This window comes from Diabrotica undecimpunctata, chromosome 4, assembly GCF_040954645.1.
Source record: "Diabrotica undecimpunctata isolate CICGRU chromosome 4, icDiaUnde3, whole genome shotgun sequence".
Classification (NCBI taxonomy): domain Eukaryota; kingdom Metazoa; phylum Arthropoda; class Insecta; order Coleoptera; family Chrysomelidae; genus Diabrotica; species Diabrotica undecimpunctata.
Genome location: NC_092806.1, coordinates 67,212,224 through 67,439,814, shown reverse-complemented (window position 1 = coordinate 67,439,814; position 227,591 = coordinate 67,212,224). Strand labels below are relative to the sequence as shown.

Genomic DNA, 227,591 nt, shown 5'->3' with positions numbered 1-227,591 from the left:
TTTCTGACAACAATGTGCAGAAGATGAAGATCCAGTAAGGCCCCCATGTCTGCTTTTGATATGCCCCTCAGAGTCCATGTTATAAATACAATATAATTTGGTCTCGTTTTAAAAGCCGCTTTCCATGTGTGTTTCTGGCTACTAGTAGTCACCACTTCCTTGGGTTGTGCTTCTCATCCTGTCATAAGCGGATGTCCTTTAAATATTTTAGGCTTATATCTGCGCACCATATGGTCAGAGGTCATTACGTTGCTCAGGTTGTCTAGCACTCTAAAATATGTCTCTCTCCTCCTTTCTGACAACGATGTGCAGAAGATGGAGATCCATTAAGGCCTCCAATATCTGCTGTTGATGTGAACCCTCAGAGCCCCATGTTATAAATACAATATATCCTATCTGGTTTTAAAACCCGCATTTTCCATGTGTGTTTCTGGCTGCCAGTAGTCACCGTTTCTTTGTGTTATTTGTTCTGTCTGCCGATTCCAATTAAGTCTCACGGTAGTTCACTGCAACCCATGCATTATTGTACTTCACATTCTTGTGGAGTATCCTGAATATCGTGTAAGCAGGTACTACGCTTTAATCTCAAAGAAACAATGGAGCTGCTGTAAAGTATTTTGTCCATCCAAGGAAGTTTTTAGTACAGCCGTTGATTTTCCTTTTTTAATATTTGTAAATAGATTATTTATGTACCGCAATTTTAATTGCTTTATTTCCTTTGAAATGTGGTTATATATCCTGTACAGAACCCCTTACTAATGAGAAAAAGAAGTCCAAAGAGAAGAAGAAACTCGTGGATGTAAAACCTACGCAAGTGGATGGCCTGACATCTGTAGAGCTTTTTAGAGTAGTCGCTATTTTATTAGCCAACATCCACAATGGATAGGGCAATAGAAGAAAAAATTTGTTACTAATTGGCTACAATCAATCTGATGGTGATTAAAGATTTCTTGTAGTGTCTGTTTCTGAGATTCTAATTAATGGAAACGGTTGTTGAAGGTTAAACATTGAATCCCAACGTTTTTATTTCGTGCATGAAATTCGACTAAAGCAAGACTTGAGATTACACCTCCTGTTTCAATGTAAGAAGTATGAAAATAAAAATATGTAATATGCAAAATGCCTGCCCAAAACATACAAGGACCGCCTCCATATGATACAGTTTCTCGTATACAACATTGAGCAAATTGCTTTTCTGGTCTTCTATAGATTCGACGCCACTTGTTGCCGTGTAGGCAGATCCTACTTTCGTCGGAGAATAATACCTGACTCCATTGATAGTCGTCCCAATCCAGATGTTCGCGAGCAAATTCTAATTGCCTTTGCTTCTGGGCTGCAGTTAGCTTGGGACCCGTAGTTGTCCCAGTCTCCTTCTGACTGTCCAAACCTTTGTGACCAATTTTTAAGGTCTTCCTTGAGATTAGCACCAGTCAAATATCGGTTTTTCAGGAATTTCGATACAAGAAATTGATCATCTCTCTCCATTGTTATCCGTTTTTTACAGCTTCCTCCTTACATATAGTGACATGATCACTAGTATCTTAGTATCGACGATACACTCGAGACACAGTTTCCTGGAAGAATCGTTGGAGGCAAAATTGAACCCAAAACTGGATACTTCAGGTATAAAATTAAATAATGTCGCAATCAAACAAGATATAAACAATCTTAAGAGCGGAAATTTTAAGTATAAGAAGAGAAAATATCGAGTTAAAGGAACGAATATTGCTGCTGGAGAGTTAAGTTGCTGGTTTTGTGTGAGATCTAAGAATTAGGGATAAAGTGAAGCAACAAAAGTTAATAGAGCATGAAGGGAGACAAAGAAGAAACAACTTGATTTTCAGGGGATTGTTTCATTCCGATAGAAAACCTTGTATTCCTGTCATTAAGATTTTTTACAAATATTCTTAGAATCGAGGAAGAGATCAGAGTGAACAGGACATATCCACTAGGTCTATCCAGGTTGCTTCTAACGTAATGTTTAATCGAGCATCATTTTCGGATTCTTTCCGGGACGCGATTTTTTTTTCCTTTGCACAAGAAAGGTTCGACAGATGATCTAATGAATTACAGGAGAATAAGTTACCTGAACGCAGTAGCCAAGCTGTTTTCGTCGTTGTTTCTGGGCAGAATAAAGAAGTAAGCAGAGTCAGGGGTTTTACTGAAATACCAGGCAGGTTATAGAGAACGATATTCTACAATAGATCAAGCGTTTAACTTGACAAGTATAATTAAAATACGAGAAGCAAGGGGTTAAAAGAGAACTTATGCTTTGTTTGTGGATTTCAGTAAAGCGTTTGATTGATCGACAAGCGATGTATTACACGCTTAGCCGTATGGGATTGTCTTCTAAAATGGAGGAAATTATCATATGTCTTTTTAAAGGAATTCAATCTACAGTTTTGGGGGAGGAATGGTACGTCACGTTGGTTTAACTGTGAGATGAGAGCTAGGCAAGGCTGCATTCTTAGTTCGCTGCTATTTGCACTATTTCTTAATGACCTACACGATTTTCTAGGAGGAGGCGTTGATTTAAATGGATTTATAATTAAAATATTGCTTTATGTTGATGATATTGTGGCGTTAGCATTCAGTCCGAAGGTTTTACAAATTATGGTTAATAAATTAGGTGAGTATTGTAGGTTATGGAATTTAAAGATCAACATGGACAAGTCAAAAATTATGGAGTTTAGACGAGGGGGTCGAATTATTAAAAAAGAGTGGAAAATAAATGGGGAAATGATGGAAGTCGTTAATAAATATTGCTATTTGGGAATGAAATTAACACATCAAATTTAAGGAATTTGATGAGGTAAAAAGGTTTTTTAGACAACCTTGGGTGATTTAGAAACTAACATAGAGTATGTGTATCTATTTACGATGAAGTTAAATAAAAATTATGTCAATAGAGTGCTAGAGTATGAGGAAGTACGTCTGCCAAAATTTCTTCTTCGGGAAATGATACGAGCCAACTTTGGTTATCTGTGGTTGGAGAAAAGATGGGGAAAACTTGGGGAGAGAGATAGGGAGTGGAATTTAACAGAGTGGGAAAATGGGAATTTTTGGTTGGATAAGCTGGAACAGGTGATAGTTAAAGCCACATACGAAGATCGCTTTGGCTTTTAATGCTGATAACTTTATTACTAGTTGAACAAGTAAGCGAAGATATCTTTTACATCTTTATGTATAACATTTTACTGCTCTGTTGTATCAATCAGCGTTGCTCAACAAGTTTTCGATTTATTTTACTAAAATAGGACAGAGAATATAATATATTGTATTCATGCAATGAATTTATTAACAACCATGTTTTAATGATTTTTGTTTAATTTTTTGTGGCGTATAATGTAGGATTAATGGACCGATGACTCTTGGTAGAGTAGAGGCTGAATATTGCTCAATATTCTCATATTCTTTAGGCTATTTCTTAAAGATTAGTATGTGTTTTTGCTATGTCAACTATCGTTTTCCACTCCCTCCGGTCCTGAATCTTTCCTCTCCAGTTTGTAATTTTCATCTTTGATATATCCTCTAGTAGATATCTCATCTTATTTTTGATCTTCTTGGTCTGTTTATTACTGGATTCCAGTTTGTTATCTTGCTAATTAGTGCATCTTCTTCTCTTCTTTGTATGTGTCCAAACCATCTCAGTTATTGTGGTTTAATAAATTTTACTGTCTTCCCTTTCGGTTATACATCTTATTTCATGGTTCCTTAGTCTTCTATATATTAGTCTCTCTGTTCTGTCTTTATTGAGCCGTGTATTCTTCTTATAATTTTTATTTTAATTATTCTTAGTTCTTCATCTTTTTTCGTAAGATACATTACTTCTGCTCCGTATGCTATCACGTTCAGGGGTGAACCTCGGCAAACCTGAGCAACCTTACCTAAGATTGGGTAACCAACCCCAGTGGAAGGTACAGTCAGGGCCGACGAGAAAGGGAGGAATGCCAATTAAAAAGTGGAGCTTAAATAAAATGCCAAAGACATCCATAGGGAAGTAAAGTTTAAAATATATAAAACCATCATACGACCAATAGCAACATATGGCACAGAAACATGAATTATGACCCAAAAAAACAATAAACCATATTAATACTTTTGAAAGAAAGTTATTGAGGAGAATATTGCGGTCCATCTACAATAATTGTATGCGAAGAGTAAGGTTCAACTACGAGTCATATTAATATTACAAAGGATCCTCTATGGCAAATTACGTAAAAATACAAAGATTGCACTGGACAGGTCACCTTATAAGAATGGACAATAATAGTACATCTAATAGAACACTAAGTGGAACTATGGCGGGACGTCGACCAGTAGAAAAACCAAGGAAGCGGTGGATAGACGAAGTAAGAACCGATGCTAAAGAGATAATGAGGGTGGATAACTGGAGGAGAGTAGCCAAGTAAAGGGATACTAGGAGGCGGATGCTGGGAGAGGACAGGGCCTGACGTGGGCTGTAGCGCCATAGGAGAGAGATTATATTATATAGAGAGTTATAGTATAGCCAACTGAATAATTACTATATTCAAAATGTCATTAATAAAATAAATTTTAGTGTGTGTAATAAATTACATATAAATATTTCTTATATTCATTTCATTAGCTTTTAGCAGAACAAAATCAAACATTCTTATTGAACGTAAAATATATGAAATTAAATAATTTACTTTTCAAGTGTGGAGTTTTCAAGTTTATTATTTGGAGGTGGATGAGGACGTAGCCAGTACATGACCAGGACATGGCCACATAGCAAGACTGCGAGGGGGTGCTGGAAGTGCGGGAAGGAGGGCTATGTGCAATCCCTGTTTCAAAGTAACACTGTAAAGTGCTTCCATTGTGACGAGGAATGTTATATATCGATGTCACCTGTGCCACACAGAATGAAGCGAGAAAAATAGAGACTGGGCCGTGCTGCCGGATGACACTGCTACAGAACACCGCTACATTGGATTTACGATGGTCGGAGTAGGGACTATCAACGTGGAGTTATCAACGAACCAAACAGGAAGCAGAAGTAGAGATATAACGGACTGGCTAACGTTTGATGAGTACTTTAGATGGATCATAGAGAGGAGAAGATGTCAACCGCCATTGGCAGAGGGACTCGAATCAATGATAAGAGAAACTATGGGGGACTGCATGAACAGGGTAGATGAAAAAAGAAAAATGCCTTATTGGTGGAAAAAGGTAGAAGAGAAGTAACCTAAGCTAACAGAATGGATATAGTCTACAATGCGCGAAAGAAGAAACTGAACAGGAAGATCCAAGCCGAGAAGAAGAGACACTGGAGAGAACTGTGTGACAAGTTGGATGAGGACGTTTGGGCTCAGTGGTACAAAATCGTAATGAACCAGTTCAAGCTGTATCCTATGTATGAGATGCCACTGGACAGGAAGCTTGAGGTTACCCAAGAGCTGTTTCCAACCGGATATTGACATGAAGTGCAATGGGACGCTGAAGCTGAGCGAGCTGTATCTTTTACCATAGACGAACTCAACGAAGCATTGAGTGTCCTAAAGACACGAAAGGCTCCGGGACTCGATGGGATACTACCAGAAGCGGTGAAACGTATTGGCAGTATGGAGCCGACGTGGCTTACATATACATGAATACATATACAATACATGAATGCACTGCTTGAAATTCAGCGATTTCCGGCAAATTGGAAGATCTCGAGCCCCGTGCTACTCCCAAAGAGGGAAGACAAGTATGACCTGTTTGTCTTCTGTCGTGCGTATGTAAATTATATGAGAGGCTTTTAAGAGGGCGAATAGACAAAGTCATTGAAGCGTCAGGCGGGCTCAGACCCACGCAGTACTATTTCAGAAAGAACAGTAGCACGGTGGATGCGGTGATGGAAGTCTTCCGGAAGTTGCGCGGGGTGACTGTTAACCAGAGGTGGGCGATCCTACTCTTATGTTTACGTCCGAAATGCTTTTAACATTAAAATGGAGAGGTTATAAAGGCTTTACGAGATAAAAGGTGTCCGAGGTACTTGATGAATTTGGTCTCGGACTATCTCGCTATAATGGTAAAGGCGCGGGACAGGGAGGGTTTTATCTTCGGTGCACAGCGTACATGCATCCAAGTCGAGGATTGGATGAAAATGCATGTCCTAGATTGGGCTGCGGGTAAGACCGCGGCTATAGTTCTTAAGGGACCAAAGAAAAGGAACGGGATAACATTCGAATGTGCAGGAAAGAGATTCCAAAGAAAAGAGGAAGCATATACGAGACCGGAAATGAAGACATAGCAACAGAACGTTTAAGAAAAGAAAAAAGTGAGAGGTTCATAATGGTGTGGCAAGAAGAATGGGACGAGATGACAAGGGTGGCGCAGTGGACGCTAATTCCTAATCTGAGAAGCGGGCATCGGCGTTTGGATTACTTCCTGACGCAGATTCTCACAGGGCATGTTTGCTTCAGGGCATATCTTTACAGATATGGAAAGGCAGAAAATGACAAATGCCTATACTGTGAATCAGACACTGTCTCACCACACTCTATTGGTATGCCATAGATGGATAGACGAGAGGAGCCTGCTAGCAAGTAGGGTGCAATCAGTCACGGGAAGTGGTAGAGGAGATGCTTAGATCGTCAGATCGGTTGAGAGCAGTTTAGAGATATGTGAAGAGAACGTTGGAGATAAAGGAACAAGGAGAAAAGCGACCCGAAGAGAGGCGGGATGCCCAGGAGCAAGCAAGAAGGCAGAATAAGGAGGGGCGAGATTGAACTTTAACGGGAGAGGGAGAGAAGGATTCAGTCATAGTGAGATGAGAATGCGTGAGGATTTTGTGAGAATGAGAAATTGGTAATTCACGGTTTGAGGAGGGTGTTTTTTTAGCAGGTAGGTCTTTGGTATTGACGGCGATGGTGTCCGAACAACTCCTGCGTGCGGCCTCAGATATGATCGTGGCCACCCTGAGGCAATCCTGTATAACCGAACCTGGAAGGCGGTTCTGTCCACCTTCTAGGACCGAGGTATATTTTGAACATTTGGACCGCCCCACTCGACACTGTATATCGATTTGTAAATATTTGTTATAAGTAAGTTAGTTTTAAGCAGTGGGTTTATCCATAATTGAGTTTTACCCTGAAGGACTGACACACATTAGTAAATACTTAAATGTGAATAGACAATTTTGTTTCTCGGTATTTGTAGATATTATATTTTAAAAGCCTTTAGTTTTGTTTCGCTGGAAAGGCCAAAGCGACCAGATAGTTATTGTATTTAGAAAGTATAAGATAAAACCGTTATCATTGTCAAAGAAAGTTGTTTAGAAGCAATGCTTGGATTTTTCTGATGTAAAATAAGAGAAGGGGTATAGGAATTTTCTGATTGGTTAGCGAGTTTGGAATGGGGATGAAAGAGAGTGAATGTTTTGAAAGTTTGCAGTAGAAAAGATTATTATGTGATGATCATCCGAAAGAAGCAAGTCAAGTTTTGTTTAGTCAGTGAAGAAGCAAGTGCCAGTGGTGTTCATTGTTAGAAGTGGGTGGCTTAAAGGTGGAACGAGAGATAGGTCAAAGTTGAGAAGTCGAATACCTCCTTGATTCTATAAAGTCCAAGTAAGTAAGTCACAAGAACTATAACTATTAAAAATATTTACGACACCAAGTAAAAAAAATACTTGGGTCTCAGGAGATTGTTAGTATAGGAAAGAGAGGAGAAAATTTTGGAGTTTGTTTGAACGAGTACTGGTAAAAGAGGCCTGCTCGTGTTTTGGAGGAAGAGTTACTGATGAAAGAGTTCAAATAAAATACCATCAGAAGATCAAAAATTATCGCTATTTCAGAATACCATAAATTTTATAAGTTTTTTTTTTCGTCAAAGGATAATTATTAATATTGCTTAATAAATTTAAAAATTTCTTTTTATAATAAATTTATATTTAAATGGGAATAAGCCACAATTAAAGGTTAAAATACGTTTATTGATATTATACGATTTCCGAAGTGGAAATTGAAACGTCAATAAACGTATTTTAACCTTTAATTGTGGCTTATTCCCATTTAAATATAAATTAATTTAAAATGCCACAAGAAAATAGCTTCAGAACAATATTCTTTTTATAATATTCAGAATTTTATATTTTTTGAGTACAAAAACATATGAACAAAGATGCATTTTTGCCTCAAATAGATATTCTTTATCATTTTTTAACATAAGTAATGTGTGTTGTAAACTCACAACCTCAGTATTACTTTGAAGTTCTTACATCCTGATATATCTTCTTTTCTCGCCATGAAATAATCTGTGGTCCTATCAGACCATAAACTCCATGTCTCAAAAATGAAACTAAGGGTAAAAAAGATACTAAAATCCAAAAAATTCTAAGGTGAATACTCAGTTGCTCAAGATAAACGAAATACGTGCTCAGACTTTAACTTGAATAAATCAAGAAATGAAAAGATTACCATTAGAAATGAAAAACACTGAGAATTGAACATTATGTGGAGCAAAATCAAAGATTCCGTTATAAAGACACATCGAAACTCTACAAAAGAAAGAAGAAAGCTGAAAACCTTGGATGACTCAAGAAATACTACTAAAATACTTTTTAATCCTTTAAAATAAGGAACAAAATAAAAGAGGACAAGGAAAAGTGCATGATAGAAACATGCATTGAAATGCATGAAAAAAAGTGAGAACATTATCTGGAAAATTACGAACAACTACATGTAACACGTTAATTGACAAAAACAATAAACCTATTAATAACCCAATTGAAATAAAACAAGTATGGACTAAATATATTGAAGATCTTTTCATGGACACAAGAACGGAACCATCACAAATTGATCTAAATGTATATTTAGATGTAATATAATAACTATCATTAATGTTTTGTATTTTGAGAACGATTTCCGAAGTGGAAATAGAAACGTCAATAAACTTATTTTATATTATTTTAACATTGATCTAGTAAAACCAACAGATTGTGGTAGCATTATATGAAAATAGCACGGATGCGCAACAAATAAGTAGAGGTGTGAGACAATGCTGTGTAATTTCACTATCACTATTTAATATATACTCCGAAGAGTTATTTATACAACCACTTAAAATCTGTACAGAAGGGATCAAAATAAATGGTGAAAATATACATACCATTCGTTATGCAGACGATACAGTCACTATCGCTTAAAGTGAGAAAGACCTGCAGACGCTACTAAACACAATTTATGATATTGGAGAACAATTTGGTTTAACAATAAACATAAAGAAAACAAAAACCATGATTATCAGTAAGAGGGGTAAAGTAATCTGGCTTACTGAAGATCTAAATCCAAAATTCGATCAATAGAGCAATCAAGAGCAGCCTTTTTGAAGCTGAGGAAATTTTTAGGTATAGTCGCCTCGTATTTCGGTGAGACTGTATAAAAATATATTTATATTTAATAAAAGTAGGCAATAAAAATTAAAATAAAAGTACTCTACCAGGAGTAGTTAGTAACTGCAAACTTATCAATGACCGAGATGTATAATAATAAAAAGTTTTAATATTCTCGATATTTACTTAATAAATATGGGCAGTCACCCAGTTGAAGTTTTCATCGAACTGTTGAACAGCCCACGTGGACCAAGAGCCAATGAAAACATCGGATATCGCTATTAAGACAAATCATAATTCGTTTTCTAATATCGGCAGACTTATGCATACTTTGGGTAAGATATAACAATATTTGCCTGAGCGACCGAAACCATAAAGTAGTTTATCAGAAAAAATCACGTTTCGACCGCCCATTGGTGCACACTTGGTAGGTAGGTATAATATTTTATTTTTAAGCCAGTGAAATCAGATTTTGTGAAAGAACATTTTTAGTATAATCATAACTACTACAGCGTTCAATAAAGTTCAAATAGAGAACTGCAAATGAGTTTAGTTGTTACTTCATCAGTGTTCTTTCTAAACTTCTTTTACCATTTTACGGAGATACTTTTAAAAGATGGCGTCCGTAGTGTGATAATAATTTTGCAGCTGAAGAGCCAGTGGAACCCTCTAATCAATTGGAAGATTTACAAAGCTGTGTAGTAAAACGTAAGCAACATGTTCAATACCTCTCTGATGATGCCAAATGTATACTAAAACATGTTTATGAAGGACTGAAGTTTTTTAACCAGAGTGTCCAAAACAAACTGCTACAAGATTATAGGCGAAACATCTTCTTCTATACAGAGGAGAAAGGATTGTGGCAAATTCAGACAAATAGAACCATACTTAATTAAACCTATAACCAGAACAAGATACGAAATGTTTGCAGCTAATATTTTTCCAGCTATTGAAAGCCTTCGAAATGAATTGGTTTGAAAGGACATTCTCTCATGTTCAGCAACAACACTTCGATTATTTCTTAAAGTCAATAATTTTAAGTACAAAACTTTAGACAAGCTCCAGGCACTAATGAAAAGTACTAGAATCATTTCTTTAAGAAACAATTATATCAGACAGATAACTTAGTATCGAAAAACGAAACGAAATATTGTTTATTTAGATGAGACCTGGTATGATACTCATGATACCGTCAAAAAAAGTTGGACGAATAATAACAAAAAGTGTTCTAATTCGGTGCCGCCCAACAAAGGACAAAGAATTATAATTTTACACTGCGGTGGAGAAAATGGATGGATCGACGATGTATTATTAATATCTGCAAAACAAATTAAAGTCGCGTCTTTAGATTACCATGAGTATACGGAAAGTTCAATTTTTGAATCGTGGTTTGAAAAATCTCTTCTTCCCAAATTACCTAAATATAGTGTGTGTCATAGACCATCATATCATTCATACCAGCAAGATTAATGAGAACTATTTCAAATATAACTTGGAACAAATTACAAATTCAGGAATTTTTATTTGAGGAAGATTTGTATTTTGAGGCATCATATAGTAAAATGCAATTGTTGGAGGTTGTTCATAGTAGACAGTATCAGAAAGAATATTTTGTTGATAACTGTGTTCGCAGTAATGGGCATACCGTGCTTAGATTTCCTTCATATTATTGTACATTGAACCCAATAGAGTTAATATTGGCTCTACTAAAAGGAAATATCATTAGAGAAAACGTGGCTCCTAAATTTTCGTCTACTGTTCTCCAGAAGAGATGTCACAAAGATCACAGCAACCAACTGGAAAAATGTAATCAAATATATAATCGGAGTGGAAAATGACTATGTTAACTATTTACCAGCATTCAAACTAACTATAAATTTAAAAGATACGAGTGATACTAGCGATAACAGTGACTCTGAGTAGATTAGCAAGTGCTTAATTCTAATCAATAGTTAGTTGAAACCTTTGTTTTTATTGTAATTGTAGATATTCTCGTTTTGCTTATATATATTTGAAAATAGATTAAAAACATACTTCTTGATAGAATAAAAAGATACAAAGTATTTAATTTAAAATAGTCAAAGTACTGGTTGCGTTATTAAAAAATACGTGCTATAATTATAGGTATATATATATATATATATATATATATATATATATATATATATATATATATATATAAAAATTTTAATAAAAGTTTTAGACCACTTACCCATTTTAATATTATGGAGGTACTAAGTCTTCTCTAACACGGTGTCAAACCAGTTGTAATTCTTTAATAGAACACCCCGTATTTAATAATTTAAAAAACGGATTCTCTATTTTTTCCTGATTATAATAACATAAAAGTTATCAGGGATGAAATAGAAAGTTTTAATACTTATGAGCATTTGTGTTCATAAAATGTAAATATTTGATCATACTGTATAATTGTATGGGATAATTAGGTACTGTTATTAACAATTTTTTTTATATAGGTGTTATTATTTTACAATAAGTTTTGTTCAGTAGAATCGATTAGTGTTATTACTACCTAGGTATATAAGAAGTTGATAACACCCATTTTTTTATTTTAACTTTATAAAAAATGAAATTTTTTGGTAAAATAAAATATTTACTGATACCCACATAATTTGAAGACATGTGACTGTTCCATTTACACTTAAAATGAAATGTTTACAAAATAATAACTTTTATTTAATTTAAAATTAGATATCGACGCGACTGTTCAGTAGAATATCATAATGGTCACTTTAACACTGTTGGCAATTTGCTAGTGTCTTACATGCTCTTGTTCCCGTAAATTTTTCAAGGAAATTACGTGTCTACTATAACCAAAGCCTCAATCTGCAAATCCGATATCGTATGGTAAGACCGATCATATTATGAACGAAATGGAGTGCACAGAATGGGAAAAGACAGAGAACTTTTGGCCACCATTAAAAGAAGAAAGACAGCATATTTGGGGCACATACTTAGAAATGAGAAGTACGAGTTGTTGCAGTTGATTATGAAGGGTAAAATCGAAAGAAAAAGAGGTTCTGGTATACGACAAAGATCCTGGCTAAAAAACATTCAGAAGATAGAGACGAATTTGTAATGGTTATAGCCAACCTTCATTAATGGAGTCGGCACTAGAAGAAGAAGAAGTATATCAATGACCCTTTTCCATATTTTCATGTTGTGACTAAGTAGTTTTATGACACTCTTATGACAGTTTTTGCACTACTATGTATTATATCTTTTGTTTTTGTTAACAGGTACCAATATACTGCTTCTTCATGTGACTGGAATTTGTCGCACTTCCATAATTCTATTAAACAAATCTGTTAGCCAACTGATTTCTGTATCTTCTAACGCTGACCACACTTCTCCAGAAATATCATCTGGTCCAACTGATTTACGTTTCTTTACTTTTTGAGTGCTTGAGAAACTTCCTCGTTTGTTATGTTAGTGGAAATGCTGTTACTGTCTCCGTTATCTCAACTGGTTTTCTGTCAAATTCTGCATTTAGTACTTTTTGCATCACTTTTGACATCCTCTTCGTAAGCTGGTATGTGATTTATGTTTTTCTCATATTGAATTTAGTTTTCTATTAGTCTTGTGTTTGTGATAATCTATTATTTATTTGTATCTTTACCAGTTGTTCATGTTTAATATTATGAATATTAAATAGTTAAATTTGTCTCTTCTTTTGATTCTCTTACTTGAATAATGCTTTGTCTTGAATAATAATACTAATAATAATAATACTTGTCGGTGGCAGGGTGCTGAGGAGGCGGGCCCCTGTCATACAATCCCCCACAGCCCAACAACAACAAGAACAGCCACAAGCGAGCCAAACAATATCAAGAGTTCGACTCGCTGAAGGTGCTGCGCTGGAACATCAGCCGGCGCTCACCCAAGCGGGACGACCGAGGCAGCGCATGAAATGGACTGCATCCATAAATGAAAATATTTTGCGGTTCTATTACCAGGTGACAAACCTCGGTCAAGAAACGATCGGGTATCGACAAAATCTTTATGCCGAATTTTGCAGGGAGTACCCAGAAATTCAAGAAACTGAACAACGAGTTGCTGATCAATACCGTGTTATTATAAGAAACAATCTTATCCCAGAGACTACACGCAATACCATCAGAAGCCAAGTCGAACGGGAGATTAATCACCAAAAGGTAAATGTGAATCAAGTCCCTAATGAAATCCATGAGCAGATTCCTGAGCTTGCCATACAAGAAACTCATCCTGATAATACACTACAGGACAACAACGAGTTACGCGATACTCTGGTAAGCGAAATGGCACGTGCTGTACAAGAGTTTAATGGAACAAATCCACTTAGCAGACCACCGCTACCAAAAATAAACTCTTCTAAAAAACTAGGTGGTCTGTTACAAATTACGAATACCGAAGTCCTACCCAATTACGTCGTAGAAGCCCATACACTGGAATATTTGCACATGCTTATTTACTGTGCAGCAACAGCAACAGTTAGTGTAATGGGAATTAAGATCAGAACACGATGGGGTACCAATGCCTGAAGGATAGATAACAGAGTTGCACCCTGGGAGAAACGGCTTTTAAACAAGATTGAATTATTGCGTAGGGACATTGGTCAAATGACAGAATATATATGAGGAACAAGTAGAAAAGTCATTAAAACAGTTGATCAAATAATGCTAAGCACTGCAAGACACTCGAAATATGATCCAGAAAACAACATAGCCTAACAGTGCCTGGATACATTAAAACAAAAACTGTCCGTTTATTCAGGACGACTAAGGAGGTACACAGCCGGAAATGTGACAATTCGCTTTTTGAGCATGCCGAGAAGGCGTTCTATCGGAAACTCAATTCCACTGTCGAAAGTGCCAATACAGCATACCCAAGCCAAGAAGAAATTCAGGAGTTTTGGGGAAATCAACTTTCCACACCAGCTGCTCTTAACACCAATGCTGGATGGATAGAAGATACGGCGCACAGCTGTCAACACTACCGTACAACTGTCTATGAACCCTTCACTACAGAAGAAGTCTCAAATATCATCAAAGAGCTTCATAACTGGAAATCTCCTGGACCAGACGGAGTTCAAAACTTCTGGCGTAAGAGTTCTAGACTGCTCATGAGTGCTTGTCAACACTAATACTAATTAATCGTGTAATTTCTAATCCGCAGGAAATACCATCATTCCTAACTCAGGGAACAACTTATTTAATACCGAAAGATCAAAATAATACCCAAGATCCAGCCAAGTACGTGTCTTCCAACTCTGTACAAATTGGTCACATCCGGTGTAGCCTAGCGTATCTACCAACAATGCGCACTAAAAAATATCATAGAACCTCAACAGAAAGGATGCGCTAAGAGTTCCATGGGTTACAAAGAACAACTTATTATCGACTCAGTCATTTCTAATCAGGCATACACCAAAAAAAGGAACCTCTTCACTGCCTTTACTGACTATAAGAAAGCCTTTGACTCAGTGCCGCATGAAAGGCTGGTAGATATATTAAGAATATATAAAGTCGATGATAATATAGTGGCCTTTTTAAGACATATAATGACAGACTGGAAGACTAAAATGCACCTCCAAATACCTGGTGAAAGCAATATCGAAACGGAAAATATCGCAATTAACCGCTGCCTATTTCAAGGAGACTCGCTGAGTCCATTGTGGTTCTGTCTAGCGATGAACCTATTATCCCAGCTATTGAACTCCACTGACTCAGGTTTTAGCATTAAAAACAACAACACTGTAGTGGCGAAGCTTAATCATCTGTTGTATATGGATGATTTGAAACTAATGGCTTCCACTCGAAATCACTTAGATCAAATGCTAAAAACTGTAGAAACGTTTTCAAATGATATCAGTATGCACTTTGGGTTAGACAAACGTCGTGTACTAAATATAGTCAAGGGAAAGGTTCAGCCCGGAGGATTCGATATGCAAAATGGCCAAAACATCGAGGCTATGGGCGAAAATGACATGTATAAATATCTAGGAGTAAAGCAAGCGCGGAAAATTGACCATAAACAAATGAAAATCGAATTAACATCAGGGTTCATACGAAGAGTAAAACAGCTACTCCGCTCACATCTAAATAGTAAAAATTTGTTTAAGGCATTAAACACCTACGCATTTCCGCGCTTAGCTACTTATTTGGGATTATTAAGTGGACTAAAACGGATATAGAAACCCTTCAGCGAAAAGTAACACACCTCACAAAAGCACAAAAACACCATCCTCGAAGTGCAATAGAAAGAACGACATTACCGCGGTATTTAGGAGGACGAGGACTTATTGATAAAAGTGAGCAATTAGAAAAACAGATTACTAATTTACGGACTTATTTTCAGGTGCAGGCGGAGACATCTACTCTTCATCGCGCGATTTGTGCAGTAAATGACACAACACCGATCAAACTGAGGGAACAAGAAATGCGCATAAACCATCTTACTAAGAACGAAAAAATGCGCATCTGGATGGGTAAACCTCTGCACGGGCGACATCCGAATGAAGTCAGTCAAGACTATGTCGACAATATAGCGTCGAACTATTGGCTGACATCAGAAAAGATGTTCCCTGAAACAGAAGGTTCATTACTCGCCATTCAGGATCAGGTTATACCCAGCAAAAATTACCTGAAATATATCGTCAAAGACCCTCAGGTCCAAAACGACAAATGCCGATATGGATGTAAAGCCCAAGAAACTATCCAACATCTTACCGGGGGCTGCCAGGCATTTGCTGCAACTGAATATAAGGAACGGCATGACTCAGTAGGGAAGATCCTCCATCAAGAGATAGCTTTTAAACTGGGACTTCTACAACCAACCATCTCCCATATTATCAATAAGTTCCCGAGAGTATGCTTGAGAATGACAACTACAAGCTATACTGGGATCGCACTGTGCTCACAGATCAAACTGTAGCACATAATAGACTAGATCTCGTGCTAGTTAATAAACTAACAAGACAAACAACACTAATCGATGTGGCGATACCTAACAACAATAATCTGCGTGTTAAGTAGAAAAGATCGCCAAGTACAGAGATCTGGAAATACAAATAAGGAGACAATGGAGAATGGAAAGTAGCCAGACTATACCTATTATTCTTTCTACCACTGGAGTCATCCCGAAGAACCTCGTAGAAAACATAAAAATGGGTCTAAATGAACATCTATATAAGATCATGCAGAAAGCTCTGCTACTTTCGACGTCCAGATGCGTGCGAAAATTTTTGGGAGATACACCGACGTACCAAGTCACCTAGGACTCGATAACATGGAAAGAGTCCCACCAGAGCTCTATCCTTTTGATACCGTAGGTATCTGGGTTGAGCGAATGTTCCCCTTATAGGGAGTGTGAGCCGTATAGCTAAATCTGGATAATACTTGAATAATAATTGAATACTTGCTTCGTCATGAGATTTTTTTAATAACTTCTAGGGCTAAATGTACACTAGGCTTCACTATAATCTATCCAAACTCTTTCGCAACCATCTGTGTATTATATTTAAAATCTATATTGATCGATAGCAACCAGTATTCCGATTTTGAACTCCCTAGCACTCGATGTTTCCTTAAAAGTTTTCTTCTTCCCTTCTTATATAAGCAATTTTGCTTATTCACTGGCATTGATCTGCACGCCAGACGTCTATTGAGGGTTTCCATGTTACGTCATGGAAATCGTGGACTTACAAGAATGGAGTTCTTTCTGTGTTATTCACAGATGAAGCTAGGTTTTGTACTCAGGGTCTCAGAGACTCAGGTATAAGGTGTTCGTCTATACAGTAGTCTACAAGTTACGAAGTTCATCATCGAACTGTTCTCGTTTTTGTGGAAGACACTTTGAATCAATATTAATATATTGCTCATATCTTAGAACCTGTTGTCTTTCCATTTGCCACTGCTCCAGCTCCTGAGTTGCGTTACATTAAGGATAATACAAGGCCGCATACTCCAGCAACAGTAAAAGATTGGATTCATAATGAGGATATTACTGTTTTACCGTGGCCAGTACAATCGCCAGATCCTAATCCCATCGAGAATGTATGGGATATGCTTCAGAGACCGACTGCTTCTTATCTGCACAATGTTTTACACAGGAATGAATACTACTGCCTCAAAACGTAATTGATAATTTAATTTTAAGTATGCTAAAGCGGTGTCACGCTGTAATTAATGCTGCTGAAGGAAACAAAGATTATTAAACACGTTTGTTGTTATATTTTTGTTTTATATTGAATTTTAGTAAATTTCCATTAACTTCGTGCACTTTTTAACTTTTGTTTGATTATTTCATCATAGAGAAATCATATTACACTGAAATTAAGATGAATTAATTGCTGACTAATCAGACATTATAACTGTATGTCACTTTTTAAAATCCAATCGAAATTTATGTATACATGAGAAGAAAACTGTGTGCTCCTTAGACATTTGTGATGTGTTTAATTTACGTATCCCTATTGAAAAATAAAAGACAATTAAAATAGTTTATTTGTTGAACTGAACATAAATCTAAAGTAACAATAATTAATATTTTTATTTTAAACAATCGTAGTAACATATTCCTTTGCGGTTATAATTATAGTGTCAATACCTGAAATAAAAATATAATTAATACAGAATCGTGAAATTCAGCAAAATGGTAATAAGAAAAATAGACCATGAGAAGTTATACGGACTAAGAAGTTATATAGCGGGATTACGAAAAACTGAGCCACCAAAAGTAACACAAATTTATAAATATCACATAAAGTGTAATATAAATTTGCTGTTTATAGTCTTTGAGATATTGATATTTTACTGTATGTATTACTTGTTATATGTTTCTATACCCACCTTAATCTAACAAATAATTATTCATATTTGCTTGTTCTGACCAAGCTCCATGTCTAGCTCCATCCATTTCCGTTGCTACTCGGTTCGTAGATAACAATCTATGTGAAGTGCCCCCAATTGGTGCCTTACATTCGTTGCAACTGAAAAATAATATATATATATATATATATATATATATATATATATATATATATATATATATATATATATATATAAAGAAGTAAACGTTAAATAGTGGGTTTGCAGCAATATTGCTGCAAACCCACTATTTAACGTTTACTTCCTTACGTTGTCAGCAAATACTTCTGGTTCATTATATATATATATATATATATATATATATATATATATATATATATATATATATATATATATATATATATATATATACAGTGTGGAAACCACTTATGGAATAAAATTGTTTGTGTCCTTATTATAGAAAATAATAAAAAACTCTGGGACACGTTAACTTTTAAATTTTAATGTGCGCTTTTTAAACATTAATTTAAATGTACAGGGTGATCCACGCAAATCTTGCATAGTCCATAATCCTTATTTTTAATGAAACACCCTGTATATTTTTATGTTTTTAAAAGATTCTTAACAACCTGATTTCAACGAACTATATCATGTAGGGTCTATAATGAATAATACAAGGTGAAATTTTGAAATTAGTAATTTATCACGGGTTATGGTATTATTTTAAATTAGCTTAATACACAAAATACACTTCTACTCTAAGTGTCAGTATATTGGGGAAAATTTCTGGTTAGTAACTGTGTCATAACATTTTTTGTCATGAATAGGTAAAAACTGTCTAGATAGTCTGATAATTAAACTAAATCGGTAAATAATGCGAATTGTTATCAATCAGTTGTTAGTGTGTTGATATTTTACATTAAAATAATAAATTCCTAATTAAAAACAAATTTCTTAGAGAAATAAAATAATGTGAGTCACATAACTGTCCTAAGGTGTCTCCATGAAGAAAAACATCATCCATATAAATTGCTTTTGTGCAGGAGCTAACAGAAGACGATCCAGATCGTAGAATGGATACAATTAACACAAATGGAATAGGTCTTGGCACAATTCTTTTTTCTGATAAATCAACATTTACATTGAACGGACAGGTAAACCGACGAAACTGTAAATATTGGTCAGCGGAGAATCCTTATTGGATGCGTAAGACACACACTCAGTATCCTCAAAAGTTGAATGTTTGGACAGGTATTACAGGAGATCATATTATTGGTCCTATATTTGTAGATGGTAATTTGACAGTGGAAAAATCTGTAAGCATGCTAAGAGACGATGTTCTTCCTCACTTGGCTAACTTATATCCCAATCTAATAGATCCTACCCTACCACATAAAACTATCTGGTTCCATCAGGACGCTGCAACTCCCCATTATGCTTTATTGGTGAGATATTACTTGAATAAAATCTACTTCAATAACTGGATTGGACGAAGGGGTACTATAGAGTGGCCAGCTAGGTCGCCAAATCTTACGTCTTTGGATATTTTTCTGTGGAGTTATCTCAAGAACAAAGTATATGCAACACAACCAACTAGCATTGAAGATCTCAAAGAAAGAATAACTACAGAAATACGGAATATTTCACCTCAAACTTTAAAGTAAATTCGGGACGAGTTTTATAGGAGACTGTGTTATTCCTAACAACAAGGTGGAAAACATTTTGAGCATTTATTTTAATGTAATCCAATCAATTACTTCGGGTATTCTATGAATTAATTGTCTTAAAGAAAATTATACTTAATTTCAAAATTTCACCCTGTATTATTCACAATAGACCCTACATGATATAGTTCGTTGAGATCAGGTTGTTAGGAAACTTTTAAAAACATAAAAATATACAGGGTGTTCTATTTAAAAAACAGATTATGGACTATGCCAGACTTGCGTGGATCACCCTGTACATTCAAATTTATGTTTAAAAAGCGCACATTTAAATTTAAAAGTTTAGGTATCTCAACGTTTTTTATTATTTTCTAAAATAAGGACACAAACAATTTTATTCCATAAGTGGTTTCCACACTGTATATATATATATATATATATATATATATATATATATATATATATATATATATATATAATTTAAATATTTATTTATGGAAGTAAATTAATAACATTATAAACAAATTTGCAACGTAAATTTCGTCAAAAATTAATAATTACTGTATGGGGCATTGATAGAATTAAGTGGTCTATATCATATTGCAAAATACTTATCCAGATTCTTCGTATGGAATGCCACAGGTCTTCTAAGTTTGCCTGAGCACGTGGCAATCGATTTAGGTTTCGACCTACCATATCCCACACATGTTCGATGGGTGACAAATCAGCTAATCTTGATGGCCACTGCAAAGTCTCTATACCAGATTCTTGTATAAACTCTGTGGTTTCACGGGCAACATGAGGTCTTGCGTTATCCTGTTGAAAGATCACATTTGGAATGGTTTGTAGGTAGTGATGTAAAACTAGTTGCAGTACTTCACCAATATATTTTTAAGCTGTCATAGTGCCTTTAGTAAGAACTAGAGGTGATCTGCTTCTCAAACATATAGCACCCCATATGATAATGCTTGGTTGTCTTGCTGTATGACGTTCAAAAGTCAAGTCTATATTTCGTCTCTTACCTCGAAAACGGCTTACCCTTATGCGTCCATTAGAGTCACCCAAACAAAACCTAGATACTGAAGCGGACAAAATTTCATTGGCCATTCCAGTTTTGCTGAGCTCTGTACCATTCTAAGCATCGAGCCGTATGCTGTGGGACCAAAAGCGAACGTTAAGCTCTCAGTTCCATTCCAAATAATCTTTGATTAACTATTCTTCTTGAGACTAGCCTTCCTGTAGCTGCAACTAAATCATCTCTTACTCAACGTACACTATTTCGTCTATTTCTTACAACAAGAAGTCTGAGATGGCGAAAATCACGTACTTGTAATTTTCTAGGACGTCCAGACCCTCTACGACGCCGATAAGTCTCATCATTGAGACCACCTCCTAAAGACTCCTTACACCGTTGTTGGATTAGCTTCAATTCAATATATATATATATATATATATATATATATATATATATATATATATATATATATATATATATATATATATATATATATAAACTTGTAAAAAATAGTAAAAATAGTGTACAATCATCAACCTCATTATTGAGTTTTAAAACAGTTTTGTTTTTGAGTGAATCAGATGACGTATTACAAATAAAGAATACAACCCGTAGAGCGGGGGTCAGAATTTTACTCATTGAAATCGACACGCACTGAATTTTTTCAGTTAATGTCGTTCGCATCAATTTCCATAGCAATCCACTATGACATCATTCACTTCAGTTTGCAACTGCATTACAAATGGATACCACATCCGTCAAAGCAGCTCAAGCAGTAGCATTATTGAGATGAGGCCTGTGCCAGAGAGCCGTGGCAAATCGACTAAATTTAAGCCAAATCAACTGTGTCCTGAGTGTACTGTCGGTAAAAAGATACTGGTGATTATGTCCGCCGACAAGGAGGAGGCCGTAAACGAATAACAACGGAGGGATATGATCGATTTCTTCTATCGAAATCCCTGAGAAATCGAAATTTGACTGGTGCTTATCTTAAATAAGAGTTTAGAGAGGTCCGAGGTGTGGTTACGAGCGTTTGGATAGTCAGTAGGAGACTGAAGGCAGCCAACCTGACACCACAAGGTGTCAGCTACTATCGACAAATAGCAACTATCAATGTATTATTCCCTGACGAAAGTAGGATCTGTCGAAACGGCAACTACAAGAGGCGTTGAGTCTACAGAAGGCCAGAAAAGCGAATTGTTCAATATTGTATACGAGAAACTGTGTCATATGAAGGCGGTTCTTGTATGTTTGGACATGCATTTCCATGGATCCTTCTTCTGATTACCTTTCTGTTTGTTATTTCTCTACAATAATTCAATCTACCTTAGCAGCCCTTTTCCCAGGGTGCAACTCTGTTATTAGTCCTTCCTGTGTAACCCGGTCGCATTCTGAACTTAATACCCATAAAATTGGCAATTGCTGTGGCTGCACAGTCAATCAATATATTAAAATATTCCAATGTATGGGCTTCTACGACATAATTGGGTAGGACTTCTGTTTCCACAATTTTAACAGCGCACCTAGTTTCCTGGAAGGGTTTGTTCCGTTGAATTTTTTTGTGTCTTTGTCCCATTTCACTTACCAGGCGATCGTGCAACTCATTGTTCTAGTAGTCCAGTCGTCAGAGAGTTGACCCCTAAAAATCATACGAACGAGATGAATTTTGCTGAGAATATTAATTTTGGGACCCCAAAAAAGATATAAAAAAGTTAACCGTTTTTAACCACGGGCTTTCCCCTAAAACCCTCCTCGTAGGGGGGTGAAAACGCAAAAAAATCGATTTACCAAGAATGTGTACGTCGTAGAAAAAAATGTTAATAAAAAATGTAGCTGAGATAATTTTAAACAAAAATGTTTATAAGCATTTTTTGTGTAGAATGAAACGTTCTCTTGGAAACAACGCTTGAAGCGATTTTCGATTTTGAATGTCTGTTACGCGCGCGAAATCCATGTTCAATAAAATTTGTATCAGCTCGACGGTAAAAATTCATAAATGATGCGTTTTAAGAGCGAAGGCGCAAAATTTCGAGCCAATACTTTTTAAATGCATTCATTTTTTTCGAATCCTGAGAAAACTAATAAATATTTTCGAAAAATTTAAACGCAGATTGAAAGATTACATTATTACAGAGGGCCGAAAGTCCCTTAGAATAAACAGAAAGTTTCTTTTGATGGAGTTTCTTTCTTTTGAATTTAAAATTAAAAATCACACATAAATTTCTCTTCTTTTTCACCTCTGTATCTCATCTGTATCTTACTAAAATAAACATTATAGAAGTTTTCAGGGACTTTCGGTCCTCGGTAATAATGTAATCTTTCATTCTGCGTTTAAATTTTTCAAAAATACTTATTAGTTTTCTCAGGATTCGAAAAAAATGAATGCATTTAAAAAGCATGGCCCGAAATTTTGCGCCTACACTCTTAAAGGTAAAGAGTGCAGCTTATGTATGCAATTTTTGTATTTTGCTGCGAATAAACTTAGTTTTTATACAAGTGTTAAATAAATAAACGTGATTTTTGCCGTTTTTTACAACTCTCGTGAGATCAATGGAATTGATCACTTTCATTGACCAGTCGTAGTAAAATTACCATTTTTAGAGATCAATCTTTAAAACCTAAATCAATCTAAAAACATGAAATTTCAATTTTGATTTGTGGCAACAAATATGAGGCATTTGAAATATGAATAAAAAACGCAGAAAGACGGTTTTAGATGTAGTTTATAGCAGAAGTTTGGTTTTTTTGAAAAGCGTACTAGTGTAATTGAAAAAAAAAGTTTTAACCGTTTCAGATTGTTTGTTATGTGAAAGTTTAAATCCAGCGTTTTTAAGCATATTTCAAATGCCTCACATTTGTTGTCAAAACTCAAAACTAAAATTTCATGCTATAGGTTTTGAAGGTTAGGCTCTAGTAATCGAAACTTCATAGTGGACAGTCAATGAGAGGAATAGATAGAATTGATCTCAAGAGAATCATAAAAACAGGAAAAATCGCGCCACGTTTATTGATTTAACGCCTTTATAAAATCTGAGTTTACTTGCGGCAAAATACAAAACTTGCATACGAAAGCTGAACTCTTTACCTTTAAAATGCGTTTTGATTTTTGTCGATAGGACACTTATGTAATAAATAAGCTTCACTTATGGTATCGTATGGTACATTTATTTAAAACACTACTGTACACTCTTACAAAGTTACTTATCTTAAATGTAATAGTACTTAGTTGACGTTGTGCTAATACGTGCTATATCGACTTGCCATCTTGACGTTAATTTAGTTCTGATTCCCGAGATAATAATCGTTGTCTCTTTTATAATAGTCATTCATTAGTGGGCCAAGTTTGTTTTATCAACCTACGACAACCATGCGTACGCGATTCACAATTCTGCTGACTTATACATTCTAATCGAGGCTATTTTTATGAATGTCCTCGATTCGAATTATTAAACATATTTTATATAAACAAATCCGAAGTGTGTTACACGTTCCTTTTAAACTTAATCTTTTTATGAATTGTAATATTTTAGGGATAATACCACACTTAGATCAAAAGATATCGAATTTTTACCGTCGAGCTGATACAAATTTTATTGAACATTGATTTCGCGCGCGTAACTGACATTCATAATCGACGGTCGCTTTAAGCGTTGTTTCTAAGATAACCGTTCATTCTACATAACAATGCTAATAAACATTTTTGTTGAAAATTATCTTAGCTACATTTTTTATTTGTAACATTTTTTTCTACGGCGTACACATTCTTGGTAAATCGATTTTTTTGCGTTTTTACCCCACTACAAGCAGAGTTTTAGGGGAAAGCCCAGGGGTAAATGCGTTTAACTTTTTTGCATCTTTTTTGGGGTCCCAAAATTAATATTCTCGGCAAAATTCAGCTTGTTCGTATGATTTTTAGAGGTTCAGTGGCATTTTCGTCTCTGACGACTCGAGTATACTGTGTATTATGAGTTAAGTTTCTTGTATGGCAAGCTCAGGAATCGGTTTATATCTACAACTGCCTTTTATTATTATATCCACTTTCTTTAATTATTATACATATAAAGGGTTTCCTCTTCGGATTTACTGGTTTTCACGTAATTAAAATTGTTGTTTTAGCTTTGCCACTAATAACGCAAACTTACAACAATTTTTTACGTTTATTCATTATCACTCAAATAAGCACTTTTCTGCAATATACTTAAATATATTAACAATTTTCTTGCCTCTGCGTCGTTTGAGAACTTCTTTAAAAATAAATTATTTCCTTTCCAAAAATACAGAATTAAGTCGAAACATGTCGTTTCGACTTCTATATTTTTTTCATGACCTAAAAATACCAAATAACGTTAGGGGTTTCCGTCCCTAACTGAGTTTTGTTACGGCGCATATGGTCTTCTCAGTTCTTACTTATTTTGGGAGTATTAGTAATAAAATAAAACTCTGCAGAGTTTATATTCCGACTGATGAAATAACCTAGAAAAAGTACACTGTTTATAGTGCTCTTAACTGAACCTCTGCGTATTATCGAAAAATACAAATACATACAATGTTCATTTTACACATTATGGAATGCAAATAAATTCAAAACATTTCAATTAATTTAACATATTTTACATCTAAAATAAAAACTAAGTGTGACTGTTGTTTAAAATTGACTTACATTGACGTAACCATTGCTCCGCCACAATCTGCAATACAATATGGATGTCCATTGGGACATTTATACCAATGGCCTTGTTTAAAACCCATCGCTTTTACAATTTCTTTCCTTTCGGCGTCAGTTAAAGCAATGTTTGAAGCAGTTTCTTTCTTTAAAGCTTCTAAATGTGTTTTAACAACATCGTTTATAGACTTAGTAAATCGCTGGGGACTATCTAAAAGTTGTGTTACTGCGTCAACCTAAAAGATATATGGAAGCAATTTGTATTATAATAGATTTTTACCGAATTTACTATAAATGAAGACCTTATAGCTTAGACCCACAACGGTACATGCCACAAAAGTAATTTTTTAAGAAAATCAACTATTACGGCTTTAATCAAATCCTGAAATTTTGAAAAATAAAGGCAGATATCGAGCACAGTTTTATTAATTAAATCTTGCCCAAGTACTTTCGCTCACTAGAGCATCCTCAGGGGCATTTCGTCAGTTTCGGGCTATCCAATAATCCCAGAATGTCATAAACATAAAATTAACAATATAGTTGAACATAACACTACACTAAACAAGGACAAACAGTTTAAAATTATTTAAATTTGTCGGCAACAGGAGAGAGATTCTCTCCTGTCTTTGTCTTTTGAAGCTTTTCTTCCTTACATCAAAAGTGTCACTGACAAAACCGACAAAATTCTTAAATTACGAACTATCCTAGTGGTAGTAGTGAAGTGATTATTGATATTTGTTGTTTAGAAAATTGCAAGTCAAAAATTTTGGTTTTTTATAAATATTATTTACTTTTTTAAAAATAAAGTTATAACCATTATATTACATACAATGTTGGGTCTTGTGGTGCTTAAAATATGATCAAAATTTTAAGTCGATCGGTCAAATAGTTTCTAGTAGTTTATCCCAAGTTTAATTTTTAATATAAGTCAGAAAATGATGTAGTTATAGTAATTATACGGATAGCTTCAGAAAAAAGATATATATATATATATATATATATATATATATATAAATATATATATATATATATATATATATATATATATATATATATATATATATATTGTTATGATATGCAAAATCGAGAAAAATATTGGGTTGATTAAAATATTTCAAAGTTCAAAAACATTAAAATAATTCAGATAAGTAAGATAATAAACAACAAACATTTCAAAGAAGGAAAGTTATTAAATTCTTGGATTACCTGTACTAAACAAAATGTAAGCTATACATAAATTATTTCTTTGTTATACTTGAGTGACCCGCATAATTTTAAGTGAAATCCAAAGACAATTGAAACGGGTTTTCCAAAATACATTAATGCAGTGATTAGAGACAAATAGAAGAGATTTTAGAAAGAGGTTTTTGTTAGTTTTTAAGAATTATAGAAAATATTATTTGTAAATAAGTTTTAGGAAATTTTATAATTATAGGTAAAAATTTGTTTGTTATCGAAATGAAAAAATGGGGGAATTGTGACGAGTTTTGATTGGCGGAGATTGAAAAAGGTGGGATAAGTATGTAGGGAAAAGTTTAGCGAGATTGAGGAGGAGAAAGGAGAATGAGTTGGTTTTCCAAGTCTGTAAGACGAACAGTGATTGTTCTCTGGTGGTTCCCAAGAAGTAGCAAGCAGTAGTGTTGAATGTTAGTGAGTTTTTGTGGAGTTAGTGTATCTGACAGAAGCTGAAGCAGCAAAATATTGTAAGTCATATTTTCCTACTTATATTCCAAGAGTCACTGTTCAGGCCAACGAGAGATTCAGTTTATCGTAAAGAGAAGATATTCCAAGAGTCATTTTTCACTCGGGCCAACGAGAGATTCAGTTTATCGAGAGGAGAAAGGCTATCATAATTTGAATGATTGTTGCTTTTGAAGGAGATCATTAAGGACGATATACTTGCAACAATCTGTTGTAAGATTGCTGATTACATAAGGAGCGGTTGAGAGGAGATAATACAGTCTACAAGGAACAAGGATTTGGACCACTCATCATCAGAGAGAGATATTTTTGTTTTCTGCAGTTTTTTTTCTTTTATTGATAACACAATTTTTACACGTAATTTAGAAAGGATATAAATATTTGATTAGGAGAGTTAGAATAGTTTGGGATTTTGAGTTTTCAATTAATATTGTTTGTACCATTAATTTTGATTGTTCACGTACGGAGAACAAAATTTTGAGAATCCTTATATGAGATTTGTTTATTGAAAACGTTTGAGTGTGAATTATTTCATTATTTTTATTTCAATATATAGTGTTAGATCATATGTGTTTTTTATTATTCCGGTATTCTCTGGACCTTACCTTTCACATGTAATAGCATAGATATTGAAGCACGAATTTAACCCTGAGATAAAAGAATTAAAAATTGTGATAAAGTCATAATCATATCATTTAAATAATTTTAATTAATCAAAAAAATTAATTAGCTAATTATTGCTTGGCGCACCAAGACTTTAAATATCACAATAATAAATATATATATATATATATATATATATATATATATATATATATATATATATATATATATATATATATATATATATATATATATATATATAACTGTTTTGGATGGGTTGGAGTCAATAATAGGGCTATTGGTTAACTATTTTTTTATTCTCGAGCTTTCAATTGTGTTTACAATTATTATCAGGAGCTAAAAAAGACAAAATACTTACAAGGTTGAACTAAAAAGAAAAAACAATTTTTGTTAACTTACCAAATAAAAATTAGTTTGGTAAGTAAAAATCACTGCTTACATCTTCAAAATATTTAATACAAAAATGTTTTTATCTAATAAATGTTTCTCTGAAAAATTTTTATAATTTTGAAAACATTTTTTTTTAATATAAGAATAATTGAATTTATAAATAAGTTCAAATAGCAACCAATTACAAATAGCCTCAATGTCATAAATGCCAACATAAAATTTTTATTTTTGACAATTATATTGCCAAAAGTAAAACTTCGTTTAAACATTCTTTTTTGTTTAGTAACAAAAAGAAGAAGATTTATTCACCGTTGACAGATGTCTGAAAGAATGTGACAGATATATGGAGAATTAAATATGACATTTTACAAGTTTTATATATAAATCATAAAGAAAGAATATAATTATAAATTTTGCTTAAATTTTGAATTTCAGATCTTTTGTTTAAACTCTTATCATTTTTGCTAATACAAACCATTTCCAAAAAAGTCCTTTTAAATTTATTACTTTCACTACATAAAATTTTAATGTTATCAAAATCCATAATATGGTCTTATATATATATTTATTTTATTTATATATATATATTTATATATATATATATATATATATATATATATATATATATATATATATATATATATATATATATATATATATATATATATATATATATATATATAAATATAATGGCTGTACACCCCAGTGTGGGGTTAAACCGCGAATGCTTTCTAGATCCTATTTCTTGAATGGATCAGTCTTTTTTGTTTATCTTATCTTCTTGACAATATCTCTCCATTTTCTACTCCTGCCCTTTGGAGGTCTACTTCAACTTCTTGCAGCCACTTTGATCTCGGTCTTCCCTTCTCTTTCTTCCTCCTGGATTCCATTCTATCATTGCGTATGTCACTGCCTCATCGCCTGCTCGCCAAATGTGACCCAACCATCTAACTCTGCATTGCTTTATTTTAGTTACGATGTCTTCCTTAAGTTCTTCCTTAATCTCTGCATTTGTTCTGCTTCTATATTCATTTTGCTCTGTTCTGATTGGTCCTAGTATGGTTCTCATAATCTTTCTCTCTGCTATTCTTAAATCTTCTTCATCTTTTTTAACCATCGTCATTGTTTCTCCTGCATATAATAATATTGGCCTAATTATGGTGTTATTAATGCTCATCTTAGTTTTCTTAGCCAGTGTTTTGCTTTTAAGTAATCTTTTGTTTGCAAAATAAGCTTTATTCGCTGCTAATATTTTTTCTTTTATTTAGGATTTCCTTTCTCTGGATTTGCTTATTGTAACTCCTAGGTATTTGAAGTATTCTACTTCTTCAAACTCAGAACTTCCTATTTTGATTTTTTCTTTCATTGGTTTTTTCCCTAATCTTAATATTTTTGTCTTTTCTTGATTTAACCTTAGCCCCATTACCTCCTCTTTCTCTCTTATTTCTTCTAGCATTTCTTTCATTATTTTTCTGTTCTTTGCAATAATAGCAATATCATCTGCATATGCAATTATTTGACCACTTTTTGTTCTGAGATTTCCTTTATTTATATTTCGTAGTACATATTCTAATGCTAGATTAAATAGCGTTGTTGTTAAGGCATCTCCTTGTTTCATCCCTTTATTTATACTGAATTCCTCTGTCTCTCCTCTTTGTGTCTTTATGCTTATTTTTGTAGTTCTCATTGTCATTTCTATTAATTTTCTGAGTTTATGTGGAATTTTTAATTTTTTAAGTGCTATCATTAATCCGTTCCTTTTAATTGAATCAAAAATGCTTGTTTGAAGTCTATGAATAACATTTCCAATTCTAATTTATACTCGTTTGCTTTTTCCATTATTTGTTTTATTGTGTGTATTGCATCTATTATAGATCTTCCTTCTGTGAATACACATCGGTACTGTCCTACTGTCTTCTTTGTAATCTTTGATAACCTCTTTTTTATTATTGATGTCAATATTTTATATGTTGTATTTAGTAACGTTATTCCTCTATAATTTTCACAGATTTGTTGGTCTCCCTGTTTATGTACTGTTATGATCTGGCCTACCTCCCAATCCCCTGGCATTTTCTCTTCTTTCCATATATTTTTCAATAGTGCCAGTATTTTTCCTCTTATTTCCCTTCCTCCGTATTTTATTAGTTCCATATTAATTCCATCTTTACCAGGAGCTTTTCCATTTTTGCTTCTCTGTATTACTTCATCCAATTTCTCTAATGTTGGTTCTTTGGAAATTTCGATGTCTACTTCATCTACTTCATCTGCTTATTCTTCGTGCACCATTTCCTCCTCATTATGCATTTCTTCTTCTGTTGTTTCCTCCGTCAAGAGCTCTCTGTAGTAATCTCTCCATACTTGCTTGTATTCTTGGTCCTCTATTGTCACTGTTCCCTCTCTATTTTTTATACTTGTATTTTTTGTTTTGTTCTTATTGTTCTTGCATTTTTTTGTCTACCCATCTTCTTTTATTTTGCCTATCACTTTCTTAGCATTCCTTCTTAATTTTTCATATTCTTCTCTGTCTTCCTCTTTATCTGTTCTTAGCCATTTATTTCTGGCTTGCACTTTTTTTCCTGTTATTTCTCTACATCCTTGGTTATACCATCCATTTTTGTTTTAGCCTGACTTTTACCTATCTGCATATTTGCACCTTCTTCTATTGATTTTTTTATCGCCTCCCATCCTGTGTTTATATCTTCTGCTTTATATTTCTCTTTTATTTGTACTGTTACTGCCTCTTCATATTTTTTTCTTACTTCTTACTCATTTTATTGACATTCCACTTTTTATGTTGGTTTTTTTGTTTTGTTTCAATTTTAACTTTTTGTCTTATAGTGGCTGTGACCGTGTAGGGGTCTGAATCTGCACACGCACCTCTGAACGTTCTTACATCTTTTATTGACGATTGTTTTCGTTTATTAATCATTATCTGATCAATTTGACTCTATGTTTTCTGATCTGGTGACCTCCATCTTACCTTATGTATTTTAGGGTTTTCAAATTTTGTTGAGCTTATTAACAAATTTGTTCTTGTTGCTAGGTTACATAGTCTTTGCCCATTGTCATTCGTGTTTTCGTGTATTGTATGCTTTCCTGCAATTTGTTGTAAAAAGTCCTCTTTTCCAATTTGGGCACTGAGGTCTCCTAGTACAAATATGACATCTTCTTTGGGTATTTTTTTTATCTCCTCTTCGATCCTATCATAAATGATTTCCTTTTCGTCTGCATTGCTTGTTTCTAGGCCATCCTTTCGCATATTGGCTTGAAATTTATAATTTTCTCTCTTAGGTGCCTTAGTATCATGAATCCCACGCCTTTTTGCCCTTGCTACTTTCCTCCTGAATATAACATTGTAAAGTCTTGTTTATCAATCTGTCCCTGTCCCTCCCAGCGTAATTCTTGCAGTGCTGCAATATCTATTTTATACTTTTTGAGTTCTTTTCCTATTTCTAGCATTTTTCCTGGAGCTACCATATTTCTTATGTTCCATGTGCTTATTTTCAACTCTTTGTTTTTTTTGTTCTGTTGTCTTCGTCTTTTATTTTTGTTTTCTTGTCTATCTTTCTTTATTTCACTTTTGTTGTACCCGAGTTTATCTGCAGTCATTTCCTGTTTCTTTGCCTCGTCCGTCAACGAATAATGCATCCTCTCATCCCTTGCTAGTTTTTTGAATCACCTCCATGATGGTCCTCCAGCTGGTTGGTGTTTCTATTCCATCTCCTTTCTAGACCATCTATTATCAGTTTGTTGGCTTTAATTTCGACACGTTTACCTTTCTTTATTTCATCTTTTGCTATTCTTCGTATTTCCTTCTGTATTTGTAATTCCTCTATCGTTAGATCATTGTTTATATATATTTTTTCTTTTTTCACTTCTTTAAGTTTACTTTTGTTTTCCATAATTTTTGTTTTTTCTTCTTTGTTTGGCAGTCTGACTAAACATGTTTTATCTCCTAGTTTCACTACTTCTTCTATATTTACGGTAGAAGCTCTTTTTAGCCCTTTTGTCATAAAATTTCATATTACTTCTTTTAGTATTCTTCTATCTCCAGTTTCTATTGTCATTTTCTGTATTATCACATTATTTTCTGTTCTTATTCTATCCAGCCTTTCAAGGCGTCCTTTTGTATCATTCAGATCCTTTTTGATTTGTTTATTTTCTTTCCAGATTTCACTATTCTCTTGTTTTAATTCTGCTAGTTCAGTTTGGGAGTTCCCTCATTTCTTCTCTGTATTGTTTTTGTTTCGTTTTTACTTCTTTTATATCAGTTTTTAATTCTTGTAACTCTATTGTTAAATTTTTATCATATTTAGTATTTGATCTATTTTGCTTTTATCTCTGTGACTTTTAACTGGGTTTCTTTGTACTTTTTTACTGGGACCAAATAACCGTTCCTCTTCTTCTCTATTTCTTTTCCGATTGTCATCGGATGTATTATCATCTGAATCCATTTTTCTACTGCTACTACTCGCGATAGAACCAACCTCCCCAATCAATGCGTCGAAGGAAGGTGGTTCTCTCAAGCAGTAGCTTGTAGTAATTTATTTTCACGTTTTCTTCCTGGATAAATTAATTTTCAATTGAAATAATTGTCATTTACTTTGGAACGTTTTATTCTATACGAAGAAAATTTATTCTATAATTATTATTAAAAAAAATGGGAAAAATAATTTTAAATATTGCAAAAAAAGTCGATTTTTTGCTTATAAACAATTTGAATAACTTTTTAACCGTTGCTTCAAAAAAAATGATTCTTTCATATTTAGAGTAATCTTTAGTAATTAAAAAAAAAAATATATTAACCTAGCACTTTGGGGCAAAGTTAGTGCCTTTCTTTTTAGTTGATAGCAGCTTTGTTTAGAACAATTAAGAGATCTTAGGGTCATCTGCAAAAAATACTTTAAAGTTTTAATGTGCATAATTCGAAAAATATTGCATTTTAATGGAATCTTCATTAAACTTCGTAAATAATTTCTTTATAATAGATTTTATGAAAAGATCCTATTCAATTATTTCTACTTGAAAGTACCTACCAGTATTTCTTTAAAAATAAAAAATCTCAAATAAAAATTTTTGCAATATAAAATCAAAATAAAATTAAGTGTTTTTAAACGAATTGACTTAAGCTTTTATCTTGTATATTTTGTTTTTTTTTACATCTGATGTTCAACATTTGCTTTTTTCGGCTATTTTAGTAGTTTATTTGCAATTTACGTTTAAAGTAAGAGTTTTAAATAAAAACCATAAAAATAACTTTCGTCTTGAAATAACTTGAAATTATTAAAAAAAAAAGTGGTTTTGAAGTGAAAATGGCAATTTTTATAATTCTTTAACAATTATTATACATAAATGGGTTGTATTAATAACACGGCTCTCACTAGTTTCAAAGCCGACCAATTTTGTGGACCACATTTTTGAAGCTTTGTGAACGATTCCATTAAAATGCAATCTTTTTTTAATTTTTCACAATAAAACTTTGAATTGTTCTTTCAGATGACCCTAATAAGATCTCTTAATTGTTATACACAAAGCTGCTATCAATTTAAAAAAAGGCACTAACTTCGTACCAAAGTATTCTAGGTCAGTTTTCTTTCTTTTAAATTTGTCAAAAAATGTCAGACTTTTTAAATGTGAAAAAATCAAATTCTTGCCGGCAATGGTTAAAAAGTTATTCTAATTGTTGATAAGCAAAAAATCGATATGTTTTTGCCATTATTTTGCAATATTTAAAATTATTTTTCTTAATTATTTTAAATAATATTATTACAATAAATCTTCTTCTTTCAGAAGCTGCCCTTATAATTAATATAACTATATAATTTTCTGACTTATATTGTCGCTTTGGCTTTTCTGACTTGTATTTTCTAACTTAAGAAAATTTAATTTGAGATAAACAAATTAAATAACTTTTAAACTATTTGACTGATCAACTTTAAATTTTACCATATTTTAAGCACTACAAGACCCAACATTGTATGCAATACAAAACCCAACATTGTATGCAATATAAAGGTTATAAATTTTTGACTTATTTTGCAATTTTCTAAGCAACAAATAGGATAGGAATATTTAGAAAACGTCATTTTGAAGGGTTTTATATGACTTATAAGTTTCTTATTCTCAAATTCGTTTCAAATGCTTAACTTTTTGTTGATAGTCGAAAAAGGCGAGCATTTGCCGTTTTTTGATCTTAATTTGTTAATAATTAATAATTAAGTCCAAAAAATCGACTGCAGGAAACATATAAATTTTTGTTACAGAAGTCCATACTACTCAAAACCTGTTGTTTACCTGGACGGTAGTGTCTGGGTTCTCGGGAGACTGAGACTTCGGAAATCTTGAAGAAGACATCAGATAGGATGTCGAAAGCTCGGCGCAATGGAGGTGAGTTTAATATTAATCTTTATAATAGTATTAATCTTAGCTCTAGTAGGTTTAATTGTACTAACCGTGTAAATCTTTCCGAACATTATATATATATATATATATATATATATATATATATATATATATATATATATATATATCGAATGTTGTTTATTCTATACCGTGTGCCAATTGTGAAAACGTGTATATCGGAGAATCATCTCGTAATTTTCACAATAGAGTAATATCACATCGCAGCGACATAAAAACCAAAAAAATAAACGCATGCGCGCTCACAGAACATGCATTAACTTTAAAACATGAATTTAATTTCGATGATTCCTGTATTTTGGCAAAGGAAAAAAAAAAGAAAAAAAAAAAGAAAAAAAAAGAAAAAAAAAAAAAAAACCATACAAAACGTGTTTTCTTGGAAATGTGTTTCATAAAATCTAATACGTCTTGTATAAATAAAAAGTCAGACATAGATAAATTGAGCAACATCTATTGTTACTTACTGACAAAACATCAAAAATAAAATAAAGATTTACTTTTACATATACACACCATAATACACCTGTATACAAAACATGTTGCATACTATCAAGACAGGTTTAATATTATTTCCATTAATATAATAGCAAGAACTCCTAATTACCTTTTAAACCACACTATGTTTGTATTGTTTTTTTTTCTGTTCTCTATGGATCAGTCAAAACACACCATTAAAAGATGTCACAAGAGAAATTTTAACTATTCAACTAAATTTTAAAATGTGTTTTGTCCATTATTTTAAATGTTATATTTTATATGTGTGTTTTTAATGTTGAGTGTCGTAGCTTTACATAGATAATCTCAACGACTAGTAAGTTGTAATGACAATTTGAGATATGTTGTAAATATTTACACTTTCTTCTAATTACAGTGTCTTGAAGAAGGAATAAAGGAATTCCGAAAGCTCGACCAAAAGTCAAAAGAGTGTTTCTTTAACATCCCGGCCAAACCTACTGACTGCAGCCCTAATAAACTGCATTCTTTATATATATATATATATATATATATATATATATATATATATATATATATATATATATATATATATAAAATATCTTAATTACGAATATATATTATATCTAAATAATATAATTTTCCAATTATATTATTAATATATATATATATATATATATATATATATATATATTTTAATATATATATATTAATATATATATATATATTAATATATATATATATATATATATATATATATATATATATATATTAATATATATTAAATAATATAATTTTCCAATTATATTATTTGTTATATTTTAATCTATTACTATTACTTGGAAATTCAGATATACCTACATATTTTAGATTTACCTTGATATAAAACTACCGATTATGAGTTATAATTTAGTGTGCTAAGCTAACGAAACTCACATGATATTAAATTTATGAGTCATAACAGGTTGACTGAGATGGCCAGTGCGGTCGCATCACCATGATATCGGTTTAATGTGACTAATGTGATCGTGACTAAAAGGGAAAATTAAGTTTTGGTCAATTTGAGTGAATTTACAGAGAGTCATCTTGTGTCCTTCGAGGAAAAGGATTTGGTTTTTATTTAATTCATTTAGAGCCAGCGCCCACGCTGTACCTGTTTTATAACTACGACCTGAAACCGATTGCAAACGCAACTGATTTGCAAACTGATTTTATTCGACCCTTCTTTCGTGGTTGCAGTTGCGTCGCAATTTGTTGTAGCAAGTTATTACCTGAACATTTAGACAACATTTTAGGATATAAATATTTTAAGAAAAGTCAAATTATACGGAAATTCAAGACTGGTAAAAACATCGTGTTTAGATTATTTCAATAGTATAAAAAATTTCTATTAATTGCACATTTGAAAAAATGTACGGATTTTAATATTTTATTTTAATTTTATTAAGACATAATTGCCAATTGGATATAAGTAAAAAATGAAAATGCTATTAAAAAAAAATATAAATCTATTTACTTTTCAGAATAACGAATAACAAATTTTCAGATTGGAAATTTAACGAATAATCTAAATATAATGTCATTTGTTCGCATGTCTAATGCTACAAAAGCACTGTTTTTCCCTTTTTTTTTTCAGAAAAACTGAATAAATATTCTAAACGCAAATTTATAATTGGTTTTTCTTATATTGCCACTTTTACATTATATTAAAGCCCGACTAATACAAAACCAGTTGCTTGGTGGACGAAGACAGGCTTTACTTAGGTTTGTAGACTGGCTGTAAACTGATTGCAGATGAAACTAGTTTTCAACCGTTCTTTTAAAACAGTTAAAAAACAATTGCATCGTGGGCGCTGGACCTTAGAAGTACTAGTCGCGTACTGGCGGACTCATCTCATCTTTTTTTGTAAGCTGTATCTGATGATAGCAAAAGCTTGAAGCACTTAAAATACAGCAGCAAATACATTGCAAAAATTGTATTTAAGTTTTATATGGCCACTTGGCATTCAGATTAGGTACATAGGTAACTAAAGTATTGTCTTATCTAAACTTACCATACGTTTGACTTCTGATTTAAATAAATAGGGTGTATACATTATACTCTCAAACTGCAGGTATTTGTAGAATCGATCAATCTCTAACATCATGTCATCACATTGTTGTTTACTTATCGAGTCAATATGTTCCATCATACAGTTTGATATAAATTTTATTTGAATCATTGACATCGGTCTCTTTTGTAATTGTACTTTGTTATTCTTTAGTGGCTCTAATAATATTTTAAATAGATCCACTTTTGCTCTAATTGCAGCTAGTCCGAGTTTGTTTATATGCTGACGCCGGTTGTTTATACTATCTTTTAACCGAGAATCCAATTTATACAAATTCTCTGACACTATGAGTGCACCTAAACAAAAAAGAACATTATATTAGGCCTGTTTTTAATAAATACAAATTACGTATTAAAAAAAAAACAAAAAGTTATTAAAAACTTTTTAGGGCAAAAATTATATTTATTGACATAAATTCCATTATTAAATGTGCACTTAATTTAAATTTTAAAAATTAAACACATTTAGTTCACTTCTTTTGATAATTTTTTTTAAATTGGTGAATAATTGGTAACAGCACTCAGTAATTCTTTCAGATGCTGATTAGTTATAGGCGAGCTGTTTACCACTAAAAAGACGCTTAGAAACTGAATATAAAGACTATTTTTTTTTTGCATTTCTACCGCACCAAACCTTTTTTATTCGATCTATTCATTTTTTCAAGTTCAAATGTCTTTTCTTTAAATTGTTCAAGTGGGCTGGAAATTGTTATTAACAAATAAACAAAAAAACAATTTCCCGTACCGCTTTGAATAAAATATTTTTTAGAAGTATATTTTCAAAATAAATACTTTTTTTCTCTTGGTAATTTTTCGAAAAATGCTTACTTTTCGAGTAATTTGCAATTTTTTGTTGAAAAAAAAATGCCTTAACCCATTTGGTCCCACTGTACTCGTTTAAGTACAGCAGTACAGCAGCAAAGTAGTGACACATCTGGTAAAAAAAGTGGTACTCCACGTGTATGTCCGATTCTATTAGGAAGTGTTCTACTAGATTTTCACAAATTATACCCTAGGTGGCGCTCTTCTTCCTAATTTTTGCCGCAGTGATTATAAACTAACCTCCATATTTCTGTTGTATCATTGAAGTGTTTGTTATTTTTTGATTTTGATACTATGTATCATTTTTTTAAATTTTATGGTCGTAATGGTAAGTACTAGTAATGTTTATTTATTCAGTATAAGATTTTTTTTGAAGACAAAATGCATGGTTATAACAGCAAATTTACTAAGATGTAAATTGGAGCTGGAAGGTCAGATCTTAGAGCAAGTGATGCGAGTTTAAATATCTAGGCATCACATTATCTAGCTACGGAAATCTCGAAACCGAAGTGGAAGATCAAGTGAATAGAGCAAACAGAGTCGCACGCTGCCTAAACGAAACAATATGGAGAAATAAAAATATCGGGAAAGAAACGAAAGGCAGAATTTACAAAACAGTCATCAGACCAATAATGACATACGCGACAGAAACAAGACCTGACACAGAGAGAACAAAAAGGATGTTAGAAACAGCAGAGATGAAAACACTTAGAAAAATTGATGGTAAGACACTATGGGACAGAGCTAGAAGTACAGATATACGACATAGATGCAAGGTGGAGAACATCAAAAACTGGGTAAGGAATAGAAGGGTAGAATGGAACGATCGTATAAGCCGAATGACAACAAATAGAGTAGTAAAGACGGCAAGACGGTTCCCCAATAGGAAGACGATCAGTAGGAAGACCACGCAAACTATGGAATGACAACTTAGTGGAGGCACATTGAAAAACAGACAGAGTCATGTCTATATAAAAAGGAGAAGAAGAAGAAGATTTTTTTATTATTGTTGTTTTTGTTACAAAATAGACCTATACTCATCTGAGTACAGTGGGTTTGCATGAGATCAAAACGATTATTTGGTTTTTTATTGTTTCAAGTTCAATATTGGTATTGGAATCGATTTTCAAGAATTGCCGCCTATTAGTCGCACTGGGTTTTATGGAAAACGTTATAGAATTCTTGATTTAGCTTCAGATGACCTAGCGAGTTCCACTTGTAAAGATGGTGGTAGTTATTCCTCCTGAAACTGACTATCAAACTGACAAGGAGGACATAGATGAGGATGATCTTCAGACTCAAAGCTTTTTGAATGACGTTCCAGGAGAAATAGAGGTTCATTACATGAGTGATGACTCTGACAACGACGAAGAAGACAATCTTCCTCTTGCCATTAGAAGAGAAAATTTACTAAAGGTTCAAAATAAAACCAAGAAATCTGACTGGACGGAAGAAATTACTTATATTAGTATGACATCTACAACAGGTTACGAGGTCGTCTGGATAATATGAAAGAACAAATCCGAGGTAAATCTCTATAGAAATATTTGAGAAATTTTTCGACAATGAAATTATTGAACATATTCAATATATATCATCAACTTCATGTAACGCAGGAAGAGATAAAGATATTTCTGGGTATTTTACTTTTTACTGGATACCATAGATTGCCACGAGAGCGCAACTATTGGTGTTTAGATGAGGATCTTCAGGTTCCCCTCACGACTAATGCAATTTCAAGTAACCGTTTCCAAGAAATTAAAAAATGCCTACAAATGGCAGATAATTCGCAAATTGATACAAGGGACAGAATGTATAAAGTGATGCCTCTCATGAACAAACTAAATAAAAAATTTCAACAATTTGGCATATTTCACAAAGACTTATCAATTGATGAAGCGATGATAAAGTATTTTGAGCATCACTCATCTAAACAGTTCATAAGTGGAAAGCCAGTAAGATTTGGGTACAAGGACTGGATACTTTGTAGTTCATGGTTATTGCTACAATTTTGACATATATTGTGGAACATCAGTGGATAAATCAAAAGTCGCGGCGTTGCCTTTAGAATCACAGGTTGTTCTAAAAATGCTTGATGTCGTTGATGTGCCCATTGACCACGAAGTATTTTTTGACAATTATTTTACTAGATACAATTTGATGGAAACTTTAAAAGAGAAGGGTTTTAGGACAACAGGCACAGCTAGAGAAAATCGTATAAAAAATGTCCTTTGTTACCTTCCGCTGTAATGAAAAATAAGAATCGTGGATATTTTGAATATCGCTTTGACAAAACAAGTCTACTATTTTTTGTAAAATGGAAGGACAACAATGTAGTCACAATGGCATCAAATTACGATAGTATTGAACCACTTTCAAAAGTGAATCGTTGGTGTGCTGCTGCCAAACGGAAAATTGATGTACCCCAACCAAAACTTTGGTTGGGCGGTGTTGATCTCTTTGGCCAATCGGTTAATAACTACCGAGTCAGTATACAAGGTAAAAAATGGTGGTGGCCCATTTTTACCCACATGCTCAACTCAGCTCTTGTTAACTCGTGGAGGTTACAAATATTTGCTGAAAATAAAGAAATGGATCTTTTCTAAAAATTTAATTTTTTATGTCAAATAACAATGAATTGTTACTATTTAACCCAGAAATGAATTACAATTCTACAAAAGCTTTATAATCTTTAAACTTTCATGTACCAATAAAAATATTTTGATAAGGATAAGTGGCTTTTACCTAGGTAAAAACGAAAATATAATTCGACAAGCATCCTTTTTTAATTCAGAATACTTAGATTCTGGTACAAATTTCCAAAATGCAATAATCAGCGTCGGCTTTTATTTTAAGTGTGGGTAGAACTTGATCTTCTTCTACCTCTATTAATTCTAATTCTGCAGATGTTTTTGAGACCATAGTTATATTGGAAATGGAAAACTCACCTTGAATATGTTCAAGGTGATGCATTTATATGAATTTCAAATGGATTCAGAAAAAACTAAGGAGACGATTTAAAACATTTGTAAGTCTTAAAATCTCTTTTGGAATTCCGTCAATACTGCTTTTAACTTTTTTATACTCGTTGGGTTTTTCTTGTTTGATATTGGAACATTTTTTTATTTCGAGGAAACTAAAATGTTTTATTTTATTAATGTCCTTTTGAATAAGTTTTAATTTAGTTTGACAACTAAATATACACTGTGAGAGGTCAGATATTATTTTATCTTTTTCCTGCAATTGTAAATCCAGTGTTTGTAAATGTTCCATAACATCAGTCAAAAACATGAAGTATTATACCTACTCATTATAGTTTAATTCTGAGTAAATTATTTCCTTTTTTTTTTAGAAATGCAGTTATCGGATCTTGACCCTCAAAAAAATCGATAGAAGTAAGATTGGAGCTTTTGAAATCTGTCTACAAAAGAATTTTATGCGTGTCTTGGATAGAACACAGAACAAATCTGTCAATTCTGGAAGAGCTTCATATAAAAGACCTATTAGCTATTAAAAAAAGTAAACCGAACATACCTAAATTGCGCGAATCACGTGAAAACTTTGGCAGTGCAAAGACTTTACAAAAGTTTCTAACACGATGCTATGGGATGAACTTAAAAAGTGATAATTATATTCAACGGGCAATGATCTGGTTAGTAAAAGGTGGGAACCCATAAAACACTACAATATTGGTACCCTTACGGAGAGAGTACCTTTTAATATGTAGGAACGTTTCTAGAAACGAATACTGGAAATAAATATATCCTCGTGCCAATTAATTATTTAACAAATAAGTACTTTTCCAAAATATTTACCGATTGATTGGTGCAATAACACCAGAACAATACCATTGCATCTTCACTCATATGAAATATGAAAATAGGATGAATGAAATAATGAGCTAAAGTCTTTCCACAGTTGTACCCGGGCATCAAAGCAATTGGGTTCAGTACATCAATTTGTTCCTGATGGCCTACCAATCGGCACTAAATCAAAAACGGGAGCCAGACTCCCGTTTGTTTAATATGAAATTAAGGATGAAACATACAGCTTACCAACAACAACCTTATCCGTGCAATCTAAGTGGAAAAACATATTTTTATCATTTGAAAATATGTCTCTATAACTCACCCTGCTGATTAAAATCTCAATATGACCAAAGGAATGCGTTGGTATTTAACAAAAATTTAGGTCGCTTGAACAAGTTAAGAGAAGATGGCAATCGACTGTTGTATATGTGATCAACAAATCATCTACCGAAAGGGCAAGGTATCGGAAGATATTAAGCACGTTAATTGATTGATTTGAGGAAAAAATCTGTGCAACTATGAAATAAAAAATTGGCTTTAGATATGGCATTAGTCGGAAAACATTGATTGCAAAAACATATGAAAAATGAATCAGTTGACCTTTTGAGATATTGGCGTAAAAGTTATCATGGGTTGGTTTAATCCAAAAAGATATATTATAGATATTCCTTTTATCCTTCACCCTACCATTACTCTTATAATGTTTTAAACTTACCAAAAGAGTTGAACTTCATAATAAGTTGGTGTAGTTCAGATTGCAAATTTGCTTTTACTATTTTGTTTTCCTTGTCTGTCCCGTAAAACTTCGTTTTAACATTCTGTAAATCCAATAGGTTTCCTTTTACATATTCACTATATCGTTGCGTTAATTTTATAACTGTTTTACATTTGGGGCATACTTTTGGTTTAATTTGGTCATCATCACTTTCGAGCCACTGTTCCATACCTTAAATAATTATTTCTAGATATAATAATAATATAATAATAATATACTAATACAATAACCTGTGGGAATTTTTTGTCAGTTCTTCTATCAGGCGCGGCCCCCTGCGAATGGGGATGCTCTCTAGGTATTCTTAGAACCGATACCTAGAGGGTAGAAGGGATACAAATGTCGTGTACTAAATATAGTCAAGGGTAAGGTTCAACCCGGAGGATTCGATATGCAAAATGGCCAAAACATCGAGGCTATGGGCGAAAATGACATGTATAAATATCTAGGAGTAAAACAAGCGCGGAAAATTGACCATAAACAAATGAAAATCGAATTAACATCAGAGTTCATGCGAAGAGTAAAACAGCTACTCCGCTCACATCTTAATAGTAAAAATTTGTTTAAGGCATTAAATACCTACGCATTTTCCGCACTTAGCTACTCATTTGGGATTATTAAGTGGACTAAAACGGATATAGAAAATCTTCAGCGAAAAGTACGAACACACCTCACAAAGGCACAAAAACACCATCCTCGAAGTGCAGTAGAAAGAACGACATTACTGCGGTATTTAGGAGGACGAGGACTTATTGATATAAGCCAGCAATTAGAAAAACAGATTACTAATTTACGAACTTATTTTCAGGTGCAGGCGGAGACATCTACTCTTCATCGCGCGATTTGTGCAGTAGATGACACAACCATGATCAAACTGAGGGAACAAGAAATGCGCATAAACCATCTTACTAAGAACGAAAAAATGCGCATCTGGATGGGTAAACCTCTGCACGGGCGACATCCGAATGAAGTCAGTCAAGACTATGTCGACAATATAGCGTCGAACTATTGGCTGACATCAGAAAAGATGTTCCCTGAAACAGAAGGTTCATTACTCGCCATTCAGGATCAGGTTATACCCAGCAAAAATTACCTGAAATATATCGTCAAAAACCCTTAGGTCCAAAACGACAAATGCCGATATGGATGTCAAGCCCAAGAAACTATCCAACATCTTACCGGGGGCTGCCAGGCATTTGCTGCAACTCAGGCATGACTCAGTAGGGAAGATCCTCCATCAAGAGATAGTTTTTAAACTGGGACTGTTACAAACAAACCATCTCCCATTTTATCCCATAATGACAACTACAAGCTATACTGGGATCGCACTGTGCTCACAGACCAAACTGTAGCACATAATAGACCAGATCTCGTGCTAGTTAATAAATTAACAAGACAAACAACGCTAATCGATGTGGCGATACCTAACAACAATAATCTACGTATTAAGTATAACGAAAAGATCGCCAAGTACAGAGATCTGGAAATACAAATAAGGAGACAATGGAGAATGGAAAGTACCCAGACGATACCTATTATTCTTTCTACCACTGGAATCATTCCGAAGAACCTCCTAGAAAACATAAAAAATCTGGGTCTAAATGAACATCTATATAAGATCATGCAGAAAGCTGTGCTACTTTCGACGTCCAGATGCGTGCGAAAATTTTTGGGAGATACACCGACGTACCAAGTCACCTAGGACTCGATAACATTGAAAGAGTCCCACCAGAGCTCAATCCTTTTGATACCGTAGGTATATGGGATGAGTGAATTTACCCCTTACGAGGGAGTGTGAGCCGTATGGCTAAATCTAGAATAATAATAATATAATGATAATAATACCAAACCTAATCCCCGTTTAACACCATAAGAGAAACTCATGAGATGCCAGACTAAGTTGACTGAAGTAGAGTCACTTTTAAATATACATCGATGTTTCTCTTACGACGGTACACTAAAATAAAATACTTACCAGATGACTCTAAAATATGTCCGCAATCAACTAACAGTACAAATCGAGCATCCTCTTCATCTTCTGTTCCGAAGAAAAATTCAGTTAATTCTTCAGCATTACAAATTCTACATAAAGGTGGACAAGGATCTCCACAAAAGCCTATGCATGGGTGACGACATTGTCGGATTTTCTTTCGACATGGTTCATAACATGGTGGCACGTTACATATATCTCCACAACGTCGCTTACATTTTTGATGGTGGCATTGTCTAACACAAGCTTCTTTGCACCTGGAATTATATCATAAAAAAAACAAATATATTAGGATAACAGTTAAATTTGTTAAGAAAAGAATTTTACATAAATGGCAAAATAAAATTATTTAGTTTACCTCATTACTTTTTGTGAAATAAGTTTTTAAACTACTTTATCGAACCATCTAAAATAAATAGCAATTAAAAAAGGCTAAGAAATAAAAATTTCGTTGGTTGGAAGGTTAAACCATTCCACGTAATAATTCAAATACAAACTCTGGAACACGTCAAGTTTAAATAAGCTTTTCAAAGTTCTCCACGAATTTTTAAAGAGTTAAAGAGTACTAAACCAACAAATTCCTTTAAAATCTTGTTTATAAACGGTTTATATTCAAGAATATAATATATTGAAGTATAAAATAGTAGAATTTCAAGTTTCAGATTCAGTCATTTTCGTTACGTCATAGAGAGTGTATATATATATATATATATATATATATATATATATATATATATATATATATATATATATATATATACACTCGCGATCATAAAATCCAGGTCACCTTGAAAATCACTGATATTTCATTTTTAACGCGCTTTATCGTAAATAATAATAACACAAATTCAAACTAATGCACGTTTCTGAGAATTGTTGCGGTTTCCTTTGTAACAAAGAATTCCAATAGTGCCGATTTCGCTGTAAAGTGCACACTTCCCAAAATGAACGCTACCTGTAACTCAGCTTGTTTTAAATGTCTCGTTTGTCCTTCGACTTTCTGTTCAAATGCAACGGACAAACGTTTATTATTGCTACCATTAGTGTTTATTAGTGCCATTATTAGTATTTATTTTTTGACCCTTTGACTGTTGTTGAAACGGCACAAATTGTTGCACTTGTGGAAGACGGTCACACTCAACGGCAAGTCGCAAGAACTGTTGGCGTAAGGCTTTCTACGGTTCAACAAGTGCTTCAACGCATTCAGGAGGCAAGTTTGCTAACCAGGCGACCTGGCTCTGGACGAAGAAGAACGACCAAGGCACTAGATGACAGTTTCCTTGTGTTTCAGGCTTTACGAAACCGGACCTCAGCTGCGGTTATGCATCAAAATCGTCTAGAGGAAGTACGAAATCGCAATTTTAGTGTTGTAACAGTCAGAAGAAGACTTCGTTCTTCTTGACTATCTTCTCGGGTAATGGCTAGAGGACCGCCACTTCGCCGGGTGCCTCGAGTTGCACGACTAGCTTTTGCTCGACAATACGCGCATTGGGGAATTAACGATTGTAGCAAAGTGTTATTCTCAGATGAATCCCGTTTCTGCCTAACTGGATCCGATGGACGTGTAAGAGTTTGGAGGAAACCGGTGAACGATTTTCACAAGCTTGCATTGCTCCAAGAATGCCATTTGGTGGAGGCTCGGTCATGGCTTGGGGAGGTATATCTTCCGACTTCCACACAGAATTACCCTTCATCGAAAATGGGTCCCTAACTGCACGAAGCTACATTACGGAGATTCCGGAAGAACATGTTATGCCCAAAATGGCAGGGCTTTTAGAAAACGCCGTTTTTATGCAGACCATTTATTAGACCTTGGAATCTCAAAATTGCCGTTTTCACTAGCATTTATTTATAAATTTGTTGATGATATAATATGCAGTGTACCATTCAACCATATTCAGACAGTACAAACGATCTTTAATTCACTCCATCAAAATATTCAATTCACTGTCGAATATGAAAATGAAAATAGTATACCTTTTCTAGATACCAAAGTCATAAGAACTAATGATAACAAAATCATATTAGATTGGTATCAAAAAGATACTGCATCCGGCAGATTTATAAATTATTATTCTAATCATCCTAGAAGTCAAAAATTTAACACAATTGTATCTATGAAAAATCGTGTAACGACAATCTGTGATCGGAGTTTCCTAGATGTCAATTTAAAGAAACTTTTTGAAATGTTTTTAAACAATGGCTACCCAAAACATATATTAAAAAAACTTATTTATAACACTAACTTTTACAATAGAGCTTTAATAAATAATCCACAACCAGTTTCATATAAAAAAATACCTTTCATAAAAAATTTAACAGACCAAATTGTCCCACTTTTCAAAACATTTCCGAACATTAAATTAATTAAATACAATCCACTTCTAAATTCAAGGTTATTCTCAAAAATAAAAGTTAAAACTCCAAATTCATTAATGAGTAATATAATTTATAGAATAAATTGCAGTCAATGTCAAAGTTGTTATATTGGTCAAAGTCAACAGTGGCTTAAAAAACGTGTCACTCAACACAAAAGTGACTGTAACATACAAAAAAACTCTTGTGCCTTAGTGGACCACCACTTGAAGACAGGACATAACTTTGACTTTAATAATGTAAAAATCTTAGAACAAGTTGATAATTATAAAAATCGGCTTTTCCTTGAAATGGTACACATTAATAAAACTCCTGAATCTATCAATTATAAAACAGACACCAATCATTTAAGTAATATCTACTGCAACATACTAAACAATATATAATATGATAGATCTTAACCTTTAAACACAAACTTAGTAATTCTCTAGTAACTGTACCTATAATTTTATTACCTTCCTAAATATCAGTATTGCAGTAACTGACTACATACCATCAATTACATTTTATAGATCAATTTATCGTGTTCCTGATTCTTTCTCAATTCTATTAATTCCATCTTTCCACTTTATAAAATGAATAATACTGTCATAGTAATAATTGTTTATTTTAACCTACTCGCTGAAAATTGTACAACGGGAATTCACTCTATAACATATTGCGGTTACCATAACTCCATAATAAAATCAAACAAATATGTCATTTATTTAGATATGTCAAAAAAATTTAAATTTTTATTCTTATAGTTGTAAGTATTAAAATATTCATTTTGTTTACATATAATCATTAATTCTTCTAATAAATTTACAGTTTTCTCCTGAAGAAGTCACAAAATCGTGACGAAATATTGAGACTGAACAAATAGAGTTTTATTTCCTGACCGATTGCTGATACAATAAATCAATATTTAAAACAGTACGGTCGAAAAAATAATTTGAAAAATATATATATATATATATATATATATATATATATATATATATATATATATATATATACATATATCATGGACGAAATAATACAATCAGTACGTAAAGGACATGGTTACAGAATGGGGAACAAAGAAATCCAAATATATATATATATATATATATATATATATATATATATATATATATATCATATCATATCATATCCCATCATATCATATCATATATATATATATATATATCATGGACGAAATAATACAAGCAGTACGTAAAGGATATGGTTACCGAATGGGGAACAAAGAAATCCAAATATTATGTTATGCAGACGACGCCGCATTAATCGCCGAGACAGAAGACGAGCTCCAAAGATTAACGCACATCTTCAATACAACACCCAAGAAATACAATATGATAATATCAGTAGAAAAAACCAAATGTATGACAACATCTAAATACCCACTACGATGTAAAATCGAAATTGATGAAAAAATAATAAAGCAGGAAGCAAGGTTTAGGTATCTGGGAAGAGACATAACTAGTTACGGAGATGTTGAAGAAGAAGTACGACAACAAAGCTTAAAAGCAAGTAAAGCAAAGGGATCTCTTAATGACACAATCTGGAAGAACAAACATTTAAGACAAGACACAAAAACAAAAATTTATAAAGCAGCAATTAGACTTATATTAACATAAACGGCGGAGACAAGACCTGACACATCTAAAGACGACTACTAGAAACAACAGGAAACGGAAACAGGAGTGGAACGAACACACTAGTATAATGACAGAGGACAGGATAGTACGAATAGCACGAGATAAGTCACCAAATGAACGAAGAAGTATTGGCAGACCAAGAAAAAGATGCTGCGATAATTTAAACAATTTAGAAGGCTAATATTGAAGAAGAAACAGGCTTTAAAGCCTGCATACAAGAAAGAAGAAAGAGGAAGAGTAGAATTTCACTTATCTAGCTGGGTTAAACCTACCCGAAGCACGTGAATCGGATATGCACACATCACATTCAGAACCTCGATCGTGTTAAAGAATTACTTGGATACCAAAATTGCACTCCGTCCACGTAGATAATGATTAAATACATTTATAATCTTGTTTCCGAAATCAATTTTAAATGTAATTGACAAAAAATCCTCTAAATGTTGTTAACTTGCTGTCTCCTTTAGATGCGATTCTGTGCCACATGGACGGTTTCATAGAGGGTCTTCGGTCTTCTACAATTTCTTCTACTACCAATAGTTCCGTAGTCCCCGTTTTTGTAGCTATGTGGACATATGCTCGGTTTACTTTGTTTAATAGCCTATCTTTTATATTAAGCTCTTCCAGAAAAGGGCTTCGATCTTACTTCTATCAATTTTTTATCTTGTTCCAAAACTTTTCCCCTATTAAATCCCGGTAAAGTCACACCCGTATAATTTACACCCAATTCATGGCCAATAACAAACGATTATTTCCTTAATAATAGTACAAATAACAATATTCGAACTAATAAAAAACAGAGACCAACTAGTCCAGATTCAACGCTCAATTAAACAAGGAAATTATATATTCTCCTAGATCTCAACAAACTAGGGCAGGAATATTAGATAGCAATATTTATATAAGAGTTATAAAACAATTAGAAAAGAACTAAAACGCGATATACAAAAATGGAACGAGAACTTAATAGAGCGTGTCATTGAAAACAACAGAAGCTTAAAATGTCTAAAACCCACACTAGGAGTTCAAAAAATCATCAAAATTAAAGACGCCAACAATAAGAAAGAGAAGGACAAATATAAAGTAACAAGTATTGTCGAAGGCTTCTACACATCCTTTTACAGCTCGCAAGGCCAGTCTAATGAATTATCAAAGGAGAACGTCAAAAGAAAAATAAAAAACGTGGGATAAGAAGTACTACCAAATATAAAGTGATTCGAAATAGAAAGAGCTTTAAAAGAGCTAAAAAATACTAAAGCTCCAGGACACGACGGTATAATTGCCGAACTCTTGAAAACAAGCAAGACATTAACAATTCCTGTACTAACAGAGCTATTTAATAGATGTCTCCATAATAGCAAGATCCCTAAAGACTGGAACGAGATTCTAGTAATACTCTTACACAAAAAAGGGGACAAATGTGATCTACAGAATTATAGACCTATATAGTTGCTCAGTCAAGTATACAAACTATTTATGAGAATTATTAATAATCGGTTGACCTACAAAATGGACAATTACCAACCGGTTGAACAGGCTGGCTTCCGCAAAGGATATAGTACATCAGACCATCTGCTGACAATGAAAACATTGATAGAGAAGGCAAATGAATACCAACTACCCGTATTTCTTGCCTTCGTCGACTATGAAAAGGCATTTGATAGTATCGAGATGTGGGCCATAGAACAAGCTATTAATAATTGTAGAATAGATTCGAGATATAGGCAACTAATACATAATATATATGAAAATGCAACTATGATAGTACAACTAGACGAAAATACAAATCCCATCTCCATTAAGGGAGGAGTGAGACAAGGAAACGTAATATCGCCAAAGCTTTTCAACCTAGCCCTAGAAGACGTCTTCAAAACTAAAAATTGATCAACCTATGGCATTAACGTTAATGGCAACAAGTTAAACCACTTCAGATTCGCTGACGACATAGTAATTATAGCGAGCACATTCGAGGAACTGCAAATTATGATGGGGGAACTAGCAGCCAGCTCCCAATAAGTCGGCCCAAAAATGAATATGAAAAAAAAAAAAATGACAAACACAGATGACCCCAGCTATAAATGGCAGTGAGATAGAACAAATCCAGGAATATATCTACCTATGCCAAATCCTGAGACGTGACAAAGAGAACTAAACTGCGGAAATTACTAGACGAGCAAGACTAGCATTGGCAGGATTTGGAAAACTTAGTTGGATACTTAAGAACCGCAAAATACCCCAATACTTGAGGAGCAAAGTGTTCAACCAATGCATCCTTCCTATCATGACATATGGATGTCAAACCTGGACCCTAACCAAGGCAAACATGAATAAACTAACCCCAACAGAAAGAACAATGGAAAGAGCAATGTTAGGTATACGACTGTCAGATAAAAAGAGGAAAGACTGGGTAAGATCCAAAACAAAAGTCGAGGACATAGCAACAAAAATTGCCAAACTTAAATAGAGCTTCGCGGGCCACACTGCTGGACAAAAAAACCAACGTTGGAATACTACAATACAACATTGGAGACCGTACGAAAGTAAACGACCAAGAGGAAGACCACAGATGAGATGGGCTGATGACATTAAAAGAATAGCCGGAACAAATTGGAAATATGTTGCTCGGGATAGAGACCGATGGAAGGAGTTGGGAGAGGCCTATGTCCAAACATGGACGACAGAAGGCTAAGAAGAAGATATAAGAGTTACATTAGTAATCAATTGGCTTCACACCTCTCAGACTTGAGCATGATAAACTCAATCTTAGAGATAGTTATAGATATTGTTACAAGTTTTAGTAACAAAAAGTATAAATGTAAATAAAGAAAAGCTTGACAACAGTTAAATCATCTTTAGATGTAAATATATCGTCACATTCTCAGACCAAAATGATGAAATAAATATTTTGTGGAACTGCCGACCGCAGTTTCTAATAAAATGAACTTGGTAACACCTACTAGTCGAAGGCTAATACACTAGTGCATTGATATCTGAGACCTAGTTTAAACTAGAAAAATATAATTTAAGATTTTAATAATATCTGATGTGACCGTGACGACGGATGTGGCGGTACAGATTAAATGGCGGTACGATTTTATGAAACTCATGATTTAATTTATCAAGAAATTTCAATTTCCATTTTAATCAATTTTTATCACGTGTGTATTCTATTTAACATCCCACATAACAATAAAAAATCTACATAGTTTCGATATATATGTTAAATTAAGATCTCGAAGATCATTGCAACTGGGTAAATTTTCTGGAACAAATTCCAAAGTTTTTTATACTTAAGGGCGATTTTAATGCTCAAAATTTAGTTTCGAATTTGGAATATGACGATATATATGGTAAAGTGTTTTTGGAAGCAATCGAACACAGTAATCTGATCATTTTAAATGACGGATCTCCTACATTAGTAAATAGTAAGAAATCAACTATAGACTTGATTCTGTGCACTCATAACTTAGCACAACAAATTAGGTGGTCAACTTTAGAACCTTATAGATCTGACCACCTACCAATACATATTAAAATAAGAAATACAGCCCCTCTGGCACAAACTCAACATCAAAGCATAATATCTGGAAACTCAATGCTGCGAATTGGGAGCTTTACATTTCTATATTAGAAGCTACAGAACCAAAAACATTATTAACCGGTATTATTAACAATAATAATAAAGCTGCGGTTAAAGCAATTTCTTTACGCTCTTCAAACTTCCAAAAACGTAATCTGCAACATAGCAGCTAAAGCAAGAAACAAGCTTTCCTATGTGACAGAATATAAAAGACTTGATGCAGTAAACTGATATAAAAATCGTACACAAACAAACCGCCTCCAATAAATCCTGAAGATAAGATGACTGGATAAGTGAATTTCACGTTAAAATCTCCCCCCATGGATAAAAAATGACGTTACCCACCAAATGACCATAGTTAACAGACACTTCCATTTATCATCGATATTTCACTTATGGGAATTTAAACAATACTTTAAATTAACAAACAATAAATCTCATAGTGTGGATAATATCTCATATAGTATACTGTAAAATTTTTTTAGCAGATTTACTCTCTTCCAGTACATAAATTACGTTTATAAATACGGTAATTTTACCGTATAGCAGATATAGTGCGTTTATAGTGCCCTTTTGGTAGTCTCTTCGTTTGTTTTTTCTATCTGAATATATTCGTTATACCCTCTCCTTTCATTTGCTACGTCACATGCTAGGATTAGATCATTAGGCATAGGCGCATATAAAAGCTCTGTTAGAATTATTTAATTAACTTTGAAACAACAAAACCATTTTTCCAATAATGTAGAGAGAGTACATCGTAATAATTATTAAAAAACCTGAAAAACCGGATGGAAATGGAAACTTATATAGATCCATAGCTTTAACATCGTATTTACTAAAAACTCAAAAAATTCTACCCGATTCACAATTCACACCATCGCCGACGTGATATTAGTGTTCAGAGATCCCAAAAAACCACCGAGTAACTGGTTTACACTGATTTTGTATCGAATTTTCACAAAATTCCAGGAGACGTGGCCCGTGCTGGGCACGAAGTGCATCGCACACCACGCCGATACGATATTAGTGTTCAGCGATCCGAAAAACTCCTAATAATTTTGTACTGATTTTGTATCAAATTTCCACCAAACTCCAGGAGATGAGGCTCATCCTGCAACATTGAACTCATTTCCTTCAATTATTTCCGATTTGAAAACGTATTACTTTATTATTAACGTAACGTATTACTCACTTCAAAATGCACTTTGGAAAATGCATTTTCCTTATTCAATACTGCAATTTTCATTTCGGTATTATCATTTTTGTTCACAAAATTTCCTGACACCCTTGCAAATCGAATGAAAAAAGTTTCATTTGGAAAACTGCAATAATTTGATAGATTTTGGGATTTTAACTGCACGTTTCCTCGCCTACATATTCTAGCTGAGGGCCCAATACACAACATAAAAATTAATAAAACATATAATGATTTAATCGATTATCAGATAAGTCTTCTTATAGATCTAAATCGTATATTTTTCAGAAAATAATAACATATTTTATGTACTTTATCAACTATAAACTGTAAACTTAAGTTGTAAAATTACTATCCAGAATTAAAAAAGTATGTATAATACAGATGTGGTTTGGCACTTACACAGTCCATAACAAAGTACCTTTCAAATTAAATAAAGAGCTGCACAAGAGTTTGCTATTGAACTTTGAACTTGTAACAAGTGATGATACTCACTTCACAAATCTAACAAAGTCGGGCTAATTGATCATAACTAAAGCATTTTATACCACGAAAAAAATAAATAACGGAAAAATATAATACTTATTTTCTTACTTTGTACATGGTTCTCCACATAGTTTGTTACATTTACTATGTTTACACCGGTAACTACATGGTTGTTTGCACGGTGGACAGACTTCTTCTCTGCAGGGCATAGTGCATTCATGGTTACAAACCAATGGGACTCCACATTTTTCAGCACATTTTTGATGGAAACGTCCTTGAAAACAATCCCCACATGTACCACTACAATTGTGTTTACACGCAAGTTTAACGTTACAGGGCTCTGAACACAGAGCTAGCAATATCTTCGGATCATCTGAAAATAATCATATTCATATATATATATATATATATATATATATATATATATATATATATATATACATATATATATATATATATATATACATATGTATATATATATATATATATATATATATATATATATATATATATATATATATATATATATATATATATATATATATATATATATTAATTTTTTTTACTTGATTAATTGAGCAAATCAAAAAAATAACTTAATTGTTCTCAGGGTGAAAAATCTCCTTATATTAACCTATGTTGTGTGGGTTCAAAGATTTCCTAGTTGTCATTTATCGGGATAGAGAAAAAAGGATAATAATAAAAAAAAAGTATGTTACAAAAAATTTGTATTCTTTATTTTATTTAAAGAAGAATAAAACAATTATCAAATTTTGCCGTTATCTTATCAATCAGCGTAAATGAATACAAAAAATTTACACAAAAAGAATATTTTAAGTCTTCTTGAAGACAAAACTAATTTAAAACCAATTTCAATGAATATCTTTAAAACTTTTTATCTTTCTAATTTTTCAATATTTACTTTATTGCAAAACAAAACTTTAAAACATTTTACAAATGAAGTCTACTATTGAGTTAAAATGGTAACGACAATGATGTCAACAAACTTCATTCACAGTTTCAAAATTTTCAATTCTGAACAGAAAATCACTGACCTTTCCTTCGTAGATTGTATTTGGACCATATCCAGAATCGTCCACGCTCCACAGCAATGTGATCTGCCACTATTCGCCTCGGATTTCTTCTTTTCGTATCTGCAATTATCCTGCAGCGACTTTACGAAACACCTGACTCAATTCTCCAACAGTTAACACTTGAAAGTTAATTCTCCAAAACACTCAGCTACTTCTCAATCACACAAGGACCTCTTTCTATCAACTTGGTGCCACCAAACTATTTCCTACGTATTCCAGAAACTGTCCACCTTAGATCCAAAGATATCTTTTCATCGACTTGAAATCTCCTTCCACAATTCTGCTAACTTCGTTTCACAATGCCGGTATCCAAACTCACGAAACACACCCTCTCTCGAGACGCGACCTTTCCTTTCGATGATCCAAAAACAACTGCCTGTTGTTCTCATATATCAACTATCAATTCTCCCATTCAAACAAAAACTGTCCAATCAAAAAGCTTTATTTTGTTTACAATCATATAAAAAAAAACCCCATTACTGTTTCCAGAGAAACTAAATTTTTTGCTTTAAACTTGGCTTTCTATTTTCGTTACCAAATACATAATTCATTTCTATAACAAAAGGTTCTTAATATTTTAATCCTAGGTCATATACAAACAATGAAGAGATTATAATGAGTATGGGCTTTCTAATTCTATATAAAAATATTTTACCTGCGATTGTTTTACAAAATCAGATATTGACAAGCAAAACTTTCTGTTAATATAATCTTATCGTAATATAATATATAAATTTTGTTTACCAGGATGTATTAAAAATTTATTTAGATGGTCTATGTATTTATTTTTATTTTTCTCTTTGGCTGATAAAATGAATCATAACTAGACTTCGGCAAATATGCAAATAAAAATGTAGAAAATATGCGCATAAATATGCACGTGTTTACCCGAAAATATGCAAATATTTTACAAAATATGCATACAAATAAATAAAAAAATCGTAAAATAGTAACAATTTTATTTAAAAAAAAAGTGTACATAACTAAATATTTCCTACTATTCATTAAGATTTACATTTATTTTAAGTAACTACATCATTTTTAAGTATGAATAAACTTATTTAGAATTATGGTAACAATAAATGACCAAGTGGTGTTCAAAATTTTCTAACAAAAACTTGTGGCTTCTGTCTGAGTACATATATTTATATATGGAAAAACTTCGTTCAACATCAACTGATGTAACGGGAGCATTTTTCAAACTAATCAAAACATTTGGTTCTAAATTAATTGTTTCCGAAATATTTCCAGCTAGAACACTGACTACTTCAGAAAGAATATGGTAACCTTTATTTTTTTCCATAGTAGCTTCAAATTTTTTTAAAATATTTTTTCCAATATTACCTCTAACGTTCCGACAACATGACGCAAATTCTTTTATTAATGCTGTACTTTCGAACAATGACAGTTTTGGTGATTCTAACTGAGTAATTGTTTTTTGAACAAAACTAAAATTTGATTTTATAAATGAAAGTTCTTGTTGAAGCAAGTTACTCTGAAAAGTTTGTTTAGAATCCAAAAGAGATTGGGAACTTTCATCTGTTAACGTATCAATTATGTTCTTTATTTTAACAAAATGATCTGCATAAAAATTAGCTGCTTCTAACCATGTTCCCCATCGCGTTAAAATAGGTTGTGGTGGAAGAGGAATGTTAGGTAGCATTTCTTTATAAAGTTGAATTCTTATAGGAGATTTAAGAAATACTTTTTTGACACTGGATATCATGGTATTTACAAGAAGAAACTTTTTTCGTATTTCCTCTGCAACTCTGTTTAATCCATGCGCTACACAAGTAACATGTATTAAATCTGGGAAAAATATTTTTAAATTTTGTCCTGCTTTCACCATATAAGGAGCAGCATCCGATAAAATAAGCAGTAATTTATTAGAAGGAATAGTTTTCGGAAGAAAAAAAGTTGCTAATGTTTCTTGTATAAAACGCGAAATTGTTAAAGCATTTGTTTTCTCAAGTTGCTGGCATGAAATAAGATGAGATTTTGGTAAGGTATCTTCTTTAAGAACACCAATCAATAAATGAGCAATATACTTTCCTGAGGAACCAGTGGTTTCGTCTACAGATATGTAAAAATAATTATCTGCAATTTCTTCCTTAATATTAATTAACACCGACGAGTATAGCCCGTTCACATTATTTCTTCTTAGAGACCGATCACTTGGAACATTAAGTTTGCAATATTTTTTTAGAAACGAACTAAAATTTACATTTGCTAATTTTGAAAGCGGTATGTTTGCAGACACTAATGCGCGACACAAGTCTTCATTAAAAGTTTCTTGCTCATCTAATTTTTTTGAAGTAGATTGGAAACATTTAGCCATTGAAGTTTGATGTTTTCCTCCTATTTTTCCTTTTTTTGCAATGTGTGAAGCAGTTCTCACATGTTGGTCTATCTGAAATTTCTTCTCACATGCTATCTATAAATAAAAATAAAAACCTTTATTTTAACCCAACCTTTAAAATATAAAAATATACAAGGTGTTTTTGGTTAATCAAATAACTGGTTTGAAAAAAAAACACTCGCTAAGTGTTTTAAATGCAGTATTAATACACAAATTAGTTTTTGTTACTAACCATTAGTACATCATATAACTTATTTTAAAATTCAACAAAAGTTTTTTTTTGTTAATTCAATTACAATAAAAATAATTGTGTTTTAGAATAGCTGACTTCATAAAAAAAAGTAAAGGTGAAAAATGTTTCTAAATACACACCATTGTATTGTACCATGGACAATTTTTTCTCACTAAAGGAAGCTATTTTTCATTTAAAAACAACCTACGAGTACTAAATTTCAAGTAAATACGTTTATTGGTTTTAAAGTTATTGTTGTTATTAACTAAAAGAATTTAATTTTTTTTTAATTTTAACACCCTGTATCTCGAAAAGTAAATAAGTTTGACCCCTCATTAACTATATCGTTTTGTTCAATTTTTCGAGAAGTATCTACAGTCAAACGTTGTAAGTGTCATTTGGAAACACCCTGTATGTATGAAATATTAGATATTTAATAGAAAATATTAGATACTTACAATTTTGCCACAGACTGAACAGTAGATTTTTCCCATATCCATAGACAGCTCTTTATAAGGTTTAATCCAAGTTGAAGCACTGGTTGTTTTAGGCATTATAAAATCACAATCTTCCTTTTTGTTACGCACAACGAGTGTTTACGCTTTGAATATCAAAACAAAAATGATTTACAAATCTGAGCATCAAATTAGAAATGTTTAGGTACCTAATTCAATAAACTGGGAGATTTTGGAAAATCCCTAAATTAGGAACAAAACTATTAGCCGTTTACATGCTGTTAAGATACAATAAATTGTAGATAGATTTGGGGATTAGATCATAAAATGCAAATGAGCGAACCCTTAGCGATTATCCAATAACTGAATGCCTCAGTGACCGAGACTTTCTAAGAATGTTGAGGGCTACTTAAATTGATCTTCTTTGAAATTGTAAATGTTTTGTACCTGTAGAGATTACGTACTTAGATCATTTCTTGATTAAAATGACTACAAAATTTTATACAAGAATTGAAATAAATTGGTATGTTTAAAAATTTTCAAATACAGTATAAAAATCTGAACTTTTATGCACTTTATGCAAACTTTTATACAAATATGCCAAAATATGAAATATTTGCATAAAATATGCACAATATGCAAAATATGCAATATGCATATTTGCCGAAGTCTAATCATAACAATATATATATATATATATATATATATATATATATATATATATATATATATATATATATATATATATATATATATATATAAAATAAAGTTTTATTTTGAGGTTGCAGTCATTAATAGGGCAGGAAAGTAAAACTCTTTGTTCTTAAATCAAGCTTTCGCAAAATTTATTTGCTTCTTCAGGATATGCTAAAATATGGTATCAGTAAATACAACGAAATTAGAACTAAATAGCATTGTATAAAACTAGTAAAAAAACTTACAACATGAGGTTAATCCATTAAATTTTCAAATTTGCAAAACATTAAAACTTAACTTATTTTAAAAATTATACAGTTATGTAAGTACAACATTCCAATTTAATTTAATTTTGTAAAAATTCATTTTGACATTGATTATGTTGATGTTTGATTTATGTCAGAAAGACACTCGTTTCTGTTTATTATATTTTTTGTTGTTGATAACTAGCTCTTGATTGTTATTATGGTTACGTACAAAGTGGCGCCAAATATGAATATTTAAATTTTTTGAAATTCTAATATTTATAGTCAGAAAATCTAATATTGGAAAATTATAGTATTAATTTTCGTAAGACAGAATGTAATTATAGATATTGCTTAGTTTATCAATATCAGTTTTTTTATTAACGCATTGATATTTATTTATGCATACCATTTCTAAGAATTCTCTTTTATTTAATTGATTTTCGCGTCTTAATATATTAGTTTCATTGAAATTAAATGAATGATTTTTATTAATTGCATGATCTATTAATGCACACGTATTTTTATTATTTCTAAGGTCACTTTTATGTGATGTTAGTCTGCCTATTAGATTTCTAGATGTGTGTCCGATGTATGACTTATCACAATTTTCGCATGGTATTATATAAACTACATTTGAGCTTTCCGTAATGCTAATAGGTGATTTAGTTTTTGTATACAATGATGCTAATGTTTTAACATTTTTAGTTGCAATTTTAATATCAGAATAGTTAGCAAAGACTTTAGTTAGTTTGGGTGTTAATGTGGGTATGTAAGGTAGTGATGTGAAAGTAAATTGAGATTGCACGATTTGTTGATTTGGTTCTCTTGTTTGATTCATGTCAATCATTCTATTATTAGGATTATTAAATAAAAATTTGTTAATTATTTTAATTGGGTACGAATTCTCTAATAAAATGTCTTTAAGTTCTAATAACCCTTTGTTGATGTTATTGATGTGTGATAATTTGACTATTCTGTTTTTTAAAGCCAATATCAAATTTATTTTCATATGAGGTGGATGTTGTGAATGATAATTAATAAATCTGTTACTAAATATAGGTTTTCTGTACCATTCAGTGCTTAATACATTTTGTATAATAATATAATAATAATAAATTAGCAAAATTTTTGAATGATATTCTTACAAGGTCATATAACTTAGATAATAGTTTCTCTATACAAGATTCCTTTGAACTAAGTAATTTTATCAATAACTATCAACTACCAAATAATTATATAATAGTAAGCTTTGACGTTATATCTTTATTTACTAATTTACCACTACATATTATTAATGATAGTATAAACAGACATTGGGATAAAATCAAAATAAATTGCAAAATTAACAAAAAAACGTTCTTAAGCACTTTAGAATTCATTTTTGATTCTAATATATTGATTTTTGATAATGCATTCTATAAACAAAATTTTTGGCACACCTATGGGCTCAAGTATATCATGTATATTATGTAATTATGTACTAGACGATTTAATAAGAGATTCTTTAAAAAAGTTGCCTTTTCATATCCCATTTATCAAACGATTTGTAGATGACTTAATACTTGCTTTACCTGCAGACAAAATAAATGAAACTTTACAAACTTTTAATAATTATAGTGAACATTTACAATTTACATGTGAAAAAGAGATAGAAAATAGCATCCCATATCTTGACATAAAAATCAAACGTAATGCACAAAATGTATTAAGCACTGAATGGTACAGAAAACCTATATTTAGTAACAGATTTATTAATTATCATTCACAACATCCACCTCATATGAAAATAAATTTGATATTGGCTTTAAAAAACAGAATAGTCAAATTATCACACATCAATAACATCAACAAAGGGTTATTAGAACTTAAAGACATTTTATTAGAGAATTCGTACCCAATTAAAATAATTAACAAATTTTTATTTAATAATCCTAATAATAGAATGATTGACATGAATCAAACAAGAGAACCAAATCAACAAATCGTGCAATCTCAATTTACTTTCACATCACTACCTTACATACCAACATTAACACCCAAACTAACTAAAGTCTTTGCTAACTATTCTGATATTAAAATTGCAACTAAAAATGTTAAAACATTAGCATCATTGTATACAAAAACTAAATCACCTATTAGCATTATGGAAAGCTCAAATGTAGTTTATATAATACCATGCGAAAATTGTGATAAGTCATACATCGGACACACATCTAGAAATCTAATAGGCAGACTAACATCACATAAAAGTGACCTTAGAAATAATAAAAATACGTGTGCATTAATAGATCATGCAATTAATAAAAATCATTCATTTAATTTCAATGAAACTAATATATTAAGACGCGAAAATCAATTAAATAAAAGAGAATTCTTAGAAATGGTATGCATAAATAAATATCAATGCGTTAATAAAAAAACTGATATTGATAAACTAAGCAATATCTATAATTACATTCTGTCTTACGAAAATTAATACTATAATTTTCCAATATTAGATTTTCTGACTATAAATATTAGAATTTCAAAAAATTTAAATATTCATATTTGGCGCCACTTTGTACGTAACCATAATAACAATCAAGAGCTAGTTATCAACAACAAAAAATATAATAAACAGAAACGAGTGTCTTTCTGACATAAATCAAACATCAACATAATCAATGTCAAAATGAATTTTTACAAAATTAAATTAAATTGGAATGTTGTACTTACATAACTGTATAATTTTTAAAATAAGTTAATTTTTAATGTTTTGCAAATTTGAAAATTTAATGGATTAACCTCATGTTGTAAGTTTTTTTACTAGTTTTATACAATGCTATTTAGTTCTAATTTCGTTGTATTTACTGATACCATATTTTAGCATATCCTGAAGAAGCAAATAAATTTTGCGAAAGCTTGATTTAAGAACAAAGAGTTTTACTTTCCTGCCCTATTAATGACTGCAACCTCAAAATAAAACTTTATTTTACATAACGTGTCAGTCAATAATACCTAACTACTTTATATATATATATATATATATATATATATATATATATATATATATATATATATATATATATATATATATATATATATATATATATATATATATATATATATATATATTGTGATGATGTATTGTTTGTGAATAGTGTTTTAATGAGCAATGAGTGTTATTTAATAATATATATATATATATATATATATATATATATATATATATATATATATATATATATATATATATATATATATATATATATATATATATATATATATATATATATATATATATATATATATATATATATAGGGTTTTTATCGCGGTTCTCAAAGAATTAGTTTGTAAGCACTTTTTGGAATTATCTTTATTGTATCTATTATGAAACACACACATATATCTAACATAGCCAATGTAAATTAAAAAAAAAACTATCTTTAAATTGAAATTCTTATGAAACTAATTAAATTATATAGACAATGTAAATTTTAAACAAACAATCTTTAAAATTGAAATTCTTATGACACTAATTAAATTATGTTAACAAAATTTTGTACCTTTCTGTCACTGAATGCCTAAATGAAACTGTTCTCCACTATATAGATTTTAATCACCACTCAATGTCTTCGTTCTCCGCTTCGGTTATCCTTCAATATTCAATATTCCAGAATCATCTGGCAAGAAATCATATTCGAATTGTTCTATTTCCTAAATATATGAATTTTCTCGAATACTCTATTTCGCAAACAAGGTTATCTTCCGAGTTCTAGATAATTCTTTACTTTTCTATCGAGAATTTTATCGACATTTAGGCTTTTCAGATCAGAAATATATATAAATATCAGATATATGTAAATCAAACAACCTAAATTAATAAACTACACTATTTCAAATCCGTAACTATATGTAAACTAAACATTTCAAATTAACAAATAACCCCACTTTATATTCCTAACTATTATTTAACTGTCTGTCACTTATTCAGAGTATATTTGGTTGCCTATGCACATGCACATGGCTCACTTAAATATATCATAATTATTAAAAAAAACTTTTTACACTTATTATATGCTAATTTCTTAAAAATGCCCTCACATAAATATATTTTATAATATTCTCTAGTATATAACTTAAAAATTATTTTTTTTTTAAACACTATTTTTCTTTCTCCTATGTTTAATATCATTTCAATACCCCAAAATTAATTTTAAAAGAAATATTTCACATTTTAGGTTAGATACAAAATTTATAGAATCAATTTTGTATCTAACCCCAAATTATGATTTTTAGGGCATAAACAATGTCCATATGGATAAGACAACAAATATGATGTCAAATTGATTCACAACAATGAAATCTACCATCTATTATTTTTAGTCCAACTTTGTCTAATCTGTTGATTATAATTTTTAGGTGTTTCTCATGATCTTCAGCCGTTTTAGAAAAAATTAATATATCATCAGTGTAGTGAATTACAAAATGTTCATATTGATCCAGAATATCATGAAGACATCTACATAGAGCACTGCAAGATGATTGAAGTCCAAATGGTACTACTTTGAATTGATCTATCCATCTTCATCTATCTGAAATCCCGTATACTGTCTACTTTTTCTTTCTAGAGGTATTAACCAAAAACTATGCTGTAAATCGATTTTAGTGAAAAATTACATTCCTGTAATTCTTCCTAGTATTCCATCTATATTCATTGGTGCTTCAAATTGCTTTTCAGTAATCTTGTTAATATTCCTTGCATCCAAACATAACCTGATTTCACCTGATCTTTTACGTACTACTACTATAGGGTTTATAAAACGTGTATCTGCCTTCTCAATGATTCCATCTTCTAACATATTATTAATCGTTGTGTTTACTCTTCTCTGTATTTATATGGTATTGGGTATGATTTTGTTTTAAAATCTTTTTCTTCTTTAACTTTTATACTATGGATGTAATTTTGTGCAATTCTATTTTCTTTATTGATAAGTCCCTTATGTTGCTGCAATATGAAAACGACTATTGATTTATATTCTTCAGGGCAATTTAAAACTTTTATCACATCTTCTTCTTTACAAATAAAATTATTTTTCATTATGTACTCATTATTCCTTGCTTCCAATTTTACGCACTCCACCTCGTAGGCATTCATCTGCTTAAAATTTCCATTCCTTAAATATTCACTACAATTATCCTTTACATTCTTTTGGGACATCTCCCTACCATCAAAATACATTTCTTCTTCATAAACATCATTACTTTCTTTTAATAATATCCTATCAACTCTTATTCCTTCTTCCACCTCATCTTTCTGCATAAACTTAATTATTTGCCCTTCCAAAGTTACCATTTTTTCTTCAAAATCTATCTTTACTTTCTTCTTTTCCAATTCATTTCCCATTAATATATCAACACATAAATCCTTGACAACAAATCCTTGCATATTAATTTCTTCTTCTTCTTCCTTTATTGGGTAATATCCCAGGGGATAATTTGCCCAGCTAATTCAGGGGGGATATTCTCAACTTGCTCAAGACAATCGAATATCCCCATATAAAACTAAATTGAAATTATTTTATATTGAATGAACACTAAGTTAAAACTTCTTCTTCTTGGGCCAGACAGTTAGTATAGGAAAGACAATTCAACACAGAATAAAACTTTTCTCGCTTGGGTGTAGCAACCAGTCTTTTTCTACATAATCTTTTCTATTAGGTGCTTTTTAGTTATTTATATATATAAAATTGGTGATGAGGACCTCAGAGTTCCACAGCAAACTCTTCTGCAGCTATCTACTTAATTCAATAGCTACTTTACTATGGACTGTCCAAGTTCTTCATTTTTTTTTCTACCAACGGATGATAGAGAACCCAGGTGTAAAAATAGAGAGGAATTTGTAAGGTTATGTTATAGTAGATAAGATACAAATATATTATAGATTGATTTTGGCCAGATTAAGAAAAGTAATCAACAAATTTAGTCTTTGAGAATTAAGATTGGATAGGAGAGAGCAAATTTCTATAGAAATTTTATTTTCTAAAAATAATGCTGTGTAAAATGGCAGCACAAGTGTTTTAAAAGAAAAAAAGAAGAGAAGGCGAGACCGCTTTTTATAAACTGTGGCTTGTCATTGGTTTATTTTCTTTTGCTTTACTATATTGTGCAAAATTAGGTACCTAATTTTATGCAGGATGCGAAAATTACGCGCCAACAATTAAATTATTCGCAAATAGCATAATTATACGACGCGCGACGATTGGAACACTGCTGTAGCGCCAATGTGTGGTCGGCATCAACGGCAACACCAGTATTGGCGCCAATCCCTTTGATGTGCACGCAAAAACCGACAGTCCACGGAAAACTCCCAACGTTGGAACAAGTCATAAAAACGTTGGCGCCAAAATTGGCTCCAAACATAGTTTTGTTGGTACATACATTGGACGAACGCTGTTGGGGCCAACGTTGGGCCCCATGTGTGGAGCCAGCGCAAAGGTACACAATGTGCGGTTCGCGCTATCTATCGTTACAGTCGTTCGTCTTTTTTTATACCTCTGTGCGATCCATCGCTCCGTCTGTAGCCCGCAATAAGAAAGCTACTCTTCCAAATATTAATAATATTATAAAACAATTCCCTTAGTAATTTTTTTGGAATAATGAAATTAAAAAAAAAACTGCTACAAGTATTTTAAACTATATCCTTGTCGTTCTTACTCGATTTAAAAATAAATGATTTTGAGATATCAGAGTCCATCTGACATGCGATTAAACATGCCACATGCTGCATCCATCATTGGACAATACACTCAATTTTGTGAGAAAATCTTACTGATAATTTATCGATAAATTTAAATTCCGCAAATATTACAATGAGGAATCAAATAACTGACAATTTAAATTGACTAGTTATTTCCATATTGTATATTATTTCGTTTATTATATTACATAATGATATCCAATCAATTAGAAAACGTATAATACTTACCACTTTCTTTTTGATAACATTGAATTTTTTTGATCATATGTCCACAAGGGCTCGGTATGTTGCAATTAACCAATTCTTTACATCTTGTTCTGCAGGGTTCATTACATTTCTTCTTACATTGATGACCGCATGGTAAAATAAGAGGACATATACCCTTACTACAATATTTTCTGTCAGCTTCATTTTTACATTCAATTTTTATAACGTGATTGCAGTCTGGCACGGTTTTCGATACCTATTAAAATAAATATATACTGAATGATTCATACATCGAAATTTGAAAAAATTATAAAATTATCTACAGGATGCGGCATTAATACGAGGGAGTCCAATTACTCATTTGTCGTAAGAGTTAGAAAAAGTGGTACAGTAGGCTGTACTGTAGACTAGCGCGAAGATTCATACGAAGTTTTCTGTATTTTTCAAAATTTAAATAATATTTTTAAAATTCAACAAAGTAATTTTATTATTTATTTTATTAATTGTGTAGATTTTAATAAAATTGTATAACGAACTCTCCTCGTGGCGTAAATGGACTCTTTCAACTATTTACTGTGACGACTCTTTCGTAAAAAGCCATATTTAATATGTGCTGCTGCTTTAGAAATATCTTCGTATTTGTAATCGAACTGATAATGGTAAAAATCCGACATTGTATTTATATGAAATTATTTTAAAACGAGAAGTGTCTAGAATAAAAACCTATTGTTATTAATTTGATGACATTTACGATGACTTAAATTTTGACCATTTGAGAATCGTTACGAATCAAATTCTAGTATCGATCTTTTATTTTTCTGTTTGTTTTACTAAATCTTTTATTGACAGATATTCTTTTATTTATTTACTTTTTATTGTCTGTATTTTGTCATTTTTCATGCAGTTTTAATTTAAACCATATTAAAATAAATATATGATGACTAGAAATGAACTAATGGAGAGTAGTGAATCGATGTGAAGACCGCTATTTCGTGACACTACTCGTGATGCCGTCTCGTGGGGCTTCTTCCGTGACCTTTTCCTTCCATTTTGCTATAAAGAAGTACTACAACACCAGTATAGAAGCTTCGCTTCAAAAAATTATTTAGGTAAAGGTTGGAGCATAGATAGACCATACTAAAAAAATATTTTCAACTTGGAATGAGTATTTTCTGAGTTTTCCTAAATGGAACACCCTGTATTTTAATATTGTAATGAAATGTTCTTTATGGTACTTTATCATTTCTTAATTCGCTATACCTAATTAAATTAATTTGTATTTAATTAATTTAGATTAGAAATTGGAAATTTTTTAATATATATATATATATATATATATATATATATATATATATATATATATATATATATATATATATATATATATATATTAATCTTGACTGATCTTTACTTTGTTAGAGGAGAAGGTACAAATATAGGCTATGCTACTAATATGGGCTATCGCAATTAATATGAAATACACATCACCATCTATATATCAATAGCTTGACTAGACTCTCTTTAGTCTAAAATAATAACGAATAAAGCTTACGGTGACCTAGATCCAGTGACCGTTGAAACAATCACGTTAGTGTTGACGCTGTTCAAGAAATTTTTCAGGTATGTATGTTTTTATTTCAATTTTTTTCCGGTGAAAACTAAGAATAAATTTAATATTTTATCACACATCGTAAGCGAAAGGCTAGTATTTTCATAATATTTTCGACTTTTTCTGTTAATTTATGTTGCATTTTAGGTATTAACATTTGAATATATGTTTGGTTATGTTGTAATATGGGCTAGCGTGGTGCTACAAATATGAGCTAGCCCATATTTGTATCAGTGTAGTCTACAGGGTTTTTTTCTTTTCAGAATGCCTAGAAAAAATATTGTAAGTACAAAACAACGAAAGTCCTGGGATCCAGATAGCATGAAATCTGCTATTCAAGCTGTGAGAGATAAAACGATGGGTACATTAAAAGCAGCTAAAACGTATAATTTCCCGAGATCGACAGTACAACGGTTAGCAAAAATGACTGAACTGAGTACAGATGAAGCAGTACTTAAGAAACTGGGAAGAGGAACTACTCTTGGTCCAGATTTAGAAAAATGTTTGGTGGACTATATCCTTCAAATGGAAGCGAAATTCTATGGTTTAACGCGGACTGATATCAAACGAATGGCATTTAATCTAGCTGAATCAAATGGATTAAATCATCCCTTTACGCAGTTAAAAAAAGCTGGTAGAGGTTGGCTAGATTTGTTCTTGGCGCGTCATAAAAATACATTGGCTTTAAGGGGACCAACTCGAACGTCTTTTGGACGGGCAGCTAGCTTTAACAAAGAGAATGTTCAAATATTTTTTGATCATCTGGAAAAATCATATGATAAATACAATTTTTCCAGTAATCCGGTTTACAACGTAAATGAAACAGGCCTAAACATGGTGCAAAATAAAATTGCAGCAATAGTGGGGCGCAAAGGAAAGAGACAAATCGCATCGCTGACTTGGCAGCAGGCTGAGAGAGGATCATTGATCACTTTAATTGCATGTATGAGTGCTGGAGGGAATTTTATCACACCCATGTTAATCTTCACAAGAAAGAATATGAATGTGCAACTCATGAAAGGTACTCCTCCGGGATCGATATCAGCCGTTCATCCTAGTGGTTGGGTGCAGTCTAATTTATTTACACAGTAGTTTAAACACTTCATAGATACTGTTAAACCCTTCAAAGAGGACTTTCCTGTACTTCTTATATTGGATGGACACTACAGCCATACTTGCAATCTAAATGTGATCAATATGGCAAGGGAAAATAACAGTTGTAATTTCATTACCTCCACATTCAACACACAAACTGCAACCGCTAGACAAAACTTTCATGGGAACGCTCAAGCCATACTATAGCGAAGAAATCAGGCAATGGTTACGTCGTAGTAACCGCGCCCTCTCTCAGTATTGGAGAACTTTTTGGCAAAGCATACCTTAAAAGCCAAACTGGAGAAATTGCTGTAAATGGATTCCGCGCCACTGGAATTTATCCATTGTGTTCTCAGTTGCAGATTTTATTGCAGCAGAAATTGAGAGTAACAACCACAGCCATATAGAACAGCAAGCTATTGAACCTGCTATCCTACCAAAAACACCAGAAGCCACCAACATCAGTGAACCAGGTCCTTCTGGTTTTCAGAAGTTTGTAAGTCCGCAAGCTATTGAATCTGATATCCTACCAAAAACACCAGAAGCCAGCAATATTAGTGAACCAGGTCCTTCTAGTTTGTAGAAGTTTGTAAATCCACAAACTATTGAACCTGCTATCCTACCAAAAACACCAGAAGCAAGCAACATCAGTGAACATGTCCTTCTGGTTTGCAAAGTCCATTTGAAATATCGCCAGTGCCGTCGATCAGGAAAAAATCTACAAATCGTGGTAGAAAATCATCGAAATCAAGGGTAATAACTTCTTCACCTTACAAGGAAGCATTAGACCAGCAAAACAGCAAAAAGAAATTAAATGTACAAGCAGTAAAACGACACATTACGGCTGAGTCCACAAGGGAGGTGACTAAGAAAAAAATTAAAAACAAGTCAGAGAGGCGGAAACAGGAAATCGAAAGTTCTTCTGGCAACGATAGTGAGTAGGAATTTCAACCAGCTGATGAAGATATGGATTTGGAAGAGATTCCTGGTGTAACGGATCCGGAAAATGCGGATCTAAATTGTATTTTCTGTGACGGAAAATTTTGTGAGGATTATCGAGGTGAAAAATTGATTGTGGGCAAATATAGATTGTTCTGGTGCAGAAAGAGACGAGTATGTGTGTGAATATTGTACATAAAAAATTATAAAATAAAAATAAAAATATTTTTACTAGTACACATTTCCGTTTCTTACTTAAATGACACCGTGAGTGTTTTTATGACATTACAGAAAAAAATATCTTACTAGGCATAAAAACGGACTAGCACAAAAGAGCAAAACAATTCTACATGCCAATTACGTAATTTGAACTTTTTCGATCAAAAAATAGTCAAGATATCAGCAACAAACAAAATGGTAGCCCATATTTGTACCTTCTCCTCTAATATATTGCAAAGCTAATTATATTCATAAAAACACCCATTAACTAAGACTTAGTTATACAATGTATTTACTTAACAGAAATAACAAGAAAATCGATTAATTTATAATAAATGGTTAAAACGGCCTCCATCGACGTCAATACATAATTTTGCAAGTGATCTTCAAAAGAGCGACATACTAGTTAATGACTTCTGTTTAATCCTATACATTTATTTTTCATTCTCTCCTTCATATCTTGTTTAGTTGTGCTGGTCTTTTTCTACATCTTTTATATGGCCCAGAATAAAGCCTAGGTTGCTTAACACTTTCGCTGCGCATGACTCCGATCGGAGTCAAAGTGGTCTTTTGCTAGGTGCACATGACTCCGATCGGGGACAGCAACCCGTTGATTTTTAAGACGATATATTCTACTAAACATGAAGCCGACGTTAGCCGACGTCAGGGTGTGAGTGAGGACTTAGTGTCAAAAAAAAATTTACCAGTTCTTTGCTGTGGTAGTTTCGTGATTCAATATGGCGGAAAGTATGTCAGGCTCTTCAAACTGTGAAAAACAAGAAATATTCCTGCCTACAGACATAGTATTTCAAAATTTCCTATGGTTAATAAGGAGCGAGCAAAGAGAAAGCGTTGGAAAATATGCCTTGGAAACAAAATTAAAAAGCAGACAATATATCAATGCGAAAAATGTCCTGATCAACCCGGATTTTATGTTGAATGCTTTGAAATTGCTGAATGTGAAACAAAATCAAATCAATGTGTGAAGCTTTCTGTTCTTTATAAATTTTTTAAATAAGTATATTTTTTCTAAAATTCCGTTATATAATTATTTTTCTAGAAAAACGTTCTAATTTGCCTTGTGCCGATCGGAGTCAGTCAGCGATACACTAGAAATTCTTAGCCAGGTGCGCATGACTCCCATCGGAGTCAAAAATTCAAATCACATTTTATAAATAAATATACACTTTATTTAATTAATTTAATATTAATATATATTCTCATATCAATTACAATGATATTTTATAAAAAAAGGTATTGCCACTCCTGGGTAACACCTCTCGAAAAAAGTCAGCAGCGAATGTGTTAACTCTGGATGTCGTGGAGGCTCCCTTATGGCCTTCTCCAATTTAGTCCATCTTCCAGAAAAATTATCATTTAAATCCTCATTTACTAAAAAATGGTGATGTACTGGAGCGCTGTCGGGTAATATCCACATTCTCTAACGTATGTTCAATGGTAATCCTATATACCAATAACTCGAAGATAACTTGTCCAAAAAAAGTAAATACATTTCGTCGTTTACGTGATAACCGAGAACGTAGGGTCTGATGACATAATTTGCAAGAATTCTAGTAAAAAACATATAACGACTAACTTATTTGACTATGGGTGAGAATGTGGTGTAGATTAGAAATTGAGTAAAAGTGGAAATTCAGTCTGTTTACGGTATCATTCTGATGGAAATTAGTTTTATTTACAAATAAGACGCATTCGAAGAAACATGCATCATTCTGAATTTGTTCCTGAACTAATCGACAAAATTCTATACTTTTATTATAGTCATCCTCGTTAAGCCATTGATGCAATTGTACATGACATGGATGCATCTTGTTATTTTTTAAAATTCTTCCTGCACTAATTTCAAAACACTTAAAAAAAGAACACTAATTTCAAAAGCATTTGCAATTTCCCTCGTACGAATATGCGGATTCTCCGCGGCACTAAGGATTATACCTAATTTATTTTCTTTATTTACAATAGTTTTTATTCGATCAGATTTCTCGCAATCCGACGTGTCCAGTCCGTTGAAACCATTCTATGGTTTGTTTTTTAACCAGGAGGAGTAAACTAAAAAGACAGATCCACACTCAAGAAAGTTACTAGAAAAGTCACTAAATACATCTTCTTTTTTGGTTGATTATCTCGGGCTTGCGGTAATCCAGTAATAAGTATCGGACAACCCATCGAGTTAAAATCTATGGAGAGGGCATCACGTGACTAAAAACGACGTCAGTGCCGCCATATTGTTATGATCGTTTTGGCAGATCTTGTGTGGTTGTTTACGTTTGTTGTTTTTCGAATATTTTTAGTTTTATAATACTTTTATAAAAACTGTAATATTATATTGTGATAGCGCATAATAACGGTTTCTTGTTCGCAACGTAGTTGCAGTAGCAGAAGCAATGTTAATAAAAAATCTTCAGGAGTAATGTTCCACAGGTTAGTATATAAATATGTAAACAAAGTAATGGCCCGTACTTCAGAGAATAAATTAATGGTATTTACAAAAAATCTTATAAGTAAGGAAGATCTTGCTATTCTTGAGAATACTCAAATATCTTCATCCTAAATATCTTAAAATTTTTATTAACTACTGCAACATAATTATTTTTATTTCTACACAGTATTTCCATTGTGATATTCGGCAGATATTGTTTTTTTAATAATTTTATTATATATAATATATATAATAAATTATATATATATATATATATATATATATATATATATATATATATATATATATATATATATATAATATCTTTTCTTTTAACTTTGATAATTGAACTAAAGAGTCAGTTAATTTGAAGTTATGAAATATATAAGTTGTAAAACGAAAGTATTTCTTTTATTTCATACCGTATATTCATTTTACCCTTTAAAATATTATTTATATTATTATCTCTTTCAGATACAACTTGTTATTTGACTGTATTTATCTTTTTGTATAATATGTCGTGTTTTTAGTGTTTACCGCGAGATAAATAAATCATAGTTTATTAAAAATGTATTGCACTTTTTAGATTATGATTAATCTTCTAAATAACTAGTCATATTTGTATAATATGTTTAATATTATCGACTCCTGACCTGATTTCACCGCCATATTGGTGTGATCGTTAGCCACACCTACTGACGCCGTTTTTAATACACACGTTAATATGCTCATAGCTTCTTCATAGATTCTAACTCGATGGGTCAACCCCACGCGTCGATTCTAACCTAACTTTGTTTGTTTATATTTGAATACAAATTTTTTCCAATTCACTTCCAATATATATTTTTTTGTTTTTCTAATTACAATAAAAAAATGTTGGATTGTTATGAAGAAGTTGAAGAATTTTATTTTATTAGTTTATTTATCACATTGTAAAAGAAAATCGTCCGGATTCAAGAATTTATATAATAATGACACATATTTGGAAGATCTGGGCGGTTGTTAACTTCACTTAAAATTTTATTTAAAGTGGGCATTTCGTTCTTCAAAAAGAAGCTGTGTACTATCTGTTGTAGAGATGTTTTAACTCTTTCATCGTATGTGGCAAGGATAGAGGGTCGACCGCCTATATTTTTAGGACATCTTACTGTTCCAGTCTGCTTATATTCCTTAATTGTTCTGTAAATAGTTGAACTCGCAACACCTAAAATTAGCACATTACTGTAGTAAGTCTTGATTTTAACAATAACTATTCTGCAAAACCTTTGCCTGTTTTATTTTTGCTACCATGGCTGTTATTTTCATTCCAGGATTATCAATTTTTTTACATGTTTATAATGCATTGTTTTTCATTTGATGATAAATGACCCAAATCTACTCGGCGTTTTTTAGGTGGAGAAAGATCATTACCACTAGTACTTGGCATTGAATCCATATTTTTATCTTAATAACACCAATACGTCGCTAAATAGTTCCGAAAAGAACTGTTTTTTTATATAAACGCAAACGAAAAATCTAAAAATTAAAGGAATAACGCAGAAAATACAAAAAATTGTCGATATAAATTTTGAATTTTAAAATTTCATAAATGTCATTAGTGTCAAAATGTCATCATTTAGTGGAGTAAACTTGCCTACAGTTGGAACAATTAAAAACAAGCCATAGTAAACTTCGAAAAGCTTCTCTTCGTTTTTGTCGTCTATCAGTGAATTTTTTATGATAAATTCTTGTTGATAGTAGCACATTTTTGTTATACTCTCCTAGCACTAAAACCGTACAAATCACTTCCTTCTTAGAAAAATTCATGTTAGTAATAGAAAAAAAAAGCAACCGGAACTATAAAATAGTCTAATGTCAAACTTTTAAGCAACGTTAGTATTAAAGTCATAACCCACTCGGTAGCATATTGTGTGTTTTTATTAATATTTTACACACCAACAATCTTAAGTATTTTGATATCTCATCCAATATTGACAAATTAGGGATCAGTCCAGCTAGATTATGTATTTTTTTTTCGAAAAATTATTTTTCATTTAATACTTTCATGGATAACCTAATAAATTGTTGTTGTCAACGGTCAGCAAATACATTGGGCGTTTGCAGTTGAAAACTTTCTACTGTTAGAAGGATTATCAAAACGCAACGTGGAATTAGTAGCAGAACATGACACCAAATTAAAAGCAAAATTAATTTTAAGAATAGATCCATCGCTGTATGTTCACATTAATGAAGCAGTTACAGCTGTGGAATTGTGGAAGAAATTGAAATCCATGTTGGATGACTCTAGTTTTACCAGAAAAATTGGTTTATTATGCAGTTTAATATCTAGGTTAAAAGGTTAGAAAACAGTGATTCTATGAATGGCAAGTTATGTAAATCAAATAGTGGAAACCGGACAAAAATTACGTGGTTAAAGTCACATACTTGCCCACGGTAGGCAAAGTATCAGACCTGACATCAAAGTCATATAGACAAATAATCATTTCGACTATTCTATTTAAAAACGCTAGAAAGGCTTCTGAATAGATACATAAGAAACGAAATGCTAAAATATAATCCTATAAGCAATTGTCAATATGTACACCAACCTGGTAAACCTATGGACTCAGCATTGGATGATCTAAATACAAAAATTTTTATTAAAAATCCTTTATAAAAGGTATATAATTTAAAAACCCAATCGGGCTATATCACAAAACGTTTTCAGAATGCATATTCCATCATCAGTGTCCTAAAAAGTATATAACTACTTAATTAAAAAAAAACGTGAAATTTAAATTTTGACCAAGGTTAATACAAAATGTGGTTAATACTTACTAGGTATACATGTATTGAGCCACTAAATATGTGGGTAAAAACCCGTTAAAAATTGTTTGTTTAAATTTAGTTTACATTATATGGTATTAAATATTATGATGTTAAAGTTACCAGTGGATTTGGTATAGTATCTACGAAGACTCATACGTCGCCATGGTACCAAATCCACTGGTAACTTTAACATCATAATATTTAATACCATATAATCTAAACTAAATTAAAAAAAAAAATTTTAATGGGTTTTTACCCACATATTTAGTGGCTCAATACATGTATACCTAGTAAGTATTAACCACATTTTGTATTAACCTTGGTCAAAATTTAAATTTCACGTTCTTTTTAATTAAGTGGTTATATACTTTTTGGGACACTAATGATGGAATATGGATTCCAAAAACGTTTTGTGATATAGCCCGATTGGGTTTTTAAATTATATACCTTTTATAAAGGGTTTTTAATAAAAATTTTTGTGATATATGGTATACAGCCAACTACAGGAACCTAGATTCCTTGTGGATCTAAATAGGTTTATCTCAACTTTTTTAGATATTGAGTCTAGAGTCAGTCTGGGTAAAGCAACCATCAAGGCAAAGGGCAGTTGGAGGCTGTCCACAAGAAGGATACTTGGAACCTCTACTTTGAACAACTTTGGTAGATGATTTTCTCAAAAATTGGTCCACAAATGACTTTTACTGTCTAGGATACGCTGGCGATATTGTAATCGTCGTCAGGAGCAAATTTGCCCAGGTTGTATCTAGTTGTACCTGGGCGAATGCAAATAGCCCTAAATATAGTTGATAACTATTCTAAACAAGAGAGACTGATAGTGATCAAAAAACACAAATCATCAACTTCACAAAAAAGACAGTATTACAACACTTAAAACAACCGGTGCTGGGAGAAACAGAGATTCCATTTGCCAAAGAAACAGAAAACCTAGATCATAAGCTTACAAGAAATAATCATATACTCAGAAAACTACTAGGTCCTTGGGCAGATGTAGAAGAATGTGCGGTAAGAACTGGGGGCTCGACTCCAAAATGACCCTATGGTTATACATAAAAGGTTATTAGATCAATAACATATGGGTATGTGGCGTGGTGAACAAAGACGCAGCAAGTGGAAGCAATAGGGCTGCTAGTAATAAAGAAAGGCTAGCATGACTGTGTATTACGGGAGGAGCCATAAAAACAACTCATACAGAGAAGTTGGAAGTCCTGCTGAATCTACCACCATATACAGAACGATGTCAGATCCCTTGGACCTTGTTCTTCCTAAAGTGCGTTTCAAACTTAACATAATAAAAACATTTTCTTTCTTTCATCCAGTGTAAATACCAAATCAAAATGTCAAGTCATAGATGAAACGACATTCAGTAAAAATTAGTAGTGACTACCACTAGTGTACATTACCAACACACCTAATAATGTACAGGGATTCCAAAGCTAACACTAATTATAATTTTTTGTCGATTCTATGTATTATATCTTGTACAATTTTAATATACTGAGCAAAAAAAACCCTTATCTAAGTATTATTTTACATTTTATTATTATCATTTAAATAAATGTCAACATTCTCGGTATAGAGTATATCACCCACTTTAACAATGCTAGTACCAAGTTATGCATTATTTCACTCTGTTTATAAAACGTTAAATAATTACTGAAAGCTTCATGCATTAAAAGAGAAATGTAACTAAAACAATGGGAAAATACATTAAAGCATATGAGTACATACCAACTCTTCACAATCTCCACAAAGTTCTTCACATTTTTTCTTACACATATGACCGCATGGTAGTTGCTTCTTACAAGGCTTTTTACAAATTATAGTATCAGGATCCAAACAGCATGCTACCTTGTACATATGGGAACATTTGGTACGCCTTTTTATAACTGACATCTCACACAAAGAGCATTCCTCAAAGCAAGCTTTATTACATTTATGAGGTTCTTCCTTACTTGTACATCCTTGAAGTTCCCGTTCGCAGGGTTTTCTACATTTATACTGAAAAAAAAAACAGCACTGTTTAAATAAGCAATTAAAAGTTGAACAAGAAATAAAAACATTGTTTGTTATCCCGAGTTTGTCTGTTCATTCGGTTCTAGTCGTTAAGTAGTCATCGTCTAAAGATTTTTCAGGTTTGTTAATCGATGCGATATTAGGTGATTTACATTTGAATCGCTTATTTTGAAAAACCCCACAAAACTAAAATTTTCGGAAAACAAACAAAAACTGTGTCAGGAAAACACGAAGATTTCTATATGGTAATTGACCCAATTCCCTTTATACAGTGTTTCTTGACTTTTTTCTTCAATATTTTTTGAAAAAAAGATTGAGAATAAGCTCTATATAAGCTCAAACTTGATTGGCTTGAGGTTTCTCAAATAAATTGTTCATCGTCACCTTTAACTAAACTTTATAATAAATTAAAATGAAACAAAATACACATAATAATGTAATTTATATTAAAGTACAAAAAATATTATTACAATCCAACAAAAAACGAAGAGTGTGATCACTCATCCTTTTCACGCATATTATTGGTCGTTGTGGGCCAGTTGAACAATTCATTATAATAATCCTGGATATTTTCTACATCCGGTATATAACTTTGTAGTTTTTGGATGTCAACAATCTTCTTAAAATTAATCTGAATCTTTCCACTGGGATATGCCAATGCTTCAGGCAGTATTAATGCATTTTTTTATTATTGTTAAGCCTGAAGGTGTGGTTGGCTCATCCGCTAATAAAAGCGTGTGCTACAACCAAGTTTGAGTTCTCGTAGTAGTGGTGAAAATGCATGGATTGGCATATTTTTAGTTGAACCTTCTGACTCCTTGGAATATTTTTGGATTCCACGGATAAAATGATTTTTTGGTAGGTACTACTCTGGCAACCAAATTTTGTAAACAATTAGGTCTTCAACATTAACCAACACCACATTAAAGCGGTTATTATTACATGAAGTTTTTATCAGCTGTTCGTATTCTTCCATGGTGTATATACGGTTTACTTTTCTATTTTTTTTTTAATCACCGCAAACTCCCTATTACAGGGTAGGGAGAAATGACGCCTAATAGGAAAATAATGGTCAATGGTCTTAAATTTTTTGAGCTAAATCAAAGCGGAAAAACCTTAACACAGTGTGGTTTTTTATTTTGCGGTCCACAATGGTCAAAGAAAACATTAAGATATTTCACCAACGGCATGTTCTCTATAAAATACTTCATGAGAAATGAGCAAACTTCATTCGGCCCCTTCGTAACGTTACCCTCATGATACAGAAAAAACGTTGCTTTTCCTGTTTTATTATTGTGAATACAAAAAACGTTCACTGGTACTTGGCGAATATAGAAAACTTCTTGCCCCTGATAAAGTGGCAGTTAAAGGTTCTGCATAAAATCCTGTAGCGTTTTTAAATAAAACGAGCGGTTCGAATTTATATAAATATATTTATTTATAAGTTTACAGTTCGGTAATATCTTAATAACTAAACTCACTCATAACATCGTTACATATATATACCAAAAAGTATTATTCTCGAATCTTCTGGGGTAGTCCCACCTCTAATTAGTTGTTTGACAAATGGATTTCTACAGCGCTCGTTACATCGCGAAGGTTCTCGAAGCCATTTCAAGATGCAACCGTTACATAGGCCATGCCGAAAGCATGTTCGTAACACTTCTCCCCTCGTAGATCTGAGCGTCCCGATCAGCAACTCTATATGTAGGCCCAGGATGGCGGAATCTACAGGCCTCTCCAAGATGATCCCCTCAAGAAGAAATAACAGTCTACTGACTTTGAAGGAACGATCTCTTTGGGTTAATGCAACGCACAGTAATTCTTACGCCGGTTTCTCGGAAGATCACTTCAAGCATGCTTCTGACAATCTTCCAATCCAGATTTTCTAGTGAATGGCCTATCTTGGGTAAGGCCAAATTCTTAATGTCATAATTGCACACGATTTTCTTCAAATTAGTTAGAGCACGCCATATATCCTCGTAGCTTGCCCTGTCTGTATACGACTTCCTGGTCACCATATACAGCAAAGATCGAGGGCCATCTTCTAATCTCAGTACTCTTCCAACTTTAGGCTGCTGATTTTTTAACTCGTCTAAACGACCGAACCTCTTATAAAATACAGATGAGATTCCTTTAGTCATCTCAAGATCTTGGGCAAGAGAGACGTTATGCGGAACACTAAAAAGATCCTGCTGAACTTCTGTCGTCACGCCGAATCTTGCACTATTTCTCTCTGCGTAATTTGACATAAACTCATTAAAGCTTGGTCGCCTGTCATCTTTGATCTCATGTTGAAGGGTTCGGGCTTCTTCTGTTTCATTTGAGCCAGCATAAGGTGCAAGACGATTTATGTGAACTACTTTTGGTTTACCTTTCGGCAACTTCTTAATTCGGTATATTACGTCATTTATTCTCTTTTTAATTTCATACGGACCCTCCCATTGTCTTTGCAGTTTAGGAGACAAGCCACGACGACGTTGTGGATTATAAAGCCAAACAAGACCACCTACTTCATAGCTTTCATTCTTGCACCGAGAATCATATTGATCTTTCATTCTGTCACTGGCTAACTGGATGTGTTGTCGGGCAAGTTCATGAATGTTGTTCATTCTTAACTTCAGGTGGTCGACATAATCTTCGCTTGCAACATGTTCTTTGGAAGGTCTGCAGCCAAACTCTAGGTCGCAGGGCAAACGAACTTCACGACCTAACATCAGGCAGGATGGAGTCTGGCCTGTAGTTTCATTCACGGCCGAGCGGTATGCCATTAAGAATAAATGAATGAATCATGAATCTCTTTGATGTTTTGATATAACTTTGGACAGGTGTTTACCCATCGTTCGGTTCATTCTCTCGACCATTCCATCTGATTGAGGATGCAGGGGTGTCGTTCGAAAAGGGTTGACTCGAAGTTTCGTCCTTGGTCGGAGTGGATCTCCAAGGGAACACCAAATCGGCTAAAGAATTCTTAAACAAGTACCTCTGCAACGGTAGCAGCTTCTTGATTTGGTATCCATCATTCGTCTATGAAAGTGGACCTGCAATGTCGATTGCTACTCTTTCCATAGGACTACCAACATTGTACTGTTTCATTTGTGCCCTCTTTTTACCAACTGGACCATTACTGGTTGCACACAGTTCACATTTCCGGCACCATCTTCTTACATCATCTTTACAGTTCACCCAATAGAACCGTTCTCGAACCATTTGCAGAGTCTTCTTAATACCAAAGTGTCCACCTGACGCACCGTCGAAATGTCATCAGCATTTGAATGAACTCTGCCAGCCCTGTGTTCGATCTCGTAATCATATTCTTGTAATCGTTCTAACCATGTTGCCATCTGGCCCTCTGGATTACGGAATTGTAGGAGCCATTTTAGAGCAGCGTGATCCGTGCGAAGAAGAAACTTTCTGCCATACAAGTATTTATGGAAATGCTCGCAAGCCTTAACTACGCCTAGCAATTCTCTCCTGGTAACGCAATAGTTTCTTTCTGGTTTCAACAAGACTTTGCTAAAGTAAGCGATGACTTTCTCCTGCCAATCTTGGATTTGGGACACAGCAGCTCCTATTGCACTGTTGCTTGCATCGCTGTCCAACACAAATTTTCCTGCCTGTCTAGGGTAGCTTAAAATCGGTGCGCTGATCAGAGCCATTTGTAAGTGTTCGAAAGCTCTTTGACACTCTTCGCTCCATGTATATTGTTACGATAGATAATGACGTGTCATATGAATCAAAACTGTAAACATATTTAATTACTATTTAAATGGGAATAAGCCACAATTAAAGGTTAAAATACGATTATTGACGTTTCAATTTCTACTTCGGAAATCGTTCTCAAAATACAAAAGTTTGAATTTTGAGAACGATTTCCAGTGAGTGTTCTTATGTCTGTACAAATGTATTAGTATTGTTTATTCTGTATAGGTTTCTCATGTCATTCTCATCTTATTTGTTATAGTAACCTTACTTAATTACCATCGATATTGTATTACTGGTCACATTTTCATTAGTATTATCCTTTCTATCAACATGAGAGGTCACTTATTGGCCTTCTCTTTTAATTTAAAGAGCTTCACTAATCCTTCTAAAAGAGTATTACTTTTGAAGATTTGGACTGATGCTGTTTTGTAAATACAAAACGAAACGTTTCCGCTAATATATGGAATAGTAACATCTTGCTTTGTTTCTTTTCTCCTCTTATCTGACTGAGACCTTCAAGAGTTACAGTGTGAAAGGTTTCAAACACTTTCCATAACTCAACAGTCTTCCGGGTTGAACTGCGTCGATTATCATTGCGACGAGCCTTCGACATCCTCTTTGAGGTCTTCTTCGGGGCTTCCGAGGTCTCAGTCTTTCGAGCCCCCAGACACTACCCACACTGATCACTAACCAATGCATTACTGCCACTGGAAACAAAGAACGGTTCATTTATACCGTCGATGGTGACGTGGTTTGGGTGGAGGATGGCGTGAGGTTTAGCGCAATGATTGACACGGGATTGGCGCGAACATTTCTGACAGTGGGATTTTGGTTGGCAGGTGGAGCGGACGATATTTTCTTTATCAGAGGTCTCCATGTCCAAGGTAATCGTATGCCATCATCTCGTTTATTAAGACAATTAGGCCTTTTTTAAATTTCTATGGCTTTTTGGATAATTCTTGGTTTATAGTAGAGGATGGAGGCTATGGTTTTGGAGTTTTCAGTATCAATTTTGTGACCTGTATGAAGATGGTGTTGACCTAGAGCTGAAATTGAATCGGAATTGCGAACAGAAATGGAATGTTCATAAATCCTATTTTAGATTCTACGATTTGTTTGGCCTATATAACAATAGAGGCACTCTGTACAAGGAATTTCATAAACTCCGTGTTATTCATTTGGAAAATGTTATCTTTGATTGATCGGACCAGAGATGAAAGTTTTTATTAGGGGGTAAATAATGTCTTTATTCCTCTTAATTTTAAGAATTTTGTTAGTGACACTTTTGATGTAAGGAACAAAGGCTTTCGTATGATGAATGTCTTTGGGTTGAGATTGAGTTTCAGATTGATTTCAACTTTATTGATACCGATTCGAGCACGGGAAGTTTAACGAATTTGTCCTCCTAGGTCAGGGGTCACCAAATGGCGGACCGCGGTCCGCATGCGGACCGTGAGCTTGTTTTTTGAGGACCGCCGTTAAATTCAAAATATAGTAATAAAATTATAGTGTAAAATTATAGTCAAATCTAAATATATAAATATCTTTACATTTTTAAAATGCATAGTACTAACACTATACAGACATACTCGTAATCTAAACAATATGTTTCGACTAAACGGGTTTCCAAAATTTCAGGAAGTACCTACCTAAAAATAATCTTTTAGCAAACTATAAAAGGAAGCTGCGTGAACAATAAAATTATTTTAATTTGCATATTTATGACCAGTCCAGACCAGACCATAAAACTAAAATGTTTTTTCAGTAAGATAGTAGCAACAGAGATGGAATGCCTGCGAAGATGCTGCAGAGTAACAAGAATGGATAGGAGAAGTAATGACGAAATAAAGCAAAGAACATCAATAGAAACGGACATACTAACATATATAGAACAAAAAAGACTAAAGTGGTATGGACATGTAAGAAGAACTAGCGACAGCAGGTGGATAAAGAGAATAACCGAATGGAGCCCTATAGGAAGGAGGAAAAGAGGACGACCCCGAATATCCTGGAGAAACGAAGTAGACGACGCCATGAGTAAGAGAGGGCTAAACGATGGAGAATGGAACAACAGAGAGGGATGGAAACGGTTGAGCGAGGGAAGGCGGTCAATACTGTAAAATCCCTAAATATATATATATATATATATATATATATATATATATATATATATATATATATATTAGAAATTATTATTTCGACCAAAAAATAATTTATAAATAAGTTCGAATTATCGGGTAAAGTGGTCTGTAATGAAAATCTTTCGTTTTTCTAAATTACTCAATATTTCGCCATTTATTTAACAGCTTCTTCAGGAGTAAACTAAAACAATTTGAACATTTTAGTTTACTCCTGAAGAAGCTGTTAAATAAATGGCGAAATATTGAGTAATTTAGAAAAACGAAAGATTTTCATTACAGACCACTTTACCCGATAATTCGAACTATATATATATATATATATATATATATATATATATATATATATATATATATACAAACAACACAGTTTATTAGGGTTGCAGTCAGAAAATTGGCCGGGATGTTAATGAAACACTCTTATGACTTTTGTCTAGCTTTCGGAATGGTTTTATTCCTTTTTCAAGACACTGTAATAAGAAAAAGTGTAAATATTTATAAAATATCACAAATCTTCAGTGCAACTTACTAGTCGTTGAGATTATTTATAAAAGCATAGACACTCAACATTAATAACACACACAAAATATAAAATAGTGGACAAAATACATTTTAAAATTCTTTAAAATTTAGGTAAAAATAGTAAAAATTTTGTTGTCATCTTTTACTGGTGTGTTTTAACTCTGGCACATAGAGAACAAAAAGAAAAAATCCTATGATTTAAAAGTAATTAGGTGTACTTAATATCATATTTCTTTTTAAGAAATACTAGAGGCCCATCTTAGGTGATTTTAATTTTTAAACCTGTCTTAATGGTATGCAACATGTTATGCATATAACTGTAATTTGTGTGGGTACGGGTGCAGGTAGATATTAATTTTATTTTGGATGTTTTTCCAGTAAGTAACAATAAATGTTGTTCAGTTTATCTATGTCTGACTTTTTATTGATGCAAGATGTACTCGATTTTATGGAACACATTTCCAAGAAAACACGGTTTGAATGGTTCTTTTCCTTTGCCAAAATACAGGAATCCTCGAAATTAAATTCATTGAAACATAATTACTTTTTAATCACACTATTTTTGTTTTTTTTTCTGTTCTCTATGGATCAGTCAAAACACACCATGAAAAGATGTCACTAACAAAATTTTAACTTTCTAACTAAATTTTAAAATGTATATTGTCCATTATTTTAAATGTTATATTTTATATGTGTGTTTTTAATTTTGAGTGTCGTAGCTTTACAAAAATAATCTCAACGACTAGTAAGTTGTAATGACAATTTGAGATATGTTGTAAATATTTACACTTTCTTCTAATTACAGTGTCTTGAAGAAGGAATAAAAGAATTCCGAAAGCTCGACCAAAAGTCAAAAGAGTGTTTCTATAACATCCCGGCCAAACCTACTGACTGCAGCCCTAATAAACTATATATATATATATATATATATATATATATATATATATATATATATATATATATATATATATATATATATATATATATGGATGATGATTCGCCAAAATAAGCTGCATTACGTCTAACTCGCTTTTTTCTTTAAGCCCTTTACATAAGGTGGAGTGAGTCGTCGACAGCGATGATATACTCGTCGAATATTCAACGATTTAGAGGAGCACTTAACGTGCATCAACTAATTTACTTAAACTAAAAAATCAAACTGGATAATGCACTTTGGAAGACTTACATGTACAGAACGTCAGCCTCATGAAGAATTTACACATTATGGCTTGGGAAAAATTCCACTGGAGAATCCAATTCGTATTCATTTAACTTGCAATATAAATATTATTTATTTTAAACTGGTTACTTACAAACAATTAACTTTTTTTTAATATTTTTTCTTAATTACATTATTAGCCGATACCCATCTACGATATGATGATATTTACTCTGACTCAGAGGAAGAAAATATGGCAACCGAAATATAATTTTCCGAGGGTGATTTTATTTTAGTAAAGTTTGAAACAAAAGAATGTGTTAAATTTTATACTGGTTTTGTATTATCCGCCGAGAATGAATTAGAAGTCAATTTTTTAAAAAAAAATCACAAAAATGTATTTTGTGTTCCCAAATATTGACGATGTAGGAATCGTTGAAAAAAAAAGATGTGGAAAAAAATTTAAAAAAAAACAGTTATTGATAAAAGAGGACACCATTTATTAAGTCATCTCTATTTTTAAATTACCAATTAGCTTAACTACATTATGGTGGTTAGAGATTTGCCAAAAGTAAAAATATAATACTTAGTAGTCATTTTTTATTAAATTAGTTATATCAATGTTTTTTTTTATTATGTACCTATCATTATTTGATGGTAAATTTTCTTTAGTTTAGAAGTTTATTAATTTCAGGTACAACCTACCGTATTATTTCTGATTTGTTATTTCTTTTAGTAGTTATAATAATCGTTTTAATTATTGGAATTATGTTCTTTTGTTCATGCAATAAATCCTTATTTTCACAAATTTAGCCGGTTTAAATCAACTCCGACGCAATTAATATTTTACACATTTTTCATGTTTTTCTGTAGTAGTTTATATCAAAAGGGATGTGTTTTATGTTATTGCATATAAATTTTTTTTAATTGTTACGAAAATTAATTTCAATCAACAGAGAATTACGTCAACATCGTGGATATTTAGTCAACTCCGAAATTACATTTCCGTATTTCAGAAAATATTTAAAAACGATCTCTGCTGGTATCATGGGTAAGTTCGATAGCTCATTTTATAAAAAATATTTAAAAATGGAGTAATTCGAAACCATATTTTAAATTAAATTTCACTGCCTAGAAATTGCCGTGTATTTTAGCGAATCACCCATATGAATTAAATCTTTTTCTAAATTTGGACAATTATTAAAAAACTAAGGCCAAATACATTATTGTTCCTTGCTTATTTTTAGTTATACATGAAGCTAAATTTGTTACGATTTTCATGAAAAACCAAGCATTCTGCGATTTTAAAATTTAAAGTAAAAAAAGTTTTCCTTTAAAAATATAACTTATATGATACGTCACGGCGTTTCGTTAAGACTAGAGATTGTTGTTTTAACTTCGTTTTATGAGCAACTGAATGAGCTCTAATAATTGTAAAAATAATGCATAGTCGTGAAAGGAACTATTATTTTTGTTGTTTAGACATGGAAAAGTTTAATGAACAATAGCGATAGGTTTTTCACTCATTAAGTAATAAAACAATAAAATAAATAAATACATAATATATAATTATATAAAATAAAAAGAAAAAAAAATGAAAGAAGAATGTAGAAAAATTTTACCTGTAGATGATCAGGATCATCGTTAACATGACAATTTCTAATACATGCATGTCCACATGGCTCAACTCTAACATCACATGGAATCTGACATGGAAATTTGTCTGGCTCAATATGACAAGGTTTTTCTGCGTTATGGCCACATGGAAGCTGGGTATTAACCAAAGTATTGCACTTATATTTATCAGGATCCAAGTGACATTCCATCGTGGCTACGTGACCACACTTAAGCTCTCGCCGAACAGGATAGTGGCATGGACCACATATTTCATAACAATGTTTTTTACATATGTGCGTCATATCATCACAAAGAATACTAGAAAAAGTTAAATATTACGTTTATATCAAGTTTATTGTGAAGAAGAGTTTATTTTAACAATGTTTAATGAACAATTTTAAGTTTTTATGCGGAGAAAATTGCGAAAATAATATTGCGTAATGTTAAGTAAATAGTTAGTTTACTCTAAACTTAAATGCAAATTTAAATTGCTTAAACAAGTCTTTTTAGCTAAAACAAGTGTATGATCAGTAACGAGTATTCCTCCTCTAGCTCTTATTACTGCTTACACCCTTCTCAGCATCTCAGCATGCTTGCAAGTAAATTTTGGACATATCCTTGGGGAATTGTATTCCATTCATTCTGTGCAGCAAAACGAAGCTGCTCTATCATATTTGGAACGGGATTTCTTTGTCGTATGCGGCGTTTTAGCTGATCCCACATTGTTCTATTGGATTTAAATTCGGGCTAAATGGTGACCAATCCAATCTTCGAATTTGGACCTCATCAAGACATTTACTCATTATGGCAGCGGCATGTGGTCGAGCATTCTCGTGCATTAATACGAATCTGTCATATCCAATGTAACCAACATATGGCAAAACATGATCTTGCAGGATGTTTTAAACGTAATAATCACCAGTCATCTGTCCAACCAGTTCCACAAGTGCGGTGCGTCCCTCCCAACTAATACCTCCCCAAAGCATTATGCCACCACCTCCAAAACTAACGGTATATGCAAGATTACAGGTGGCGAATTGTTCTCCAACTCTTCTGTAGACGTGGTTTCGACCATCTAGCTTCCATACTAGGATTCTGGTTTTATCAGTGAAGAGAACATTTTTCTGGTTGTCCAAATTCTACTGAATATGTGTTCTTGCAAATTCTAAACGATGAGCTTTATGATTTTGGACAAGACGTGGAACTTTGGCAAGCCGTCTAAGCTGTAAGTTTGCTTCTTTTAATCTTCGTCTGTTTTTGAACTCACATTAACTTGTTTATCATTTAGTAGCTCATGTCTGAGATGCATCCATCTCAATGAGAGATTTCGTTAAGAATTAAGAATAAACAAACGGTCATCAATTGCGGTTATGCACCTTGAGCGTCCTTGACCAGGCTTTCGTATAAAATTTCCTCTCTCGCGGTACCTTTTTAAAGTATTCAAAGCTGTAGATTGACTTTTCCTGAGACGTCGTGCGATATCTTTTGGTGTATATCCTTCCTCGTATAAAATTACAATCTGTGCTACTTGGGCTTCATCGCAGTGTCGAATTGGTGGCATACTTGTTTTAATCTTAGGTAAATCAAAACAATATTTAATTAAACTTAATATTTTAAACTAAAAATACCGGTTATATATTTGTAACGATGAGTCCAAGCCATCACCGTTAAACCAGCGTGCGCGCGAACCAACCCATGAAGTAGGAGTGTATCGACAGTAGAAAGGGCAAAGCTCCGCTATATAAACGGCAACATTTCCTCACAGAGACAGAATCGACAGGTGTTGACTGAAGGTTCTCTCTTCCCTACCCCGGCTTGCGGACGTGTTGAGTTCACAAGTTGTTTCCTTTTCTTTTACCGTCTTTACCCGAAAAGCGTGTTGAGCTTTTCACTACCCGTACTCTGAAACAGTCGTGTTGAGATTGTCGAGGAGTGTCCTATTAACCCGAATCACTTAAGGGACGTGTTGAGTTCCTTTCCTTCCTTTATACCTATCGTCCGCTGTTATTAAAACCGTAAAATTTCAAATACACATTCGCTTGCCGATAAGACTGGTTCCATATGACAAGGTCAAACTTAATTTGAATAAATAGGCCAGGTACTGAGAAGACTAAACCAAATTGTAAATATGTATATAAGATTTTTGTCAATTTAATTTAAGGAAGGCAATAAAGTTTTATTTTTATTTTAAACTCTGTCTCTGACTGTCTAAAAGCTACCCGGATAGTGACTCCCACGAGAGGACGTCACAAATGGCGCCCGAGCAGAAAAATACGTTTTAAACAATAATACCGACCGAATTCCGAATTTTATTTTCATGAGACAGTACTACATTTCAAATTTTAATCAAAGACAAGGTGATTCACAGTTCAAAAATGACAGACGCTCCGGAAACGTCGAAGGTTAGTTGGGTGTACCTATTAAAGAAAGACGAACTTATAGCCGAATTAACAAACAGAGAACAGCCGACGGAAGGGAATTTCAGCGAGCTAAGAGCGAGATTAGTTGCGATCATCAAGGCACCAACTCAAAAAGGCCAAAACCCAGAGGAAATAGAAGAAAACCAGATGGAAGACAGACAAAGAAAGATGGAAATAGTACGCAAATGGGGGTTACACTTTGACGGTTCAAGAGACCCAATAGAATTCATAGAACGGTTGAAAGAACTCCAGACAGCTTACGGCCTACAAGACACCCACGTTTTACAAGCTCTACCAGAAACATTAAACGGGAAAGCATTACTATGGTACAGAAACAATAATAAATATTGGAACGAATTAAAAGACTTCGAACAAGATTTCCGCAATTTCTTCGTTTCCTCCGTTCTCACGCAATCTCTGGAAGCTCAAATCCGGAACCGACTCCAACGAAACAACGAAGGTGTAAAAGACTACATCATTGATATTCAAACAATGATCAGAAGACATGGTGAATTCAATCACCAAGAAGAACTAAACAGGATATACACCAATATGAACCCGAAATACAAGTTGTATATAAAGAGGCAAGACGTATCGTCAACACAGGACATCATCAGACTAGCGGAAGAATATGATATGGTCCAAAAAGAAATATACAACAGAAACAATACACGGTGTGACTGGACACAGGCAAATAGTCGTAATAACAAAATACAGAATTTCGACAGACAGACTTGTTGTTGGAGATGCGGCCGCAGAGGCCACAATAGAAGAAACTGCAGAGCTATCGCTGTACTCTTCTGCAGCCATTGCGGAACCCGAGGAACAACTTCCAATAACTGCCAATGTAGAAGCCGACCGGAAAACTCCAACAGGACTGGACAAGAAGGAGGCAACCCAGTCAGCATTTAGAGTCCTCCCTAACAACCTCCAGCTACGCACACTATACAGATCAACGACCCCACACAACGATAACGTTCAGCAACGGTAAAAAGTTAAGAGCACTAATAGACACAGGAGCCCAAAATTCGTTTATAGGACAAAAAGGTAAAAAAATATTGGAACAATGTGGAACAAAAAGCGACAGAAAAGCTTTAAAGATCACGCTGGCAGATGGAAAAACCAGCAACATAGAAATCTGTTTTACAGCAAAATGTTCCATAGACAACGTTTGGAGAAAAGCCAAGCTACATTTTTTACCAAACCTAGCTTCAGAAGTAGTACTGGGAATGCATGAAATAACAAGATGGGGCCTTGATTTATCAAACATCTTAAATAGAAATCGCGTAAGAAGGAGAGAACAATACCCAACCAGGACAGAACACGGATCCAGATCGTACAATGCAGATAATAACCGAATACCGACCAATTCCAGGGTCAACGAAACACCAACCGCAAGACATCCGCTCCAACAGAGAAGCAAAATATATAACAAAACGACCCACCGACTACCGACCGATACCGCGGTCGAAGACCAGACCGAAAATATACCGAACTACCGACCGATACCGCGGCCGACGACCAGACCGAAGATATTCCGTCATACATACCGGAATTCACGAACAGTCCAATACGAGAGCAGCTCGACATCAGTACTACACTAAACAATACCGAAAAAAAACAATTACAGGAATTGTTACTAACAGAATTGGAGAAATTTAAACAAATTAAAGGAACAACACATCTAACCGAACATACAATAAAACTCAAACATAATACACCGATCAAACAAAGATACAGGCCCCGAAACCCGGCAATGCAGAAGATCATAAACGATGAGATAGATAAGATGCTAGAAGAGAACGTGATAGAAAAATCCAATAGCCCGTACAGTTCCCCCATCGTCCTAGTAAAAAAGAAGGATAACAACGGATACAGATTTTGCATCGATTTTAGGAAAATCAACGACATCTCAGAAAAAGATGCCTACCCATTACCGTACATCAATCATATCCTAGAAAAGTTAAAATCTGCAAAATATTTTACCACGTTAGATCTAAAAAATGGATATTGGCAAGTACCACTTTCCGAAGCAAGCAAACCCTTGACCGCTTTCATAGCACCAGGAAAAGGACTATTCCAGTTCAAAGTACTTCCATTCGGATTACACGCCGCCTCCGCTACCTTTCAACGATTACTAGATACAGTAATCGGCCCAGAAATGGAACCACATGCATTCGCCTATTTAGACGACATAATAGTACTGGGAAAAACGTTCGAGGAACATATGGAAAACTTAAAAGAAGTACTGCACAGACTACAGCAGGCCAAACTACGAATTAATATAGACAAATGTAAATTCTGCAAAGAAGAGATAAATTATTTAGGCCATGTAGTAAACAAAACGGGAATAAAAGTGGACGACAACAAGACAAAAGCTATAGTCGAATATCCCGCACCAAAAACCGTTAAACAACTACGCCGATTTTTGGGCATCATCTCATGGTATAGGAGATTTATAAAAGATTTTTCACGAACTGCAGCCCCTTTAACAAAGCTACTAAAGAAAAAACAACATTGGACTTGGGACAGAGACCAAGAGGAAGCATTTAACAAAATAAAATTACTACTGACACAAGCTCCAATACTGATCTGCCCGGACTTCCAGAAAAGATTTTTTTTACAATCTGACGCTTCGAACCACGGTTTAGGAGTAGCTTTAGTACAAACAAACGACGAAGGACAGGAACAAGTCATCGCTTACGCAAGTCGAACCCTAACAAATGCCGAAAAAAATTACAGCGTTACAGAAAAAGAACTACTAGCGATCATCTTCGGTATAGAAAAGATGAAACCCTACATCGAAGGATACCCATTTTCAATTATCACAGATCATCAAAGTCTACGATACTTACAAACAATGGAAAACCCTACAGGTAGAATAGCTAGATGGGCAATGCTGCTGCAACAATTTGACTTCGATGTCATTTACAGAAAGGGCTCCCAGAACGTCCTGGCCGACGCGCTCTCTAGAGAACCAGTAGATCTGGTTTGCATAATAAACGTAGAAGATGTAGAACCCGACGAATGGTACAATAAAGCTTTAAATAAAATCCAGACAAATCCGCAACTATTTCCAGACTACTCTATCAAAGATGGACTTCTCTATCGACACTTCTGGGACAAATACGATTTAAAAGAGACAGAGGTATCCAACCCCTGGAAACTATGCATCCCAAACCACAAGAGACAACAACTCCTGGCAGAAAACCACGAGCAACCGACCGCAGGACATCTAGGAATAGCCAAAACAATAACCCGCCTAGCTAGAAAATACTACTGGCCAGGGATGTTTAAAGACGCCGCAAAGTTCGTCAGGAACTGCAAGAACTGTCAGCAATTTAAGCCGCAACAAAGCTTAACTCCAGGCCGCATGCAATCTACACAAATTCCTCCACATCCATGGCACACCGTTTCAACCGACATCATAGGACCCCTTCCAACATCCAGCAAAGGAAACAAATATATAATGACATTCCAGGACACCTTTTCAAAATGGGTCGAAGCCATACCGATCAGAACAGCAACGGCAAAATCAGTCTGTCAGAACTTAAAAGATAAAATCATTATGAGATTCGGATCACCCAAAGAACTAATATCAGACAACGCAAGAACATACGATAACAGAGAAGTACGAAAGTTGCTAGACGAATTCCAGATTTCTAAAAGAAACATTCCGCCATATTCTCCCCAGAATAATCCAGTAGAAAGAACAAACAGAGTAATCAAAACAATGATAGCTCAGTTCTGCGATAATAACCATAAGAAATGGGACACGAGCCTTCCAGAACTACTATTCGCATATAATACAGCTAAACACGATTCAACGGGTTTCTCCCCAGCCTTCCTGAACTTTGGACACGAACTAGAAATTCCAAGTAAAGTCGTAAACACCCCAAACGACACACAACATACCGATCAAAACATAAAATGGCATAAACTACGAGAAACATTCGAATTAGTACGTACAAACCTGGCAAAAGCTTTTACAACTCAAAGCCATTACTACAACTTACGACGAAGAGAGTGGAAACCCACAATAAACGACAAAGTCATGAAAAGGGAATACCAACTCTCAAATGCCGCCAAAAATTTTAACGCCAAATTAGCACCGAAATTTTCAGGCCCATATACTATAACAAAAGTGTGTTCTAATGTAATATTCAAATTAAAACACGACGATAAAAACCGTACAATAACAGCTCATATCAAAGACCTAAAACCCGCATTTACCGATTTCCCTACTCCTTAATCAGTCCAAGCACTTACAGTCAACACCAAGTAGTGACAGTATATTTTAATACAGTTTACAGTTACCTTCAAATACAATGTCAGACACATTAGAAATATATTACAGTGACATAGAAATGGACGGCACAGTTACGCCGCCACCATACACCGTTCCAGAAGTAATATCACCATTAGGGAACACACCAAAACCTAACACCCCGGGCAAAGGCTGCGAGCCCCTGATAAAGGCTATTTCCAAATTCAAGAACCTTTTCGATGAACCAACCATGGGCATCACAAAAATTCAGAAAGTCCAGTCAATTCCAGTGTCAATCCCGCTGCTCTCACTAGTTCCGCCGCAGCATAAAGGAAAAAAATACAGACTGAGACTCCCGAACCAGGTGCTGAGGATAAAAACCAATAATTGAAGCCCCACGAAGGAAGACGTTTTTTTTTTAAAGAGAGAGGAAGACGATTTTTTGTTTAAGAAGACGATATTTATATTTTTTTTAGGGCGGACATTTTTTATTTCGATGTATTGTAAATTTTTTTTTTTAGGGTAACCAAGTACCTGGCAAGGAATAAAAATAAAAAAAAAAAAATTTTGTTCCAAAATTTTTTTTTTCCCCAGGAAGAGGGGGTGTAACGATGAGTCCAAGCCATCACCGTTAAACCAGCGTGCGCGCGAACCAACCCATGAAGTAGGAGTGTATCGACAGTAGAAAGGGCAAAGCTCCGCTATATAAACGGCAACATTTCCTCACAGAGACAGAATCGACAGGTGTTGACTGAAGGTTCTCTCTTCCCTACCCCGGCTTGCGGACGTGTTGAGTTCACAAGTTGTTTCCTTTTCTTTTACCGTCTTTACCCGAAAAGCGTGTTGAGCTTTTCACTACCCGTACTCTGAAACAGTCGTGTTGAGATTGTCGAGGAGTGTCCTATTAACCCGAATCACTTAAGGGACGTGTTGAGTTCCTTTCCTTCCTTTATACCTATCGTCCGCTGTTATTAAAACCGTAAAATTTCAAATACACATTCGCTTGCCGATAAGACTGGTTCCATATGACAAGGTCAAACTTAATTTGAATAAATAGGCCAGGTACTGAGAAGACTAAACCAAATTGTAAATATGTATATAAGATTTTTGTCAATTTAATTTAAGGAAGGCAATAAAGTTTTATTTTTATTTTGAACTCTGTCTCTGACTGTCTAAAAGCTACCCGGATAGTGACTCCCACGAGAGGACGTCACATATTTCTACGGTTTTTTCTTTATGTGAAGAAGGATGTATATAATAAAATGCACCAATGACACTAAGCGTTGAATAAACATCAAAATATTTCAAACCAATTGAGTACATCAGCCTACTCTATGAATAACATCAGTAATCTAAAATTATTTTGAAGTAATAGTGACTACAAAAAAATTAAAAAATTCCAAAATATTCGATATTTTTATCCATAAGTGTATATTCACAGCACATTATGAACCTAGCGCTAACTGATAAACGAGAGAATGCTTATAAATGGATAACGACTGAACAACATACGATACACTGTCATTTTTGCAGTCAGTCTGTAAGGTTTGTATACGCTTGTCTCCAAGGTAGCAGAAGAAGAAAAAGTAGTAAAAACAAAATACATGGTTATAAGCAGAAATAGGAAAATACCGATGTAACGTTAAATTTTTACTCCGTTAAATTTTTAAAATTATAACGTTATAATTTTAATCTTATAATAAAATTTTAACGTTAGATTTTTACTCTGTATGTTGTTAAAATTTTACTCTCTGATTCGGTGTAAGTACCACACTGGAAAATTTAATCTATCCTATATTAAACAAACATATTTAGGTGCTTGTTTAGTCTTTCCCCTGATTTGTGGAAATGACCAATAGTGGAACAATTAAAGAACAATTTTTTGGAGCTTTACGGCATCTCCACATATCTTCCTTATCATTGAGACTCAAAATCATTTGATGATTATTTTCGCATCTTCTCTCATTGATAATGTCTTAAATCCAATAATTTCCTACTTTATTATAAGACCTGCATATCATGGTGTTTATCATATCTCGAGTTAGGAAGGGGCCTGGGGAGTTAAATAATTAACCTGGTAATTAACAAATAAACATTTAATGAAGATGTTGTTAGCTATTTTTATTAATAATAGGATATATGAAAGGAGCTTTTTACCTGTAATGCGGTATTTAAAAATATTGCTGCATAACGTTAAATGTTTTACCCTGTGTGTTAAAATGTTACTCTCTGATTCGGAGTAAGTACCACATTCTAAAAGTTGTTTTATTCTATGTTAAGGAAAGAAATTTAGGTGCCCCTGACTTATAGAAATGACAAATAGTGGAACAATTAGAGACAAACTTATTGGAGCTTTACGGCACCTTCACCTATCTTCCTTATCACTGAAACTCAAAACCATTTGATGATTATTTAGGCACCTTCTTTCATTTATATCGTCCCTGTATAATACATAGGCTACTGTGTGAAAAAAAAGATGGTAAGCATTTAACCTACATGTACGTTGTTTATTTCTTTTGTGGGCAAATTGCGTTGTCCATAAAATGTTCTCAAGCGTTATTCTTTGTGATCATTTTAATCAATTAAAAAAATTAGCAGTCTAAATGAAAATATAAATATTAAATCCATGAAAAAAATTTAAAGTTTACATAACTTCATGCGGAGGGAATTCCAACGATTTAGTACTTTACAACAGGACCTGCCTACCAGGGTGTTTACCATATCTTGGGTTAGGGAGGAGCCTAAGGGGTCATGTACATTACTGATGTAAGATGCTATACTTTGTTTCAAGTTAGGAAAATAACATTGCGCTTATGGAGATTAGTGTTGCCAAAACTCTCAGGCACGTGTTGCTATTAGATTGTTGATATACGATTCATTCTAATTAGATCCGTATTGAGCACTGTGTAATTGTAGTTAATTAATTTCACTAATAAAAGGATATGTATAGTTGAATACAAAATAATGCATTATAAATACTTGTTTCTTTAATTGTCAGATATAGATATGTAATCATTATAGTTCTAAATAAAAATAGTTAAATTTTACTATTGTTTAACATTTCATATTTATTAACGCTTTAGATAAGACATAACTAAAAAAACAAGTGCAGCTTTAATTTTATTTTCATGTAAGTAATAATAACAATTACATACATAAAAATTTTTCCTTGTATACAGGGTGAATCACCACTATCGGAACGGAAAATTACAGCGAATTACATAAAATTTTTTTTAAATTATTAGTTAAAAGTAAAAGCTACATTTTAAAATTATTTTGAAATATACAGGGTGTCCCAATAAATTTTGGCTTATCAAAGTTATATTTTATCTTCTTATTCTTCTTCCCCTTTATAAGCAATCCTGCTTCTTCATGGGCGGATTGATATCTCTATGGAAGGTTGTCACTCCATCTTTTGCGCGGTCGGCCGTTACTTGTTGTACTGATTAATGATTTATCTCTTGCTATTTTGACCACACGTGCCCCCCTCATTCTCTGCTTATGTGGTTATTCCATTCTATTTTCTATTTAGTGTCCATTAATTACTACACTACATTACACCCACACCCACACACTAATATAAAATTTTTGGCACTATTAACTAATTTTTACTTTTGCTGGACTATTATTTAGACTTTTCGGATTTGGTACTTTGTGTCCGCCGATTTGCACACTACCAGATAATTTACTCTCTGCATATTAACATCATCCTCATCTTCTCTATCATCACTATCACTTTCATTACTGTCACTGTCGACCGTCACATTTATTACCACAGGATCAATATCGTCCATCAACCCGCCAATAACCCAAAATTTTTGCTCTTCCTTAATAGATAGCAAGTTACCAATAGTTTTTCCAGTTTTCCACTGTTACTACACCAAATGCATTTCTTATTAATTGTTCCATAGCGGCGGTCTTAAACTCTGTGTTGTGTGAAGCAATATGTCTTTTTACTTGACTCCATACCATTTCAATATGATTTAACTCAAATGGCATGGAGGTAGTCCCAGAATGACAACATTTTTCTCTTTGCACATCTCGTCGTTATATTTTATGTATTTTTCTTTGTATGTGTTTACGACTTCCATGAGCTCTGATTTTAAATAATCTTCTTCAAAAAAGATATCCTTTTCCAGCAAACATGTCTTAATTTGATCTTTATTGAAAGCTTGTGTCGGAATCACTTCTTCTCTCCTCGAATGGTACGAAGCGTTGACCATCATCACAACAGTTTTCTCTAGAAGATTAGGAAGCAGCTTTTCCTTAAACTATTGTTCAAATATAGGACCATCCATCTCATCATGATAATCCGCGTGAGTTGGAAAATGATGTTGAAAAAAATGAGTTTTTTTAGCTAAAAACCAAAAACATGCACCTTCTATAAAGCCCAATTCGCTACCCGCATGCACTATAACAAATCGGGGGCCTCGTTGTGTCGACTATTTTAGGCCTGTTGACAACCCCTTAACGCATCCCTGGTTGAAATCACTGATAGGTCCTTCCATTTTTTGGAAACGCTATGTTCAATATTCACCCAAGTTTTGTCCAAATAAAAGACGGTGTATCCTTAAGAACGAAATTTTTTTATCTCGCGCAAATACTGATGCCTCCATTTTGGAATATCGGGCCGTTCAATCATGGTTGACTTTACTCCTCGTTTGCAAAAAATAAAGTTCATTTCATGGAGTATTCTCCACATTATTGTACGTGACATGTTTGCTAAATCTTTGTCTTTTTTAACCAGAGCAAAAACTTTGTTCAATGTCGGCGGTAAATTTTTAAAGAAAAAACTATGCAAGATGGCACGTAGCCGCGTATAAACTACTGCATCCTAAGTGAACTTTCTGCTGTTCACTCTACTTTTGATACGTTTTCTTGGTTTTTTTATGGGCCTTAGTCCTCCTTCCGCAGCTGCTTTGCGTATTTTAGAAATAGTACTAAAACTCCCTATACCTAACTAAGACTCCCGTCATAGCACTTACTTTATCGGTTAAACTTCTACCACTTTTTAAATTTAGATGATAATTAAATACATTTAAAACAATTTGTTTTGTACAGATGTCCAAGATAATCCATTGGCTTCATTTTTGAATTTTCATTTTCAATTAACGTTTAACTATAGTCAGAATAACTACTAAATAACCACAAAGCCTTATTATTATTATGTCGTCAAATAACGACACAAAAACGCTGACATACTCACACCGTATTATTTTAAGTTGCAATTAGTAATTAGATATATGCATTCAAACGGATAGCTGGACAACCGAGCTACACAAAGCGGTCCGTTTAATTGCTTATCTTTAATAGCGGGCAAAATGCATGACTTAGCTAAGCAATATTTTCTACTGATTTCCGTGATTCATGGTATATATGGTATTCTCACCGAAAAACAAATAAACTGTCGTTACTATAATTAAAATAATATAAAATAAAAGTATCTTTTGTAAATACTATTTATTTATTTAAAATCATTTTCCCTACTTTTCATATCGTGTTTAGAATAGACACTTTTGGTCAATTACGTTAAAAAACATTAATTTTAATTCATGTCTGTGGAAACGAAAATACAAATAATACAACCCTGAATCGTGCTTGTTGTAATCGTGGATTTGCCGCGCTTCTATCGTTCATAAGAAATACATGGCCCTATCTCCGCAATGTTATTTTCTTAACGTGGAACGCTCTATAGCTATTTATATTCATAATTGAGTATATAAAAGCAGCTCTTTTAAAATGCTTGTCTTATTTGAACGATTCTATTTCTGCAATGTAGTATTTAAAAATATTGCTGCATTCCATTAAGAGCTCGATAGTATAAGTTGACTATATGGTTCAATTAGTAAACAAAACATTTATAGTAAATTTAAGACAATCACATTTAATAGCACAAAAATGCTTATTAGATTAAATTTTTTTTTTTTAGGTAAAGAGAATAACATTTAACACACAGAATAAACATTTAACGTTAAAATTTGACTCTAGAGTAAACATTTAACGTTATAATTTTATTCTAGAATAAAATTTTACCGGAGCAAAAATATAACGTTACACATGGACAATTATTAGTTAACTAACAATCTATATCACAAATCACCAACTTTTGTTATTTGGGTACAAATTTAAACAAACAGTGGGAACAATTGACGGAAATTAAGATAAGGATCGAGAAGGCAAGATTAGCTTTCGTCATGAAAAAATCTTTAAATACGATATAAAATTGGAAATAAAAGTTCGTTTGGAGTCATGGACTCCACTCGAAGTACACAAGATGCTCGAAGCATTTGAAATCTGGTGCTATAACGCATGTTGAGGATTTCCTGGATAGACAAAGTTACCAACGACGAAGGTCTACACAGAATGAGTAAAGAGCGTGAAATATTCATAACCATAAAACATCGCAAACTTGAATACCTGGGCCATATGGACCTAGTTAAGGAGAAGTCGTCCAAACAAAAACAAAAAAAATCAATTATTGGCAAATGCGCAAAAAATTGAATTTAAAAGTCTATAATGCGTTCTAATAAGACGATGCAAATTTTATTTTTATACCGGTAATTTTAACAATTGAAATTACTGAACGCTTTCTGTGCATATTTTCTTGATAACATAATTATGAAGCAAGGCATTTTGAATAATATGCGTTAGATTTATTTAGCGAAAAGCAAAATCTTTACAAATGTTTTGTAAATGAAACTTATGTGGGTTGGAATGTTTTAGAGAAATAAATAATACATATTATATTTTTATAACTTTTTAATCACTCCAATGGTGCAAAATTTATTTAATTTTATTCATAAATTTACAATAATTAGCTTGTATTCTTTAGGTCAAAATCCAACGTGAAACATTAAATATATCAATCAAATCATCTATCACATAGGCAGGACTCATAAAGTTTTCATTAAAAGGTTTAGCGTCATGTGTAGTTTTGCTTCTGCCAAAGATTTATCATCAGACCAAAGGTAAACAAGCCTAGCTATCAAGTTGTCTGGGTTTAGTCACCCTCGTTGCTCTATATTCAAACATACGCGATCTACATTAAAAGTAGACATCATAAAGATGTGTTTCATCATCATCTTTCTGGCTTGGCAACATTGCGTGTTCTAGCCATATTTCTAATGTATTCATCGATGTTACCAAGGGACCTTGTTCATGGTCTTCCTCTTCTTCTCTGGCTAATGGGTCTATCAAGGAGCGTTTTTCTAGCTGGGTCATTTGTGTTTTTTCTCTTTAAAATAATTTGTCTTGTTTTTAACCAGTTGATTTTTTTTATTGGTGCCATTTTTTCAAATAACTGTTGCCTTTTCAAATGTTTGTAAAATTTGAATGAATTTGCTGAAGTTGCCACTAAACACGAATGAATAAGCGGAAATTGACATGTCTTCTTCTTCGGGTGCCATATCAGAATTATCCGACGTTGGCGATCACCATTGCGAAGGCTTCTCGATCTTCAGCAATATGGAATAATTGTCCTGCATTTGATATCTGTGTCCATTCACGAATATTTTTTAACCAAGAAACTTGTTTTCTTCCTACACCTCTACGGTCCTCTATTTTGCCTTTAAGGATCAGTTGTAATATTTTATATCGACTTCACCTTAATATATGTCCAAGATAAGACATTTCTCGATGTTTAACAGTCTTTAGCAGTTCTCTATCTTGGTTGACGCTCCTTAGTAATTCTTGATTAGTTTTCGTTCTTGTCCAAGGTATCTTTAACATTCGTCTATGAACCCACATTTCCAATGTTTCAATTTTATTCATGATCGATACTTTTAGCGTCCACACTTCTGTACTATAAAAAGTACGGGCCAAACATAGCACTTAACCATTCCTAGGTCCAGGAAGAAGAAAACTGCCCTGGCTTTATAGTCTACCGAACTTTTTAGGGCAGCAGTCAACCAAGTCAAAATAGCCATGCTAGTGTCCAACATCCGTAATGAATAGGCACCGTAAGAAGAAGATGTTCAAAATGGTCGCCTCAGACATATTGATAACATCCCAATCTTAAATAAAAATGTTAATTTTCATAAGTTAGGTAATTTTGGATTTAGATTTATATACCTATATAAATATACACTTTTCACATATTCCTATAAGTTCAATTGCGTAGACAATGCTGATCATTCTATTGTTTATCGCCTTTGTATTTAGTGATTTGGGAATATTCGGTAAAGGTGTCACCGGAAATCGACTTTTCCTATCAAGGTCGGCAACAATTTTGGCAAATTTTGCTCTACGTACGTCCAAAAGAAAATAAAGATCTAAATAGACATATATGTCAATTTTAAATAAAATAATTGACAATGAGAAATTTTATGTCATTTATAAATATTAATGCTTTCTAAGAAATTCACTTCTTCTTTAAGGTTAATCTGCACCCTCAATTAATTTGTTTTTGGAACAACAAAGAATGAAAATCTCAAAATAACACTTTGTACGTCATAGTGACAGACAATTAATTGCACTACCGAAAATAAAGAGTTTTGACTAGTAGCTACACTACAAAATAATACTGTTAAGTGAATTCGTACTATTCCTACTCTCCTACTATTCTTTTCAAAAAACACTAAAATTAATGCGAATACTAATATAAAAATTACCACTAATACGTTATGCAAGGAACACTATTATTTATAAATACTAAAATAGAATTAATTAAAAACGCCTAAATAGGTTTTTAAAACTAAGTAGGTTATAGATTTTTTTATAGATATATTACTTGTAGAGCGTAAATTTTATGACATCGTACTTTCAAAACAAAAGTTACAATATCTACTATTCTGTAAGTTTCAGCATGGCCAGTGTTCAATTTTTTCACATGCGAAAAATCGTGTCATTTTTCGCTGTATTATTAACTATCCTTCTACCACAATTCTACAATCATTACCTTAGTCCAACCCTTGATAACCCTTCCTATTCCAGTTCAACCTCCCCTCCTTTAGAAATACAGACAGTTTTAAAATAGCAAGAAGAAAGACTCTCTCTTGATTGTTGACTGTCACTAGGGACAGTCGTTGGCTCTTTCGTCTGCTGAGTCTCGCTAGGCAGGCGTATAATCTCTCTAGCTTGTTACCTATCGCTTGGTAAAGACTTACCGCGCTTTTTCTCCACTCTAATTATCTCTTATAGTCAGGCGAAAAATACCGCAAATACTATTTTAAATCGTGTACAGACGCAAATGTGTTATATCTCGTGATCTCAGTGTTAGTACCGCGAAACACGTGTTCAGAAACCGGTACCCGGACAGATTCCCCGTATGAAGAACAACCGCGACTGAAAGCCTCTAAATACCGTGAGTGTGTGTGTGCAGCAGAAGAATTGGTAAGACTTTGTATAAACTTAATTTGCTATAATCTGTATAAACTTTTACCACATATCCTAATTTATTTGAACCAGCCCTATGTAATACAGTCCTCATACACTGAAATTATATTCATAATTTCACATATGTACACCCTTTTTGTACAGCCAGTTCAAAATTCAAATCGATAACATTCTTATTAAATTTTGTTGTAATCTGCCAAAGTGTTGTACAAAGTAATTGCTATGGCAACCCTGTTAGTATGATGTTTCGATTGAAGCGTTTTAAAGCCGAAAGTAATGCTATTTATCGATGATAAATATTACCGATGTTTCAGATGAAGCCACCGCTTTACAATACAATACAATTTGATGGCGGTAGTTCAAGATATAATTCTTGTTTAACGAGATTTTTTACATGTTTAGGAAAAAATATTCAACGTTTCATTGCAATTATTTTCAACTTCTACAGTTTTATATATGTTATTAAATTTTTTTCCGGTTTCTTACCGGTAGCTTTATTATAAGCCGGAAATATTTTTTCCTATTGTGGCAAAACTGTATATTTAAAATTCTTTAAAAAAATCATAAGATTATATCTTTATGCTGTAAGAAAATTAACAAAATTGTATGTTTGGTTTTTCCGCTTTATACTTGGAAAAAAAGTAGTTTTTTGGAGTTTTTTCGAAAACGAAAACATTTGACATTTTCGAAAACGAAAACACAAATTTTTGAATGTATAGTTTGTCTTTTGAGGAGGTGCAGATCAACCTTAATGATATCATTTTATACATGAACAGATTATAGATGGATGCCCACAAAATAACTGCAACATTTTTGAGAAATGAGAAAAAAAAATTTTAAGTAATTTAGAAATTCTTTAATAATTTTTAAACTATTTTACACAAGATTATTTGTATTTGTATTTTAAGAGTAAACCTTGTTTTAAGAAAAAGATTTAAAAATAAAAAAAAAATACCTTGTACATGGTTGTCTGCAATTATAGTCCGCATGATCTCTATCTAAAACGTGACATATTCTTGTACAAAAGTGGCCACATTTTAATTGAGCCTCACATTTCAATGCACAACCGCCTTCTGGCAATTTTAAAAAATCTTCCTCAGATTTGACTTGAGTAACATGATCCAAGTGAATTTGACACCGTAGCGTTAAATAAGGACCAATTGCTTCTTGTTTTTTAAGAGTGTCTTCTATCTGAGGCCAGATCTGAAATACAGTCAAAATATTTTTTGTTAAGTCTGTCTTAATGTAGAATGTCTCGCTTTTTTGCTCAACAATTGTTTTTAACAATTTACCTATGCGTCATTATTGTCATTAAAAAATATTTTAAATATCTTCAACTAAGTTGTTAAACCAAGATGATATAATTTTAAACAGACTTTCCAGGTACGTGTTAACGACATTACTACTACAGTGAAACTTCTCCATAACGGGCATCAACAGGGAAATAATTGTCCGTTGTGTAGAGTTAGCGCTTAATCAATTGAAATAAAAAGAGGTTTCGATTTGCTTGATCTTTAATTATACTTTTCGTACATATTTGCATAAGCATATACACAAATAAAACAAATAAAATACTAATGTAAAAAGGAAGGTATTACTTCTTAAAATCAAACCAATTGTTCAATTTAATATTTTAAGCTTTATGTCTGGCAACACTGTAATAAAAGTTTGCCTGTCATTTGTATGTCAACTGTCGGAAGACATATCTCCTCCATACTCTTCAAGGCAATATACACGCTAATTTTGTCTATCGATGTCTATTTTTTCCACCCTAATTTCCAATAAAAACAATTTAAATTTAATCATGGTCCTTCGAGCCGGATTGGGTGGAAAACAAGTTTACTAGTATATAAAAGCGAGAACGAGAATCACCATCACGCCATACAAGGAACAATTAAGATCAGTCCATTCCATGTTCATACCAACTCATACTATCATTAAACCTTTAAAATATCAATATCAATTCTTTCCTAGCCATTTACATTATCTAAGGTTGAGCTTTGGGATATTTTCGATTTGAATTATTTTTAAGTAGGTACCTACTATAAACTATTAACACTAATTTACATAAAAAATTCATACAAAATGGCATTATCAGGCAGAGACTTTAGATATCTAGATACTTTAAAACGAACTCGTGGGTCAATTAAGAAAAAGTTAACAATTTTACAAAACCACATAACAAAGATTAGAGATGCAACAATTATAGCTGATATAGCCGACATTCAATTATGAATACAACAATAATATTAATTTAATTAATGAACTTGAACAAATACAACAATTAATTGAGCAAAAGTGCGATGAATCAGAATTAGATGAACAATTTGACGAACGGGAACAATTTGAAAATAAATTTTATAGTGTTGTTGCATATTTAAAAACTTTCATAGACAAAAATAATTCCAACAATGTTTCAGTTTCAAACAGTAATGTTAATCCTATAAATACTCATTGCAATTTATTTACTAGTTTAGTTACTCATGCAATTAACTAAAGATGTACTATGGGACATGGTTATAATTAATGTAATTTACTACAAGCTAGACAAAATTAATCAAAATAAGTGGAAAGAGTTCCATACAAAATCGGATATGCCTACATCATCAGAATTTCTTGAATTTTTAAAAGAAAGACAAGATATATTAGAGTCTATAGAGGAGCCTCATTCTAATACAAAGATATCAAATCAATTTAATAAACCACCTAGGGAGTTTTACCCACGTTCTCAAGTAAATTTATCAATAAATGCAATTAAATGCAATCTATGTAAAGGTGAGCATACTATATATACATGTAAAGAGTTTTTAAAATTAATTATCTTGTCTTAGGAGATTTATTTCGCGTAGAGGAGTACCATCCGATATTTATTCTGATGAGTTAAATACTCAATATAATAAAATAATTCTGAATGAGAATAAAATGAGTTAAATGAATTAGGTCAATTTTTGTATGCTAATCAAACTCAAATAAGCAACTATTCTTCTCATAAAAACATTAGGTGGCATTTTATACCTCCTTATAGATCTAACTTTAGAGGTCTTTGGGAGGCTGCAGTAAAATAGTCTTTGGGCCTCCGTCTAAATTTTTTTTTATGAACACACTCTCCAAACTTTTTTCAGTTGTTATTTGGGTGGAGTCGGACAAATTTAGAGCCTGGCGCAATATGGTAGTGGGACGTTTGTCTGTGAAACTGTCAGGAACGTGTTAATTTTATGTAAAAAAATTTACGACCACATTGGTCATTTTAATTTAATCAATAGTTTTTATTATAAAAACACCGAAAAACATGTTGTCGGACAAAAGTAATGGGCCATTTGGCGCGTCGGACTCTCTAAACGTGTCAAATTTATGGAAAAAAAATTATTACCACACAGCTGTTTTTAACACAATTCATCATAAAAACTGTTTAAAAAATTATGGTAACCTTGTCGGACAATTTTCACGGGGCATGTGCGCAGTCGGACGCGCCAAAGATGTCAATTTTATGAAACATTTTTATTTATTACCACAGATGTTTGTTTTTTTTTCTGTTTGTTTGCATGTATAATGCATATTAAATCATTTGTCCGACAAAAACAATGGGGCTAATTGATACAATTTAAAAAAAAGTAATTTTTTTTTGGAAATGCATCTGTCTAAATTACACAGGGTTTGTGCATGCCTTAATTTTACAACCATTTTTCCGACACTTCTACAAAGTTGTAAATAATTATATTTAAAATAAAAAAAATCTAATTGTCCGACAAAAACAATGTGGCATTTTGATACAATTAAAAAAAAAGTAATTTTTTTTGGAAATGCATATGTCTAAATTACACAGGGTTTGTGCATGCCTTAATTTTACAACCATTTTTCCGATACTTATACGAAGTTGTAAATAATTATATTTAAAATAAAAAAATCTAATTGTCCGACAAAAATGTTGGGACAAACTAACAAAAAAATAAATTCTTATTGTATATCGCCGTTCTTAAACTGTAAAGGTGAGTTTATGCTTATGATTTTCTATAATACATATTATATGTATTAAATTTACTTGTTCCTGTAGTTTAAATATCTATTTTTTAAAAATTTTAAAATTAAAATTGTTGGAACTTTGATTGATCTCCAACAATTGTTCGGGAGAAAGCTTATTAAATTCCTTTCCCCGTGCGTGTACAGTACCAAATATTTTAGGACCATGGACTGTACAAGAGTTTCCTTCGATATAGATAAGCAGACTTCACGGTGATGGTTCAGTATGTGTTTGGTTTTGTAGGGGTTTGTACTTAGAGAAAAATAAGCGTAATTAATCGATACTACACATTTAATACCGAGAAAATATTTACAAAGGCACTATTACTAAATAAAGAGTTAGCTTTAATAAATTGTTCATTTTTATACCGGCGTTTTAGGGGCGCGCGACTATAGAGAAAACTAAATGCACTTTTTTTACCGCACTTTTGACAGTCTGTCAAATACAGTCTGTTGCTAAGATAAAATTCAACATTTGTGGAAACGAAAAATAAACTGAAATTAATATAAAATGTTGTTTTTACAACATACTCGCCCCCGTTGAAGCGCTGGCTTTAACACAAATAAACAGATTATATTATGCCAAGAGAGCATGCGGAAGAAAAAATACATTACAATTATCATCTTATACTAACTTAAATTAAATCGTCATTGGGTAGAGGACACAATTTTGTAATAGAGCGCTTGAAGACTCCATCTTTAGTTTTCACAGAGGCAATTCTTACTCTCCCATCTTTTCGGGGAAAGACCTCAATAACTCTTGCTAGTACCCAATGAAGAGGAGGAGTGTTGTCTTTAATCAGCAACACGAGATCGTTAGGTTCTAGGTTTTTATGAGGGAGAAACCATTTAGGGCGATTTTGAAGTCTATTCAAATAGTCGATAGACCATTTTTTCCAAAACACTTGTTGGAGTTTGGACAAATGTTGCCATAAATTCAATCTGTTTTCAGGAATGTGGATCACATCTTTTTCAGGAAAGGACGTAAGAGATTGTCCAATCAAGAAGTGTCCAGGAGTAAGATACGTAAAATCGGAGGGGTCATTTGAAAGGGAGCAAAGAGGCCGGGAGTTGAGCACAGCTTCAATTTGACCGAGAACTGTAGTGAATTCTTCGAACGTAAGCTTAACATTGCCAAGGAGCCTACGCATATGATGCTTTGCGCTCTTTATAGCACTTTCCCAAATGCCACCATGGTGAGGGGCTCGAGGAACTATAGTTTTCCAGCGAATATGAGATGAGGCCAAAAATTCCTTAATAGAACGAGAGCTTTCCTTTTCCTTGAAAAACTTATAGAGTTCAAACAGCTGGTTGCGAGCACCAAGAAAGTTCGTGGCGTTGTCACTGAATATTGTTTGAGGGAGGCCTCTACGGCTAATAAAGCGTTTTAGAGCGAGAAGAAACGTCTCCGTAGAGAGGCCGGAAACGACTTCAATATGAACAGCTCGAGTCGACAAGCAAACGAAAAGAGCAATATACGATTTTAATAAAGGAGCCTTACGAAGGTTGGAAGACTTTATCTGAAAGGGGCCGCCAAAATCTAATCCGACGTGAGCGAACACTCGAGAGGAGTTTAAACGTTCTTTTGGTAGATCTGCCATGATCTGGGTAGCGGGTTTGGCACGAAACTTAAAACAAACCATACATTGATGAGTGACCTTCTTGACTTCTCGTAGTCCATTTAAAGGCCAATATTTGAGACGAATTTGTGACAAAGTATTTTGAGGACCTGAGTGACAGAGTCTGACATGTTCTCTGTGGAGGATGAGACGAACTACACGATTTTTTGAGGGGAGGAGAAGAGGGTATCTTTGATCAAAGGTAACGTCTGAGTTTCTGAGGCGACCTCCCACCCGGAGCATTTCATTCTCATCCAAAAAGGGATTTAGGGGTAAAAGACACTTATTAGATAGAGTTTTACCTTTCTTAAGCTCAGAAATCTCACTCGAGAAGTTGGAATACTGAAGCATCTTAATAATCTTAAGTTCAGCGTTTTGAAGTTCGCTGACTTCAAGGGTATTAGTTAACTTGCGAGAAAGCGGTTTAGCATTATTAGCAAATCTAAACATATAGGCTAAAGTTCTTACAAACTTTGAAAAATTGGAGAACCTATCAGAAAGTGAGGTGAAGAAATCTATTTGATCATTTCGAGCGTGGAGAATGATTTTCCTTTCTTCAGGCAACTTGGAAGTATACCCCTTTGGGTTGTATTTCAATAAATCCAACCGAAGTTGATTTAAAAATGGAGGACCATGAAACCATAAGGACGAATTTATTAATTCAGAGGTAGCATTCCTCGGGAGAATATGTCGGCAGGATTCTCTTTGGATCGTACGTGCCTCCAGTGAGCATTAGGAGAATTATCTAAAATTTGTGCAACCCTATTTGCTACAAATTGGGTCCAACGAGAAGGATGTGAACGAAGCCAAACGAGAACAATTTCTGAATCCGACCACATATTTCTAGAGTCTAATTGAGATAACTTTTCTTTAACAATATTAGCAATCTTTGCTGTGAGTTTACTACACAATAGAGCACCCATGAGTTCCAATCTTGGAAGGGTCAAGGGTTTTAAAGGAGCAACGCGACTCTTAGATGCTAGAAGGGAACAAGACACCTGTTCTGATTTATAGGTCACACGTAAGTAGATACAAGCTCCATAAGCCTTTAAACTTGCATCTGAGAATGAGTGAATCTCAACACCAGTGATTTCTTGACTTAAAAAGAGACATCTAGGTATACTTAAGTCCTTAAAATGAGAGAGACTGCTAATAAAACTTAGCCATTCATGTAACGTATCTGCGTCAATGGTATCGTTCCAACTGATTTTGGAAATCCAAATCTTTTGCATTATAAGCTTAGCGACAACTGTAACGGGATTAATAAGACCTTGAGGATCAAATATTTGGGCAATCATTGACAGTACTTCTCTCTTAGTGTATGAGTTCTTTAGGGTGAAATCTGGAAGAGAGATTGAAAACGTGTCAAGAACAGGATTCCACAGAATCACGAACAGTCCGAGTTAGAACACCATTTATGTAGAGAAATACATGCTCTTCCAAGTAAACTAGTTAATTCCTTGTGAGCTTTGAGGAGAGTTTGCTCATCATTAGCACCGTAGAGAATGTCATCAATATAACAATTATTTTGAAGAGCGTCACTGGCCAGGGGATATTCAGTTTGATGAGTATTTGCCAGTTCCATTAAACAGCGAGTACTCTGAAAACTGGCGCTTTTAGTTCCATATGTAACTGTTTGCAATTCCAGGCACTCAATATCTTTTTCCGGGGAGTCACGCCAAAGTATGTTTAACAGAAAGGTTTGATCAGGATTGATTTTAACCTGTCTGTACATCTTTTGTATATCAGTTGTGAAAACAAAGGAATATAATCGAAAGCGTAGCAAAATATCAAAAAGTTCCGGTTGAAGAGTGGGACCTTTGAGTAGGATATCATTTAACGAGTAACTACTAGAGCTTTTCATCGAACCATCGAAAACAACCCTAAGTTTTGTTGTTAAGGATTCTTCCTTTACTACACAGTGATGCGGGAGAAAATATTTATTTTCTAAATTTTCATTAGTAAGAGAGAGAGGGACTATTCTAGCATGTTCGAGAAAAAGATATTCACTAATGAACGACTTATATTGAGCGTATGTATTTTCATTTTTTAAGAGCCTATTTTCTAAATTAATAAATCTCTTTAAAGCTACTTTAAAAGATTCACCTAATTTTTTATGCGCATTTTCGCAGACAAGTGGTAGGTTTACTTGAAAACGACCCGAAGGTAAAATACGAGTGGTTTTATTAAATATTTGTTCAGCCAATTCCTCATCGGGGGTTAATTTACTAACGTGGGGAACTTCTTCAATTTCGAAAAATTGTTGTATCAATTTATCTAAATTATTCTCTTCGGATTCGGACTGAACAAAGAGAGAAACATTTGACTGAGAAATAGCCAAGTTTGAACTCCGATGAAAGACATGAGGGGGAATAGTACCAAAAATAACATAACCTAAGTGGGTATTCTGAAGAATGGGAAGATTCTTTCCTAAACGAATGAATCCATCAGTCAATAATTCGCTATAGATGTCGCCAGCTAGAAGCAAATCAATTTTACCGGGAACAGAGTACGAGGGATCTGCGAGAGTGAGATTAGGTGGAACATTTATTTTGCTTCTATCTAGGGTAGCTTTAGGAAGCCTACAGGTTATACTATCAAGTACAGCAAAAGAAGTTTTGAAACTTCTATCCTTCACATTATAGGGAAAAAATTCTATGTTAATCATTTGATTTGACATTGAGGTGTTTTCGGATATGGTTGATATCTGTAACTGTTTAAAATAAGGGGTGAGGTTTAACTTCTCAACCAAATCACGAGAAATGAACGAATGTTGACTCCCATTATCTAGGAGCGCCCTGGCATGCATAGGTCTGCCATCTTTAGAATACACTGTCACTAAAGCGGTAGCCAACAATACATCAGTTTTAACTGATAAAGCAGAGAGAGAAGTGGCTGTATGAGAATCTGAAGTATTTTGTACTTCTAAAGGAGGTTTGAACGAACTGGTAGAAGCTTCGTTTTGGGTATGAGAATTATATGAAGGCGGAGTAGATGTGTGAGCAACACGACTGGAAGAGCCTTGAGACTGTTTGGGAGCTTGAGCGTTGCGATCAATCGAGAAAGATTGCCTATTCGTGTTCCTAGAGGAAGAGACATTTTCAGAGGTACTATGCAAGAGCGAGTGATGTCTTTTCTTACATATACTACATGAGCGTGAAGAGTTGCAATCTTGAGAAAAATGTTTATTACCCAAACAATTCCAACAAAGTTTCTTACCTTTTACAAAATTAAATCTTTCCTGTAAAGAGAGACATTTAAAATCATTACACTGATAAATTTTATGAGAATTACTTTTACAACATATACAATTAGTATCCGAAAACGAGTTTGTTTGTAAATTAACTGATGAAAACAAAGATGTTTTTAATTGAGGTTTATTAAATTTTTTATCATTATCAGAAACGTTTAATTTTTCTTGTATATCACATTTTTTCTCGAGAAAACTAAAAAACTGTGAGAGAGTAGGTAAAGCCTTTGAATCTATTTCATACTCAAATGACCTATGCGTCGCGAAATCTAATTTTTGTAAAAATACTTCGATCAATAGTAAATCCCAATGTTCGATAGGTACAGACATATTTTTAAGAGCAAGTAAAGTTTGTTTACAAAGAGTTAAAAATTCTCGTAATGATTTTGCGTTACTTTTAGCTAAAGATGGAGCCTTTAACAATTTTTGGATGTGTAAACTAATCACACGCGATTTATTTTCGTATCTATTCTTAAGCGTGTCCAAAGCGATCCGGAAATTTTCTTCTACAACTTCTATATTTTCTATCAAATGTAAAGGTTCATTTTTTAAGAAAGATTTCAGATATATAAATTTTTGCACATTGTTTAGCTCCACATTATTGATTATTAGCGTTTCAAATAGCTGATAAAACGCGTTCCAATCGGCGAAGTTTCCTGAGAATACCTGCATCGTGATTTCCGGCAACCTAACCTTAGCAGTGGCTACAGTTGGTGGAGTAGAGTTTGAGCTGAGTGAGTGGGAGGGTAACTTTAAGGCTTCTATCTTATGCTGCAGTCCAGCTAGTGTAGAAAAGTATTTTTCCTCCATCAGTACCCTGTCTTCTGTTTCAGAATCGGTTTCATCGATTTCTTCAATCTGATCCATCACGTCTTCATATTTCAGATAACACGTTTTCAATTCGGTGTGTCTGAGTTGAAACTGGAGACCGTCAGTTTCTGCATCTGCGTTTTCTAGTAACCAGTTCGCTATTCTGGTAATCTTGGCCTTCAGTGGTTTTCTCTTCTTCTTGAGATCTTCCATTTTGACTTTAACAAAAGGTACTACTCCAAAAACAAATGCCTAAGGCCGTGCAAACACCGAATTCTTTAGAGAAATTAATGTTTATATTATATACTAATATCTGTATCACACGGCGAAAATAGAGTCAATAATGTTTATATTATAATAACCTGTAGAGCACACAACGAGAGAGTTTATAGTTTATTAAAACGCGATAAATGTCTTAAATTACACTGAGAGTTTACTTTTCAATTAAATTTTTCGCACACGCGGTAAATGTCTACAAATGTCTACTAATAAATTTTTTAAAGAGATAGTCTTTTTGAAAAGCGGTTCACTTTGTGCATAAGCGAAATTATAATATGGAAAAATCTCACCCAATTTGTCCAGTAGTTTACAGCAACAGGCACAAACACCAGATAAAATTCACTTCTGTCCTTTTGTTTTAGAGTTTATCGCGACACATTAGTCTTTTCGAGGGTCTTTTAATCACATTTATATAAATATGCAAACCTAAGAGTAAAGTACAAATAACGCGATCACCAAACACAAAATCCGGCTCGAAGGACCAAAAATAATGTTGGAACTTTGATTGATCTCCTACAATTGTTCGGGAGAAAGCTTATTAAATTCCTTTCCCCGTGCGTGTACAGTACCAAATATTTTAGGACCATGGACTGTACAAGAGTTTCCTTCGATATAGATAAGCAGACTTCACGGTGATGGTTCAGTATGTGTTTGGTTTTGTAGGGGTTTGTACTTAGAGAAAAATAAGCGTAATTAATCGATACTACACATTTAATACCGAGAAAATATTTACAAAGGCACTATTACTAAATAAAGAGTTAGCTTTAATAAATTGTTCATTTTTATACCGGCGTTTTAGGGGCGCGCGACTATAGAGAAAACTAAATGCACTTTTTTTACCGCACTTTTGACAGTCTGTCAAATACAGTCTGTTGCTAAGATAAAATTCAACATTTGTGGAAACGAAAAATAAACTGAAATTAATATAAAATGTTGTTTTTACAACAAAAATCTCCAAAAAATATAAATTAGTAAAATCAGCAATTGTTCTAAGGTCACAGATACGTACACAACGTTTTCTATACATTTTAATATGCATTTGAATATTTTATACACATAGAAAGTGCCACAGGCCAGGTGAGCTATGTAACCTTGTAGCTCCAAAATAAATTCCCTCTCTCCAATTTCATTTCGGAGCATTTGCTACGAGGTATCATGTAATATATAGAGCACACCTTAGTTTTTTTCCATTGATTCTCACGCTTGCACGTTTTCATTCTAGTTTCTAAGATTATTTAATATTTTATAAAAAAGTTGTAAAGTATAGTGGCTTTAATGGTTTTAATAATTTAAAAATGCAGTGTTTTTTGTGTAAACATTAAAGTGCAAATGACTCTACATATAGAGAAATTGTCGAGAAAATAAAAATAATGATGAAAACAATTAGTTCTAATAAGTTATTTTTTTAAATTATTTCAGTTGAATCGCTTTCAAAAGATTCCATTAAATTTATTATGTATTGTTTAATTTACAGGATCCATTTCTAATGATCCGAATGATTGGGAGGCAAATAGATCTTCCGATGAAAGTGAAGACGAAGAGATAGGGGATTTATCCGCCAGTGACTGCGAAGGCTCTGATGAGGATGATAATTATTAATTGAATTTTTGTTCTAATAATAATGTTTTTGTCAATATATTATTACATTAAATAAATTTTTTTCACTATATATGAATGCATAAAATAATATGTATTAACTCACCTTTACAGTTTAAGAACGGCGATATCCAATAAGAATTTATTTTTTTGTTCGTTTGCCCCAATATTTTCGTCAGACAATTAGATTTTTTATTTAAAAATGTAATTAATTGTAACCCCCTACTTTTGTCTGAAAAATGGTTGTAAAAATAAGGGATACACGAACCATACATGGATTAAAGACATCGATTACGAATAAAAATTCCGCTTTTTGGTCCGACTATCGATTTGCCCCAATATTTTTGTCACACAATTTGATTTTTTGGTTTAAAATATAATTACTTACAACCTCCTTTTTTTTGTCGGAAAAATGGTTGTAAGTAAAAATGTTGCATAAAATTGACATCTTTGGCGCGTCCGACTGCGCACATGCCCCGTGAAAATTGTCCGACAAGGTTGCCATAATTTTTTAAACAGTTTTTATGATGAATTGTGTTAAAAACAGCTGTGTGGTAATAATTTTTTTTTTTTTCATAAATTTGACATGTTTAGAGAGTCCGACGCGCCAAATGGCCCATTACTTTTGTCCGAGAGCATGTTTTTCGGTGTTTTTATAATAAAAACTATTGGTAAAAATAAAATGACCAATGTGGTCGTAAATTTTTTTTTTACATAAAATTAACATGTTCCTGACAGTTTCACAGACAAACGCCCCACTACCATATAGCGCCAGTCTCTAAATTTGTCCGACTCCACCCAAATAACAACTGAAAAAAATTTGGAGAGTGTGTTCATAAAAAAAATTTTAGACGGGGGCCCAAGGACTAAAAAGTATAAAGCACCACCTAAAACGCATTATGGTAAATAAACAATTTATTTATGAAGATTTCAATTCTCTAATTGTTCAAATTGAGGGTATCCTAAACTCACGCCCACTGTATGCCCTATCTAATGATCCCAATGATATTGAACCTGTTACTCCTTCCCATTTTCTTATTGGTCGTCCTATAACTACACTTCCGGATCCTGACCTATCAGAAGTTCAATTGAATTGATTAACTAAACCACAAGAGCTTCAGCGTATGTACCACCAATTTTGGACGAGATTTAAGCAGGAGTATATTTCTCAACTACATGTACAATATAAATGGAAGGATCCACCCACATCAGTCAAAGTTGGAACATTAGTTTTAATTAAAAATGATCAGTAGCCGCCATGTCAATGGCCTATGGGGCGAATTCTTCAATTAATTCCAGGAAAGGACGGCATCTCCAGAGTCGCAGAAGTGAAAACCGCCACTCGTGTAGTGACTCGTTCTGTTAGACATTTGTGTCCACTACCATTGGAAAATGAGACACTATAGTGACATTGTTGTATTAGTTTTATAAATTGGTTTAACTTTGAAGATTCTCTTCAAAGGGAGGAATTTATGTTCAATTTAATATTTTAAGCTTTATGTCTGGCAACACTGTAATAAAAGTTTGCCTGCCATTTTATGTCATCTGTCCGAACACATATCTCCTCCATATTTGTTCTTTTGTAAGCAATGTAATAACAATTTTAGCACGGCAATACACACGCTAATTTTTTCTATCGATGTCTATTTTTTCCACCCTAATTTCCAATAAAAACAATTTAAATTTAATCACCAATTTTGGTTGGTTTTTTGTTTTAAGCATTATTTTTCACAATTTCTGACACAACATTTAGAATTACATCAGATATTTTTTAACTTACTCTTGCATCAACTTTACATATACAAATTAGTAAGTTTTGGCTTCGGAAAGGCTGCATCAATCTCTAGGTAGCTAAAAAAATTTTCAACTCCATGACTTTCGCAAAAGGTTGATAACGGCAAATCATCTTCCAGGTCTCGTAGCTCCAGACTTTTCACAATTTCTTCTCCATTACTATCATTTTTTAAAAAACCGCACCTAATGAAACACTTTTCAATTGTTTTGGTTGAAACATCTCTCCATGCTGCCACAATCCAAATTAAGGCGTTAGCAATCGTTATGGACTTCTCCAGTTCAACCGTTGATAAAGAATGTTCTATAGATAATAACATTCTTCTCATCAAAAACTTTCTATACAAGGATTTAAAGTTTTTAATTATTCTTTAGTGTAACGGTTGACAATGTGCTGATATATTAGATAACTGAATATCCGGATATGATGTTGCGTAGTCTAGGAATACGAGAATTTTTCTTTTTTGACGTTGCATTTTTCTGTCAAATTTGTACAGCCAATCTGTCATGATATCTCTGGACATCCATTCCTTCTTGTTGTAGTACCAGTCGGAGTTTATCAACACGAAAATTTTTAAAACATCGAGAATGTTTACTTTTACCAATCACCAAAGGTTTTTCTTTTTCCCCATTTAAATTTGCAAACAATAATACGGTCAGTCTTTCCTTATCAGGTTTACCCTCAGCGCACTTTTCATTACAAAATGTAAAAGTTTTACTTGGTAAAGCTCGATAATACAGACCAGTCTCGTCAGCGTTATAAATATCTTCAGGTAAATAGTCACTTAATAAATTTGGCAGTTTTCTTTGCCAATCTGAAACGTCGTCAAGGTTAAAATTTGCAGCTTCTCCAGAAATTGTTCTAAATTTAATGTTATGTTTTAAGCAAAACTTGTCAAGCCAACCATTGGAAGCCTTAAAATTCAAATTGAGTTCTTTCGCCGCCTCCAAAGCTCTTTTTTTTATTATCGATTCAGATAACGGAATGTTCGTACGTCTCACTTTACAAAACCAATCGTACAGTATAGTATCGATGACAACACCTTCAATTTTAACCATTCTTTTTTGATGAAAATTTCCACTTTCACTATACCACTTCATGTTCAACGGGCTCATTACTTGAATTTTATGGAGTTAGAATATTATGTTTTGTGTCGTTTTCACTTTAAATAAAATGGACTTTCGATAATGAAGCTTTCTATCTTTAAATAAAAGAAAATTAAAAAATCATTAGCAAGTATATTAGTTAAAGATAAAGTATACCTCTTATTATTATTCTATAGCTTTACACATTATAATTCTCGTGCTAATAGGTATTTAGGTATAATTAGGTATCATTTATTTAACTAGAAAACATAATTTATGAAACATTATGAAAGGGGGCGAACATATTTAAGTTTGACATTTGCACATTCAGGCAGTTATTTTCTTGCATTTAGATCGATGGTTAGGTCACGACTATTCAAGTAAAATGTCAGGAATCGGTGAAGCTAGTGATAAGTGTAAAACACGTTTACATTTATCTGATGATGCCAAAGAAATTATTACGAATGTTTATCAAACAGTAAAAGAAGATAATCCAAATCCAGAAGACGGTAAACTTCTCATCAAGGCAACATCTCGATTGACAAGGATGCCATATACAACAGTGTGGAAAATTGTTACAGATAGAATTCAACCTCGTAAAAAGCGGAGTGACTTTTTTACATATAACGCAGTAAATGAAAAAGACGCTGAGGTAATTAGAAGAGCAGTTTATAATTTCTATTCAAGGAACCTAGTTCCAAAGCTTAGTATGATCTACGATCAACTTGTTAAAGACTATTCTATTACATATTCGCCTTTAACTTTATCAAGGTTTTTGAATCACATTGGTTTTCGAAACAAGAAAATGAATAAGCGCTCATCAATAATGGATTCCCCTCGACTTATTAACTGGAGAAACGAATACTTGGATGCTATATCTAAATTTAGAGATGAAGGAAGACCGATATTTTATCTAGATGAAACATGGTTCGATACCCACGATACTGCTCAAAAAGGTTGAACCGACGACTCTATTAAGTGTGCACCCAATTATCCAATTAACAGAGGTCAGCGAATAATTATTCTGAACATTGGATCCAAAAATGGCTGGCTTAGAGGAGAAAGCTTTTTACTATCGGTAAAAAACATTAAAGATTCAAAGCTGGATTACCATGAAAATATGATGAGTAACTTGTTTAAGGAATGGTTTGAAAAGAGAGTGTTGCCAAATTTGCCTCCAAAAAGTGTCATTGTAATGGATAACGCGACGTTTCACAGTGAACAAAATAGAAAAATCCCCAGTGTAGGCTCGACGAAAAAACAAATATCCGATTTTTTGTATGAAAATGATTTGTACTTTGAAGAAACATACACAAAAAAAGAAATGTTGAAAGTTCTTCACACAAAAGTATTTGAGAAACAATTTGTTATAGACAAATTAGCCAAACGTGATGGTCATATTATGTTGCGATTACCTCCTTATTACTGAGTTTTCAACCCTATTGAATTAATCTGGAGCCAACTTAGGGAAGTATACGGCGAAACAACTGCTGTTCCAAATTTAGTAGCCAATCGGTATCACATGTTGTAGAAGAAATAAAAAAGATTTCCCCAACACTGTGGCAAAATTGTGTTTCACGTGTTATAAAAACGGAAGATCATTACAGAACATTAAGCTCACATATTAAACCAATAATTATAACATTAGATGATGACGATTCTACTGAAGATGACAGCGATAGTGACATAGAGTTGTAATTTGTAATTATTTTTTTCCATCTAAACTTTAAATTTTATTATTTTATGTTATTGTTTCTAATTTTATTATGTTTATCTATTTTAATTCTGATTTTTGCTACCACTCTTTTAATCTTTTACTGTTATTAACATTATTGTCCTTAATTTCTTTAATTTGTTCATTTCTCTTATTTCATTGTACATAATAACATACCTATAACTACATAGATATAAATACGTATTAAATATAAAAATGAATGGCGTCAATATTAATAATTTGAGATATGCGGATGACACAGTGTTAATTGCACGCAATTCATCATTTGTATCGTCTGATGACGGGAATTTGTAAACTGATGTTGGAACAATTTTCTGACAACTGAAATAATTTGGTGACAATTTATTTTTTTTTTATTTTATTTATTTAATTATTAATCAGTGGTTTGCACAAATTTAAAATAAAGACCAATCTACCTAAATAATTCTGGTTTTTCACCCTAGGTTCGGCTAATAGCTCCAAATCATCCTCACTACTAACCTATGGTCCTAAAGTTTTGGGAAAAATTTCACCTGGTCTGATTGAGAAGCAAAATGCATTTAACAAAGAAGGCCATGGAATTGAAATGTCATCAGTTATTGACATTTAATAAACAAAGCAGAATATTTTGGTTTGTGCTCTGCAAAATGTTTTATAAAATTGATATTTGTCGAGGTGTTTATAATATGGTTGGGCGAATGTCGAAACGAGATATCGTTAATATTTATCGAGATCAAAACATAAGCAAATCGACAATTTATCGCACAATCATAGAATGTGAAGAAGGGATATCATGTGTTAACTTGCGTAAAAGTGGCCGACCGCGGATTTTGAACCATATAAGAGAGGCAAGACTGATTGAAGCAGCTAAGAACAAAATTGGGATCTCACAGCGAAAACTGGCCAGAAGATTTCATGTTGGACAGACTACAGTATACAGGACCCTATCGAGTAACAATATTATCCACCGGAAAAGAAGGAAAGATCCAAAATACACAGAGGATCAATTAGAGAGAATTCCGAGATGTTGCCGCGCGTTAAGGCGAGTGCATTTCGTCAACAAGTTGATCGTGATGGACGATGAAAAATATTTTACTTTGTCCAACTCTGAGATGAAGGGTAACGATGGGTTTTACACGAACGATTACGAAAATGTACCTGATGAAATAAAATTCAAAAGTAAGAAAAAATTTGAGGACAAAATTTTGGTATGGCATGCAATTTCTGAGGCTGGCTTTATCTCACAGCCTTACATTGGTGTTGTTCGAGGCGAAGCCTTAAACGCAAATATTTATATTCAAAGATGTCTCTCTAAATTGCTTCAGTTTGTGAACACATATCATGCAAATGATCAAATAGTCTTTTGGCCAGATCTTGCTTCATGTCATTACGCGAGGATCACAACATTACCTTTGTACCGAAAGCAGACAATCCCCCCAACCTACCTCAGGCTCGTCCAATTGAAGAGTTCTGGGCAATATTAAGTCGGAAAGTCTATAATAACGGATGGGAAGCACAAAATCAGGAACAGTTAAGACGCCGCATACATACAAAAATTAGAGAAATTGACGCCGAGGTCGTCCAAAGCATGACGCAACGTATCAGAGGAATTATTAGGCAAACGAAATTAATGGTCCCTTGTCTGTCATTTGAATTTTGATTTATAATAAGGATAGTTAAGTTAAATTGTTGAATAATTTAATAAAAATATAAGATTATTGTGGTAAGAGTTATATGCTTTTGAAATTTTTCCCAAAACTTTAGGACCATACGTTATAATAATCAGAAAAATCACTAATTCCTTCGTCGTCAGTCATATTTATAAAGTTATAAATAACGAGAAACAAATATATAAATAAATAATAAGTCTAGCATAAGCACGTGATAAAATCATTAACCTAACTTCTTCTTTTTTCTGAACAAATTTACTGCTTTAATACAAACTCTAAGTTAATCTAGGCCCAACAAATTTAAAGAAGTAGATTAAAATCCTAGTGCGCAAGTCATCCCAACCAGTACATGCATTTGCCAGATTACTGAAATTATCGTCACGAAACCGTCACTGGGCGATCATAATTTTTGTTGGAACGGTCGGAAGGACGATGAGATGAACGATCATATTTTTGTTGGAACATATTTTGTTTAGTGCGCAGAAGCGTAACTGTTACGTGACGGTTTTTCGTTGTGTTGGAACAAACCTATTATAATACTAAATCGGTAGGGTGATCCCACCAGCATCAGGCAAAATATCTTATATCTTGACGGAAACTATACCTAGTTTTATGACCATAATCGCCTGACTGTTCGTTGTTAGCAGGTCAAATTACAATATTTTCTTAGAAAAACTGAAGGCAAATTTTGTCCGGAGTTTTTGTAAAAACTGGTCGTTCAGCAGAGGTTTCCGTTGTGGAGAGGAGGCCGTTAACAGAAGTTTTACTGTAATATTAATTCATGTATTAAAGACACTCAAATATCTCTGACAAGAGGAAGAAAGCAAAAGGATCGTGATTAGAATATGTAATATATAAATATAATATACTACAAATAAATGGATTAGTTGAAATTAAATATTAGTTATATAACATTCCGGCAAATTCAGAAGAAAACCATTAGTTAAAATTTATGACGTGAAAGACATCATTATATTTTATTTACTTTTTATGTTGGGTAAGTATGAATTTTTATTAGGATAGGAGGTCTAATGGGGTAATGATATATCTCAAATAGACTCCCCTACTCAAAGCCACGAGACTTAAGTGGAACTGGGCAGGACACTTAGCCAGAACACAAGATGGACGATGGACAAGACGAATTATGGAATGGAGACCCAGAAATTATAAAAGAAGCCGAGGACGACCACCGACTAGATGGACCGACGACATAAAAAGAGTAGCGGGAAACTGGCTACAAGCGGCCCAGTGTAGAGAACACTGGAAAGAACTGAGGGAGGCCTATGTCCAGCAGTGGACGGGATTGGCTGATTGATGATGATGATGACTCAAATGCCAACTTCATCTACATATTGGTAAATCGTTGGCACAAACGAGGTTCTGGCGACCGAGTATCAGCGGAATAACTGTAAGAACTGGAATTAAGAAAATGTAGGTCCACCTCTGCACCTTAGCTTTTACTGCATTTGCCAACACGCTCGGCAAGCGAGACGTTTTATTTGCCATAAACCTCTCATAGGATGTATGCTAAAATGTCGAATTTAAAGATAATACCCCAGATTAGTAGTGTTGAACACACAAAATCTCACACTGAAGTCAGTCTGCGCCACGTGTCGGATTCTGGGAAGGAATCAACATAAGTAATACAACAAGAGTATATGTCGCAACATATAATATTAGAACAATGAGCACATCAGACCACCTTACCAAGCTACAAAAGGAACTTGGACACATAAAATTGGACGTAATTAAAGTTTGTGAAACACGACTACCAGAAGAAAAAATCTGAAATCAGGACAGACACTATATCAAAATAACTCAAATCAAAGTAACGGACAAGGCGGAGTAGCATTTCTTATAAACAAAAGATTAAGCCACTTGGTAACCGAAATCAACGTCATCTCTGAGAGAGTTATCTACGTAATACTAAACTTAAACACGATGTATTGTATACAGTTCGTTCATGGGTATGAATCCACAAGTCAGGCAGACGATGAAGAGATGAAGACATATCTAAAGCCATGAGTGTACGCAAGACTCACTACAAGAAAATTAGTGGTGATTTTAAGGCTTAAATTGACCACAAGAACAGACTCAGAAAACATTGGAAACTTTGGGTTGGGCACGAGAAATCAAAGAGGAGATATGATAATAAATCACAAAGAGAACTTATACTGGTTGAACACGTTTTTTAAAAAATCAAAACAGCACTAAAAGAAAATACAAATATGAGGGTTTTACGAGCAACACGGAAACAGAAGATTACGATATGTGATTACCATATTATATGATTAAATTAAAATGATAATTTAGTAGTAATTTGCATATTTACCTCACTATTTTCACGCAACTGTTTCATATTCCCCATTATGTAAAATCCATTCCTTGCTCTAGATAAAGCCACGCAGACTCTGTTTTCTATCTTTAAAAATCCAATTTTGTTTTCTTTATTACTTCTTACCAATGATAGTAGGACAATGTCGCTTTCTTCCCCTTGATAATTATCCAAAACAGCAATCCTAATATTCTCTAATAAATGCCTGAAGCAGAAAAAATATCTAATATTGCTATTATAAATTTAAGTAGAATCTACTTCTAAAGGGAATCGAAATGTAAAATTTTCTCCTTTTTTTTAATATTATAGCGATCAATTCATCATACACCTTATCGCTTACATGAAAGAGTAATATGTCTGTTGTGGAAAGACATAAAAACTTATGAAGAGATTTATTTGTAACAGATGTTCATGTTTTTTTTATCAAAATACGAAATAGTTGCCATGTCATTTAAACTTTAAAAATTGTTATAAGATCGACCGAAAATATTTTTCAGATAAATAATTTAGTTACACACACAAGTATATCTGCAAACAGTTAACATAAATAACATTAAATTTCTGCGCTTGGGTGACATTAATATTATTTTTAAATGTACCCAAGTAAGTACACAAGCTAAAGAGTGAATAGCCGTTAGTTAAGAGCGCGCAGTGGCAAATTTCTAAAAAAAATGGGGAAAGCTTTACAGAATTTGGCCGTTACTTTCGTGCAGTAACGTTGTAACTTTTTGTGCATTGTGGTAAGATAATTATGGAAAATGTGCGTAAACGATAAGTTATAAATCATCAAACGCAAGAAGTAGTAAATAACAGTGTAACAGAAAATTGACAAATGCTAAAACACGAAATTCATATATTGTTTGTCAACCTACGGAAAGCCTACGACAACGTCCCATTGAAGGAGCTGTTTCAATCAATAAAAAGTACGAGCATTAATACAGTATTAATAAAAGCCGTCAAAGTACCTATACAATCAACCCATAACAAAAATAAAAACAAGACACAAATAACAACAGGGTTTGTAAAATATAAGCCATTGAAGCAAGGATATTGCCTGTCTCCAACTGTATTTAAAATATAAAGAAGCGTCTTAAAAAGATAGAAACAAAAATGTAGAACAATGGGAATACCACACACCAACACTATGATATATTTATACGCTCACCTTTGCAGACGATCAAGTAATACAGGCTCACGATAATTACGATTTAAACTATAGGATCCAAAAATTAATTAAATAGTCTGATATATTGGGCCTAGAAGTCAGTGAAAGAAAACCGAATACGTGTGCATTAGAGAGCAACAAAAATATCTCATATTAGATGACAAGACCAGGATAAAACATTGCTACGACTACAAATATCTAGTTATAAATATTTTGCGGGGATGGAACGTTAGATAGAAGCCATAAGAGAAAGATATACGACAAGCAGAAAAACATTACAATGTTAAACAGTATTTTATGGGACCAATTCATTCGCAAAGAAAATAAAAAGTGAATATAAGCTGAGAGCAACGAAAATTGATTTTTGTAGAAGCGCGGAAGGAAGATCTAGAAGAGAAAGGGTTAACAACTAATGCATTAGAGAAATAATGGGAATCAAACTAACGATGACAGATGACTTATAAAAAAAACAACTTATCTGGTTTGGACATATACAAAGAATGGATGAACAACGAATACTAAAGAAAGTAGTAAAATGGCAATCAGAAAGCAAGAGAAAACAAAGTAGACCGAGAACAAGTTGGAGAGAAGGAATAGACAAAGAAACATAGAAGAGGACCTATGGAACAACCCGACGAAGGGGCGAGTGTAAGTGGAAAAACGAAGAAAACGTTATAAACCGACATGTAGTAGTAGTAATTCATCGTTGAAACCTCTCAGTAGCTCAAATAAACTTACCGTTGCAGACTCCTTTCATTGAAAAAAGAAGAATAATCATTGATTTCGGCAATGTATACTCATTAATAACTGTTTTAATTGATCCAGTTTTATTTTGTTAATAAACTGAATGTGATTATTTTTTTTGTTTAAATATCGGCTGATTTGTTGGATAGTAATTTCCACCACTGCCAGTCGGTAAAAATTTAACTAAGTAGCAAAAATAATTACTAAATTTTCTAGACAGTTGGGACTGGGATCAGCGAACCGAGTATATAATTTATTACATGTGTAATAAATTATTTTGTCTGTCTTTGTGACTCCCGGTCACGTTCGGTGAAAACCTAGGACTTACGAAGTAATATTGCTTGTTCATTTTAAATATATTTATTATAATTATATTTTTATTTAGATTTTTTTTAATTATGTCAGAAACTATATATTTTAGAGTCATCTTTAACGCTATAACCCTACTCAAATCAGGGATAACCGACAACTATTTCATACTTGGAGTATACATTTATTCATTCACTATGTATTAAATAATATATAATTGTATATTTCTATATATACGTACCTATGAATTCTGCGTTCGCGTTGCATTTCAAACATTTGTCCCAAATAAGCAGCTAATATAATAATATTCTCTGCCTTATAACCATTTAAGACTAAGTGTTTTGCCAACTGCATTAAAAATTTAGATTCGTGTATATTTTTCTTACTGTTATCATTACATAAAGATTCTTCGTGTTCGTGATCAATAAAAAATAGTGTATGCTCGATTCCTAAAATATTTGGTCGATCATGTACCGATTCGTGATCGTGTAGAACTGGGTAAATAGTAGGTCTAATTAAATTGGCAATTTCGGGTCTCATTCTATGCTGTATATTCAATGTATGACATTCCACGTGATTGTCAACCATTCTTTGGAAGAGACTTATATTTAATTTATACTTTGTTTCTATATGATAACTAGCTGTACTAGGTTTTAACTGCTGATGATCACCTATTAAAATCAAATGTTGGCAATGCGATGTAATAGCAGTTATTATATGGGATTCTAATACTTCAGCAGCTTCTTCTACTATGACTATAGGACTTCTTAGAGCTTTTAATGACGTATTTAGACGAGCTGCTCCCGTTGTTGTCATTCCGACAACTAAAGCTTCTAAAATAAAAAAAAAGTCGATTTTATCTACTTGCTTTACAAAAAATATAAAATGGAGACACGTGATATAATGGACTGTATTGAACCTAACCAAAATCACATTAAAATTAACTTAATTACAATAATGGGAAAAACACAATTTATTCTTAAAAAAATACTGTTGGAGTGTTACAAATTGACGCATGAATTGTTGAATCTTCTCTCTCTGTTAACGGTAGTCGGTGGTCGCTGTGTCATAAATCGTTAGTCAAACACACAAGAAATAGTGGAGATGTCGTGTTGTTTTTTACTTCATAACAACAAATCATAATTTGTCCATACTTAACGCCTTAAGCGGCTCCAGTAACGTTCAAGCACAAATCACTTAAGTTATAACCAAAAAATTAATTAGGAACACTAGAAACACGTCTCAGCTAATGGTAATGAACAAACTTTAGTGATTCTTCGTTTATAAAGTCCGCGAGCGGTTTTGACGCTTACCACTCGAATTTGACCATCAACACCAGGGCGAACAGAAACTATTTATTCAGGTAAATCTTTGACCACTGCTTCCAAAAATCGTGCACTATTTTCTGAATGAATTGAAATCTGGATAACTGGTTTATTTTAATCTCTCTTTGAAAAGTATGATCCGGGTATAACAGATTTGGCAACGACATGGGCACGAAGTAAAAAAATATAAACAAATTATGAAAATTTGATGATTTGAAGGAAAAAATCTATCAAATTAGGCTAGAGCAATAACTGAAACAAAAGAATCAAGTGGAAACAATGTCATATTAATTTAAAAAATTATAATACTGTTACGAACATACATTCGACGTAGCCCATACAACGGTTGCATCGCGAGAGGACGAGAAGCTTCCAGATGAATCGAGCGCGAGAGAGATCGACCCGTCAAACAAATGAATTAGATGTGGACTACTCCAGATTATTCTAGTACTTTTATATACAGTATACTCCCTCTATAACGAACACGGTTATTACGAGGTTTCGCTTATAACGAGGAACATTAGATGTCTTGTGAAATTTCTATTGAACTCTAACCCTCTATAGCGAGGTAAATTTGTTTATAACGAGAAAAAAAAATAAGATTGAAAAACGTGTTTTTTACGTTTTGGCCCGGCTGTAGCTATAAATAAATACACTTTTTAACTGCGGGCCGCCCGCAATAAACTTCTTACAATTTATGATTCTTAGTCGGAAATGTAAAATTTATAATTCACAAGTGTCATTGTAGATGGTTGACCATTCACACCTAATAATATGGGTCCTAATTGACAAGATGTGGAAAGTGTTTTAAAGGTTGTCAGAAACTTTATCCAAGGACAAAACGCAAATGAAGAAGCATAAATTTCACATCTTTAGAAAATATGATAGATATAATACTGGACAATTTAAAGCAGTCAAAAATGACAAAATAACTTCTTGCAATTGCAGAAGCAGTAGTTTATGTTATCTTGAAAGTACGCTTTATACACATTTACAGAATACAGATTTTTTTGTTTTAACGGTTATCATTGACAATAAAAGTAAACAACTCTTTTTTGTTTTAATGCATTTCATTGACAATAAAAGTAAACAACTTTGTTTTAAAAACGCCATTCAAACAATATTTATTAGCATCTTATATTGCTCCGAATGGCTTCACTATAGAAAGTTAATGTTTTAGAAAACTACATATTCATATGTATGCACAGTATTATTGTTGTTGGATATAACGAGATCCGCTTATAACGAGGTAATTAGCCATTTCAGTTCTCGTTATAGAGGGAGTCTACTGTATAAGCAGACCTTCTATGACTTAAATTTAATTGATAAGATATTTTGGTGCTGTAAACTTATAAATATCTTTATATAAATTAGAACCGCTCGTTTTATTTAAAAACTGTACAGTGGTGTCCGGTGTGAAATTTAAAGATAAATTCGGCAGTGATTGCTAAATCAAAAAAAGACTTCAACTTTTGAAAAGTATTGTTCGTCGGGAACAATACCGCGTAGTTCGGTAGTAATCTTTGTAAAAAAAAGAACTTTTAAAAAGTACGTGTGTGCCTGACCAAAGATGCTGCTAGTAGAACTTTCAGTAAAACAGTTGCGTGAGCAACTAGAAGAACGCAATGACGACTGCAGCGGGTCCAAGAAGATCCTTCAAGAACGACTGAAGGATGTTCTCAACAAGAATGAAGATGACCCAGAGACATTCCAGTTCCAGTCAGCAGAAGAAGCAGTTTTCACGAAAATGAAAAATGTGTCGCAAAGGATTGAAGAAACTTCTCACATTATTAAAGAAGCAGTTACACAAAACGACTAGAAATTCGAAAATGTATCTAGAAGATTCGACGAGACTTCTCAAATAATTAAAGAAGTATGTATTCAGAACAATGAGAAATTTGAAGAAGTTTAAAGAACATTCGGTAAGATACAGAAAAATGTAAACGACAAGATAGAAGACGTAGAAGAGAAGATCAAACAATTAGAGACCATGATAACTAATACGAAAGTGCTACTGCTACCACCAGTTAATGCAGTGGTTTTAGATCTGGTAGTGAAAGAAGAATCACCTAGAGACGAAACGACACATCATAATGAGATTCAAACTGCCACCATTTGATGGAAAGTCTTCTTGGTCCATATACCTTATCGGATATCCAAGATCTATTCCTAAGGGCCAAGAAAAATGTTACCAGATCCTGTTCACTCAACTAGACAAACGTTACGGAGATGCCCATCTACAATAAGTCTACAAGGCGCAACTAAGAAGTAGAATTCAACGAGCAAATGAAAATTTGCAAGAGTTTCAAGCAGAATTTGCTCGTATAGTGCGGTTAGCTTATTGAGAAGCACTAGACAATGATGATGTAAAAAGATGGTGCCGGATATGTGAACTGTGTGCAACCAGTAATGGTCCAGTTGGTAATAGGAAGGTACCCATGAAACAGTACAATGTTGGTAGTCCTACGAAAAGACTATCAATCGACATTGCAAGTCCACTTCCAGATGGAAATAAATATAACCTGATAGCCAGGGATTATTCTACGAAATGGACTGAGGCCTATGCGATACCAAATCAAAAAGAAGCTGCTACCGTTGCAGAGATACTTGTTAAAGAATTCTTTAGCCGATTTCGTGGTCCCTTGGAGATCCACTACGACCAAGGGCGAAACTTTGATTCAACCTTTTTCCAAAACGTTTGTAAATTGACTGGTGTCGATAAGACCAGAACGACACCCCTGCATCCTCAATCAGATGGAATGGTCGAGAGGATGAACCGAACGATGGGTAAACACCTGTCCAAAGTTGTATCAGAACATCAAAGAGATTGGGACCAGCACATTCATTTATTCCTAATAGCCTGCCGCTCGGCCGTAAATGAAACTACAGGCCAAACTCCAACCTGCCTGATATTAGGCCAGACTCCAACCTGCCTGATGTTAGGTCGTGAAGTTAGTTTGACCTGCGACCTAGAGTTTGGCTGCAGACCTTCCGAAGAACTTACCCGACAACACATCCAGTTAGCCACTGACAGAATGAAAGATCAATATGATTCGATGCAAGAATGAAAGCTATGAAGTAATTGACCCTGTTTGGCTTTATAATCCACAACGTTGTCGAGGCTTGTCTCCTAAATTTCAAAGACAATGGGAAGGTCCGTACGAAATTAAAAAGAGAATAAATGACGTAATATACGTCTTGCACCTTATGCTGGCTCAAACGAAACAGAAGAAGCACGAACCCTTCAACATGAGTTCAAAGATGACCGGCGACCAAGTTTTAATGAACTTGGCTAGATGAGTGCTAGATTCGGCGTGACTACAGAAGTTCAGCAGGATCTTTTTAGGGTTCCGCATAACGTCTCTCTAGCCCACTGTGTTCCCCAAGATCTTGAGATGACTAAAGGAATCTCGTCCGTATTTTATAAGTTTGGTCGTTTGGACGAGTTAAAAAAACCAGCAGCCCAAAGTTGGAAGAGTACTATGATTAGAAGATGGTTCTCGATCTTTGCTGTATATGGTGACCAGGGAGTCGTATACAGACAGGGCAAGCTACGAGGATATATGGCATGCTCTAACTAATTTGAATTTTCTTAAACTACATATTTTCTTGATGTATAGGGTTTCAGGTCTTTGTTTCGTTCAATATAAGTAGTAGTTTTTTTTTCAAATAACTAAAATCAGGTCTCGGTAAATAATCATTATAAATAATTGCAGATTAACATTTGATAGGAAACAGGGTTGTTAAAATTTATGTCGAGGGTTTTAAATAGGAATATGTCTAAAATGTTTTTTTTTAATAGGATATAAAAAGTACGGACCAACTCATTTATATAATTATTATTTTGCTAGGTGAGATACTTATTTTTTTGGTAACCGTAGATGTTCTTTTCTTGTATCTCATTCTAGTCGAGTTTATGTAGATAATACTATCAACTTAATAACTAGCTAAACTAACGGAATGTGTTCTTGGATTGTAATATTAATACCTTTGCTTGGTCCAGTGGTAGTGGTTATTTGCTTGTTAAGTGGCTATTAGGTCTTGTTATATCTTTACACCACCCACTACCACTGTTATTCAATTTTGCGTTATATGTTAATTGTTTATATATATACAACATATTTATTATAAATATATTTATTATTAGCAAGGTTGGTTTTTATTTCAGTCTCTATTAGCAGTATATAGCAAGTATTAGGTATTTTTGTATTTCAGCTGATTGTATGCAGTGTCATTTATTTCCTGTCATTCGTTACTTCAAAAAAGAAAAAAAAATCTCAGTGGTCTTATCTAGTTGTATTAAGTTTTGGTATTAACAGGTCTCATTTTATTTCTTGTTTCCATCAGTTCATTACCCCAGCTATCTGTTTTTATATCTCTAAAGCCAATATTCACTGAATTGAAGCAAGCCCGAATACTCACTTGGGATTTGGTGTCTCTCTGCCCATTTGATTCGTTCTTCTGAGCTAAGCCTCTCTTCATTAGTGTCTTAAATTCCTTATCAGCTATTTTTCCCTTATTTCGTCAGATCTTTCTCTTCAAAATCTCAATGCCCAGAGTATAGAGGTATCACCACCTTTGATTTTGCACACAGTAACTCAACACGTACATCACCAGTTGCATTTACACTTAGCACATAGATGCAAGCACCGTAAGCCTTTTAGGACGTGTCAGAAAAACCATGTAGCTGCACAGAAATAGCATCCTTGCAAATAGCTTGCCTATTCAACTTCAATACATTTAATGCTGGAATTTCTGATTCGAATTTTGTCCAGGTCTCAGGTATTTTACCTGTAATTGCTGCATCCTGCTGCATGACATTTTGTTTGCTCAAAACCTTTTAATAAGTACTTTAGCCAATATAATACAAGGACTAATTAGACCAAGAGAATAGAAAATTTTGGATATTGCAGAATAGAACGCTTACTCAAAGCGGCTTGTCTCGGATTAGCATTGATGCAGTATAAAAGTAGATCTTCTTGGCAAGACCAATTTAAACCTAAAGTATTAATTTTATTGTCGTCAGCAAAGGTAAATATTTCGTGTTTGGATTCCTCGGATGTTATGTAAGATAAACAATTGGGATTATTTGAGCACCATTTTCTAAGTGAAAATCCACCTGATTCCAAAGTTTCAGATATTGATTGACAAATGAATCGTGCTTCTGCTACTGTAGAAGCTCCAGTCAAAAGATCGTCGACATAGAAGTCGCGTTTAATATCTGCTATTTCCGGCTTCTTATCTTGAATTTCCTCTGCAAGACTGAATAAACCACGAATGGCAAGATAGCTTGCTGCAGATTGTCCATAAGTAACAGTGTTTAGTGTATATGTTGTCAGATTGTCATTGGGATTTTCTCGCCAGAGTACCTTTTGCAATTGCCTTTGCTCTGGAACAATTAGCACCTGTCTATACATTTTTGCTATATCCGAAGATATGACGTAATTGTATTTTCGAAATCTCCGTGTTATTGATAACAAATCATCTTGTAAAATAGGTCCAATAGCTTGTATATTATTTAATGAAAGACCACTTGTTGTGGGTGCTGAAGCATCAAAAACTACTCTTAATTTTGCACTAGATTCCTTTGTAACGCCGTGATGAGGGAGAAAATATTCGAATTTATGGCCTTCCGCTTCTTTATTAATTGTCATATGATGCAAATCGATGTACTCTAACATGAATTCCTTGTATCGTTGGTGTAATATAGGATCTTGTTTGAATTTGCGCTCTAGAGCTTAAAAAAGATTTTCTGCTTGAAGTTTAGAATTTCCTAAAACTGACGGGCTTTGCGTTAATGCCATGCTTACTATAAATCGACCTGAAGAATTTCTGATAGTAGTATCCTTGAAAAGGCTTTCACAAAATTGTTCAGTTTTGGACAATGGTTTAAAGCTTGTAAGTTCCTCTACTTCCCAGAATTGAGCTAGTTTATCCAATAGTTCCTAATTTATGCTTAAATTATAGGACACGTTTTTTTATAGATTCATTAACTCCAAAGGGCCCTGAGACTACCCATCCCAACGACGTTTCAAATAATAGCGGCATATTTTTTCCAAGTGAATGCTTTTTTGTTCCCAAAATTGACCAAAACAGATCAGCTCCAATTAGTATATCGATTGAGGACGGTGTATTGAGGTAAGGATCTGCCAAAATAATATTACTTGGAATTTAATAAGCTTGTACATTAATTCGGTATCCTGGTAATGTTCCCGTAATTTTATACAAAATGTAACAATCTAAAGCAGTTTTAAGGTTGCTATGCGTTGATCTTATTGATATTTTACATTTTTTATTGACTTTTGAAGTATTGTTTGATATGCCAAAAATAGATAAGTATCTTTTCGGAGCGTTAATACCCAACCTCTCTTGTAAACTAGATGTTATAAAGGATGTCTGCGAACCACAGTCCAAGAGTGCCCTAACTTTATAAAGCTTGTTTAATTTATCAGCCACTAATACATAGGCTGTAGATAAAATTACTTGTTTGGCTACTGAGCTCACAGTACCTACTACTATTTAAAGAATCACTTTCCGTTTTTGATGTTATAGAATCTGCATATTCAGAGCTAGAATTAGCTGTATCCTTTTTATCACGCAAAACTATATTGTGGCATTGTTGCACTCTAGACAGACACACTACAAACAGACTAAAAACTGACGTCTCATGTTTTGCTAGTAACCCGAGAAGATGAACTACCAGAAGGCCGATATATGCGACTGTCACGCCGTTCAGAGTAGTCACGACCTACTGACATGCACAAATATGAGAGAGTCGTGCACAGATGAAGATCTAATTTTAGCAAAATACCATAATGTGACAAACCATTTGAAATATAGGATAATTTTTTTTTATTACTTTTCTGTTTTTAAATGGTTAGGTTGAGCAATCAGTTACTCAAACCGCGTCATGAGTTGTTAATCTCTATATTCAGGTCAAGGAATTGATCTTAGTACTTATTTGTATATTTGATATTATTCTGTATAATCTTAAGACTGCTCGAAGATATTCTGCCCGTCTGAATATCACTTTTTGAATATAATCATCTGATATCAAATCAAAATATAATGATTTTCAACAAAATCTTCTCGAATATACAAAAATGAATAAATATGAGACAAAAATTCCAATGAGAACAATTATCTAGTTCAATGTAAATCATATCATTTTTTCAAGCAGGAATAAAGTTTTAAGAGCGTGGATTAATAATTGAAAAATAAAACTGTACTGTCTTACCTTTCATAACGTTGGTGTCTTCTATGTCACGCATTTCATCATACACAGCGTACTCTTCTCTGAACTTAGTACCCAGTAAAGCTTTTTGGTTAAGCAAATGTCTTTCATACAAATAAATCCATTGAAAATATAATTTCCATCTATCATCAGCAGACATAAAATGAGGATTTTCCAAATTAATGTAATCTGGTGGACCTAAATTATGTACCTGAGCTTCTTGTAATCGAAACTAAAACAGTTACAATGTGCATTTAAAACACATGCAAAAAAAAGACAATATATTGTAACGAACATGCTTATTTCGATGTAGCCCAAATAACGGTTGCATCTCGAGACGATGATCTGAGTTCGAGAATGTTCATGATCTATCGACCGGCGAACAGATCGTGCGACAGATACAAGCGAAAATTGATTTGGACTATTCCAGATTATTCTAGTACATAATAACTTGTATATCTAACCTGCGCTAATATTAGTTTAGTTGTTAAGATATTATCGTACTGTTAACTTATAAATAAATATATTTACTAAAATTAGAACCGCTTGTTTTATTGGTAAAATAAACAAATTAAAAATAAATTTAGCAGTGACTTTTGAAAAAGACTTTTCAACTTTTGAAAAGTATTGTTCTTCGGGAACATCTGCGTAGTTCGGTAGGTAGTGATCTTTGTAAGAAACAACATTTAAAAAGTACGTGTGTGCCTGACCATAGATGCGGCTTTCAGAACTATCAGTAAAACAGTTACGTGAACAACTAAAACAGCGAGATAGACTGCAGCGGGTTCAAGAGGATCCTTCAAGAACGACTAAAGGATCTTCTCAACAAGAATGGAGATGACCCAGGTACATTCCATTTTCAATCAGCAGAAGAAGCAGTTTTAACAAAGATCGAAGAAACTTCTAGAAAAAATGATGATAAATTCGAGAACGTTTCCAAAAGATTCGATGACACATCTCAAATTATTAAAGAAGCAGCTAGACAATGAAAAGCAGCTTAAAAACAATGAGAAATTTGAAGAAATTTCTAACACATTCGATAAGGTAGAAAAGAAGATCAAACAGTTAAAAAGCATGATAACTAATACGAAAGTGCTACCACCAGTTAATGCAGTACTTTTAAATCCTGTAGTAAAAAAAGAATCACCGAGAGACGAAACGACACATCATATGATATTCAAATTGCCACGATTTGATGGTAAGTCTTCTTGGTTCATATACCGTAGACAATTTGAAGCTATTGGGATAGCCAATCATTGCACAGAACAAAAAAAGGCTGTTTCCTTGACTGCTGCTTTACGAGGCGATGCTGCGGATATCCTAAGATCTATTCTTAAGGGCCAAGAAAAATGTTACCAAACCTTGTTCACTCGACTAGACAAACGTTACGGAAATGCCCATCTACAACAAGTCTACAAAGTACAAATAAGAAGTAGAATTCAACGAGCAAGTGAGAATTTGCAAGAATTTGAAGCAGATGTTGCTCGTATAGCGCTGTTGGCTTATCCAGAGGTACCAGACAACATATTGGAACAAATTGCTGTAGATACCTTTGTCAATAGGTTGAGAGACAGTGAACTACAGAGAGCTTTACGACTAGCAAGACCGAAAGAGTACGAACCTCTGAAGAGAGCAACGAACGAAACAATAAACGTCTGGAGGAAATCGTATGGAAAGTAGTTGGTAACATGATGCCGAAGAGACGCGAAACCAATGTTGGAATGGTGGCGACGTAGGTAACACTCATCGTAAATTGCAAGAAAATAACACAACAGTCAGAAATCTAGAACACATCGAACACTGGGCTGGAAAAAGTCATTCAAATGTTGATGCTTAGTCAAGACGGTCATGTAGTGCAAATTGTAATCACTGTATTAAATTATAGGAACGACTTAGTCCCCTGAGACGAACCACCGTCATTAATAATCAATGGCAGCCTCAACAGCTACAAGACATGACAAGCAGATGACCCATGTATAAAAAGAGTATTGGATTGGATGGGTCGAAGTGAAAGACCTTCTTGGTAAGACATTAGTGCATGTAGTCCAGAAGTCAAGTCTTACTGGAGCCAATGGAATTGCCTAGTACTAAAAGATGATCTTCTGTATAGAACCTTTGAGAACGATGATGGTACAGAAATTAAGCTTCAGTTGATTGTACCTAAAAGTAAAGTGTTAGAAGTATTCAGTCAGTTGCATGACGGTGCACACTTTGATATTACGAAGACTTTGCAAAAGGTTCGAGAACGGTTCTATTGGATGAACTGTAAAGACGATGTAAGAAGATAGTGCCGGAAATGTGAACTGTGTCCAACAAGTAATGGTCCAGTTGATAAAAAGAGGGCGCCCATGAAACAGTACAATGTTGGTAGTCCTATAGAAAGAGTAGCAATCAACATTGCAGGTTTATTTCCAGAGACGAATAATGGAAATAAATATATCCTGGTAGCCATGGATTATTTTACGAAATGGACTAAGGCCTAAGCGATACAGAATCAAGAAGCTGCTACCGCTGCAGAGGTACTTGTTAAAGGATTCTTTAGTCGATTTGGTGTTCCTTTGGAGATCCACTCCGACCAAGGGTGAAACTTTGAGTAAACCCTCTTCCGAAACGTTTGTAAATTGATTGATGTCAATAAGATCAGAACGACACCCCTACATACTCAATCAGATGGAATGGTCGAGAGGATGAACCGAACGATGGGTAAACACCTGTCCAAAGTTGTATTAGAACATCAAAGAGATTGGGACCAGCACATTCATTTATTTCTAAGGGCCTACCGCTCGGCCGTGAATGAAACTACAAGCCAGACTCCAACCTGCCTGATGTTGGGTCGTGAAGTTCGTTTGCCCTGCGACCTAGAGTTCGGCTGCAGACCTTTCGAAGAACATGTAGCAGCGAAGAATATGTCGACCGCCTGAAGTTAAGAATGAACAACATTCATGAACTTGCCTGACAACACATCCAGTTAGCCAGTGACAAAATGAATGATCAATATGATTCTCGATGCAAGAACGAAAACTATGAAGTAGGTGATCTTGTTTGGCTTTGTAATCCACAACTTTGTCGAGGTTTGTCTGCTTAACTGCAAAGACAATGAGAAGGTCCGTATGAAATTTTTAATAAATTTATGTCAAATTACGCAGAGAGAAAGAGTGCTATATTCAGTAGGATCTTTTTAGTGTTTCGCATAACGTCTCTCTAGCCGACTGTGCTTCCAAAGACCTTGAGATGATTAAAGGAATCTCGTCCGTATTTAGAGATTAGAAGATGGTCCTGGATCTCTGCTGTATATGGTGACCAGGAAGTCGTATACAGACAAGGCAAGCTACGAGGATATATGGCGTGCTCTAACTAATTTAAAGAAAATCGTGTGCAATTATGATATCAAGAATTTGGCCTTACCTAAGATAGGCCATGCACTAGAAAATCTGGACTGGAAGACTGCCAGCAGCAGCTTGAAGAGAAACCGGCATACGAATTACTGTGTGTTGCATTAACCCGAAGAGATCGTGTCCTTTAAAGACTGTTATTTCTTTTTGAGGGGTTCATACAGAGCTGCAGAGTCCAGTAGATTTCGGCATCCTGGGCCTACATTTAGAGCTGCTGATCGGGACGCTAAGATCTAAGAAGAGAGCAGTGTAACAAACATGCCTATTTCGACGTACCCCAAATAATGATTGCACCTAGAGACGATGATCTGTGTTCGAGAATGTTCATGATCTATCGACCGGCGGACATATCGAGGTGCTGATACAAACGAAAATAGAGGTGGACTATTCTAGTACACAATAACTTATATAAAATATCATAAAATGACGTTTAACAAAGCATCAAATGAACTAAAACTGTAGAGGTGAAGCCGTATAAAACTTTTTGAATTTACAATTAAAAAAAATAAGGGTCATTCATCTACATAAAAACCATTCTATCTCCTAAGTTGGACCAACAAATACACTTTTTTAATACCCATAACCCTACGTGGGTAATTTATTTTACCCACGTCCGGTTATAGGTATTTGTAGTTTGCACAAACGCCGCATATATAATATCGTAGAAAGAAGCCGTCAGATATTCATTTATAAAAAATTAAGTATATGTAAAATATAATGTCATACCTTTAAATACTCCAATTGGTTTTCTATTGTATTTAGTTTCATATCATATTCGTCTCTTCGCATTTCTTTTTCATATTTACTAAAAACATCTGTTGTCATTAAACGATCAATCATCCTTTCGATAAACATCATTTCTTTGTACAGATTTTCTGTGCTGACAAGCGTATCTAAACGTTTTACATCTAAGTTTTGAAAAATGTCGTCTACAAGTTCATCGGGTTCCCTGTCATTATTTTCATTTTCTTCGTTTTCTAGAGGATTATCTTCAACGTTATTTATAACCTAAAATTATAAACAAATAAATAAAGTATGTTTGGTATCAAGGGAAAAAATACCTGAAGTAAAACTAACACCGTGCAACTGTAACTCAGTTGCACGTATACCTGTATACCTCAGAATTTACCACAAACGAGGTTTGAAAAACTGTAACCGACTGTAAATCAAACAACAAACAGCGAGTGATAACCACCAAAAGGCGTTTGTACATCGATGCAGAAAGTAACATGAAACTACTCCCTGGTAAAATACTTTCCTGGTACAATAACATCCGAGCCAAAACAGAAGACCGTCAGTTTGCAAAACAGACTTTGGTGAAATGGTTGAGAATCGAGTAATTTAAAATAGTAACATTCAGCGTAAGAAGTTCTTTTAATATTAGGATTTATGTAAATTACACAACTAAGTAAATTAAATAAACGTTATAAAAATCTTCCTCTTCGGAGATATATACAGTGTGGAAACCACATATGGAATAATTTTTTTTTTCTGTTCTTGTTTTAAAAAATTATAAAAAAACTCTGAGACTCGTCGACTTTATATATAAATGAGCGCTTTTTTAACATAAATTTAAATGTACAGGTTGATTCACGTAAGCCTAGGATAGTCCATAATGTTCGTTGAAATTTTTCATTTTGACAAAACTTCCGCGATTCAAAGAAAACTTACGAACATTTAATAATTGTAGATAATCATGTCTCTGTCGCGTGATAAAACTTACGCGATTTCTGCGATGAGTGGTGCTTTCTTAGTAAGGGCAAATTCGTACAAAAAGAAAAGAAGCAACGACGATGGCTGCACACTATCCTGTTTAAAACACGAAATGATTTCTCACGGTAAGCATCAATAAGTTTTATAATATTTTCTTCCAAACTACTCCATTACTACCAAAAATTATATACTCAGACGCTCCAGAACCAAAAACCCTTTCGCGATCCCGTCCAAATATGTAATGCGAACCGTCAAAGCGTTCGTTGAAAAAAACCGACAGTTTGTGCGCGACTTGAAAACACGTACTAATCTAACAAACACGCCACAAACGTTCGGTGCGCGCGCTAGCGACGCGCAGATGTATACGCACCTTAAAAAGTATGAAAATTAAAATATGTAATGTGCAAATAATAACTTTATTATTGAACTCACGATGAGATGTATTTGAATTTTATTGCTAATCATGAACCATAAAGAATTATTACCGTTATTGATTTAGTATGTGGTGAACATAATGATCAGTTTGGTGAAAGATGGAACGGAAGAGATGGACCGGTAAGGTGGCCACTCAGATTTAGGGATTATGTTAAGAATAAAGTGTATAAAACACTTGAAACAACAAAGGACGATATGAAAGATAGAAACCGAATTGTATTGCAAAATATTTCTTTGCTTCGTAATGTAAGCAACTCTTACTCAGTGACCGCTTTCAAGCATGCATAAATATTTTATTACTAGCGGACCAAATAAGCGGCGATATATTTTACACTACCTTTATGAATAACATTTTACTTCTCTGTTGTTTCAATCAGCACTGCTCAACAAGTTATCGTTTATTGGTTTTAATAGTTTATTGAAATAGTACGAGTACGGAATATTTATTTAAACAGTTAATTTGTTATTGCATGTTATTTTTTTTAATTTCTTCTGACGTATCGTATAATGTAGGTTTACCCAATAATCAAAGTTATGCCTTTACAAGAACATATTATTTGAAAAATAAGGAGTAAATACCATGTGTCATAATAATTCTAATCTCCTTATACACACTTTAAAAATTTTGTTTAGTAATGTATTTCTTAAATCCACACAATGATTGAAAAATGATTCATGCTGTTTAAAAATATCTGTCTGTTAACGACACTGTCATCGAAAAAGTAGATCAAATTCAAACGTCATCATATTTCTCTTCTGTTTATCGTTAAAAACTAATTGATGGTCGTGAGTTGTATCGGTGTTATTTAATAATTTAACAAAATACATAATCAGCAAAAATCTTATTTAAAAAATGCGAACGGTTTTTGCAATCACAATCAATGCAGTGTTTATGCTTGTTTAGCAGTGGCTGTTAAATAATTTGTGTTAGATTGTTTCATCTGTTGTACAACCCTCGTCCTTTTTAGGGTGTAGTAGTTGTATATAAGTACCGATTTTTTATAGTAGTGTAGTGAGGCGGTACTTTAAAGCAAAATGAGTAATTTGGAAGAAAATAAAATACAGTCGAAACGTAGAGTGTTATCTCCATAAGAACGGCGTTTAGTTCTAAAAGTCCAGAGTTATTTCAATTTGGAAAAAATAATATGGGTCCATTGACATCTGTTATGGCAGTTCAGAAACGCACATGCGATTCTTGCGCTATCTCAGAGAGGACATTCCGAAGAATTAATAACATGAGTGAGGATGAAATAAATAAAGTAAGCAAGAGAAATCGTCGACATCCAAAAACTTCAGATTTGCACGAGTCAGTTAAACTTGCAATTGAAAATCTTATATATAATATGTATAAGCCAAAGAACATGTAACAGTTAGTGCTGTGTTACTAAAAATAAAAGACAAGGAACTGTGTGATGTTAGTTTAACAAGTTTGTGGGGAGTGCTGAAACATTTAGGATTTCGATATAAAAAGACAAATAATAGACAAGTATTGTGTTAACTCTCTAATGTTGTTTCAAAACAGTGGCACTTTTGAAGAAAATACATGAACAATAATAAAACGTCTGATAGTCCGAGGCAAGTTGTATTTTTAGATGAAACTTGGATTTTCGCTAAAGGAAATATGTCAAAATCATCCTGGCAAGATGGCACCACTAAATAATACAGGTGATTACCATGCAAATATGGATGCAAATATTTTTGAAGAATGGTTTGAAGAAAATTGTTAAAAAAATTGGAGTGACCATCCATAATAGTGTTGGGATAATGCATCCTACCACTCAAGAGTAGAAGAGAGATTTCCTTCACGCAGCTGGACAAAAGAAGAAATAAAGTTGTGGTGGACAGAAAAGAAAATTTATCACAGTGACATATTTTTAAAAATCGATTTACTTCAAAGGTGTGGAGAGCACAAAATTCAAAACAAATTTGTTACTGACCAAATGGCTCTTAAATATGACCATGAAGTTCTTCGACTTCCGCCCTACCATTGCTACTATAATGCAATTGAGTTAGTTTGGGATATAGCCAAAAATGTTTATGATAAACATGCATCCAAAACAACAGATGACGCTAGCTAATTATTACTTTCATAGAAACATGAAAATATCTAAAAAAAAACTAATAACTTTAGGCATTTTCGTTAGTGATATAAAATACAAGGTGATCCATTTAAAATGAGAAAATAATGTTCATGAATTTTGACTTTGTATTTGATATAACGAATGTTATCAAAATTACCCTTAGTGACCTAATATTAAAATATTAGTCACTCTATGAATTTATAAATCCTCTATAACAGCAACGATGCAGGGATATATATTGTATATACAGGGTGTTTCCAACTTCACATAAGAAAACTACAAATTGCAGTTATAATCGGCTATTTAGAAGGGGTATTGGATATTTTTATTAATAACCTTTTTATGTTTCGAAATTTCATTATTTTTCCAATTTCAAACTTTTTTATATAAAAAAATAGTGCTCTTGTCTAAAGTCCCTATCGCGTACAATTTTCAAGTAAAATCTATTTATACTCTTCATGTATCGATGCTTACGTTTTCATTGACTAAAAAAATAAATTTATTTCTAATTGCGAATACTTACATTTTGATTATTTTGCGCATTATTTACAGGTTTTCTTCTAAATCGTCTATTATGGCCTCCAAATAACCAGCCAATAATAGAATCATTTTCGACTTTTGCAAACCAAGATGTCTCATATTCTGGTACCACACCTGAAAACGCATCAAAAGCAATGACAGTGTCATACTTTGCGATTATATTTAATGATTCATTTATTGATTCGATATCTCGCCTCAGGTTCCTTACTACAAAATGTTTTTCAGAGACAGCTCTATTTGGAAAATCCATTAATCTTTTTCTATTCCGAATATTGTATTTACTTAAATTTTCATTTTTTGATTGTCCGCCTACACGAATAATCTAAAAAAAAAATGTATATTTAATAGAACTTTCATTATTCAAAATAAAGAGGGTGGAGGGCATTCCAGATAATAAATTTTCAGAGAGGGTTGTAGACTTACACACATACTTAAAACTTATTTCTACAACCCTGTTTGAAATGGACTCAAATGTGCAATTCATTCATCATTTGAACAAACTTTCAGTTAATATATAAAATTTAAGCCACAAAAATACTGTTAATCCGTATATTAAATATTTTTATAATTGAACAACTCCCCTTCGTTGGCTCAGTGAAGATGTTCGTTCAGTGGTAATGGAAACACCAAATAATAGTAGCAGAGTTTATTGTAGAGACGTACACTATGGGTGTAGACCCGGGATTACTTTGAGTAGAGACTGATGAAGTTGATCGTTGACGACTATCAAGTTCGTTGAGTGAATACTGATTGAATGCCTCTCTAGGCAAGAGATCTTAGTTTTATATAAACTTTAATTGGGTCAATATTTTCGCGGACCTCGCGTGACATGTGTATTTAATTTATGTAAATAGTTTAACTTTGTCAGCACTTTTGACTGATGTACAAATTATATTATTGATAATTGACCAAATGTGTATGTAACCTAATTAACTACGTGTGTGTATTTAATAACAAATAGATTCATTCGGTCTACTGGGTGATAAAATTATACTGTCCAATTTCGGATATGAATTCTAAAGATTTGATATTGGACATACTGCGGAATCGGGCAATCTGGCCCAAGTGTCAATACTCAAAGTTTACATATAAGTATTACATAACATAGTAAAATTCAAACATGATAAATTATAAATAGTTTAAGAATAATCAACAATCTTCCAACCGTACCCTAGCTATCAATGTCCGACTCTATCTCTAGATTAAAATTAGGGCAATTGGATGAAAATGTGGAAAGTGGGATGTCAACTTGGGAAGTCGACGGTACATTGTTGTGCCGATTACTAACTAATACAGGTACTTCCTGTTCGTTAGTCTGAGTTTGTGGATTCCCTGAACGACATAGTCGTGCAACAGGACGGTACTTCCATAACGTGAGTATCCCAATTATTACCATTATAGTAATGATCCCGGTAGCCACAAAATAATGCCAATTAGATTCGTGAATCGATCGCCACTGCGTATGCGTCATTTCTTGTTCCAGACTCTCCTCCTCAAGTAACACATGACGTAGCTCTCCTCCTGGTATGTCAAGGTAGGTGTTTAGAGGCGTGTTAAACTTGCGGGGTGTCCTCGCCACCAGTTGGGCCACGGGCGTGATTGGCGACTTCAGGTAACTCGTCACTGCTCTGTCCACCCCACTGCTAGTGGGGAGTAATGTAATATTTTTCGTTTGGGCGATACATTTGGGTGAAAGCTTCAGGAATGTGACTCGTTCCAGTACTCTTTCGTTCCGATTTCCATCGCAAATAATGGATATGTGTATCGTGACTGGCGTGATAACTAGCCAGAGGTTGGGAGTACCCATCTTACTCCATTGAGCTGTCTGTATTGTCCTGGCTACCACTGGACATGTGCTATTCTTAGATCGCTCATAAATTTCTTCAAGTATGCAGTTTGGTTGGGTATCCATGTTTCTTATAGCCGTTGGTGAGCACGCTATCTGCGCCTTTGTCAACAGTAAGCATATTTCTCTATCTTCCGCGGTCAATTCGAAGTAGTGCAGTGTGTTATAATCTACGACCAGTAGATTCCTTGGGGCGACAAATGTGCGCAACACCGACCCCTCAACGTTAAGTGGTATGGCCGTGACTTTGAGCATGCTGTACTTATTATTCCCTGTCACTATGAAGTAGCCGATGACTGTTATATATCTGTCGTCATGACTGACTTCTGTTTCTATAATGGGTTGTCGTCGTATTTCGACCCCTTGAGGCAGTATCTGCCCTGCTTTCCCTATTAATTTGGTTATTTCACCCGGTTTCACTATATCAATGAAGTGTCCGTGGTTATAGTGAAGGTTTAATATTCCCTCGTAAAATTGAGTATATTCGTTTATGAAGTCCATAACTTGTAATGCTATCGTTTGTATTCGTAACGTGCTATATTCGGTTTCTAGTTATTGTGCTTTGTCTTCTACTTCGTTAAGTCCTTTAGATATTTCTTGTAGACCTGTGATTAGTGCTTTGTTAAACTTGTTCATTTGCTTGTTTATCCTGTTCTCTGTGTGATTGATTGATGTTATTGTTTCTAACATTATCTTCGCCTGGTGCTGTGATCCCTTTATTAGCTCCTTTTGGTTATTATCTAATGCTTCAATGTTACTGTAGTCTTCGTCATTGACTCCAAATACTGAGGTTAATATTGTTCCTAATATTCCTTTTCTTTCCCTTCCTTTTATTTCTACTGTCAACCCCTCGCTTACTGACTCCGCCTTTCTTTGTCCTTTCTCTAACTTCTCTATTATATCCTTACAATTCACGATTTTTATCTCATGACACAGTTCTCGTACGCCTTGTATCATATTTCCTATTAGTTGGTGCTCTGTTCGAATTCTTCCTTTTTCGAGTAACACCTTTATTCGAAATGTTCCCCGGTCTATGACGACCTCTCCAAGGTCTTCTGTGAAAAATCCTGGTACCGGATTATATATTTTATACGGTTCTGCCTTTATGGGTTTTAACATCGTTAAAAACATTATAGCTACTAGTATTTTCTTCCATCTTAGTGCTGCTGCCTTCTTCGGCTTTTCCGGTTTTTCTTCTTCCAGTCGTATTAGCTTATGTATGGGTCTTTTAGTCAGTTTCCCGTTTGCCTTTCTCACTGTTACTACTCTGGTTAATCCCTCCGCTCCAGGGTGTTTCTGTTACCCTTGCTAATGGCCATCTGCCTGGAGGTGTATCCTCTTCTTTAATTATAACTATTTCTTCTTCTTTTATGTTAGGGTGCGCCTTATGCCATCTATTTCTCTGTTGTAATTGGTGCAGGTATTCCTGTTTCCAAATTTTCCAGAAGTCTCTTTTTATTTTCTCCACTAATCTCCACCTCGTCGGCATCTTCAAATAAGTCGTAAGCTCTTCTTCCCGATTTGGTGATATAATTTCTCTCCCTATAAGGAAGTGAGCTGGTGTCAGGGCTATTTTCCCTTCAGGGTCTTCTGATGACCCACATAATGGTCTCGAGTTCATACATGCTTCTATTTGTGCCAGCACCGTACTCAATTCTTCATATGTTAGAACTGTTTCCCCGATGATTCTTTTCAAGTGATATTTCATTATTCGCACTGCGCTCTCAAATAATCCTCCGAAATGTGGTGCATATGCAGGTATGACATGCCACTGGGTACCTAGTGCCAGTAATCCTTGTTTTATCTCGTCATCTATTTTTTGATTTTCTTTTTTCAACAAATTTGCTGTTCCTACGAATGTGGGTTCCGTTATCGCTGTATACGTTGTTGCACTGTCCTCTGCGTGCCGTAAATCTCTTGAACGCTGCGATGAATGCATCCGTAGACATATCGCTTACTACCTCAAGGTGTACTGCCTTCGTTGACAGACACACAAATACTGAGATGTAGCCCTTATAGCTCCTCTGTCCTCTGCCTCTCGTGGTACTTATTTTTATTGGCCCGGCATAATCTATCCCTGTGTTAGTAAAGGGATGACTCGGGTTCACTCTGTCTTTCGGTAGATCTCCCATTAATTGTTGTGCTGCTTGGCTTTTATACCTCCTGCACCTTAAACATTTTGCTAGATGATCTTTCACGGTTCTTCTGCCGTTGATTATCCAGTATTTCCTTTTTATGTACTGTAGTGTTTGTTGTAATCCGCTATGTAGATTTCTTGCGTGACTATCTGTTATAAGTAAATTTGTTAATGCACTATCCTTTGGCAAAATTATCGGATGTTTTTCTCCGTACTTTAGATTCGTGTGTCTCAGTCTTCCGGTGACTCTTAGAATTCCTTGTCTATCCAGGAATGGTACCAATGACCAAACCTAATTGCTGTTTCTTCTCCAGCTTATTTATTTCTTGTTTGAAGTAGGCGTGCTGTGTGTGCTTTATCACCTTTAATAGCGTTTCCTCTAATTCTTGGACTGTAAGCTGACTTTGTCCATTGTCTTTCTTTTTTCTGCATTTGTCTGCAAATCTCCTACAATATGAAAGTACTCTTCTCATTCTTTCTAAATTTGAGAATCTCTCGCATATGTCCTCCTTTATCGTTGTCGTGTGCACCGTTATTTTCGTTTTGACTTCCTCCTCATTTGTCTCTGGTATTTCTTCCTGCGTTAAAGTTTTGTTACTAGCCAGCCAAGTTGGTCCCTTCCACCATAGCTCTGCTTCTAATAATTCTGATGCGGTACTTCCACGTGAGAGGGTGTCCGCTGGATTTTCCTTTGTATCTACCTTATGCCAATTTTTCGGTCCTATAACGCCTCTTATTTCCTCTACTCTGTTGGCGACGAACATTTTCCACCTTTTTGATGATCCCCTTATCCAAGCCAGGGTTATCGTTGAGTCCGACCATGCATATACCTCAATGTTTTCCTTGTTCAATGCTTGTAGGGTTTTCTTCATTAAATTTGCTAGTAGTACCGCGGCACACAGCTCGAGCCTCGGTAACGTCGTTTTCCCTTTCAATGGTGCGACTTTCGATTTTGCTATCATTAGATTCGTTTTAATTTCTGGGCCTAATACCCTTGAGTAGATTACCGCTCCATATCCTTCCATGTAGTTCTACTCTGTTTGTCTTGCTTAAGTTGTTCCACCTGGGCAATGTTATTTTCTTCAGATTTACTAATTGCGCCTGGTATGTATTCCACCTGCTTTGTTGGTTGCTAGTTAATTCTTTATCCCAACTGGTCTTTTGCTCCCATAATTCCTGTATGAACATTTTCGCCTGAATTACTACAGGTGCTATCCATCCCAGTGGGTCGTATAGTTTTGCTACTTCTGACAGTACGTGTCTTTTCGTTATTTTCTTTGCCGTCGTTATCCCTATTTTGAATGTGATTATATCCTCTTTAGGTGACCAGTGTATTCCTAACGTTTTCCGTACTTCTTCTTGTTTGAATGCCTTGGAGTCTACGTTCCTCATATCCTCCGGTACGTTCTCCATTATTTTTTCTTCGTTGCTCAACCATTTTCTAAGAATGAAACCTCCTTTTCTGAACAGTTGTATTAATTCCTTTTGGGCTGTTTCTGCTTCCTGCACTGTCTCAGCTCCTCCTAGTATATCGTCTACATACATGTTTTCTTTTACAATTTTCGATGCCAACGGGAACCTCGCTCCTTCGTCTTCTTGTAATTGTTGTATTGTTCTTAACGCTAAAAGGGGTGCTGCGGCCGTGCCGTATGTCACCGTCGTTAAGTTATACTCTTGTATGTGGTCCTTTGTGTCCTTTCTCCACAAAATTTTTTGATATTTTTGGTCTTCTTCTGCCATTCTGATTTGTCTAAACATTTTTTCCAGATCCGCTGAGTATGCTACCTTATTGGATCTCCATCGTAATAGTATATTTGTCAAATCTTGTTGTAATTTCGGCCCTGTGTGCATAATATCATTCAGGCTTACTGCCGATGAGCTTTTGCTTGATGCATCAAACACGGCTCTTATTTTCGTTGTAGTACTGTCCTCTTTTCTCACTGGATGATGAGGTAAGTAGTACCCATCTCCCTGGTTTTCTGCTATTACCATATGACCTTGGTTTTCATAATCTTCCATGAATTGTCTGTAATTCGCTTCTAACTGTTTGTCTTTTGCAAACTTCCTTTCTAGTTGCATCAATCTGGCGAATGCTTGCTGTTTAGATTCTCCTAACTTTGCGACGTCTTCCCTAAACGGAATTTTTACTTCGTATCTCCCTTCTTCATTCCTTTTTACAGTCTGTCGATACAATTCTTCACATTCTTGTTCTTCCACTGAGAAACTTGTGTCCTGATTTACTTCTTCTAATTCCCAGAAGTTCTTTATTTGTACGTCCATTTCATGTCTTGGTATCATACAGCATACTTCTGCTTTTATATTCTCCCTTTCTCGTGCTATTCCCGAAACTATCCATCCTAGTTTGGTGTTTTGACTCAGGAGTCCATTACTTATTCTGTGCATCCCTTCTGTCAATATGTAACTGTATTCTTTTACTCCTAGTAGTAAGTCTATCTTCCCTACCTTGTAATATCTTGGATCTGCCAGTATTGCATTTTTCTCGTTATAGTCCGGTAGAATTATATCCTGTTCCGGTAAATTCCTTGTTATCTTCGGTAGTACTAGTGCTTCTATTTCCATCTCGAAGTCACTTTCGTAATGAGTTTCGATTATAAGTTTCATACTCCAGTTGGCTGTTTTTTCTCCTGACGAGCCTATCCCGGATATGGTCGCCTGTATGGGCTTCCTTGTTGTTCCTAGCGTCGTCGCAGCTTGTTCCGTTATAAATGCGCATTGTGACCCTTGGTCGATTAGTGCTCTCATTATGTGTGAATCTCCTTTCGCATCTCTTATGCGTACCACAGCTGTCGCTAGTAATGCTTTACCTTCCTTATGGCTTGCACAGTTTACTGAATTCAGCCCTCTTTGTTGGTCGTTGCTATTCCTAGGCCCATTGGTATCTTGTGTATTTTCTCGCCTTCCGTTATTTTGTTCTCTGGCGTTGTATGGATTATTATTTCCTCCTCTGTACCTATCAGCTTGGTACCCGTTTCTTCTATTGTTGGAATCTCTTCCATTTCTTTCTTGTGTTTGTTCTCCTTTCGTTCCATTGGAGTTTCTTTTGTTGCTTGTGTTTCCTTTTTCATAATGCAACATATGGTGGTGGTCTCCGCCACAGTGTCTGCACCTATATTGTGAATAACATTGTTTTTCTTTTTTATGTGCTAGGCAGTTTGTACACAATCCTTTTTCTTTTATCATCCTGTTCCGGTCTCTTACATTGAGTTCCTGAAATTCTCTGCAGTTCGGTACTCCGTGATCTCCGTTGCATATCACGCAATGTGTTCTTGGTTTCCTAAGAGATCCTCCTTGCTTCTCTTGTCTTTTTTCTGACTCCAGCAGTTCCAGTGTCTGAAATCTTCGCTGTAAGAATGTTTGTGTCGATTTGTACGTCGGTATCTCTCTACTGTCTCCAATGTGGTTTTCGTACAGCCTCCTAGTTTCATTGTCCCATTTCGTTATGATAATTCGGGCTATCAATGGGCTCCACGCTTTCGTGTCTGTTCCTAACCCTCCTATGGCTTCCAGACTTTCGTGGAAGGTGTCATGTAGTGATTTCAATGCTCTAGCAGAAGATTCCTTTATTTCCTGCGCTAGTAGCATCCTGTCTATTAATTTAAACAATATCATCCTTGGGTTCTCATACCTATCTTTTAGCATGTTCCAGGCCACTTCGTAGTTGGCCTCGGATATGTTTAAGTGTTGTATCATTCTGTTGGCTTCCCCTCTTACTTGAGTTTTTAGGTACTGCATTTTTTCTGCGTTTGATAACTGATCGTTTTCATGTATTACTTTAGTAAACAGATCGTGGAAAGTTCTCCACGTTTCATATCTGTCTTCATACACAGGGATTTTTACCTGCGGCAATGTCACACCGTCCCTCCTCTGTGTGCTTTCTGGCCGTTGCATTCCTGTCCTTATTTTCTTTAAAACTTCCCTGACTTTCCTCTTTAGATGATTTATTCTCTCTACTTCTCCATTATCTGTAGCGTCTAGTTCCTAATTTACTGCTGCTTCAATCATTAGTGTATTCACCTTTTCCATGTATTCTCTTAACTCTGACTGCAATTCTTCATCCTCCTGCAAGTCTTGTTCATTTTCTGGCCGTAATAATTCCTCGATTCTTTGTTTTCTTATCTGTATCTCCTTTACTCTCGGTGCTTTTCCTCTTTTCAGCACCCTTCCATATTCTTCCAACAGGGTTTTCCACTCAATGTATATCTTAAATACCTGATCATAGTATTTTGTTTCAAAATATTTTTCTTTCGTTATACCCCCTTCTAGCAGCTTTTCGTGGTTATTTAAAAATTTTGCCCAATATTCTTCTAATTTTTCCTGTCTATCCCGGATGTATTGTTGATTTTTCCGACATTGGGAATCCTTTTTTGTATTTGAAACGAGTTTCGTTATTTCTGTTCCTAATTCCGCTTGCTTAACGTATATGCTTTCCATAATTATTCTTATAAATTTTTACATTCAGCGGTAAATATATTAGACAATACGAAATGTACGTTATTTATTAAATAAGTATACCTGTATTATAACACTTTCTTTTCTATCGGAATGTGCAATTTAGCGAAATATGAGTTTGACCTTGCCTGCTGTGCTATTCTTTGTACTGAGGTAGGTCAAGATGTAATCCACACACTCTTATAATGATATATATACATATATATATATATTGTTATCAAAATAAATGAAATTATTTGCTACGTAATTATTTTAATTTTTCGAAATAAAGTATTTAATTGAATTAAAAGCAAGCTATATGTATGAACGTTTCTTTTTTCAAATTGTCATACAAAATTACTGTTTAGTAAGTTATAGTTGTGAATGACGTTTATTTTTTGTTTTATCAATTCTCTGTATTATTTAAATGGTATACATTCTAAAGTACATTATTATACGATTGATAGAGTGGAGATTGTTGTTCTAAATTGTTAAATTGTAATAAAAAAAAACTTGTTAAATTGTAAGATTGTAAAAGTTGGAAGATTTTGTAATTATTCAAAAACTTACGGTTTTTTGTGTTCTTAGACGTTGAGGATCCCTCGCTTCTGGTGGGTTCTGCAATCGGTCCTGTCCTTTGGCTGCTCTGCGGCTCTAGTATGGCTCTCGGCTTTGGTACTGCTCTCGGCACTAGTATGGCTCTCGGCTTTGGTACTGCTCTCGGCTCTAGTATGGCTCTCGGCTTTGGTACTGCCTCGGCTCTAGTATGGCTCTCGGCTTTGGTACTGCTCTCGGCACTAGTATGGCTCTCGGCTTTGGTACTGCTCTCGGCTCTAGTGTGGCTCTCGGCTTTGGTACTGCTCTCGGCTCTAGTATGGCTCTCAGCTTTGGTACTGCTCTCGGCTCTAGTGTGGCTCTCGGCTTTGGTACTGCTCTCGGCTCTAGTGTGGCTCTCGGCTTTGGTACTGCTCTCGGCTCTAGTGTGGCTCTCGGCTTTGGTATGGCTCTCGTTCTCCCGGGTCTAGTGGTCTCTCTCTGCTACTGAGGGTGTTGCTGGCGTGGACTGTATAGGATCTCTCAAACTTCCTTGAAGTATTCTGTTTCTCGATAGGACCATGAACAAATCCCCTTCGTTGGCTCAGTGAAGATGTTCGTTCAGTTGTAATGGAAACACCAAATAATAGTAGCAGAGTTTATTGTAGAGACGTACACTATGGGTGTAGACCCGGGATTACTTTGAGTAGAGACTGCTGAAGTTGATCGTTGACGACTATCAAGCTCGTTGAGTGAATATTGATTGAATGCCTCTCTAGGCAAGAGATCTTAGTTTTATATAAACTTTAATTGGGTCAATATTTTCGCGGACCTCGCGTGACATTTGCGTGTATTTAATTTATGTAAATAGTTTAACTTTGTCAGCACTTTTGACTGATGTACAAATTATATTAATGATAATTGACCAAATGTGTATGTAACCTAATTAACTACGTGTGTGTATTTAATAACAAATAGATTCATTCGGTCTACTGGGTGATAAAATTATACTGTCCAATTTCGGATATGAATTCTAAAGATTTGATATTGGACAATAATAATAGATTAACATCAATTATATTATGATAATGGATTGATAATCAAGACAATTCCATATATAAAATATATTTAGAAATATATTGTTACGATAAATATCATGGCCTACAAAACTGTAAATATATTATGACTAATTCTGTTTTTGTTGTAGAAATTTCGGCGAAGCATCTAGACCCAAATTATGATGAATCATCCGACTCGGGGTTTCCAGGTAGGCCGAATAAGACCGGTCTGAGCTTCTGGTTACTTCGATGGGAGATCGCCGCTGTTCTCGAATAACAGGATTTTATATTTATAGAGGAATTTTGTTATGAAGAGGGTCAGTTAATTTTGAAGAAGATTCGCGGACGCGATTTTAATTGTTACGTTCGTCTATATAAATTATGTATTATTAGTTAAATAAATTGATATGAATTATCGTGCTTTTTAATAAATTAAAATAAGAACAATATAATAAATTAATAAAGACATTATAAATTAAATAAAGACATAGCAGTTAAATAAATTCACAACAATATTTTACACTGACACTTCTAATAATTTATTTTTCAGAAATAAGTTATTAGAAGTGACAGTGTAAAGTCCAAACTAGGGTTGCGCAATATTATTTGAAAAAAAAATTGGGTAAATTAAAAAAAATTGGAGTATATTTGCCAAATTGGCAACACTAACATACCAGGTCCTGACAAGATCCACAGGAACTGTGTGTAACAACAATTTTCTTATTAAGAAACCAAATATTCAACGCTTTTCTTAAACGCTGTTATTTTTCAAACGCTTCGAAGGTATAGAACACTATCATGCTCCATAAACAGAGAAAAATTTCTAATTCGACTTTCGAGTAAAGGAATTTTGGGATTCCCTTGCTTTATTCTTTCATTTACGGAATTTCAAGTTTTTTAGCCTACTGTTGGGTATTTAAACGTTCTGGTGTTACGTTTTAAAATTTTAACTATCGAAACAAAATACACTGTTACACACATAAATTTTTGTTTGTTCTTTTCTGATTTATGGTTGTTTTTTAGAACATCTTAAATAAAAAACTTTTCTTTTTTTACAAAAAATGTATTGAAATTAACAATATAACATCATAAATCTAAACATCTAAACAAACTAACATTATAAATTAATGACGAAATTGAAATTTTTAAAGTTGAAGAAAATACTAGTACCGTATACTAGTATCGAGTATTACCTCCTCTGGCATTTATTACTGCTTGACAACGATCTCTCATACCGAGAATAATCGTTCTGATTTCTTCTTGATCAATTTGAAACGAGTCCGTCACTTCAATAATCCTTTAAACATTTTTAAATACAATTTTTAAATTCATTATCTCATTAATATTTCTTAATTTTGAAATTCTAAGTTGGTATTAAACAGCGACCCAGCGGCTGTTTTAGGCAGACCTTCTTATCCGACTAACAAGTAAGAATTAGCGCGCATTCTGGACTCAACTTTGGACAAAGGAAGTTCGTTGAACTAAAATAAGTAGGCGGCAATAGACGAGCTAAATTTGTTTTAACAAAAGTATTTTTTTTTTGGGAAGAAGATAAGAAAGTTTTAGTTTGTTTTTAGTGTATACCATTTGAGTTATAGCCACTCTTAGCCGGTAAGTGGATTCAATTATCAATAAAAATTATAAAAACCATCAGCCATTTTGATTCCTATATTGTCATGTTTCCTTTGATAGTCGATATATATATATATATATATATATATATATATATATATATATATATATATATATATATATATATATATATATATATATATCTGTAACTTTTCATATCATTTCATTAAGAAATATTCTACGTCTAAATCGAAATTTAGAAGATAAAATCATATGTCCAATTTCTATTTTACTTTCCGGCCTTAAACAAACATATAATTATATATTTATTAAGACTATCTATAAAAATATTCTATCTTATACCGTTCTTTATATTATAAAATAGATCCATAGCATGCGTTTTCGTCTATAAAATTATCTATTTAATTAATTTACTTAAAATATTGTCAAACCATGCGAAGGTCACACTATTTACAAAATCATTAAAGCTTTTTGTTGCCAGTAACTTTTTTTACCGTATCTTTCAAGGTTAATAAACCTTGTGTTTTTCCCTACTTTTTATTAAGAGTAAGGAGGAACGCTAACACAAATGTTATTTTAGCCTACTTCAGAAGTTCAGTCCAGAATCAAGAATTCATCATTTTTATTTTTGTTGGGGATTATAATTAGAAAAGAAATTGAGTTATTCCCTACTGGGTTGGCACTTCTGCCGTCTTCCCGAGCTGTTCCATCAGAGATCCAGGTCTCATATAAGACTTCCCGGATAACTTCAGGGAACCAGTTGGAAATACCACCTTAGAGTGTGGAACACAGCTAATTTGTATTAATTCTTGTTATCAATTTTAATAATCTTTATATACTATTTTTTTTTTTGTTTAAGTTTAAATCCTACTACTTAGACTAATAATAAAGACCCGTCATTTTTTTAAAATAATTTTAAATAACGTTTAAGGACTAATTGTCAATTACAGGTTGAGTTTTTAAATACTCCCTTTCAACTCTGTTGTACGGTTTTATGTGTACACATTTAATCAGGGAGTTACCTGCCAAATTACCTTTTTAAGCCATATCATTAAAATTTTCTTATATTTTAGTATTTGTAAATTCAGATCATCAAGTATCAGTTGTGTATAACCAAGGAATTTATTCTTTTTGTATATAAGTAACTAGGTTGACTGACTGTACATAATTGGTTGTGGGTAGTTATAAAAAAAAATTAGACTGTATATATTTGGATAGGGATTAAATTTTTGGTGAAAACTAAATATTTCAATTAATATCTGTTTCCCTTTTTATTTCAGCAAACAGCTTTACAAGATACCGTGGAAAGTATATGTTAATACTTTCCTGGCGCCCACTCAAAGTTTGGAGCAACTTCTATAATCATTTTTATTTACATTAGTTATATATACTGTTTATTACCTTGTCTTCATTTTCTTATTCTACGGTCTCTGTAGGGCATGCAAATTGGCCGAATCCTGTTTTGACTGTCAAGTAGTCACTCTCCGGCACCTTCTGCTAACCAGCTTTAAATTATTTGTTACCTTTACATTACTCCAAATACTTGTGTTACATTACACATACACATTTTTATTACATTGGCATCCTAAACCTCGCAGTCCCACATTTTTTGTTACAAATTTAAACCCAAATTTCAACCAACCGCAAAAACAGTTCATCTAATGTGTTTGGTGCATTAGGTAGTTGTCGTAGTCGTCTACCTATGATGTCCCAAACATGTTCTATTGGGTTGAGGTCAGGACTTCTCGCAGGCCAATCCATGGCTGGAATTTCAACCTCCTGACGATATGAAATTATCCCCAATAAATGGTGCAAATGGCACGACATGCTCTTCTAAAATGTCTGTTATATACCCCTGCGATGTAAGCCGACTGCGATCTATTCTAGCTAATTCCATACGAGTCTCTAAATTAATCCCACCCCACACCATTACCGAACCGCCGCCAGACTGTACAGTCCCTACGGTGACTGTGCGTAGCGTTCCCCAGGCCTTCTATACACTCGGTTTCTCCTGTCATCAGAAAAAAGACTAACTGGATTCATCGGTGAACAATATTCTTCCCCAATCGTCATTATTCCAATCAACATGTTCACGAGAAAAATGCAATCTTTGCCTTCTCTGGTCAATAATGGGCCAATTGGTGCCCTTCCAGGGTGTAGGTCGTTTTTGGCAAGTCTTCTTCTAATCGTATTTTGGCTGATTCTAAAGTTATAACGAGAAGTACTGGTAACAAACCTTTGTCTCAGTGTACGAAGTGTCAAAAACCCGGTCTTGATTAGGAGTTGTAACTCTTCTACGGCCTTGACCGGGTTTTCTCGAGTTACTTCCAGTAACAGAAAAACGTGTTAACACTCTTGAAGACTGGGTGACGTTAAAACGTTCAGCGAGTTCTACTCGAGTGTATCCTTCTTCGCGAAGAGTAACGATTCTAAAACAGTCACTTTCTGACAAATTTCGATTTTCTTGCTTCTGGTTGTTCATTTCGAAGAAAAAACACTTAATAAACTTGAAAAACTCCTTTAAACGTTCAGCACAACGTAATCCAACCCAACTAAATTCGAAATAAAATGAAGCACAATTAGCATGTTTTTAATTTTTTTTGCAAAAAAACGGTAAAAACATCAGCGTTTCTTTACCGTTCTTTCGATAAATTTTACAATATACCGGGGGTAATAATAATATATTAGCACAAAAATCGAAACATTAAAATTATTTGATTTACCAGGGTTTTTAAAATTATGCGTTAATTTTGGAGCGCAGTGTATTATTTCTGTCAATAGGATTACTCCACTCTTCCATAATATGCCAAAGTCATTGCAGGAAACATATTGTGTCCTAATATCTTCCATATAAGTTATATTTGGGTAGTAGCCTTTTTAATCTGGTTTACTTAATTGGTTTTGTATAGATCACCCTCGATGGAGATATCGGTCTTGACTTATGGTATAGAACTTGGGTACATTGGAGTGTTGCTGTAGGAATATTTTGTGTGGTTGTCAAGTTCATGCTGTATTTTACGGGAGATATTTCCACGCCACCATTCCACATACAGACTGTAATGATTCCTAAAGCCGTCATGACGAATTATAACATCAGTATAATTTGTAGGCCTTAAACCACTTAATCGATAGGAGTAGCCACTATTTATTGGTGATTAATACGATGTAGAAAACTAGATGAACATGTACCCTAATTTTAATAAAACCCTTCTGGCCAGAGGTTAGTACATGGTCCATATTGTATAGAATTTTTCACATAGAAAAGAGTGCACACCATTCAAGATTTACGACGTCAGAACCCACAGCGTTGCCAAAACATCCGAATAGTTAATAAGTGAGGAATTTTCAAAACGTCAAATATTAAGGAATACACTAGTTAATTGGATTTTTAAAATGAAGAAAATAATCACATTTTTAAAATTTTATTTTTCACTTTTCAATAATGTTAAAAACGAGATACGTTTAATTCATAATATTATCAAATATCACATAAAAATATATAATTTTAAATACATTTAAACCTCAAATACTGAGGAACTAAATAAATCAGTAACTTTTATTATGTAATACTATTACTTGTTATACCGTTTTTAAGTAGTTGTTTTTAAAGTTTTTAATTTTTATTTTTAACAGCTTGAGAAATAATACTAACAGTAGATAAACTTAGTTTTAAGGATGCTGCAACACGCTAAAATACATAATAAAACATTGTAATACAAAACTATATATTTTAAATTCTTTAAATTACCTCTTTCACAGCATTCAATGGTAAAAAAGGGCTGCCATTATTTCGGTCTTATTCAAAATAATCTATTAAACAAGCAACCAGCCTAAACAACTGAAGAGTCTACAACGACTATTTATTTGTTTAAGCATTTTAGCACACACAAAAATAATTAGTTTTTAAAGCTATTAGGCTATATTAATTTATCTATAATGTAAAAATGAATCGCAAAATGTGTTGGTAAGCGCATAACTCAACAACGCATGAACCAAACAATTATTTTTTTAAAATGTTCCTTGAAGTCTAAGGATGGTTTTTACGGCGAGAAAAATTCGAATAATTTCCGGGAAACCCCTAAAACAGCTTTTTCCCATACAAATATTTTCTAACTAAATTCCTATTTAACTATTCATGAGAGACACCCTACTGTTGTTTATTTAGCTGTGCATTTAGAAAATGGACAAAGAGTATATTTTACAGCACAGAACGCAGTACAAAGAGCTGCTCAGCCACCATCTACCACATTAACCCGTTTTTTTGAGATATGCCAAAACGATGCTTTTGCTCAAACGTTGTTATATTCTGAAATGCCAAAATATTATACTTGGAATCAATCCTCAAGGAGATTTATACGACGGAAACAAGGAAAACCAGTTCCAGTATACCCAGATGTATATTCTACCGATACGATTGGTCGAATTTATTCAGTACATCCAAGAAATGATGAATGTTTTTATTTACTACTGCCATTAGTCTATATACGTGGCCAAACATCATTCCAACATTTACGAACTGTTAATAGTGATTTGGGTGGATCATACAAAGAAGGCTGCCAACGTTTGCAATCATTGCTAGAAAATGACGCTCATTAGGATCAAACTCTCAATGATGCTGTAATATCATCACAAGCTCATCAAATACGAACATTGTTTTCTATAATCTTATCTACATGCTTCCCATCAAAGCCAAATGATTTGTGGATCAAGTACAAAGATAATATGTGTGATATTTTGTATCAAATACGGATTAGAAGGAGAAATCCAAATATACAAATAAGCGAAGAAATTTACAATGAAGCATTGATTTCAATTGAGGACATGTGCTTGATGATGTCAAACAAACTATTATTTCAATTAGGCCTGGCCGCGTCTAATCGTCTATGCATAATGCTTTTAACCAAGAGTTGCACCGAGAAAAACTGTATGATCTCAACACTTTGAAAGAATTAATTCAAACAAATCTTCCACTATTGAATGAACAACAGAAGTATATATTTGATACACTAATGAAAGTAACAAATGATAAAATAGGAGGGATTTACTTCTTAGATGCACCTGGTGGTACAGGAAAAACTTTTTTGATTTCATTGATATTAGCAACAATTCGATCACAAAATAAAATTGTACTTGCACTCGCTTCGTCAGGAATCGCAGGAACTTTGCATGAAGGTGGTCGAACAGCCCATTCAGCACTAAAATTGCCATTAAACATGCAAAGCAACGAAACTCCAACCTGCAACATTTCGAAGAACTCTGCAATGGCAAAGGTTTTGCAGCAATGTGAATTTATTGTTTGGAATGAATGCACGATGGCACATAAAAAATCTTTGGAGGCTTTAGATAGAACCTTACAAGATCTACGGAGCAATCATAACCCATTTGGTCGTGCAATGCTTTTATTAGCAGGAGATTTTCATCAAACATTGCCAGTCATTCCACGATTAACGCCAGCTGATGAACTCAAAGCATGTTTAAAGTCCTCCAATTTGTGGAAAATTGTGAAGGTATTACACTTAAGCAAGAATATGCGTGTCGAGTTGTAAAATGACCAATCTGGAGACATATTCTCTAAACAACTCATTGACATTGGTAATGGCAAATTTCCTATAGACACCTTGACTGATTGCATTAACTTTCCTCAAAGTTTTTGTCAGTTAACTCGATCAAAAGATGAATTTATTCAAAAGGTGTTTCCAGATGTTGCTTAAAACTACAGAAACCATTATTGGTTTAGCGAACGGGCTATATTGGCTGCAAAAAACATAGACGTAAATGAATTAAATTTCAAAATTTAAGAACAAATTACAGGCGAATTGAGGATCTATAAATCAGTTGATACGGCTACTAACCAAGATGATGTCGTCAACTATCTGCCTGAATTTTTAAACTCGCTGAATTTACCAGGATTGCCACCTCACAATCTTCAATTAAAGATTGGATCGGTAGTTATAATGTTGAGAAATATCAACCAACCGCGTCTTTGCAACGGCACACGGTTAGCGATAAAAAAAATTATTGAACAACGTGATAGAACCAACTATACTGAAAGGAAAGTATAAAGGAGAAGGCGTTTTGATACCACGCATCCCAATGATTCCGACTGATGTACCTTTTGCTATGACCATAAATAAGTCCCAGAGGCAATCATTGGGTGTTTGTGGTATTAGTCTAGAAAACCCATGTTTCTCACATGGTCAATAATTGTATGTTGCCTGTTACCGTGTTGGAAAACCAGCGCGCGTAACGACGAATCGCTGCTGCTCATTTAGCGTTACCCAGGGGACACGTGTTATCGTAGCTTGCGATAGACCACGGACGCGAGCAACTCTGTGGAAGCCCTCCTGTATGCTGATGACCTACTAATATGGGCATCAAGTAGCAGTCTGAGAGCGCTCGAGGGAGTAATGAACCAGGCTCTGAAAAATCTAGAAAAATGGGCGGATAAAAACTGCCTAACAGTCAGTACAACCAAAACCAAATATCAAGTACTTAGCCTTTCAACAAAACAGACTGCTGTCAAGCTGACGTATAAAGGAGTTGATCTGGAAAGACAGGACGTAACAAAATACTTGGGGGTGTACATAGATAAGAAAATGACGTGGAAACCTCAAATCGACGACATTGCAGAGAAAGCCACAAAGAGATGTCGACTGCTCAAACGTCTCACAGCAACAAAGTGGGGCGCCACGCAAGATGTCCTGGTAGCAACATACAAAACCTATGTCCGGCCGATATTAGAATATGGGAGTGAAGCTACAATAACTGCGAGTACAAACACCACCTCCAAGCTTGAAGTCGCCCAGAACACTGCCCTTCGCGTCATCACCGGTGCTCCAAAATCAACACCGATTACATCAATGGAAGCCCAGACCGGTATTGAACCAATACAATGCCGCAGAGAGCAATACGCGTTAACCTTCTGGGAAAGGCAAAGACGAATACTTCCACAAAAATGGGACGAATATAGACAAGCAGCCTCACGTCTTAAAACACAAACCACTCCGCTTACAGTAGCAAACCAAATCATGGAAAAATACCACATTGTTCTGTCGGAAGCCGCCCCCTTCCCAGCGCAAACCACACTGGCCCGCTGTCTACCAAACACAGAATTACTGCTTAAAAACCATAACGACCCGAAGCACTTATCGTCAGACATTGCCCTAAGAAAAGCCGCCCTAGAGACGATACACACCAAGTACCCAGCACATAAGTGGCTCCACATCTACTGCGATGGATCCTCGATGCCGGATTCGGGAAGAACAGGAGCAGGATATGTCTCAACGTTCTTCAAAGGCTCTATAGCTGTGGGTGTCCCTCTCACCAACTACGACGGCAAAATTGCTGCTATACACGAAGCTGCAAAAAATCTTGAGAATTTCCAACACCCCCAAAAAGTTGCCTTCTTCATCGACTGCCAAGCCGCAATCCTCGCCCTGTCGACAAATCGATACACCGACTGTGCCAAAACAATATCTTGCCGCGTCCAACTATCGAACTTGATGGAAAAAGGGTGGCTGATTACTCTACAATGGATCCCTAGTCATGTCGGTGTTAAAGGAAATGAAGCGGCGGATGAACTTGCAAAAGAAGGCACTACTCTTCCACAGCCCCCTAGATTCCAATCGTACACATCAGCAAAGTCCACCATTAAAAGAGGAATCAAAGCGAAGATAAAAGAGCAGCAAATACAAGCCTGTGCTGGAAAATCTTGGGCCCACCTAATAGAGTCACCAATCCCTCGCAACTTGCCGAGACCCATTAGTGTAGCCGTGTTCAGAACAACTACGGGGCATGACTACCTGGCCTCCCATCTACATCGCATCGGCGTCAGCGAAAATGACAACTGTCCACTATGTGATCAGCCCCAGATGGATGCTGCTCACCTTCCAGAGTGCCCAGCCCTGAAAACAGACCCACCCGAGGAGGATGAAGATCGCCTACGAGAAACGGCTCGTCTATACTGGTCAGCGCGCCACCAAATGGCTAACATGCCAAGGGTGGGCGTTGGCTAGTAAGTAAGTAAGTGTTGGAAAACCATCAGATTTGTTTGTATATTCACCAGGTAATCAAACGAAAAACATTGTATATCATAAAGCACTACAATAAAAATAAAACAGATTTTTGTTAATAATTATTATTCACTTGATTTACAATAAGGCGATTACTGAAAATACTTATATACATTTTATTTCATTATTCTTTATTACATCGGTTATTAACTCAATGGTAATAATAATAATAAATAATTAATTATCTCTATGTTTTGTCATTGAAGCACCCACTTTATAAATATTTGTCACTTTTAGGCTCCCACTATCCCTTTAGATTATTTTTCAATCAGGTTTGAACCTTAAGTTCCCCTCTTAGTTTGAAGCCCTCCGGCAGACATCCCAGTCGGGGTTTTTAGTGGGTCCAAAAGGGTGGCCAAAGTTCGTGGAAGCCAAGATACTTAAGTCACCCGAGCTGACCCTCACACACCGCCCTATCATCATGGTGACGGTTCTGTTCAGGAGAAATAAAGAAATAAACTGCCATATTCCAAATCTATTTGACAGAACAAAGTCTGTCAGGTCCGCTAGTGTATTTTTATAAATGCAGTTTATTAAAATTGTATATTTATTTCGAATCAAATTGATCAAAACAAACACATGGGAAAACAGACTTAGTATGTATAAGGTTATAAAGTATTGACAACACTGAACTGTGACTGTCCCATGTTTGCAACCCCACCATCACATTATTAAAACGTGAAGTATTCCCTTATCAATTTCGTATGATTGTGTAATCTAATTAACATGATTATTTTTTGAATAATTAAATTTAAAACAATTGTTGCAAAAAAATTTAAATTATTAATAATAAGAAATGTTTTTTTTTATATTTATTCAATATAATTCTAAAACTCTGAATGTGATAACGATTAAATTTTTCTTATTATAATACCATGTTGGCGCCTATGAAAAATCAAGCAACTCCGTAAGGATGTCGTATTTTTAGGTTTGTTAGGGAAATTTCAACTCCAAGGTTGATGTTCTGGAAATTTTAAATACAAGTGACGTCATTTTGTATAAATGGTGACGTGAACAAGATGCAAGATTATATGTTGATGGTCATATAATTCAAAGAGTGTCCAGTTTTAATTATCTTGGTTGCCATATTACTGAACAACTAGATCCAGATGAAGAGATAAAACGTAGAATCGAGATAGCCCGCACGACATTTTTAAAAATGAAGTCATTCTTCTGTAATGATAACTTGCAACTTCAACTTCGAAAGCGCATGGTTAAATGCTACATTTGGCCAGTCCTCTTATACGGTGTCGAAGCATGGACATTAAAAATATCCACCATTAATCGTCTGGAGGCCTTTGAAATGTGGCTGCACAGACGTATACTAAAAATTCCATGGACGGCTATGCTGACAAATGTGGCAGTCCTTGAGAGAGCAAATGCTGCTCGCGAGCTGCTTGATAACATCAAATGTAGAAAGATGGCCTATTTTGGACACGTAGTAAGGGGAGACCGATATAATATATTTTTCAACTTATTATGATGGGTAAAATCGAAGGACGCAGAGAAATTGGTAGAAAGCAGGCCTCTTGGTTGAAGAATATCAGGGAGTGGACAGGAATGAGGAAAGCTGAGCAACTCTTTAGAATAGCTCAAGACAGAGACAGTTTCGCCATGTTAATTGCCAACGTCAAGGGGACTTGATAGGGCACGTTAAGAAGAAGGTGACGTGAAACGTTTTTACTTAAAAAAAATGGTATAGTTTTAATTTTTGTTTATTTGTAGTTGCTATTAACATTTAATGGGCTACCTAAGCTTTAACGTCACAATGGGCGGGGATTTTAAAAACCTTTCCAAACATTTCTAATCTGTCTGTATTTGTCCTATAAGAAGTTGTAAATATTGGTTTTTTAATTGTTTGAAGACTAAATAAGGACTTTTGGTTATGAGAATTCATTCTATGCAATTGGTATTATTTGTTCTTCTTGAATTTGTGAGGTAAGAATATCAAAGTATTAAGATATTTAATATGAATATTTATATTTTAAGGTTATGTTATTGTTTGATTAAAACTTTAATTATTTTTTACTGTATTTTAAGGTATTTTGTTGTTGTTTTTATCGGGGTTATTTCAAAATGAATCAAAAAATCGTTGAATTTATTTACGAAGTTAAAAAAATATTCAAATTAATTTTTTATTCTTTTTTAAGTGCTAGTGATTTTATCCCCTTTATAAAAGACTAAACATATTCATTTTCTCGTAGTTTAAATAGTTAATAGATTTGATGTCGTTACTGAAAAATTCAGTAATACTGGATGTCTTCAACACATGTTTACTAGGCAGATCTAAAAAATAGACTTAAAAACTATTACAACATTCAAAAAACATTTTTTTAAACACTCATTATGGCAATTTGATAGAAAGGTTTCCACGAAATGTTATATTATAACCTAAACCACGAGAAAACGAATATCTTTAGTATTTTACAGGATAAAATCACTGGCAACGAAAAAAGAATAAAACATTAATTTAAATATTTTTTAGCTTAGTAAATAAATTCAATGATTTATTGATTTATTTTGAAATAACCCTAATAAAAACAACAACAAAATACCTTGAAATACAGTAAAAAATAATTTTATATATAAGTTAATAAGTTTTAATCAAACAATAACATAAGCTTAAAATATGAACATTTATAGTAAACATCTTAATACTTTGATATTCTTACCTCACAAATTCACGAACAACAAATAATACCAATTGCACAGAATGAATGTTCATAACCAAAAGTCCTTATTTATATATGTATTCCCTGCTACTTTACACATACAATCATAAGCATATCCTGCGTACCTTACGTCACTACTACGAGACACTAAAACCAATCAACATGTTTAATTGAGAAATATCAAGAAGTCAATAGGACAGAGATCCGATATGTATATTGCTCCAAAAATATTTAATCACTTGCCCAACATATACAAAATTCGTAATACTCTTATTTCACTAAGTATCGTAAAATCTATATTTAAAAAGTATACATCAACCCTAGATCGTATGTTTGTGCATACATTTTTCGATCTGACTAATTAATAATGATCAAAATTATAGAAAGAAGAATATTTGCAATTTAATGATTTTTTATATTCGTTCGTACAAATATAAAAAAAATAAATACATGTTAAAGAAAGAAAAATATTTGCAATATAGTGATTTTTTATATTCGTTCGTATAAATATAAAAAACAAAAATTAAATACATGTAATATAAAGGGTGATTCATTTAGAGGTACTTTTTTCAACAAGAAAAAACGATGAAAAAAATAAATTTTATTTGAAAATATTAATTATCATGCAAAAGAACCATTCTTTAAAATTACTTCTTAAAGATAATTTCTTTTAAATGTTGGCCATGACTACGATTAAGTTGGTTCATTCTGAAGTTCCAATTCTCGATGACTCGTTCTAGCATTTCGATTGGTATTTCACCAATGACTCGAGTAATATTGTCCTACAATGCCTCAATCGTATCTGGTTTATTCATGTAGACTTTGGACTTTAGGTTGCCCCAAAAGAAAGAGTCAAGAGGTGAGATGCTACAAGATCTAGGCGGCCAATTCACTAATCCAAAGCGTGAAATAATTTGTTCACCGAATCGTTCTTGCAGTAAAGCCATGCTTTTACGGTATGGCAAGTGGCGCCATCTTGTTGGAACCAAATGTCGCCGAGACCACGAGCTTCAATTTCAGGTACCAAATAGTCCGTTATCGTGGCACGATAACGGTCTCCATTCACATTAACATTCTGGCCGGCCTCTGCTTTAAAGAAATATGGACCAACGATTCCATCAGCTCATAAACCACACCAAACAGTTGTTTTTTCAGGATGTAATAGCCACTCTTGAACCTTTTTGGGTTGTTCATCACCCTAAATACGGGCATTTTGTTTATTAACGTACCCAATAAGCAAAAAATTGGCCTCATCTGAAAACAAGATTTTTTTCGAATTCACTGGATCTTCTGAAAGCTTATCAAGAACCCATCGACTGAAACGGTGACAACTCTGAAGGTCGGTTAGCTTCAGCTCTTGCACTTATTGAATTTTGTATGCTTTTAAACCAAGATGCTTGCATATGACAAGCCAAGCTGTTGAGAACGGCGACGAATCGATTCTTCATTATTTTCGAGTACAATATCCGTTACCGCCGCTATATTTTCTTCAGTACTTGCTGAATGTGGTCTATTTGGTCGCGTGTTATCCAACAATGAAAACTGGGTTTCAAACTTACTAATCGTAAAGCGAATTGTACGTTTGGTAGGCTGATTATGTGGACCATAAATTGCTCTAAGCGCACGAAATCCTCACCAAAAAAGTACCTCTAAATGAATCACCCTTTACATATTATACAATGTTTGTAGATTATTATATAGCTACATAAATATAATTAAATAGCGTCACACATTATTCCCGTATTGGACCAATATGTTTTAAGGGGTAATGAGTAAATGTTTTTTTGGTTTTTGAGTGACAAATGTAAAATTAACATGTATGTAAACAAACTACTAATTATTATTATATTATAAACATTATTATTATTACATTATTCTTCAAACAATAAAAAACCGATATTTCCAACTTCTTATGGGACCAATACACACAAATTAGAAATGTTTGGAAATGTTTTTAAAACTCCCGCCCAATGTGACGTCAGACTTAGGTAGTCCATTAAATTACGTCCACTTTATCTTTTCCCGTGCGTCATGATTCATTTTCAAACAAGTTAAATCAAAATATTAAATAAAACGTACGTCGATGTGTAGATAATTATCATTGATAAATAAATAAATTTAATAGCTTCAACTACTTGAAAAAAAAAAATGTTTTATATCTGGAATCTAAAATAGCAGATATGGTAAAATAATCCTTGGACTCCTCATCGGAAAACCTTTTATTGATTCCAGTAATGAAACTTTCTTTCATAGTCCCAACGCCATATAACTTTTCTATTATTTTATTGGACAAAAGATAGCGCCTTAATACAGAAATTTATGGAATCACTTCTGAAATAACTGAGTTCGTGCTGCTCATCAGTTGTGTTATGTCTTCAGAAGGTCGAAGTCATTCAAGAAAATTTGCAACAAGTCCCATTGATTACTACTTAAATTATTTATACCGTTATTTTCAGTAAGATAAATAGTTACACCAAGTCTCAAATGAAGCAACCTTTTTAACATGTAGAAAGTGGAGTTCTACCGTGTTTGTACAGCTTGAATAATTTTTTTCCGGTCCATATTCAGCTCTTGTTCCATTTCCCTTAATTTGTTGCATGCTAAAGACGAGTGATTAAAATGAGTTGCAATTCGGCGGACAGTACTAATCATATCTGATAAGGTGTGCATATACAGCCTTTTACCATATTAGCTCAGCTGTTACACTTGGCTCAGATTTCTGAAATCAAGAGGCCTATCACACTCGTATAACTCTCATGTTAAAGAAATCGATCACGATTCCTTCAAAGCTGTGAAAGTTTTTTCCTAACCATATTGTAAATATCAGGGATTATTTATTCACTAATATATTTTCTGGAGGGTGTTATATATCGAGACTATTAGCAGTCTCTTAAACCCAGCAATTTTGACAGGAAAGCGGTTGATTATAAATACACATCATTTCCGCAATTTTATAATGAATTCTCTCTGCACGTTTATTATTGATGTTTCATACTTTGCATAGGCGTGGCCATAGCGGGTTCCGCAGGTACCTTTTTATAGTTTTCATTTTTTTCCAATAATTAATTATTTAATAGATTTTAACCTCTGATTACTGAAATTACCTTACTATACCCAATATGGGCCGTCTCGAATATTTATAATTTTAAACGTTTTTATTGTAAATTTATTTATGATTTAGTGTACAATCAAATATCTCTATTACATAGGAGTATATAAGTTAAAAGGAAAGAGAAGCATAGGGAGGCGTAGAATGTCATGGCTGCGCAACCTGAGAGAGTGGTACGGATGTACATCAAATGAACTTTTCAGAGCAGCCGTCTCAAAAGTCCGAATAGCTATGATGATTGCCGATCTCCGCCGCGGAGATGGCACTTGAAGAAGATATAAGTTAAAAAATAATAGGGAACATCCTTCAAACATGATAGGAAACCATAATACTGTGCCCGATGACACTTGCTTAGAATTACAATAGAAAGATTAGAAAGATCTTCTAGAGTAGTAAGAGATCCTTACCAACCACAACTAGAACAGTTTCCAGCCAAAATAACAGGTAAAAGGAAAAACATGTAAGTCGGTCGTTTTTACCCACTTGGAATTCCAACTTTAAATGGTTGGAATATAGTTCAACAAAAGATTCAGCTTTCTGTTTTTTGTGCAGACGTTTTGGCATGAACGACAGTACTAATCCTGGATTGATAGACTGCGTTTATTACTAATGGATTTTCATCATGGAATAAAGCAACAGAATGATTTAAAATGCAGCAAAATACAAGTTGCTATGAATTTAAAACAGAAACTTCGAGTTATAACGTGAATAAGTTCGTAGATCTCCAAATCAAAAAGAAAAAGAGGCTGAACTGAAAGCCAGAGAGAAGCAACGACAAAAAAATTTAGATTATATGAAAAAACCAATTGATGTAATTATAGTTCTAGTAAAAGGTGGAAGACCTCGTGGTCACGATGAAACGGAAGAAAGCAATGAAAAACATTGTTTCTCGAATTTGTACAATTTCTTAAAAATATTACCTTACATTTAAGATATACTTGGAATCGGCACCAAAAAACTGCACTTATCTTCGCAACTACATTCAAAATGATATTTTACGTTCTCTCATAATGAATAGTCAAAAGGCAGTCAAAGAGCAGCCTTTTTCTGTAATTACAGACAAGACTTCTGATGTCACTCACCACGAGCAGATGACTATTGTTTTTAGATATATCCCTAAAGGTAGTACGTTTCCAGCTGAAATGCTACAATCATTGAAACATTTAAATTTAACTGATGCAGAAACCATTTTTGAAATAATAAATTCTAATTTGCATGATATGAATATTTCTGGGAGGATGTTGAAGCTGTATGCTTTGACGGAGCTTCAGCGATGTCAGGAAACTTTACTGGTGTACAGAAAAGATATAAAGAGAAAAATATTAAAAATTTGTATATTCATAGGATTGGTAGCCGCTTGCGCTAATCATATTAAAAATCCGATTGAAGATTTTCGATTTTTTTTTGTGTAACCCAATTCGTTTATTCTTATATTGAAGTCAATCCAAAAAGACACGCTGTGTTTGAAGAGATTGTGAAGGTCGTAAATAATAAGTTAAAAACTTTGAAATCTTTATCCGAAACACGTTGGGCTTGTCGTGCTGAGGCAATTGCTCTGGCCAAAAATCAGGTTGAAGCAATTATAGACGCCATTGAAGAGACAGTTGATGACGCAACTGATACAAAAGCTAGAGCTAACGGTAAAGGGATACTACATCACATAAAATCCTTTGATTTTATTATGTGTTTGGAAATAATGCATCCAATTCTGCAAATGGTTGTCAAAATTAGCAAATTACTTCAATTGCCAGACACAGATATTTGAAGACACAGCTATAGAAGAAGTTCCAAATTTAGCATTTGCTTTGATACTTGTGATAGCGATAGCCTTCGAATTGACATTCCTACCCTGAGAAAACATCAAGTTTCTACTAGATTAGATAATAATGCTGGCAATGCATACAGCAATGCGGAGTCTACGATAAAAAAAGAAGTGAAACTCTTTGTATTTTATCCACTTTTAGAGCAAATGATTCAGTCATTAAACGATAAATTTGACCAAGAGTAAAAAAAATATTTATTCAGTAGGCAAAATCATATCGTTAAATATAGATGAGATAGGAAATCAAGATTTAAAATACACCTTAGAACATTTTGCTTTGAATTCTTCAGAATTAGAAGCTAAACTAAGACTTTTAAAAATAAAAAAAGATAAGAAATTTTCAGCTTCAAAAGCTCTCAACTGGCTCGAATGGAGGTCTTAGCTTAATAGAAAATCAATGTTTCAAGTGTTTAACCAACTAATGGTAAAATTTGACAAAATTACTGTAACAAGTTGTACTTGTAAGAGTACTTTTTCTAAGCTGAGCAAAATAAAATCGATATTTCGATCGACAATGCTACAAGACAGTTTGAAATATCTAATAGTACCTTTTGTAAAACAAGAACTTCCTCTAAATATAGATAAAGATAGTGTAGTTGACGAATTTAAAACAATCACCATTCTAGCGACAAGTGGTATTCTGTTGTTATAATAAATTTTTTAATGTCAAACTGAATTTTTAACGTATTTTTTATATGTATATGTGACTGTGGCCACCCATATTGTTCTTATGGTCACGTAATAATTTAATATAAAAAAAAACGTAACTCGTTTCAAAAAATTATTGTTCTACCAAATATATTTTGAATTTAAAAAATTATTTCAAAAAATTGTAAACTGTTTTATATATCTATATAAAAGTCTATGACGACAGGTCACGCCGTTTGTTCAGTAAACTAACGGCGCGAGAAAAGAAATATGAACCACCATATTTCAATCATATTTTGTTCTTGAAACGATACGTTTAATTAATAATACTGTATTAATTACATATTAATATCTACATAAAAGGCTATACTGACAGGTCACACCGTTTGTCCAGTAAACTAACGGCCCCATCTAGGAAAGAAGGGTCATAAAAAGAATATTAGGTACATATTAATATAATTAATAATTAATTTTAATAATATTTTTAAGGTAGAATTTAATACAATAATAGAATAATTTAAAGCTTTATGTTAGTTTAGATATAAACTGAAACTACAAGAAGAATATACCAAGGCTGGCCTAGATATTAACCTCGCGAAAACAGAGTACCTATCTACAAGTGAAGAAGACATAGAAGATCTACATATTGATGACAACGTAACAATCAAAAGAAAGGATAAATTCAAATACTTGGGGTTTATAATCACGAAAAAGGCAACAACAGAGGAAGAAATTACACAAAGATTAGGACAAACAAGAACAGCAATCCGACAACTTAACTCAGTATGGTGGGATAGACACCTAAATATGAAGACAAAAACACAGATTTATAAAACATTAGAGCGAAGTATTATGACATATGGGGCTGAAAATTGGATCATAAACAAGAAAAACAGCAGTAAGATAGTAGCAACAGAGATGGAATGCCTGCGAAGATGCTGCAGAGTAACAAGAATGGATAGGAGAAGTAATGACGACGAATAAAGCAAATAACATCAATAGAAACAGACATACTAACATATATAAAACAAAAAAGACTAAAGTGGTATGGACATGTAAGAAGAACTAGCGACAGCAGATGGATAAAGAGAATAACCGAATGGAGCCCCATAGGAAGGAGGAAAAAAGGACGACCCCGAAAATCCTGGAGGAACGAAGTAGACGACGCGCGACGCCATGAGTAAGAGAGGCCTAAACGATGGAGAATGGAACAACAGAGAGATGGAAACGGTTGAGCGAGGGAAGGCAGTGAATACTGTAGAACCCCTAAATATTTATAGATATAAACTCCTAACGCCATCCGAACAAAGAAATCTGAATTAATTAATTTTGTCGAAAATTGCTGAAAAGTTACTGTAATTGTTAGGTAAGATTAATGACGTATAATTATACATTTATTATATGTCATTGGGTAAGATCAACATACACTTACTAAAAAAATAAAATGACGTTTAACAAACGTCAACGCTTTACCAAAATAAAATAAAAACTAAATAAGACTAAAGATAAAGGTAAATAGAATTAAATACAATTAAATCAAGTTAAACAGATGTAAAATTCAAGTTATGTAGAATTAAATAATTTTTTGCGCCTTTTGTGGTGGTGATAGAATAGTTCGTTGGATCGTGACGTATGATACATTATTGGAAAGGAAAGGCGGTAGCAAATATGTTGAGATAAAAAACACAGATTGTGGCATTGCTAACAGGGCATTACATCATATCTCCTTTGAGTTTGGTACGGTTGGAGCGTGTGATACATTAAATGAAAGGGGAGGATATAACGAATATATTCAGATACAAAAAACAAACAAGGCGACTACCAAAAGGGTACTACATACACAGTATCTTCATTAATAATAAACATAGCGACATACGAGTGATCATAGGGCACTATAGATAAACATAGATTTACCATAAGACAAATTTTGATTTATTGACTTAAAGAAAGCCTCTGGTCGAATACAAAAGAAACAAATGATCGAATCCTAACATGCGGCATAGCAAATGAAAGAAGAGGATATAACGAATATATTCAGATACAAAAAACAAACAAGGCGATTACCAAAACGGCACTACACAGTATCTTCATTATTAATGAACGTATAGCAAGATACGAGATATCATAGGGTACTATAGATAAAAATAGATTTACATCTGTTATGATGACCAACGAAAAATTTTGGCTTATTGACTTAAAGAAGGCCTCTTGCTGTATACAAAATAAACAACTAATCAAATCCTAACATGGCAAAAAAATCAAACAAGGCAACTACTAAAAGGGCACTACATATTATTATTATACTATCTTCAGTATTAATCTTAAGAGGCCTTCTGTAAGAGTACAAAATAAACAACTGATGTAATCCTAACATGCGACATAGCAAATAAAAGGGGAGGATATAACGAATAAATTTAGACAGAAAAAACAAACAAAGAGACTACCAAAAGGGCACTACACATCGTTTTCGTTATTATTGAACGTATAGCGACATACGACACTATGGATAATAATAGACATTTGCTCTATATATAAAGCATAAGGTAAATTCACTTTATTGACCTGAAAAGGGCCTCTGACTGACAATATTATATATATATATATATATATATATATATATATATATATATATATATATATATATATATATATATATATATATATATATAAACTTGCGTGCATAGAAATCGGCCCACTGTAAACTTTTGACTTTAACTATATTTTTTTCAAGAAATATTCATCAGATCACAAAAACAAATATACTGTTTGAAAGACAATTTAATATGCAGGAAAAAGAAAAAGACTAATAATCTGTCACATTGGCAGTGAAGATGGGTTTGTTCCAGAAGGGCTGTGGGTGTTTGAATAAAAAAAAGTGGGTACTACCATGCAGAGATGGACGGGAAATCTTTCGAAAATTGGTTTAAAAATATACTGCTCTGGTTAGAAGACAACTCCTTCATCGTATTGGACAACGCGTCTTATCATTCAGAAAATTGGAAAAAATTCCAACTACTGCTTCTAGAAAAGCTGACATCCAAGCGTGGCTGAAATCAAAAAATATAGGGTTTGAGGACTTCAAAAGTGCAACTGCTGGCTATCGTTAAGTAACATAAGGAACAATATAATAAATTATCATTGATGATATGGCAAAAAGCCAAAACAAAGTAGTGTTAATGCTGCCCCCATACCATTGTGAGCTCAATCTGATTGAGCTCGTCCGGGCAGAAGTTAAAAAATTATGTAGCAGGCAAAAACACTACTTTTAAATTTGCAGATATGAAAAATATTATAATATTATAATATTATAATAATATTAGTCCAACTACGTGGCAGAAATGTGTGCAAGACGTTCAACAAAAAGTCGAGTCCAAAATGTGGAAGTTGGACAATATAATAGAGAACCATATCGAACCCATAATAATAAATCCAGACGAAGACAGCAGCACATGTAGCTCCTCAGACTCTGACTAATTTGAATGGTATGTTTTTATGCTTTTATAAACTTATGACAATGCTACTTTATTTAAAATGTTCACTTTGTTAGGTATCTCTCAGTTAGTGAACACTTTATTTTAGCACATTTTTCTTAAATGGAACATTAAATTTTGCTCACAATGATTAAATTTCAAGAAATTCTTACACTAATAGTTTTAAAAGTAAATATTTTTAAAAATCATATGATACACCTAAGTACGACCCTGTTTGGCTTTCACGTGCGTTTGTTGACAGTTGGGTAAATGTAAAATGAATGAATATGACTAAACTAAGTCATATATAAAAACATCATTGCTGAAAATTAAAAAAATATATGGGGTGGAATCCACACTAAAAAAACCTTACGGGCCTTACATTACTACTTAAGTTCGTCGTTCGTCGATACTTATACAATTTTAATTGTCCGTATCAACAACCAAGGTTTTTAGAGTATTGAAAAAGATTTCTTTTTATTATATGTAATAATTTCTATTAGTACTACTAAATTAATAAAAAACGGTGTTGACTTACCTCATCTGTGGTTGGCAATAATCCTTCCAAGAATTGATCCAAAGCATGATTTGTAAAACAAATTACTAACATGGGAGAGTCTTTATACCATGCTTCGTGATTTTGTAACATTGTTCTAGCAATTTTTAAACCCAGAAAGGTTTTGCCCGTTCCTGGGGGCCCTTGTATAATTGCGAATTCCCTGGTTAGCGCAGATTGAAAAGCTTTATTTTGAGCTTCATTCAATCCATAAAATTGTCGATCACCCCAATCCAAAGGCCAAAATTTGGTACGCTCTATAGTATAGAAAACGGGATCTATTTTCAGGAGATACTGTGGAGGTCTTGTGTCTGTACGCACTTGTATGATATATCTTTCCATTGGAAAATTTTCAATTGGCATATTTTTTAAAACAGTAAGAACTTGATAATAAGGTTCAAAATAAACTTTGCTTTCTACCAACAAAAAAGATTTGTCATAAAGACCTGCAGGTAACTCCATGTCTGAATTAAATCCAACGATGAGCTGACCATTTCCTAGCAATTCTAACTTTCGTTCTACAACTTTTCCAAAAAGTAGTGTGGCAAATCTATCATCTGTGAAACACAGCAAAGAACCAAACATAAATCTTTTGGAATTCTCGTACTCAAACTTTGTCTTTTTGTTAGAGAAATCGAATTGAATTCTCTGGCAATTTTGATTGTTTATAGATTCCGCTTTGAGAAACTTGACACCTTCGTAAATTTTAATGTCTTGCTGTTTATCTCTTGGATTGTTGATATACCTAAAAGACGAAAAATGTTAAAACACAGTCTCAACTAACGTGGGATTATATGTATATTTTTTTAAGAAATAAGTAAAAGTTTACTATATTTTACTATTTTTACTTTAATAGTGATGAGCTATGGTTTGTTTTTTAACCAGGAGGAGTAATTCAAATTTACTGCGCCATAATGCTTGTTTGTAATTGGTCCAAACGCAGGCAAGTTTACTCCACTAAAATATAACATTTTGACACTAATGACATTTATGAAATTTTAAAATTCAAAATGTATATTGACGATTTTTTGTATTTTCTGCGTTATTCCGTAAATTTTTAGATTTTTCGTTTGCATTTATGTAAAAAAAAGTTCTTTTCAGAACTATTTAGCGACGTATTAGTATTATTAAGATAAAAATATGGATTCAATGCCAAGTACTAGTGGTAATTATCCTTCTCCGCCAAAAAAAACGCCGAGTAGATGTGGGTCATTTATCATCAAATGAAAAACAATGCATTATAAACATGTACAAATAAATAAAAATTTATAATCCTGGAATAAAAATAACAGCCATGGTAGCAAAAATAAAACAGGCAACAGGTTAGTTTTGCAGAATAGTTATTGTTAAAATCAAGACTTACTAAAGTAATGTGCTAATTTTAGGTGTTGCGAAATCAACTATTTACAGAACAATTAAGGAATATACGCAGACTGAAACAGTAAGATGTCCTAAAATAATTGGCGGTCGACCTTCTATCATTGCAACATACGATGAAAGAGTTAAAACATCTCTACGACAGATAGTACATAGCTTCTTTTTCAAGAATAAAATGTCCAATTTAAATAAAATTTTAAGTGAAATTAACAACCGCCCAGATCTTCCAAATATGTGTCGTTCATTATTATATAAATTCTTGAAGGCAATCAATTTTAATTAAGTAAATATGGGTTAGCCACAATTATTATATACTTAGAAAATGTGGCATTCGCATTTTTGTAGAAAACTTACGTAATATAACTTCAATAATAATAAATGACTTATGCTCCCTCTCAAATATGCCCAAATGCTCAAATTTAAAAATTACTTAACAACGATTTTTTTTTATTTTCTTTGCTTATAACTTTAAAACCATTCATTTTGGAGCAAAGTCGTACAAAAATAAAACAAAGATTATTAAATTTCCTATGACATACAAGTGGTTCAAAATGTCCAACCATTTAGGTTCTACTTAGGTCCTTTGTAATTCGTTTAGAAATTTTTTATAATATACTTAAACTGTCCACCAAATTTGAAATGTTATAAAAACTTTCAGAACAAACAGTAGGCCATTTACATGTTTGTGCAAATTGAGGGATGTAGCAGTAGTACTCGAACAATGTGTAGCAAATGTGATGTCTGCATGTGTATTGACTGCAATAATATTTTTCATATGAAGACATTCTACTTTTAATACAAATTTCGTTGTGTTTCTTAAGAATTTATTTTATTTTAGCTACGATACTATGTATATATATATATATATATATATATATATATATATATATATATAGTAGACTCCCTCTATAACGAGAACTGAAATGACAGACTAATTACCTCGTTATAAGCCGATCTCGTTATATCAGACAATCATAATACTGTGCATACATATGAATCTGTAGTTTTCTAAACCATTAACTTCCTATAGTGAAGCCATTCGGAGCAATATAAGATGCTAATAAATATTGTTTGAATGTCGTTTTTGAAAAAAAGTTATTTACTTTTATTGTCAATGAAATATATTAAAACATAAAAGAGTTGTTTACTTTTATTATCAATGATATACGTTAAAACAAAAAAGTTGTACTTATATTTTTTTCCAACTACATAATGTATAAATCGTATTTTCAAGGATAACATAAACTATTGCTTCTGCAATTTTAAGAACTCTGTTATTTTTAACTGCTTTAAATGGTCCAGTATCATTCTATCATATATTTTCTAAAGATGTGAAACAGTTGTATTTATTCATTGTAAAGAAGTTTATTGCGGGCTGCAGTTAAGTTTATTGAGGGGCTGTTTGAAAAGGTATTTATTTATAGCCACGACCGGACTAAAAACGTAAAAAACACGTTTTTGGATCTTATTTTCTCTCGTTATAACCAAATTTGCCTCGCTATAGACGGTTATAGTTCAATAGAAATTTCACGGGACATCTAATGTATCTCGTTATAAGCGAAACCTCGTAATAACCGTGTTCGTTATAGAGGGAGTATACTGTATAATGTCCTAGCGTTACATTTATGTATATAAACACGTTTTTTGTTAGTTAATAGGTTTTTAGATTAAAAAATTGTTAATTTGTCTATTATTATACATTTTTAATAAAAATATATTAGTTTCTTTAATACATACATTACAACTCGGGTCATAATGGGTTAAACTAACATTCATCAAAATAGCACCACATAATAAGAGGAAAGATGGAAGATAAAATACTTTCCAAAATAAACAAATGTCAGCTGGACGTATAACACGAGGAAGACCAAAGATTAGATATAGGTAAAGAACAAATACTTAGAATAAGTCATTGAAATTTTAAAAATAAAAAATTGGAGGAACAAATTGTGAAATAGATTGGAATGGAGAAGTAAGTATTTCTCAAGAGATCAAAACCCAAACAAAAAGGGTTGTCGAGTCAATGATCATAATGAAATTTTGAGAAATAATAGACAAAAAAAATTTCAATTCAAATGGGAAATTTAAGTGATTCAAAATCAATTTTTTGAATCACTTAACACAATACTGGATACTTTAGACTCAAGAATTTATATCATCTCTCGACTTGGCCTATTACTCGTTCCACGATTTTTTTGATGATGCTTGTAACTTTTCAAACACAAACCGGTCTTTTCCTTTTTTAGTACACTGCATTCAAAACTGGACTTCTCCTTTCGATCGAACAAACCACACTGCCTCACTCTCTTCTTTCATTCTCCGACTTCCAATCGTTCCCCCCACAATTAATTTTCAATCCAATCAAAACCAACTTTCAATCATGTCGCATTATTTACCCAAAACTACCTCTCTCCTTAATCTAAACAAATTTTCAAATTTACGTATCTTTTTGTCTTTATGGAGTTCCAAGAAAGAAATAAAATTCCGTATCCTTATTCTACTTTCTACAACTAATCACGTTCTTATCTATTTTTGAGAATCTTAATACAAAGGTAGATTTTAACTATCTACTATGTACCGTATGGGCTAATGAGTTCCCTTCCCGCATATCTCGAAAACTTAATGGCCTCTCCTTTGTTTAATTAAAACATACTGTCCGTGGTTTTAATAAACAATTCGACGAACACTTTCTTACACCATCAACCCTAATCGTCTCTAATTGTTTGCTTGAAATACATTGTTCATGGGGCTAGTAAACAATTCTGCGAAACACCCTCTTAAAACTAGCTATAATTATTTTTACAAAATTTGTCATATATAGGGCGTTAGAAATTTATATGCTCATGGTAGAGAAACATGAAATTTTTTTTTAATTTAAATTTTAAATAGGAATATAGTTTTTTATTTCTCGTGTAAAATAGGAATATAACAATGCAATATATATATATATATATATATATATATATATATATATATATATATATATATATATATATATATATATATATAAGGCAATCTCGGGGAAAGCAAGCTAAAAAAGCACTTTGTGGGTTGATATGCAACAACATTCTCATCACAGAAAACAAAATACCTTATACGGAGTGGAAGTATGGCTAGTCACAACAACAAAACGAAATAAAATAAGAGAAGCCGAATTGGACTTTATGGGAAAATGTTTTCAAATTACCATAAGGGAATGAATAAGGACTTAGGAACTATGGAACAGGATTGAAGTAGAACATTCAATAAAAAAAAAATTGAAAAATAGAACTACAATGTTAAGGCCTAGGTCAAAGAATTCCAGGCCATCGTGTTATGGCAAAAAAGAGTACTGGAATGGGAAACTCCAGGAATAAGACGAAGATGAAGATCAGTTATGAGAGGAATGGGATGATGAAGAGAGATCTCAGAGAAAATAACTGGGAGGATAGAAACCTCTGGGTCTGGAGGGTTAAAACGGTAAACTCATAATGGGAAAATGTCGAAAAAGAAATAGAAGAAAATCTGGAATAAATACTAACGTCCAATTATTAACATATCTATATAAATATTTTAGTACGTCACACTTTTACTTAAGGAATATTAAAAATTATATTAATTGTTTTTCAAAACTTACCTACATATTCCTTTTCTTAGAGGCAGAACAAAGTCTTCTCTTAATAAGCGATATTGTATATCTAAGTAAGTATTAATATCTGGATAAGGGCCCTTCACAATATTCGGTCTTAGAAATGGAGATTTTTCTGTGGTAATTTCTACAGTAGATGGATAAACACTTATTTCTCGAAAGTCGTCCGGTGGTTCTTGAAGGGTCAAGTTGAAATTTGGGTCTTTTTTTACACTTTTCTTTGCTTCTAATTCTTTCTCCTTTTTTTCAATCACTTCAAGTATACTATCAACCTACGTATAATTTCAAAAATAGTCATTAATTATGGTCATTTTTAGATACCAGAATAAATAGAGAAAAAGTCAAATAAGATAAATTGTTAACAAATGCTCCGCTAAATATATTTATTAAATACACACAACGCAAAAGTCTAGGGATATTTTTATAAATAGACGTATTTTGTTTATCTGTATTCAACTTAAAAAAAGTAATACAAAATTTGTAGTTTAAATTGTTTAATATGTCAAAAACCATAAATTGCAAAAAAACAGAAAATTAAAGCAAAAAAAATATATTGCAAATCACCCATGATTCACATACCACCATAAAATGTCAAAAATACGAAATATAAACTTAAAATACAGTATGGCCACCATGTTGGTTTATCACAGCTCTACATCTACTGTTCATGCTCCGAATCATATTGTTAATGTCTGCTTGAGGTAGTTGTGTCCATTGTTCTCTCTTTTAATTGAAACTCATTGTAGATATTGCCCATATGTGGAGTAATTCTTCGTTGGAGCGTGTTCCATATATGCTTAATGGGATTCAAGTCCGATGATTGTGCTGGCTACGGCAATACATCAATAACCTCGTTATCCAACCAGTTTGTTACAATATGCGCAACATGTGGTCGAGCGTTATCATGCATAAAGTAAAAATTTTCACCAACAGCAGCAGCAAACTGGCGCACAACAGGTTCAAGAATAGTGTCCAAATATTGCTGACTTGTGAGAAAGCCACGTGGGAAAATATGGTCAGTTCTTCGGTCAATCATGATTCCGCCCCATATCATTAATGTACCATCTCTCTATGCATACACTTCTTGAAGATGTCGTAATCGTTCTTCATTTCCGGGTCGTCTCCAAACTCTTGTCCGACAAGAATCTAGATGAAATCCATATCTAGAGTCGTCATTAAACAAAACTGTGGCCCAGTCATTGCCAGTCCAATTCTGAAACTTTTGACACCAGGTTAATCTTGCAGCGCGATTACCTCTAGATAGAGGTAGACATCTCAGTGGTCGCCGACTACGAAGATTAGCTTCATTCCTCATAGTACTGCTGCTAATTGTTACATTATGTGCAAGCTGTAATTCATTAACCAGCTCGGGTGCTGTGATTGTTGGCTGCCTTCTGGCATTTAAAATTAAATATCGGTCTTGAGCCACGGTTGTAGAGCGACCACGTCCTGGATATTGCTCAGCTGGACTCCCAGTGTCTCTAAACCAACGCCACAAACGACTTACGACGCTTTGGGAGACACCCAGCTGGTCAGCAACTGGAGTTTGTCGCATACCAGCTTGAAGGAGGCCCACGGCTCTATTCATCTCGTCCAACGTTAAATGATCTCGTTGCATGGTAAAAAAACAATATCTTTAACTCACCTATTAAGCAAGAATGGTATAAAGTGACTAAAATTAAAAATAAACAAAGCATGAAAATGTCGATTTTTTTGTCTCTTATAAGAAACATTCTAAAACACGTATTGCTATCAGTTTTACAATTTTTCTTTTTGATAAGAAGTGAGTGTCTGTATCAACAATTATAGTACAAGCAAATTTATATGCTCATGAAATTTATGTCATTGGTATTGTCAAATTATTAAAATATCTTTAGACTTTTGCGTTGTGTGTATTATTATTTATAATTTCTCTCTCCAAATAGATTTCTAACTTTTGATAAAAAAAAAACAAAATACAGCTTTCACTGAATAATTAGACCAATAAATAAGGACATAAATTAGAAGAGAAAACAAATATTTATCGTTCACACATTCCTTCCAGACAAATGGTAAATCTCCCTTATTATCAATACGTCCCTCACAGAATGCTTGAAAACGACAACTACAAGCTATACTGGGAGCGCACTGTGCTCACAGACGAACCAGAGGCACATAATAGACCAGATCTCATACTGGATAATAAACTTGTTAGGCAAGTTAACAATATTAATAATAGATGTGGCGATGCCTAATAATAATAATGTGCGTATTAAATGCAACGAAAAGATCGTCAAGTACAGAGATCTGAAAATACAAATAAGGAGACAATGGAGGATAAAAATTAGGCAGAATACCTATTACTCTCTCTACTATTGAAGTCATTCTAAAGAACATCCTAGAGAACATACAACATTTGAGAAAATGTAAGAATTTTTTTGGGAGTAACTCAGACTTACCAAGTCACCTTGATAACACGGAAAGAGTCACACCAGAGTTCAATCCTGTTGATAACGTAGGTATCTGGGATGGGTGAATTTTCCCCTTAGAGGAAGAGCCGTACGGCTTAAATCTAGATTAATGATAAGAATAAAAACATTAAAAGTGGAATATCTCTGTCATTTAATCAAAAATATGGTTTTCTTCAATTAATATTCCAAGAAGACATACGATAGACGAGGACCTGAAAGAGGTAGAATTTCATGAGTTCAAAATTTGCGTGTGTGGTGTAGCCGACTCGATGGTTACTATGTATTTAACCGGTCAAGTTAGCCCAAAAATGGGGTTGAGTTTAAAATAATTCGCATATAGCTAATAATTAGTACGTATGTATGTTAGGGACACCACTGTAAATAAAATGTGAAAAGTCCCCACGAATGTTGTGCAAAAAAAGTTATTCAGTCTTCAAAGTTAAAGTTCGTAAATACAGGTTTTTCGCATTTTTAAGTTTCACGGAATTTCCTATTGTGAAATATACTTAACTGTGTCTGAAATTTTTTTGAAGAGGGTGATTCTTGTTAAGAACTAATTTTAAAACTGCCAACTGTTGTCAAATTCCAGAACTCCAGCGGCGTCATTATTTCATTTTTTTTAATTGAATTATTTAATAGCAATTAATTCTATCGTTATGTCTTTGTACGTACCTTTGTCATTCTGTGGATTTCGTAATTATCCAAGTCTTGCCTTACTATTATGGCAATATATGTATATGTTGTAACGAGTCCGTCACTTCAATAATCCTTTATCACTTTTAAATAAAATTTTTAAATCCACATCCCTTTAATATTTTCTTAATTTTTAACTTCTAAGTTGGCATTAAGCAGCGACGCCAAGCGGCGTTTTGGCAGACATGCTTATCCGACTAACAATTAACAATTAGCACTCATTCTGGTTTTAACTTTTTGGAAGACAAGTTCGGTTAACTAAAAATGTAGGCGGCGGGAGTTGTGCTAAATTTGTTTTAAGAATAGTATTTTTTTCTGGGGAATGAGAAGATGAAAAAGTTTAAAGTATTTTGTTGCGTATACAGTTTGACTTATAGCCACTCTTAGCCGGTAAGTGGATCCAATTATCAATAAAAAGTATAAAAATCATCAGCCATATTGGTTTCTATAATATCGTCATTTTTCCTTTGATAATTGATATATCTATCTGTCATTTCTCACATTATTTCATTAAGAAATCTATATTGATAATTTTTTGCATCTTTACCTTTACTGACAAGGTTGAGAGATCAAAAGATACACTGTATCGGCACAATGAGAAAAGACAGGATTGAAAGAGCCCCACTCAAAGAAATAAAAAAACAAATTCGTGGAACTTCCCACGCTCTACATAGCGAAGAACATCAGCTCACTCTTATTGAATGACAATAATAATGTCATCTAGAATGACAATAATTAATTTACTATGGCAACTAATATTTCAACTTCAGAAATATTTACTATAGGAAACTGTAACAGATCAGGTCCAGAAAAGACAGAAAAATTATAGCGGTCACTCAATCAAACGTTGTGCAAATGTATAATAAGGGAATGGGTGTTGTAGACTTCGATCTAAAAAATGGTATTGGGCGATATTAGATTTTGCTTGAATGGGGCAGTAGTCAACATGTGGCTTCTTTACTGCAACATTCAGGCAATTTATTTATTAGAATTTTACAGGCGAATTGTGGAGGCTCTACTGATAGCACCAGATATTCCAACGCCACGTGAAGTGCGTCCAAATTCGTTTGAATAATGTGAGTAATTTGGTGGACAAAATTGAAAATTAACGAAGGTGCGGCAAATGTGGCAAGTGTACCAAATATCTTCTTCTTTTTATATAGACGTGACCCTGTCTGTTTTTCAATGTGCCTCCAGTAAGTTGTCGTTCCATCGTTTTTGTGGTCTTCCTACTGATCGTCTTCCTATTGGGGAGCCGTCTTTACTACTCTATTTGTTGTCATTCGGCTTATATGATCGTTCCATTCTACTCTTCTATTTCTTACTCAGTTCTTGATGTTCTCCACCTTGCATCTACGTCGTATATCTGTACTTCTAGCTCTGTCCCATAGTGTCTTACCATCAATTTTTCTAAGTGTTTTCATCTCTGCTGTTTCTAACATCATTTTTGTCCTTTCTGTGTCAGGTCTTGTTTCTGCCGCGTATGTCATTATTGGTCTGATGACTGTTTTGTAAATTCTGCATATCGTTTCATTCCCGATATTTTTATTTCTCCATATTGTTTCATTCGTGCAGAATGCGGCTCTGTTTGCTCTATTCACTTGATCTTCCACTTCAGCTTCGAGCTTTCCGTAGCTAGATAATGTGATGCCTAGATATTTAATCTCCATCACTTGTTCTATTATCTGACCTTCCAGCTTCAATTTACATCTTAGTAAATTTACTGTTGTAACCACGCATTTTGTCTTTTTTGGGGAAATTAACATGTTAAATTTTTTGGCGGTTATATTAAATTGGTGCAGCATGCGTTGTAAATCATCATTTACAACCAAGATGTACCAAATATCAATGCAATAAATGTAATGTAGGACTTCATCCCGAGCAATGTTTTGTCAAATATCACACGTAAAAATTTTAAAATATATGTTTTATGAAATATTGTGTCCTTCATTGCACAGCGTATGATAGGGTAGTTCTAGGAGAGATGGCGTATCAGGTGAGATCACTCGCTGTTACTATCCCCGTCCCCAGTCACATTGCTGACATTTTGGCAACCTTGTACGAAAGCCTGTATTGAAATTAGTGTTAGTTGTCTACGGCGCCGTTCTAAACAAGTGTTTAAGTTGTGCAAATAAGCTATTTTTTAATTATACTTATTTAAGTATAAATAAGATATTTTGTGAATAATTGAAAATTTTTACACTACGATAGTCGGATACAACTTCAGGTAAGATAATGCTATATATCTATTACATATTAAACACTATAACCTGTTAGATTATTTTTTTATTATTCTAAACTCTTTTCACGGTCACATTCCACAATTTCGAGGTAAAAACGACTGAGCCATCTCTTCTTGTAAGTTTAGGTGAGTTGGCTGGTGATTACTGTAGGAGAGATGGCGCATGCCGGTAAATGGTTTTTAAACTACTTTTTAATTATTTGCAGACATACCGGCAGAATATGTGCGGAAAGAAAGTGTGTCTAGAGGCAAGTGGTCGGAGGAGCAGCTTGTGCAAGCAATTACATTAATTGAAAATGGAGAAATGGGTGTAAACGAAGCCAGTAGACATTTTCAAATACCAGGAGCGACATTGCGCCGCCATCGAAATCAAGGGATTTCCGAAAGCGTAAACTTGGTCCGACTTCTACTCTTGCGATACATAATGAAATTAAATTGGTAAATCATATCACAAAGTTACAGCAACATGGTTTTGCTCCTACTCGGACAATGGTAAGATCAATGGCATTTGAGTTAGCTGAAAAGCTTAAATTAAAGCACATATTTAATAAGGATAGCCGAAAAGCTGGTTATCCTTGGTTGGAATCATTTCTACGAAGAAATAAGCAATTGTTAGTAAGAAAATCTGAAGGTGTATCTGCTGCCAGAGCTTTAGGAATGAATAAAACTGTTGTTTCTGCTTATTTCACTCTACTTGAAAAGATCTTGAATGAACATTCGTTAATGAATAAACCTGGTTCAATATACAATATTGACGAGACAAGGTTGCAGCTTAATAACATGCCGGAACATGTTATAGCAATTAAGGGTTCAAAAAATGTTGCTTCTCTAACACCGGCTGAAAAATGAGAAACGATTTCAGTAATTGCATGCTGTAACGCTGAGGGGAACAGGTATACCACCGGTGTGCATTTTTAAAGGCAAAAACAAAAAGCGGAATTTGAAGAAGGTGTGCCACCTGGTGCAACAGTATTTATGGGTGAAAAATCAGCGTATGTTACCAAGGAACTTTTTCTGCGATGGCTTAAAGAACAATTTGTCCCAAGAAACCGATAGGAATGGTGTTAATACTTTTGGATGGCCACTCTTCCCATTACAGTAGTGTCGAAACATTAGAATACGCTTCCGAAAATGATTTTATTCTGTTTTGCCTTCCAAGCCACATTACGCTGTTTTTACAGCCTCTTGATAGGGCATTTTTTAAATCGCTGAAAGATTTCTATTACAAGTCGTGTAATTTATATTTAAGAGGAAATCCAGGACGAAGAATAGGCAGACTTCAATTTGGTCGACTCTTCGCCACAGCTTGGGAAAAATCAGCAACAGTTCAAAATGCTGTTTCATCATTTACAGCTACTGGTATTGTCCCATTTGATCCATCCGTAATTCCAGAATACGCTTATTTGGATACAAGCAGTACTAATAACAATTCACAAGCAAATTCCGAAAGAGTTCCGGAGCACATTCACAATCCTTCAGTTGACATAAAGAAACCAAAGTGTTCCAGAGATATTACTCCTCCCCCTGCAGAAACAGTTATTACCGAAAAGGAAAATTCAGAGGAAGACTCCGGGAAAGTTACTAGATATCATTTCTCCTGCACCTGCATTAACTAGTGTTGCTTCTGTCAGAAAGAGAAGTAAGCAAGTTACTGCTATATTAACCGATAGCGCCAATATTGATAAAAAAAAACACTTGAAACTAATCGTAAAAAGAAGAAAACTACTACAGTGTCGAAACATAAAATTAAGAAACCACGCGCTAAAAACAATACGAAATATAAAGGTTCTTCCTCTGACGAAGACCATGGGAACGAATCTATTATTTATGATGATTCTTCCAGCGGCGATGAAGAAGAAGCAACATGTGTTAGCTGCGGCGAAGATTATGAAAAGACCACTAAGCGCGAAGATTGGATTCAGTGCGTGAATTGTGCCCATTGGATGCATGAGGTTTGTATAAAATACGTAAACTTTTGTGATGTGGGTGGAAGAAAAATATGTAAAACTAAAAATTAATATGTAGACTTAAATATTCTTCTAAAATATTATTTTTTTACTAATAAATATGAGCACGCCATCTCCTCATTTTTTTTAGAAATAACATCTTTATTATATTATTAAAAGGTAGTCAGCTGAATGCTCTTTAACTTGATAGTTTACACGATTTTGTATATTTTCAAATAAAGATTATAACGAAGTTCTAAATTTGGTACGCCATCTCTCCTAGAATTACCCTATATCAAACAAAATACAGTTACAAAGAAAAAAACGTAAATTTTGCACATTGCTAATAAAAACAACCTCTCTTTATTTTATTCTGAAGTTTTGATTTCATTTTGATAAAAATTTACTTTTGGGCATTAATGGGTTAAGTTGGATAAACCCAAAAAAATATCCTCCGCAGAGATGTATATTCATTTTTATTTGAAAATGGGGCTCCAACTATTTAATCTATATTAAGTAAAATGGGCAAAATTTATAATTTTCCTAAAATGAGCCGTGAATTATTAAGAAAAACATTACAAGACTTAATATTGTTCAGAAGCTATTTCCTTGTGGGATTTTCAAGCAATTAGTATTTTAATGGGAATAAGTCACAATTGAAGGTTAAAATAAGTTTAATGACGTTTTAATCTCCACGGAAATTAAGCCTTTATTAGAGGTTTATGGACAGGATTGCGAGCACCGCCGGGTAAGGGCCAACGTCCAATTGTCGCCCATATTTGCAGCGATACTTATTTTATATCGAAGAAAACCGGAGACTATCATGAAGACAAATTTCATACGCTTCGGGAGTGGTTTGAGAACATTCTCCAGCGTGAAGATAGTAACTCTGTATTGGATAATGCATCTTATCACAATCGCCTTGTTGAATGCATTCCAACAATGACTCATAGAAAATCGGTCATGCACAGCTTTATGAGAAAAATTGATTTCACTTACAGAGGGTATGGTCAAAGCAGAACTAATGACGTCAATGTCGTCAATATGCTGTTGATTCAATGGCTAGATTTCATTGTATTACTGATTTGAGATTTCAACCTTAACATTGCGAGTTGAATCCGATTGAATTAATTCGGACTCAAATGAAGGGATATGTTGCCCGAGAGAACGTAACATTTAAAAAACACGACATTCAGCGCCCATTACAAACCAGTATAGATTACATACATCGTACAAATTGAATGAACGCTGTCGCCCTTGTCTTGAAATTGGAAGACAAATGTGGAAGTTGAATGGGATAATAGAAAATGTTATTGAACATGTAATAGTAATGGTCAGCGCTAACGAGTCAGAAGACTCAATAGATTCCCAGGATTTCGATGATTTAGAAACCAATCTGTATGACCAAGAATGAATTTATTATATTTGGGCTAAATATGCTAGGTATGATAACGACAATTTTAAACCACAGAATACAAAGTAATTTTTATTGTTGGATTATCTATATAACTATTTATTGATCTTTCAAAAATACATAAAAGGCTTATTTACGACTAGAATAAAATCCTGAGTCAGATAGCCAAGTGGGTCAGACTTCACTGTGAACGATCTAGTGGATCAATAGTTTTAACCCTGGCCAGAAAACAAAAAGGGTTACGCTTAAAAAACAGAATACAAATAGTTATAAATAAACTTGTTTTTACTAACAATCGAAACAACAAATTCCGATGTAGACAATTCTTTTAAAATGCCTTCATGAAACGCCATAGCCAGTAAATAATTAAGAATTCAAATAAATTGTGCTGACCAAATTTTAATTTGCTAAAACGTACCGTGAATATGTCTGTGTTACAACTGGCTCACTGTAGAAGATCACGTGTTAACCGTTAAAATGTACGGAGAGCTATCAAAATGTAAACCAATATTATATTGATTTTCTTTTTAGTACAGGGCGTATTTGATTTGTACCTCGTACAATTAGTATAATATATTATTTTATGTCACCGTCCTTAATTTCTTGTCAAGAGTATACCAATATGCACATTTTGGGTCTGTATTTTTGAGCATTCCGACTCATGATGAAATGATTCATTTGCAATAACTAACTGCTAATTACACGCGCAAAATGATGAGTTTAAATGAGCGATCGAGGTTTATACAGTGTACAGTACCTTTTGTTACTTCCAATTAATAACTCTGTATGTTATTATTGTTATTCAACAGCAACATTGTTATTCTACCATAAAGATTATTAGTATATTCTGTGTTCTCTAATGAGGTATTAAATTAGAATCTCAGAAACTAAGAGTTCATTCAAAATTTTAATTGTGTATTAGTAAATACCAACCTTATTCTTGATTCCATCAGAAATATGCATTTTATGACTGTCTTGTATAGCTGGTATACTAAATTTAACAGATTTTAGAAGTTTTACTGTAAAATCGCAAGAAGTGGAAGGTAATAAATCATTATAATGTTCCGATATTTTGATTATATTATTCCAAAAATCATCAGTATCCTTCCAAAAATACTTATTAGACATTTTATCTCTTGAATTCTAAAAACAAAAGACAAGAATATAATTATTTCGACCAATATGATACTTGTCTTAAATATTGTAAAGATTTACATGAACAAAAAATACTTACAAAGAGGCAAAAAACAAAACAGTAATAAACAAAGTAATGAAAAACACAAATATTGGTTATTGGAAGTATGAACCCCTATCGAACTATTTGATCGATGTCTGAATTTAATGTAAAGATAGGAATTGCCCTTTTCTCTATTTGGATTGCCGAATATAGGCCTCTTCTAATTCTCGCTATTCATCTCTGTTGTTTGTAAGACGTTTCCACATTGGTCCTGCAGTTCTTTTAATATCGTCGCTCCATCGCATTTGCGGTCTTCCTCGTGGTCTTTTGGCTTCATATGGCCGCCAATTCCCGATTTCTTTATTCCATCGGCCATCCGTAAGACGTTTCCATTTCCCATTTCCATTTCAGTTTAGCTGCCAGTTCGACAGCATCTTTTACTTTTGTTCTATTACGAATGTTTTCATTGGTTTTATGGTCTTTGAGTAAGATACCTAGCATCTGTCGTTCCATAGCTCTCTGAGTTTTTCTGATCTTCTCCGTGTTTATTTTAGTGAATGTCCAGGTTTGAGCTCCATATGTAAGTACAGGTAGGATACAGGAATTAAATACTTTGGTTCGCAGTCTTTGAGGTATATTTTTATTTTTAAGTACGTATGAGAGTCTGCCGAATGCTGCCCGTCCCATTTTTACAGGTCTGCTTATTTCGGTAGTTTGATTTTCTTTGCTTACCTTGACATTTTGACCCAGATATGTATATTCATCTACGTTTAGTTTTGCTTAAAATCATTTTCAGTCCTTTTTTTAGGGATTCTATGTGTAGCTCATCAATCATCGTATTCAGTGCATTCCAGGTGTCGGCTATTAGTACGACATCATCTGCGTATCTAAGATGGTTCAAGTATCTTCCGCTAATAGGGATTCCCTTATTTTCCCATGCTATTGACTTCTATATAAAGGTATCTTCTAGGGCAGCTGTAAATTATTTTGGAGATATCCTTGTCTCCTTGTCTTACTCCTCGGTTGATTTTTACTGGTCTTGTTTCGATTCCATTACCCAACGTCACTATCATTTCATCATTATCATCATCATCATCAGCCCATAGTCGTCCACTGCTGAACATAGGTCTCCTCGAAAAACCTCTATTCAGATCTATCTTGCGCTGCTGCAATCCAGTTGGTACAAATCCTCTTTATGTCGCCAGTCCATCTTGTGGGTGATCTTCCCGGGTTTCGTCTATCCGCTCTCGGTCTCCACTCCAAGATTTTTTTGGTCCACCTATTATCCTTCATTCTAGCGACGTGTCCTGTCCACCTCCATTTAATTTTGGCTATGTGTTTTATAATGTCTTCTACACCACTTTTTCTACGGATTTCTTCATTTCTTTCCATCTTTCCATTCTACGTTACGTCACGTAGTTTTCGTGTAGATGTCCTTGTTAGGGTAAGTGTCTCTGCGCCATATGTAAGGACAGGCGGAACACACTGATTAAAGGCTCATTTTAGCTTGTTCGTAAATATTATGTATTAATATTCTGTACCTGGAGTCGATCCGGTTGTTGACTAATGCTTCTTCTATTGCCTACAGTTCTACGCTATCAAAAGCTTTTTCATAATCTATAAAAGCCAGACAAAATGGGAGATTGTATTCGTTAGTCTTTTCTACTAGGATTTTTAAAGTATATAGCTGGTCACAGGTGCTGTACCCTTTTTTAAATCCGACTTGTTCTACTGGTTGATTATCCGTCAAATTTAATTGTTAACCTGTTTGTAATAACCTTTGTAAAGGTTTTGTAAAGTTGTAAAAGAAGTGAAATTGGTCGATAATTTTTCAGATCTGTGGTGTCTCCCTTTTTTTGTATTAGTATTGTTTTAGCAGTATTCCATTGTTAAGGTATGTTACGGTACAGATCGGCGTAGAACTTTTCAATTGAGTTTGCAACATCAGATTTACTTTTTTCTAGTTGTCCTTGTTCATTTTTAATGGTTATTATGTTTTTCTTTCCTAGTTTCCGTTTGGTGCATTTGAGACTTCGGTGTTTCTCTATGATTTGTTCTATACGGTCTTCTTGATGTTTTTTAATGTCCTCTTTTATCTGTTTTCTTATTACTCGATTAAGTTCCTTAAATTCTGCAGTGTCTCTTTTGTTTTGTCTCAGAAGCTCTTTTCTTTGTTTCAGAATGTTTTGTGATTCTACACTTATTTTGGATTTCCGTTTTGTTAGCGGTTACCACTTCTGAGATTGCATTTAATAGTTCTTTTGTTATAACTTCATTGATTTCATTTAAGCTAAGTTTAACTAGATTTAATACTTTCGCGGCTTTTAACTTGCTTTTATATTATTCTGTATTAGATTTTAATGTATCTGTGTCTATATTCCAAGTTTTTCTAAATTTATTTCTATTTTTATTATGTTTTATCTCTAATTTGGCTCTAACCTTCGGTGATCGCTACTTACTGACGCAGTAATAATATATATATATATATATATATATATATATATATATATATATATATATATATATATATATATATATATATATATATATATATATACTGCGTGTAGCGATCACCGAAGGTTAGAGCCAAATTAGAGATAAAACAGATATATATATATATATATATATATATATATATATATATATATATATATATAATAAACCTAGAACTAAAATTAAAACTATTACAAAAATGAATAGTAAACTCAACAGTCTTCCATGTTGAACACATGTACCGTCAACAACATATCGTAGCCAACATGTGGGTTTGAGCATTGATGTATATATATATATATATATATATATATATATATATATATATATATATATATATATATATATATATATATATATATATATATATATATATATATATAATAAACCTAGAACTAAGATTAAAACTATTACAATAATGAATAGTAAACTCAACAATCTTCCATGTTGAACACATGTACCGTCAACATATCGTAGCCAACATGTGGGTTTGAGCATTGATGTGGATAGGTCTCGATATGTGATGGGTCTCGAAGTCTTGCATAAAGATATTGGCCATTACTGGAGATAGTGGGGAGTCCATTTGGGCACCATTTATTTGTCTGTAGAATTGATTTTGGAAGGTGAAATAAATGTTGGACATACAATGTTTAATGAGAAATGAGTGGTCTTGCTGGATACTGTATTTAATTTTCAGAATGTTTTCGTCTATATAGGAATGTTACTAGAATGTTTAACTGTCTGTCTAAGTATTATACTGATGGCCAAAAAAATGCAACATTTTGTATACGGTTATTTATTTGGATCAAAATATTTCTTTGTAAGTCTTATCTAAAAATATATATGAGATAAAGTTTTTACCTCATTATCTTTTCTTTAATTGATCTTTTTCTTTTTTTTTTTTCGCAAAAACAAAAAAGATAAGTAAGTTTATTTCTGCGTATTTTACTTTAGATTATTTGTAATTCTTAGTCATTTTGGATTGGTTTTGATTTAGCCGAAAAATTTAATATGCCAAGAGTTCGCGGTTGCCGCCAATTTCGTCATTTAAGCGACTTCGAAAAAAGGACGCATTGTAGGCATGAAAGAGGCCGGTTTTGGGAAATTTCACAAAAAGTTAAAGCTATTCCACCAACGGTGTTAAGAGTTTGGAGAAGGTGGTCCAATGATGAGACTTATCGGTGGCGTGAAGGGTCTGGACGTCCTAGAATATTGCAAGGCGGTAATTTGGGCTATCTTAGACTTCTTGCTCTCAGAAATAGACGGGACAGTGTAAATAAAGTAAGAAATGATTTAGTTGCAGTTAAAGGAAGGGTAGTCTCAAGAAGAACAGTTAATCAAAGATTACTTGGAGTGGGACTGAAAAAGGTAACACCTTTTTGGTGTTACCTTTGACAGCACAGCATAAGGCTCGACGCTTAGAATTGTGCAAAGTTCGGCAAAACTGGAATGATCAATGGAATTTTGTCTGCTTCAGTGATGAATGTTTGTTTGGGTGGCTCTGATGGACGCATAAGGGCAAGACGTTTTCCAAATGAGAGACGAAATATCGACTTGGCTGTTAAACGTCATACAGTAAAACAGCCAAACATTATAGCATGGGGCTATATGTTTGGAAAGCACAAATTACGGTGCAGTAACCCCGGAGGTCAGCAATTCCAATCGGCAGTTTTGTCAGGATTTAATTTTTATATAAAAGAAATACCATTGTAATTAAATTCAGTTATTTTCGATCAATAAAGCAGTGCAGTTAAGTTGTAAAAGTTATTAAAGGGTCATTTCAAAAAGTACCTTCTTGAGTTAAAACCTTAGAGTCACATCACCTCTAGTTCTTATTAACGATACTCTGACAGCTCGACGATATATTGGTGAACTACTGCAACCGGTTTTACCTTTTTGACGAAAAAGACGTTGCAAATGTGTTTGTAGTAATGTTATCAAATAATAAGAATATTATTGTATAATTTGATCTTGATTTGAGATAGGTTTTTTAGCCATCAGTATGTATGTATGTATGTATGTATGTATGTATGTATATATATATACATATATATGTTTATATATAATATATATATATATATATATATATATATATATATATATATATATATATATATATATATATATATATATATATGTATATATATATAAAGGTAAAAGATATCGGCATAGCTCGCAACAAAGGAAAAAATATAATAAAATATGTGTATAACATGGAAGGCAACCGTGTAAGTATTTCTTTCTGACTATTGGTCGTCTTCAATACGGTGTAGCCAAGTTAGAAAAGGAGCATATTAACTTGGGAAAGAATCACTACAGGAGCAATGCGACCAATTTGTGGCAATAATGTTAGAAGACTGAGGTTATAATATATTATATAATATATAATATATATTATATAATATTAATAAATAAATAATAAATATATACTATATAAAATATAATATATTATATATACATATATTTTCTATAAAATTGTAGAATTTCTAACGCCAAAAATAATTATATTTCATAAGAGGGTTCCACCCTCTTCATAAGAGTGCCTATATATTTTTTGTATAGATGTTTTGTATTATGAAAAAAATTTACCTGAATAGCCAAGCCATTTACAAAAGAGGTCACTTGTTGGGAAAAATCACTCTCGATTGCAAATTGCAGTAGTGAAGTCTTCGAAGTATTAAAATCAGAATCACATATTTTAGCTAACATTTTTACAACTAAAACGACCATATCTGTCGATAAAGTGCTACCCAGTAATGTCTTAAAACCTTTCTTGCCGTCATTAAGATCTAAAATAATTTCTTCAATGTTATCTTTATCAATTAATTCTTCCAGTGCTTTGAATCCCATCTGACGCGGTTTACGCATTCTATTTGATTCATTAATTTCTTTGTTCCCTGGGATAAAGCCACGATCATTACCACCGTCATTGCCATTACCAGGGACACGATAATGACCACGACCAGGACCACGACCACGGCCACGACCACGTTCAGGTCTAGAATCAGAACCATGATTACGTTCCCTCCATTGATTTCCTGAACTCCCAGAAACTGAGTCACCATCACGTTTTCTCCAGTTTTCGTGACCTAAAAAATCAAATTGTTATGATTCTTGATTTATAAATTTGAAAAAATCTTTTAAAAATTATATATATATATATATATATATATATATATATATATATATATATATATATATATATGCAGGCATCTATTTTAGAATTAAGATATAACTAAGGTTATATTTGTACTTCAGTGAAAAGTGCGTCATAGTATTTAAAGTGATTTCAAGAACTGTTAATCCAAATCTATCTACGAGCCCCTTCCCATATCCGTTGGCCCACCTATGTAATTTGCAGTTTGAGTTGATTGCCATAAACAAATTATACTCTGCATGTTTTTATAAGTTCCCATATTAATTAATATGACATTTTTATTAATATTTATTAAAAACATAACCCTTTGTTTTTTGATTTATTTTCAACAATAACAAAACATTTACAAAACCCTGGCTATGCATTTACTTATGTTAACATACCTTGATTTTTTCATAATTACGTGAAATTCAGAGGTAGCTATGGAAACATGACATCAAAACAATAATATTGTCAGTTAATGTCAAATGTATTTTGTAGTATTATAAAGCTTTTTGCCATTTGCGGATTGTACAATGGGTCGAGGAAAGTTATCGATGAGAAAATTTGTTCAATCATTATTAGATTTTTTACTTCTGGAAAATTCAATTCGGAAATCGCGAATATGTTGCACTATCGTGTGAGAAATATAGTCAGAAAATACAAAACTACAGGTTCGGTCGTCACAAAACCTAGAAATGTACGAAAAAGTAAAATAACCGAAGCAGATCGAAGGGTATTAACCCTCCAAATTATATGGAGTTAAGCGTTTTATGGAGTGACGTTATTGGAAGACGCGTTTCTGGATCAACATGTCACCGAGAGACCCACAAATTAGGATTTGGTACTTATAAAGTTGAAGTTTTATAGTTGAAAAAATTACTACGAATTGTTTTTAATAAATTACATTTTATTTTAGGATAAGAAAAAGTCACTTTTAACATTACAACAAATGAAAAATTGACTAAGATGGTCAAACGAGCATGAAGATTGGACTCAGTCGCAATGGGAGTCAATACAATGAAATGATGAGTCCAGATTTAAAGTGTGTGTTGGAGACAGTAGGAGTCACGTCATTTGCAGGAAAAATGAAACTTTTAATCCTGACTGTCTAAAGAGAAAAGTCAAATTTCCTGCATCTGTCATGGTCTGGGGTAGCATGTCGTCTAAAGGTGTGGGAAAGTTACATTTTATCGATGAGATTGTAAACACGAACAAATATTTGAATATTTTAGAAGAATTTTTTTTATCGATTATGGAACACCGTTTAACATCAGCGAAAGATTTTGTCTTCCAACAGGATGGCGTAGGTTGCCATCAAAAAGAGTTTAAAATGGACTGAAGACTATGGAATACCACTTCTGGTATGGGTTTCTAACAGTCGCGACTTGTCCCCTATAGACTTTGTAGCGCGAAATGAAAAAAGCTTTGGGAAAACATCCTGCCAGGTCCCTCAACGAATTGAAGGAAAAATTGCAAAAAATATGGAATTCGTTTACATTAGAACTTAAACAGTATATCAAAAATTTATAGTGTACTTTCTTTATATTTTATATATATTAAGTTTTGTATTTAAATAAAGATCTATTTACTTGGTTTATATGCAAAAAGTAGTTTATTATTTTAAAAATTTAATGACTGACTGTTGACGATAATAATTGATTGGATTCCCAGTCGCATGCGACGGACAAAGTCGCTACATAACGATGATGTTAGTAAAACAAAAAGAGGTGTATTTTCCTTTATCGCAAAATTGTACGATCCACTCGGCTTAGTAGGAGAGCCATCATTGCGCCTCAGGAAAACGGTCGTGTTTACGACTCGGTAGTTGAGTGTTGTAAAAAGTGTCAAAAAGTTGCACAAAGTGATCTTTTATGTGTGAAATGTGGAACGTTATCACATAGTGGCTGCCTGAAGCATATAAAATGTATCAAATATATCGACGACGAAACAGTTATATGCTGTGAAGAAAGTGAGGCTAAGTGATCCAGCAAACGAAATCTTAGAGAGTCTGACGATGAGGATCCGAGACTAACTGAAATCAGGAGCTTAAAGAGAATTATTAATCAGAATGAAATAATTATTTTAAATAAAAAGATTACACGATGAATTTACTGAAAGTGATGAAAGCGATGAAAATTTGATAAATATTGAGAATACAAATTCGGTTACAAATAATAGTGGGCAAGAATGGAAAACTGTTAGGCATAAAAAAGGTTGGACGTTATTGTTATAGATAATAATGAAAACTCTGAAATCAGTGCTGTCCCAAAATGGAGTCATCTCCATGTTACTAGAGTAGACCAACAACATGCAAACTGTTCAGATATTATTAATTTAACAAACTATGAAAATCTGATACATATTGAGAATACAAATTGGGTTACAAATAATAGTGGGCAAGAATGAAAAACTGTTAGGCATAAAAAAGGATGGACGTATTGTTATAGATAATAATGAGAACTCTGAAATCAGTGCTGTTCCAAAATTTAGTCATGTCCATGTTACTAGAAGAGACCAACATACGACGGCAGAAAATCTTGATCTAAGATGTTAGAAAAAAGTCTTTCAGAAGTAATACCTACGTCGTTAACGGTTTAGCATCCCAACATATATAGTGTGTCAATTTTAAAAATTACAATGGGCTATATCTCACGAACAAAAGCTGATATCGAAAAATGCTTGAAACCGTTTCTAGGATAGTAAGAGGGAACCAAAATGAGATGAAAGAGAACTCACCCCCATCAACTCCCTAGGCCCCATCCACCACAACCAAAAAAGTTTAAATTGCAAACCCCTACTCGTGATACATCATTGAAAAGGCTATAAAAAATGCTATCCAATGATATAAATAATAATTACACAGGGTAAAGTAATAATTGTGAAACTATGGTTTAAATGAAAAATTTAATGAGGTTTTTGTTGAACTACAAATTTGTTAAAAATTAAGTAAATGTTCAAAGGGGTTCCATTATTTTGTAAACAATAATACAGCCTATTATCAAATTCCACACGAACTTTGGCAAATGTTGTTCTAGTAATAGCGCGACATGCTTGCGTAATTCTTTTTCGCAATTCACCAAGTGAGGCAGGTTGAGTTTTATAAACAACTGACTTAAGTTAACCCCACAGAAAAAAGTCAGGTGGCGGTAAGTCTGGTGATCTCGGTGGCCACTTAATAGGACCTCTTCTTCCAATCCATTTATTCGGATAATTAGTATTCAACCAGTGCCTAACTGGAGCATAGAGAGGTAGTGCTCATCTTGTTAAAAGTGCAGCAAATCTTTGTCTGGAGCTAAGTGGTCTTGATCGTCTCTTTGGTTCTCTAATTCATACACAATTAAAGGTTCGATTGGTATGAACAAGGGACCAATTATAGCATCGCCTAATATTCCTGCCCAAACATTCAGTTTTTCAGGATATTGAGTGTGACCTTCTCTGAATCGATGCGGGTTCTCATCATTCCAGTACCGACAGTTTTGTTTATTTACATTACCATTCAGCATAAAAGTACATTCATCAGTGAAACAAATATTTTTTAACATTCTTGGTTCAAAGCGAATTCTTTCAGTCACGAGTTCACAAAACGCAATTCGTCGGTCTGGATCATCATCGCCTAGTTCTTGAAGAATTGTTTTTTGTACGGGTGAAACTTATGTAATTTCAACACCTTTCTAACCGACTCATGGGAAAGTCCTGTCATTGCAGATACTTGACGTGTTAATGCAGTAGGCTCTATTGCAAAATTTCCGAGGACCCCAATTTGGGATGCTTCATTAAGTTATCTTGAGGCATCCCTTTTTTATTTTGCATTGATCGCGTTTCTCTAAACTAAATCGCGGACGTACACGCGACTTACATTTTTGTCCGCATGCCTTTCATGAAATATTTGAGCTATTCGTAAATAACACTGGTTCTGGGAGGCAAATATGAAAATGATCACCACGCGTTAAAGTATATGGAATCTGACAGAACCTAAAAAACAGATGTTTTCTAGTGATGAGAAGGTCATGAACGATCCGTTCACAAAGATCTGATCTTTTCGAAGACCCGTGATTGATACAATCACATTCTGTGACCCTATCGTTCGAATGAACCCTATGAATCATGTCTATGAACGACGCTGTCTAGTGTTTACGAATCGAACTGTGTAATCGCGACACGTTGCTCGGTCAAATTAATGCATGATTGCATGAACCGCGAACCGCAAAGGATCGTTCAAACGCTGATTTCAGTTTCCCAGAACGGCGAAACCCTTACGCTGCAAAACTGTAAATTATATACATTCGAATTGTAGTCTGTTCTATTTATAAATTTATAGGAAATAAAATCCATTTTAAATGTTGCATTATCATTCATTCATGACCATAACAATATAGAAATTGTAATTTTACTTAACTTAAGTATTTTTTTATATTTCAATGATTTCTGAAGATGATTTGAGAAATACAAATCCTAATGTTAGCGTTAAACTATATTTCATTCTTAAATTTATACTAACAATATCGAATTCAACACGTAATCAACAATATAATTAAAGTCGTTCTAATGAACGGGTCCTGCATTATCATTAATTCATAATATTCGTAAACATATCAATATTAAACTCTACACACTTGATTTTTACACAAAAAATTTAATTTGTCGTTCATATGAACGGATCATTTTAATGAATGACCTGGAAGACCCGGGTCACCGAAACGAACCAGGTCTTCCTATCGTCATTTTAGTTCCCCCTTACCATCCTAGAAACGGTTTCAAGCATTTTTCGATATCAGCTTTTGTTCGTGAGATATAGCCCATGGTAAGTTTTAAAATTGACACACTGTATTCATCTTTTAAAGTCTCCATTTTTGAACAAAATTTCGGTATAGCTATGGACCCAAAACTATGGCCAATAGGCTCCTATGTAATTAGGTTTTTTATGAAGCGCCCAACACATACGCAAATACAGTGAAGGATGAAGAAATTACTTTTTAACGGGAAAAAGGAAGGGTAAGATCTCCTTTTGTCAAATATTCAGGGACAAAATCAATTTAAAATGAATTGTTGATATGCTGATTATAACTTATTTGAAATTTCTTTGAATTACTGAGTCGTGGTCAGCGGATGACGAGGCGATTCATTATAGTTTTCCAAAATTTAAAATTGTAAAATCTTTTAGTGGATCCCAATATAAATGTGGTGGCGTTGCAGTTTGGGCAAGGGATTATCTGAAGGTTACTTCCATTTTACTTGATGATTACTGTGTTGAAAAGGACGTTAAGGTATGTGGACTGAAGTGGCCTTATAATTCAAATCAACATAAAACTTTAGTATACTACAGATCTTCTAAAGGTAAATTTGATGTATTTTATAAAAAACGGAAATCTTTCCGATTCATATCATTCACTCAATTCATTAATATCGTCGTTTCTTCTGATTTTCCATGTGCCGCCTTCCTCTTACCCCGGGCCGTATACTTTTCTCAGTACAGGAGAAACTCTGTCTTCGCGGTATATGTTCCGTAAATATGCCGCGAACACAAAATCCGTAAAAAAAGGCGCTGAAAGAAATGAAGACTAACAAATCTCCTGGGAAAGATGGAATAACTGTGGAAATGCTAAAAAATGGGGGGAAAACTACAATGGAAGTCCTTTATGTACTAATGAATAAAATATTGAATACAAAACAAATACCCACCACATGGAACGAGGCAATAACACTATTACTATTTAAGAAAGGCGAAGACAGAAAGACGACAGATGGAATAAGATGATTGTAGAGGGGATGAAAACACTTCAGTAAATGTGCATTGAATGATGAAAAACTATGATTAACATGAACTTTATTCACACACAAATTACACGCTGTTAAACGAATTCGCCATCTTTTTGTACTCTTTCAGCACAGCACACGTCCGCACATCGGATGTGCTGGGCTTTACAAAATAAGAGGTGGGAAGTGGCGGGCTAATTTAAAATACATATACAATTTATACATGCTCCCCACCTTGAAAGGGCAAGCTTTCAAACAAAATATTTTTTTTTACTAAAACTAATAACTATTAAATAAAGAACATAAAGGAACACTTAAAAATTAGAACACTTAAAAATACTGTCAATGTTTATTCACTTGAACATCACTTGGAAGGGGACATAGATTTACGACAGTTCTTTTCAATAGTCCCTTGACAGTTCGAACGGTAACCACTCGGACCACACCATCTGGGCCAGGATGCAATACTTCAACACGTCCCATAGACCAGTTCAATGGAGGCAAACACCGATCTTTGATTAGAACCAGAGTGCCAATTTGTATGTTTGACTGATTCTGCTTCCACTTTTGTCGTTGCTGCAGCTCAGAAACGTACTCCAGCGACCAGCGTTGCCAGAAGTGCTGTCGAAGTTGCTGAAGTCGTTGAAATGATGAGAGTCTATTTGACTGTATACGAGTGACATCAATTTCTGGCACGGATTCCATCGATCGTCCAATTAAAAAGTGAGCAGGTGTGATGGGAGAAAGGTCAGAGGGATCAGAAGACATAGGACTTAGAGACCGGGAGTTAAGGATTCCTTCAACCTGAGCAAGTATTGTAGAAAAGTCTTCGTAAGTTAGTTTAGATTATGACATTACACGTACTAGATGTGCCTTCATAGATTTTATTCCAGCCTCCCATAGGCCTCCGAAATGAGGCGAATGGGCAGGTATAAATTGCCAATGTATATCATTATTTGCACAAATATCAGATATATGAGCATGATTGGTTTTGAGAAATTTACCTAACTCTTGTAACTTATTGTTAGAACCAACAAAATTTGTACCGTTGTCAGACATAATTTGTGCGGGTTTTCCCCGTCTAGCAATAAATCGCTTTAATGCGTCTAAAAATGACTGAGCTGTTAAATCCGTAACAAGCTCCAAATGAATCGCCTTTACAGATAGACATACAAATAGACAAACATATGCCTTGTAAGAGGATGAGTTTCGCCCCCGTTTAGTTTTAAGGACAAATGGGCCAGCATAGTCAACTCCTGTCACAGAAAAGGAAAGAGTTGGAGTAACACGTGCGGCGGGAAGATCTCCCATTATTGGAGATATTTGAGTAGGCTTCATACGAAAACACCGTACGCATTGACGAACTGTTTGTTTTGCAGCACTTTTGCCGTTAATGGACCAAAAGGTTTCTCTAACCACAGAGAGAAGATGCTGAGGACCAGCATGAAAAAGTCGAAAATGAGTTGACCGGAACAACAAAGTCGTAAAAGAATGACGCGCAGGAAGTAACATGGGATGTTTCTTGTCGAAATCAAAATGAGAATGACGTAATCTGCCTCCTACTCTTATTACACCCGCTTCATCGAAGAAAGGATTAAGGCTGACAAGCTTGCTTTTCGAAGAAATCAATCTTCCTTCCTTTAAACGAGAAATTTCATCAACGAAACTTTCTAATTGAACTAATTTGGTCAAACACCGAATGGATGAACGTAATTCTACTGAAGTAAGGGAACCAGTCCACCTGAGAGAGTTGTCACGAACCAGAGCATTGTGCCTAAATCTTAACCAATAGGCCACCAACCTCGTAAGCTTGGTTAAACTTGAGAATCTCTCAAATTGAAATTTAAAAGAGTTAACTAAAACTAGAGATTTAGTCAAAGATTTAGTTTCAGGAAGAACTTTAGGAAAATCAAACTGACGAGCAGGCCAACGATCTTCAGCACTCACTAAGAATGTTGGGCCATGCCACCAGAGATCACATGAACTAAGAATACCAGGGTTGATACCCCGAGACCGAAGATCAGCTGGATTGTCAGTTGTACCAATGTGTCTCCAAAGCAATGTTGGTTTTAGACTGTATTTCGGAAACACGATTACCCACAAACGTTTTAAGCAAGTGAGAGGGAGTTTTAATCCAACCTAAGACAATGGTTGAATCTGTCCAGAAAAATCTCTCATGAAAATCAATGTTGAAAGATTGGTTTACTTTATCCATAAGCTGTGATAAAATAAGGGCACCACAGAGTTCCAGACGCGGAACAGAGATTTTCTTTAGAGGTGCTACCCTGGATTTGGCACACAATAGATTGACTGATGTATTACCGTGATTATCGACACTTCTAATATATATTGAAGCACCATACGCTGATTCGCTAGCATCAGAGAACCCGTGAATCTCTCGACGAATAGAATTCTTTAGAATAGTATGTCTGGGAATACTTAAGTCATTTAAATGAAATAAATTGTCTTGAAAATGTAACCACTTAGTTTGAATATCTAGAGGAACAGATTGGTCCCAATCTAATTTTTCAAGCTATAATTGCTGCATTAAAATTTTGACGGTAATGACAACTGGACTGAGAAGTCCTAGAGGGTCGAATTCCAGAAAGGATGGATCGTTTAGACACAGTATTCAGCAAAGATGTACAATCCACTCGGTAAGATAAGAGATCAGACTTTGGGCACCACTGAAGACCTAAAGTCTTTGTATTTTCATTAGAACCTAAGGAAAGTAATATGTCTGGAGAATTTAAGTTACGCATATTTTGAAGGACTTTCAGTTCATTAGAGACCCATTTACGTAATGGAAAGCATCCAGATTCTAAAATAGAGGAAACTTCAAGGCAGATTCTGGATAAACTATCTGCAGACTCCGAACCTGTCAATAGGTCATCGACATAAAAGTCATGGCCAATAACTTTGGAAGCCTCTGGATATTCATCCACAGAATCAAGGGATAATTGATGAAGACAACGAGTTGAAAGAAAAGAAGCAGCAGCTGTGCCATACGTAACTGTGTTGAGTTCATAAGCGCAAAGTGGTTGAGAAGGCTCAGCTCGCCATAGAATTTTCTGCAAACAACGTTGCGATGGGTTTACTAAAACTTGCCGGTACATTTTAGCAACATCTGCAGTGACAACATAAGTCTTACATACATCTTAGTAATATAGATACGAGATCATCTTGAAGTGAAGGTCCTACCATTTGTAGGTCATTGATGGAGACTCCTGATGAAGAGGGAAAAGAACCATTGAAAACTACCCTGAGTTTAGTAGTCAGGCCCTCCTCTTTAATTACTCCATGGTGAGGAAGATAAAAATCTGGTTCGGCAGTATCAGCCGAAGTACATTGTGACATATGTCCTAAAGACAAATATTCGTTCATAAAATTAACATATCTTTCTTTCAGAAGAACATTAGCTTGAAGTTTGCGCTCTAGACTATAGAAACGTCTAGTAGCGGCTTGAATAGAATTTCCAAGTTTGGAAGGAGAATCCTTTAAAGGTAGCGATACAACGAATCTACCTTCTTCGTTTCTTTGAAAACTGTTTTTGAAATGTGTTTCACAATTTATTTCTTCTTCTGAAAGAAGTTTAGAAGTATGACGCTCTTAAAAAATCCGCAATTCAAGCTGGAAGACATCGCGGCGAAGGATGAATGGCCATGCGTAGTTGGTCGAGAGCGATTCCTGTAAGGAACCAGGCGACACCTCACAGTAATTAGCCTTACTCGGGCATGCGGGGCTCTGCTCGAGTGGACTGCAATTCCCTAGCTACTCGTGGGAACAATATGGAAAATAATATGGAAACCAATATTCCCGAACAACCCGTAGTAGAAAGCCCTGAAGGCACTACTATACAGATAGCGAAGCCGACCAAAAGGAAGGCGGTCAGAGTCACCTCCCTAGAGGAGGTGGATCTAATGACAGACGAGGAGGTTATTAAGGCCAGGCTGGCCGGGGCCTCCAAGAAGAAAGTAAGGGATCTGGTGGGAAAAGGCCAGGATTACATTGAAGCCAAGCGCTCGGTGATCAAGGCCAACCTCACCAAGGTGCTTGGACGACAAAAGGACAATCCCCCTAAGTCTAAAGAGAAGGCGGAGCAAAAGCTGGAAATGGCTACGCAAAAGTCTACAAAGAAGCGACAAAGGTCGGACCACAGTACGCCGCCAGCGGAAGCCAAAAAGAGGCCGAGGAAGTCAGAAATGACTTCTACACAAGCCCTTTGCTGGGCAAAGGTGGCTGTAGTATGTGATGGCTTCCCTGGAGTCAGGATGGAACCCACAAAGCTTAAGGCAGTGCAAACATCCATCTTGGAGGCTCTGGAGAGAACGCCAGAAGAAGGGCCGCAAATCAGGCTGCTAAAGAGCACATTCAAGCCCGGTTACCTGGTAATGACGTGCGCGGATAGTGCAAGCGCACAATGGCTCAGGGACACTACTCCCACTCTGAAGCCTTGGGAAGGTGCAAGCCTCCAGGCTAAGGACGAGAGTGAAGTCGAGAGGCCGTGTTCTTGCACTGTCTACATCCCAGACGAGGACGGAAAGAGGTTGGGGGCGGAAAGTGTGCTGACTCGATTAAGGGTCAGCAACCGAAAGCTCAACACCCGTATATGGACCGTTTTGGGCAAAACACCTGCAGAAAAAGGGCAGGTATGGGTCCTCTCAATGGACAAAGAGTCCTTTGAGGAACTCAACAAACTTCAAATGTGTCCTTACTTTGGCATCGGAAGAATTAAATTCCGTGTCAAGGATGATGGGTACATTAAGAAGGTTGCAGAGGCCGGACCATCGGGGTTGCAAGGCGTAACTGCCGCAACCTCGGCAGTCAAGGCTAAGCAAAAAAGAAAAGAAGTAAAACCTTCAGAGGGGCAAAGCTCTAAAGCAGCGCCAAAGAAGGTTAACACTTCGACCAAACACAAGGCTCGCCCTAAGGATGATAAGTCGAGGGAAGGAGCTAAAGAAGGAATAATCCCGAAAGAAGTCCGTACCGACTTGCAGGGGAGTGCTACAAACCCGCCCAGAAGGCTAGAAGCCACTGAGCGGGTGGCCGCTCCCATGGAAGGGGTAGAGGACACGGGAAAACCCGAAAGTTAGCCTTCAGTTTAGAGGAAGGCAGAGTAAAGGTCCTGCAGGTCAACCTTCATCATGCTAAAGCTGCGTCGGCGGTTTTGTGCAGAAGGTTTGACATGGAAGGCCTGGACTTGGCCCTACTGCAGGAACCATGGCTCCACGGAGGGAAGATTGCAGGCTTGAAGCCGCAACAAGGTAAGTTACTATACGATGCGAAAGGAGAGACACCTCGAGCATGCATTGTATATGGTAACGAAGTAAACTGTACACTGATTCCGGATCTTTGCTCCGGAGACTTTGTTACAGGTATTTTAACCGCTTCCACCGAGGAAGGTAGTAAAAGATGGTTGGTCTGTTCTGCCTACTTCGCTGGAGAGAAGGTCTTCCGCCCAGGCATAGTAGAGGACGTTATAACCTACAGCCGAAGGGAGAACCTTCATCTAATACTGGGATGTGATGCCAATGCCCACCATCTGGCATGGGGGAGTACGAACATCAACAGTCGAGGTGAGTCTTTACTACAGTTCATCTTAAGCATGGGTTTAGAAATAGCCGCTATAGGAAATAAACCTACCTTCGTTACGGCCACGCGCAAAGAAGTCTTAGATGTAACACTTTGCAGTGAAAAAACGTACGATACTATAAAGAATTGGCATGTGTCAGAGGAACCTTCATGTTCCGACCATAGGCACATTCGATTTGATTTAATTACTTCGACTCGAATGGTGGCAAGGTTCAGGAACCCGAGAGAGACGGATTGGGAAGGCTATAGAGGCTCACTCGAGAAGTCTCTTGAGGGAGGAATCGGCACCATAAAAGATACGGACGATCTCGAACTGACAGTCGAAACGGTGAGGGGAGCTGTTCTGGCCGCTTACCAGGAGAATTGTCCAGAGAGAGAAAAGAAAGGAAAGAAAAACACACCCTGGTGGAATGAACACTTACAAAAGCTTAGGGCAGATGTAAGAAGGCTATTCAATAAAGCCAAATTCAACCAGGACTGGGCCATTTATAGAGAAAAACTGACGCAATATAATAAGGAGATCCGAAAAGCCAAAAGAGACTCGTGGCGAAAGTTCTGCGAGGAAGTCGAACAGGCTCCCGCATGTTCCAGAATCCACAAGGTCCTGGCTAAGGATGGTATTGTGAATCAGGTCGGCCTCTTGAAGAAAGAGGACGAAACGTATGTAGAAACCCTGGAGGAAAGCTTAATAATGCTCACCAAGGTACATTTTCCCAGCTCATCCATTGACAATAATCCTTCGGTAGAGGTAGCTCATCCCAGAAGGCCTACTAAGGCGGACTGGAAATTAGCTACCGACATCACGAGACCGGAAAAAGTCAGGTGGGCCATCAATAAATTCCAGCCATAAAAAATCACCTGGAATGGACGGGATTTATCCAGCCTTGCTACAGAAGGGACAGGATGTGATCATCCCGCATCTAACAAAGATCTTCAAAGCTAGTTTGGCATGGAGATATATTCCAACCGCATGGCGAAGGGTGAAAGTCACATATATCCCCAAGGTTGGTAGGGTAATGGACCAGACCCCCAAGTCATACAGACCAATAAGTCTATCCTCTTTCCTAGCAAAAACGCTGGAAAGATTGATAGACAGGTATATTAGGGACGACGTGCTGATGGAGAATCCACTTAGCGATCGCCAATATGCATACCAGCCAGGAAAGTCAACTGACTTGGCGCTGGATGATCTTAACAGACTGCTCTCAAAGTCGCTAGATGACAAGGAGATAGCGGTGGCGACGTTTCTGGACGTGGAGGGAGCGTTTAATAACGTCTCCTTCGAGTCTGTAACGGACGCGCTTAAAAGAAGAGGAGTTCCTGCCTTCATATGCGAGTGGACAAAGGCGACCTTAACAAACAGGATCATTGTGTCCTCGTTAGGTGAAGCCACTATTGAAGCGAAGGCAGGAAGCGGCTGCCCACAAGGAGGAGTTTTATCCCCATTACTGTGGGCTACGCTTATGGACCACCTACTTAATACACTGACCAGGGAGGGTTTTTACTGTCTGGGTTATGCGGACGATTTGGTAATTGTAGTCCGAGGACGCTTTACCAAAATAATTTCGGAGAGACTTCAAGTCGCTCTGAGGATTGTGGACAGCTGGTGTGAGGAAGAAGGCCTGAAGGTTAACCCTAAAAAAACATCTGTTGTTCCCTTCACCAGAAAAAGAGCACTGCAAGGCTTACAGCCACTAGTGCTCAAGGGAGTAGAAATCCCATTCACAAGTCAGGCCAAGTACTTAGGTGTAATATTCGACCAGAGGCTGACATGGAATGCACACATTCAGAAAGTCACACAGAAGGCCACTATGGCCCTGAACACATGTAGACGAATGTGTGGTAAGAATTGGGGGTTAAATCCTAAAATGAACCTCTGGTTGTACACAAGGGTTATAAGGCCCATGATAACTTATGGTTCAGTGGCGTGGTGGAACAAAACGCAACAGTCCGGGGCGATTCGATTGCTCAGTAGCACACAAAGGCTTGCATGCTTGAGTGTTACCGGAGCCATGAGAACAGCCCCAACGGACGCGCTAGAAGTTCTGCTAAACCTACCACCTCTGCATATATACATACAGAGTGAAGCCAGATCAACAGTACATCAGTTGATCCAAGGCCAAGCTCCAATAAGTATGATGCAGGGAGCTGATAACTTAAGGCTATACCAGGACATAAAGGCAGACCCCGTTCTAGGAATGCCTGTAGACCGAATGGTTACGAGGTATAGTTTTAACAAAAATTTTCAAATTATAATACCAAAAAGAGAGGACTGGGAAACTGGTCCGCCGCTAACAGCAAACTCAATATGGTATACGGACGGCTCCAAAACGGATACAGGTACGGGGGCTGGAATATATGGCATAAAACCAAGGACGGAAGTCCGGGTATGTCTAGGAACATACGCGACCGTATTTCAAGCCGAATTAGCTGCTATACACAGGTGCGCTATGGAACTAATCGGCAGAAATGTAGATAACGACTCCATCGTTATCTATTCGGATAGTCAAGCGGCTCTAAAGGCTCTCAGTTCGGTACAGGTCGATTCATGGCTGGTATGGAACTGTTTGGATGTCCTCTCTCAGGTGGGAAGTCAAAACAGGTTGACACTTGCCTGGGTGCCGGGACATAAGGGTCATCGTGGCAACGAGAAGGCCGATGAATTGGCCCGAGAAGGCGCATCTACGCCACTGGTTGGTCCGGAACCCTTCTTTGGAATCGCAAATACGATAAAAAGGGCAGCCATACACAAATGGGTGCAACAGAAGTCTCTTGAGTGGTGGAACAACTCACCAGGACAGAGGCAGGCCAAACAGTTCATCAAAGGACATTCGGCTAAATTTACAGCAGACTTACTTTCGCACAGGCGCAGGACTGTCAGAATGATAGTGGGTCTGCTCACTGGGCACTGTAGACTCAATAGACACCTGAGTCTCATAGGCCTGACAGAAGAGGACACCTGTCGTTTCTGTCTGGAAGAAGAGGAAACCGCTCTACACGTTCTGTGCCATTGCGAAGGTCTCGCACGAATGCGGTTTCTAGAACTCGGAGAGGAAAAACCGGAAGCACCAGGCTACATGAAAAGGCCACTATCAAGGCTGTTGAGTCTCATTAAGAGGACCAAGCTAGATGAAGTGCTTTAAAATAAGGGGGAAACACAATAGATCTGCAAAGGTCGCAGTGTATCAGGCTCTATTGGCCGCCCCATTTTCTACATTCTACATGACGCTCTTCAATTTCCCAAAACCGAGTTAAGTCAGGACATTCTTTATTGTGTGAAAAGTTACATACAGTTTTTGAAGTAAGAGAGTGAGATATGGGGCCGGAAATTATCCATCCCAGTTTTGTTTTCTGGAGTATTGGATTGTTCGGACCTAATTTTACTTGACCAACACATAGCAGATTCCAAAAGTGACTTGCACCGATAAGAATATCAATATCAGATGGGATGCCATAGTTTGGATCCGACAACTGAATATTAGAAGGAATATGAAAGGCTGAAGTATCAAGACGGTAACTTGGAATCGTATCACATATGTTGTCAACGACTAAACATGACATTGAAGATTCATAAGAAGAGTGAAGCGACTTTATATGGATATTGGTTTTGAATTGAACATTAGAAGACACTTGGCCAATACCGATAACGGAGATTTTTGCTTTATTTCTAGGCAGACCTACTTTATTTAGAAGCCTGTCTGTTACAAAATTTGACTGACTGCCACTGTCGAGCAGAGCTTTAAAAATATGTGTGTTTTCTAGTTCGTCAAGCACTTGGACTCGTACAGTTGACAGCAAAACACCTTCCCTGTGAACGGTGGTTGAAAGAGAATGAGAATTTAAACTAGTACCTGGTTCAGGACTAGGATTTTCAACCGATTCAAAGTGTAGTAATGTATGATGCTTTTTGCTGCACTTTTTACATTTACCATATTTACACGTATTGTTTTGATGACCACTCTATAAGCAGTTGAAACAAAGAGAATGTTTCTTTGCTTCCTCCATACGAGCTTGTACATTGAGTTTTAAGAAAAGACTACATTGTATAATCTTGTGTTGACCCTTGCACAAGATGCACGATGATAGAGAAGAATTATTGCTAACAAAAGAACGGCTACTTGTTGATTTAAATTTAGCACCCGATGTCGAACTGGAAGAGCGCCTGTGGTCCATAGACTGCTCCACCTTTTCTAATATATCAGCTTTGGCTTTAAGAAACTCCAAGAAATCGTTGAAAGAGGGATCACTAAGATTAGTTTTTTCCCAATCACGTGCTGTCTCCGAATCAACTCTCTCCATTACAATATATGTTAATAATGCATCCCATTTTTCCACCGGTTGATTGAGTGACTGTAGGGATCGAAGATTGCTTGTAATAGTGTCAATTAGATAACGGAGTGAAGAAGATGAATTTTCTTTGATGTTTCTTAACCCAAATATAGATTTTATATGGTTATGAATAAGTAACTGCTTGTTTGCGAATCTATCACAGAGAAGTTTCCAAGCAACTATGAAATTTGAAGAGGAAACCGTAAGCGACGTAATGACCTTTTCTGCATTACCCGAAAGACACGATTTCAGATAATGAAACTTCTGAATATCTGATATGTTTTGATTTTGAATTATGATTGAATTGAAGGAATCATGAAACTCAAGCCAATTCTCAAAGCAACCCGTAAATTTTGGCAACTGAATTGAGGACAATGTAACTCCTGAAGAATGAGCATGAGAAGAATGAGAAACTGGAATACTTTGGTTAGTAGCCTCAATTAGTTGTTTTGCGGCAGTGCTTGCTTTGAAATATGCGTTTTCGAAATCCTCGCGGTAGTTTAATTCTTCCTCTGGTATTTCATCTAAACACGACTCTATTTGACATTGTATGTCTTCAAACTGTAATAGAATGCATTCAGATCTATGCAGTCTATTTTGCAATTCAATTGGAGTTATTTCAGACTTAGAATCAACACATTTTTCAATAAATTTTGTAAAAACTGTTAGTCGCGCTTTGATCGAACCTCGAGTTTTGCGTAATTTCTCAATACTAACATCCATAATGAACTAAAATGAATGAAATATTTTTTAACTAAAATATTTATAATAACAAGTTATGAGATTATTATGCTTTAAAGATAAAATACCCTTTTTATTTAAGAAGTCACGTATGAAACAGAACTGATATTTTTAAAACTGATTAAAAGAGGCTAGTCAACATAAAAAACTCAATTATCTTATCTTATACGACGAAAATGAAACCTTATATTATTTTGGGTAGTTAAATTGATTGTAATTATATTACTTGCACAAGGTCGAAAAGAATGAATGGAAAGGAAAGATTATATCTTCACCCTCGATTAATTTGTTTCTGATCCTAGAGATGGCTCTACTGCGGCATACTACTGTGGTAATTTTTTTAACTTAATCGTAGATTTCTACATAATGACTCTGTAATATTTTCAAACCCTAATATAAATTACAGTTTTCTATCATTATATCCATTGGCTGAGTTGCCAAGTTGTGTAGACAGTAATTTTATCAAATACCTAGTAGACCAAATAAGCAAAGATATCTTTAACAACATCTTTATGTATAATATTTTACTGCTCCGCTGTGTCAATCGGAATATTAAAGTTACGCATTTGCAAGAACATAATCCACACATATCATTGAAACATGACACATATTTATTATGTAAACATTTTTATCGACAAAGAGGTACTTAGCGGCGCTATCTGTGAATATCGTATTATAAACCATTAAATTTATACATGCAATCATATATTAGATTTTCATACTCCAACAATTAATAGAAAAAAGAATAGTAGTTGGTACCAAAGTACATCTAGCCTTCATCGACCTAGAAAAGGCGTATGATACAGTTCCAAGACTTAAATTGTGGCAACAACTCGACATTAGTCCATACCTTTTAGGAATAATTACAGAAGTATACAGGGAGAACACTACTTACCTAAAAATCGGAAAAAGACTATCAGAGCCAATAAAGGTAACTAAAGGACTAAAACAAGGATGCATAATGTCACACTCACTGTTTAATTTATATATTGAGGCAGCCCTCGATAATTGGAAAAACAACTGCCTGGGAATGGGAATCCCCATAGGAAATGACGTACTGTTCTCCCTGAACTTTGCGGATGACCAAGTCGTCCTAGCTCAAGATTTTTATGATCTAGAATTTATGATAAAGCGTCTATACAGAGAATATGTAAAATGTGGGTTACAAGTCAGCATGAAGAAAACAGAATATTTAGTTATCAATTCAGATGCAAGGTTTGAAGTGTTGATCGACGAGGACGTGGAAATCAAACAAGTGGAAAAATTTAAATATTTAAGTGCACTCATTGCTAAGAACGGCTTGGGACAAACCGAAATTAAACACCGAATTACTCAGAGACGTAAAATTGTAGGATGTCTGAACTCCTTATGGTGGGATCGCAACATTTCAAAAAGGAACAAAAAAAGAATAGGGAAAACCATGGTTGAATCAGTTCTTTGTTATGGCTCTGAAGTATGGACAATTGTCAATGCAGACCTGAAGAGAAGATTGTTAGCAGTTGAAATGGATTATTTGAGAAGAAGTGCTAGAACATCAAGCCAGGAAAGGAAGCCAACGCTACAGAAACGGTCATTGACAGAATAGAAAAAAAGAGGTTCAAAATGGTTTGGACACCTATTGAGAATGCCTGACGAACGTTGGCCCCAAAAACTTCACAAATGGATGCCCCCCTGGAAGAAGAAAAAGAGGTAGAACTTGACGCTCATGGAATGAAGGAATTAGAAGAGCGATGGAATCGAAAGGTTTGGAGGAGGAGCATGCCTTAAACCGGCAGGGTTGGCGGGGAAGAACGGGAATACGGCGATAGCCGTCTCCAAAATGTATTGTATTTACAAGTTGGCTTATTCCCATTAAAATAGTAATTACTTTAAAAGCCACAAGAAAATAGTTTCAGAACAATAGATAAGATTTAGATAAGAGAAGTGAGTGTTCCAAAAATGTCTTCACCCCACTTTCGGAGTACGGTACGTGCGACAGTCAAATGCACACAAGTAAGAGAGGGTGGTTTTAGTTGGTAGGCAGGATAATAGATACCTGAATCTTTGGCACTGCTATCTTTAGTACTTTAAATTAAACTCTTTAGTACTTTAAATTAAACAAAAACCCAAATTTTAGGCACTCAAAATGGAGGTAGCATAAAAAAATTTCAACCCCCCCCTCAGACAAATTCTGTGTACGATACTGGTTATGCAAGAAACACTATTTTTATAAATACTAAAATAATTAACTAAAAACGCCTAAATAGGTTTTTAAAACTAAAAAGGTTTTTTATAGATATATTACTTATAGAGTGTAAATTTTATGATATCCTACTTTCAAAATAAAAGTTGCAGTATCTACTATTCTGTAACTCTGTAAGTTTCAGCATGACCGGTTCAAAGTTCAAACCGATAACATTCCTATTAAATTTTGTTGTTATCTGCCAAAGTGTTGTACAAAGTAATCGATATGGCAACCCTGTTAGTGTGACGTTTTGCTTGAAGCGTTTCGAAGCCGAACGTAATGCTATCTATCGATGATAAATACTACCATTGCTTCAGATGGAGCCATCTCCCTACATTACAATTTGAAGGCGGCAGTTCAAGACATAATTCTTGTTTAACGAGATTTTTCATATGTTTAGGAAAAAATATTTAACTTTTTGTTGCAAATATTTTCCACTTTTACAGTTTTATATATGTTGTTATTAAAAAATTTTTCGGTTTCTTAGCCGAAACATATTATTTTTTCCTATTGGAACAAAACTGTAAATTCAAAAATTTTCAAAAAATTCATAAGTATTTCTTATAATCATATCTTGATGCTGTAAAAAAATTAACAAAATCCTATGTTTGGTTTTCCCGCTTTATACTTGGAAAAAAGTAGTTTTTTTGAGTTTTTTCAAAAACGAAAACATGAAGTTTGTTTAAAAGTTGTCAAAATACTTCTAGACATCACATATACCTTCTCAATTTTTTTCAAATTTTTTGAATTTGGGGTTTGTCTTTTGGGGGGTGCAGATCAACCTTAAATACAGGCTTTGAAATTAAGATAAGGATAAGGATACTCACTCGAAATACGATTGGACTGTAAATAATAGTTGACCAGTTGAGATAGCAGACGAGTTATTCGACGTTTTACCAGTACTTCTATTTGAACGACTGTAAACACTTAGATTTGACGGAACTGTCGGTGAAGTTGTTGAATCTAGTTGACCAATTTAGCGGCGGAATGCTTGATGAAGAATTTCTGGCAACACTTTACTTGGTCGACTGTAACGGTTGAATTCACTTTGTTCTTGTAATTTTAATAATGATTGTATATTAATTGTTAACACTGAAATTTAACAATTAACAGGTATATCCGGCTCGAAGGACCATGTAGAGGGGATGAAAACACTTCAGTAAATGTGCATTGAATGATGAAAAACTATGATTAACATGAACTTTATTCACACACAAATTACACGCTGTTAAACGAATTCGCCATCTTTTTGTACTCTTTCAGCACAGCACACGTCCGCACATCGGATGTGCTGGGCTTTACAAAATAAGAGGTGGGAAGTGGCGGGCTAATTTAAAATACATATACAATTTATACAATGATTACACACTGGAGACCATATAGTTACAAACGAAAAAGAGGAAGGCCACAAATGCGATGGTCAGATGACTTGAAGAAACACGCAGACCCGAAGTGGATACAAACTGCCTACAATAGAGAGACGTGGAAGAAGGATGAGGAGGCCTATGTCCAAAATTGGACAGCAATGGCTGTATAGATAGATAGAGATAGACAAAATCCGTAAATATAGAATGATAATTGATATGGGGTTATAGGAGATACATTCCTAGGTGACGAAACAAAAAAGCAATTATATTAAAAAATCAGTTTAATTAAAGTTTTTGGCCATACATATTTTGATTAATTACATATTATGTTCAGGTTTAGGTAATGGTTTAAAGAGTTTATATAGTAACTTTCTCTTGCTTTTCAGTTTTTAAAAACTTCTTCAATTGAGGCTGATATTCAGCAGTATTAATGAAGAAGTCACAAAAGTAATTTGCCCTTTTTAAAGCTCCACTAAGATTTTTTAAATTAAATGTCACGTTACCAGTGCTTGTTAAAGCCTCTTTTTCAATGGGTTGTGAATTTAACATTTCCTCCAAGTCGGTTTCAGTCTAATCTTCATCTTGCGATTCAAGCGACTCCTGAACGTCACTTAATTCTATCTATTAGAATTCATCTCGTCCTATTCCACTCGCACTTTGGGCAATATTTGCAGTTAAAGTTTGAACTTGCACAGATTGTTCCTCATTTCCCGCAGTCAGAACAGGTCACAGTTTTTTCCAGCATGATTTCAATGTGTATGGCTTCAGTTCTTGCAATTATTCTCTTACGTTTACGATACATTTTGCTATGTCAAATTTCTTTCGGCCTTCCATGAGATTCATATCAGGATCACATTCCATATTATTCAGTACCATTTTGAAGGTTCGTCTAATGTAATTGAGCCTGGGTTATTCCTTGGTCCATAGATTGAATCTAAGCCGTCGTATTGGGAGGTAAAAATACCACCTTTAAATATGGAATATGGATGCATAGTTCGCAATTGTCCTTGCGCATTGTCGAAAACTAGAATTACTTTAAAGTCTAAATTCTTTGATTTCAAAAAAAGTTTTAACTTCAGAAACAAAACAATTTCGGAACTATGTAACGCACGCTTTGTTATTAGCATGGATATTTTTCTGCTGCAACAGTGTCTGCAGATGAACCGCCGAACCAAACAAACAACGCCGATAGCTTTTGAAAACACAATCTGGCATAATTGTAAGAAGGTAAATTTTATTGTTTTATTAGTCAATTTGCAGACGCGTTGACAAAGGATACTCAATGCTTTCTATTTAGGTATAGGTATGTACCGATTCGATCCGCGAACAAAGAAATCTTAGACCGCGAATATCGAAATTGGATCGCTTTTTTTCAATCCGCGAATAGTGAATGAAGAAAGAGCAAACAAGGAGGCTTTACTTTATCTTTCTCTCAAATGTCTTAAGTTGAGCTTCATCTTTTTTGTCATTCCATAGATCTCACAACCATAGGTTACTACGGATCTAATTAATGTTCTGTAGATAATTATTTTGGTTGATTTGCCTAATAATTTCGATATCATCAATATTTTATTAGCATAGTATATACCATTCCCGCTGGAAATGCGTGCAACAATTTCGCTACTTACAGAATTCTTTTGATTGATTCTTGTGTTCAAATGTGTGGGGACATCCACACGCTCGATGTTATAGTAATCTGTTACGATAAAATTTTCATTGTTAGGTGTTCTTTTGACGGTGATGTACTTGGTACTTGTTTTGCTTATTTTAAGCATTCTTTTTCAAGGATCAACTGATCCTTAAGCACTTTCATTAGTGATAGTTTGTAAGTATCAGTAATGATAGTTACATCATCTGCATATGCAATAATTTGTACTGATTTAGTATTTATGTAGCCGGTTACATCGGTTTTTCTAATGACTGCCTCAAGAACTAGGTTAAACAGCATGATTGATGGTGCGTCTCCCTTCTCCGTCCCACATTGATGTCAAATAGGGGAATTAGTTCTTCATCTACTGTACGGCTTTTGAACCCTGCAACGTCATTTTTATGAGGCTGATATATTTGTTAGGTATACCTAGATAGCGAATATCTTCCAGCATTTTATTTCTTTTCGCACTATCAAGAGATTGTTTAAAGTCTATATACAGATAATACAGTTTTATGTCGTATTCATAAGCTTTTTCCTCAATCGTTCTTAGTATGAATATATTGTCTGTAGTAGCTCTATTTGGTCTGAATCCATTTTGATAATCACCGATTATATTCTCGGAGTATTCTAACAATCTATTATAGATAATACCAGAAAGATTTTTTTATACTACTGTTACGATAAATTCTGACCCAAAACCGTAAATATATTTATTACTAATATTTTCATTCATTCACGTATTTTTTAGGTAATGCCTACCTGACACACGATGGGTCCCCCTTTATAATAAAAACAACAATTCGAACCTTCTGGAGACAAGCCGATTTAACCATACCGGTTCTGAGAACAATTCGCCGCTCTGTCTAGAAGGCCTTTCAGCAAAACAGCGGTCTATGTTCGATGTGTTTCGAGAAACAACTGTTTTCATTCTCGAATAACAGGACTTTATATTTATAGAGGAATTTTGGTTATGGAGGGACAGTTAATAAAGAAGATTCGCGCTCGCGATATTGTTGTTACGCTCGCCTACTAATAAATTATTGTATATGTAGTGATAAATAAATAAATATCAGTTATTGTGCTTTTTAATGAATTAAGATAAGAACAAGACATTATAAATTAAAGACTTAACAATTAATAAATTCACAACAAATGGTGCCAGAAGTGAGATCGAACATAAATTAGACTTATAATAATAATACAAGTGAATATAAAATAAATTGTGAAAATGGCTACGATTTATGAGCTGACAGTGACTAATTTAAGAAGACATCTTGAAGACAGAGAATTAGCTTCCACCGGAAAAAAGGCTGAGTTAGTCCAACGACTAAAGAACGCTTTGCTAGAAGAAGGACTAGATCCAGAGACTTATATATTTGAAGATGCTGTCCTCTCGTCGATTTCTAAAGTTTCTGGTGACATCGCATCATTAGAGAACAAAGTTTCTGGCGATATTTCGAAAGTTTCCGGCGATATTTCGAAAGTTTCCGGCGACATCGCATCATTAGAGAACAAAGTTTCCGGTGACATCGCATCATTGGAGAACAAAGTTTCCGGCGACATCGCCTCATTAGAAAACAAAGTTTCTAACGAGATTTCTTCTCTGGAAAGTAAAGTTTCTGCTAACATCTCTAAAGTAACTTCCGAGATGTCTGCCCTCGACGATAGAATGTCTTCGCTAAAAAACCAAGTTGCTGCCGATATGTCGGCCTTCGAAGAAAAGATTAAAGAGATGGAAAGGAAGATGGAGGAAACAGGGACAGCAGAGAGAGGAAACAATCCAATTACAGTGGAGACAAAAGAAGAAGAGACGAAATGTAAGTTGGAAACACGGCCGAAATTTGAAGGAAGTGGAGGTTCTGTCCATGTGAAAGTCCCAACTTTCGATGGAAAATCGTCATGGAACAACTACATGAAACAGTTCGAATCAGCCGCAAGAGCAAATGGATGGTCTGAAAAAGAAAAGGCGGTAAACCTGACTATCGCTCTTCGAGGAGATGCCTTAGATGTGCTTCAGACCATAGCCGTAGAGGAGACCGATGATTTCGAACAACTGAAGAAGAGGTTAAATATGCGATATGGCCACGAACATTTGGAGCATGTATATCAGTCGCAGCTTAAAAATCGTAGACAGAAGAAAGATGAGGCTCTTCAAGAATATGAGGTAGATATTGCCAGATTAGTACGATATGCTTATCCAACAGCTCCCGAAGACATGATGGAAAAATTGGCCGTTCAAACGTTTATTGATGGTCTTCGTGATCATGAAATGCAGAGAACACTACGATTAGCTCGTCACAAGACGCTGGTTGATGTCTTATCCGCCGCCCTCGAATACGAGTCAGCTACGCAGGCCTCTGGCGGGTACAGTAAAGTTAGGACTGTAAAAGAGGAAGGAGATGAAGATAAACTTGACCAGCTCGTTAATATGATGAAAAGCATGACATATAAGAAAACGAAGATCATCAGATGCTGGAATTGTGGCGAAATAGGACACGTACGAAGCTCCTGTAAGCACCCTAGGTACGACGCAAATCAAGAAACTCACCATCAGGAAAACTAGAACGGGTCAGCCTTAGGGGGGCAGCTTCGACCCAAAACTTTTCCAAAGACCCTCTCATACTAATAGCTTCTTTGAAATGTCGTGAAGATAGTGTATATGTAGATGGAGAAATAAATGGTAAAAGACATACGTTGTTGGTGGATACCGGAGCGACCAGAACCATTATACGTCCAACAGTTATAAACAGCCGTAAGAAACTGTTACCAACGAGGTTGCGACTTCGGACCGCTACAGGTGAAAATGCCAACATTCATGGAGAAATCCAGGTACAATTGGGAATTGGAGCAGAAAAGTTCGTCCACACTGTTATAGTTGCTGACATCGAAGAGGATGTTATATTAGGAATGGACGTAATGAATATGCATGGATTCCAATTGGATTTTAAGAATAAGGTAATCAAAGTTGGCAACGAGGAGGTATTTCTCCATCCACATAATGACAACACTGTGCAAGCAGCCATTACAGAAGATACAGTCGTGCCTGCGAGAAGCGAAACGATCATAGTAGCGCGGCTACAGGGAATTGTGGACGAAGGGAGACCCGTTATGATGGAGCCTTGGAACCACGACGATGAGGTTGGCCGTGGAATCATAATTGGAAAGGAATTGGTGACTTCGGCTAAAGAAATTCCTGTGAGACTTATCAATGTCAACGACTACCCAGTGACCATAAAGAAAGAGACAAAAGTAGGAACTTGTGTACCTGTGACATCCATAATCCGTCAGGCGACAACATCTGATAATTCCAACGACAAATTCGACCAAATGGTTGCAGTTGCAGGACAGTCTCTAAATCAGATGGAGAAAAGGAAATTAAGGGAATTTCTGCGGCAGTATCGTGATATTTTCGTACCGAAAGGAGGAAAGACGGGAAGAACTACCGTTGTTAAGCATAAAATTGATACTGGTAATGCTAAGCCAATTCGTCAAACAGCTCGACGATTACCACAGGCGAAGAGAGAGGAAGCTGAAACGATTGTTCAGGAAATGAAGAAAGACGGGGTGATAGAACCTTCTACGAGCCCATGGGTCTCTCCGGTGGTCCTGGTTAAGAAGAAAGACGGAACGACGAGGTTCTGTGTGGATTACCGTTTGCTGAACAACGTTACCAAGAAGGATAGTTATCCTCTGCCTCGGATCGATGACACATTGGACACATTGGCTGGAAGTAAATTGTTTTCTACTTTGGATTTGAAGTCTGGATACTGGCAGGTAGAAATGGACCCAGTAGATAAAGAAAAGACAGCCTTCACCACAGGATCTGGATTGTGGCAATTCAACGTTATGCCATTTGGACTCTGTAATGCTCCTGCGACATTTGAGAGGCTTATGGAAAATGTGTTGAGAGGGTTATCTTGGAAAACATGCCTGGTTTATTTAGATGACATAATCGTCTTGGGGGAGACATTCGAAGATCATTTGAGGAATTTAGAAAACGTTTTTAATCGACTTAAAGCTGCCCAATTGATGCTAAACCCCAAGAAGTGCCAGCTATTTCAAGGTAAAGTCAATTATCTGGGTCATATAGTCAGTAAAGAAGGAGTGGCCGTGGATAAGGGAAAAATCGATTCTATTAAGGAATGGCCAAAACCAACTGACAAACATCAAGTGAGAAGTTTTCTTGGACTATGTACTTACTACCGGAGATTTATTAAGAAGTTTGCAGATATCGCTAAGCCATTAACGCGACTTACAGAGGAAGCAAGAGAATACCGCTGGGATATAGACTGCCAAAATGCCTTTGAAACGTTGAAAAAGCATTTAATAACAGCACCAATTTTAGGGTATCCACTGCCAGAAGGAGAGTTCATCTTAGATACAGACGCAAGTAATGTGGGAATTGGAGGAGTGCTGTCTCAGATTCAAGGAGGACAGGAACGAGTCCTCGGATATTTTAGTAAAGTTCTTTCAAAACCTGAACGGAATTATTGCGTCACGAGAAGAGAACTTCTGGCAGTAGTGAAATCAGTAGAGCACTTCTATCAATACCTCTATGGCAGAAAGTTTCTAATCCGAACCGACCATGCCGCCCTTAAGTGGTTGATGCAGTTTAAGAATCCAGAGGATCGAACAGGCCAGGTCAGATAGCCAGGTGGATCGAACGACTCCAAGAATACGATTTTAAGATTGAGCACCGGGCCGGGTCAGCCACAGAAACGCTGATTCTCTTTCCAGAAGGCCATGCTCAGCAGAGTGTTCCCACTGCAACAAAACGGAATCCAAGGAAGCAGCAGTGCTAAGAACGACGATTGTCAACGACGACTGGACGCCTACTAAGATCAGGGAAGAACAAGAGAGAGATCCAGTTATACAGAAAATCCGAAAATGGAAAGAGGAAAACCGTCGACCACCTTGGCAGGAAATATCAAACCTTTGCTCAGTAGTTAAGACGTATTGGGCCCAGTGGGACTTATTTATCGTAGAAGATGGCTTGCTCAAACGAGTCCTGGAAAATGATGACGGTTCAGAGAAGAGAAGACAGTTGGTGATCCCAAAGAGCAGAATAGCCGAAGTACTTCGTCAGTTACACGACAGTCCATCGGGAGGGCATTTTGGTGTAAGGAAAACCCTTCAGCGAATTCGGGAACGGTTTTATTGGATGAACAGTTCCGACGATGTAAAAGACTGGTGTAAGAAATGTACTATTTGTGCCACGAGTAACGGGCCTTACCGAAAAAGGAGAGCTCCTATGAGACAATATAATGTTGGAAGCCCGTTTGAAAGAATAGCTTTGGACATCGCTGGGCCATTTCCAGAAAGTGAAAATGGAGGCAAGTACATGCTGGTAGTAATGGATTACTTCACTAAGTGGGTCGAGATTTACGCACTTCCAGACCAGAAGGCCGCCACCGTTGCAGATAAGTTGATCCAAGAATATATCAGCCGATTTGGAGTGCCTTTGGAGATCCATAGTGACCAAGGCAGGAACTTCGAAAGCGATCTATTCCAAGGAATATGTGATAGACTAGGCATGAAGAAAACAAGAACTACCGCGTATCATCCGCAATCGGATGGTATGGTAGAACGAATGAATAGGACAGTTGGCAAGTATTTGACAAAGATGGTGTCCGATCATCAGCGAGACTGGGACCAATACCTTCCGTTCTTCACAATGGCCTACAGATCTGCTGTTAACGAATCAACAGGCCAGACACCAGCCAAAGTCCTATTCGGACGCGAAATGCGACTACCTTGTGATCTAGAGTTTGGGTGTCGACCTGGAGAAGATGTAGCAGGTGAAGATTATGTGATCGAATTACGAAGAAGAATGGACGATGTACATGAGTTGGTCCGTTCCCACCTTCAGATCGCTAGCGACCGAATGAAGAAACGGTACGATACACAAGCCGAAAAGGGTTGCTTTAAGAAGAACGACAAAGTCTGGCTGTATAATCCCAAGAAGCGGAAAGGTTGTTCTCCCAAATTGCAGCAGTTTTGGGAAGGTCCATACCTCATCATGGAGAAGATCAACGATGTCATCTACCGAATAAACAAGATTCCGAGGGGAAAGCCGATGATAGTACACCATAACCGGCTGGCGTCTTTCGAAGGTGACCACGAAGTAGATGAAGAAGTGGAAGTAAACCAAGTCCAAGACGTGTCTGACCTCACGTTTGAGGAATTCATGGGTGCCTATGGAGGTACCGGTAAAGCAAGACATGGTGTTACCACTGAAGAAAAGCAAGATCTACTCGCGCTCCCCGATGACTACTCGCTGGCCCTTACCATCCCGGCCAGTATCAAAGACGCACCAGGGTTGGCATCCGTCTTTCGAAGGAAGTTTGGTCGAGTTGCAGAACTGCAATGCCAGGTGCCAGCTCCCGGTAAAACCTTGAAACTCCAAGATGCATCACGTTACCTTTTCTACCTGGTAACAAAAGACACTGCCCGTGACCAACCTACCTACCGAGATGTATGGGAAGCCTTACTTCAATTGAGAGAGCACGTACTAGAGTCCGACGTGCAAAAGTTAGCCATGCCAAAGTTGGAGTGCCGCCAATTAGATTGGAGGGTTATCCGAAATATGGTGGAAGAGATCTTTAAAGACACCGAAGTCCAGGTATTAGTCTGTTGCAATCCGCATAGTTACTGGTGCGGAGAGAAAACCGTCCCTTGTCATTTTTATACAACTGGAAGTTGTAAAAGAGGGTCCAGTTGCCGATACCAGCATACCGTTCCGGTTCCAGTCCTGACAAGGTTCCAGGAGGAACAATCTTTTAAGAGGGGGGCAATGTTACGATAAATTCTGACCCAAAACCGTAAATATATTTATTACTAATATTTTCATTCATTCACGTATTTTTTAGGTAATGCCTACCTGACACACGATGGGTCCCCCTTTATAATAAAAACAACAATTCGAACCTTCTGGAGACAAGCCGATTTAACCATACCGGTTCTGAGAACAATTCGCCGCTCTGTCTAGAAGGCCTTTCAGCAAAACAGCGGTCTATGTTCGATGTGTTTCGAGAAACAACTGTTTTCATTCTCGAATAACAGGACTTTATATTTATAGAGGAATTTTGGTTATGGAGGGACAGTTAATAAAGAAGATTCGCGCTCGCGATATTGTTGTTACGCTCGCCTACTAATAAATTATTGTATATGTAGTGATAAATAAATAAATATCAGTTATTGTGCTTTTTAATGAATTAAGATAAGAACAAGACATTATAAATTAAAGACTTAACAATTAATAAATTCACAACACTACATTTTAGCGATGTAATTGGCCTATAATTCTGGGCATTCCCTCTTATCTCCTTTCTTATATATTGGCTGTATAAGTCCAACTGTCCATTCCTCCGGCATTTGCTGCTTGGTCCATATTAATATTAGATAATGAAGTATTCCCCAGAGTTCGGATCCTTTATATTTTAATAACTCTGTTTAAATTCCGTCTGTCCCTGGCGCATTATTGTTTTTTAGTTTCTTTATTATCTGAACCACTTCTTTATAACTCATATTTTCAATGTGCTGCTCCGCCGTGGAATTATATTTCATTATCTCGTTTTGTTCATTTCCATTGTTTGCGTTTAGGTTCATTCTAATATTTAGTGAATACATAGTAGGTATATTTGGTTAGCATCATGAATCATTCCTCATAGTTTATCTACAGTGAAATTGCTGATAAGAGAGTTTTGACATTATGACGAAGATGATCAAAATAGTATCATGATTGTTTCCTTTTAGTTTACAATGTAATTACTGATAAGTGGGTTTTATTATCATAACGGAGATTATGAAATGTTTTGTATTGAAAACTAATCACTGAATTTTACATTGAAATTTTTCTGAATATTTGACATTTTTCTGAAATATAAAATAAACTTAACCACAAAAGTTTTGCACCACCAAAAATTATGCTTATTTTGATAAAGTAAAAACCATATAATATGAAGACCGATAAGTAATTTAGCGACGATCAGTGGGCTTCAAACAGTGGCTTTAAAATTTAATTCCAATCACTTGAAAAGTAAATAATTTGATTTTCTCCATTTTATGTTCAGTAAGAATGTTGTATTTTGTTCTACTGAAGGCAAAAAATGAATATAATACTTATATAAAGGTGCGTGAAAAGAAACGGGACAACAGGTGTTTAATATTATTCAAAAATCTATCGAATGACACCAAACATGACCCCCAACTCCCAACCACACACACCAGAGTGGGGAGGGGGCAAGTTTAAAATCTTAAATGGGAATCCCCATTTTTATTACAGATATGGAGGTCCTCATAAACAAATAAGTAACTTTTATAAGGAACATTTTTCGAATTGTTGATAGAGGGTGCTATATTTGGAAAAAACAAAACGAATAATCGTGATACCCCAGGAAAATTATAAAAACAGTCTTATATTTCGAGAAATATAAGATCCAGTTATTGAAAGTTAAAATAATATTTTATTTTCTTCAAAAAATTTTATAAAACGCTTAAATTTAATACTATTCTACCTACGACCACGCATCATCTACATATGAAAATATCTAAAGTTGCATTTGTTGCCCCACTCTTTCATATTTTAGAAGCAATAATAGCGCTGACATGACCGCTGCCTAATGGTACGAATAAGGAACAAAAATCTGGATCAACTGTAGCTTTGTCATCACAGCCAATAGCAATACCGAAAAAAGTGACAAGGTTTGTCAAAAACTAAATAATTTGTTTATGTTTGTGTGTTTCCACGTGTTTATAAAGTGGAATAGTTTATATATTTAGTTTATAATTATTGTTAAGACTGTCAAGACTGTATTACTCTTAAGAAGTTAATGTAATAGAATATTATAATATGTATATTTATTGCAATACATTTTGTTCATGCATTACAAACTGTGTGGGACAACCTGGTGCACATGGTCTGGACTAAAACCAAGAACAAAAAATTTTATCCACATACAGTGTGCACCAAAGGTGACCATAATATTTTTTCCTTGTTTTAATTGTCAGAACGTAAAATTATCATGCACACATAAAAACTAATACAATTTTGATGTTGAATACTCACATCACACACTTTCGAAACTTTTTCCACAGTAATAGTCAAGCTGTCACGATTTTTAAGTTCAGATGATAGTTCAATACATTTAATACCACACGTTTTCCTTGCACACTAAGAGACATACTCTGTTTGAAATTCACGACAGATACTGGCAACGGCTCCATGAAAATGAAATAGAACACTTTCATAGTTTTGCCTATCTTTCATTGCCTATCTTAGCTGCACTGCAAATTTAAAAAATAATAGAAAATAACATTCTGAGGAAAAAAAAAGATGAATGTACAAAGAAGAAAAAAAAACAAAAAGAGGAATGGAAGAAAACTCTTCCAACAGATTAGAGACAACAAGATTCTATCAAAAACTAAGCAAAATGCTAAGTTCATACCTAGATTATGTATAGACAAAAAGTCTGAATAACAATTATAATCTGCCATGAAGACATGGGGAAAAAATTTAAGACAATTAAATAAGGCCAATAACAAGGTGATAGGAATTCTTAAGATACTTACCAATGAAAAATCACTAGGGTCACACATTACATCAGTTACTTAAGCAGGGTTGAATAAATTTTATTATATGACTATAATATGTGAATATGACTATTATTGATATATTAACTATATATTAAGATAAATCTTAGACAAGTGCCATGAATTTAATGTTCAAATCATCACCTCTTTGTTAGATTTCTGCAATGCAAATAACAGTATAATTGGTGACATGCTAAATATAGAGCAATAACATAAACTTTGACATACCAAAGAAATTGGTAGAAGTAGCAAAGGTTTAACCAGTTAAACATAGAGTTTAGGATGAAAATCCAAGAAAATTCTACAGGTGTGTTCTCAGCAGATACAGATCTCATACAAGGTGTTGAAAGAAGACCCTAATGTGGTAAAGATTGGCAGACTGAGATGGGTTGGGTTGACAAACAAATGGTGTCTTAAGGGGTGGCTAAAATATAATATATTTTATATCTTATTAAAGGTACCACCCAATTATATACAAAATGATACATTAAATAAAAAAATATACAAGCGATAAATAAAATACATAGTACATGAATCAAACAGAAAGATAGTAAATTACAATAGTTGCTTTACACTTTGTTTAAAAACATTCTCTTAGGCATATAGTAATAGATCAAGGTCTATTTTATTCCCATTTACAATTCTCTTTATTGCAGAATGTTTACCAAAATATGAACCAAAATTACACCTTTGAAAATAATTGACTATACAATATTGAAATGAAAAACAACAGATTATTGCAGTCAATCTTGGAATTGAGTAATTTATGCAGAAACATAATATCAGCTTGGGTTAAATATGTTTCTTATCTTTTGAAGAGTATATGAACATTTGCCTAAAGGATTGTGTAACTTAAAGTATGCTTTACATAGTGTGTTTTACATAGTATTGCAATTTACATGGATGTTGCTCGTTATTTTAGTGTATTATTATTGAAAGGATATTTAATTATGCATGATCTTTTAAAATGAGTTTCAGTGTTTCTTTCTAAAATCTATATGAGTACAAAATGACATTGTGCATTAAAAAGTAAAAATGTGACATTACCAAGAACATTTTATTTTTATCAAAAACCAACATTTTGATTATTTAAACATTTGGTTTCAGCCTCTATTGCATAAGTAGGTAAGTATGTTTTAAGTACCTTCTACAGTTGTACTCAACTAATCAATAATGTGAAAGGATATCTATAAAACACCTTTTATCTTATAAAAGTGAGTTGGAAAATTTATCTAATATTAACAATGTACAATTTTGTAATGTACCACCTCTAACTAAGTACAGCAATTTACATTCTACAGTATATTGTACTGCAAAATGGATGCTAATTTCCTAATGCAATTTAAAAGAAAGTGTTCCTCTGTAATTCCCAGGTGTATATTAATAACTTTATAATTACTGTATGAGCAGAAGGTCAAATCTTAAGTCTTCAGTTTGTATTAGGTATTATAATTATATTTTATTTAAAGTTGTAGATGAAAATAAACTTAATAAATAAATTAATCTTAAATTATAGATATAAAATATTGGTATCATGATTTTTGTGAAATTAGGATTTCTATAGTTTAGAAATAGTAGACAATAAATTAATTTTGTAAATAATACACTGATTACAGTATTGAATTATTGATTAGACTGATTAGTTTCTTTATATACATTAGACTATTTATTTGAATTAGAATTTTAATGAAATTTAAGTTAAATGTTTTCATTTTTTCTTGCAATAAAAAATACATTATAAGTTGTAAATGATAAAAGATAAGACTGCAGTAATCTAAATCAGTTTTGGTAGAGAATCAATAAAAATAAAACTGTAAAAATCGCGAAAACATTATCTCAAGAGTCAAGACAATAGTTTAATCCACTGTTTAATAATTTTCTTTCAAGATGGAAGCTGAAAATGGAAAGGAAACACTGATTTTTGATGTGGTTATACTGTGATATTCCATGCACTATTTTAAAGCCTGCCAGTAGACTTTCTAATAATGTAATGTAAAACTTAAGAAGATAAAAAACAACTTAAACCTGTTATAAAAAAACTTACCCCTCCTGCCTCGTTGACTTCTATTTTCATTAGTCTCACTCCCATTTTTTTTCATGTTAAAACAATAGTCCTTAATTAGACAAAAACACAAAATGTTTCTACAACTTTAACAATCACTGACCAATGCCTATTGCCGATGTTTTTACTTTACACTTGAACTGAATCTGCTAAAATAAAATTCAAGCTAATTTTAATTACACGTCAGTTTTATTTTAAACTTCATTCTAAGACACTTGCTGGTGACGTGAAATTTCTATTGGTATTGTGAGGAGTATAATATATAATAATAAAATAACTTACAATGTATATTTAACAATTTTAACTACATAAGCAAGTAATAAAACCAATATATTTAAATAAGAATTATTTTATTACGCGTGTACCTAAAAATATTTATAAGTATTCATACTACAAATATATTATTCAGCCAAGCGATAATTGTAAAACGTAC

General features: G+C 34.2%; 1 protein-coding gene across 2 annotated transcripts; it reads right to left on the bottom strand.

Annotated features, from left to right (window-relative positions):
• Positions 1-17,826: 17,826 nt before the first annotated feature.
• Positions 17,827-227,323, bottom strand: LOC140439622 (NFX1-type zinc finger-containing protein 1-like). 2 transcript variants are annotated; one of them, XM_072529649.1, is made up of 21 exons: positions 227,141-227,323; positions 193,298-193,797; positions 187,972-188,181; positions 178,282-178,565; positions 173,271-174,033; positions 141,306-141,644; positions 137,280-137,561; positions 133,165-133,393; positions 124,844-125,435; positions 122,382-122,589; positions 103,173-103,420; positions 86,203-86,515; positions 76,772-77,041; positions 65,934-66,168; positions 53,990-54,254; positions 44,587-44,858; positions 42,555-42,785; positions 37,153-37,505; positions 25,508-25,746; positions 18,190-18,329; positions 17,827-17,947 (listed from the first exon to the last, which is right to left on the bottom strand). In XM_072529649.1, the coding sequence occupies exons 1-20, from the start codon at positions 227,193-227,195 to the stop codon at positions 18,191-18,193; spliced, it is 6,027 nt and encodes a 2,008-aa protein (XP_072385750.1). In that variant the 5' UTR covers positions 227,196-227,323; the 3' UTR covers positions 17,827-17,947; position 18,190. The 2 variants fall into 2 exon arrangements, with proteins under 2 accessions (XP_072385750.1, XP_072385751.1); XM_072529650.1 differs by lacking the exon at positions 187,972-188,181.
• Between the last annotated feature and the right edge of the window lie 268 nt (positions 227,324-227,591).

Excerpts from the sequence above, each read along its gene's own strand:
- LOC140439622 (XM_072529649.1), bottom strand. The coding sequence starts at position 227,195 with ATGAAAAAAAATGGGAGTGAGACTAATGAAAATAGAAGTCAACGAGGC. Across the intron at positions 42,786-44,586 it reads ACATATTTTAGAGTCATCTG|GTATGGAACAGTGGCTCGAA; the intron begins GTAAGTATTTTA and ends TAATTATTTAAG. Across the intron at positions 37,506-42,554 it reads TATGAAGTTCAACTCTTTTG|GTGCACTCATAGTGTCAGAG; the intron begins GTAAGTTTAAAA and ends TTTTTTGTTTAG.